We start from the raw sequence: 281,250 nt of genomic DNA on the forward strand, positions 1-281,250 counted from the left end.
TTTTAAATCCTCCTGAAAGTACCCATATTGGATATGCTTCTTTATGGTACTTTGCTTTTCCATTTATACATTCTCTTGATAGATAGATAGCATAAGAAGGTTGATTAATTTACCAGCATGTAGAGAACTTACAATGTGCCAGCTGCTGAAGATGCAAATGTAGTAAAACAAGCTCTTCTGAGGGTAAAATCCTGGCAAAGAAAACTACAAATAAGGTAACAAACAGTAAACTAATAATACACTGACAATTTTAATATGTTGTAACTGATGGTCCTGAGGTACATTTCTAGTTCAGTGACAAAATTGCAGAACTTTATTTCAATAAATAAAATTTAAATTTTCAGATGAGTGAGAAGAACTGGGGGCCAATCTAATAGTAACCATTGTTGTTATGGAATCAGAGCCTTAAAAATCTTAATACCTGAGAGTATTAATCATTCATAATCCAGATGTAGTATCCTACTTAATAATGAGGAGGAGGAAATGGCAACCCAAGAACTCTAGCATTCTCGCCTAGAAAATTCCACGGACAGAGCCTGGTGGGCTATTGTCCGTGGGGGTCTCAAAAAAGTTGGACATGACTTAGTGACTGAGCATGCACACACTAAATAAAACAGAGTAAGGATGATTTGGTTCAACTCAACACTAAATGAACACTTTCCATGTGCCAGGCATGGTAGCAAGACCTGGAGAAACAAAGGTGAATAAAACACACTTTCAGTGACCAAGGGTATTAATGGTCTAGTAGGAAAGTCAACATAAAATCAGATAGTAAAGCATAGAGCAATTAGCACAATTAAAAGGGGAGTATTGCCAGGTATGAGAGTGATAAGGGAAAGATCAGATCAGCTCTTTGGAGGAAACAGAATTTCATGGAAAAGAAAGGAAGAAAAGCATTCCAAGCTAAGAGGACCGCCTCTTCAAGGGCATGTATTGGGCTGGCCAATAAGTTTGTTTGGGTTTTCCCCTAAGTTGTAATGGAAAAACCCGATGAAATATTTTGGCCAACCCAGTATTAGCATGGCACATTTGGGCAACTACAAGAAAGCACTGCTACTATCTACTACCACCAGATTGTAAGGTATCAGCAGGTAGTCAGTCAAGATGAGGGTGGAGAGGACACCTGGTCACATAAAGGAAGAACATTTTATACAGGCAAAGGGCTTTACACTTTATTCCATTGACACTGAGGATAAAGACATTGTACAAGGTTGGTTTTAAGCATGGAGTGACTTAAGTCAGGCGACAGCGTGGACTTTAGTTGACAGGGGAAAAGAGCTTAGAGACCTAGAAGACCACCAGGGCTATGAACTTTAATATCACACTTGACTGCTAGCCTATTATGTGACCCAGGACATTCTGATATAAAGAAAACCAACATGTAATGTTTTTATCTCGCAAAGCCAATAATGCAGAGAATTAACGAATTATGCACGTATAAAATGAAGTTTCACAGTTAGGAAGTCACGAAGCGTCCCTCATAGGAGTCATATAGTATCATATGCCTGATTCACTTCTGAGCTTATCAGCATATGAAGAGTCATCACGGCCACTGCCTGGATTGGCTGGGTGACAGGACTGTCTTACTGTGGAATTAACCCCACAGACTCTAGCTTTACGGATGGAGGTCCCACAGGTGGGAGCGGGTACCTGGGTTTTTCATTTGAGGACCGATGCTCTCTACTGCTTGCCAGATATAACTGTTCTTCCAAAATCGAATCACTTGCGCACAGCTCCATTTGCCTCTTCCTTTCTTCTCTAAACTTTGTTCCTTCAAAACCAGTACTTCAGGACTTCCCTGGTGGTCCAGTGATTAAGACTCTAAGCGCCCAATGCAGGGGCCTGGGCTCACTCCCCGGTCAGGGAACTAGATTCCGCATGCTGAAACTAAAGATCCTGCATGCCACAACTAAGCTCCTGTATGCAGCAGAGAAGATCCCAAGAGCCGCAGCTAAGGCTTGGCACAGCCAAATAAATAAATAAATATAAATACGTTTTTTTAAAGTAGTCAGAAAGTTTTTTTTTTTTTTTTTTTTTAAGGAAACAAAAGAAAAAACCCCAATACTTCTTTTAGCCCTTCTTATGTGTCAGTGAAGTGAAAGTCACTCAGTCGTGTTTGACTCTTTGTGACCCCATGGACTATACAGTCCATGGAATTCTCCAGGCCAGAATACTGGAGTGGGTAGTCCCACTTCAGTATTCCCTTCTCCAGGGGATCTTCCCCACCCAGGGATCGAACCTGGGTCTCTCGCATTGCAGGCAGATTCCTTACCATCTGAGCCACCAGGGAAACCCAAGAATACTGGAGTGGGTAGTCTAGTCCCTTCTCCAGTGGATCTTCCTGACCCAGGAATCCAACTCGGGTATCCTGCATTGCAGGCAGATTCTTTACCAGCTGAGCCACCAGGGAAGCCCTCCTATGTGTCAGGCCCTATTCTAAATGCTCAACATATATTAAAGGATTACATTTTCATATCAACCCTATGAGATGAGAACTATTATTTTTCTCTTAGTCTATTTGGGCTATTATTACAGACTATCATAGACTAGGGTGGTTATAAACAACGGAAATTTATTTCTCACAATTCTGGAGGCTGCAAAGTCCAAGATCAAGGTGTTGGTAGATTCTGAGTCTGGTGAGAGCCGTTTTCTTTCCTTTTTAAATTTTTTTAAGTTTATTAATTTTTTAAATTGAAGGATAATTGCTTAGGGCCCGTTTTCTTGTTCATGATCTAATCATCTCACCAAATCACCACCTGGGGATTAGGTTTCAACATAAGAATTTGGGGGGAACAGAAACATTCAGTCTATAGCATCATCCCCATTTTTTCAGAAGAGGAAAGAGCAAGTTGCCCAAGCTCCTGAATAGAAGCAGAGTCACAAATCAAAGCTATGCCATCTGGCATTGGAGTCAATATTTTTAATCATCATAAAATGCTGCCTTCCACAAATCTCAATTTAAAAGGTATTTGGCAGGAATGAGGGACCAGTACATTGAATTTTGCTTTACAGAAAAATTTTCTTCGGTGTTTCTTTTTTGTAAACTGCAAAATCTTGTAAGTTTTGCCCCTGTACCCAGTTGTTACACTTCTATGTGAGTGGTTTGCACTGGCCCAACAATCTTAAGACAACATGCCTCCTCATATCGTGTTTGGAAGTGCAGTTCAGTCAGACTGAAAGAGTACTCTTCTCAGTTGATTTTTCCCCCCTACAGTTTAACCAAAACTCTCTTTGTCTTACAAATAAAATCTTTCTGAAACAGTTCTGCCATGGCTGGAGATTATATAAGAATTTGGAGCTCATTAAAATTTCTTTCCTTTAATACTCAAGACTGAAATGAAAACTTTTCTACAAGGTCAGCAATAAGAGCAAATCTACTGGAAGTTCTCTATTGATAAAAAAAAAAAAAAGTTGATTGCATTAATCTTTTTACTTTTTATCTTGCCTTTAGGTCATAAGTTACCAATGCTTTCATGGGAAGGAACTACTTCTCCTATTCCCTGAAGATTTGAAAGAGGATATAATAGTAGAAGAAAGTTATTAAAAAAAAAAAAAATCAATCTATCATTTAAGGTTTAAGGATCTACTAACTGGCTGAGGAACCCCTGACCCTATCCATTCTTAAATGTTTCTTATATCATTTTTGGAGTCTGAGCTTAATTTCCAGAAATGATTAATTAATTAAATAGGAAAAAATAGCTGGCATTTGGTTCCTTTTCAGTTCAGTTCAGTTCAGTTCAGTTCAGTCGCTCAGTTACGTCTGACTCTTTATAACCCCATGGGATACAGCACACCAGGCCTCCTTGTCCATCACCAACTCCCAGAGTTTACTCAAACTCATGTCCACTGAGTTGGTGATGCCATCCAACCATCTCATCCTCTGTCGTCCCCTGCTCCTCCGGCCTTCAATTTTTCCCAGCATCAGGATCTTTTCCATTGAGTCAGCCCTTTGCATCAGGTGGCCAAAGTACTGGAGTTTCAGCTTCAACATCAGTCTTTTCAATGAATATTCAGGACTGACTTCCTTTCGGATGGACTGGTTGGATCTCCTTGCAGTCCAAGGGACTCTCAAGAATCTTCTCCAACACCACCGTTCAAAAACATCAATTCTTCGGCACTCAGCTTTCTTTATAGTCCAACTCTCACATCCATACATGACTACTGGAAAATTGGTTCCTTTTAGTTTTTAAAAATTCTACTTTCTGTGAGCAAAACTTCTAACTTTATGAACCTCTGATTCGGAGTGAAAATGTTAGTCGCTCAGTCGTTCTTCTCTTCACCACCCCATGGACTGTAGCCTGCCAGGCTCCTCTATCCCTGGAATTCTCCAGGCAAGAATACTGGAGTGGATTGCCATTTCCTTTTCCAGAGAAGATTCCAACCCAGCGATCTGAACAGGGATCACCTGCACTGGAGGTAGATTCTTTACCATCAGAGTCACCAGGGATTTGGAGTAAAATAGACTAAAAACTCCCCACCGCCCCTCCCTTTTTTTTTTTTTCCAAGACTTTTCCAAAAACTTCACATCAGTGACACAAAGGTGAAAACTTTCAGCAGAAGATTTTGTGAAAATCATCATCAGTGCTTCCAAGGGGGAGGACTGGGAAAGTGTGAGAAGCATCTCCAGGTTTTTTCTGTAATTGCTATGGAGAAGTCTATTCATTGGCACAGACCTAAGCCAGCCTTCTGAAAGGCAGTGGATGCTTTCAAGTCCCCCTGGGCGGGTGAAGCAGATGTTTGTTTTGTCTTCCATGCATAGTACACTGAATACGTACTGAAATATATAAAGAACTGATATACGTAACCCTTTCACTTGGTCACCACTCGCCTCTGCTGGTGTGCGTGCTATGTGCTAAGTCGCTTCAGTGATGTTCCACTCTTTGCGACCCCATGGGCTGTAGCCTGCCAGGCTCCTCTGTCCATGGGATTCTCCAGGCAAGAATACTGGAGCGGGTTGCCATTTTCTTCTCCAAGGGATCTTCCCAACCCAGGCCTCCAGCATTAGCAGGCGGGTTCTTTACCACTAGCGCCACCTGGGAAGCCATTATTTTGCTGGTGTAAAATAATCTTAAAAAACAAACAAACAAAAAAAGTAGCACCTAAAAGTTAGGATGTGCTTAAAGAAACAGGAGTCTTACAGCCACCTCTGAGCTCTCTCTGCAAGGAGTAGGCCACAGTCAATATTGGGGAAAACAGTGTTTATCACGGAAAGCGGACTGTGGGCTTGAATCCAGGCATGTCCATCTACAAGTGCGTAATCTTGCCAATTTACCAAATGTCTTGGTACGTATATCTAGAAAACGAGAATTATTCCAACCCTGGGAGAGAAATGAGTGAGAAAAGCATGTGACAACAGCTGGTTCCCGTCGCCTGCCAGTAAATTGGCGTGCCTCTAGTTGTTGGTCTCAATCTCCGCTGTCTCCAGCAGCCTGTCGGTACAATGAAGGTGCCAACCCGACAGTCATCTTCCCTCCTGTGGGTACTAGATCATTCGTTACCTTTCTGTTTCTCGGTGATTAGGCCTTTTTCATTCCGCCTTGTAGCCAGAGTCTAGACTCAAGGGGGTAACTTCCAGCTGCGTTTCTGGAGAGTTGTAGGGCTGTCAGGGCGGGGTTGGGGGAGGCACGCCAGGGAACGCTTTTCCCAGCTGTGGCACTCTCAAGAGATGGGCACCACACAGATCTCTTGCGCCCTACAGCAGCGACTCCAGCGCCACGGTGGGGGGTGGACCGGAGAGGGAGCTACATCTGCAAGACGAGTGAGATTCCCGAGCTCGCCGTGTTCCTCCGGGGCGCCCTCCGGGCAGGCCCCGGGGAAGCGAAGGAATGCGGGCGCGCGGCGGCGCCGGGCGAGGCTGCAAGGCGCCGGAGCGGTCGGACGGGGGAGCGAGAGCTAAAGCTTGCGGAGCGCGCCCAGACGCCCGCGCCGGGGCCGGATCCGGGAGCCGCCGCCGAGCCGAGCCCGCCCGGCTGCGGGGGGCGGGGGAGGCCGAGCGGGAGGCGGGGCGGGGCGGGGCGGGGCGGGGCGGGGCGGGGCGGGGCGGGGCGGGGCGGGCGGCGCCGGGGAGGCGGGGGCGGGGTCTCTCCGAGCTGCGCAGGCGTCGCTCGCACCTTGTTGATTAGTCAGTGCTGGGAGCGCTGCTATGGCGTTTCTCAGACCCGCGGCTCCTCCTCACACGCTCCAGGCGGAGGGAAGGAGGGGTGAGAGGAGGAGGAGGCGAGCGGGCGGCCGCCGCAGCTGCAGACCCGGGGCCAGAGGAGGAGGCGGAGCGGGAGCCGCCGCAGCCACCCCGGCCGCCGCGGGGCTGCTGCGAGTCCTCTCCCGGCTTGAGGGCACGCGGGGCGCCCCAGCCATGCCCCGCAGCGGTAGCTGAGCGGGCCGCGGGCCCCCTCCGTCCCTCCTTCGCTCCCGGCCGCTGCAGCCGCCGCCGCGCCCCCGGGCTGCCCGCGGCCGGAGTGCCGGGCGCCCCCCGCGCGTCCCAGCTCCGCGAGCGCGAGCAGCGGCGGCCGCCAGGGCGCGGGGTGGTGCCGGCGGCGGGAGCGCGGGGCCGGAGGAGGCGGGGAAGATGGACCCGGCGCCTTCGCTGGGCTGCAGCCTCAAGGATGTGAAGTGGAGCTCGGTGGCCGTTCCGCTCGACCTGCTGGTCAGCACTTACCGACTGCCCCAGATCGCGCGGCTGGACAGCGGTGAGTCCCCGCCCGCGAACCGCAGTCTTGGCTGGGCTGTGCGCGCCTGTGCCGGGGAGGGTGGGACCCGGTGGGGAGTGGGCTGCCCGCCCCCGGCGTTGGACTTGGCCCGAGCGGCTGCCGCAGCCCTGGCGCGTCGCTCTCAACTCCCCCAGCAGCAGCTAGAGATGTGAAAATCAGAGCCCTTGCAGGATAATTTAAAAGGACGCCAAAAAAAAAAAAAAAAAAAAAATCAACATTAGGGAAACCTCTGCAGATAGTAATCTTGGAGGCGAGCTGTCCCTCCCTACCCGCCTGCAAGAATTACTCAACCTGAGAAACCCTTAAGAGTTAGTTTAGGTAACTTTCTTACAAAATAATTGTGCTTCGGGTGGCATCTTTATTTTGTCCTCTCTCCCCCTCCCCTCCCCAAGAAGGAGCAGATTTTAGGGGGAAAGGTCCTGGGTGACCAATGAAAGAGATCACATTTCTCAGAGACATTTTATTACAGCTTGTTTGTTTTGTTTAAGCCAACTGAAAGTAATTTAGCGCTGTGTGTAGCAAATGTTTTCAGTAGAGGTGATGGTATGCTTAAGGTTAATTATTAGCTTAGCGCATTTCCAACCTGGAAAAAAAATTGAAGTCCCGAAAACCTGTATTGACCTGGAACCTGAGCTCTGAACTAAGACACACATGCTGGTGTTTCCTGAAATTGACAACCAGATACTAACCCCACCTCTCCCAGCTGTTTGTTCTGCGGGTTGACATCTGCAAACAGGTAGCTAGATGTGCATACTGTCAAGATACTTTTCAGTTTGAGAGCTGTGACAGACAAGGTGGCAGTTTAGGTGTGTTTTGCCTTTTGTGTTTTCATAATAACTTATGTTGATTTTGGCTTCGTGTGGGTTTCAGACTGTTTGCAGAAACAAAGCTGGCCTCTGCTATGGGGCTACTTGAAGCACCTGGGCCCAGGCTGGCAGGCAAGTAGATAAAGCTGTGCTCACTCACACCAAATCAGTACTGAGCAGAAAGGTGTTATTTCTACTGAAAGGACTTGGGTTGCTCCTTTTTCTCTAGAGTCCAAGCGTGTGTAACTTGAGACTTTATGAGCGTCTAAAGGCATTTTTGTTCCCTTTCTTCTGAGGAGTTAGATTAGACGTTTGAAGTACTGATGTGAAAAATAAAGGCAGGAGAGTTCAGGATCACTGTAAAACAGTCTCCCCGAGCTTACTAGCTTTATTTAATTGGTGGTGGTAGTCGTGGGCATTGGGAATAAGCTAGGAGTTCTAAAAGTAGGGATGAAGGACAGGTGAGTTCATGGATGGTCAAGTGGTACGTTTGAGGCATTTCTTCTGTTTAGAGTGGGGGTTCTTTAAATATGTATCTGCAGATCTGAATCAGAGAGAGAGTGTGTGTGTATTCAGTTTCATTTATTCTTACATTGTGTGAAATTGTGTATATTGAAAGGTTATATGATTCCTCACTTTTTCCTATCTCTCATCTCTGCTCACTTCACCAAAACTTACTAGCTAGATGGTGAACGTGGGTGTGTGTGGTGTAAAAGTCACCCAAAAGTTTCATTAAACTGAAAATTTTAAGAGGCTGAATGTCAGTTGCAGACATAACTTTCAGCTTTACAATCCACTTTCCTCTCCCTGCCATTCATAAAAAGGATCTGAATCAGCAGTGTACTCATCCCACACTTCTTTTTCAAATTAGGACGTGGGTAGCAAGTCTTAGCAGTGTGTCCTTTCAAGCTGTGGAATGGATTTTGATCACTGTGTGTAATTCCAATTCCTTATTGTAAAGTTTCTGTTATTACTGTTTGAGGATCACAGTGGCATATACAAATTTGGAATCATAGCCAAATACTGCTTTATACTTTCGTCCTTTCACTTAATCCCATCTTACTTAAAAAAATTTTTTTTTGAGCTGCGTGCTGTTTCATGGGATGTTGGCTGTACCATATATCGAGTCCCCTGCAGTGGACACCAAAGCTGCTTCATTTTTTTTTTATGATTTTTAAGTTGTGATGTAATAAATACTCTTATACATAAATCTATTTGTTTGGGTTAGGATATATTCCTCCCCTGCTGAATAAGCATGTAAATCCTTTTTAAGTCCTTGTTACACATTGCCAAATTGCTTTAGAGACTAAAGGTTATACTCATGCTTAAGGGAGAATCATGGGAGTAGCAGTTTCCCTACAACCTTAAAATAATAAGTATTTTACAAACAACCACAACCAACAAAACTTTGCGAATTTGAAGGGCGGAAAGTGTTAGATTACCAATTAAATTTGGATAGACTTTAAAAGAGTTGGTCATAGAGTCCACGTTAATTTTTTTAAATGTGTCACAGCAGTGCCCAGAACATGTTAATGACATGCCGCCATGCTGTATGTGAAATTTGTGCAGCCCTCATCCCTGTGCATGTCCTTTTGCCAGCTTTAGTGCTGCAGGTACATTTTATACACACACACACACACACACCCTATACTTAGACATGAAAGGTAGTCATTTTCCAAATCACTTGTTTTCAGAGAGGTTAGAAAGGAATGGGAAAACGTGGCAGTAGTTGACATTATGCCAAGAGGAAACTATTGGCTGATTTTAAGCAATCATTAAAAAAACAAACAAACATCTAATTTCAGAACTGTTGATTATCGAATGCCTACTATGTGCTGGTTGGTTTCTAAGTGCTTGATGTATCTTGTCTCAAATCCTTAGCACCCCATTTTAAGGACTTTGGGAACCTAAGGTTTAGAGAAATTGAGCAACATACCTGGTAAATGATGGATTGTGATTTTTAGCCGACTTTCCAACTCTGAAGACAGACCTTTTATCTTAAACTGTGCTACCTCCTTATACTAAACAGGAGTAGATTTAGAGTAGGTCTAACGTCTGCTCTTAAGAGCCCCACTGTCTCTCTTGAGAGCTGGAGGACCGGAAAGTCAATATTTTTAGAACAGAGTAGACATCGAATTAAGTGCCGGCCTCATCCATCATATTTAGATGATTTTGTGCTTCCCAAAGGAGTGGCTGAAAAGCGGTAAGGGGCAGCGAAGAAAGTAAAGAATCTGAGAAAGAAGGCAAAAAGTAGAGTCTGAGGGCCTAGGGTACATAGACATGTCTGTTGAGATCACTCTTTAGGACTTTTGCCATACTTCACATACTAACTACACAGTAAGACCTTTCCAGTTCTGCCTCCTGCATATCACTCATGAATTGCCAGACACATTCACTATTCCACCCCCAGTGGTGAAATTTGTCATCGTTTAAGATAAATACAAAATTAGTGAGTCTTTTTTGCCTGGGAAATCCCATGGACAGGGGAGCCTGGCGGGCTATAGTCTATGGGATCACTAGAGTCAGACATGACTTAGCGACTAAACCAACACCAAAGTATGGCCTCATGAGTCTTTCTGGAGACTAAAAGAAAAGTACTCTAGTGGTTCTCCTTAAGAAAGACATCTCTTCAGCCATAATCTAACCCCGTTCTGCCACGCAGTTAAAATCAGATATTTAACCTCATCAGTCTTAGAAACTGTTGGCTGTAGAACCAGGTCCTTATGACCGAGAGGGTGGAGAGAATACTAGTCCTCACCCATCATCAGCCCGTCCACACTTAGGGCTAGGTAGGTGGGGAAATTGTTCTTTCTCTGTCTCTTCAGTATTTTTTCTTGGAAGGGCTCTGAAGAGTTGTTCTCCAGCCATGCTTTCAACTTTTTTGCTCTTCCAGCGCTTGAAAGATTCTGTAAAAGCCTGTACTCTAAGCACAGTTCTAAGTTAATGGCTAAAACTTTTCATCCTAAGTTTAAGTAGTTGTAGAGGATGTTGTTTTTCATCATACTGTCAACGTTGACTTTTCAAGTTATTGCATTGTTTAAAAAGCTAGTAGAATCTATATTTGATTCCCTCACAACTTCTCTCATAGCTCAGTTGGTAAAGAATCTGCCTGTGATGCAGGAGACCCTGGTTCGATTCCTAGGTTGGGAAGATCTGCTGCAGAAGGCACATGCTACCCACTTCAGTATTCTTGGGCTTCCCTCGTGGCTCAGCTGGTAAAGAAAGTGAAGTCGCTCAGTCGTGTTCGACCCTTTGCAACCCCATGGACTGTAGCCTACCAGGCTCCTCTCATGGGATTTTCCAGGCAAGAGTACCAGAGTGGGTTGCCATTTCCTTTTCCACAGGATCTTCCCAACCCAGGCATCGAACCCGAGTCTCACGCACTGCGGGCAGACGCTTTACCCTCTGAGCCACCAAATCCGTCTGCAGTGCTGGAGACCTGAGTTCAATCCCTGGGTTGGGAAGATCCCCTGGGGAAGAGAAAGGCTACCCACTCCAGTATTCTGCCCTGGAGAATTTGGATCGCAAAGAGTCAGACACTTTCACTTCACTTCATATTTGATTCTCAGTGTTACTCATTTTTGAAATGCACGAATAAGTTCTTAACAGTTAAAATTTTTACGTCTTTCCTTTTTTCTCCTTAAATTCATATTTCCATATCCTTTCTCCTACAGAATTTTATCCCAATGGAATATAGTTTTTTTCTTTTTTTCTGTTAGGAGGAAGGGTTTATTACTTGCAGTAAATAAAGAGAACACCAGAGATCTTTCCCAAAGCAGTGTCTTATTGATCACTGTCTTATACTTTCTGTACCAAAAAAAGAATATAAGTCGAAAACTAGTATTTTGTATTTCATTTGGCCACAGGCCCTTTTTATTTAAATATTTTTGGTTGTTTAAAACAAAGAAGTGGAAATTACCTGTGTTAGGAAAGGAGATACTCAAATGCTGGAGACTTGCACTCCTCTGCAGGTATCAGCATTTTCATTTGTTCTTTTGTTAGTTGCCCTGTGCCCTGGGTTCTTTATACCCTGGGGTAATGCAAATTAGAAAGATCTGGTGAAGTTGATGCAGAGGTACTGCCTTTGTAAAGTGGGAAAAGGACCTTTGGAAGGGGGAGGTAATGAAGGACAGCTGCCATTCATCATGGAAGGGATGTTCTTCCATCACAGTTACAGGCAGATCAGTTTTTAGACAGGAGAATATTTGAAAGTCGGGGACTTGGAAATTGACTCACTTCCCTGGTGACTCAGACGGTAAAGAATCCACCTGTAATGCAGGAGACCTGGGTTCGATCTCTGGGTTGGGAAGATCCCCTGGAGAAGGGCATGGCAACCCACTCCAGTATACTTGCTTGGAGAATCCCATGGACAGAGGAGCCTGGTGGGCTACAGTCCATGGGGTTGCAAACAGTCGGACATAACTGAGTGATTAGGCACAGCACATAGCTGTGATGATGAACCCCTTGGGAAGTGTTGGCTTTGCTTCAGACGCATACTCTAGTTCACAGAATGCTTGTCTACAGCAGGAAAGATGAGTGTATGGTCCTGCTTGCTGAAAGAAAGAAGAAACCAAGGCTGCATGAACTGCCAGGGAGAGAGAAATGAAGATGGTAGGCGTTGGAGGCAGCTGCGTTGGGTGGATAGCTGCAGTCTCTCTCTCCTCACCATGTGGAGGAAGCAGAGTCGATTCCAAGCCCCAGGTGTGTGGCATGCTGTGGGCTTTGGTATTTGCTTTCTGCTGAGCTCCTCCTCTTAACTGTACCGTTCAAGTGCCTAGAGAGCTGATGGAGCAGAAACAACGGTGGCCACTCAGATGGCCGTGAGGCTCCACGTGGCTGTTTGAAAGTGTCACAGGTGTTTCTAGATTCAAGTGTTATCTTTGAAATTTTTAGTAGGCACTCATCAATGCTTTTATTGGATTGAAGATGATTTTCTGAGCATCTGTAGTTGAATAACTGTTAGCAGGAAAGAAGTGCCTAGTATGTTATACACAATGTAGGTTATGAAGAAAGTCTCTTGAGTATTCTTTTATAGACTGTCATTTTCCTCTAGTTATCATGTATTTGAGTTGGCCATGCCTAAAAATTATTAAAAAAAAAACCAGGATCTTGTGGAGGACAGTGGATGGTTATCAATATTTAGACCTGTAAGATGAGATTTGGACATGGCTCCTTATTTTAAATGCTCTTGTTTTTCAAATAAGATGTTGATTTTGAAATTCTTAAGGGAGTATCCACATAATGAGAAAAAAAAAATCTTGAGATGCTCAGTTCATTTTTAAAAGGAAAACTGATTTGATCATTGTGATTGACTGTATCATAGTTTAAAGAGTGTATTTTAGTCTCTTTACCTCATTTGGCTTCCTTATTGAAATAGCAAGTTCTAGTCAACCAGCTTGTAAACTCATTTATTTTTGCTGAGATTCCTGAGGTATCTGTCTTTTCACTAACAAGGCTGCAGTTCTAGGAAGACTCATAAACTCCTTCTTGTCTTTAGCAGGACTATCAATCTTAAGAAAACCAGCTATTATATGCAATTTGAAAAATAACTCTTTATTGTTGGTTTATGTATTATTTTGTCATACTTGATAAAATATAAAATGCCTGCTAAAATATTTTTTAAATCTCATGGGATTAATTCTTCTTTAGATGACATTTCCACTTGAAGTTGTTTCCCCACATCTCAAACCTCCACCCCTATTCCCACTTTCATAAGAACGTTTACCCAAATTTCGTTAAAAGTATAAAAAATTTAATAAATAAATTTTCATTATTTCCCAGCTCCTAGCACAATGCCTGGTATGTAGGAGGCATTCAGTAAGAATTTAATAAATGAATGAACAAATCTCAGTGTTAAAATTTTTAAGGTCCAAAATAGATTACTAAAGCTGTCTATGGCCTCTGCAAGTCTGACAGAATTTCACTTTTGTTTCAGTTGAGATACACAAATTAAGGTGGTAGGTCCTAAAATGAGCAGTAGGAAAAATAGAGACTGGTAAAATCATGATGAAATAATGATTCTTAGGTTCATTAGTTATCCATCTTTAAATAATTTCTAGCAATTACAACCCATTTTTTAAAGGCCTTTTTTTTCTTTTCCTTTGCTTTCTTACTAGTTCTTTCATTCTGAAATTCAGATGCCTTCTTCACATATTACATGTAGTATGTCATTGAGTTTTTAGCCTTCTATCACTTAGAATGCCATACATCTTTGGAACTAGTCAACTCTTACAGTAAGAAAGAACCTGATTGGATAACCAGCTCGCCATTTAACTATCCATTGTTTCATCTTCTCAGAGCATCAGGGGTTTTACTTCTAAGCAAAGCAAGCCGCTTGGTTTAAGTAGTGTTGCAAAACTACTACTGCTAATTTGGTACAGTTGTTGTCTTCCTAGAATAGCCCCAAGATTGACTTGAAACCATAGTCTCTTAATCCCAGACAGTGAGTTTCCTTTTATGCCATTGCAGGAGTATTACATAGTGGTAGGAGGAGGAGGAACACCCAGTTTTCCTGAGCTCTTTTCTAGCTCTGTGGAAGAATTACTTTATACTATAAGGGAAGTCATTTTAATCGATTCTGCTAATTGTTAAACCTACTTTGAAATAAATATTTAAATACCACTTGAGTTTGATGGCTTAATGGTTGTTTAATGAATATCAAGTTATTGAATTTAAAACGCAATGTGAAGTCTTATAGTTATGAAGTTGTTATTTAGGTTAATATTTAACATGTACAGTAAGTTATTATGATTAGGTCTGATTATAGCTTAGAGAGGAATAGAACTGTGAGCAGTGCTTATGTGTGTATCCTTGTGAAGATTTTTGAATAGGCTGTGTTCTGTTTTTTTTCATTCAGTAAAGAAAAATTTCCTTGGTCACTTTTTTTCCCCAAGGTGATAGTTTTCTCAGTAATAGATGTTAAGATGTTAGAAATGAAACTTTGCTCTTGATAATTAGTTCAAATTGACAGTATTTTCCTCCTAGCAGGAAACTAGATTCAAATATCTAAAAGTAACTGGAAAAGGGTAAATATTTACTTTGCTATTTTTAAACATATCTGTTACCTTGTAGGTAATTAGGAAGCACTGGTTGTAAGAGACTTTGTCATCCATTCAAAAAATGGTTCATGAAATGCCAGAGGAAACTCACTTAATAACTGCAGGACATCCATCCATGCAGATGCCACTCTCTTCCTTGAGTGGGCAAGGATGGCTGGAATCAAAGACCTAATATCTTTTTTTTCATTGTCATTCCTGATCCTGTGGCTTATGTTATGAAACCTTCACTTTGTTTCAGGTTAACATATAAAGTAATGAGGAATCCATTTTTACCTTGGACCACTGACTCATAAAATCAATCAAGCACCAGACCCAAGTTAAAAACAATTTAATTAGTTATGCCTAAAGAGAGAGAGAGAGCTCATGAAGGTTCAGATTACTTAAAAATAAATAACATAAAGCTTTATTAAGATATTTGACTTTTATTTTTTCCTGTTTATTTTGGTCCACTCTTTGGTCTGTTAAGAGGAAGGGAGCCATGGAGAGTAGACAGAATCAAGACAGAAATTTTCAGAAGCTTGTCATGACCAGGTACATCACTTTAGGTTAACTTGAACTGTATAGCAAGACCAAATAATAATAATAATAGCAATAATGGCTTATCTAACATGGAGATTTCTTTCTTTTTCAAATAACAAAAGTCTGAAGAAACATGGTCCAGAATGACAGGGCAGAATGACAAGAAGCCAGGCTTCTCATGGCTTTCTGCTCTGTCATCCTCAGCAGGTAGTTTTCACTTAATGGTTCTCAGTGGCTGCTGGAGCTCTAGCCATCATGTCCGCATGCCAGACAGGAGGAAGGGCCAAAGGATGTGTCTCACCATCGATCCTGCACTGCCTTGCACTCACATCTCATTGGTCAGGACTTCCACACTCCTACGTGGACAGGAAGGCGAGTAGAATCTTAATTGGGCACAGTGCAGGAAAGGGGGTCATTGAATATTGGGAGTTACCCGTCAGCCTCTGGCTTTTAGATTTTTTACTTGATGCCTTTCCTTTTCTTTTTTTTTCCTTCTACCCAGAACTTACTAAAACAGTCATGCCTTTGGCCCCAATTCCTAGACATTTCCTTGTTTGGATTCTTCTGCAGTTAAGAGAGTAGGAACTTCTTGCCCCAACTTTTCTCTCTTCATCCTTGAGCTAAAACCTTGAAGCGGCTCTGTATAAGAGGCTCTTAACTAGAGGTGGAAGTACTTTTTCAGTAAGCATGAAAAGTTGTATACTCTTAAGATGTTGTTGTTAGAAGGCACTCCCGCATTCTTTTTTGGTTTGCCTACTTTTCAGATTTTGCCCTTGACCTGATACACACAATGGGGATAGCTGTCCAATTTCTTCAACTATTTCTTTTGCCAGAGAGGCTTAGTGGTCGGTTTTCTTTTTTTAAACATACTTAATATTCACCACCATTACCCCCAATATCATTATTATGGAGAGTTTTACTATAGGGAAACATAGAAAATGACAGAAATGAAGATCAATGTTAATTCCAGAGGTTATATAATTGTTATGTAACAATTCTTAACATTTTCCTATTATGCAGGCCTGCCATGTACATGGAGAATGTATATCAAGTGAGGCTAAACTATATATGTGTTTGGTTGCTAAATCATGTCTGACCCTTTGCAACCCCATGGACTGTATAGCCTGTCAGGCTCCTCTGTCCATGGGATTTCCCAGCAAGAATATTGGAGTGGGTTGCCATTTCCTCCTCCAGGGGATCTTCCTGACCCAGGAATGGAACTTGAGTCTCCTGTGACTCTTGCCTTGGTGGGAGCATTGTTTACCACTGAGCCACTCAGGAAGCCCAAACTGTATATGAAAGTGAAAGTGTTATTCTCTCAGTCATGTCCGATTCTTTGTGACCCCATGAGCTGGTTCCCCCTTCCTGGTTCCTCTGTCCATGGGATTCTCCTGGTAAGAATACTAGAGTGGGTTGCCATTCACTTCTCCAGGGGATCTTCCCATCCCAGGGAGCGAACCTGGGTCTTCTGCACTACAGGCAGATTCTTTACCATCTGAGCCACCAGGAAAGCCCAAATTGTATATCGAACTTAAAATTTTACATTATATCATGAGCATTTCCTTCCATTATTAATCTTCTTTGAAAATAAAATTGTCATGACTGAATGCAATCCTGCTATTACCAATTAACCGTTATTTGACCATTTTCTACTTGCTAGACATTTAATTGTTTTTAGTGTCGTTTTTTTGAGGCTATCTTTATACTTAAATTTGTCTGTTTTATACATCATTCATTACTTGAGATTCCTGGAAGTGGGATTAACTTTTTTTTTGGTTTTTTTCTAGGTTGTTGATGTATATTGCTAATTGTAGCCAGGAAAGTTTGCATCATTAGCAGTTAATGAGTATCAGTGTGCATCATTGAATATCAGAGTTTTTTTTTTCAGTCTTTGCTAATTTAGATGATCTAAAAGTTGGTACTTTTTCTAATTTGCATCACTTTGAAGGCTACTAGAATAAATTCAATGATTGTTTCATATTGTGAATTTTATGAGTTATTTGTTCAGTTTTTTTGGTAGAGTTGTTTTTTTTTTTTTTTCCTCCAAAGCTCCTGTAATAAGAATGAAATCCTAGTGTCCTTTATTCTTGTTTTTTTTTGCAGGATGTTTATAATAATCTCTAGGTTTCATGGGGGTTTAATGACTTTATAAACTTCCGTGCCATTTTTCTCTGGTTAACATTCATAAATAGGCATTACCTGTTTCTGAAATTGAATAATTATGATTAATTTACTTTTCTTCATCAAGTTGGATATTGGATTTAAATGTTATGTTCAGTATTGCATTGTGGTTAGTCAGTAATCTCATGAAAATCTTGGTAAAACCATATTGTGGGTTCAGTTCAGTTTAGTCGCTCAATTGTGTCCGACTCTTTGTGATCCCATGAACCGCAGCACGCCAGGCCTCTCTGTCCATCACCAACTCTGGGAGTCCACCCAAACCCATGTCCATTGAGTTGGTGATGCCATCCAACCATCTCATCCTCAGTCGTCCCCTGCTCCTCCTGCCCTCAATCTTTCCCAGCATCAAGGTCTTTTCAAATGAGTCAACTCTTTGCGTGAGGTGGCCAAAGTATTGGAGCTTCAGCATCAGTCCTTCCAATGAACACCCAGGACTGAAATCCTTTAGGATGGACTGGTTGGATCTCCTTGCTATCCAAGGGACTCTCAAGAATCTTCTCCAACACCACAGTTCAAAAACATCAGTTCTTCTGTGCTCAGCTTTCTTTATAGTACAACTCTCACATCCATACATGACCACTGGAAAAACCATAGTCTTGACTAAGACAGACCTTTGCTGGCAAAGTAATGTCTCTGCTTTTTAATATGCTGTCTAGGTTGGTCATAACTTTCCTTCCAAGAAGTAAGTGTCTTCTAATTTCATGGCTGGAGTCACGATCTGCAGTGATTTTGGAGCCCAGAAAAATAAAGTCTGACACTGTTTCCACTGTTTCCCCATCTATTTGCCATGAAGTGATGGGACTGGATGCCATGATCTTAGTTTTCTGAATGTTGAGCTTTAAGCCAACTTTTTCACTCTCCTCTTTCATCAAGAGGCTATTTAGTTCTTCTTCACTTTCTGCCATAAGGGTGGTGTCATCTGCATACCTGAGGTTATTGATATTTCTCCCGGCAATCTTGATTCCAGCTTGTCCTTCCTCCAGCCCAGCATTTCTCATGATGTACTCTGCATATAAGTTAAATAAGCAGGGTGACAATATACAGCCTTGAGGTACTCCTTTTCCTATTTGGTACCAGTCTGTTGTTCCATGTCCAGTTCTAAATGTTGCTTCCTGACCTGCGTACAGGTTTCTCAAGAGGCAGGTCAGGTGGTCTAGTATTCCCATCTCTTTCAGAATTTTCCACAGTTTATTGTGATCCACACAGTCAAAGGCTTTGGCATAGTCACTAAAGCAGAAGTAGATGTTTTTCTGGAGCTCTCTTGCTTTTTTTGATGATCCAACGGCTGTATGTAAATTGTGTGTTAGCAATTATAATTGTACAGTATTTAAGTTCAAGTCGTGGATGGTTCCTTGTTGGTACATCACTGTTGACAAATTCCTGTGCATTGCCTAAAACTAAGCTGACAAACTAAGTTCATCACTATTTGATTTTAAAGACTAGGAATGAATGGACACATTTATGAAAATGTCATTATTTTTATATGTAATCTATAATGAACCCTGAAGTGCTGCATTTAGGGCAGTTAGAGTTTCTTTTCCATTTCCTATTCTCTCTTTTTTCCTAAGAGCTAGGTTTCAGCAACTTGAGAGCCTGTTGAAGCTTAGAATCTGAGTATGAATACAGGAGAATAAATGCTAGAGTTTCACAGATAACTTCAAGACCAGGAGAGAAGCAAATGTGATAGTTTGAATGTCATTTCATTTCCTCTGCTGAATATCTGTGCAAGTGTCGACGTCAGTGTAATGGTTAAGAAGGGAGCCAGAGATAAGAGGAGGCAAGCTAGGTTTAATTCTGTGTATAGGCAGTGATTTATGGGGGAATCAAAAATGTTTTCTGTTGCCAGCTTGACACCTGAGGACTCTATAAATAGTTGTCTTTATCAGAAGGTTGAGGTGGCAGTTGCTGAAAGCACAGTACAAGATGACTTTAAGAAAATCTTCTGGCATCAGAGAAGAAGCCTCAAGCCAACTTCACAGAGGATCAGGGAATTCTGAAATTGTTCTTGCCCTCCCTCCAGTCTGCTCTCTTCTTGACTCAGTTGGGAAGATTTCAATCTGAGCAGGTTGTTCACAGTTTGAGTACAATCGATGTCAGATGCTAATAAGTGGAGACTAGACAGGGAAGGAAGAAGGGAAATACATGAACTAAGCTATAAACACCATTTACAGTCTATCTAGTTTTTGAAATTGTCACACTGAAGTAGAATTTCATTTCTCCCAATTACAAACATCATGTATTTACTATTAAGAATTTGAATACATGGAAATATGTTAAAACAAAAGGTTATCTGAGGTCCCAGCACCTTGAGATAACCGTGATTGTCCTTTCATGCATCCTCTATTCTCCTGTCTCCCACACTCTTATAATTTTAGAGAAATGAGGCATTTTAGCTACCAGTTTTTTTTTCCTCCCTTCACATCGACCCTCGTGCCTCCAATCCAATCCTGTCTACCCACACAATCCACTTTAATAATCCAGGAGTTTCCTTCATATTTCCTCCCTACTTATATAATCCTGCATTGACATTAGATATGTAGTCCACCCTTAGTATCTTTGGGGAATTGGTTCCAGAACTCCTGCAGTCACCAAAATCCATTGATGCTGAAGTCTATATAGTAAAATGGCCATAGTATAGTGACCCTTGGTATCCATGGGTTCTACACCCACAGATCCAGCCAACCTGATACAAAGACATGTACGGAATAGGATTCTGCCCTTGCTTTGTGAAAATGGAATTGTATCACATCTATTAACACTTGTATGTTATACATACTTCTTGGCTTCCTGTTTATCTCACTCTTGAGAATCTTTCTAAATCATCTGGTATAAAACAAACTCACTCTTTTTAACAGCTGCGTAATATTCCATGGTACAGATCTACTCATTCTTCTGTTGATTGATGTCCAACTTATTTCTAGTTATTGGCCTCTTAATTATACTTCATTAAACCTCCATGTATGTAATGTCATTTATTTGTTCATTATTTCTGTAAAATTCTGTGGTTTCTATCACATACCTTTTACTTGTCCCCCAAAACATCTTTGATGACATTGTCTTCCCGATTCTCTTAATCTCACATGCAAGGACGAAAATTAAATCTTTTTAGAAGAAACAATTTAGGGAAAGTAGGTGTTCTATCCCATTGCATGCATGGTGAGTCGCTTCAGTCGTGTCTGACTCTTTGCAACCTCATGAACTGTAATGAGGCCCACCAGGCTATTCTATCCGTGGGATTTCCCGGGCAAGAATACCGGAGCGGGTTGCCATTTCCTCCTCCTGGGCGTCTTGCTGACCCAGGGATCAAACCTGCATCTCCTGCATTGGTGGGTGGATTCTTTATCACTGAACCACCTGGGAATCCTCTGTCCCAATATCAAAACCCAATTCACAGAAGTGGAACTGATTAAATAGAAGTTGCTGAAATGCTGTCTGAAAAGTCGGAAACAATACTTATTTCCATTATTGATGTATGAGAAAACCATTTCTCCAAATCTGTGACAACCATTAGATATGAAGTTTACAGGCAGTATTTTCCAGCCTAATGAATACAAAATAAGATCTTTACTATGTTAAGTTGCATTTCTCTGACAGTTAGTGATTTTTGTGCCCTTTTTATGTATCTGTTTATCACTTAGATTTACTCTTCTGCAAATTGAAATCATTTTTACTGGTTTTTCTGTTGTATATTTATTCTTGGCAATTTCTAGATGCCATTTATGTATTATAGAGATATTTTTTATTTATATTTACTGAATCTGTTGACTTTGTTTATTTTATGTGTAGGCATTCAAGAGCTTAAATTTTTATTTAGACAAGTCTCCTTTTTCTGTGTTTTCACTCTTGGCTGAGAAAGTGACTCCTGGATTGTATATGCATTTCCTTAGATATTCTAGGAAGATCTTTTAATTTTAAGTCTTTAGTCTGTCTGGAATTAATTTTTGCATATGACATAAGATTTTTATTTTCTTCCAGACTGTTGTTGTGGCAGTCCATCTATTCAAAAGTAGGTTTACTAAATTGAACTATCTTTGCCAAATTTGTTTTGTTCTTTAACAGTAGAAAATCCACACTTCATCCATACTTGTCTTTCAGAGATTGCCTTGGGATGTGATGTAAAAACATATATGGTTACCAAAATCTGAAAACCATCCCTTTAGTCCCCGAAGAAAAGGAGTTTGGCTAGATCTGCCTATCACCTTGCTTTACTCTTCCTTTCCAATAGCTGTGGGAGGCCCAAGATTTGTTTTTCTAAAGAAAATTTTAATTCATTTGAAAGTCAGTGCTACCCTGGTGAGTCTGGGAAATGATGGTATCTTGTTAAATGCCTTCTGAAAGCACAGACCAGATGCTTTGGCAATAAGTTTTCTCCAGGGAAGAATTTGTTTTTAAAATGATACTTTACTAAGCTGCTCTGTGTGTGTGTGTGTGTGTGTGTAAGAGAGAGTTTGCACCTTTCAAAATTTCAGAAGAATTTGCAAGTTGAGTTCAGCTTGTTTTTTTAAACTACTTAATTGAAAGTGTATTGATTTATCTCATTATTTGGGGGATAAGGAGCATAGTTCACACACTATTCTTAATGTGTATGTGTGTTTCTTGCTTAAAAATTCCATATTGACCCACATCTGTTCATTTTTAAAGACTTAAATTTCTCTTATATTTTCCGTACCTCCCCACAAATTGTGGATGGCGTTGTCTTCCTCATTCCTCTTAATTTCATGTGCAAGGAGCAAAATTAAATCTTTGTAGGAAAAACACAGGGAAATGTGGATGTGATATCTCAATGTCCCAAACTGCATGACAAAATGAGAAATAAGTGCAAGAAGAGAATTCATACAGAGATCATTCTTTGAGACTTTTTCTACTGTACGTTATGACCTTTGTGCAGAATTACAGCAAAATCTCAATCCTGCATTCCATAAAGTCCTCCAGACTTTACGAGCTTGGAGTCGGGTGTGTTTAAAAGTTTCATCACTTCTCTTTTTAGATGTCTTTCTAAGCCGCCCAAGAGCAGGGATCCTGTCTTCTCTTTCCATTGTAACATTTCACGGGGTCTGCTGGGGCCACCAGATATGACCCTGTCACATGGCCCTCTGGACACTCCAGCTTGTCCCTATTTGCAAGCTCCGCCCCCAGACACACACAGGTGTACACACTGTGTTCTTCTGACATTTTAGCAAGTTCTAGACTTGGAAAGAAGTAACAATAATTCCAGCAGCCGCATCTTTCTGCTTCAGCCCGAGTTTTAGAGTCTTTCCCAGTCTTCTGACTCCTCAAACTCTCTCAAGCCTTAAAGAGACCTAATATGCTTTTGTGCTCAGTCGCTCTAGTGTCGACTCTTTGTGACCCCCCGGACTATAGCCCCCCAGGCTCCTCTGTCCATGGCATTTCCCAGGCAAGAATACTGGAGTGGGTTGCCATTTCCTCCTCCAGGGGATCTTCCCCCCGCAGGGTTCGAACCCACATCTCCTGTGCCTCCTGCATTGCAGGTGGAATCTTTACTGCTGAGCCAATGTCTTAATTTAGGACTTAGTGAATGGTAATTACATATATTAACCTCATGAAAAGAAGGTGAAAAATATTCTGAGGCTTAGTGAAGCCAAATCAGCGTTAAAATATTGTTGGTAGACCATTGATACTTGGCTGTACTGTTTAATCAGAAGATCTTTAATTTGTGAGAACATATGTCAGAGTAGAAATGAACACATTTCACTGATTCTAAGGTACATGTTTCAATATCTATGAAATTGGGATGCATCTGGTAATTAATGACATCTCATATAGTTTAATCAGCAGCATTTATTCTTCTTGGTTGTTGTAAAATAATGATTGTATTACAAATGATGGCATCCTAAACTATATGAACTATGATAGTTTCATGGAGTATCTTTGCGTCAGATCATTTCAAGTGCAAAGCATACGTGTAAAACAAGGACTTCTACAGGGTAGAAGATAATCCAGACTGAAAATCAAGGAATGTTCTGTGCAATCCATCTCTAACTGAGAAAATATCTAACACTTAACAGATAAGGCAAGGTTCCCTGTTGTATACAATCAGAGCATAATTTTCCATCATACCACATTTTCCAACTTTAAAATATTTGACTTGTTATAACCTCCATAAGGCAGGGACTGTGTCTTTCATGTTCCCTTTTGTGTTTCCAGCACCCAACGTGGTTTCCAAACTGTGTCACCTTGGCAACAGGAGGGCATTCAGTAGAACTTGGCTTAAGCACTCTTCTCTGGCACAATATACAGTGCACGCGTACACATACACATACACACACACTCTCTCTCAGTGTAGTGAGTTGAATGGCAGCTTCCAAAAAGATATGTCCAAAGACATGTCCACGTCAGATCACAGGAACCTGTGTGTGAGCTTCTTCGCAAAAGCAATTTTGCAGATGAATTTTGAGATGAAATCAACCTGGATTATACAGGTCCACTGACCTGTGTCATTCCAAGAGGAAGGCAGAGGGAGTTTGAGACAGACTCTAGAGGAGGGAGAGACTGGAGCAACAGAGCCACAAGCCAGGGTTTACTTGAAGCCGCCAGAAGCTGGAAGAGGCAGGGGAGCATAATCTCTCTAGCGCCTTCCAAGAAAACAGTTTTGATTTTGGACTTTTGGCCTTCAAAACCATGGGCATAAATTTCTGTTGTTTTAAGGCACTCAATGTGTGGAAATTTATTATGGCAGCCAGAGGAAACTGCTATATATATACACACACACACACACACACATAGAAGCACACACACATGTGTGAACACACACAAGTTTTGCTGGCTTATAATTAAAGTGACAATTTGTTTTAACATTAGAAGCTATAAATATATAACCTCCTTTTCTGGATTTTCCCAATGTGGACTTCATACCCTGACATCCATCAATAGGCTGATGGAGAAGCGGGATTATGGAATGTGGTTTCCCTCGGTGTTTGTGGCACAGCTGTGGCTCACATCCTCACTGTCTTATCCGCATAATGTCAAGTGCTGGGAACATGAGGTGAACAAGCTCAGTCCCGGTGCTCAGGGAATTCTGAGGCCTGCTGAGTAGGTAGATGCTTAGAATTAACTCTTGTCATGTAATAAGCATGGACATGCTTCATCCCAGAGGTAGCTTAATATTGCCAGGAGCTCCGGAGGCAGGTTTCACAGAAAGTGTTCGCTGACCACCGAGTCAGCCCCAGACAGAGTGAGTAGGATTTCACTGGGTTTAGAGGAGGGAGGCTGCTATTCCGGCCCGAGGTTGGGAACATCCTGAACAGAGGCGTGGAAGGGGGTGGGAGGATCTTGAAGAGCTGTCACATGTTTATCCTGAGGCTTAGCTGATGGCCCTCAGCCTCCCCCCCGCCCCAGCCTTCTAGGACACAGATAACAGGTGGTGTGATAACAGACTCCCCTGCAGTGGCATCTACTCAGGTCCCACATCTTGGTGCACTTTAGTGTGAAATGGTAAATAACGAACTGCAGCAACATGTAGTAGCCCATGTCTCCCAGTTTTCAGACCAACAAGGATTTTTTTGTTTTGTTTTTTCCCTAATAATGTGTGAGCTGCAAATATCAGGAGCCATCTCCGGAGAGGCTCCCAAGAGGGGAGAATCTTGGGCCATGTGCACTTGCTTGCCCAGCTAATGATAAACTCCCATCTCTTTCTGTCTCAAGAAAACCTGTTAGAGAGCAAGCTTGTGGTTGCTGTGAGAAGGATCAGGGAAGGGATAGTTAGGGAGTTTGGGATGGACTTGTGCACACTGCTATATTTAAAATGGATAACCAAAAAGAACCTACTGGATAGCACAGGGAACTCTGCTGAGTGTTACATGGCAGCCTGGATGGGAGGGGAGTCTGGAGGGGAATGGATACAGGTGTATGTATGGCTGAGTCCCTTTGCTGTCCACCTGAAACTATCCCAACATTATTAATCGGCTGTACTCCAATACGAAATAAAAAGTTAAAAGAAAAAAGAAAACTTGTTAGGGTTCGTGAGTCACATTTTCGTAGAGAAACTTGAATCCACTCCAGTTTTTTATTTTAGGGATAAATTATCTCACAGACTTCTTCGTGTTTCACTTAATCCTAGTACTGAGCAACATAGTCTGCAACCAGCTGCGTCATCACATCACGGTTGCCGAGGAGTGTTTGGACCAAGGGCTCGTCTTTGTTCCTGTGCTCCTAGCACGGCCCCCCTACGGAAGCACTCCTCCATTGGTGGTTAACATGAGCCAAGGGGACATGTCGGAAGGCTTTCAATATGGAAAATCACATTTAGATTTTTAGAAGGATCACTCTCCTATCATTTTGGAAGGTCACTTAGAGCAGAAAGAACCTGGAATTATAGAAAGACAATATTTGGAAGCTATGGGGTTATAATCAAGGAGAAAGATGGCCTCCAGCCAAATCTAAAACGGTACTGCAGAGGAGGGGTGATGCTGAGGGGTGATGCCCTGGAAATAATTTTCAAGGTGAGGTTTCCAGGATGGCCGAGGATGAGGAGGAGAGAAGCGCTCAGAAGTCCTGAGGCTCCTGGCGCAAGTGCCGATGCCCTTGTCAGAGGTGAGAACACAGATGGAGAAGCAGATGGCAGGTGAGGCCATTAGTCAGGGTAGGCCAGGTGCGGCTGTGGTGTGTGTGCTGTGTGCTAAATCACTTCAGTCGTGTCTGACTCTGCGACCCTATGGACTGACTGTAGCTGGCCAGGTTCCTCTATGGGATTCTCCAGGCAGAAACACTAGAGCGGGTGGCCGTGCCCTCCTCCAGGGGATCTTCCCAACCCAGGGATTGAACCCATGTCTCCTAAGTCTCCTGCATTGGCAGGTGGGTCCTTTACCACTAGGTCCACCTGGGCAGCCTGTGGTCTGGAGGCGGTGGTAGCCGCTCCCAAATGTCAGCCTTTGAAGACAGCGGAGGTTTGTTTCTTCTTCATGCCACGTGTTTATCACGAGCTGACCGAGGGCTCTCCTGAGTCCTCATCCTCCCTGTAGGCCTGTGTTGATGCTTCCACACCTGATGAGACAGGAGAGTGAATACGCAGATCACGCACTGGCCCCTTAAAGCGTCCACCCAGAAGCACTGCCCCTCATGTCCGTCTTGTATTTTGTTTTTCATGGCAGATCCCACGGCCACATCTAGCGTCAGGAACATGGAGGTGTGGGCCAGGAGTGTGACTCTCAAGAGTCTTGTGCTAATTTCTGAATATGTTGAGCTTTGAGGTATTTAAGAGAAATTCAGTTCAGAAGGAATTAGAAGACTTGGCTTACATCTTGAGAGAGTTCAGGGCTAGAGGAATAGTGTTGGGAGATTTCAACGTAGTCATAAAACAGGTCACGGGAGTGAGTAATTCATCAGGCTGGAATAGAACCTGTGCTAACGATGGTAGGAGATCAAGGTTCATAAGCTTGTGGTTCCAAATATTGCAACCCCAAAGCTGTATTTTTTTTTTTTTTTAGCTGTTTAAGTTTTAAATAAGTTTAAGTAACTGTTGGCATAGGGGTTGAATTAATCACTTAAATGGAGTTTAGTTTTTTTCATACTCCAAAATTGCTGACTTGCATTTAGTGCTTTAAAAGATGCCTTTAGATTTTGCTGTGGGATTTCGGCCAATTTTCTGGCCTGGCAGGGAGGGGAAAGTATTGCCAAGGATAGCTTCTGTAGTTTGAACTGAAGATCAGTTATAAGTTGATGGATACTAAGATTGCTGAGTACTCAGAAAATTAGAATACCTTATAAAGTGTTCTAACTGGTTGTGTCTCAGACAGAAAGGTACGGGCTTACCCTTGCTGTAATGATCTCTTTTTATAGGTCTGATTATTGGCAAAGGGAGGTAGTTAATAGCATGTTTCCCCACTGGCCAGTGCGCATGCATAAGGAGACATACTATTTCTCTTCTCCCTTCTCTTAAAAGATTCTTGTGCTTTTGCCTGCCTGACCTCCACAGTAGTCTACACACCTAAGTGACGAAGTTTTTAATCTTTACACACAATCTTTTCAGACATATGTGATTACTCCAAATAAACTCTCCTCCCTTCAAGAGTATGTGCTTAATAGGAAAATAAGAGAAACAAATAAAATCCAAACCTGGTTTAAGGCATGTTACCATTATTTCTTTGAAGGAAACTGCAAACTTACAACAGCAGTGATGATTAAAATGATCATTTTGGTCTTCACAGCTGATGCAAACGAGTATTTGTCAGACTTCCACTTTTTGTTAGCACTGTATCTTGAATGGTGGCAAAATAAAAAAGAAGGAAGCGATGCCTTTTACCTTCTTGTCCCAGATCCACAAAAGTATTAAAAGCAACTCCTTATTCCTCAGTCAGGCAGAACCATTGGTGTTGACTCCTGGATGATAATTATAATTAACGTTTATTGAGGGTAATGATGGTGCCAGTTGTTGCACAATAGTTTATATACATTACTGCATTTAATTCTCACAATAGCTCTTTGACATAAGACTACCTACCAAGAATAAGAGGCTGAAGGAAAGGAAATCATTTGCTCAAGGTCACATAGCTGGAAAGCTGGGTAGTGAGCTGCTAGCTGGTTCGAGAACCCTGCTGGCCTCCTTTCCTCTGCTTCTCCCAGTTCTCTGACTCACAAGAATTTTTCCTCACTCACATTGTGCATTGTTGTTCAGTCACTCAGTTGTGTCTGACTCTTTGAGACCCCTTGGACTGCAGCTTGCCAGGCTTCCCTGTCCTTCACCTTCATGAGCTTGCTCAAACTCATGTCCATCGAGTTGGTGACGCCATCCAACCATCTCATCCTGTCATCCCCTTCTCCTCCAGTCTTCAGGGTTTCCCAGCATCAGGGTCTTTTCCAGTAAGCCAGTTCTTTGCATCAGGTGGCCAGAGTCCTGGAGCTTCAGCTTTAGCATCAGTCCTTCCAGTGAATATTTAGGACTGATCTTTAGAGTGGACTGGTTTGACCTCCTTGAAGTCTAAGGGACTCTCAAGAATCTTCTCCAACACCACAGTTCAAAAGCATCAATTCTTCGGTGCTCAGCTTTCTTTATGGTCCTGCTCTCACATCCATACATGACTACTATAATGCCAGGGCCCTGGAGAATTATTAGTGCAAGGTGGGAATTCAACAGGATTCTGGGAATTGCCAGCCAAGGGAGGTTTTCTGTTTCAAATGTTTCTTGTCTTCCTAGCCCTTTCTCCCCAACAAGAAAGACTTGGGGTGGGGGTGTGGGTAGAAACTGGCATGTAAAACCGAAATAAGAGCTGTCTTCATTTTTCGTTCTTGGCATTTAAAATGCTTGTTCCTTAATTGCCTACCATGGTCTATGCATGCATATATATTGGGTTGGCCAAAAGGTTCATTTGGGTTTTTCCATAGCATCTTATGGGACAACCTGAACGAACTTTGGACCAACCGTGTGTGTGTGTGTGTGTGTGTGTATGTGTGTATTTGTATACATAAACCCATATGTAGAATCAAAGCCTTCACTTACCTTGGGATAAGGCTTGATGAAATGCCAGCCTTTCCAGAGAACGTCTGCCCCGGATGTCCATCTGTCACAAAGTCCACCGCTTGTAGTCAAGTCCCTTCCTTTAATTGAGGAGTATACTGTATTTTATGTTTACAGTGTGATATCGCAAGTGCTTTGGAAACCAAGCGAAAACAGTAGATCGGTGTCATTCAAGGTGGTAAGAAAGAAAATGAGAGGTGCCATCAGGGCCTGTGGTCACACTTAGGCTCCGACCCCCGAGGTCATCCACCCCCCCCCCCTCCCCCGGTACACATCTATACCAGGCAGTGTGTTCACAGTATGTATGGATGGGAACAACTTGAGCAGGGATTCTTGCCTGACTTGTTGGAGATCTGATGAAAGCGGCAAATTGGCATGTGCATTAACACAGTTTGTCGCATAACTTCCAGGTGTTGCTTATCTGCCCACCTGTCGCCTGAAGCCAAGGACTCAGAACCCCGAATTAGCGTGTCCTGTCACTGCACGGGATGTGGGCACCATAGCAGAGGACAGTCACGACGGCGTTAGGAGGGGAAAGGAACACCCCATCCTAGGAGTTTATGACTTTTCCTTAAAAATATTAGGTGACTAGATAGCATTCCTTACATTGGGGTTTCCTCCATGGGGAGTGGTGGTGGTCCAGTGCCCAGGGGTGGGAAGTGGTGAAGAAGGGCTCTCAGAAAGGGAACTCCGCCATTCACACAAGTCTGATTTCACTCTACTTGAGTTCCCCCGACCAGAGAGCACCCAGAGTTTACCCCAGTAAACTGTGACCCCCAGGAAACAGGTCTGGCATGCTGCCTGTTTAGTAAATGAAGTTTTACCAGCCACCCATTCACCTATTGTCTCTGGCTGCCTCTGCACTAGAATACTAGAATCGAGTAGTGGCTTTATAGAGAAGCACTAAAAGAGGACACATACACATTAGTATAACTTTTTCTTCTCATGTCCTATCAGTGTAGCGGTGAAATCTAGAAAACTACATTTGTTTTGCAGAATAGCAGCAAATGATTAGTAACAACCTCTCTGCCTTGGTATAGATTCAGTTCTCTTTCTTAAATTGTCCAGATCTGCTGGAAGAGTTGTAAACATCAATATAATTTTCAGAGATCAGGTAAGCTTTTTTTTTTTTTTGAGATTGGTGGTGTTTATTTACATTGATGAAAGTAGAGATGTCTGTACTTTGGACTGCAGGGAGATTAAACCAGTCAATCCTAAAGGAAAATCAGTCCTGAATTGGAAGGACTGATGCTAAAGCACCAATACTTTGGCCACCTGGTGCGAAGAACTGACTGACTGGAAAAGACCCTGATGCTGGGAAAGATTGAAGGCAGGAGAAGAAGGGAACAATGGAGGATGAGATGATTGGATGGCATCACCAACTTGATGGACATGAATTTGAGCAATCTCTGGGAGATGGTGAAGGACAGAAAGGCCTGTTGTGCTGCAGTCCATGGAGTCTCAAAGAGTCAGACATGACTGAGCAACTGAACAACAACCAAGAGATCTCCCTAGATTCTGAAAAATGAACTGATGTGGACAGACCAGTCTTATGTACACTTACATTTAACAGTGGTTTAATCAGTGGTAGCTTATCTCTTTGAAAACAGGACAAGAGAGATCTCCAGATAACCCCTTTAGAAATAGAGTCGAGCAGTTTTGATTATTTATAACCTTACCTCTATGTGAAATGGTTTAAGTTTCGTGCTGGGCTGGGTGCTTGTTGGTCCTCTCAGAGTATACTTAGTCAACACAAACTAAATTATTTAGTGTCATTACGTAGCATAGAATCAGGAAAACAAAACCACTTCACTAATGACACATAATGAATTTCAGCAACATCTAAATTGTGTGTCTCTTGGATTATCCATAGTACTTCTTTTCATTAATGTCATTAAAAACTGTCTATAGAAATGAAAATTGCAGTTGTGGGAAAATGTCTTTGATGAATAAAGCAGATGGGAAGAACAAACAAGTTCAAGGCCCCTGGCCTCATAAAATTTAAAATTTAGTACTTAATTTTTTAGTACTAGTATTGTATCAATGTTTACAACTATTCCAGTAGATTTGTATGATTTAAGAAAGAGAACTGAATCTATACCAATTCAGAGAGCTTGTTATTAATCACTAATTGCTTTCCTGCAAAACAAATGTAGTTTTCAAACAATTGTAGACTTCACCAAACATTGATATGGTATGAGAAAAAAGAAAAAGTTACATTAATGTGTATATTGCCTCTTTAAAAAAGTTTGTTTTTCTATAAATGCAAAGAATTTTTTTATAACATTGAGAGAAGGAGTGGTAGGATTATGACTTAGAAAATTTACTTGGTTTCGTTTAATACATTTGTAGACATGCAGAAGTAAAATTTGAAAATCAAGAATCTAGTTGAATGATATACAGCTAATGATTTCTCATTAGAGCTATAACCAGAAAAAAAAATTGTCTTAAATTTGGTAATACCTATTCAGAGATTCTTTGGCTTAAAACATGGGGGAATAATTTGTGTAGTAAGTGTAAATGAATTATCAGAAACCCACTCATAACTTCTTACTGAATGTAAATTAGATGGTGACGGATGCTGTTAATCTCTGTGAAACAGTTGTGACTGCTGTTTGTGTCTGCTTATAATAGGCGCAGCAATATAGGTTTTTTTTTTTTTTTTGGTTAGCATATGTAGTTTTAAAAGCAGCAAAGTTGCATGTATTTAGTTCTCTCTGTGTGTTCAGGATAGTCAAGGCCATTGATGGCTTGTGGCAGTTGAGCCTCCTGGGATGATGTACACAGTAAACATCTTTTATAAGGTAACTGCTGCCCACTTATTGTTGGGAGATTGTGCTTGGTAACACTCAACAGGTCTAGATTTTTCTGTTTTCATTCTACACTTCAGACAGTTTCATCTTCCCAGTGCCTGGAAAATTTAGCTTACACATAACTCACCTAGCATAATTATAGGAATTGCAAGGGGATTTGAAAAAGTGTTGGTGGAAGCAATAATAGTCACTCAGGAAGTCTCATACAAGTCATCGTGATAAGCTCACAATAACAGCAGTGTATGAAAGAAAGAAGCACTGCTACTACATTTGTTGACTTCCTGCTGATTTTTGTCTTTGGAGGGTTTTTTTTTTGGGGGGGGGGGTGATTGTTATTCTTTTGATCTCCAGTTGTACGTGGATTTTTCTCTCCAGTTCCCTCTTGACCTTGTGTGTGAATTTGAGAAATTAGGGAGCTTTTCTCAATTTATTGGCTATGTGGAGGATCCTGGTTTGCCCAGGATAGTCCCAGTTTGCATCCCTTGTCCCAGAGTAGTATTAATAGAATCCTGTTTCATCTGTGAAGGTCCCTGGTTTGGAAGATACATTATATGTACATCCTGTTTATAGGTGAAGGGGAGATAATACCTCCCACCCCAGTCTTGTGATATCTGGTGATTGTATGAAACAACATGAAAATGACCAGCATGATTCTTTTGGCTTACAAAAAATGAAAAATAAAATTTTGTTACAGTGAATTACCTTGAATTCTATAACAATGATGAATAATTTTGTTCATAGTTATCTTACATGTATACATGTTATTCAGAAGTTGTGATGGATGGATAGGTATCTTTTACATACATATGTATTATAGGGAAATTGCTGTGTGTGAAATGGAGAGACTATTTTGATGACCATTTATGGTGCATCAGGAATGAATACTCTATTTTGAAAGGAGTGCTTACTCCTGTGTTTGTATCCTTAGAAATTTTGCTTGCACAGCTCTGTATATCATTGTTTAATATCCTATCTGTTATTTGAATTAAATTAAAGGCTCTGGTGCCTTGTGGCAGAGCAGGAATTAAAATTCAGAGCAATTCTTCTGATGAGCAACATGCCTTTTTACCTCAACATTACATTTCCTGGGATAACACATTGTTGCAACTGAAATAATTTGTGAGACTTAATTTCTATTATACTACTATAATCTTATATTTTTTTGGTAGAAAAATGAATCTAGTTTAAGACCATATGACTTGTTTCTGGGATTATTATATATGCTAATTTGATAGTGGATTTACTGTAGGGATTTAAAACTATTTTTAGAAGGTGGAAATAATTTGTCATGCTAGAGTAAGATGATTAATTGTGCATTAGAATCCTGCAAAGCACACTAAACATATTTATACATAGAACTTTGGCAGTTTAAGCTAGGAGTCTTTAACTTCTTCACTTAATCATCTTTCATTAGAAGATTTCTGGTTTATATTCAAAAGCAAGAAATTATTCATGAATTCTAAATATTACCATATGTAATAATTTAACAAGACTATTTATACTCTTCCTTTTACTTCCTTGCTTCCTGCCTTTCTTCCTCCTTTCCTTCCTTCCTTCCTGTAGCAACATGAATGATGCTCTGGGGGTGTATATGCCTCCATTTGAGGCGTACAGTGCTGTTAGGTCTTTCTGATGAACTATCTTGGTTGTTGTTCAGTCTAAGTTGTGTCCAACTCTGTGACCACATGAACTACAGAATGCCAGGCTTCCCTGTCCTTCACTATCTCCCAGAGTTTGCTCAAAGTCATGTCCATTATGTTGATGATGCCATCCAAGCATCTCATCCTCTGTCGCCCCCTTCTCCTCCTGTCCTCAATCTTTCCCAGCATCAGGGTCTTTTCCAGTGAGTTAGCTCTTTGCATCAGGTGGCCAAAGTATTGGAGCTTCAGCATTAGTCCTTCCAGTGAATATTCTGGGTTGACTTCCTTTAGGATTGACTGATATAATCTCCTTGCTGTCCACGGAACTCTCAAGAGTCTTCTCCAACACCCCAGTTTAAAGGTATCAATTCTTTGGCACTCAGTCTTCTTTATGGTCCAACTCTCACATCCATACATGACTACTGGAAAAACTATAGCTTTGACTAGACGGACCTTTGTTGGCAAAGTGATAACTTTACTTTTTAATATGCCATCTAGGTTTGTCATAGCTTTTCTTCCAAGGAGCAAGTGTTTTAATTTCATGGCTGCAGTCACCATCTGCAGTGATTTTGGAGCCCAAGAAAAGAAAATCTGTCATTGTTTCCACTTTTTCTCATCTGTTTGCCATGGAGTGATGAGACCAGATGCTATGATCTTAGTTTTTTGAATGCTGAGTTTTAAGCCAGCTTTTTCACTCTCCTCTTTCAACATCATCAAGAGGCTCTTTAGTTCCTCTTCACTTTCTGCTATTAGAGTAGTATCATCTGCATATTTGATATTGTTGATATTTCTTCTGACAATCTTGATTCCAGCTTGTGATTCATCTAGCCTGGCATTTCACGTGATGTACTCTACATAGAAGTTAAATAAGCAGGGAGACAATATACAGCCTTGATGTACTCCTTTCCCAAATTTGAACCAGTCCGTTGTTTTATGTCAGGTTCTGTTACTTCTTGACCTGCATACAGTTTCTCAGGAGGCAGTTAAGGTGGTCTGGTATTCCCATCTCTTTAAGAATTTTCCACGGTTTGAACTGTCTTATCAGTAGGTCATAAATTCTTTTCTCCTCCTAAAAGATACTCTGAAAGATCTATAATAGTTCTTTGGCCTTTTTGTGTGTGTGATCTTGAATGAAAACTGTAAATCTTTTAAAAAAAATCTATAATTCACCCTTCTTACTGCTGAATGTAGATTTTCCCACCAGCATCCGTTAGTCCAAAGTATTGAAGCTTCAGCTTTAGCATCAGCCCTTCTAATGAATATACAGGGTCGATTTCCTTTAGGACTGACTGGTTTGATCTCCTTGCTGTCCAAGGGACTCATAAGAGTCTTTTCCAGCATCACAGTTAGAAAGCAATAGATGGTGATGCCCTTCTCCAAAACTAGGAAAAATGGCAGACCTGGGGAGGGTAGTGGGGAGACCAGATGATATGATCAGGGGCTGGATGTGCTGAGCTTGAGTTGCTGATGGGCCGTGTAGGTAAGATGTAGTTCAGGTAGTTACTTGCTCCCATCCATGGGCCCAAGTGTTCTGGGGTCACATACAGACATTGGGTCCAGGTTGATGGTTGGGAAGGGAGGCAGAATATGTACCTGCAGGAGGAATTGTTTCCTGTGCTAAATCTTGAAGGACAGAGAGGGATTAGCTAGCGAAGAGGGCTGCTCTGTTTTCCTTTACCGTTCTTACCTGATGTGGCTGCCTGTTAATCTTTGAAAGTTTTACCCTTTTAAATGTTTGTGCTACAAGCACAGAATCATTCAGTATGGAATTTTCTGAACCAGTCCTAAGAAAAGAGACATAGAGAGGTTTTTCCCTTGCACAGTGAGAGCTTAATTCATCAGGGCTGATTGGAAAGGTCTGGGATGACATCTAGCACTGTTGAGTGGCTGACGTTTCCAGGGGCAGCTTGGTTCAGCTGCTTTTTCTGTTCCTTTTTGATCTTCTTTTGTTTTTAGAATATTTACTCTCTTGATGGTTATCCCTCATGTGATGACTGTACCTTAACCGGGATAGAATGTGAAATTTCTAGGAACTCCTAAACATGCCCTGGGATTGTTGCTGTGTTTTGAGATCTGGCATGATGGTACAGTGACCTCTTTGAAGCCAGATAGGGCCCTCTGTCTTAGCCCAGGCCAAGCCGTTGACACCTAAACTAAGGCTCACAGGAAAACTGGCATTTAACGAGCCTGGGTTCATAACCAGAGCCGGACTTGAAACCCCTATCCCTGAGCTCGATGCTGTTTCCACAGAGTAGGTCACTTTTAAAAACACTAACAGCTTTGTGCTGTGCTACGCTAAGTGGAGTCAGTCGTGTCTGACTCTGCGTGACCCCATGGACTGTGGCCCGCCGGGCTCCTCTGTCCACGGGATTCTCCAGGCAAGAATACTGGAGTGGGTTGCCATGCCCTCCTCCAGTGAATCCCAAGGATGGAACCTGGTTCTCTTATGTCTCCTATGTTGGCAGGTAGATTCTTTACCACTAGCACCACCTGGGAAGCCCCAGCAACAGCTTTATTGAGGAATAAGTCACAAACCATGAAATCCGCTCTTTTTAAAGTGTGCAGTTCAGGGGTCTTTGGTATATTCCAGGAGTTGTATAACTGTCACCACTATTTTTGTTGCTGCCAGAAGAAACTTCAGACCCAAGAGCAGTCACTTTTCACCCTTTCCCTTGCTTCTGGGAACTACCAGTCTACTTTGTCAAGATTTGTCTGTCCTGGACATTTTGTCTAAGTGGAATCATGCAGTACGTGGCCCTTTGTGACTGGCTTCTTTCACATAGATAACATCATGTTTTTAAGCTTCATCTATGTTGTACCATATATGGGCACTTCATTCCTTTTTATGGTTGAATAATAAATACTCCACTGTATGGATCTGTCACATTTTATGTATCCGTTCATCAGTTGGTGGACATTTGGCTTGTGTCCACTCTTGGCTCTAATGAATACTGTTGAATGAACTTTCAAATACTGTCTTGTGTGTGGACATATGTTTTCTTTTCTCTTGGACGTATGTATACCTCGGAGTAGAATTGGTGGGTCGTATAGTAACTCTGTGTTTTATCAGTGGAGGAACTGCCAGACTCTTTTCCAAAATATCTGCAGCATTTTACATTCCCACCAACAATGTACGAAGGTCCTAATTTCTGCACATCCTTATTGTCTTTTTGTTTATAGCCATTCTGGAGTGTGAAGTGCTATATCATTGTGGTTTTGATTTGCATTTCCCTGATGACTAATGATGTTTAGCATCTTTTCATGTACTTGTCCACTTGTGTATCTTCTTTGGAGAGATGACTGTTCATCTCTTTGCCCATTTTTAAATTGAGTCATTTGTTTCCTTGTTGAATTACAAGCAGTCTTTATGTATTCTGGATACATGCCCTTTATCAGATATATGTTTTGCAAATATTTCCTCCCATTTTGTGGGTTATCTTCTCACTTTCTTGATGGTGTTTTTGGAAACACAAAAGTTTGAAATTTTGATAATTTCCAGTCCAGTTTATCTGTTTTTTATTGTCATGCGCATTTGTGTTACATGTAAGAAACCATTGCTTACTCCAAAGGCATAAATAATTTATTTTCTATTGTATTATTTTTTTAAGGTTTTTAAAATAACGTTTATTTCTTAAATGTTAGCATGTGCATAATAGGAAAGCAAACACAGAAGAAGCAAAAAACAAAGTCATTCATAATGACAAGCAGTTTACTATTTGATATGTTCTTGTAGGTCTCATTTTTATGTAATTAAGATCCTACAGTTATATATCATGCTGTTTCACACATCATGAATATTTACCATTTCAAAGTCCAAAGCTATGAGTATTTTGATAACTAAGAATACGCTACACCAGTTCAGTCTGGAAGGAAGAAAAGTCATCTTGTCTTTCTTCTCTTGTGTTCTTTTAAAAGTTAAATAGTTTTAGTTCTTACCTTCAGGTCTATTGAGTTGATCCAGTTTTAGTTGGTTTTTTATAGGTTACTTTTAACTGATGACTTCTTTGTGCTTCCCAGCTATTTTATCTTTAAATTATTAATCTTTCTAATGTTTCAGTTCACATGAAGTTACATGAAAAGTTTTAAGAAAAATTCTTGTTTTCACTTTTCTGGGTCTTATGTTTGGTCATTTGAGGGAATCTACTTAATGACATACAGTGATTAATTTCAACTTTTTTTTTAACCTAACGCTATTGTGAGCTGAAGAATACACATGTTCTCTTTTACAGTAGCAAATACAAGTCAGTGTAGTACTGAAGACTCTTGCTCTGTTAACCTGAACAGTTGGTCTCTGTTCTAGGACAATGTCTTCATTTTCTGAGAACATTTGTTTGGGATCTTTCAATGAAAGCATCTCTCTTTGCATCAGTCTCTTATCTGCACAATGAACAAAGCTACTGAGTAGAAGGCAAAAAGCTTAAAACATGCAGGTGACTTGAAAACCGCCATATCCCATGCTGTAGCGCTGAAAATTTACATCCAAATCAAAGCTGAGTTTGGGAAACTTCACCATCTACTCTACCCTTCAAATAACACGCTACACATTTTTCTTGTAAAGTCATTGATTATTTTTATTTTTCATTGAAACAGGAGGTTTTTTTAGTTCTGTAGTATGCCTAATTCACACAGCGATACCTCTCTTTTTGTAAACATTGTGTTTTAAATGTAAGGGTGTCAATCTCTCTTTAAATGTACTTTATATTTCAAAGAGCTTCTGTTACCCTAAAATATCACACATTGAGTGAAAAGCTGAAATGAAATTTTCGTACTGAATTCACATAAATTCGTTTCTATTCTTTAGTTATTGTTTTGGTATACTTTGCTTTTCATGTTCTTAAAAATTATTTTGCAATAAATAGCTTAGCTTCATACTTTATGGTGATGAATATCAAAACTGAGAATTATCTGGTAAATTCTGTCATTGTGATATAAAGGGTAACAGGCCTTATATAAAGCCACAAGAGTTTACTTAGCAGTATTAAATAGAACAACAGATTTTCAATACTGCTTTTTATATTTTTAAAGAGTAGATCAATAATGGTTTTCATGTAGCAGTTCAGTAACTTAGTTTAGTAGTTGGCAAAGCTGCTTTTAGCCACTTCAGAGGGGTTTCTTCTTCAAAAAGAAATCAGTTTGCACCTGCCATGGACATGGATGGAAGCAGGGTTCAGCCTCATGGGGCTGCTTTCTGGGGCTGGCTGGTGACCTGCCCCCAGCGCTGTGACAGCGGCCTTTCCGAGGAACTTGGTAGGCAGCAGCTGGGACAGGAAGTTTGCTGTATTTTGGAATGCAAGTGAAAATATTGGTGCATTGTCATCTCCAGAGGACTCTCAGAGCACTTTTCTTTCTCCCGAGGTCAGGAGGGTGGGCTGTGTAAGGAGAGATTACCATGTGGGTTGGCCTGTGTCCGAAGAAGGAACCTATTCAGATTTGGGTCTGATTGCAGAATTGGAGAAATAAAGCAGCGGCAGGGGCTGCTTTTGTTTCCGGATATGAGGAAAGGCCTCTGTCAAGAAAAAAGTGTGTGTGTCTCTGTGTGTGTGTGCGTGCATGTGTGTTTGTGTGCGTCCTCAGTCGTGTCCAACTCTCTGCGTCCTCATGGACTGTAGCCTACCAGGCTCCTCCGTTCATGGGATTTTCCGGCAAGAACACTGGAGTAGGTAGCCATTTCCTTCTCCAGGGGATCTTCCCGTCTCAGGGATGGAACCCGTGTCTCTGCATCTCCTGCCTTGGGAAGGCGGGTCCTTTACCTTTGAGCTCCCTGGGCTTCCCAGGGAGCAGTCACTAAGTAGAGAACGCAACCACAGAGGAAGTCCAGGTCAGGGTAGCAGCTTTCCTCCTCTGGTTCTTCCATTTTTTTGGAAAAGCTGTATATTTTTGATTGGTGATTACTGGCCGCAGCTAACATGTATTAAGTGTTTATTCTGTACCAAGTAGCGTTTTTTGTTTCCTTAGGTTGTTTAATCCTCATAGCAGCAGCACGGAGAAGGCAATGGCACCCCACTCCAGTACTCTTGCCTGGAAAATCCCATGGACGGAGGAGCCTGATGGGCTGCGGTCCATGGGGTCGCTAAGAGTCGGACACAAAGGAGTGGCTTCACTTTCACTTTTCACTTTCACGCATTGGAGAAGGAAATGGCAACCCACTCCAGTGTTCTTGCCTGGAGAATCCCAGGGACAGGGGACCTGGTGGGCTGCCGTCTGTGGGGTCGCATAAGCAGCAGCACAGAATGAACCAATTACCCCCCCTGACCGAGAAGAATGAGGAATCAAGGTTGTCCGTGGAGTTGGCTGCCAGACCCAAAACTCTTGTGAACTTTGGGGAAAAGTTTTAAAATCTTCTTAGTTACAGTAGATACTACTTTCTGTATATTTACTCCAATATTCTTGCCTGGGAAATCCCGTGGACAGCAGAGCCTGGTGGGCTATAGTTCATGGAGTCGCAAAAGAGGCAGATATGACTTAGCAACTAAACAACAAAATGCATGTTACCTGAAGACTTGCTTCTGCACCTCTAGGCTTCCTCAGAGGATCTTTTTCTCTTTCAAAGATACTGTAGGAACTGGGATCCTAATGTCTTTTTAAGTCTCTGAAACAGCTTCTGATGTAGACCAATTTTAAAGCCTTTATTGCACTTATTACAATATTGCCTCGGTTTTATGTTTTGGTTTTTTGGCCCCAGAGCATGTGGGATCTTAGCTTCCCCACCAGGGATCGAACCCACACCCACTGCATTGGAAGGTGAAGTCTTAACCACTGGACCACCAGTGAAGTCCCTCTGAGACAGCTTCTGCTAGTTATGATTCTGATTCTGTATGTCATTGAATCTTAGAAAATTATCAACTAAAAGGCAGTATTGTTTTATATATATAGCTAAGAAGACAAATGCCAAATAAAGTGGAACAGTGCTGTTTATCACCTACAATTTTATCTTATACTTGTATAAAGTAAGTAAAGAGTAAGTTATATGTTTGAGATTACTTATAGATTTTTTTCATTCTTGGGCCATAGAAACAAGGAAATATATGTGAAACAAATTAGGGTGTTTCTCAGTCTTCTTTACATTCCAAGCGGAACCCTTTGGCCTCATTTTGCCACTAGCTGTAGATGTCTGTGCTTTCCCACACAGTACAGGCCTCTGTGTAGAGAGCATTGTTGAGGCATCATCTCTTAGGAATGCTCTACCATTGTCTCTAGGATCTTCAAAACTACAGCTTCTAATGCGTGTATGCACAGGAAATGAGAAGGCATCAGAACCACCACCTAGGCAGTAGTGATGGTGAGATGCAGGCCAAGTTTGGAGATGCAGGGTAGAGTCAAAATGTGGTGTTGTAATATGAGAGGAAGAAAAAAATCAAAAGCCCAGACTTCTTAACTTCATCACCTTTGCTGGGGTTCATCATTTTATCTCCGGAATGTGCTTATGCTAATTATGAGTAATGATAACAAGGAAACAGGCAGTGTACTCTTTCCAGTGTTATGTATGGCTGGTTGGTGAATTCACTCTGGACAGTTTAATAGGAAATAGCAGCAGTTCTGGGATCTGAAGCTAGAATGTCTCATGATGTGGAGAAGTGCCAGAAGCCCGTTACAGTCACATGCAAGCTGTGTGAGCTTCAGCAAGGTACTTCTCTGTGCCCCATTTTCTTCATTCCCCCCCCCCCCCAAAAAAAAGGATAGTTTCCACCTCAGAGTCTTTTGCTGTAATGAATTAATTTCTATCATGCCTTTAAACCATTGCTGCTTCAATATAGTTTGGTCCAGAAGTGGCCCAGAATCAGGCCCAACCCACAGGATGTAAATCTGCTGAGCCTTCTTCAGTTGCTGAGGTTTTATAGGACTGGAGAAATCTTCCGAAGCATTCTTATCAGAAGTACTTTTACTTAAGCAATCATGGGCTTTCTCCTTTACAGATTTCCGCTTTGGGTGCTTGATGGGTGAGCCAGTTCCATGCTTATTTGTAGTCAGCCGGGAGCAGAACCAAGGCTCTATTACTCGAGTACTTCTACCTTCTTCCTCCGTGTTCTCTGGGCAGGGGGGTGGGAGGGTGGAGAACTCAACTTCATGTCTTTACAACTCCTCATGTTAAATACAGAAGTTATAACTACCCCGCCCCCCATGTGTGTGTTCTCAGTCGTGTCCAGTATTTTGCAACCCCATGGACTATAGCCTGCCAGGTTCCTCTCTCCATGGGAATCTCCAGGCAAAAACACTGGAGTGGGTTGCCATTCCCTTCTGCAGGGGACCTTCCCAACCCAGGGATCGAACCTGCACCTCCTTTATCTCCTGCATTGGCAGGCAAATCTTTTTTTACCACTGAGCCACCTGGGAAGCCCCAGTTGTAACCCCCAGCTCCGCTCTGTAAGAGAGCAGAGCAAATGGGCTTGGGAATTCTATAACCTGCCACCCAGTGCCTGGCAAGGCTTCCCACCTGAGTTTTGTTCTCTCTCTACTAGAGAAGCTGGTACTTACTCCAGAGAGCAGTTAGGAGAACCCTCTGCAGTGTTGTAGCTTCAGCTCTTAATCTTTCAAATAACAGTGCTAGCCCAGTAAAGTCAGTAAAACTCAGTCACAATTAGATATCGCACCTTTATCTAAAGCAGGGGTGGGGATGGGAACAGGGATCAGATGGGGACCTTTTCCAAACAACACATGCTCCCCACCAAGAGTCCTTATTGAAATGAGTCACTCTTACTCATCAGGGTGGGGGCAGAAGTCAAAGACAATGTCCTGCTTCTCTTTCCATCCTCTAACCCTGAAACTCTTGCATGGGGGATACAAGGCCCCCAGGTTATTCATCTTGAGAAGATCAATGCTTATTTCAACCATCATCACTTTAAAATCTTTTTTGGCAGCCATATATATCGTCAAAGCAACCTTAGGAGGTAGTATTGTTACAGTTTTCATCTTACAGATAAGAAAACTGAGATTCAGCAGTTAGGTAAGTGCCCAGAGATAAAAGTAAAAGTTAAGTTCCATCATAAACTTATAAATCAGCCAAAGTTAGTTCCTGGTTTTCGTGTTTCAGTGTCATTTATCAGGATGAGGACTTGACAAGCTTTTGTTCTTGACACTCTGTAGTTCCAGGGTCAGGAGAGAATGGGGTCTGTCTTCTGTTTCTGACCCCCCTTTCTCAGCACAGTTTGTGAGATTCATAGCTCCCTGAGGGGAAGGGTCAGTCTGATAAGGGGTTCAGCTGCCTCCAGGGCCGGGGGGGCCGTGTGGAGAAGTGCTAGCTGTCATCATGGGAACCAGGCACCACGCCAAGGTGAGGAAAGTGTGAGGGCTTAGCAAGACCTTGTGGAAGGAAGTTCATGGACCGAAGCCATAAATTCACAGGGCTGGTGGCTGTCCCAAGGCTGCTAGTTTGCTTGTGAGCCGAGGGTTAGACCAGAGCAAACACACTTTCTCTGCCAGATAAAGCATGTTTATTTTTGTCTCTTGTTTAGTTGTATGTTATAGGCCTTCTCCCTTTCCTATTTTTCGCTGAGAGTTGAAATGGCAGCTGAAGTTCATTCCTTTCCAAGTGAAAAAGAAAGAATATAGAAATGGGGGGGGGGGGGCGCACTATACATGTTGAGTGTCTCATGTTTTTGGTGGGAACAGTAGTTCAATTTATTGTTTTTATTCTAGGCTTTAGAGTGGATTTTGGTTATTCCGAGCTATGTGTGTGCTCAGTCGCTCAGTCATGTCTGACTCTTTGTAGCCCCATGAACTGTATCCTGCCAGGGTCTTCTGTCCATGGGATTCTCCAGGCAAGAATACTGGGGTGGGTTGCCACTTCCTTCTCCAGGAAATCTTCCCAACCCGGGGATCAAACCCAAATCTCTTGCTCCGGCAGATGGACTTTTGACACTAGCACCACTTGGGAAGCCCCTATTCTGAGCTATTGGCTATCAGTTCACCATTATGAAGAGACTAGTCCAATTCACTTTGGATGAAACATGAGGGTAATAAACATTGCATAAAGGTAAGCTCAGTTTGCTTGGTTTAATGATGTAAGGAATTCAGTTCAGTCACTCAGTCGTGTCCGACTTTTTGCAACCCCATGGACTGCACAGTACCTCACAATTACACGCCAGGCTTCCCTGTCCATCACCAACTCCTGGAGTTTGCCTAAACTCATGTCCATCGAGTTGGTATTGCCATCCAACCATCTCATCCTCTATCATCCGCTCCTCCTCCTGCCTTCAGTCTTTCCCTGCAGTTGGGTCTTTTCCAGTGAATCAGTTCTTCGCATCAGGTGCTCCATAAAGAGCACAGGAATGGAATAAAAACACTTTTTCCCAAGTAAGTTAAAACTGAAACATTCTTTAAAACACCTGTTTGAATTATTTGTATTGGATTTTAAAAAAGGAAGTAGACGCAGTCACTGAAGGCTCATTTTTGGTCCCATTTTCTGGTGTTTGAAAACCCCCTTGTTTCTGTTTATCAGTAGGTAATTTGTCCCTGAATCTGAAGGCGGGATGGCCTTGGCTCCAGGGTCATTCATCCTGGTAGCCTGTTTCAAGATGTAATCGTCATCCTTGACGTTCATCATCCCAGGCTTTCAGTTTCTTCTTTACTTCTAAACAGTCTAGAAAGTCAGCTTCTACCAGCATCTCTGGTTGTGGAGTTTTAGACCCCAGAGAGCTTGGGATCGTGTGTTGAACATTTGTAAAGGCTAGAGTTGCCTTCACCTCCTGCCTTTCCATGTAGGACTAACGGCAGACAGTTTTCATCCCCTTACACGTGGTCTCACTCAGCTCTCTAGCTCTTTATCAGGTCCCCAGGACCACGTAACAAAACCCAGGGGCTAGAAGGAAGCTCCAGGGTAGTCCCACCGTGTCCCCATCGTGTGATGTCATGGGAGGAGCCAAGAACTGGAGGTTACGTCTTGTCTCCAGGTCCCTGGCTGAGTAATGGTCGAAATAGAACTGAAACCCATGTCTCCGGCTCTGTCTGGTGCTATTTTAACCATAACACATTACTTTGGTTAAACTTGTTTGTTTCCCAGCTGTCCCTTTTGTCATTGTAATTATCCTGTATCATTATAATGGCTTAAAATCCATGTGTGACAGGAAGAGCCACGTGATACTGTGACTTTCTCTTAACCCATAGAGGAAGGGCTCCCTGTGTTGCCGAGGCAGGATTGACAGCTAGACATGGCATTTCTTGGTTAATTCCATGGTAACTTTTAAAGTCAGTGAGGAAACTGGGATTTGAATCTGTCTGTCTTCGAAATCTCTGCCCCCTCAGTACCTCATAATTACATTTTCAGAATAAATAAACCTCTTATATTTGAGGTTTTCTTTTTAGTTTTAAATCTAATCAGGATAATGTATTTTTCTTGAACCTGCTTTGTGTTAATCTAGAAATAGAATTCAAGACAAACTCTTGGAATGAATAGTGGGATGCATGTAAGCAGTCCTGATAATGAAGCTGCTTGAAGTTACAGAAATGACATCTGATTTAAGCGGCTTCATCAGGTTGAATGAGAGAGGACATTGATAATGGCTACAAAAAGAGGCCTTGTTCTTACTCAGAATTTATGTTCCAGCGGTTAATTTGGAATGTTTCTTTTACGTTAGAAAGATGTAGATATGAGTCCTTTTCATGTAATAGTTAATTTTCTTGCTTGTGAATCACTGGGTTTAAAACACTGACAGCTTTACACACGTTCATCTAAATGAATAGTAAGGCAGAGCTACAGTGAGGACCGCAGTGGAAAGCTGTGGTGGCTCTGTATTCTGTGCTGCTCTCCGTAACTTCCTTGACCTTTCGAGGCTCTCAAGAGAACAGCTCTGTTGGGGGCTAGTTCTGCACGGCAGCTCTTAATACGTCCCTCCCCACCCTGAAATTCTTGCTGGAGAATACAGGTCTAAACCTCTTCCACCAGCACTTTGCTTTATCATTTGATGACTTAATTAGTTCTGCCTTCTTTCTTTCTTTCCCTTATCACACTCACTCCCTTTGGTGCCTTTCTCTGTTCTTCTCAGCCTCTGAAGTTGTGCCCTTTATCTGAGGAGAATGACTCAGTTTTCTTAAAAAGGCAGTAAATACAGAGAAAGAAACATGGATCTTATTCAGACCTGAGATGGACGCTCAATTCTGCTGCTTAACTAGCTGTGAGACCTCAGTGATGATGTTTTCACTTGTAAAACAGGGCTATTGACCTCCCTCACAAGGTAATAAAGATTAGTTAAGATCATGCAGGAAAAGACCTAAAACTGCTCCTGGTACACTCCAGGAATTCAAACCTGAGTATTCCTCACACCTGTCTTTCACCCTTTTTCATGTTCCTTTGTGAAATTAGGCATAGTGACTCTAATTTCATGAAGTAAGTAACATCTTTCTCCTTTTCAAAGACTGCTTGCTTTTCCTCATGTAATAACTGTTTTAAAAAACCAAGTTTTTATTTTATGTCATTATTTTTGTTTAATTGCTGCCATTGATTTCTACATTGATTTCTCCTGTTATGAAAAGAATCCCACATTATTGGTTAAATAGTCTGTGGAATATTCTGTAAACCTACCCACCATGTATAACGTTTCTGAAGACAAAAATGGCCTAGTTTTCAGAAAACCGGTTTAATAATGTTAGAATATGTTTGCTTTACTTTTTGATTTTGTATTCTGAAATAATTTTAGATTTGCAGGAATTACAAAACTAGTATCATGAGTTCCCATATCCCCTTAACTCATCTTTCCCTAAAAATCATAGTTGTTGCTATTCAGTTGCTAAGTCATGTCTGACTCTGCGACCCCATGGACTGCAACACCCAGGCTTCCCTGTCCACCATCTTTCGGAGTTTGCTCAAGTTCAAGTCCATTGAGTTGGTAATGCTATCTAACCATCTCATCCTCTGCTGCTGCCTTTTCCTTTTGCCTTCAGTCTTTCCCAGCATCAGGGTCTTTTCCAGTGAGTTGGCTCTTCATATCAGGTGGCCAAAGTACTGGGTCTTTAGCATCAGTCCTTTCGATGAATATTCAAGGTTGATTTCCTTTAGGATTGACTGATTTGATCTCCTTACTGTCCAAGGGACTCTCAAGAGTGTCCTCCAGCATGGCAATTTGAAAGGCATCTATTCTTGGGTGCTCAGCCTTCTTTATGGTCCAACTCTCACATCTGCACATGACTACTGGAAAAACCACAGCTTTGACTATCGGACTTTTGTTAGCAAAGTATGCCGTCTAGATTTGTCATTGCTTTTCTTCCAAGGAGCAAGCTTCTTTTAATTTTGTGGCTTCAGTCACCTTCTGCAGTGATTTTGCAGCCCAAGAAAATAAAATTTATCAGCACTCCCACTTTTTCCCCTTCTGTTTGCTGTGAAGTGATGGGATCAGGGGCTTCCCAGGTGGCACTAGTGGTAAAGAACCTGCCTGCCAGTGCAGAAGACCTAAGAGACATGGGTTCGATCCCTGGGTTGGGAAAATCCCCTGGAGGAGGGGCACAGCAACCCACTCCAGTATTCTTGCCTGGAGAATCCTATGCACAGAGGAGCCTGATGGGCTACAGTCCATAGTGTTGCAGAGCCGGACATGACTGAAGTGACTCAGCACACATGCATGCGACAGGACTGGATACCATGATCTTAGTATTGTGTGTGTTGAATCTTAACTTTTTGACTCCCTTCTTTCACCCTCATCAAGGGTTCCTCCTTAACTTTTTTTTAATAACTTTTTCTTTTTTTTTTTTTTGGCTGTACTGGGTCTTTGCTGCTTTGCGTGAGCTTTCTCTAGTTGCTGGCAGAGGGGGCTGCTTTTCGTTGTGGAGTACAGGCTTCTCTTGCAATGGCTTCTATCATTGTAGAACACAGACTCTAGGCATGTGAGCTTCAGTAGTTGCAGCGCACAGGCTTAGTTACTCTGCATCGTGTGGAATTTTCCCAGACCAGGGATCGAACCTATGGCCTTGGCATTGGCAGGCAGATTCTTATCCACTGCACCACCAAGGAAGTCCTGTTTCTCGTTAACTTTTGCCCACTCATTTTAGCATTCATCTGTGGATCTTGCTTGCAGTAATGTTGCAGGGTTTGCTAATAATCATTTTCTTTTTCATTCATTCTGTCTACATTTTGAATTAGAATTCTTCTACAAGGAAGATTTGTCTTCTCATGTTTACTTATTAATTATCATTTATATCAGAATGAATGATGGATATTAATTTTATCCTTTGGGTTATAATTTAACATTATCTTTATTTCCTTAGTGGCTCAAATTGTTCCAGCTTTGGCCACAGGGGGTTCCTCATGGCGGTTTCTGTGTCCTTCAGCAGTGTGCCTCCATCTCTTTTTTAAAAGCCCCCTTTCTTTCTTTCTGACACTACAGGATGTTCCAGGCTCATTTTCTGTTTTCCCTGCCTCAAGCTTCACTTCTCCAAGGAACCCCAATTCCTTTTAATAAAGGTTATGTTTATTCTACTGGAGTGTCACTGCTTGTAGGCCTCTCTGCAGACAAAGTTAGGGAGTATGTGTATGTAAACTAACACATGTATACACACACATCTCTATATCTCTCTGTGTATGAACTGGAGGGCTCATACTATATAACCTTGGATTCATATCTAGCACAAGGTTCATTTTAACCTTCCTCCTTTGCTTATTTTTAACTTCTTTCTCCAGCAATAAGAGACTGACTTTCAGTAACAAAAACCAATTGACCATATCTGTGTGAGTCTATTTTTGGATTCTCTGTTCTGTTGCATTGATCTTTGTGTCTGTGCGTTCACAAATACCACACCGTCTTGATTATAGTGAGTCTTCAGATCAACCAGTTTGAGTCCTCTGACTTTCTTTGTCTTACTCAAATTGTTTTGACTATTCTAGTTCCTTTGTCCTTCCCTATAAGTATTAGAATCTGATTGTCTGTATTTACCAGGAAAACTCCTGCCAGGATTTTGGTTGAAGTTGTATTAAATCTGTAAATCATTTTGGGGAGAATTGATATTACTGAGTATAATGAGTCTTCCCATCCATGAACATGCTTTCTCTCCATTTATTTACATCTTTTGATTTCTTTCAAAGGTTTTCTAGTTTTCAGCATACAGAAACATACCTGTACCTGTTTGTTTGATTTATACATAAGTTTTTCTTTCTTTCTTTGCAACTGTTGTAAATAGTATTATGTTGGAAATAGACAAATGGATATCCTTACCTTGTTCTTGATCTTATGGGGAAAACATTTATTCTTTTACCATGATGTGTGATGTTAGCTTTGAATTTTTTTTTGTAATTTCCTTTATCAGATTAGAAAGATTCTCTTCATTGCTTCAAGTTTTTTTTTTATCATGAGTGGGTGTTGTATTTTGTGAAATTCTTTTTCTGTATCAACTGAAAGTGATCGTATGTGGGTTATGTTTTTATTTTATTAATGTAGTAAATTACATTAGTTGGCTTCAGATATTAATCTTGCTATGAACTCTCAGGATGAACTCCTGGTGGAAGTGGTATATTACTATTAATTTAACATTTTGTTGAGGATTTTTACCTTTTGAGGTATATGAGGGGAATATTGATGTAATTTTCTTCTCTTGAGCTGTCTTTGTTGGTTAAAGTAATTTTGACTTCACAGAATGAGTTTGGGAGTAACTGTCTTCTGCTTTCTAGAAGGAATGTAGAATTGTTTTTTTTTTTTTTTAATGTTCGGTAAAATTTGGCAGTGATTTGGCCTTTGAGACTTCTTTTGGGGGGAGGCTTTCTAACTACAGCTTTAACTTCTTTAAAAGAAGACTGTTCAGGTTATCTGTTTTTTTCTTTCCGTGAGTTTTGGTAGTTTGGATTTTTGAGAAATTATTCCATTTTGTCTACATTGTTGAATTCACACCTGTAAATTATGTTCTACTTTGTTTTCCTTTTCATGCCTACTAGGTCTTATTGATAGCCCCACTCCTCTGTTGCTGATAATTTTTTTCTCTCTCTCTTTTTTTCTTTGTCAGCCTGGCTAGAGATTTATCAATTTTATTGATTTTTTTTTTCCCCCCAAGAACTAAGCTTTAGGTTTGATTGATTTTTTCTCTATTTTTCTGTTTTTAATTTCATTGATTTCTGCTTTTATTTCCTCTTTTTAACATTTTAAAATTTTCTGCTCTTACTACCTTCCTTCTGATTGCTTTGGGTTTATCTCTCCTTTTTCTAGTTGTTAAGGTTGAAACATAGATTGCTGATTTCAGACCTTTCTACTTTTATAGTACAAGCATTTCATGTTCTAAATATCCTTCTACTCACTGCTTCATTAGCATCCCATGTACACTGAAGATCCCGAAAGACATTGTTATAATTTTTGCTTTTAACCACCATACATATTTTATGGGAATTAAGAGGAAAAGGATAGTGTATTATATTTTGATATTCACCATTTCTGTTGCTATTCTTAATTACTGATGCTTCTATCTGGTACCATTTCTCTTGTTTGAAGAACTGTCTTTAGCAGTTTTTGTTTTTTGGGTTTTTTTTTGAGTAAATCTTCTGGCCAACAAATTTTCCCTTAGTTTTTCTTCGTCTGAGAATGTCTTTATCTCACTTTCATTTGTTAAGGCTATTTTCACTGGATGACAGTTCTTTTCTTTCAGGACTTGAAAAATGTTCTACTTCTTTCTGGCCTCCACAGTTTCTAATGAAAAGTCAGCAGTCACTTCACTGTTTTCTGAGGCAACAGATCACTATAGTAGTTCTGCTTTCAGGACTTTTGTCTCTGTCTTCCATGTTTAGCAGTTTCATAGTGTGTCAGAGCCTGGATTTCTTTGTTCAGTCTGTTGGCTGAGATTTTTGAATCTGTACATTTGTATCTACCAGGTTTCAAAGCTTGCAGCCATTATTTTTTCAAACCTATTTTTCAGCACATGCTCTTTCTCTTCTTGTGGGACTCTGATAACATGAATGTTAGACCTTTTGGTATATTCTCATGGAATCCTGAGGACCTGGTCAGGGTTTTTTGTCTTTTTTCTTTCCATTGGATAATTTCTATTGATTTTATCTACAAATGATGTTTTCCTCTATGAATTCTACCCTGATGAAAGAGGAGAGTGAAAAAGTTGACCTAAAGCTCAATGTTCAGAAAACTAAGATCATGGCATCCAGTCCCATCACTTCATGGCAAATAGATGGGGAAACAGTGACTGACTTTATTTTTCTGGGCTCCAAAATCACTGCAGATGGTGATTGCAGCCATGAAATAAAAAGACGCTTACTCCTTGGAAGGAAAGTTATGACCAACCTAGACAGCATATTAAAAAGCAGAGACATCACTTTGCCAACAAAGGTCCGTCTAGTCAAGGCTATATTTTTTCCAGTGGTCATGTATGCATGTGAGAGTTGGACTATAAAGAAAGCTGAGTGCAGAAGAATTGATGCTTTTGAACTGTGGTATTGGAGAAGACTCTTGAGAGTCCCTTGGACTGCAAGGAGATCCAACCAGTCCATCCTAAAGGAGATCAGTCCTGGGTGTTCATTGGAAGGACTGATGCTGAAGCTGAAACTCCAATACTTTGGCCACCTCATGCAAAGAGCTGACTCATTGGAAAAGACCCTGATGCTGGGAAAGATTGAGGGTAGGAGGAGAAGGGGACGACAGAGGATGAGATGGTTGGATGGCATCGCTGACTCAATGGACATGGGTTTGGGTGAACTCCGGGAGTTAGTGATGGACAGGGAGGCCTGGTGTGCTGCAGTTCATGGGGTTGCAAAGAGTCGGACATGACTGAGCAACTGAACTGAACTGATAGACTCCATCACTTAAGATTTCATTTTAGTTGTTGTATTTTCCAGTTCTAAAATTTTTGTTTGCTCCTTTATATTTCCGGATTTGGGAGAGAGACCTTTTAATCTATTCATTTTATGAGTGTTCACTGTTACTTCTTAAACCATAGTTTTAACAGAAGCTTTAAAGTCTTTGTCTCGTAATTCCAGTATTTGGGTTGGTGTTTGTCTCTTCCAAGTTAATATTTTCCTGGTTGTTTGTATGCCATGTAGTTTTGGTTCTTAGGTGGGACATGTTGAATATCCTGTTATGAAATTCAGAGTCTTGAGGTCTTGTTTAAATTTTAAACAGACAATTGATTTGTGTCTTACTTTGTGTTAGCATTCATTCAACAGGTTAGGTCTAGGTTACAAGTTTCAACCTGCTTAGAAGGTGATAGTTCCAGTGTCAGTTTAGTTTTCACAGCCTTTTGCAGTGCTGATTGGGTCTGACTTTCTTGTGCCCCACCCTGTAGCCAGTCTTGGTCTGGGCATTGGTCTACACTGCAGTTAATGCCCAAAGTGTTTGGTAGGTTGTTGAATGTCAGAACCATGTGCAGCTTGGAGGTGAGCCCAGGAGTCCTGTACCATTTTGTGCAATTTCTCTCTTGAGCTCCCTTTTCTTTGTGATTCTACTAGCGTTTTCTGGCTCCTTGGTGCTCCCTTTCCAATCTTCTAGCCAAGAAGTCAAAGCTCTGTGTTTTTCTTTCTGCCCTCCTCTTCCTGCAGTTGCATTTGTGTCCAGGACTACGTTGCAGGAGGACAGAGAGACAAAAAAGCTATGGTAGAGAACAGACTTGTGGACATGGCGGCAGCCAGGGGGAGAGGGGCGGGTGGAGCGGGAGTGGGGTGGGATGAATTGAGAGAATAGCGTTGACATATATACTCCATCATATGTACAATACATAGCTAGTGGGAAGCTGCTGGGTACAACAGGGAGCTCAGCTCAGTGCTCTGTGATGACCTAGCAGGGTGGGATGGGGGTGGGAAGGAGGGAGGCTCGGGAAGGAGGGGATATGTGTATACGTACAGCTGATTCACTTTGTTATACAACAGAGGTTAAAACAATTTTGAAAGCAATTATGCTCCAGTAAAATAAATACTTTTTTTTTTTTCTTTTTTAAGCAACAGTGCTTTGCCCATCCTCTTGGGACCACCACTTCCCTGGTCGGAGAGGATTCACCCCCTCAGAGTCTTAGGGACCCACCCATCTCCTGACACCAGTGCTACCGGACTGCTTAAAGATGCCGGTGTTTTGCTGTGTCAGCTTCTCATCCCCTTCACTAATCTGCCTGCTTTCCACTTGCTTTTCAGAGACTTTAGAGTCTTAACACCGTGCATTCTGTCTGGGGTTTGTGATTGCATTCAGTCAAGAGATGGTGGCATTTCTTACCGTATCTTATCTGGAATCTTGAAAGAATCTAGAAAGGCTGTGGCTCCCTTGAGGGTGCCAGCCAGGTTGACGTACCCTTGTGTTCAGTGTATTTGCTTATTTGTTCAACCAGAAAGAGAGAGAGAGAGAGAAGGTGTGTGTGTGTGTGTGTGTGTGTGTGTTTTGGGGCTTGGAGAGAGAGAGGTTTCTGAACCCACACTTCTATGGAAAAACAAGTTTAGCAATTAGTGTACAGTATTTGTGTACAAGTCTTTTATTCTTTAACATGAAAATAGCAAGTTACAAACATGGGTTTCAAACCTACTAGTGTCAGCTCCTTCCATCCCCATCAGTGTATTTATGTGTACAGTTCACCTGTAGTATAGTCAGACTCAGTTGATAAGACACCGTTTTGAAGGTTAGGTTTCACATCTTTAAGATACTCTGAGACACCGGCACACTCCAGCGTGACTGCCTTTGGTCTGTTTTCTGGGTCTGAGCGCATGTAGAGCTGTGCTTCCGTGTCACTTGTTTCTCCCAGTTACCAGTCTCCTCTCACTTTGATTGTCTATGCTCACAGCAGTAATGTCATAAAGACTGACATGTAAACAGTATTCTGGGGCTTGATTGGTGATTATGCCAGGACGATTGACCTACAATGTGTTTGCTAACAGAAAAAGACAAGGCTGGCTTCTTGAAACTTCCTGTAACATCCATGGTGTTTTAGAGTTCACATGAAGATGTAATACTACTGTGACATGCTGTTGGAAACCAAATCTTTACTATATCAGGACTGGATGTGGTAACATGTGACTGGATTTCACCTTACTGGATTGTGTGTGACAAACCATGATTTCTGGTCTTTTTTGAATGTGTTCACCAGTCTTTGAGGTATAGAAAGTTGTTTGGTCACCCAGTCATTTCTGACTCTTTTGTGACCCGTGGAGTATAGAAAGTAGCCAAGTATTTAGCTTATTTTTGTTTTTTATGTGTATACTCTAGGCTAATGACAGTAAAGATTAAAGAATGTCATTTTCCCCCTGCATCAGGAAGGGGGTGAGCTGGAAAGGCTATTTGGATCAGTGCTTTTCATTAAAGAAGTAAAGTGTCTTTTATCCGTGTAGATTAAAATGTTGTCAAGAACCAGAGCCGGAAACACAGCCGGCAAACTGAAGTGCTCTCTGGCTTGTCTCAGCTTGGAATCACTTTTAGGATTTGACAGTACTGCACTGTGAAACTCAGAAATATCTTGGCAGCACCAGAATTCAGAATGGCGTGCAGCCTCTCCATGTGAGGGGACCGTGGCTGCCTTTGCAGAACGGCTTTTGTTTTGTGAAGGAAGGCTTCAGGCCTGGTTATTGAGTGCTGGTGACAGTGGCTCTGAGAGGCGAGCATTATTATGCACAATGCTGACGTTGTCTTACGAACTACGTATATTTGATTCACATGATAGAAATAATCCCAAGTGGTAGATCATTGGTGTTAAGGTCACTCAAATGATTTAGAACATCACTGGGGAGATTGAAGAAGAGTGAATTTCCAATAGCTAGTATAGAATGATACACAGTTTGAATTAACTTGTTACTGAGATACAAAAAGCCTAATAGTGAATACAAATTTGAACTGGGTCATCTCCCTTCATTCTTTGATGGAGATAATAAGCTGTAATATCAGCAGTAGATTTGAGATCTCCAACATTTACCTTGTCCTTTTTTTTTTTTACCCTCCGGTAGTGAAGGAAGTGATGATAGGTTTCATTTTTAGAGAGTTATCTGTTCAGGGAAAGGGGCAGTACACCGAGAAACATAAAATCCATTCCATAAATGCTTTTGAAGATATGAATTTTTGCAGGAGCTCTGCAGACAATAAAAACAAACTCAAGCTGCCTAATCAGGAAAGAATATTGGAGTGTTATGAAATGCAAGGGCAAGAAGGGCACAGAGGATGAACAAGGAACTGAAAAGATGGAAAATGATCTTATTGGCTCATCTTGGGTCACTTGCCCACCCTTGAGCCAATCAGCTGTGTCCAGGAATTCGGGCATGTAGTCCAAATGTTCTGTCTGGGGTTCCTTCTCTGTGGGAAATGAGTGGTATGTAATGGTTAAGCATTAATCTAGACAGAACCCCCTAAAGTGATCTATTACAATACAGTGTTTAAACTTGCCGGCTTATTATAATTAAAGCCTGTAATGGTGTGTGACCTTTAGGAAGGTTACACAATTTATCAAACTTGCAAATATTATAAGCTTTTCAACCATGTTCCTTCGCAAGCTATCATAACGTTCTAACAGTTTTCCTCCATGTGGCTGCTCTGTATCTCAAAAATCACTGCATTTCTAATGACATTTTATTTTTTAAAATGGATGACTTCCCTTTGCTCTAACATGACCCATCACCCTTTTTAGAACTCTCTATATACACGCTTTCCCTCCACATATAGTCATGTTCTCTTACTCAGTTTATCTGAAATTACACTAAACCTCTTCCCTCACTTTCTTCATACTTTTGTGTGTTGGCACATTTTTGAGACCTAAGAAATTTAACTTTCAGATTTATAAAATATAGCTTTAATATGTTAGTAAATGATGTGGCATTTTTGAAAGGTCACTTTTTTTTTAATGGTTGGAAGAAAATAGGAAATATTTATGAGTCATTTTCGTTCTCAGATTAATGCCAGTGTTTTCCACCTAAAGTTAGATGCTTAATTTCAGTGCAGAGTATCACTTATTTCCATATGCCTGGCTTTAATCTTTGTGTCATGACAGAGTAAAGTGATACAGTCCTTTGGAGTAGAAGTTTGCATGTGTGGTTGTGGGTGGTGAGCGTGTTGCATCTGCCAGCTTTTCTATCCATGCTTCTGATGGTAATGGCGTTATACCCCGACCACAGCTAACTTAGATGTTACTGCGGTCAAGCACTATCCTCTCTCTCTTTCCAGCTCTGTCATTTATTAACAGAGTGATCTTGGGCTAATCATTTCACCTCTCAGAGCTGTTGTTTTTCTCATCTGTAAATGTGGGGGAAAGAGTTTGTAGAGTTTTTGACCTTTTTTTTTAAATATTGTTTTTTAAAAATTGGAGTATGATTGCTTTAGAGTGTTGTGTTAGTCTCTGCTGTACAATGAAGTGAATCAGCTCCATGTATACATATATCCCCTCCCTCTTGGACCTCCTTCCAACCTCCCTCCCCCCAGTCCCACTGACAGAGCTATTGACCTTTAAAAACAATACTTAACACAGTTCCTGGAAGTTCATTGCTGTTTACTTAATGCTAGTTTCTGTTAATTTTTAGATGACATGTGTTTCTTATAAAATGTAACTTCATCAATGAAAAGCTCCTATCTAGTTAAATTGATATCCATTTTACTGCTTTGCAGTGGAATATGGCTTCTAAACGTGGAGCTCCCAGAAGCTATCTTAGGAAGCTGGGGCAGTGAGGGAAATTCAAGCATAGGAGTGAACTGATAAAATAAGTGGCAAACTTACTAGCTATTCAGGTCATGTTGAATTGATAGAGTTGATTACACTGTGAAAGCTCTAAATAGAATCAAAAAGAGGAATTCCTGTAGAATTAAGTCATAACGCATTTGAAGACTGAAACTCAACATACGTGCAATAGAAGACGTAACTGAAAGAGCAAACCCACATACAACGAAGTGAAGATTAAATTGAAGCGCGAATTGCTGTCTCCCGTGTATTTGACCAGGGCTTCCCTCGTAGCTCAGTCGGTAAAGAATCTGCCTGCAGTGCAGGAGACCTGGTTTTGACCTCTGGGTTGGGAAGATCCTCTAGAGAAGGAAATGGCAACCCACTCCAGTATTCTTACCTGGGAAATGCCATGGACAGAGGAGCCTGGTGGGCTGCAGTCCATGGGATCACAAAGAGTCAGACATGACTGAGCTACTAACACTTTACCTTAGATCCTGAGATGCACATTTTAGTATCAGTAAGAGTATACAGTTTTTAAGAAAAGCGAAATCATGCTGCTTTGCTCACTGTTGCCCCCAGGCCTTTAGCAGAATGTTTTATTTTCTCTTTCGGGCTCTAGAACTAAAGAAAGAAAACTGGAAAGGATCCAGAGAAGAGCGATAGCAAGACCCAAAGGACTATTAAAAATAAGGCCCATGAGGAAGGGGTGAAGGAGTTGTGAATCTTTTGTTTGAAGAGAAGTTCAAGAGGCCACTTAATAAGTCTTCACATATGTGAAGGGTTGTCATGAGAAGGATACTGAGCAGCCGTTTCCTTTCTCACTGAGAACTGAAGGAAGGGGCATGGTTCCAGAGAGACATAAGTTAGATAAAAAGAATGACTCCTTGAGGAGAAGACCAAGGCGTGAAATCTCTGGTCAGGGTAGCTGGCCCATGTGTCTTTGACTGGACTAGACTTCTTGAGTCCTTGACTGTTTGGCTGTGTTCTTTTGAGGTCAGACACACACTGTCACTGGGCTTGTGTGGACTTAAAATCTCAGCTGCAGGTGTAGCAGTTTAAAATCTTGTACCATCTTGTATTTCTTGATTCTTCATGCCCGTCTCTCTTCTTTATCTGCTCCAGATTACAAGATGATGCAGAGCACAGAATGAACTCTTGTAGCCACTAAAGACTCTCAGACCTGAGTGATCAGCAGACTGCTGAGGGAGGTGGCCCCACCTCGATGTGTATCATATGTACTTGGAATCACTGTTTACCTCAATCAGTAGTGAATTACATTTGAAAATAACTCTTTGGGAACTTCTCTGGCAGTCCAGTGGATAGGACTCTGTGCTTCCACTCTTGGTGGGGGCAGGTTTGATCCCTGGTCAGGGAACTAAGATTCTGCATGCCACGTGACATAGCCACAAAATAAATTAAAAAAAAATAACCCTCTTCCTAGGGAAATCTTCACAGTCGTTAATGGGAAAAATCTCCAAAGAAGATTTTTGTCCCATGATGACAGTTTAACCAATTGGTTAAGTCACTGTGTTTTCTATCACTAAATATGGAGAAGGTTCTTCTTTTTTTTTTTTTTTTTGAGTGGGAGCCACTGAGTTAATAGTTTAAAAACAGAATGTATAGAAAATTCTAAGCACATTGATAGTGGACTGTATGAGTCAGTGGTAACTAATTGATGTATGCCATCCCATTGGGGTGAAAGTAGTGGAAGGGAGGAGCCGGGTGATGATTTGGTTGACACTTTACTCAAACACAGACACTAAATTGGGACTGGCACAGAATTTTAAGTGTCTTTTTTTGGGCCTTACTGTTGTGATCTTTCTTTAGAACAGCCCTGATACACCCTTCAGAAGGCTGGCCTGAGAGGACGTTGTCTGTGCCAAATTACAACACAGAACAAGGGGCTGTTCTGTTTCATTTACTGAGAATACTGCTTAATAAGTACTATTTGACAACATGCTGAATTAAGAGAATGTTATAAGGATGTTTCATGCAGGAAAGTGGGTAAAACATCTGATGTTTACAAGTTCTATTTATATGTACATTAACAGGATAAAGCCATGCTTAAAGGTGTATTTTTAAAATTTTGTTCATCCATCTGAATGTATATGCTGAGAGAAAATTGTTTTATCCAATTATATATGCTTCATATCTCTATATAGTCAATGCCAGTTTTTTTTCTTGTTGGTTTGAAATGTATCAGGCCCTGGTAAATTGATTTGTCTTAACCAAGTTCATGCAATACTGATTTGTAACCTGGGATGTTTCCCTGATTGCTTCCTGTCTCTTGACCTTGACTTTGATCTCATCCTAGTGTCTTCGTATATAATCATAAGTAAAGGGAGAAAGCACTCAAAATTTTTAATAATATTTCTACGTATATTTCAGTGGCATGTGTCATAACTATCTCAAGTTTAATGTATCATAGATTGTAGCTCATGAAAGTACTTTTGTGAGACATTCAAATGTAGTTCTATTTATTAATAAACATCTACTCTATAGTCAGGAATAACCTATGAAATAATCATGTGTTGAGGTATAAAATAGCATAGTGATTTTGTGCCTTCTTTTCTAGTTAGGTTTCTTTCTTAAATATGCTTTAAAAATAAGATAGGGTTTAGATATTCCCAGTACCCCTTGCAGTGTGAAGATTGTGTGCTTCCCTGATGTTGAGCTTGTGTGAGGCCTGTAAACTGTCTGAATGCCTGGGTAAGTAGCCGTCTGGGTTACATGGTTGTAGGTTGATGATACACTGTGGACTTCCCCGGTGGCTCAGACGGTAAAGGATCTGCCCTACGATGTGGGAGATCTGGGTTCGATCCCTGGGTCAGGAAGATCCTCTGGAGAAGGAAATGGCAACCCACTCCAGTATTCTTGCCTGGAAAATCCCGTGGATGGAGGAGCCTGGTAGGCCACAGTCCATGGGGTTGCAAAGAGTTGGACACGACTGAGCAACTAAACTTTCACTTTTTTCAACCTTATTTTAAAGAGAGAGATTTGTATTTTGTCACCAGAATGGAGGCTAAAGAAAACCTGAATTTTTTTGTAATCGAGTAGGTAACTCAGCAGTACGGAATCTGCCTGCAATGCAGAAGCCTCGGGAGACACAGGTTCAACCCCTGGGTCAGGAAGATCCCCTGGAGAAGGGCATGGCAACCCACTCCAGTATTCTTGCCTGGAGGATTCCATGGACAGAGGAGCCTGGTGGACTGCAGTCCATGGGGTCGCAAAGAGTTGGACAGGACTGAAGTGACTTAGCACACAATACCCTCCCTTCCCTTTCTTTTCCTTATTTAGGATCTGGTGCAACACTGATGAGCGAAACGAATGCAAGAGTTTAAAAAAGAGAGAGAGAGAAAGATATAAGGATATACAAAACAATTAACAAGTGACTAGTTTTCAGTGCTTTAAAGAGTGTAAACTAATGTTGTTCAGTCACCCAGTCATGTCCAACATGCAACCCCATCAAGTAACAGCACTGCAGGTTGCCCTGTCCCTCACTATCTCCCAGAGTTTGCCCAAGTTCATGTTTATTGCATCAGTGTAATCGAGTACCCTCCCCCCACCCCTTATATTTTATTTTCTGAGTATCTGGCATTATGTGGCATTTGTGATTCACAGAATGCACTCATCAACATCCTCATTTAATCCTCACAACAGTTTATGAAAGAGGTGCTGTTCTTCACATTTCAATTAGAAAACTATCTTGGAGATGATTGTGGCTTCACTGGGATCACACAGCTAGTGTTGGGCCAGGATTCAGACTCTGCCCTCAGACTTCAGAAGCAGCTGTCTGTCGTCTGTCTGTTCATCACAATATTCACTTGGGCTGGGTTTGCTCTGAAACTACACTGAGGCATATAATTTAGGTGAGCTGCATATGTGCTCGTGTGAAATCCGGGTAAATCATTTATAGAACACGCAGTTTAGTTTTCCTTTTCATCTGGCGTAATGGGATTGCGTGGTTTTAAGACCAAGAACCAGGAAGTTTTCGCTTGCCACTCACTGATTGGGAACTTTGTGTCCTTCTCTTCAAACAGAAAATAAAGGCAGGTGGTGTTTAGTTTCTCCAGGCTTCCTGCTAGTTCTGAAATTCTGTGATTCCACATTTCATTATTACTACTCCATTTAGAATTACAAAAAAATTTTGCCTCATATGATGACCCCTCCTTTTTACATTAACTTTTTCCTTGTTGTCGATGCCTGGGATCCACAATACTGTGGACAGTGACTGATGCTGTGAAATTAAAAGACACCTGCTCCTTGGAAGGAAGGCTATGACAAGCCTAGACAGCATGTTGAAAAGCAGAGCGATCACTTTGCTAAGGTCCATCTAGTCAAAGCTATAGTTTTTCCAGGTGTCATATTCAGATGTGAGAGTTGGACCATAAAGAAGGCTGATCACCAAAGGATTGAGGCTTTCAAATTGTGGTGTTGGAGAAGACTCTTGAGAGTCTCTTGGACTGCGAGGAGATCAAATGAGTCAATCGTAAAGGAAATCAACCCTGAATATTCATTGGAAGGACTGATGCTGAAACCCCAATACTTTGGCCATCTGATGAGAAGAGTCGACTCATTAGAAAAGACCCTGTTGCTGCCAAAGATTGAAGGGAAAAGGGAAAAGGGGCGGCATAGGATGAGATGGTCAGGTAGCATCACTGACTCAATGAACATGAATTCGAATGAACTTGAGGAGATAGTGAAGAGCAGCGGAGCCTGGTGTGCTGCAGTCCATAGTCACAAAGAGTCAGACACAACTCAGTGACTGAACGATAACAGCAGCAAAATAATCTATGCCAGGAATCAATAGGCTTTGAGTTTTGGATGGTATAGTAGCAAAATCCCAAATTCTATTGAGTAAGAAATAAGGTCACATGGTAAGACACATTCTGAATTTAAAGAGTGAAAATGACTGCAGACCACCAATTATACAGGAGTTCCTTCCCCAAATGTAAATTGAGCATTAGTATTAAGTACTTGGGCTCCCAAGACTTTGAGCATGGAAGTATTGTTGCTCAGTCAGTCGCTCAGTCATGTCCGAGTCTTTGCAACCCCATGGACTGCAGCACGCCAGTCTCCCTTGTCCTTCACTATCTCCTGGAGTTTGCTCAAATTCATGTGCATTGAGTGTGGAAAGCAAGCTGACAAATATGAAATGTCATTACAAGTAGAAGGATCCTGGGAGGAATGAGTACAGAGTGCCAGGAAGGAGAGAGGGAAACCGTTTCTTCTGTGGGATGGAAAATAGAAGAAATGCACCAATGAGGACTTCACTAAGAATGAGATTTTCCCAGGGGAAGAAAGGATAGTAGATCATCCTAGAGGCAGAAGGAAGCCTGTCAGAGAAGCAGGAGACTTCTTCAGAGAACCCCAGGTAGTTCTGTTTCTATCACATGCCGGAGGATGACTTGCTGGGGAGGTAAGCTACATCTAGCCTGGGCCAGTCTTGTATGGACTTGAGGCTATCTTAGGCGTGAAGGAGATATTTGATGAAATGTCTCACGGAAGGATGAACTGATCTCTTGCAAAGGTGGCAGAGGGGAGGCAGTGTTAGACTCTGTAATTTCAAGTTTAAACAGCTGTGGGGGAAGGGCACTCTAGGCAACAGGATAAGCCTGAGAAGAGCCTACGGAGACCTGAGTTAGATTGCACACGGAGCTGAGCTAGTCTTCACCCACGGGTCTCTTTGGCCCTTTCAGGCCTCAGACCTTCCCAGTGTCATTACTGAGGCCAGGTCAGGAAGGCCTCCATGCTGTACTCCATGGATTTCAGACTGTTTTCTCTTAGCAGTGAAGAGCCACAGAAGAGTTCCAAGCTGAGTAGTAATGAGAGCAGATTTGCATTTGAAAGACTCTAATTGCAGCAAAATGGAAGCTGGGTTAGAGGGGTGTCAGGATGTAGATGGAAACACCTTCACAATATCCTGCTGAGAGTTGTCGGGAGCCTGCCTTCAGTGAGAGCAGACGGGATGTATAGAAAGGGCTGGAGCCCAGAGAGACTGAGGCAGGATAATAACACCAAAATATTAGCAGAGATTTATTGTTGTTCATTCTCTCAGTCGTGTCTGACTCTGCGACCCCGTGGACGGCAGCACGCCTCGCTTCCCTGTCCTTCACTGTCCCCTGGAGCTTGCTCAAACTCATGTCTATTGAGTCAGTGATGCCATCCAACCATCTCATCCTCTGTCATCCCCTTCTCCTCCTGCCTTCAATCTTTCCCAACATCAGGATCTTTTCCGATGAGTTCATTCTTCAAATCAGGTGGCCAGAATATTGGAAGTTTAGCTCCAACATTAGTCCTTCTAATGAATATCCAGGGTTGATTTCCTTTAGGATTGGCTGGTTTGATCTCCTTGCAATAATTTGCTGAATTACGCAACAGCACATGGCAGTTTGGGGATGGGAGGAGTCAGAGCTCTTGGAGGAAGGATCATCATTCTGGGATATAGTAAGTTTTCAGGTTCTCATGGGGGCCTTCAGCTGGTGATATCTGGACATCAATTAGATACATAGGCCTGGAGCTCAGGCTCGGCCTGTGCCTGGCAGTTGTGTATAGCTCTGCGTGCACTTGCTATCAGGACAAACTAACAAATTGGCAAAGCTGAATATAGTTTGAGTGACCCGTTCACATGGTTTAGTTGCTAAGTCATGTCTGACTCTTGTGACCCCATGGACTGTAGCCCGGCAAGGTCCTCTGTCCACGGGATTCTCCAGGCAAGAATAGGAATGGGTTGCCATCCCTTTCTCTAGGCGATCTTCCTGACCCAGAGATCAAACCTGGGTCTCCTGCCTTGCAGACAGATTCTTTACAGTCTGAGCCACCAGGAAAGCCCTTGACCCTTTCATAATTGCCCTTTATCTGACTCTGGGTAGAGCTTTAGGCTCTTTCTGTATCTCCCCAGAAGTATTTTATAAATACTTCTCTACATATGTCCACGCAGCAGAAATACTGGGGAGGGAACTCCAGTGAAACAGTAAGTGGGGCTAGTCTGGGGAACCCCTGGCTGCTGGATTCTCTGCAGTGAAGACAGCTCCAAGGCAGAAAAACCTTCGTGTGTGAAGTCAATGCAGCTAGATACTCTGTAGCTCTCTTGTGTCCAGCTTTGGATTCTGTTCTTTACAATCTAAATGAAAAGTATCCATCACAGACCTCCCAAAGGTGTATGGTTTCCTGGTGGTCCTTGGGACAGATGAGTGAGGTGGTGGTCAATTTAACTGCCAGGGGGGCAGTTCAGGGTCAGCAGTTGTGATAGCCAAAGAGCAGAGGAGTCAGCGAATTAGGAAACAGATACACTGTCCCTACCCCACTTCTCTCTACTAATGCTGATCACTGCTCTTCTCAGCTGCAGTGTTACCATTTCTCAGCTTAGTGTGTTTTTCATCTGTTGCCCTAATAGCCACGTCTGCAGTGAATTAAGGCAAATCCTATTTCTTTCCCCCTTTTCTCTTTTAAAATCCTGAGCCAAGTCTCCTTGGTTCTTTTTTTTTTTTTTTTTTTTTTTAATAAATGCATTTATTTTTGTGGGGGTGGGTCTTCTGTGCTGCACAAGCTTTTCTCTAGTTGCCTTCAGTGGGGGCTCCTCCTCGTTGCTTGTCATGCAGTGGCTTCTCCTATTGCAGGGCCCGGGCTCTGGGGCTTGTGGGCTCACTGTTGCCCTCTCTGGGAGCCAGAGCACAGGCTCGGTAGTTGTGGCACACAGGCTTTGTTAAAGTTCCATGGCATATGGGATCTTCCCAGATCAGGGATCGAACCGGTGTCTCCTGCATCCTCCTGGAGGCAGATTCTTTATCACTGAGCCACCAGGGAAGCCCTCCCTGGTTCTGTGTTACATGATCCTTCACATAGGTTCCAGCCATTGCAGGGAGATGGGGAAGTCTCATCCTCTCCATGGTGTTATCTTCCTGCTTAAAGTGATCTGAGGGTATCATTTCTGTTCCTCTTCCCTTTATTGATTTAGTTCTTGGTGATGTTATATTCTGCTGTAGAAGATGTTTTGCATGTTACCCATTAGTGTGGTGAGCTCAGTTGCTCAGTCATGTCTGACTCTTTGCAACCTCCATGGACTGTAGCCTGCCAGGCTCCTCTGTCCGTGGAATTGTCCAGGCAAGAGTACTGGAGTGGGTTGCCATTTCCTCCTCCAGGGGACTTTCCCAACCCAGGGATAGAACCCGAGTCTCTTGGGTCTCATGCATTGGCAGGCGGGTTCTTTACTGCTGAGCCACCTGGGAAGCCGGTTATCCGTTGGAAGTGGGCCTGTTATTCCCATTTCACATGTGTACGCTTAGCAAAAGAGCGGTATGTGGCTATTCTATAGCAGAGGTGGGACTGGGACCCAGAACAGAAAGAAATGTGTGGGATTGGCTGGCAGGTGTTTTTCTAGAACACAGCAGCAAGGAGCAGTTGGCCGGACATGGGCATCAGAGTCCCACCACTGCAATCTGCAAGCATGCCAGGAAGAAAATATCTCATTTTGACTGTGTGACTTGGGAGTAGAGAACACAGGCTGTCAGTTTTATTATATGTGTGTGATTGTTCTATTTTGGTGTCCTTGGTTTTATTTAGGCCCTCTACTTAGATTTCTCTTGCATCTGGAAGAAAAATATTGAAATGGAAGAAAATATTCTCTTTTTATTAAGTTAATGGAATAATATTTCTGGATACTGGTCCCCTGGATAATTTATAGTTACTTCTTTGTTTCTTAGAGCTGGAAAAGAAAATGGGATGGGGTAGAAGATTTTTTGGTATTCATTTCTATTATCTCCACATCATTCAGGTAAATTTCTTTAATTAGGTATGCCCTTGTCTGAAAAAAATAAATGTGTTTATATATGATGAACTACATTCCAGTTATCTCCTGTCTAGCTCAGCAAGCTTAGAACATTCTGAGTCATTTGGTCACATTCACATAGTGACTCATCAATAGATCTTGGTTGTGGGGAGCCCTTCATTAATTGAGCCAGTCTGTGCTTTCCCTTATTTGTCAATGTGAAAACCTATCAAGTGTTATTTAAATTTAACATAATTTAACATTTACTAATAATGACTGTTATGAATAATTGCCAACATAATTTTGATCCATTAAAATAGATTTTTAATTTTAAAAAGTATATGTGTACATAAAACATTTGACAACTCATGCAACTGTATCTTGCCTTTCCTCAAGCCAGCTAAATAGTCCATGTCTCAGATTACACATTTAGGAAATGGCCCTGTGTACGGAGGATTAAATGTCAAAGTGATTTTTTTTTTTTCTTGTTTCATTTTGCCTCAGATAATTTGTAATTTATCTGTGAACAGTATAGTTGGTTAGAGGGTATAACTAATGAACTTAATTGATGATGTCTTCCCATTAATATCTGTAAATTCCTGGTTTAGTGGCGGGGGTAGGGGGCTTCTGGGTTTTTTTGCCTTTTTTTTTTTTTTTTTTTTTTAAGAAAGGGTTTTATTTTTTTCTTGGTTTGTTTTCCAGTTCTATTTTCTGCTTATTAGAGGCACTCTATACTTTTAGGCCTACAGTATCTGTATAGACTTATCTATAAAATTGGGTGATCTGATAATTTTAAAGCTTTTGGCCATTTATTTTCAGTATTTTAATATGGTGTTCTTTCACGTTGAAGTTTTTTATTACATGTATTCTGATTTGTAGAGGTAAAGCGTTGTCTTCCTTCCACCTTAAAGGCAACCTGGCTGGAAAAATAGACATTCAGATGTTATTTGGCAACTGTACTTTTTGTATATTACCCTCTCTTATGTGTACAGGGAATATTAAAATTCAGTGGTTTTGCGTGTTGACACTGGAAACATTAGATTTTCAGCAGTAGTGTATGTGTGAGTCTTTGTTTCTATTTTTCAAAATCTTGTTTGGTTTTCTTTTTATGGCTATGCAGGATTTTTGGAAATCGACTTAATGTAAGAAAATTCTAAAAACTGTCAAACACGTAATTCAGTTATTTTTCTAAGAATGTGTCTTCTCTTACAACTTCCGTAGCAGTAAATCATAGTTTTTGGTTTGATTTTTCAGTATTTTATGTTTGTTTTGTCACATAATAAAGCTCAAGGGACTCAAAACCACATTTGAAACTAAAAATGACAGTGAAAAATCCTGTGTTACAGCTACCTCAGTTTATCCTCTTGAAATAAAATAGTTGGATTTAACATGACATTTAAACCTGGTGAAAATCATGGCTTTATTTTAATAATTAATGTGAAGCATACAGTGCAAATTATAACACGTTAATTATCAGAGCATTTTCTCATTGGAGGAAGAAACTACTGTGTACCTGAGCCTGGCTGGTAAGAGAAAGGGAACTCACTGAGGAAGGAAATAAGTCAAAGGCATATTATTCACGAACCTTCTAGCTATACAGTACTATCCTGAGTCCTTTATGTTTATCCTTACCCACTCATCCCAACTTCCTTATAATATTTTTTTTTTAGCATTTTATTATCTTCAGTTCAGTTCAGTCATTCAGTCGTGTACAGCTCTTTGCAACCCCATGGACCACAGCACGCCAGGCCCCCCTATCCATCACCAACCCCTGGAGTTTACCCAAACTCATGTCCGTTGAGTTGGTGATGCCATCCAGCCATCTCATCCTCTGTCGCCCCCCTGTCCTCCTGCCTTCAATCTTTCCCAGCATCAGGGTCTTTTCCAATGAGTCAGCTCTTCGCATCAGGTGGCCAAAGTATTGGAGTTTCAGCTTCAACATTAGTCCTTCCAATGAACACCCAGGACTGATCTCCTTTAGGATGGACTGGTTGGATCTCCTTGCAGTTCAAGGGACTCTCAAGAGTCTTCTCCAACACCACAGTTCAAAAGCATCAACTCTTCGGTGCTCAGTTTTCTTTATCACTTTCTTTATAGTTCTTTATTATCTTATTTACTTATTTATTTTTGGCTGTGCTGGGTCTTTGCTGCTGTTCGTGGGCTTTCTCTAGTTGCTGTGTGCAGGTCTTCTCTAGTTGTGGCAAGCAGGGACTTCTTATTCGCCATGGCTGCTTTTGTTGTGGACCACGGGCTCTCTGGCTTTGGTAGCTATGGCTCACGGGCTTAGTTGCTCCATGGCTGTGGGATCTTCCCAGACCAGGCATTAAACCCATGTCCCTGGATTGACAGGTGGATTCTTAACCACTGGACCACTAGAGAAGTCCCTCCTAACAGTATTATCACCATCATTTTAACTGAGAATTCTGAGGCTCAAAGATATTAAATAGCCCAGAGTCATTTAGTTAATAAATATTCAAATCTCAATTCAAACCTAAATCTGGCTCTGAATCTTAGGCTATTGAAATCCCAAACTGCCTTCCCCCTAGCGTCTGGAATCATCACATACTCTTTTGAATTAATGGAAGCAAAGAGCTTTGGGCAAGGAGCAGGATCCTAGGAATGTGCCTGGTGATCTGGCCTTTGCCTGCCCGCCCATCTCAGAGCTTGGTCTCTGAAAGAGTCTGAGATGACACCTGCCTGCTCCAGTGCTTGTTCTCCATGTCATTTTATGGTGTGAATGTCGCCTCGCACCATGTGATAGATAGACACACGTCACGCCAACCAAATGCATCACCGTAGGTTCTCTGTCTAACACGGGAGGACACGTGGGCTGTATCAGACTTACAGAGAGAGGAGTGTCTATATTCTGCCTTTTTTAATGGATTGTCAAAGTGTCATTTTCGCATCTCCCTCACCTGCCAGAAATGTGATTCCAGGGTTTGTGCCAGACGCTGTAGTAAGAGATTTAGTATATTGTCAGTGTTTGTAGAAATACTGGTACTACAATGGTTCACCTGTTTTTCTGAAAATCCCTTGACATAGAATTCATATCTTTTAAATATTAAGTACAGTATTTCAGAGCATAAAATTTCAGATTTAAGTAGGCATACTTCTGTTTCCTACAGCAGGAGTATTATTCCTGGCAAATCTGCTGTTGAAAAGGGAGTCCTTTGTCCCAGGGTTCATTTGAAAAGAGGTAATAATATATCCTTAATCTCTCTGCCTCTCTCAGCATCTTTCTCTTGTGTTTCATACATTCCTTTTGGTTTAGATTTCGCCATGAGGTTCTTTGACTCCCTTACCACTTAATGCTTTGTCTGAATTCATCTCTGTTTCTTTCTGTTCTTGGGATTTCACAGTGAAGCATAAAATGTGAAAACTCTTTCTGTTGTTTAGAACCCAAGGTTACAGTTTTGGGGCCTTTGAACAGAGGATTCATCTAAGGAGGGGATCTTAGTGTAGATTTGTGGATTTGGTTTAGGGTGGGAAGAGATCAATAGGAGATTTGAAAAAAACAGCCTTTCTACATATTCTGCTTTCCTCGAGGTGCTTAAATACTGAATAAGACCTTTGTGCTTCATTTATACTTAGACTTATTTAATGTGAGTGCTTACCCATTTCTACCCAAGATTATTCATTCAGAAAGCATTCATTATATCCTTATTCTGTCCCACAGTGGTTTTGTGGAATGCAAACCAGAAGAGAAACAGATGATGTTGGGCCTGAAGAGGTGATAATCTGGTTGAAGAGACAAAGTTCCTGGTTGTTTCATGCCTATGCATTCAAGTCAAGATTAATGCAGATTTAATGGTTCTAAGCATTTGTTTCATCTTTCTAAATGTTTGATACTTTCTAGTCAGTAAAGGAACCGGACATCACTTTTAGGCTAACAAACTGTCCATTTAAAAAATAGTCTCAACCTAAAAGTTGAGAGTTATATTTTACTTGGTGGGAATTTTTAGGACTTCAAGCCCTGGAGACGACAGTATCTCAAGTAACCCTGCGAGAACTGCTCCTGGGAGGCGAGGGAAGGAACCAGGTTATATAGACATTTTGCAACAAAGGGCAGGTAGTCTGAATCTTTAAAGATAACTGTTAATTAAAGAAAACCAGATATCCCATGTTAAGGAATTTAGCACTATGTATGGGAAGATGCAAGAGTCTGGGCTCACTGAAATCATTCCTTTCATTTGCATCTTAGCTATCCTGGGTTAGTTGTTGTTCAGTCACTTAGTCATGTCCAACTCTTTGCAACCCCATGGACTGGCAGCATGCCAGCTACCCTGTCCTTCACCATCTCCCAGAGTTTGCTCAGACTCAGGTCCATTGAGTCGGTGATGCCATCCAACCATCTCATTCTCTATCGCCCCCTCCCCCTTTTACCTTCAGTCTTTCCCAGCATCAGCGTCTTTGCCCATAAGTTGGCTCTTCGCATCTGGTGGCCAAAGTGTTAGAGCTTCAGCATCAGTCCTTCCAATGAATATTCAGGGTTGATTTCCTTTAGGATTGGGGAAATTTGATTTCCTTTAGATTGGTTTCATCTGCTTGCAGTCCAGGTGACTCTCAAGAGTCTTCGCCAACACCACAGTTCAAAAGCCACTTCACACCCACTAAGATGCTTATAATTTAAATTAAAGATTGATAATAGCAAGTGTTGGACTATGTAGAATAATTGGAACTCTCATTGATTGCTAGAGGGAATGTAAAATGGTGTGGCTGATTTGGAAGAAAGTCAGGGAGTTCTCAAAAGTTAGATATAGAGTTACCATATGACCCAGCAGTTCTACCCCAGGTATATATCTCAGAGAAATAAAAACATATGTCCATACAATAACTTGTATACAGATGTTCTTATCATAAGTATTCAGTAATTGCCAAAGTTGTGAACAACCCAGATGGCCATCATCTGATGACTGGATAAATAAAATAGTATATCCATATAATCAGATACTACTCAGCCATTAAAACGGATGAAATACTGATTCATGCTACAACGTAGATGAACCTTGGAAACATGCTAAATGAAAGAAGTCAGACACAAAAGTTCACACATTTTATACCTCCATTCCCACAAAATTTCCAGAATAGGCAAATTTATAGATATAGAAAGTAGAGGTTGCCTAAGGCTGGGGTGGGGAGTAGAGACTAATTGTTAATGGGTTTGAGATTTCTTTTGGGATGATAGAAATGTTCTATAATTAGATGGTGGTGATGACTACACAATATACTTTGAATTGTAAACTGTAATCAGTGGATTTTCTGGTGTATTAAACCTTTTAAATGCATATATATCTTGGAAGTTACGTACACTAGTTGCACTGCATCGCATTGGCTATAACCTACTTACAGAGTTACACCTACTTGCTATGGGCCTGGGAACAGTATTCTGGGTAGCCATGTGCCCACGAGGGGAGTGTTACTGAGGACAGGGAGTCAGTGAGATATTATTGGGTCTCTAGCAATCTCTCAGAAGGCAATGGCAACCCACTGCAGTACTCTTGCCTGGAAAACCCCATGGACGGAGCAGCCTGGTGGGCTGCAGTCCATGGGGTTGCGAAAAGTCAGACACGACTGAGCGACTTCACTTTCACTTTTCACTTTCACGTATTGGAGAAGGAAATGGCAACCCACTCTAGTGTTCTTGCCTGGAGAATCCCAGGGACAGCGGAGCCTGGTGGGCTGCCGTCTATGGGGTTACACAGAGTCGGACACAACTGAAGCAACTTAGTGGCAGCAATCTCTGCCACTTTCCAAGTTAAAGGTGAATCCTAATTTTAAAAAAGCTACAATTTACTATGGTTAGGTCAACAATCATGCTAGATGTAAAGCTTCCCATGCGCCTGAAATAATAACTTGGTTGTTTTTTGGTTTTTTTTTAAGATTTTACATACAAAGAGAAATCTGAGAAAGTAGAATTTTCCTTATTTCTTTTTGCAAAATATAAGACCAAAAAAGGAGGTAAATACCTTTAATTTCATCTGGTAGTTAAATGTATGGGAGCTAAATAGTGAAAAATGACCATGTAGGACTATCATCGGTGGTTTATTGATACCAGGTGGGGGCAGGTGGTTTGTTCCGCTCTATATTAATTAAGGAACCCAGACTGCTGGCAGCTGGGCTATCTTCAGCTTGTTCCAAGATCTTTCTGGGAATCAATATTCAGCCCGTGGCCAAGGAAAGAGCATAAAGGATGGCTTGTGGGCAGTTTTCATGGGTCAGGACAGGAAGTAGGAAATGTCATTTCTGCTCCCACACATTGGCTGATCACTAAGTGACGTGACACCACTTAACTGCGAGGGGGGTTGGAAAGAAAAAGAAACCTGCCTGGTAATCAGCTCCTGACATCAAAGGTATTTTTTAAAATGTTTAGTGAGAGAAATGCAGTGCTTTGAATAGTTAATTCAGTAGGTTTCCTTTATGCATGAAAAGGATTTTAAGGTCAAATAAATACATAATTAAAATTAGGCAACACTATTAGTAATGAGGAAGTATACGTACAATATTATCACTCAAGTAGCTTTCCTTTTAACATTGGTAAAATAAAGCAGTGTACAGCTGTTAAGTTAGATTTGTAGTCAGAAAAACAAGTAGAACATTTCAGTTTACCCATTGTTGATAGACTTAGCTATGACATTAACAGTCTGTGTCTAAAACAGATTTAAAGAATACCCAATTCAGTAAACCTCATTCTCAGTACACATGTATCAACAAATCAGATTATTTTAGAGGGGCCTTATTAGTCAGTCAGCAGATACGGGAGTACCCACCACAGACAGGGTGCTGCTGATGCCCTGAGAGGAAATCAAGTTAAAATGATACTTTACGAGAGAAAAATAAATAGCAATATAAGACCATAGTCAAGTGGTGTACTGTTAGTTGGTCAGTCATATCCGACTGTGACTTCAGGGACTGGAGTCCCCCAGGCTTCTCTGGCCATGGGATTCTTCAGGCAAGAATACTGGAGTGGGTTGCCATGCCCTCCTCCAGGGGGTCTTCCCCACCCGGAGACTGAACCCATGCCTCCCGTATTGGCAGGCAGGTTCTTGCCAGTGAGCCGCCAGGGAAGCCCCATTAAGATGATATATTATTTCTAAAGCAAAGCAGAGTCAGGACTTAAAGGATTAACAATATGTGCCTTCTGTGGAGATAGAGCCTGTTACTCTGGTGTGAAATGCTGCACCAAGAGCAAAGACACAGATGTGGAAAATCAGAAAACACTTTAATTTACTAGCTGCCAAAATCACAACACAAGTTAGAGAAGTGAGTGAGTCCCTCATTTGTTCCATGTGACATGAGAACAGCAAAAATGAATAAATAAATAACACCATAAGTATTTGCTTTCTTTTCTGCATTCAACCCAACCTTCATACAGAACTCATCAGCAGTAAGTTAACAGGTTTAATATCAAAACATTGTCAGTTGTCATCTGAGTACAGTCATATTTCATGTTTAAAAATAAAAAAGCATTTCATAGAAATTTGGATTCTGCTGTGCCAGACTCGAGGACTTGAGCTGATTCAGACACATTCTAAGTAATTCATGTATAAAGGTACTGCAGTTATACACTTACCCAGACACATTCAGCTGTAATGAATTTCATTACAGTTCAGATAAAGCTAAAATAGAAAGCATAAAAAAAAACACAAGGTTCAGTGTTGGGGAGAATAGCCTAAGTTAAAAGTTATTTTAGAATACTTAAAAAGCGAAACAAGAAAGGCAGTTGCTTGAGGTGAGGGCTGAGGGTGGTGGGCAAAATGGGTGAAGGGGCAGAGGGGAGCCAAAGGTACAAGTTTCCTGTTATAAAATGACTAAGTCATGAGAATGTGGTATACAGCATGGTGACTATAGTTAATATAATTGTATTGCACATGTGAAAGTAGCTAGGAGAGTGGATCTTGAAAGTCTCTTTAAAAAAAAAAATAGCAACTGTGTATAGTGGTGGATGTTAACTGAACTTCTTATGGTGATTATTTTGTGGTACATTTGAATCATATTGTTAATATTTATGCCTAAAACTAACACCATGTTGTGTCGGTTATACCTCAGTTAAAAAACAAAAAAACCTTGAGAGCAATGAATCCGGGCTGTTTCATTGCATTACTGTGGATACTGGTAGAACCAGATGATTTAGAGAGGATCTCATCCAACAGCACTTACGGTCTTGAAGGTCTGTTCCTTATCCCCATGGTTCTCAAGGGGTTTCCCTGGTGGCTCAGACGGTAAAGAATCTGCAATGTGGGAGACCTGGGTTTGATCCCTGGGTCGGGAAGATCCCCTGGAGAAGGGAACAGCCACCCACTCCAGTATTCTTGCCTGGAGAATCCCATGGACAGAGGAGCCTGGCGGTCTGCAGACCATAGGTCACAAAGAGTCAGACACAACTGAGTGACTAACACTTTCACAGTTCTCAAACTTGATAAATGTAAAGACTAGTTTTAGAAGGGAAAAAATGCCTGTAATTTTCATAGTGTTAATTTTTTATTATGTCACTTAAATATATATGAACACTAAACAGTCAATCTAAATTTCTTGTGCTCATAGCTCTAAAATTTATAAATTAGGATAGATTATAAGCAAAGTTACAAAATTAGTACAGTTTAAGTGAAAAATACTGGTATTCAAAGCAGGAAGACATTCAGAGAGCTGGTCTTTCAAGAGCCAGTAAGATGAGTCATGAGTAAATAGGGATTGGGAGATAAATTCAAATACAAGGCATTTCATTGCAAGAAAATGAAAGAAAGTGAGAGGAGGGCCCAGATGTATGAAAGTGCCATGTGTATGTGGACCAGAGAACTGTTTTTTTGCACTCCAGTATACGATGTGGGGAACATAAGGTGAGAGACTCCTCGGAACTAGATCATGGGAGCCTTGAGTATTGGGCCATGGAATTAAGGCCTCCTTGTGTCTGGGAACCTCTGAAGGCAGATGGGAGTCGAAGAAGAAGATGAGCAGTGCTGTTTACTTTTAAAAGTTTCGTCTGCAGCAAGATTTCAATAAATCGAAAGAGTGAAGAATAGAAGGTTGAAAGCCCAGTCAAGAGGTTAGATCTAATGAGAGCAGGTACTTGGTTCACTGCCGTATCTCTAGGTCCTAAAACATAGCTGGTCCTGGATAAGTATTGAATAAATGTGTGGTGCCTGAATGACTAGCGTGGCAGAAGTATGCAGAAGGTAAAGTCTGGACTCTGAGCCCAGGAGAGAAGTTAGTGACCGGTAGCATGGATTCGAGAGTTGTCCATAACTAGTTGGACCATTGAGAGATGCATACAGTTGTAAAGGAGAGAGAAAAGGTGAGCAGGCTAAGGGCGGAACTTTGATTGCGTGTGTTTCAGTCGTTCAGTCGTGTCCAATGCTTTGCGGCCCCGTGGACCATGGCCTGCCAGGCTCCTCTGTCCATGGGATTCTCTAGGAAAGAATGGAGGGGTTGCCATGCCCTTCTCCAGGGGATCTACCCGACCCAGGGATTGAACCTGTGTCTCTTGTGTCTCCTGCATTAGCAGGCGGGTTCTTTACCAGTAGTATCACCTGGGAAGCCATTTGGGAACCTTGATTAACTCCTATAATTACAATTAATGTAGATGGATGTAAAGAGGGGAAAACTAGGAGCAGGTAAGACGGAGACATCAGAAAGGTGAATCAGGAGATTATGTTGGTCAAACAGAGGAACACAGTTTGTGTAAGTCCAGATTATAAATATTTATTTTAAATTTTGAGATTGATTTTTTTTAAGTGGATTGACTTTAAAGAATTCATGGATTCATGTTCCCCTAACATGAGAAATGACTTTAACAGGTTGTGAGACTTGAGAATCAAGGGCAAACCAGTCAAATATTTGTAAGTATATCCCAGATGTGGGGAAATTTCAGGATGGCACTAACGTATTTTGGAATTTAACACACAGTTCTTTGAGAGTTCTTTTTACTACATCTTTGAGCTAAATATGTAAGTTTTAGCATGTTATACATAGTACTTAAGCAGCAGGATAATTGTAGCACAAAAAAAATGTTTACTTCATGAATTCATTTAAATAGTGTCTCTATTAGTGACCTGCCCTAGGATATTTTAAGTGATTATATTAAGCTTTTTTTTCCTAGACAGTTTTTGTGAGACTTATTTTGCCTCAAGCAGGCACTTGGTTCAGTTGTTTTAAAAAATGAAAAAGACATAAGCTGAAAAACAGGCGTTAGTTTCTTACTACTTTATGGCTTCAGCAATCATTCTGAATCCTCTTGATAGAATGTTTACTGCATCACGGGAGGATTTCACGTTAAATTTTCTGACTAACTTGACTGCAGTTGTTTCTTGGCTGTCTCTTTAGAGCCCACTGTGGAATAAAATTAAAACAGTTTTTATGATACAACAATTTAGTTGCAGAAAATGACATTTTCTCTTTTCCCTGAATGGCACTGTGTTTTCCTTCTGAGTTTCCTGCATACACCTTGTGGTTCTGGTCTCTCCTCTCTCTTCTGTCTTTTGTACATAGTTGTTGTTTAGTCACTAGGTCGGGTCTGACTCTTTTGCAACTCCATGGATTGTAACCCCACCAGGCTCCTCTGTCCATGGGATTTCCCAGGCAAGAATACTGGAGTGGGTTGCCATTTCCTTCTCCGGGGATTTTCCCAACCCAGGGATAGAATCCATGTCTCCTGAACTGATAGGCAGATTCTTTACCACTGAGCCATCAGGGAAGCCCATTTTTTAATAGTACCACCACATTAATTTTCCTAAAGCAGAATGTTGACAATTTTCTTATCCAAAACTCTTCAGTGGCTCCCTATTCCATCCTCATTTAAGCCCAACTCATCCATCACAGAAGAATCAATCCAAGTGCTGTATATTCCCCGTTAGCATTTTGTTGATCTTCTCTGCCGAAGTCCCCACCTCTACTCTCTGTATCTTACTTCTCTTGCAATAGTGTTCATCCCATCCTGCCTTACGTGAAATTACATGAGAATGTATCTCACCCAGGAGAATGAGGGGCAAGGTCTTCTTTATATTTTTGCTCACTCCCCGGTTGCTTTGTGCATAAAAAATTCTCAAGTGTTTGTTGGTCATCATATTGTACACATTAAATACATACAGTTCTTTGAATATCAGTTATAACTCGGTAAATTGGGTCAGGGGGTTGTTTGATTTTTAGTATCACTGTCTTTTGATTTTTGCTTAAAATCATACCTCTTTATTATTTTCATCATGTTTGGACAAAGCTTTCTTATCTAGGTTTTTTGTCTTCCCTGGAATTTCAAATGGCCTCTGTTTGTTTTTCTCATTGACTAAAGAATAATGTACTTTTTACACTTTCCTCCAGCTTTTTCATCCCCTCAGTCATGCTTGCAAGGCTGCCTCTCCAGCTGTTTTTTTTAAAAAGGCAAAACAAATACATGTTTGTTGGATAAATAAGTGAGAAATATCTCAAAATGACAAACTTGCAAGTGACTCTTCTTTCTTGTATGTTCCTGATCTCTTACCTTTTCCCATGGTGGCTTTCACTTTGTAATTCATAATTTAATCATTCATTTGTGTTAGTGATCCAGTCTGTCGCCTTCCTGTTGGATTCCTGAGCATCCTTGGGGCAGGGCCATTTGTTTGCTTTGCTTCTGCATCTCAAGCACTCCGAGGAGCGCCTGTCTGATAGGTTGAGTCAAGGAGTGAGCCTTGAGGCTGAAGGTCAGTGTCTCCATGTTTCTTGGGTTTTCATTGGTTGTTTTCAAAGGCAAAGGACTGTGGTGTTGGAAGAGCAGAGTAGAGAGCAGGATCATGGAGTGAGTTTTCTGCCATTTATGAGAAAAGGACAAACTTCTCGACTGCTCTAAAGGTCGTTTCCTCACCTGGGGAAGATTATAACACCTAAATTACATGTTCATGTGAGGGCTGAGTTTTAGGGAGAAAAAGCTTCCAATAAAATTAATAGCTGACCTTTACCGATTGTTCCTGACATGGTCAGATGTGTGCTGCATCTTTCCATCACTGTCACTGCATGTCTTCACAGCTGCTCTGTGAAGCAAGGACCACTGTTGCCCCATCTCACAGTAAAGAGAAGGTTCCTGCCCAGGACCAGACCATGGCGGGGGCAGGGCTCGGACACGACCAGGTCTGCTTGACCTCAAAATGCAAGCTTGTAACTCCTGCCTCCTGTGTATAGGCCCTTCCTACCATCCTGCTTCCCAACGGGAAACACCTAGAAGGCTGCTTAATTTCTCCTTTGGTGCAGCCATTCCAGATCTTTCTTTCCTGCCTTCTTTCACGCTTGAGGGATGCAGAGGGCTCATGAGAACCAGTGGTCCCCTGGTGGTGGCTTTATGAACCTCGTCCTCCCACCATTTATGACTCTGATAACCAAGTTGATCATTACAGCTTCCTCTACTTTATTTTCTGAAAAAATACTAACACTTTTAAGAATTTTTGAAAAGTTTATGAATGCTGTTTCAGAACACATAGTGAAATCAATAATAATTCATTTATTCAGATATATAAATATAAATATATTTAATATATTTTGACATCGTAATATAATGTCAAAAATAAGGAAGGCATATTGTTTTCTGTATAAAGAAATTTGTCTTTTCAGGCTGCTGTTGTTTTTGTTGGTTCATTTTTTGACCATTGAAAAATTGTAAACCAGGGTTAGTGGGGGATGGATTATTTTAATATCTAGGGAAAAAAATTTTTTTTTACGATTCAGAGGATAGATTTCTCTTTTGAAATGGTTCGTTATTGGGTCAAATGCTGAAAAGTTACTTTAGAAAATATTAAAATGAAAAATAATTTCATTGTATGTTACAAAGTTTCATTATTTTCATTTGATTGGGAAATTTAGTAGGAGGCCAGAGAGAATTGGCAAAACATAGAATTTTATTTTATTGTTTTATTGAAGTATAGTTGACTTACAGTGTTGTGTTACTTTCAGTTGTAGTTACAGTTACGTATCAGTTCAGTTCAGTTGCTAAGTCATATGCGACTCTGCAACCCCATGGACTGCAGCATGCCAGGCTTCCCTGTCCATCACCAACTCCCAAAGCTTACTCAAACTCACATCCATCTAGTCAGTGATGCCATCCAACCATCTCATCCTCTGCTGCCCCCTTCTCCTCCTGTCTTCAATCTTTCCCAGCATCAGGGTCTTTTCCAATGAATCAGTTCTTTGCATCTGGTGGCCAAAGTATTGGAGCTTCAGCTTCAACATCAGTCCTTCCAATTCAGGACTGATTTCCTTTAGGACTGACTGGTTTGATCTCCTTGCAGTCCAGGGGACTTTCAAGAGTGTTATCCAACACCACAGTTCAAAAGCATCAATTCTTCAGTGCTCAGCTTTCTTTATGGTCCAACTCTCACATCCATACATGACTGCTGGAAAAACCATAGCTTTGACTACATGGACCTTTGTTGGCAAAGTATTATCTCTGCTTTTTAATATGCTGTCTAGGTTGGTCATTGCTTTTCTTCAAAGGAACAAGCACCTTTTAATTTTTTGGCTGCAGTCACCATTTGCAGTGATTTTGGAGCCCCCCTGAAAAAAGTCTCTCACTGTTTCCATTGTTTTCCCATCTATTTGAAATGAAGTGATGGGGCCAGATGCCATGACCTTAGTTTTCTGAATGTTGAGTTTTTCTGAATGTAGAAATAACACCAGAAAGAATGAAGAGATGGAGCCAAAGCGAAACAACACCCACTTGTGGATGTAATTGGTGATGGAAGTGAAGTCCAATGCTGTAAGGAGCAGTATTGCATAGCAACCTGGAATGTTTGGTCCATGAATCAAGGTAAATTAGAAGTGGTCAAACAGGAGATGGCAAGTGTGAACATCGACATTTTAGGAATCAATGAACTAAAATGTACTGGAATGGACAAATATAACTCAGATGACTGTTATATCTACTAGTGGGCAAGAATCCCTTAGAAGAAATGGAGTAGCTCTCACAGTCAACAAGAGAGTCTGAAATTCAGTACTTGGGTGCAGTCTCAAAAACAACAGAATGATCTCTGTTTCCAAGGCAAAACCGTTCAGTGTCACAGTAATCCAAGTCTATGCCACAACTACTAATGCTGAAGAAGCTGAAGTTGATCAGTTCTATGAAGACCTACAAGACCTTCTAGAACTAACACTCAAAAAAGATGTCCTTTTCATTATAGGGGACTGGCATGCAAAACTAGGAAGTCAAGAGATACCTGGAGTAACAGGCATATTTGGCCTTGGAGTACAGAACGAAGCAGGGCAAGGGCTAACAGTTTTGCCAAGAGAACGCACTGGTCATAGCAAACACCCTCTTCCAACAACACAAGAGAAGACCCTACACATGGACATCACAAGACCAACCCCAAAACCAGATTGATTATATTCTTTTCAGCCAAAGATGGAGAAGCTCTATAAAGTCAGCAAAAACAAGACTGGGAACTGACTGTGGCTCAGATCATGAACGCTTTATTGCCAAATTCAGACTTAAATTGAAGAAAGTACAGAAGACCGCTCGACCATTCGGGTATGATCTAAATCAAATCTCTTACAATTATACAGTGGAAGAGACAAATAAATTCAAGGAATTAGATCTGATAGAGTGCCTGAAGAGCTATGGATGGAGTTTTGTGACATTGTACAGGAGGCAGTGACCAAGATCATCCCCAAGAGAAAGAAAGGCAAAATGGTTGTCTGAGGAGGTCTTACAAATAGCTAAGAAAAGAAGAGAAGCCAAAGGTAAAGGAGAAAAGGAAAGATATTCCCATTTGAATGCAGAGTTCCAAAGAATAGCAAGGAGAGATAAAGCCTTCCTCAGTGATAAGTGCAAAGAAATAGAGGAAAACAGTAGAATGGGAAAGACTAGAGATCTCTTCAAGAAAATTAGAGATACCAAGGAAACATTTCATGCAAAGATGGGCACAATAAAGGACAGAAATGGTATGGACCTAACAGAAGCAGAAGATATTAAGAAGAAGTGGCAAGAATACACAAAAGAGCTATACAAAAAAGATCTTCATGACCCAGATAACCACAATGGTGTGATCACTCATGTAGAGATGGACATCCTGGAATGTGAAGTCAAGTGGACCTTAGGAAGCATCACTACAAACAAAGCTAGTGGAGATGATGGAATTCCAGTTGAGCTATTTCAAATCAGAAAAGATGATGCTGTCAAAGTGCTTCATTCAATATGCCAGCAAATTTGGAAAACTCAGCACTGGCTCCAGGACTGGAAAAGGTCAGTTTTCATTTCAGTCCCACAGAAAGGCAATGCCAAAGAACATGCGAACTACTGCATAGTTGCACTCAGTTCAGTCCAGTTGCTCAGTTGTGTCCGACTCTTTGCAGCCCCTTGGCGTGCAGCACACCAGGCTTCCCTGTCCATCACCAGATCCAGGAGCTTGCTCACACTCATATCCATTGAGTTGATGATGCCATCCAACCATTTCATCCTCTGTCCTCCCCTTCTCCCGCCTTCAATCTTCCCATTATCGGGGTCTTTTCCGATGAGTCAGTTCTTCACACTCATCTCACATGCTAGCAAAGCAATGCTCAAAGTTCTCCAAGCCAGGCTTCAACAGTATGTGAACTGTGAACTTCCAGATGTTCAAGCTGGATTTAGAAAAAGCAGAGAGGAACCAGAGATCAAATTTCCAACATTTGTTGGATCATTGAAAAAGCAAGAGAGTTCCAGAAAAAGTTACATATATTCAGTTACATCTATATTCTTTTTCAGGTTCTTTTCCATTATTGATTATTATGATATTTTGAATATAGTTCCCAGTGCTGTTTTCCTTTTTTATATTGAGTAGTGTATATCTGTTAATTCTGGACTCTTAATTTACCCCTCTCCCTCCCCTTTCCCCTTTGATAAACATAATTTTGTTTTCTATGCCTATGAGTCTCTGTTTTGGATATAAGTTCATTTATATCATAGTTTTAGATTCCAGATGAAAGTGATATTATGATATCTGTCTTTCTTTGACTTACTCCATTAGTATGATAATGTCTAGGTCCATCCATATGACTGTAAAAGGCATTATTTCATTCTTTTTTATGACTGAGTAATATTCCATTGTATACATATCCCACATCTTCTTTATCCTTTCATCTGTCAGTGGACATTTAGGCTACTTCCATATCTTGGCTATTGTAAATAGTGCTGCAGTGAACATTAGGGTGCATGTAGCTTTTCAAATTAGAGTTTTTGTCTTTTCCTGATATTTGCCCAGGGATGGGATTGCTGGATCATATGGTAACTCTGTTTTTAGTTCTTTAAGGAACCTCTTTACTGTTCTCCATCTTGTCTGTAACAATTTACATTCCTACCAACAGTTTAGGAGGGTTCCCTTTTCTCCACACCCTCTCCAGCATTTATTGTTTGTAGACTTTTTGATGATGGTTATTCTGATTGGTGTGAAGTGAGTAATACTTCATTGTCATTTTGGTTTGTATTTCTCTAGTAATTAGTGATGTTGAGTGTTCTTTCTTGTGCCTGTTGGCCATCTGTATGTCTTCTTTGGAGAAATGTCTATTTTGATCTTCTGCCCATTTTTTAATTGGGTTGTTTTTTTGATATTGAACTATGTGAGCTGTTTGTATATTTTGTAAATTAATCCCTTGTCAGTCACATTGTGAATATTTTCTCTCATTCTGTAAGTTGTCTTTTCATTTTCTTTCTGGCTTCCTTTGCTGTGTAAAAGTTTTTAAGTTTGATTAGGTTCCATTTGTTTATTTTTGCTTTTACTTTCATTAGTCTAGGAAGCAGATCCAAAAAAATACTGCTGCAACTTATGTCAAAAAGTATTCTGCCAATGTTTTCTTTTCCTCTAGGAGTTTGAGAGTTACATGGTCTTACAATTAGGTCTCTAATCCATTTTGAGTTTATTTTTGTATATGATGTTGAAGAATGTTTTAATTTTATTCCTTTACATATAACTGGCCAGTTTTCCGAGAAACACTTGCTGTAGAGACTGTGTTTTCTCTATTGTGTATTCTTGCCTCCTTTGTTGTAGATTAATTAACCATAAGTGTGTGGGTTTATTTCTAGGCTTTCTATTCTGTTCCATTGATTTATGTGTCTGTTTTTGTACCGTACAATACTAAAACATGTAAAATTTGAAAGGAGATATAAGCATTTAATCTCAAGTACTGTTTCAACAGAGAGAGATAAATTTATTTTTTATTTTTGGTAGTTATATTGTCGTGATTAAGAACATAAGCTTTGGGCAAATTCCCTGGCAGTCCAGCAGTTGGGACTTTATGCTTTCATGGGTAAAGGCCTGGGTTCCAGCCCTGGTTAGGGAACTAGGGTCCCACGAGCCATGGTGTGGCCAAGAAAAAAAAAAGCATAAGCTTTGGAATCTGACCTATGCTTGAATCCACACCTTTCTGCTTATTGAACCTGTGCGTTTAGACTATACTTTACATTTCTGTTTTTAAAAATAATTTCATTTATTTATTTATCTATTATGTCTGAGCTGGGTCTTCATTACTGCATGGGCTATTCTCTAGTTGTGGTGTGTAGGCTTCTCATTGCGGTGGCTTCTGTTGTTGTGGAGCGTGGGGTCCAGGCCAGATGGACTTCAAAGGTCCAACCTTAGTTGCAGCACAAAGGTCCAGTTGTTGTGGCTCCCCAGGCTCTAGAGACCAGGCTCAGTAGTTGTGGCTCGTGGGTTTAGTTGCTCTGAGGCATGTGGGATCTTCCTGGATCAGGGATTGAACCCATGTCTCCTGCAATGGCAGGTGGATTCTTTACCACTGAGCCAGCAGGGGAACCCCTATACTTAACATTCTGAACCTTCATTTTTCTTGTCTGTAAAGATGGAACAATACCTGCCTCATAATGTTATTCTATTACATTGAAATAATATATATAAGACATTTAATTAGATGTGCTCAGTATATTGCAGGCACTCAGTATATGTTTGTTTTATTATTTTATTGTTGAAATACCATTAAGATAGAATGAGGTATTTGAAAATCTCTTTGCAAATAAATGGGAAACATTTTTATGGAATCCTGTGTATAGTTGTCAACTTAGCATGGAATGCCTTTTTTTTTTTTTTTTTTTAATTGCTGATTCAAAAGTGGACTTTATCTCATTTTGGGATGAACTATCAGCTTCTCCATTAGTGAACTTATAACTAATGAAATTTTGTTGCAGAGAATGGAATAAGCAGATGCTAATTCTAAGTTTCTTATATAAAATTTATTTTCCAGGAGAATGCATAGAAGGGCTGCGGGAAAATGACTACCTTCTGATTCACTCGTGCCGTCAGTGGACCACCATCACTGCCCATAGCTTGGAGGAGGGGCACTATGTCATTGGGCCAAAGATAGAGATTCCGGTACATTATGCAGGTAAAGCTCCTCTCAAGGGACAGGGCCAAGGAAGGGTACTTGAATATGCTAATTTTCTCCTCCACAGTGAGAAAATAGGAGTTGTCTATAAACAAGAGGATATAATGACTTGGACAAAGAAGATTGAAACACTTTGGTAATCAGATTCATTTTGTCATAGGAATTTCTAATTAATGCATGTAGTTAAGCATGAATTCTTTTTTTTTTTCTTTAATGATCTTGTGCATTTTTTTAACTTTTTATTTTGTACTGGAGTATAGCCAATTAACAGTGTTGTGAAAGTTTCAGGTAGACAGCAAAGGGACTCTGCCATACATGTACATGTGTGCATTCTCCCCCAGACTCCCCTCCTATCCAGGCTGCTGCATAACATTGAGCAGAGTTCCCTGTTAAGCACAAATTCTTCTTAGAGATTCATAAAATGAAAATGTTAACAAATATCATCTCTGGAATGGCAGTCCGTATGTGTAGGCAGCCTCTGAGCACGAGGATCTCTGAATTAACCTGAGCACAATTTGTGAATGACATTGATTTCATGGTTTTACAAGATATCATTGCACAAACAAGCATTATGGTCTGGTTTTAAAAGTATTGAATTCAAAAGTCAGATGCCTGCACATGTCCCTCTGCAAAGGAGCGTTTAGAACACAGGCATCAGAGGTGACCTCACTGCTTTAGTTGAATTAGGATAGTAGCTACTTTCCTGCCTCACTTGAGGAGTTCCGTTCAGTGTAACATGTCAATGTTGCATTTATTTAACTAATTTTTAACTAGTTTAGTTAACATGTTAACTAATTTTACTGCTATTTAACTAATTCCTGTCCATGTCATTTAACTAATCTTTATTAAGGGCTTTCTAAGTACCAGCACTATTCTAGGAGTTTAGGATCCATCTAGTAACTTGAATCCATTTTCAGTAGTGGCAGTTTATACATGCAGTTTTTAAAAACATGATATATATATATATCCTATACTTCCTTCTGTTCCTTATAGTTCATTATGTGAAGGATCTTTTTCTTTTTCTCTGCTATCATTAATGTTTCAAAAGTCTGTAGCAGGACGCCCTAGACTGCTGTCATGTTTTTGAGTGAAATCTGCATTGCCCAGAGAGTTGTCTGTTTGGAAAAGGGGCTTCACTGTATTCCCACTGCCTAGAACAGCAGTAAATGGTATGTGTCCAGTAAATATTTATGGGATGAATGAATGGTTTGGTCCCCCTTTTATTCATAGGAGTCTTCATTGCTGGTTATGACCTAGGGGTCACTAAACTTCTCAAAATCCTTATTACAGAAAAATTTTAAGAAAAGATTTCTCTTGCCTGAAACCCTGTCCTAGAATTCTCCTTCCCAGCCATAGGTGTAGCCTTCATAGAAAAAGGAGGAACATATAGCTACAGAAAGTGTTAAGAGTGAGATTGTGAGCCAGGCAAAGGGGCAGAGGATGAGAGAGAGCCTCCACCTGCCTGGTCTCTCCTGCCAGTGGTCACACGACAGGTGAGTTCCATGCTAGTTCTAGCAGAACCAAAATTACGGTTCCTGTACTTCGTGGAAAACCAAGAAGGAAGATGTAAGGTTGTGATTCAGATGAATAAATTTACCTAATCTGTTGTGTTCTTTTAGTAGATTGACTTTTAGTCTTTCCCCCAAACCCTTGTGAATAGCACTGTGACATCACTTGTCCCAAATGAATGTTGTCATTTGATCAGATGTGCAGATTTCTTTAGAGACTTCATATGCCACCAGTCTAACTTATTGCTCAAAGCTCTCATCCTCTGATTCTAGTCCACTTCTCCAAACTTACCTTTTCCACTCTGAAGAGTGGGCCTTCCACTCTGGCTAGATTAGTCCCCTTCCTGTGTCCTGGACATCCTGAATATTTTTCCATGTAACCATTCCCCGGCCGGAGTTGCCTTCCTCAGCCGTGCTTCCATCAGAGCCTGTCATTGCATCAGGAGGCTGCTGGCACCCCCGACTTGTCCCCATGTGGTCTCCTGATGTACTTACCTTGTATCACATGCGTTTGGCACATGTCCTCAGGTTTCACTCTGTTACCTTTTCCTTGGATTTGTTCTTAGTCACTCAGTCATGTCTGCTCTTTGTGACCCCATGGACTGTAGCCCACTTGGCTTCTCTGTCCATGGGATTCTCCAGGCAAGAATATGGTGTGGGTTGCTATTTCCTCCTCCAGGGGATATTCCTGACCCAGGAATCAAATCCATGTCTCCTGTGTCTCCTTCTTTGCAAGCGGATTCTTTACCTGCTGAGCCATTACATGCACCCATATCTCCACTTGCCAGTTGGACTGTACACTCCTTAACAAGTGAGACCAATTCAAAAAGCCTTTGTGAGTCCTTTGGATCTGTACACAAAAAGATACAATTCTTTATGGCTGTGGATGTTCCATCCAGGGATCTCAAACTTGGCTACATATTTGGGAATCACCTGGGAAGCTTTAAAAATGACTGATGCCCAGTTTCCACATCCAAGGTTCTGATTTAATTGGCTTTGAGTGTGGGCTGAGCATCAGGGTTTTAATAGCTTCTCTTGTTGTTATTCGGCCAAAGTTGGAAATCCTTTGTTCTGGAATGGGCATTCACTGTGTCAGATGATGAGATTTCCCCAAACACCTGCAAATACTTGCAAATGTTTTGTTCTAAATATATATATTTTTTTAACATTCATCTTCCACTGGGATAAAAGATGGTATATTAACAGCTTACTCTTTATCTGCAAGAAAAGTGATAGTGCACTTAATTGGGAACCCCAGGCAGTATATTGCAAATGATACTTTTTCCTTTTTAAAAGTAAAGTTGAGGTGCCCAGACTAAAAGGAAATTTGAGCACTAAGATTGTACCACTTTACATGAAAAGAAAGAAAACATATTAAAGGAAGAAAAATTTGAAATGGAACTGTCTTAGTTCAAGTTGCTGTAACAAAATTCCATAGACTGGATGCATTGTAAACAAAAGAAATTTATTTCTTGAGAAGTCCAAGATCAAAATGCCAGTAGGTCTGATGTCTGGTGAGAGCCCACTTTCTGGTTCTCAGATGGTTATTTTCTTGGTGGGTCCTCATATGGTAGAGAGAGAGAGAAAGAAAAAAAAAAAAAGAGTGAGAGAGAACAATAAGCTTTCTCAAGTCTATTCTTACAAGGGCACTAATCTCATTCATGAAGGCTCGACCCTCAGGACTAATTGCCCTCAAAAGACCCCACCTCCAGATTCCATCACATTGGGGATTTAGCCTTCAGCATCTGACTTTGGGAGGATGTAAACATTCAGTCCATGGCAAAGAACCAGTGTTTTATAAGACTTGATAAAATCATTTCAAAGAACATCCTCAGGTATATTTTATTTCAAAGGATTTATGACCAAGTCCAGCCTTTGGAAAAAAGACAGCGTAAAGTAAATAGTGGAGGCTAAAAATACCATTTATGTCTCTGGTTTAGTAGTGTTCTAATTTTAGTTAGTAGAAGAAACACTTATTCATGCATATTTCACTAATTTGTTATAACTTCATTTACACTGAGAGTCATCACTCATTCTTTGAGAAAAATTAATGAATAATTAATGATTAAATACATTTGACGTAGGAATAAAATCTACCAGTTTTGTAATCAGCCTAGTTGGATTCCTGGTTCTGCCACTTACTGTGTGTATTTGGGCAAGTTACTTGACCTCTCTGGATCTTAATTTCCTCATCTATAAAGTGGAGACAATGAGTGCCTTTCTCTTCGGGCAGTTGTGAAGATTAAAAGAGGTGATGCAAAGGAAGCACCTTTCTGAATTCCTGTTTGTATAGTCACTCAGTCGAGTCTGACTCTGCAACCCCATGAACTGTAGCCCTCCAGGCTCCCTGGTCCATAGGGTTCTCCCAGGCAAGAATACTGTAGTGAGTTGCCGTTTCCTTCTTCAGGGGGTCTTCCCAACTCAGGAACCAAACCCCAGTCTCCTGCATTGCAGGCAGATTCTTTACTGCTGAGCGACGTGGGAAATGCTTACTATTAGTACTTACAAAGTGCCCCATGGTGTTAATGGTGGTGATTATCGTAATGATAGTGGCACAGTGATTCTGAAGATTTAACTCTTTGTTTTGAAGTACAGATTACAAGTTGAATTACTTTTCTGCCCATTAAAGCAGACTAAACACTGACACCCTCAGAGTTGTTTTGGCTACTATTTTGTTGTTTTAAATTTTTTTATTTTGAGGCTGCAATAGTATGATACATTCCTTTATATTATTTACCCATTTTTGACCATCATTTTGCCATGTTTGTTGTATTCTTTTCCTCCATCTCTTTCTCTACATGCATGCACACACACACACACACACACACACACCCCCACCCATATTATTTGTTCATTTATCCCAAATCTTTGGAGCAGACCACACACATCCCCCTTGTACTTCATTATGTGGTTCCTAAAATTAAGGATATCCTCTTATGTAACCACAGTACTGTCAGCAAATTCAGGACATTTAATACTTTGATTTAATCTGCACTGCATGTTCCGGTTTTGTCATTTGTCCCAATAATATTTTTTTCCCTCCAGGACAGCATCTAGTCTGAGACCACTTAGTGTTTTTTCCTATCATGTCCATTTAGTCTCCTTTAATCTGGGATTGTTCCTCAGCCTTTTTTGTGTTTCTTGACAATCTAGAAGCATGTAGGCAAGTTGCTTTTTAGAATAACCCTCACTTTGGGTTCCACAGGCTCTTCATGATTAGACTGAGATTATGCACTTTGGGCTGGTTGTGTCCTCCTCGGTGAAATCACATCTGGAGACACGGGTGTCCTTCTGTCCCTTACTGGTGACCTTGATTTTGATCACTCGGTTAAGATGTCTGATTTCTCTGCTGTATAATTAGCATGTGCTTTGTGTTACTGGGAAGTTCGAAGGAAGATTCTTTGAGATTCTGTGGGTGTCACGTTCCTTCTCTAACTCCCTACCCCCTTTTATTGAGCAGCTATTGATGATACCTGTCTGATTCAATGTTTACCTTGAAGGTGGTAAAATAGTGCATTTCTAACTTAAGTCCATCATTCCTTCTTCTATGTCTTGTCATTCTGTTGTAAGGAAGAGCTGTTCCTCTCTCCCACTGTGCCTCTATTTACCTGTTATTATCAGCATGGAGTTACGGATTCTTACTTCATGCAAGGGGTCAAAATATCTTCCTGTCCTTGTTTATTTTGATGCTCGACTTGTCCATATTTTGCCATGTGGGCACAAGCTGGCCCATCCATCTTTGTGCCTTGCCCGCTTTGTCCTTCTTTTCTGGTATAGGTGGCAGCTGTTTTTCCCTTCTCAGTGTCCCATTTCCATCAGGGCCACTGCACTGTCCTGTCCAAGGCAGCACCCCTTACTTTGTGATCTCTGTAAACGGTGCCCCTTGGAGTTGTGCAGTACACAGCCTAGGCAGCCGTACACAACTCTGTACACATACATTATGAAAAATAGCAAAACTCAGCATTTTTAGAAAAATCACAATCCCGAGTGCCTTTCCCATATTTTTAATCAGAGATTTTCATGAAATTCTTCATGTGAAAAGAAGTACTTTCATAAAATTTTCAGAGAAGAGAAATATGACTTGAAGTTCTTATCAGAATTACACTCTCACGTGGTGGTGATAAGAATCACCTTACTCTGAATTCTGAAATTATTAGATGTGCTTTGAGAAAAAAAAAATAATGTCCCTCATTCTGACAAAGTAAGTTTTTTATTTGGAATAAAAGGAATTTTCTTGGTTTAACAAACAACTGATTCCAAGAGAGAGAATGTGTTTAGTCAGCATCACGTATTTTGCTAACAGCAGAGAAACCACTCAAGAAAAATTGGCATAGTGTTTAGAAAAGTGATTGCCACTTTCACACATGTTTTAGTAAAAGGCAGCACAGATCAGTTTTATCCAAGCTCTAACTTCTTGTTGCTACTGAAAGGGCAAAGATTTCCTAAGGAGTGTACAATGGGGAATTTGGAATTTTTCTGCATACTCAGACCATCTAAACTCCTGCCTGGCCCACTCCACTGCTAACTCACCCTGAACATCTCCTGCCTCCCCAGTTTATCTTGACCTGTTAAACAACAACGACAATACAAAAAAAATCTCTTTTTAAAAATTAGGAAAAGGAACCTAGTGCAACTTAGTTATAGCCAATAGTTTGTAAAGATGAATGATTTCCATTTAACAGTTCAGATTTCTCTTCATCAAATTCCTTTTGTCTCTACAGTTCAGAGCGATCAGTCAAGCTCACTCACATTGCTTACACTAAAGCAAGTGTCTCGGGTTTAGGCTGAACCTTCCTAGGGTGTTAACCCTGATTTGGTATTCACAATTTGACATTTTGTCCATTAAAACTAATGTAAACTTCAGACTCCACAAAAAGCTGGATATGCTGTTGCCTCTGGAATTTGCCCTTTTAAGCTCCAAGTTTCCAACTTATAAAATGGAGATTTTCCTTAGAAAATATCGTGAAGATTCTCTGAACTCCAATTGACTCAACAGCTTCCCTACCTCAAGATGAGTTACTAAATAATATTACCTCCTTGTTCTCACCTCTTTCCTGAAAGCTAACCAGAAAGAGCTGTCCAGGGACAGAGCTCTGAGAAGTCAGATGAGTCAGAATGTGAGGTGTTTGTGTACCCACGGTCCACCATTGGGGAAGTTGTGGGACTCTGACCGGGTTTGTGAAAATTCACATCATTTGATGGCATGCCTGGTGTCGTCAGCAAACAGATTGCCACTCGAACAGATGCATCTGAGATAAACCCCAGCCACATTTGGTTCTATTTTTACATTCTCAGCCTCCTGCAAATCCAGTGACTCTTTAACAAGCTAAAATGATCTCAGTACTTCCCTCCTCCTAAAGGAAACCAACCCTGAATATTTGATGCTGAAGCTGAAACTCCAGTACTTGGCCATCTGATATAAAGCGCCAACTCATTGGAAAAGACCCTGATCCTGGGAAAGATTGAAGGCAGGAGGAGAAGGGGGTGACAGAGGATGAGATGGTTAGATGGCATCACCAACTCCATGGACATGAATTTGAGCAAACTCCAGGAGATAGTGAAGAGGCTGGGGAGCCTGGCATGCTTCACTTCAGGGGGTCACAAAGAGTCAGACACAGCTTAGTGACTGAACATCAACAACAGCTTCCCTCCTCGCTACAATATGTACAGAAATAAGTAACAGTGGAACCCAAGGCTAGTTAGAATTGCTTATGAAATCTGCAAGGCCCTTAGCAAGCACCTGCATTTACATCAGCAGTACCTGTTTTTAAAAATGTAGGATGTGCGGTGTCTGTCTCTCAGGCAAAATTATAGTAATGTGGTATCTAACATAACCTTGAATTGTAATCACTGAACAAAAGGAAATGTTGAAACAAGCTAATTTTATTCTCCTGGGGTGTGAGTTTAATTAGTGTGAATCATCCGCTTATAAAAGTAACTACTTGTGTAGAGCAGTATGTGTACTTTCTCTGTTATATGGTTTAGCTTATGTGATAAAATGGAAAGTAACCAGTCTGTCTTTTAGAAAGTCCTCAGCACAAGTATTGGGCTTCCCAGGTGCCTCAGTGGTAAAGAATCCGCCTGCCAGTGCAGGAGACTTGGGTTCGATCCCTGAGTCAGGAAGATTCCCTGGAGAAGGAAATGGCAACCTTGCTTGGGAAGTCCCATGGACAGAGGAGCCTGGTGGGCTATACTGCAAGGGTTTGCAAAAAAAAAAAAGAGTCAAAGATGACTTAATGACTAAATAACAACAACAGTACACGTATAGTATGGCAAGCGATATTATCCCAACCAGTTTTGCCAGTACCAGTAGTAAATATTAGCTAAGAAATAACACTTTTTCATAACTGAATCTTTAGGTTACAGTTAGCAATAACTTAATTTTATTTTGTGTTTGCTATTCTCTTGTTGCTTTCCTGGTGGCTCAGACGGTAAAGAATCTGCCTGCAGTGGGAAAGACCTGGGTTTGATCACTGGGTTGGGAAGATCACCTGGAGGAGGAGGACATGACAACCCACTGCAGTATTGTTGCCTGGAGAATGCCCATAGACAGAGGAGCCTGTCGGGCTTCAGACCCTGGGGTCGCAAAGAGTCGAACACAACTGAGCAACATTAGCACATATTCTCTTGTCGGGCTTCCCTGGTGACTCAGCGGTAAAGAATCTGCCTACAGTGTAGGAGACACAGGAGATGCGGGTTCAGTCCCCGGGTTGGGAAGATCCCCTGGAGGAGAGCGATGGCAACCCGGTCCAGTATTCTTACACTGAAAATCGCATGGACAGAGGAGCGTGGTGAGTTTTGGCCGATGAGGTCACAAAGAGACACGACTGAAGCAACTAACCACACACACACACACACACATGCGCGCGCGTGCGCACACGCACACACACGCACACACACACACACACACACACACACTACATTCTCTTGCTAATTCAGCATTTTGCTTGTATGTCTTCATGTTACTTTCACAACAAACCCATGAGACAGGTTCTATTTTCTGTGTTTGTGCACCAATGAGAACTGAGGTTTAAAGACATTAAGGATCTTGTAATATTACCCAGCTAATGGGTGTGATTGGAACCCAGGACTTGCAGCTCCACAACCTGTTTCCCCCACCGCAGTTCCTCTTGAATGTGCCATAAGGCACTTACACACGGAAGTCATCCCGACCCTCACAGAGAAGAGAGATCAGTTAGAATTTGCTGGTAAATTTAGTAAAGCTTCTGCTTTGCTCTCCTTTCACCCAGCTCCCCACATGTATTCTGACTCTAGGGGAAAACTAAGGAAACATATTTATCTTGACCTTTTCTAGATTTATAAGTCATCTGCATACAGGTGATGGTCTCATCTCTCAAGTAAATTACAGGAAGCAGCAAAGACAGAAGAGCTGCAGGGAGAGCCCTGGGCCGGGGAGGGGATGGAGGGAACCTGGGGGGCTTCCGACCCAAGCCTGGAGGCCCGGGTCTTCTAAGTGTGACTGAGGACATTGGTGATCTTCTAGTGAATAAATGGGAGGAAAATCAGACTTCATGAGGGCGTTAAAAATGAGTGGAAGGTGAGACAGCAAGCATGGATAACTATGTTTGACACAGTGTGTTAAAGAAAAGCTGAGGGAGAGGACATAGGAGTGAAAGGCTTCTAATATTCTTCTTTTTTTTAACAATAACAGAGTTGGAGGCAGCTTTCTTGGTTGGAGGATTACTCAAGAGAGGATAAAGGGGGAAACTAGTTAATATAATAGCCCAGTGTCTAGGAAGTTGTCTCTGCCATTGTTTCCACTTCTTCACCATGTAGTTGGTGTAGCTACTGTAACATAGTGTTTGTGGTCAGAGGTCGGATGAATTGTTTCTTTCACACTTGGGTGTCCGCCCAGATGTTTTAAGTCAAAACAAAGACAAAGAACTTAATGTAAGCGTCAACCTTTGATAGAAGAATGACTTCAGGATTGTTGTCAGCCTTTGGTATAGTTTTCTAGTTTTACTTCTAAATACTTAAGAATAATAACACAAGTAAACTAGAATGTGAATGGTATTCATTCTGAGATGATATTAGGGAATTATCTTGATTTTGTGGTAGGTGTGATTCTTGTGTTATAGTTTTGAAGCAAAACATCCTTATTTGTTAGAGACACACTCAATTATTTAGGGGAGGGGAATATGATTTTCATTTATAAAATACTTCAAAATCAAACATCAGCATAGATGAATATTGGGCAGGCTGTTAAAGTTCTTCAGTCTAGGTAAAGGGTAGGTGGTATTCATTTTTTGTATGTTTCAAAATTTTTTGTGATAACAAGGGGAAAAGGACTCCTCGACAGCAACCAGCAGCAAAGTTAATTTTTGTGTCTAACTCTTCAGTGGTGTTCTTAACAAAACCGCTCCTCCCTCAGCCCTTGAACCCTACTTACAGTCCTAGGTAATTTCTGTAGGGGTGACAGTCCACCTTTCCCTGGGTTGTTCTGTTCCAGGGTCAAGTGTAGAAACAGCCCAGTGCGAGGTGAACCAGACAGAAATGATTTTCTTTTTACCATGTGGTGGAACCGTCCTCAGCTTCCTTTGGGGGCTTGATTGCTCCCAGTCTGTTGGCTCCCAGGGGTTGACCCAGTTGGTGGTGGTAATTTAAGTATAGAGGAGAGGGTGTGTGTGTGTGATTTGAGAAGAAAGGAACTTCTTTTTCATTAAATTCTTTTTCATTAGTTTCTCCTTAAAATCAGCTCTATGGGAGAAATGGGAAGGGGGCATATGAGTAAATACAGGGCAGAGTGAATCAGTGTCACAGTATGTGGCTTTTCTTGATCTATAAACATCGGTTAAAAAAAACTTTCATAAAATATTTGAGAATCCCTCGATTGCTGTTTTCACTTTTCAGCATGTTTACTCTCAGAATCCTTGAAAATCACATACTGAACCTACGCACAGAAAATCTAGGTTCTGAAATGTAAAACAAACAGGGTATGCAAACAAGGATGGTGTTTAGAGTTCAAAGCTCCAGGTTGCCATTTTCTCTTTTTCCCCAACCCCCGCCCCCCCACCCCCCCCCCCAGCTTATATGTCAGTCCCGAATGGAAAGTTAGTACTTGAAAGAGGATCACTCCAGCTCGAGTCTGGTTTAACCTATGAGATGATGTGATTAACATCAGGTGGAAAGTTTGAACACGCTGCCTGTAACCATGCTGTTAATGGGGTGTTTATAACATGGGTGGGGATGGGTTCGTCTCACTTCGTAATTTGATTTCCATGTTGGATTTGTACCTCCGAGAGGTGGTGTGACCTTTTCAAAGGTTCCCTTTCAGCTTTTAAGAATTGCTTTGAGGTTGGTTTTTTTTTTTTCTTTGCGGAAAACAGGCTTCATATGTTCCAAAACTGATGCAGTGCTGGTAAAGCTTCATGAAGTCACTTTGCTCCATTTCTTAGATTTGGAGTCACTTACCTTCATGAATCACCCTCCAGGGCTGCCGTGTGCTGGCCTTCTGTTAAACCTCTTACCCAGCTGGGGAGTTTTCAGGCATGCTGTCCACAGAAAAACGACAAACCACGTGTACCGTGTGAACCTTTCTGACATTGAGGGCAAGGAGATGATTCAGACACTCACATGTGCTTTTTTTCCGGAAGGTGTACCTCAGCAAGGCCTCCAACCTGTTAGGACTGGTTTACAGAACATCATGGGGTTTGTCCCTAAGAATGAGTCAAGCCAATGAGTGAGCATAAGACAAACAAGAAACGCAGAGCTTTTATCATCTACACATGAAAAATTGTAGGTAAATGAGATGCCGTGGGCACATCAATGTTTGAAATATTCCATGTCTCCCCTCATGTCTTTTGCATCTCGTAAGCTTAGTACCTAGTGACTGTTACATCTTTCTGTACAGTCCTTCACACTATTTTCATCACCTCGGCATTCTTTCTTTTTCTGATTTATTTTGTCTGTGTGCACACCTTGTTGCAGTGTGCAGGCTCAGTAGTTGCAGGGCTCTGGCTTAGTTGCTCTGCAGCATGCGGGGTCTTAGTTACCTGACCAGGGATCAAACTCGTGTCCCCCGCATTGAAAGGTTGGTTCGTAACCACTGGGCCACAGGGAAGTCCCTCAGCTTTCTTACTTGCAGTAGTGAAGCCAGTCACCCAGAGAGGGAGATTTCAGCCCCTTGTCCACCTTGTGCCCTTTTCTCTCTGCCCCTCAAAGTAATTGTGTGCCAAGTCTTGGTTTGGTTTTTTGTTGCTGTTGTTGCTTTCTTCTTGTTGTTGGCTTTTTTTTTTTTTTTTTTGGCTGTGCTGAGTCTTCGTTACAGCACACTGGACTTCTTTAGTTGTGGCGTGTGGGCCCACTTGCAGCATGAGGGATCTAGTTCCCTGACCAGGGATCGAACCCGGGGCCCCCTGCATTGGGAGCTCAGAGTCTTAGCCACTGGACCACCAGGGAAGTCCCCTGGCCAAGTCTTGTGGCCCCACCTCCACAGCCCCTGCTGAAGCTGCTCCCCTTTTCCAGCCTGCTCTCGTTGGGTCTCTGAAGACCCTAACGCCTCCTGCCTGCCCCCATCAGTCAGATTATTCTTTCTCAACTATTGCTGTTATTTCACCACTGACCGGGTAAGTACAGACTCTCTTCTAATCAGGGCCAGAATAGACTCAGCTGAGAGCACTGGTCTGTCATCCACACCTTGCCAGGCACCAGCCACAACGGCCTGTTTGTCGTTCCCCGGATGGGCTGCACCCACCTGCCGCACTCCATGCTGATTCTAGTTCTTGGATGGCTCACACTTCCGTCACCCCCGAGTTGTGAGGTTCTCCCTCACACACCACCTCCCTCAAGAAGCTTTTCCCAGTTTTCCACACCATGTATACAGATAAGGTCCTCCCTGTGTGGAATCCTGTAGTAATTTGTGTCGAAGAGCGTTTATGGCGTGATCTCATTCTCCCCGCTTCTAAAGGCTCCTTGAGGACAGTCCTGCACCTCACGGAACCTGGCATAGGCTTGGATGGTTTAAGGGATCACTAGATATTTTTGACTGCATGGAACCTGAGTCATCTTTAAAGAATGAACTTTTTTTTTTCCAGTCGGTTTACAAAGATGCCTGAGATGCCCAGAGAACAGTCTGATTTCCTTTCCCCTTAAAGCAGGCAGATGTGGCTCTGAGCCCTTCCATGGACAGTGAGAGACATGATGGTGATGCTCTGAAGGAGGTGCCAACTGTTGAATAAGGAGAGAGCAGTTCTGGTGGGGATGAGAGGCAAGGCCCTCAGGTAACCATTCCAGCAGAAGGAGTCTTGACTGAGTGCCAGCTTGAGCAGAGCTGTGGGTTATGGACAGTGGTAAAGATAACTCAAGTGCTTTGTGGGTGAGAGGGGGAAGGAGTGCTTAGAAAGTAAGGTTAAAAAGTCAGCTTGGAACAGATTTGAAGAGATTTGAGTTCTAGGATGAATAATGAGAACAGCAGTCTTTGTGTCTTGGGGGCAATAGCCCTCATAGTCTGTCTTTTGGAGGCCACCTCCTCCTACACAGATTCAGAATGGACGCTGAGAAATGAAAGAGGATAGAAAGTTGTTTGAATAGCCTGATGAAAAGATAATGAAGACCTGACCTAGACTGGAGGAAATGCTGATGAGGTACAAGTTGATATCGAGATGCAGGGGACAACGAAAAAGAAAGCTAATTCTTCTGAGTTTGTTTTTCTTTTTTTTGATCCAGTTTTTAAGGAAGCAGACTTTTGTTTTCAACCTCCCAGGCATAGGCCTTTCTCATGCATGCTTTTTCCTAATGGCTTTCATTTGTTTCTACCATTTTCTTTTTTGCTAAAACACTCTTGCCTCTTAAAATGTTGTCAACAAAATAAATTTCAGGTTCTTCCTAAAAATAAATAGAGTAAGAGAGTAAAGATTCAGATTTATTTAGAAATGCCTTTGTGATCTTTTGGGGACACTCAGAGCCTTCTAGTAGAAGCTTCCCATCACCTCAGGTACAGGTGGTGCTAGTGGTAAAGAACCCGCCTGCCAGTGCAGGAGACATAAGAGACATGGGTTCTATCCCTGGGTTGGAAAGAGAGGGCATGGCAACCCATTCCAGTATCCTTGCCCGGAGAATCCCGTGGACAGAGGAGCCTATTGGGCTACAGTCCATGGGGTCGCAAAGAGTCGGACATAGGTGACATAGCACACACGCACTTAGACTTCTAGATTGGCAAGAATGTGCTTTTCCTTTTAGTTTTTGAGCCTGCCAGGTAATCAGGGATAGGAGTTCCACTGAAAAACATGTTTCATACAAGGCATCAGATGAAAGGAGGGAAAAAATTATATACAAAAATCTAAAGGTCAAAAAGATTGATACCACAAAGATTTAATAGTTTGGCTTATATCTGGCAAGTACTTATTTCCTCCATGCAATAGGAATTCTTCATTCTGTGTGTCAAAATCTAGGAAACTGAGTTGAATGAAATAGTCCGGTCGTATATTTCCAGTGCTATGATAGAGACCTTCTTCTGTGAAAGGGAGTATGTGTTTCATAGGTTGATTTGTTAAGATCAAAATGTCTGTTATGGAATCTGTTATAATTCTTAATAACTGTTACTTCCTTTACTTAAGAAAAAGAGTATTTGTTTTCTTTCTTTACTTTAACATAGACCCATGGTGCTCAACCAAGTTGAGCAAACAAGTTGCTCAACCAAGTTTCGAACTTCTACCCACCTCCCCTTCCCCAGGACATGTGGCAATACTGTGAGACACTTTTGGCTGTTGTAACAAGGGGAGGGGGGCCTACTGTGACCTGGTGAGTAGAAACCAAGGATGCTGCTGATCATCCTGTAAGGCCCCCGAGGGCCTCCACTACAGAGACGCCAGTGGTGCTGAGATGGAGAAAATCAGATAGCAGTAATCATGTTGTTATTCAGTTCAGTTCAGTTGCTCAGTGGTGTCTGACTCTTTGCTACCCCATGGACTGCAGCACCCCAGGCCTCCCTGTCCATCACCAACTCCCGGAGTTTACTCAAACTCATGTCCATCCAGCCAGTGATGCCATCCAACCATCTCTTCCTCTGTTTTCCCCTTCTCTTCCTGCCTTCAGTCTTTCCCAGCATCAGGGTCTTTTCAAATGAGTCAGTTCTTCGGATCAGGTGGCCAAAGTATTAGAGCTTCAGCTTCAGCATCAGTCCTTCCAATGAATATTCATGACTGATTTCCCTTAGCATTGACTGGTTGGATCTCATTGCTTTCCAAAAGACTCTCAAGAGTCTTCTCTAGCACCACAGTTCAAAAGCATCAATTTTTCGGTGCTCAGCTTTCAGCATAAAATAGAGAATTTTTCAGCATAAAATGAGAATTTTTAATAATACAGCATAAAATAAAACTGATATAATAATATTATTTTATAAAATTATATAATATATATAACTATAATATAATAATAACATTATTATATCAGTTTTATTTCATATTGACAAAAATTCTGATTTTGCACAGCAGCTGCCAGGCAGGCAGGTTCTAGGAAAAAAGTGTCAGGGTTGATTTGTAAAACATAAGAAGTCATTGCCCAGACTGAAAAAAAAACATGTGAAGCATTTTTTTTTGCTGTTCTCAAATTTCTGAATGGACACTGCCTTCTGCACACAGTGCCTACTCCCGACAGCAGCCATGGGTGTCATGGCAGAAAAATTCAGGGACAGTGAAGGTGCAAACCCCTTTCAATGCAAAGCTTTGTTTATCCTCCAGGACTACCCTGGCCCCTTCCTTCTCCCTTTTTATTAAAACAGAAAAAGGTATATATGTAAGTGCCTGGAGTACACAAATTTTACGAGAACTAAAACGACATTGTAAAACCTGGTCTCTCTACTTCAGACTGCAGTATGTATGTACATCACATGTGGTTCTTCAGATGTTGTTGACATTAAGAATTTTACATGTTGTACCTGAGGAAGGGTCCAGATCAGCCCTGCCTCCTCCAACTAGAAGTACAGCATCATTTCACTATTGGTCATCATTTCTCTATTGTTATTGCTTCTTTCTCATTTTAAGAAAGTTCAGGCATCTGCATAGGGAACCCAAGTCCAGGGGGAGAGGCTGCAGTGAAGCAGTGCTGTTGCAGGTCTGGGGCTGCCTTCAGACGCTGATTGAATAACTGGAAGCACCTCCTGGACGCTGGGCAGTGGGCACAGAGGGGGGGTGGACGAGTGGAGGGGAAGCAGCGATAGATAGCACGTGAGACCCGCCGTGGCGAGCGCCTGGGGGCACCTACTGCGTGGAAGGGGGTTCTTTATCACCCAGACCTGTGATCCCGTTTCATGGTAGAAACGGCCCCTTTCCAGATGAAAAAACCACGGCTCTGGGATCCTGGCCAAGGTCCTACCGTCAGTAGGTGGAGACTGAAACCCAGAGCCATCCAGCCGTGAAGCCTGCCCACCTGCCCCGGGGGCCAGGTCACAGACTTCCGACGGGCCTTCTGGGTTTGGGTTGCGCCCTGTCAGCATAAACTCACCTCCATGATATTTTCTTAATCTGTGTTTCAGAGATAACCCTTTGGGAGCAGGTGGGGATAGCCCTCGGTGACTAGCAAATTGCATAAGTGAGGTGGAACAGCCAGTAATACAGCCCATTGTTCCCTGGGCTGCTCCCCAGTCTGTCCCGGCAGGCGGGTGAGTGTTGAAGAGACGGATGCTATCTCAGGCGTGAGACAGCGCTCTGACTGGGGCTGTAATTATCCTCTCTGTTTTTCCGTCTTTCCTGTACCTGGCGCCCTCTCTTCAGCCAGGACACACACGTAGTGTCCTTCTGCTCGTCCAGCAAGGAAAGCTCACAACTTTGAGGCTGTATTATTCCTCCCCCCTCCCATGGGAGCGCCACGCAGAAAGGCCTTCTGTGTGTTCCCAGGGTGTAGAAGGGCTGGGGAAAAAAAAATCACGAACCCCATGTCCAGATAAACAGGGCAGGCAGCTGGGGAAGTGTAAGGTATAAAGGCACTTAAACTGAACCAGAGAATTCCTGGTGTACATAACTTCATCTCAGCCCCGCTCGGTTCCTGAGCCCACACACGTACACACCGTGTTTCATGGCGAGTGTGTCTTTTCTGTGAGGTAGTGGAAGGATGGTCAGGGGATGCTCTTTACCTGTTGCAGGAACCATTATGAAGCTGGTTTCTCTTTGATGTTGTGATTGTGGTGCGTTTCTGTGTGACAGCTGTCGAGCGTGTTGCTGTAAAGAGGTGATGTCACTGGTCCCGCTGGTGTCCAGTCATCCCCGTCTACTGTCTTCATGTTTGACCAGCCAGGCACTCCAGACCTTGAATGACATCGAAGTGGCAGGAACTTCCTTGGGTCAGCTCTGCAATTGCTGGCAGACTCCAGATCATGACCTCCTCCTGTCTTACGGCAAAAACCAACGACAAGAGTGGAGTCAGAAAGATGATGAAGATTCCTACTTTAACCTCTGCTCTTCTGTGGCTGTCTCAGTCCATTCAGGTCCCTCTGACAAAATAACCACATACCGGGTGGCTTAGGAACAGCAGAAATTTACTTCTCACAGCTGTGGAGGCAGAGAAGTCCAAGGACATTGTGTCCACGTGGTTGGGATCTGGGAAAGGCCCTCTTCTGAACTGCAGACGGCTGACTTCTTGCTGTAGTCTCTCTTGGTGGAGGGGGCTGGAGAGCTCTGTGGGGTCTCTCTTACGAGACCGCTGATCTCACTCATGACAGCCCGCTCTCCTGACCGGAACACCTCCCAGGAGTCCCGCCTCCTTAGTACCATCACATGTGCGTACGATGTCAATGCATAAGTGGGCGGGGGGAGGACATATTCAGTCCATAGCAGTGGCCTAACTGCTTGAATTTTTCTCCCCAACTAGAGTATGCAGTCTACCAAAGTGACAATGTAGGGAGGAAGTTCTTTGATCTGTTGCATCTTCTTAGGGGCTTTGTGATCATTTCTATATGTTTTCTTAACTTTGCTGTGCCTCAGTTTCATCACTTATAAAATAGGGGAAATAATACCTATATATACTTGTTTTGGGACTTCCCAGGCAGGTCAGTTATAAAGAATCTGCCTGCAATGCAGGAGATGCAGTTTCGATCCCTGGGTTGGGAAGATCCCCTGGAGAAGGAAATGGCAACCCACTCCAGTATTCTTGCCTGGGAAATCCCATGGACAGGGAATCTGGTGAGCTCTGGTCCAGGGAGTCGCAAAGAGTCAGACACAACTTAGTGACTAAACAACAACAACAATACTTGTTTTTCAGCTGAAATGAGCTTATAACTGATGCTTAGAAGAGCACCTGCATATGCTGGGCACTGTTTAAGTGCTCTGTACAGCTGTTACTGTGTAGCTGATGTAGTAAGACAGAAAGGAAATGAGATTTCCAACATTGGAAAGGAAGAGGAAAATATGTGATTGTCTCCTTAGAAAATCCCAGTAAATCAAGTGAACCAAAGATTATAAAGAATATTAGAATTTAGTGGTCAGATTCAAGGTTAGGTTATAAAATCAATAATGCTCTCTAATACACTAGAAATCACCAAGTGGAAAATGTAATTTTTACACTGCATCCAGAACACATTCTCATTTCCCTTGTAAGGACCTTCCTCTTGATCTCAGTGAAGATAGTGAAGCTTTGAGATGTCAACACATCTGTTATTGCTGTGAGACATGTGTTTCTTTGTTGGCATATGAAAACATGTTAAATGGTAGGTATAGATTTGTTTTAATATTTAATATGTGCCTCCTACCTTTACATGGAGGATCTTATTTACAGATTTCTTCCAAAAATCTATTTTGAGATATCCTAATGAGTTCATACCATACTTTTAATTCAGTCATTTGTCTGAACATGGGGACATGTGATGAGACAGTTTTCTTAAGATTATTGTCCAGATTTTTTTTAAACTAAGTGCATGCAAGCTCTCTGTTAGAAATTAACCTTCCTGGCAACCTGTGTGTAGCTGCGGTGGTGACTGTGGTAGTTCTTGCTCTGGGATGGCCATAAGTCTCAGCAAAATCTATGGATCACTTTACAGACAAAGTAGATATAAATTGGTTTGCAAAACTGAAAGAGACACATGTACTCCAATGTTCATTGCAGCACTATTTACAATAGCTGGAACATGGAAGCAACTTAGATATCCATCAGCAGGTGAATGGATAGAGAAGCTGTGGTACATATATACAATGGAATACTCAGTTCAGTTGAGTTCAGTCACTCAGTCGTGTCCGACTCTTTATGGCCCCAGGGACTGCAGCATGCCAGGCTTCCCTGTCCATCACCAACTCCCGGAGTTTACTCAAACTCATGTCCATTGAATTGGTGATGCCATCCAGCCATCTAATCCTCTGTCGTCCCCTTCTCCTCCTGCCCTCAATCTTTCCCAGCATCAGGGTCTTTTCAAATGAGTCAGTTCTTCACATCAGGTGGCCAAAATATTGGAGTTGCAGCTTCAGCATCAGTTCTTACAATGAATATTTAGGACTGATTTCCTTTAGAATGGACTGGTTAGATCTCCTTGCTGTCCAAGAGACTCTCAAGAGTCTTCTCCAACACCACAGTTCAAAAGCATCAATTCTTCAGCGCTCAGCTTTCTTTACAGTCCAACGCTCATACCCATACATGACCACTGGAAAAACCATAGCTTTGACTAGACGGACCTTTGTTGGCAAAGTAATATCTTTGCTTTTGAATATGCTGTTTAGTTTGGTCATAACTTTTCTTCCGAGGAGCAAGTGTCTTTTAATTTCATGACTGCAGTCACCATCTGCAGTGATTTTGGAGCCCCCAAAAATAAAGTCTGTCACTGTTTCCATCATTTCCCATCTATTTGCCATGACGTGATGGTACCAGATGTCATGATCTTAGTTTTCTGAATGTTGGGTTTTAAGCCAATTTTTTCACTCTCCTCTTTCATTTTCATCAAGAGGCTCTTTAGTTCTCTTCACTTTCTGCCATAAGGGTGGTGTCATCTACATATCTGAGGTTATTGATATTTCTCCCAGCAATCTTGATTCCAGCTTGTACTTCCTCCAGCCCAGCATTTCTCATGATGTACTCTGCATATAAGTTAGATAAGCAGGGTGACAATATACAGCCTTGATATACTCCTTTCCTGATTTGAAACCAGTCTGTTGTTCTGTGTCTGGTTCTAACTGTTGCTTCCTGACCTGCATATAGATTTCTCAAGAGGCAGGTTAGGGGGTCTGTTATTTCCATCTCTTGAAGGATTTTCCAGTTTGTTGTGATCCACACAGTCAAAGGCTTTGGCATAGTCAATAAGGCAGAAGTAAATGTTTTTCTGAAACTCTCTTGCTTTTTCGATGATCCAGTGGATGTTGGCAATTTGATCTCTGGTTCCTCTGCCTTTTCTGAATCCAGGTTGAACATCTGGAATTGCACGGTTCACATACTATTGAATACTACTCAGCCATGAAAAGGAACACATTCGAGTCAGTTCTAATGAAGTGGATGAGTGAAGTCAGTCAGAAAGAGAAATATAAACATCGTATACTGACGCATATATATGGAATCTAGAAAGATGGCACTGATGAATTTATTTTCAGGGCAGCAATGGAGAAATAGACATAGAGGACAGATGTATGGACATGGGAGGAAGGGAGGAGGGATAGGTGAGATGTGTGGAGAGAGTCACATGGACATTTTACAATACCATATGTGAAATAGACAGCCAATGGGAATTTGCTATGACTCAGGAAACTCAAACGGGAGCTCTGGGACCATCTAGAAGCATGGGATGGAGAGGGAGATGGGAGGGAGGTTTGGGAGAGAGGGGACATGGGTGTACCTATGGCTGATTCTTGTTGATGTTTGACAGAAAACAAAATTCTGTAAAGAAATTATCCTTCAATTAAAAAAATATTTTTCTTATATTTTAATAAAAAATATTTTTAGGCTTAAATTTTTTTTTAAAAAGTAGATATAAATTGGTTTTAAGAGCCAGGCCAGGTATGTATCATTTTCTTTTAAAGTATATTCACTGTTAGAACCAATTCCAAATCACCAGAGACTTCCCAGAGAGCTCAGTGGTTAAGGATCTGCCTGCCAATGCAGCAGATGTAGGTTTGATCCCTCAGTCGGGAAGGTCCCCTGCAGTGGGAAATGGCAGCCCTCTCCAGTATTCTTGCCTGAAAATTCCATGAACAGAGGAGCCTGGCAGGCGACAGTCTGAGGAGTCACAAAGAGTTAAGACATGACTGAGCATGCAGCATGGACGCAAATCACCAGATCTAACTTCCAACCTTGCCTTTCATCAAATGATTTCTGGTTTGACTGCCTTTGTAGGGGGGTGGGGGGTGGGCAGGATGTCTAGGCTGACACCCACCAGGCTCCTCTGTCCATGGGATTTTCCAGGCAGGAATACTAGAGGGGGTTGCCATTTCCTTCTCCAGGGCATCTTCCCGACCCAGGGATCGAACACCCTGTCTCCTGCTTGGTAGGCAGATTCTTTACCACTAAGCCACCTGGGAAGCCCACTTGGAAGTCTTTGGGTGCTACCTTTTCTGTGTTACAATTACGACCTCTTGTCCCATTTCCTAGTAGAGTCAACCCCAAGTCAAACCCAATGGCCATTCAGCTGACTGGGCCAGTTTAACCTGTATTCCCAGCTCTGTTGACATTGTAGCCCCACAGTAGAGAGCTTTGTGCGTTGTTCCTCCCATGGTGATGAGACAGGACGCAGGTGTGGGAGCTTTACAGGGTGGAACTTGCCCCTCTGGTGACTCACTGGGCGCTGCTCTTTGGGTGCACCTTGTTAGTACTCCCTTGCAAGAAGTTGTCTGACCTCAAGAGGTAGAGCTTCTAGGGTTCTACTCGTAAGACTGCATGTTTAACCCCCTGGAAATATTTCAAGTGGGTAATTGCTCTCCACCTTCTGAAATCAATGGATTGGGTGTGTCTGTTTCCTCAGCTGACTTTTCTCCATTAAGTTTCTCAGAAGTAAAGAACCAGTGTTGACAAAGGGTAGTGCGTGCCTTAGAGATATTGGGTTTTAACTGCTTCTGTTGTGAGTACACTTGTGATTCTGATAACTTCAAGAATAGTTTCGGTGTAAAGACACAGCTTGCCTTGTTAGTATATAATTTTGTAGACAATTAATGTTCCTTAAGTCTGTGCATTATTATGTATGTGTATTTATGTACAGGTGAATGTCATTTTCTTGCACTTCACAGATAGTACTTTTTTTTTTTTTAACAAATTGCGAGCATGTGGCAACCCGGTGTTGAGCAACTTTGTCAACACCATTTTTTTAAATTTTTTTTTTTAGTTGGAAGAAAATTGCTTTACAACGTTGTGTTGGTTTCTGCTGTACAACAATGCAAATCAGCCATAATTATACATATACCCCATGTCTCTTGAGCCTCCCTCCTCCCCCCATCCCACCCCTCTAGGTTATCACAGAGCACCAGGCTGGGCTCCCTGTGTTATGTAGCAGCTTCTCACCAACTGTCTTATGCATAGCAGTGTGTATGTCTGTCAACACCACCTTTTCTAGCAGCCTCCGTTTTAGATGAAGGTATGTACATTGTTTTCTTAGACATAACGCTAATGCACACTTAATAGATTACAGTAGAGTGTAAACATAACTTTTATATGCACTGGGAAACCAAGAAATGTGGGTGACACCTTGTTGTGATATTTGCTTCATGGCGGTGGTCTGATATCTCTGAGGTATGCCTATGTATATATGCCACTGTGTATGTGTGTGTGTCTGGAAAAAATGAGCACTGAAATGTCAATGTTGTCTATCTCTAGGTGGTAAGATTTCAACTGATTGTAAAAACAAACCAACCCAAACCCCACCTCGAGCCCTGCTTCTCCACCTGGCAGCTCCTCAGCGGTACCTCCCTGCGCCTCACCCCTCCTTCACCTCCTCACTCACCGTGGCCTGACTTCAGTTCTCATAGCTTGGCGGACATTTAATAGATTTTACAGAGGTTCTTCATGCATCCTGCTGTCTACATCTCATGGGCATTTTCCAGTCTTTTCCTCACCAGACCTCTCTGCCACACGTGAGCTTACTGTTTGTTTTTCTCCTTGGCGCTGTGGACTGCCAGGGCGTCCCACTTGCTCCCGGTTCCGAGCTCTGTCTCTCTGTGTCATCCGCCCCTTGGCGCTCGGTGTCACCCACAGTGTCATCCTTGGCCCACTCAGCTCAGCGGAGCTCATTCTAAAGCTGCCACACCCGCCCTTAAACCCGCTCTTCTTCCTGTATCCTGTTTGGTGGCATCACGTCCCCCAGCCAGAAATCTGGGAGTCTGCCCACGACTTCATCCCCCACATCCTGTGATGAAAAGTTCCCTGATTCTATCTCCTCTACATATCAAGTGTATCCTCTGTTAAAAAAAACACGTCTGTAGCCTTCATTCAAACCTGCTTGGTTTTTCACTTACAACAGCCTTTGGACTGCCTCCAGTTTTGTTCCCCTAAAATTTGCAGCCCACACAGTAGCTAAAAGGCCGTTGATATTTAAGACATGTAATAGTTTTCATTTACACACCTTACACCTTTGCTTTAAGTCTTTCCATGGATCCCTAGGCCAACAAGAGAAGGTCAGTATGAACAATTAAGACACTCTGTGACTTCGGTCCTGCCTGTCCAGTTCTGCATTTGTGCAGTTCCCACACCTGCCGTGTCTTTCCCTGGGTCATGTTCTCTTCTCCGCCTTGAATCATCATCCATCATCCAGGAAGCTGCTTCTGGCCTTCTTGTAACCCTCTGTCTCTGATGTTGCATGTCTGCATTTATAATTGGCCTTTTCCCCAGTAGATCTTGAGTTCTTTGAGGGCAAGTACAGATCTTCCTTTGCATTGCTAGTGCCCATCAGAGGATCTGGCATATAATAAGACAGTAAATCTTTACATTAACAATATGCCTATGGTAGTATGAATTGCCGATAAGAATTAGGATATATAAAGATTTTCAACAGCAGATAATTTAAACATAACCTTAGTGTGAATATTTCCTTGGCTTCTATCATTGATCGCCAGCCTGTGTGTGAAGGTGAGGAGAATTGAGCTTGAATGTTTTGAAGTGGCACACGCAGTATTAAGCTTCTCTTATTGTAGGCCCTGTACAAGTTTTAATTTATTTTGAACTTTTAAATACAAGGGAAACAGAAATTTGGGAATCTTGAAAAGAGTGTGGTTTATCAGTTGAGGAACATTGTCTTAAATAAGTTCACAAAACGTGACTGCAAATTTTGGGAGTCATGCCTATAGTAAAAATTCAGTTCAGTTCAGTTTAGTCACTCAGTCGTGTCCGACTCTTTGTGACCCCATGGACTGCAGCACGCCAGGCTTCCCTGTCCATCACCAACTCCCGAAGCTTGCTCAAGCTCCTGTCTGTTAAGCCAGTGATGCCATCCAACCATCTCATCCCCTGTCCTTCCCTTCTCCTCCTGCCTTCAATCTTTCCCAGTATCAGGGTCTTTGCCAATGAGTCAGTTCTTTGCATCAGGTAGCCAAAGTATTGGAGTTGCAGCTTCAGCATCAGTCCTTACAATGAACACCCAGGACTGATCTCCTTTAGGATGGACTGGTTGGATCTCCTTGCAGTCCAAGGGACTCTCAAGAGTCTTCTCCAGCACCACAGTTCAAAAGCATCAATTCTTCAGCACTCAGCTTTCTTTACAGTCCAGCTCTCACATCCATACACGACCACTGGAAAAACCATAACTTTGACTAGACAGACCTTTGTCGGCAAGGTAATGTCTCTGCTTTTTAATATGCTGTCTAGTTTGGCCATAGCTTTTCTTCTAAGGAGTAAGCATCTTTTAATTTCATGGTTGCAGTCACGATCTGCAGTGATTTTGGAGCCCCAAAAAATAAAGTCTGTCACTTTTTCCACCATTTCCCATCTATTTGCCATGAAGTGATGGGACCAGATGCCGTGATCTTAGTTTTCTTAATGTTGAGTTTTAGGCCAGCCTTTTCACTCTCCTATTTCACTTTCATCAAGAGGCTCTTTAGTTCTCTTCACTTTCTGCCCTAAGGGTAGTGTCATCTGCATATCTGAGGTTATTGATATTTCTCCCGCAATCTTGATTCCAGCCTGTGCTTCATCCAGCCCGGCATTTCTCATGATGTACTTTCTGCATATAAGTTAAATAAGCAGGGTGACAGTATACATCCTTGATGTACTCATTTCCCAATTTGGAACCGGATCTGTTGTTCCATGTCCAATTCTAACTGTTGCTTCTTGACCTGCATACAGATTTCAGGCAGGTAAGATGGTCTGGTATTCCCATCTCTTGAAGAATTTTCCAGTTTGTTGTGATCTACATAGGCAAAGGCTTTGGCATAATCAATAAAGCAAAAGTAGATGTTTTTCTGGAACTCTCGTTTTCTATGATCCAACAGATGTTGGCAATTTGATCTCTGGTTCCTCTGCCTTTTCTGAATCCAGCTTGAACTTCTAGAAGTTCACAGTTCATGTACTATTGATGCCTCTCTTGGAGAAGTTTGAGCTTTACTTTGCTAGCGTGTGAGATGAGTGCAGTTGTGTGGTAGTTTGAATATTCTTTGGCATTGCCCTTCTTTGTGATTGGAATGAAAACTGACCTTTTCCAGTTCTGTGGCCACTGCTGAGTTTTCCAAATTTGCTGGCATATTGAGTGCAGCACTTCCACAGAATCATCTTTTAGGATTTGAAATAGCTCAGTTGCAATTCCATCACCTCCACTAACTTTGTTCATAGTGATGCTTCCTAAGGCCCACTTGACTTCACATTCCAGGATGTCCAGCTCCACATGAGTGATCACACCATCGTGGTTACCTGGGTCATGAAGATCTTTTCTGTACAGTTCTTCTGTGTATTCTTGCCACCTCTTCTTAATATCTTCTGCTTCTGTTAGGTCCATACCATTTTCTGTCCTTTATTATGTCCATCTTTGCATGAAATGTTTTCTTCGTATCTCTAATTTTCTTGAAGAGAGCTCTAGTCTTTCCCATTCTGTTGTTTTCCTCTATTTCTTTGCACTGATCACTGAGGAAGGCTTTCTTATCTCTCCTTGTTATTCTTTGGAACTCTGTATTCTTACACTTCTATAAGTGTGTTGTTAAAAACTGGTCACATTTATTTCAAATTGCCACAGAGCAGTGCATAAGTGCTCAGGCAGTGGAAACTTTCATGATTTTCTTCATCCACAACATAGAGAAAATAGATATTAAATCTTATGTACTTTCTGATGATGCTTATAGCAACTTACAGCTGGGATAGAAAGGTTATCTTCTTCATTGCCCAAATTTCACAGCTGATGGAAATGAAAGGCATACACATTGACATCCAGAGGGAAGACACCAAAGTGATGACTATGTCAGAGTGATGTTGGAAGAAATCATTGATATCATGGTTGATTTATTTTTTTATTGACAAAGTGCCCCATAGTGTGGTTTAGTTAATCAGGAAGAAATTAAATACAGTGTGTTTACTTTAAATCATACCTGACTCAATCACCCCCCACAAAAAGCACCGTGATATTTTCAACTAAAAAGATTGTTTATTAGCTACCATAGATGTATTATCCTCGCATTAGGACTGACATATATACACCACCGTGTGTAAAATGATAGCTAGTGTGAAGCTGCTGTGTACCACAGATAACTCAGCTCTGGGGTCTGTATGACCTAGAAGGTTGGGATGAGGGGTGCAGTGGGGGACAGGTCTGAGAGGGAGGGGATATATGTCTACGTATACATGATTTATGTACAGCAGAAACTGATACAACACTGTAGACCAATTATACTACAATTAAAAGAAAGAAAACAAACCTCCATGTAGGCTTGAGATGTGTATGTATGCCTGTGTGTATGTATTTAACCTGCAACAAATAACATTATCAACAAAGTCTTTGTTGGTACTGAAAATAGAAGGGAAGCATTACAGATTAGTCAGCTTTGAAAACCTCTCTACAAGGCTGATGTCTAACTATCTCTTCTCTGAAACATGCTGGCAAATATTTTTAACATAGGCAGACTTTCAGTCATTTGGATCATTGTCCAAATTCACGATGCGGAAGTTTTTCTACATCGTTTAAAACAAAAGCATATGGGCCCTGAAATGTGAATCTGCATCCGGCACTCATTTTGTCTTTCACTCATTCTCAGAATGTCTGATGGGATGTAGCCGTGCCAGAATATAGCCACCCTTAGAGCTGACGTGTGGGAAAGAGGATCCAGTGAAAGGAACTCCCAGCTGCTGTAACAGTGCCCATCTACCTTCATGAACAATGGTGTAGGTGTACCATTCAAACGAAGTGCAGACTAATTGTTCACTTTCTAAACAGACAATTACTGCATTTCATGTTGACCTCCCAAAGCAGATTTTTCTTGGTTAGCAATGCTTACTTATTTTTTTAAGTTTTTTTCCCTTATGTGTACTGTTTTTAAAGTCTTTGTTGAATTTCTTACAGGATTTCTTCTGGTTTATGTTTTGGTTTCTTGGCCCTGCGGCATCTTAGCTCCCCAACCAGGGATCTAACCATACTCTCTGCATTAGAAGGCAAAGTCTTAACCCCTGGACCACCAGGGAAATCCCTTGATATTTAAATGAAAGTGTTCAGCAGGAATGCCTTTTGTTTAATTTCACTCTTTATTGATAGGGAACTAGATTTCTCAGATTCCTGATCAAAATGCAGAGCCTGTTTTTGAAAAGCCATATTCTTGTTGCATGTGCTTGGGGTGAGTGGAGAGGGGAGGAAAAGGGGAGGAGGAGAGGAAGAGTATGTGAATGAATGGGTCAGAGGGTCAGGGAGTGATCTAAACACATGGTGGTCTTTATAGATTCACTTTCACTTACTGAAGTTAATACTTTACCTCCTTAGGACTCAGCACCAGGGTTTGCTGAGACTTGATGACCTTAATATATGAAAGATAGAGTTCCCATAACCTAAAGGTTATCACTGAGGCAGTAGGAACAGTGATGCAGAAGAGAAGAGGAGAATGGTGGTTTTACCAGTGAGGAAATATTGAGACATCTCTTTCAGTTCTCCAGCACAGCATTGTTGCCTGATTTTCCATGAAAGTTACTTGTCTGCCACCAACTGTGACACATAATGAAGGGATGTGAAGATCCAGAGATTCATAGAAGTTCTATCAAGTGTTTAAATAATAAATAGCTCAGTGTTGATCATTGGTCCTCATTTGCAAGCAACATTCACTAAGCATTTTTTTTCCTTTGGTGGGTGACCAAAGATGTAGGTAGTGAAACTACTCAAGCTGATACTGGCATGGTAGAGGCATGTCACTGCACATCTGTCCAGACCTCTGCAATGCACAGTGAGAGTGAGCCCTTAGCTATGCACTTCCATTGTGTATGTGTAGGTTCATCAGTTGGCATAAATGTCCCCTTCTGGTGGGGATGTTGATAACAGGGGAGGCTGTCCTTGAGTGGGGCGGGGGGGGGGGGGGGGGGGGGAGGACAGAAAGTATTTGGGAAATCTTGGTACTTCTCAGTTTTGCCATGAACCTAAAACTGCTCTAGGAAAAAGAAAAAAGGAGATGGATTTGTTAGGAGGAGATTATTTTCAGAGTGAACACCTCATATGTGTCATAGTCTTCTTGGCACTGACTTAACACCCACCTCCCTTCCATCCCTCAAGCCCCAGATTAATCTTGCCTCCCATGTACACCCTCGCCCGGCTCCCTGGGCAGTTAGTCATCTCTTTCTGTGACCGACCTTGCTCTTCTTCCTTCCACGTAGCCCTTCACTTTAAATCATTATTTTGTTTTGTGAGTGTCTCCCTGACTTGCTCAAGAGTGGGGCTAGATCTAGTTCATCATCTTTGTAGCCCTAAAACTTAAGAGGGTGCCCAGCTTGAAAATACTCAATAAAGAAAGCAAAGCAAAGTAAAATAAAATTTGGACTTTGGCAATGAGGACATTTATTGAGGGATTGCTCTTCTTGTATTTGTTTTATCAGAGAGGTAATCTGAAAATTAGGTGAAGTGTAAGAAATGTCTCAGAGAAGAAGCATGTGTTCTGTAAATCATTGGAATTGGGGTTATCCCTCAATGTTATAAGGGCTTCTGTGGTTGCTCAGTGGTGAAGAATCTGCCTGCCAATGCGGGAGGTGAAAGTTTGATCCCTGGGTTGGGAAGATTCCCTGGAGGGGGGCAGGGCAACCCACTCCAGTATTCTTGCGTGGAGAATTCCATGGACAGAGAAGCCTGGTGGGCTACAGTCCATGGGTCACAAAGAGTTGGACATGACTGAAGCAGCTGGGCGTGCATACATGCAGTAAATGTTTTAAAATGAAATATTTTAGGAGAAGAAAAAGGCTTAGTCTAGGCTTAGGATCAGTATGTAATCTGAGTCTGAAACAACCAGTTCATTGCTACTGAGTTTATAGTAAGGAAAACCCTGTTCTTACCCATGTATCAGCTGATATGGGTAAGAACAGGCTTTGACAGGTAAGAAACTCTTGACCCCCATGTAATAATATCTACTAAGCAGTGTTCTTCTGCCAGTCAAAAATCAGTATCTGACCTGCAACCTAGTCATTATTGCTATCAGTTAAATTTGTCTTACTACTGTTTTGAAAACAGTAGCTGAGCAGTTTTACTTAGAGGCGATTTTCTTGGGCTTTGCAGAAGACCAAGGAATATACATAGATATATTTTAAAAGAAAGTGAAGTGTGTGCCATTTTTGTTTGGTGTGGGCCTTTTTGTTGTTACTGCTGTTAGTTTTGGTTGACAGGAATCAATTTGAAACTCTGAAGGGCAAGGTTATAAATTAAGAATGGTAGCACTGCTAGAAGGCGTAGGGAAGGGCTTAGGGGTGATTAAGACGTTGTTCTGGTAGATTATCAACTTGCCCTTGTCCATGCACCTAGCATCAGTAACTTCTCTCCGTTTAAGAAAAAAAAAAAAGTCAAATAAAAAGTACTATTATCCTTTAGAGTAGTTGGGGTTTTTTTTCTTTTTTTTTTTTAAATACAGGGTGTTCACTGTGAAACTCTTGACCCTCATATAATGATATTTGGTTTCTCAACCTTACATTTCACCTGTTGGCCATAAAAGCTGTGTTATTACTGAGGACCTAAATTCCACCCACTGGTTTTTCCAGAATATTTGTAGAACTTTCTCAACCACTGAGAGCTGCCAACCCAGCTTTGGTATGTAGACCTCCCGGCTAGCCGGAAGCTAAATATAATTTAAATCACTCTTCTCTGTTGCATAACTGCTGTTGACTTCGGCACTTAGTTTTCCTTAATGGCCTTAATCAAAGTTTATCTCATATTATGATGTAGTGGTTAGACTTTCTTGTAAAAGAAATAAGGAAGAGGGTTAAAAGCTGCATTGGCTCCGCTTCCTAGTCTTTGTCGCTCTAGGTTTTTGAATGGATGGATCTGTGAACAAGAATATTTCTGTTATACTCAGGTCCCTTCCTCTAAACATACATATACGTAATACACTTTAAAGACTTTTTCTTTCTCCTGGGGCAGCCTTTTCCATAACTTTCTTTATAAATTCGTTTGTACGGCAGATACTGGGCAAGGATCTCCTATGCCAGTCAGTGTCCCAGTCTCTGAAGCACCAGAGAACCATGAGCCTGCCGGGGTGTGTGTGGCACTGTGGCTGAAAAGTAGCCCTGAAGAATATTACATAGAGCACCCTGTGCTAGACAGTACTTTCTCATTGGTTATTTATTTTATACATAGTATCAACTGTGGGGATATATGTATCTGTGTGTGTTCAGTTACTCAGTCATGTCTAGCTATTTATTTTATACACAGTATCAACAGTGTGGGGATATATGTATCTGTGTGCATTCAGTTGCTCAGTCATGTCCAACTCTTTGACCCCATGGACTGTAGCCCACCAGGCTCCTCTGTCCATAGAATTTCCCGGCAAGAATACTGGAGCGGGTTGCCTTTTCCTCTTCCAGAAGATCTTCCTATAGCTAATTGACTGTGCTGTATGAAACTAACATAACACTGCAAAACAACTGTACTCCAATAAAAATTTTAAAAAAAGAAAAAGTAGCACTAAGGAGGGAAGAAGCTTTCCACGGGGTGCAGGGATAAAACACCCACCTGCCAGTGCTGGAGATGCAAGAGGCATGGGTTCGATCCCTGGATCTGGAAGATCCTCTGAAGGAGGAAATGGCAATCCACTCCAGTATTCTTGCCTGGGAAATCCCATGGACAGAGGAGCCTGGTGGGCTACAGTCCATGGGGTCGCGAAGAGTCGGACACGACTGAGCACACAGCATGCATGCGCGCGCATGCACACACACACAGGGAAACTCGAGCAACTTCATCGTCTTGAAGGGGCTGCGAGCTTAGGGAAGGTTTGTAGAACTGCACGGTGGTGTTCCTGCCAGGTCACAGGGTGGAGAGAGGAGAGAAGGTGTATAGGCAGGGTGAGAGAGCAGAGCATTGCACTGAAATAAAACTATACATTAGAAATGACTGAAGCCAACAATTTGTTGAAGGGAAAATGGAGAGGTAGAGCTAAGTTGGTAAATAGGAATCCAATCTGGAGGACCATCTTATTTTATGTTTTACTAGTGTTTTGATCAACCTTCCCTCCTCTTTTCCACTTCCCATTTCCCCATCATAACATATACAGGGCATTCACCTATTGTGTCCATAGTTTTTGAACCCAAAATTGAAACCATGATCTTACGAAAGATTTTTATACCACTTCTTTTGAGATATGTAGACTCTTACTGGATTTGCAGTAAATCTCCATGACATGTTTGTAAAATGAAAAGAATATTTGAAATCAGGGTGGTTTCTGTGCTTTAGTATAGCCGTGGGTCTGGAATGATGGTATTTCACAATGATGTGAATGACTGATTTTTTTTCTGTTGAATAAACTAAAATATCTAGGATTGCCAGAGTAGAACATCAACATTAAAGGCAATCAAAATGATTTTTATTGTTTCTCCATAAAAATAAAGTTAATTCCATGTATATATATGAAGGTTCTGGTTAGTATTTTAGATTATTATTCTGAACCGGTGTTCTTGTGAAGGCTACAAATGAAAATTCCATCTTAGTGTCTTTTGCCCATTTTTAAAAGTTCCTGTAGGTGGTCAAAAGGCACAGGTTTTAAAGAGTTGTGGGTTTGAGCTTTTGCATTACTCTGTGATTTCATGAAGTTAACACTCTGGAGACTGATTTCCTCCTCACTTGATTTCTTGTGATGTTACATGTGCCTAGTACAGGGTATGTTCTCATATTTAATAGCTTTAATCTGATTATCTTCATCTCATGTGTCCTTTTCCTACATTTTCCCACATTTTCTACTGTTATAACATTTGCCTATGTTTATAATTTTCTGTATGAGTTAGATTAGAGAACTGTAGAAGTGTATTTTACTAACATTAATGTATTCACAGCTTACAGTGTTTTTGTTAGCACTGGCACACCAGGCTTTTATAAACTCAGTGAATGTGGTTCTTGCTTTTGGATTTTTGCTTTGCTTCTACACCTCCTGTGTTGCATGCTGGGGGGTGAGGGGGAGGGAAGGGGAGGACAGGGGTGTGTACACTTATGGCCCTGAGATATTGAAATGATCCTTTTTATGGAATCAGAAAAATGACCTTGACCTGAGTGTGTCTTAGTCAGATTGATCAAGGACTTCTGTGATACTTCAGAAAGTTCTAGGAAGTTACCCGAGCCTCTTCAGAACAACCCTCCCTTCTATGTGTTGATGACTGATGAAAGTTCAGAATGTTACAATGTTCCTGGAGTTGGGGATAAGGGAATTGAGTCAGCTCATTAAACCTTTTCTAATATTTGCATAAATTTTCAAATCCTTTATTGAAGCTTGATTTGTTAGGAATAAAGCCTGAGACCTAGGCTTTCAATGCCCAGATCAAAAAGGATCTCCCACCAAGAGCTGAAATCTTAACTGAATCAAGAGAAAATTCTAAAGAAATTTTTTTTACATTTTAAAAAAATTTGTTTATTTTTTAATTGAAGGATACTTGCTTTACAGAATTTTTTGTTGTTTTCTGAAGAAATTTTATATATCAGCTTTACCAGCTATAAATAGCATGTAAGATGATCACTAATAATGTTTTTAATTATATGTAGAATCTAAAAAATAATACAAATGAATCTATATACAAAATAGAAGCAATCTTACATAGAAAACTAACATGGTTACCAAAGGGGAAAAGAAATAGCGGAGGCGTAAATTAGGAGCATGAGATTAACAGATACAAACTACTGCCTGTAAAAAAGATAAACAACAGAGATTTACCGTATAGTGCAGGGAACTACACTCAACATCCTGTAATAACCCACAATGAAAAATAATCTGAAAAAAAGTATATATATAACTGAATCCCTTTGTTCTACATCTGAAATCAATACAACATTGTAAATCAGCTCTACCTCAATCAAAAATTAATCACTGATAATTCTAACCAGGGTGGTTAACTGTACAACTATGATATTATATTCATTTTATAAAGAAACAGTGGTGAGGTAATATCCAAAAAGTAAATTTACTTTTCCAGAGGAATGAAGCCATGATAGAGTTAATGGCAGGCAACTGTTTTTTTAAATATTTGTTTATTTAGTTGGCTGTACAGGGTCTTAGTTATGGCATGTAGGCTCCCTGTTGCAGCATGTGGGGTCTAGTTCCCTGGCCAGGGATCGAACCCAGGTCCCCTGCATTAAGAACAGGGAGTCTTAGCCACTGGACCACCAGGGAAGCCCCGGCAATTGTTTTTGATTTCCTGAGAATAATTGGTGTTCTAAAGATTTACTGTATGCTTAAACAAGATTATTTTTTTTTTTTGCCTTGACACAGAAAAATATTTTTTCCCTTAAGAAACATAAGTATGCTTTTGTAATCTTGACAAGGAAGATTGTTATATATCCAGTTTCTCAGGAATATTACTATTTTTGTTGCGTTTCCCAGGTGGCCCAGTGGTAAAGAATCCTCCTGCCAATGCAGGAGACATGGGTTTTGGTCCCTGGGTCAGGAAGATTCCTTGGAGTAGGAAATGGCAACCCATTCCAGCATTCTTGTCTGGAACATTCCATGGACAGAAGAGTCTGGCGAGCTATAGTCCATGGGGTCACAAAGAGTCGGATATGAGTGAGCAGCTCAGCCTGCACTGTTTTTGTTTAAGTAAGGCTCATCAGGTTGGGCTGAAAACCAGCCCCTCCATGTTCTTTATTGATGGAACTGAATACTTCCAAGCTACAACTCCTATTTATTCTAATTTAAGCAAGTTTAATATGTGAATTCAGATATGAAGATGTATAGGTTAAATGATTATATATTTGCCATAGGACTCCTTGGAAGAACAATCTAACCGAATATGTATAAAATCACTCACTGTAGATGAAAATGTAGTTTTTCAGAGAGGTACACACATGGATAACTGTGTAATCAGTGAATATTACCTGTTTCAAAATGCAAACTCGGCTAATAAGCAGCTCTTCTTTCTTCAGTAATGTACATTCTTTTGTTTTGACGTTTAAAATACCTAGAATTTTTCTCTTTTGAGACAAACTGGAAGTGCAGATTGTAGTATCAATAGATGAAGTTTTTTCTTTAATATCTTGCATAGTGTTAGATGCTTGATCCCAGTGAGTGCTAGTTTAGTCATCACTTGGTTAAACCATATATGTTTGTCTCACTTGTTTTTCAATTGAGCTTTTCAGTCATTTCTTCCTCTTTCCTGTAATTTACCTTTACAACTGAAGTATGAAAAACTGAGAAAATCACATATTCCTTTTGTCCATTGCTGATCAGCTATATATATTTAGCAACTGGAAGAACATTATAATTTCCAATATTATTTGTAACTTCAGTCACTCAGTTGTGTCCAACTCTTTTGAGACCCCATGGACTGCAGCATACCAGGCTTCCCTGTCCATCACCAACTCCCCGAGCTTCCTCAAACTCATGTCCATTGAGTCGGTGATGCCATCCAACCATCTCATCCTCTGTCCTTCCCTTCTCCTCCTGCCTTCAATCTTTCCCAGCATCAGGGTCTTTTCCAGTGAATCAGTTCTTTGCATCAGGTGGCCAAAGTATTAGAGTTTCAGCTTCAGCTTCAGCCCTTCCAATGAATACTCAGGGCTGATTTCCTTTAAGATTGACTGGTTGGATCTCCTTGCAGTCCAAGGGACTCCCAAGAGTCTTCTCCAACACCACAGTTCAAAAGCATCAATTCTTCTCAGCTTTCTTTATAGTCCAACTTCACACCCATACGTGACTAGTGGAAAAACCCATAGCTTTGATTAGACAAACCTTTGTCCACAAAGTAAGGTAATATGCTGTCTAGATTGGTCATAGCTTTTCTTCCAAGGAGTAAGCGTCTTTTAATTTCATGGCTGCAGTCACTATCTACAGTGATTCTGGAGACTAAGAAAATAAAGTCTGTCACTGTTCCCGTTGTTTCCCCATCTATTTGCCATGAAGTGATGGGACCAGATGCCATGATCTTAGTTTTCTGAATGTTGAGTTTTAAGACAACTTTTTCACTCTCTTCTTTCACTTTCATCAAGAGGTTCTTTAATTCTTTGCTTTCTGCCATAAGGGTGGTGTCATCTGTGTATCTGAGGTTATTGATATTTCTCCCAGCAATCTTGATCCCAGCTTGTGCTTCATCCAGTCTAGCATTTCACATGATGTACTCTGCATGTAAGTTAAATAAGCAGGGTGACAATATACATCCTTGATATACTCCTTTCCCAATTTGGAATCAGTCTGTTGTTCCATGTCCTGGAAGTCTCTTGCTTTTTCGATGATCCAACAGATGTTGGCAATTTTTTCTCTGGTTCTTCTGCCTTTTCTGAACATCTGGAAGTTCTTGGTTCACTGTTGAAGCCTTGCTTGGAGAATTTTGAGCATTACTTTGCTAGTGTGTGAGATGAGTGCAATTGTGCAATAGTTTGAACATTCTCTGGCATTGCCTTGCTTTGGGATTGGAATGAAAACTGACCTTTTCATAACTTAAAGCACATTTAATTTAGGAATGTAGGAGGAGTTAGATCCTTATAAACCCACCAAAAAGGACATGAAAAGGCCTTACCATAGACAAATGACAAGCTCCAGAGAGGTCGTTTGGGTCCCTGAGGGTAAATGTACCAGTATGGAAAGAAGGTGTGAATAGAGAAGGTGAGGTGAGGTGAGGAAACTGTATCCTGGAAGTAAGATACCTGGTAGTACTGAAGACTGTAGCTGCTTAGTCTAAATACTGAGAATCTGCATGTTCGATCATGGTGCCTCTGTATTATGCCTTCCTCCTTGCCAGACCAGCTGTGGTAGTTGCTTGTAGCTGTTGAAGGTGACAGAAACGGTCTATAAACTTTTATTTTGGTATGATTGCTTGACAGTAGTCATTGTTAAGCAACACATGTAGATGATTCCACTTAAATTGGCGACACACACTAATGTAAAGACATACACTGTACTCAACTATTAAATTATTAACCTGGCACCTAGATCTTAAAAGATGTTTGAATGACTGGTTTCCATTCCTGTTTCTACCTTTTGATTTAACTTACTGATGCTGATTTTATGTGAGGTAATCATGATACATTTTATAAATTCTTACAAGGAAACATAATTGGTTGACAAATGTTTGTAAAATAATTGACTTAAATAAGATACTGGGAAATTCTAAAATACTGATGTAAAGTTTTTCATAGAATATCTTAATTCCATTTCCTATTCATTGGAAGTGGGAGAATGGAATGTCAGATTTCCAAGTACTTTGAAAATAATTTTCTATCTAAAATAAAAACTTAGAGGGATAACTTGTGCACCCAGATGAATTTACAGTTAATGATACTGTTGAAGTCAAAAAGTAATATTCGAGTGGATTCTTCCTTCTGAATTTCATTGAAGGGATACAAATATCCAAAAATATTTTGTTTTAATTTGGGAATGTCATTATATTTTTGATATTTGCAGTTGATCAAAGATTTGCCTTCCTCATCATGCTTAACTGGCCCTAACATTAAAAATAGCCAGAGTTCTTAGGCTCTTGCCAACAAGAAGTGTATGAGGAGTGTGTGGTTATGGGGTGGAGCTGGTCTCAGATTTCAGGATTATCTCTAGGTGATCCCAGCAATAGATTATCTGCATATGAATGTGCTAGTGTGTGGGGTGATAAAGGCGATGGTAGTGATGACTAGGAGGAAAGAAAACTCATCCGTCTAGGACCAGACAGAAGTCTGCCTTGTTTTCTTATGGTTGCATGGCAGGATCTAAGGATTAGATAAAAATCAGAAGTCTGTCATCTCTGAGCATTTCAGTATTTTAAAAAGAGTATTAAGTAGAACTGTATTTCCACCTAACTGGAAATGCTACCATAATGAGAATATTTCTCTTTGAGGTCTGAAGCAAAGCGGTGGTGGTGGTGGTTTAGTCGCTAAGTCGTGTCCAACTCTTGCGACCCTATGGACTGTAGCCCGCCAGGCTCCTCTGTCCATGAGATTCTCCAGGCAAGAATACTGGAGTGGGTTGCCGTTTCCTTCTCAGGGTATCTTCCTGACCCAGGGATTGAACCCAGGTCTCCTGCATTGTAGGCAGATTCTTTACCAACTGAGCTTCAAAGGGAGAACCCTGATTAAATGTGCTGATTCAGCACAAATGTTGTAATATTTGCTCTTTCCCAAAATGAAGAAAAAATGAAGTGCAGAAGCAAGTAGGGTATTGTTGACTAAAAAAGATATACAACTTGAGAGTTGTGAGTTAAGTTTTATTTGAGGCAAAATGAGGACTGCAGCCTGGGAGGCAGCCATCTCCGATAGCTCTGAGAGACTGCTCCAAAGTGTCAGTGGGGGAAAGTCAATTTATATATTGGTTTTGGTGAAGGGGGAGTTCAATACCATGCAGCACTCATTTTATAAAAGGTTTTTTGTTAGTCATGAGGATCTGATGTCACCATGAAGGGATTTAGTGCTTCTCTAGATAGAGGAGATGAAAGGACTGAGATCATAAACTCTATTCCTAAAAACATCCAACTGTCTAAAGACCTGTTCCACCAGATTCCCTGAAGCACAGAGTGCCTCACTCCACCCTGAATCCCCTCAGGGGTTGTTGAAGGTCAACAGTCATAGCAGCTTGGGGTTCAGTCTCTGTAGAGGCAGATGACAAATGCCTTTGTTGTCCAGTTGTTGGCAATGCTCTTGGTAAGTGCCAATTTGTAGTTGACAGTATAGACCCTTAAGGATAAACAGAAGAGAAGAGATGGCAGAAGTGAGAGATACTAACAAGTCTCTAGAATAAATCATGGAAATATCACCCATAATCTTCAAATTTTCAGTAGAAAGAAACCATAGTGACGTGGAGATGCCAGTATTAAAAACAAGAGTTTTATGAAAGTCAAAACACCCCATTTAGTCCCCAGAACCTGCCCTCAACTTGGCTTTGCGATGTTTGCTGGTCAGTGTAACTCTTGCATGTAGAAGGATGACTTTTTGAAAAAGTGATCCCCCAGAAAAGAGTCCCTAGATACTAACATTTGGGGGTTCCCTTATAGAATGCTCCCCAGGTGATCAACCTGAAGTGAAATTAACCAGTCAGCAAATCCATTCACCTGCACAGAACTTCCCATATCTGAATTTTAATGTCTGTCTCAAATGAAGATGGTCAGTAACCACAGAGCATCAAATCTGTGGGAGAGTGTCTGCAACAGGACTGTTCAAGCAAACCACACACCAAAAGAAATAATCTCGGCACAGATTCCATCCAGGAATCAGAAGAAAAGTTCCTTAATTGTCTAAAAGAGATAATAGGATAGAAGATAACAAAAACAAGGTTTTAAAAGAAAATAAGCAAGCTCTTATTGCAGAAATAAAGAAATTCAGTGGAATGATTGTATAACTGAAGTTGAACTTTCCAGGGAGTAAAATTTTGTAAAGGAGAAGAGTATAGACTAGGAAGGAAGAGAAACAGAGGAGGCAATGTAAGCCTCAATGTTTGAATAATAGGTGTTCTAGAAAGGGAATGAATGTAGGTGATCATCAGTGTCTTTTTTTTTTTTTTTTAAGAGAGAGCCAATACCTGATATGTTTGACCGAGTTTGGGAGGGCTTTTATGCTTTGAATTAGCAAGAGTAAGTTACTTAAAACACAAAGCAGCTATATGGCAGTCATTTACCCAGCCATGGGGTGGGAGGGGGATTAAATATCACACAGGAAAGAATATGTAATCCATTTGGTTCCACTGTGACCTGTATAACATAAGCACTGAATTTTGATTCTAATGCCCACATTAAATTGTCATGGAACTAGTTGGGTGGTTTAGGGCAGGAGAGCATAGAATGAGCATATGTGGTGTAAATAAGCCTCCTATATGACGGGAAATCAATAGGTGGTATATACAAGGGATACGTATTTAGAGACACGAAGACGGATATCATGAGAAATGCTCAAAGAGTTAAAAATGAACAGCTGTGGGGACCAGGAATCAGGTTGGAAGGTGCGAGGTGGGAGCTGCTATTTCTTTATTATAAGACACTTAGTGCCCTCTGACTATTAAAACTACGGGCATGTTTTACTTTGAAAATAAAAGGAGGAGACAGGTTTTGCAACCAAGCCTCCCATATACGGTTCTGAAACAGCATATGGATGTCACAGCAGGCGCGATGTGAACTGAGTGGACATCCGAGCAGTCTGAGGAAGACTGTGGTCCCCTTGGGTCTGGCGCCCGTGGTTTGCACAGGGTTCGCCCTTCCTGTCCCAGGCGCCCCACGCTTGGCAGAATGCTCTGCCATCCCTGTTTCAGAATTCTCGATAATTTAGGGACAAGAGGCCCCACATTTTCATTTTGCCCTGGGCTCTGCAAATTATGTAGCCAGAGCTGCTTCTAATAGATACATTGTTCAAATTCTGGCCTGATTGAAGTTGCTGCTCCTTCCTTTGACCCTGACCTTCCAGTGGCCTGTTTTCACCCAGGCATTGCTGTGGCTGCAAGGATTGGAGTAAACTTACGTTCCTCCCAGGAAAGTTTAGGAGTCATGGATTACGTGAGCCCCCTCCAGAAAACTGTCCTGGTCAGTCAGTTAACTAATCTTTTGTTAGTTAATGGCCTCTTTAAAGAAGCTACCTGACACAAAGACGCTGTTGTGGTTCGTGGTGGTCGTTGTTGTTCAGCTACTTAAGTCGTGTCCGTCTCCTTTGCAGCCACATGGACTGTAGCCTGCCAGGCTTCTGCTCTGTCCATGGGATTTTTCAGGCAAGAATACTGGAGTGGGTTGTCATTTCCCTCTCCAGGGAATCTTCCCGACCAAGAGATCGAACCTGCACCTCCCACACCGGCAGACGGGTTCTTTACCACTGAACCACCAGGGAAGCCTTTGGTGTCGTTTAATAGACTTTTGTTTGTTTGTTTGTTTTTAATAGCAGTTTAGGTTCACAGCAAAATTGAGGGAAAGGTACAAAGCTTTCCCATATATTCCTGCCCAGACATGCATGGCTTCTCGCATTATCAACATCCCCCACCAGAATGGAGCATGTTACAATTGATGAACCTATAGTGATCCATCTTTATCACCCGGAGGCCCTAGTTTACATCAGGGTTCACTCTTGATGTGTTTTAGTCCATTCCAGTTACTGTAACAGTACGGTAGAGTGGGTGACCTACGAACCATAGAAATTTATTCCTCACAGTTTGGGAGGCTGGGAAGTCCAAGATCAAGGCCCAGGCCTGTGCCATCACATTTGTAAAAGGGGCAGAGGCTCTCTATGTTCTCCTCTGGGTGAGTGCTAAGTCACTTCGGCTGTGCCTGACTCTTTGTAATTTATGGACTGCAACCTGCCAGGCTCCTCTGTCCATGAGATTCTTCAGGTAAGAATGCTGTAGTGGGTTGCCATGCCCTCCTCCAGGGGATCTCCCCAGCCCAGGGATTGAACCCCACATCTCTTATGTCTCCTGCATTGGCAGATGGGTTCTTTACCTTTAGTGCCACCTGGGAAGCCCCAGGTTCTCTTTTATATGGGCACTAATCCCACTCGTTAGGGCTCCACCCTTGTGATCTGACCACCTCCAAAGGCCTATCTCCTAATGCCATCGAATTGAGGATTGGATTTCAACATATTAAGTGGGAGTAGGAATGGGGCCACATACTCAATCTGTAGCAGCCTTGTATAGTCTGTGGGTTTGACAACTTTATAATGATGTGTCTCCATCGTTTTAATGCCATGCAGACTTGTTTCACTGCCTTAAGAATCCTCTGTGCTCTGCCTGTTCATCCCTGCTTGTCCCCAGGCCCTAGTTATTTTTAATTCTGAACTATATACTGAGTTCAATGGTTTTCTTAGGAAAGGATATCTGGACTGCCCAACAGAGAAGTAGAAAGCTAAACTGTAGCATCATTTTAGGAGGAAGAAGTTGGTGACCTTCCAACTTGATGGTGACCCTGAGGTATGAAAGGACTCCCCTTCAACCGAAGAGGACACAGAGAGTACTAAAATCAGGCCCCTTTTGGTCTCACTTGACGTCTTGTAGTGAGCAGCGCCCTCTGTAGGCAGTTCTCATATCCTGGCTGGTCACCGCGTGACTGTTGGCACATCCCACCTGTGTGTTCCTTTCAAGACCAGTCTAGGGATGTGTGCACATCTGATGCGCTCACTTAAAGGGTCTCCTCTGTGACACATGGGCTGACTGAATCTGTCTAGTCTGCTGCTGATCTGACCCATGCATGTCGCTTGAGCTCAGAAGTGGAGGCTAAGCAGAGTCTGTCGTGTGTGTACAGAGGAGCAGGCAGTGCCAGCTGAGAAATAGTGACCTGTTGCCATAAAGTGAGGAGGCACGTTTTCCTCTTTGGTTTCAGTAAATTCATTTTAAAAGCAGTTTCCAAAGAGGAGTCTTAGCAAAGTCTAAAGCAGTAACAGCCACAGTAGTCTTTCTGCAGCGCCCAGAGTGTTGTATCTGAAATGCATTGCTGATTTGGATATATGCCTTCTGCTGTATTTATTCAGTTCAGTTCAGTCACTCAGTCGTGTCCGACTCTTTGTGACCCCATGCACTGCAGCACGCCAGGCTTCCCTGTCCATCACCAACTCTAAGAGCTTACTCAAACTCATGTCCATCAAATCGGTGATGCCGTCCAACCATCTCATCCACTGTCCTCCCTTTCTGCTTCTGCCTTCAGTCTTTCCCAGCATTAGGGTCTTTTCCAATGAGTCAGTTCTTCGCATCAGGTGGCCAAAGTATTGGAGCTTCAGCTTCAGCATCAATCCTTCCAGTGAATATTCAGGGCTGATTTCCTTTAGGATTGACTGGTTTGATCTCCTTGTGGTCCAAACTTTTTTTTAATAAAAGTTGTTATTTTTTTGTTATATCTCATTGATCCATTAAAATTATTTAAAGTTATAACAGTTACTGTTTAGTATGAAGGAATAGATGTGACTTAGATGAAATTTTTTCTCTTCTTGCTTTGTATTTTTTTTTTAAACTTTTTAAAAACCTCTTACTGGGTTTTCTGAAACTTTTTTATATTGGAAGTGAAAAAGTGAAAGTCGCTTAGTCATGTTCAACTCTTTGCAACCCCATGGACTGTACAATCCATGGAATTTTATTGGTGTGTATATATTGGAATAATTTTTTATACTGGAGTATAGCTGAGTTACAATATTGTGATGGTTTCAGGTGACAGCAAAGGGACTCAGCCATACATATACATGCATCCATTCTCCGCCAGACTCCCATCCTATACAGGCTGCCACATAACATTGAACAGAGTTCCATGTGTTATATAGGAGCTCCCTTATGGCTGTCCATTTTAGATAGAGCAGTACGTACATCTTGATTCCAGAATCCCTAACTGTCCCTTCCCTCCATCATTCCCCTTGGCAACCATAAGTTTGTTCTCTGAGTCAGTGAGTCTTTTTCTGTTTTGTATTATAAATGAGTTCATTTGTATCATTTCTTTGCAGATTCTGCATATGAGGGATGTCATACAATATTTCTCTTTCTCTGACACTTTCTCAGCATGACAGTCTCTAGGTCCATCCATGTTGCCGCATCTTTCTTTCCACTTTAGGTATAAACAGTTTTGTAAAGGGTGAAAAGCTCTGATGCAGGTAACGTAACTCTCCTATGGTGTGCCTTAGGGTACTAGCTAGAGCTGATGAAACAATCGGAAACCGGCCTCTTTCCTGTTCTTTAGTGGCTCTTCTTCATGTCCATTCAGGTCACATGCTGGACACTGGATACATCAGGCAGCTCCTGGTCCAGGGAGGAGAGGCACTGATCAGCTCCACATTGAGGCAGAGGCAATAAATGAAAAGCTCAAGGTGTCCTTAGAGCCGAAAAGAAAGAGCTAAATTAGGTTCAGTTTAGGGAAAACCTTTTTGAGAAACTGATCCGTGAGCTGAAACCTGAACAGTGCACTAGAAAAGAAAGCATGTGGCCAGCACAGGGAACAGAGTGTGTGAAGACTTTGACTCAGGAACATACTGTTTGTGTAAAAGGAATCCACAGGTCAGCGTCCCTGAGCTCAGGACAGAAGGAGAGGTAGCACATCGCCAAGGCAGTAGGGGACCACACAGTCAGGACCCAAAACTCCAGTAAGGTTTTTGCTTTAAACTCACACATGCAACAGAAGCCATTGATACACGAGGAAAGGTTTTAACAGCAAAACTGTAAGTCTTGGGTCTTCAGATATCATCATGATGATGGTCCTCTTGGGAGGTAGCTCTCACACCTTACTGGAGACTTTTGGCTTAGATAAACCTGGGTGCAGATTGCTCTTCGTGAGCCATGTGGCCTAGGGCAAATGGCTTAATTTGGTGATCCTCGGTTGGCATGATAATACCATATACCATAGCAGAAATTAAAAGACCTATGTGAGGCACTTGTACACCATCTGACACCTAGTAGTTCTTAACAGATGGTGGTGGTGGAAATAGCAGTCGTCATCTTTGTTGCCGTTGTTATGTTTTTGAGGAATTTAAACAAGAATAAGTGGGCAGAGGAGCAGAGTGATAAATAACCAAACTATTCAGCCATTAAATAGGAAAGATAAATAGAAGAGCATGTTCTAAGAATCAAAGGAAGGAGTGTTCAAAATTACATTTATGTAATTGTCTTTATGATGGGAAAACTCAAAAAGCCCAGCAGTAGAACTTGAATAATTTCACTGTTTTTCCTCCTGGGCATTTTTACTTTGTAGAATTATAACCTTAAACAGCTTGTAAGAGTTTAGAAAGCAAACATGGAAGATTAATGTGCATGTTCATGAGACAAAATCAAAAATCCCTGATCTATCATTATCAGTACATTTGGAATTAGTCATTTTTCTCAAGGAAAAGTTTTTGGAGACTGTAACTTTTTTTTTTTTTTAATAGGAAAAAATTGCTAACCAGACCTGCTTCATGGTGATTCATTCTTTTCCCATTTTGTGCCTTAAAACAAACCAAGAGGCCAGATGTTTGGTTGCCTAAGATGAAAGCCGTTTCCTTAGAAATCCTGAATGAAAGGAAAGTGCTTCTCTAGAAAGGCAAGGTCTGTTTGGAGGTAATCATGACCTGATTCAGGCAGTAGAATGTGGTTGTAAGAATGTTGCTCGTAGCAACGAAGAGCACTTGAAGATATATTCATTTTCTAAAATAAGCCTTCTCTAATATTAAGTGTGTTTGGAATTTTCCTGAACTCTATTGAATGTTCTTTTTTTTCAACAATTGTGTGGACCTAAGACATATTCGGTTTGGTAGGCTTATAATTTTTTGATTACTTCTGTTTGCTTAAAAAGCCTCCGTTTCTTTTATAGACTATTTCTTTACCTGCTAACACACTCTTCTTTGTTCTGTCTGTGAATATAAATCAAACTTTGTCAAGGTATTAGGGGAAAAAAGCCCTTCATTCCTCCGGATTTATAAATATCAGAATGAAACCAGTAATTTTTAGTTGTCATTATTGAAGAAGATAAAAATGAAATAATGTCTAGTGTGTCTGTATGTTTGTTGAATTTTTTCCTCCCAACTCTCGTTAGTAACTGAAACATTGAGCTGTAAAACTCTAAAACGAGAGTGGAAAGCTAGTGATTTTCCACTTTCCTCTCTGTTCTTGATTTCTTAAAAATATGTGAATAATTATCATAAACAGAAATCCAGGGAAAGCAGCCATATCTAAAATGTTTCTATTCCAAAGGTACAAAATAAGAAAATTTTATTCACTTACCTAAATATACAATTCTCCGTGGTGTCATTTTGTTCTTCATCATACGCTTCTTGTTTCGAGAGGTTTTTTTTTTTGTTTTTTTGTTTTTTTTTTTTAAGGAATTTGATATAGATGTGTAGAATTGTATAACTGCTAGGTAGTTTTGGAAAAAACTTAGAATACCATCAGATTCAGACATGAACTCTTCAATGTGGATAATGATCTTAGGATTGTTTTCACTTAAACATTTCTTTCTTCTATCTCTGCTCCAAGTTTTCGTTCTTTTAATGGCCCGTAAAGACAATTTGTGGAGTTTTCTGGAACAGAGTCCAGTGACATAGCAATCTCTGTGGTAAATTTCTCATCAGGCAAACACAGTAACTTCTTCTGTCACTCCCTCTTCATTTATCTTACCCATACATTTGCTTTCTTACAAAGTATTTCTTTAAACACAGTAAAGAGTAGAACACTGGAGGGAAATCATAGGACTAGAATTCTAATTGTTGGTCTGCTGTGTGACCTCACGCAAATCATTTGACCTCTCTGGGCCAAGTTTAACCAGTGAAGCAAGGGAGTTGGCCTTTGCTATCTTCGTGTTCTCTTCTAACCCATTTTGGGGTGGTCAAAATGTCAATCCTACTTTCATAGAGGTTTAGAGAGAATTATAGCTTGTTTCTCCCTTAGCTACAGTGTGTTATTAAAATTTCAGATTTGCACTGTAGATAGAAATGAAACAAGGTTTCATGTGGAGGTAGTCCTGGTGGTTTTACAGTTAATTTTGGATTCTCCCAGATGAAAACTAAATTCTTCCAGCCGTAGCTGTCTCTCCTTTGCCTTAATGTTCATTCAGTAATGTAACAAATATTTGTTGACCTAATGTGCTGGGTACCAGGCACTGAAATAGAATGTATTGTATAATACAGTTGTCTCAAACTTGACACACCTATGTATTTTAATGTATTTCTTTCATAGTTTCAGACAAATCTATTAGCATTTAGAAGTGCCACAAAATCTATGAAACTTTTTCACATAATCCTTTCCTAATGCTATTTTGCTTATATTGTTAAATAACATTTTTACCAGTAATAGGAATTTCAGTGTAAGATTCCCACAGCATAAACATGGAGCAGAAAAAGCAAATCTGTGGTACTGAATTTTTTTTTTTTTAATTTTTACTGCAACCTGATAGTTCTAATGAACTTGTTGGTTTAGATTATCAAGATGATTTATACTTCACGTATGTTATCTGTGGTTCCTTTGACTTCCCTAATATTCATCAATTTCTTAACACAGACCCATCTAAGACATCATTTGTGAATCATTGTATTATTTGTAATGATTCATTTCTAACTAGTCAGCTTATTAATAGAAGACTTTATAAACTTTCTAATGGCAAAACTTTGTTTTCTTGACTTAAGAGTTTTAGTTCTCCATTATCCCCACCCGCTTCATTTCCCCCTCCTCTTTTTCTTTACAAGGTCCACTACGCCCCTGCCCCACCCTTTCCCCATATGAACTCCCCCCAGCTCTCTCTGCCGTGTTGTGCTCACTCAGTCGTGTCTGACTCTTTGTGGCCCCATGGCCTGTAGCCTGTTAGGCTGCTCCGTCCATGGAATTTTCCAGGCAAGAATACTGGAGTGGCTTGCCATTTCCTTCTCCGGGGGATCCTCCCGACTCAGGGATCAAACCTGTGTCTCTTGTGTTTCCTGCATTGTTAGGCAGGTTCTTTATCACGAGTGCCAGCTCTCTAAGTTCTAAATCAGAAAGGTCCAGGTTCCGTTGACAGGTATTTCCATTTACACATAAGACAGCATGGAATCATTTCTCATTCAGAAGGCATCTTAGAATCCACTGTAAAGATCCTGTGATTTCAGTATAGTCACACTGATTAAATAGTCATATCTTGGACAGTTTCTAGAAGCATACAGCCCTCCAAAACTAAATTCAGAAGAAATAGATAATTTGAATAGACTGATCACTAGAACTGAAATAGAGTCTATAATTTAACTAACTCCCTGCAAACGAAAGTCTAGGACTAGATGGCTTCAGTGGGGAATTCTACCAAACATGTGAAGAAGAAATTATGCTGATTCTTTTCAAGCACTTCCAGAAGATTAAAGAAGAAGGAATGCTCCCAAATTCATTCTATGAAGTCACTATCACCCTGATACCCAAATCAGAAAAATACCATACCAAAAAGGAAAATCACAGGCCATTATCTTTGATAAATAGAGATGTAAAACTTCTCAACAAAATATTAGCAAGTCAGATTCAACAACATAAAAAAGATCATACACCATGATCAAGTTGGATTCATCCTAGGTCACAAGGATAGTTCAACATATGCAAATTAATAATGTGATACTCCATACCAACAAAAGGAAAGACGAAAACCACATGATCATCTCAATAGATGCAGAAAATGCATTTGATAAAATTCAGTGTGCATTAATGATAAAAAGTCTCACCAAAATGGTGGCGGGAACATATCTCAACATAATAAAAGCTATCTTTTATAAACCCACAGCCAATGTAATACTCAATGGTGAAAAGCTGAAAACTTTCCCACCAAATTCTGGAACAAGACAAGGATTCATGCTTTCACTACTTCTTTTCAACCATAGTATTAGAAGTCCTAGCCATAGCAGTCAGATAAGAAAAAGAAAAGATATCCAGGTTGGAAGGGAAAAGGTAAAATTTGTCATTATATGCAGATGACATGATACTCTATATAGAAAACCCTAAAGACTCCCCACAAAAACTAATAGAACTGATAAATTCAGTAAGGCAAAAGGATAGAAGATTAACATATAGAAATCTGTTGCATTTCTTTACACTAATAGTAAAATATCAGAAAGGAAAAAGTTATTTTTAGAGTCCTTTTAAAATATCACTAAAAAAATAAAATACCCCGGAATAAACCTTACCAAGAAAGTAAAAGACTTATATGTTGATGACTATAAAACATTAATACAGGAAATTTAAGATGATTCAAAGAAACAGAAAGATATTCCCATGCTCCTGGGTTGGAAGAATTAACATTGTTAAAATGCCCATCCTACCCAAGGCAATCTATAGATTTAATGTGATCCCTATCAAATTATCCAGGAAGTTTTTCATAGAACTAGAATAAATAATATAAAATTTATGTGGAACCGGAAAAGACCCAGAATTACCAAGTCAATCCTGAAGACAAAGAACAGAGCTGAAGGCATAACCCTCCCAGACTTCAGGCAATACTACAAAGCTACGGTAATCAAAACAGCATGGTTTTGGCACAAAGACAAGACATATGGATCAGTGGAACAGTATAGAGCCCAGAATTAAACCCACACACCTATGGTCAGTTAATCTTCTACATAGGATGCAAGAATATACAATTGATAAAAGATAGTTTCTTCAGCAGGTGATGTTGGGAAAGTTGAACAGTTACATGTAAATTAACAAAGTTAGAACACACTCTCACACCATATGCAAAAATAAACTCAAAATGGCTTAAAGATTTGAGTATAAGACATAACATCATAGAACTAGAAGAGAACATAGGCAAACCATTCTCTGACATAAACTGTATAAAATATTTTCTAAGATCAGTCTCCCAAGGCAAAAGAAGTAAAAGCAAAAATAAACAAATGGGACCTAATCAAACTTAAAAGTTTTTTGAAAGAAAAGGAAAGTGAAAGTTGCTCAGTCATGTCAGACTCTTTGCAACCTGCCAGGCTCCTCTGTCCATGGAACTCTCCAGACCAGAATACTGGAGTGGGTTGCCTTTCCCTTCTTCAGGGGATCTTCCCAACCCAGGGATCAAACCCAGGTCTTCTGCATTGTAGGCAGATTCTTTACCATCTGAGCTACCAGGGAAGAAAAGGAAACCATAAGCAAAACAAAAGACATCCTACAGACTTACATGTTGGATCTAGAAAAATGATACAAATGAACTTAGTTAGAAAACAGAAACAGACTCACAGACATAGCAAACAAATGTATGGTTACCAAAGGGGAAGGGATTAGGATTTGGGAACTAACAGATACACATTATTAGATATAGATAACCAACAAGGACCTACTGTATAGCACAGGGAACTATATTCAGTTTTTTTTTAGTAACCTATAATGGAAAAGAATCTGAAAAGGAATATATATGTATAACTGAATCACTTTGCTGTCTACCTGAAACTAACACAACATTGTACATGAACTGTACATCAATCAAAAAAAGAAGAAAAAAAAGTCATTTCTCCTTCCATGATCCATCTTTGTCTTTTTATCCTTAATCTACTGTCAAACTTCATTATTTTCAATGTACTTCTGCTTAATGCAACTCAGAAGTTAAAGTCTATAGGTAAAAAAGATACTTACATAATCAAAGAAGAAATTCAGTAAATTAAGCCAGTTACTTGAGAAGTTATTGACGTGTAACAAATTCTTAGTCCTTTTAGGTGGGCCAAGGTCAAAAAGTTGGCCATACTCCAGTGAAATAGCTGTTATGTAAATAAATAGTTGTGCTCAAAGGTCAACTAGAAAGTAAGAGGATATACTTCTTCATGTGGCAGAATTGTCACTAAGAAATAAAAGTAGCATTTTAGGATTTCTCTGACCCTCCACTGCTGTATCGCCTATGCTGAGAAAATACTTCACACTTAATAGGTATTTATTGAAAAAAGTGCTCCCAATTAGCTTCTAATCAGAACTTGTACATTTCTTTATGTCAGGACGTTTTAAGATATTAATTTAACGTAAGTGGAGTAAGTGTGGGAAGTCATGTACATGTACACTCTCATTCTAAATAAAATATCAATATAACTTTTATTTCCATATTAACATCTGACTCTTCTGAAACCTGAGTGCTCTATCAGAAGCAACAGATGGTCTGGTTGGCGTGTGGAAATTTATAATTGAAAGATTTAGTGCGAGTTGGTTTCTCATTAATAAAAAAACAAATAATTGAACTCATTTGCTTTGTTATTTGCATTCACAGCACCCTTGTGTTCTCAGTCTGTACCATGTATGTGTTCCAGCAGTTCCCGAAGGGAAGTATTAATAATTAATTAGTATTAATTTATATCTCGAGCTCCTCTGTGCCGTGGCTACACCTGGAGAGTTTCTTCTTCCTCAGGCCCCAAATCAACCTGTCCCTCCTCCCCTCTTGTCCTTCTAAACCCATTTTCCACGAAGATCATTGCCTTCCCTCATAATCAGAGGTACTCACAGGTCTGGTCTTTTTACTCCTGGGAAAAGAGAAGGTTGATCCACAGGAAGGAGGAAGGTAACCTCTGGCTCCTAGCTGTGCTCACCGGCTACCCCTAGACCCTGCCCCCTCCTCTTTCTATTTCATTCTCTGCTCCATCTCCCTTACCTGTCCCTCGCCGCCTCCTCCCACGGTCCTATCCAAGCTTGTCCTCCCCAGATGTCTGCTTCTGTCCCTCATCTCCTGAAACTGTGGCCTCCTAAAGGCTACTCCCCAGCCCTCCCCAGCAAACACCCCAAAATGCTCTAATCGTGACTGGCAGTGGCGGGGTTCTGGGCTCCCAGTGGCAAGACAGGGTTCCCCACTCTCAGGCCAGCTCACAGCACAGGAAGGCGGGTTCCTGCTGCCCACCCTGGGGGTGGCCTTGGGTGCGTTGCCCCAGCGTTCTGTAGAACTCTTGGTCCTGTGTTAGTGTTGTTACATTTTAAATCAGGTCTTGTGTGCCCAATTTTAATCTTGTTTCTCTGGGAAGATGTTAAAAGTTTTGAAGAACTGGCTAATAAATGAACCTCTGGAATACCCATACATTTGGAAATTGGTGCCAGCCTGTTTCTGATAAGGGTCTGTCCTGCAGCTGCTCAAAAGGGCTTTGTTTGGGGTGGGGGTTGAAAGAGAAGAAAGGGTTGTTCGTTTTTCTTTAAACACTGAGAATTTTTAGCTCTAAAAGCACTTTTTAATCGTTTTAATTTACAGTATTTTTCCCTTTAAATTTGGGCATTTTATACATACTACATTTGTATAGAAAAAACATGTATTTCAGACACACAGAATTCCATAAATCTACATGTCAACAGCTGTGTACCTACACTGAAGAAAAGATTCCCTTTCACAGGCATTTTTTTATGGCATGAAAACTAATATTTTAATCCATCTTTTCAAAGAATTTACTGAGAATTTTAATGTAGGGTAGCCGGTCAGAATTGAACTGTGGTATCGAGTCATGCCGAGCAAGATTTGGTTCTTTTTTTTAGGTTAGTAATGTTTTCTGTTCAAGTAAGAGGACAGAACAAAAAAAGAAGGTATGGCTTTAGAAATACTTACATATTCATTTTTCAGGATATTACTCAGAATGTGTATTAATCAGGTTTTCAGGACATCAAATTTTAAGGTCATCATTTTGAACTAATTACCTCTACACTTCTCTTGGTTGAAAGTGAAAGTCGCTTAGTTGTGTCCAACTCTTTGCAACCCCATGGACTGTAGCCTGCCAAGCTCCTCTGTCCATGGAATTCCCCGGGGCCAGAATACTGGAGTGGGTACCCTTTCCCTTCTCCAGGGGATCTTCCCAACCCAGGGATCGAACCCAGATCTCCCACATTGCAGGCAGATTCTTTACCCACTGAGCCACATAAAGCATATATTCATGAACTTGATTGAACTGTGTGAAACTTGTGTCCTGCAGGATCCTTGATCCCCACTGTAAAGCTTTTCATGGAGAATGTCTGAACCTTTATTAATGTATTATTTATGTCTGAGTTAAATTAGGGCCAAAAACTGTAATTGTTGTTTTCCTGCTTGCATCAATACTTTTACATAAGTTCTCTCTACTGATAAATTTGAGTCAGATTAGTGAGTAATAAATCTAAAGATAACCTTTTAAAACCATTGGAGAGCCAAAAAGTAATATAGAATTGTGATTAAAAGACACCCAAACACATTTCATATGGTGCCAAAGTAACACAATTGAATGAAAATTACTTCCTAGTTATATAGCATCATTGATAACCTTCAAGTCTTTTTTTTAGTGATGTAAGGAAATATAACAGTGCACTATAAAATTTAAAGTTGAACCTGAAGTTCAACTAAAGGACTAAGAAATTAAGATACAAGTTCCTAGAAAAATGTTCATATCAGCTTTCTCTTGCAAACTGTTTTGCTAATGTTTGCTCTCTTTTCAGTTGAAAAATGGTATATACCATTGAAAAACAAAGTACATTTATCAAAAAGTAGGAACTTAGCTACTAAATTGCAATTTTATTGAAACATCGTGCTCTACGTCCCTGATAGGCCATAAAACTTAATGTGGAACAGAAATGTAAAACCTTGACCAGTGGAGTTCATGTGTTTTGAAACAAGGCCATCACTTGGTTTATTTCCACAGTATGAACTTTGATTTTTTTTTTTTTAAACTCACATTATCTTTTTATCGTATGAAGTAAAAATGAAAATTCTTCAATTTATAGTTTGCTAAAATAGAGAACAAATATCTGAATAAGAACCTTAAGAAATAATTTGCAACGTTATAAGAGTTGACATGTAAAAGCTATTTTTAAAACTGCATTTAAAAACTCTTAGTTTCTTAAAAAGAGTCTTATCTTTAGTTAGAAGCAGTAACAGCTAGACCTCATGTATCACCAGAAATATTGACATCCACAAGTTTGAGTAGAAATGTTTTTTTTTCCCTTATACCAAATTTAAATGTCTTTGGGTCCATATTTAATATCATAAAGACCCTGACTCTGTTTTTAAAACATTTGGGGCAAAAATGTGCTAATATTAGCCAAAAATCCTAATCAGGGTAGTTCTGTTGAGTTTGGACCGTTATGGGTTATTTTATTCTTACTTTCCAAATTGTGAAGTGGTTATATTACTTTCATAAATAGGCTTTTTTTAAGTCTCCGTGTGTATGTATATTTAGAGAGGAAAGAGACTCTGAATGACTCATTCTGAAAGGCGGGGGGTGAGGGGGGTAAGTTTTAAACTTTTCAAATAGCTTTCTTTTCTCCTTTTCCCATTTCTTCACTGAAACTTGTCAGTTACTGTACATAAAAAGCGTTCCCTTTCTTTTAACTATCTCTACTGGTTGCCAAGGTGTAAATCAGAAAGCCCAAGTTTTCTCTGTCCGCTTCATAAACAAGACTCAGTTTTGCTTCAGACACTTGGAGCCCTGCCAAAGTTGTCATGATGATGTCAGTTTACCAGGAATGTTCACATTTCTCATGCTGGGTTCCACATTCCCTGGACTCGGGCAAATGTCCTTTTAGAGCTCATTCAAGTTTTAGGATTGGATTAAAAAAGCATGCCTTGTTTTCAGTACTTTATGCTACCTTTTCGAAATCAAGGATCGGTTTTTAACAGCATGACAGTTTACAAGCCCTTGATCCATTCTGTATTTGTTGGTTAAGAAAATACAGAATGACCAGACGTGTATCAGGTGGTAAAACCAGTAAGACTTCCCTGTCTAGTCAGTTGAAATTGTATTAATTTAGTATTCCCTCATTTGGCAACTGTTTATCTCATAATTCATTATATGTATAGTAATATATTTATCGATTTTTCAAACTTTTATAAATAACAGTGGCTTCTACCTGTATTTGGAAAGGCATATGTAGACATTATTTGGGCTTCCCAGGTGGTTCTATTAGTGAAGAACCCACTTGCCAACGCAGGAGACATAAGAGAGGAGGGTTCGATTCCTGGGTTGGGAAGATCCCCTGGAGGAAGGCATGGCAAACCACTGCAGTATTCTTGCTAGAGACTCCCATGGACAGAGGAGCCTGGCGGGCAACAGTTCATGGGGGTTGCAGAGAGTCAGATGCAACTGAGCACATCCATAGTAGATATTACTCAGTGTACAAAATTACTAAATATCTTACCGTACTTCTAAGTTCTTGGCTAACTGATTGGAAATCACTATGCTATAGATGGTTATTTCTAGTTTTGTAATAAGTGATTTTGGCCAGTAAGCCATAAACATTAGAAAAACCTGACAATATTTGAAGATTATTTAGAGAAATAACTGCATTTGAAGTGAGTAGTTTAACTTTTTATATATCTGTCCTGTTAAACTCTATGGAGAAGTTATGAGGACCGTGAAAAGTTTAGTTCTTCCTGTAATTAAAATGTGTGTACATTTAGTTTTATGAACTCTCAGAGAACACACAGTTAAAGTCTGTTCTATTTTATGTCTACTGCATTCCGGACAGTTTACATGTTAGGAAATGGACTAAGCTTGATAAAATCTGTGAAATATATTTGTCCTCAGAAATCTCTGTAAACACCAAACAGATGATGTTTACATGGATTTCTTAGTTAGTGTTCATTAATGACCTAATTAGCCTAAAAAATAAAATACCAGTTAATATTTATAGTATTTGATCCTTTTTATATCCTCTTATTTGAGTTGGTAAATTACATATTTACTAAGTGAAAAGGGGGTTTTCCTTTAATATTCATGTTCGTATTGAGCTCTGGTTGACTTTCTAGGCTGAGGTTGCATGTTTCCTGCTTTTCACTTCTCTTATGATGATATGAAACATAGAGTTTTCTTGTACTCACCCAGTTTTGATTCATCCAAAATAATGAAACTTTTTGAGACAGACCCCCTCACCAAATCGAAGACAAGTATTGTTAATCACAGGCAGAACCCTGGTCCTCTGCCTTTCTCATTGAGTGGCATAATGTATCCTTTTGATAATTTCTAGAGTAGTTCCTTGTGGCTTTCTACAAAAGTTTAAACTAGGCAAATTAAAATCTAGTTTGAATTCAGAGATTTTTAAATCTCTATTTTAAGAAATAATTGCAGATTCCAAAAGTAGTTTTCAAATTAGCAGGGAGGCCTCAACCAGTGTTTCCTTCCTGTCTTAGGACTCCTCATCATGTTCTCTGGAATGTCAAGAGCAAATTTACAGAGCTTAGAAAGGAAGTCCAACCGGGTCAGACTTCCAGGTCCTACCTTCCCAGAAAGTAATTCATGACAGTGACAGATCACAATTAGTGAATTGCTTAATGCATGTTTATATAATGGAACATCATCAAGGTCTTCAAATTAAGGAGATAGTAACCTGGCCTGAAAAGAGTACCAGGACTAGTATCTGTTGGCCCCAGATTTTGTTGTACTGTTTTTAAGATCACCATTGTCTCTCTAGGGACAGACACTATCTCATAAACACTATCTCATAAATAAGGACTATCTCATAGTCCTTATTCCCACTTTTATCCGTTGCACAAAATACAAATACATACAAAAAAAATACAAAATACATAAATGTTTTTTAATTGGCATCAATTTGGTCCTTTCCTGTGATTTTAATTAAGGTAGTTGTTTGTTTTCTGCATCCTATGGCATTTCCTAAAGAAAAGTCCTTTTCTTCCAAAAATCTCTTCAAATGGACCCAAACTCATCCTCTGTTACCCAGTTGAGTACAAGTTGCCTCCAGGGGCTTCCCAGGTGGCGGTAGCAGTAGAGAACCCAAGAGATGCAGGTTTGAGCCCTGGGTCGGGAAGATCCACTGGAGAAGGGAATAGCTACCACTTCAGTATTCTTGCCTAGAGAATCCCTTGGACAGAGGAGCCTGCCTGGTGGGCTGCAGTCCATGGGGTTGCAGAGAGGAACCTGGGGGGCTGCAGTCCGTGGGGTCACACGACTGAGTGACTGAGAGCACAGTTGCCTCCATTCACCTTTGAAAGATTGCTTTTCCCCACTTGTCTCCTTGTCTCCACACCTCTCTTGTCTGCTTGTCTCTAATATGAGCTCTCTTTGGTCTGTCTGGTTCACAAGCAGCCACCTGGAGTCCTGAGGAGGTCTGGCTCCGCAAGGACAGGACACTGGTTCCTTGGGTGCAGAGCAATGCTTTCCACAGGCCAGGATGGCCCTGTGTGTTCGGCTGGTTGTTTTTAACGTCCTTGCTACTACACTTTAATCTCTTATTCTCTCAGTGATTTCTCTTCATCTTTAATGGTCTTAAGGTCATTTCTTTTTTTTTTTTTTTAATTGTATGCATACTACTAACAATCTGAGGACACAAGGTATGCATAGTTACATCCCTGAAAGGCCTTAAACCTGGCTCTCCTAGCGAGGGTTTATATCAGATTTTATATCCAGATTCTCCTTCCAAACAGAAATGTCATGTGAACAAAGCTGACCGGATTGAACTGAACTGAGATGGTGCTGATGCTCTGTCTCCTGCCTTCTCTTTAACCCTGGTGACAACCTCCTTCCCTTTTGTGGGAAGTTCTTTTCAGACCTGCCACCTTCTGCAAGGCTTGTTCTTCCCTGCAGTTCAACTCTGCTTTATAAACATTCTTCTAATGTTAAGTTAGTGTTTGGGGAACCTTGGTGAAAGTTCTTGAATCAGATGCTGTGAAGTTCTCCAAAATCCAGTAACTCCACGTGTCTTCACTTTTCAGCGTGTGAAACACAACCAGGGAGTAATAAGTCAATCATTTCTCTGATTCCCATAACATTAATGCACGTAATATAAGCAGCACCATAAACCATTTGTTCTCTTGACCCCAAAGGACAGCCCAAACCCTCTGGGTGTGTTGAATTTTATCTTTGTATGTGATCTGAAACAGATCAACCAGGGCTTGGATACGTTCTCAAAATACTAAGTTATCTTTAACAGTATCTATCACTTTATAAGAGGATTTGCTCTATATTGATGAAACATATGCAGAAGACTTAAAAGAATGAAATGTATGCAGAATACTTAAGAGAATTCTCATAAAAGGATGGTCCAATTGTATTGGGAGTGCTTTGGTAGATTTAAGCCAATTTAGGTAAAAGATTTTATTTTCCATAAGGGGACCCCAATCTATCATTATATTTAAAATTCTGTTCTCAGTCGACTTAGCTGCTTCCTGTGTTAGTGCTCATGCTCTGTTGCTAAGTCGTGTGCAACTCTTTGCAACCCTATGAATGGTAGCACACCAGCTCCTGTGCCCTCTGCTATCTCCTAAAGTTTGCTGAAATTCATGTCTGTTGAATCAGTGATGCTATCTGATCATCTCATCCTCTGCCGCTGCCTTCTCCTTTTGCCTTCAGTCTTTCCCAGCATCATGGTCTTTTTCAGTGAGTCGGCTCTTCACATCAGGTGGGCTTTAGCATCAGTCCTTCCAATGAACATTCAGTGTTATTTCCTTTAGGATTAACTGGTTTGATCTCCTTGCAGTCCAAGGGACTATCAAGAGTCTTCTCCAGCACCGTAATTCCAAAGTATCAATTCTTTGGCACTCAGGCTTCTTTATGGTCCAACTCTCACATCTGTACATGACTATTAGAAAAATCATAGCTTTAACTATATAAGGACCTTTGTTGGCAAAGTGATGTCTTTGCTTTTTAATATGCTGTCTAGGTTTGTCATTGGAAACAATGAGAGACTTTATTTTTTGGGGGTCTCCAAAATCACTGCAGATGGTGACTGCAGCCATGAAATTAAAAGACGCTTGCTCCTTGGAAGAAAAGCTATGATCAATCTAGACAGCATATTAAGAAGCAGAGACATTACTTTGCCAACAAAGGTCTGTCTAGTCAGAGCTATGGTTTTGCCAGTAGTCATGTATGAATGTGAGAGTTGGACTACAAAGAAAGCTGAAGAATTGATGCTTTTGAACTGTGGTGTTGGAGAAGACTCTTGAGAGTCCCTTGGACTGCAAGGAGATCCAACCAGTCCATCCTAAAGGAGATCAGTCCTGAATATTCATTGGAAGAACTGATGCTGAAGCTGAAACTACAGTATTTTGGCCACCTGATGCTATGAACTAACTCAATGGAAAAGACCCTGATGCTTGAAAAGATTGATGGCAGGAGGAGAAGGAGACAACAGAGGATGAGATGGTTGGATGGCATCATCGACTCAATGGACATTATTTTGAGCAAGCTCCAGGAGTTGGTGATGGACAGGGAGGCCTGACGTGCTGCAGTCCATGAGGTCGCAAAGAGTGGGACACAACTGGGCAACTGGGAACTGAACTAGGTTTGTCATAGCTTTCCATCCAAGTTGCAGGAGTCTTTTAATTTCATGGCTGCATGCACCAATCCACAGTGATCTTGGAGCCCAAGAATATAAAATCTGTCACTGCTTCCACTTTTTCCCCTTCTATTTGCCATGAAGTGATGGGATCGGATTCCATTTCCTGTGCTCATTGCCACTTTCACCAGATGAGCATTACCTTATCAAGGTTGTAGTGAGAAGACTTCTGAAAGGTTTTCCTTTTTTTTTTTCTTAGTCTACTGGAAGAACTCAGTATTGATTGAAATAGAATTATTTTGTCCTTTATCTTTTTGGCTCAGGCAGTAAAGAATCTGCCTGCAATGCAGGAGACCTGGGTTTGATCCCTGGTTTGGGAAGATCCCCTAGAGAAGGGGATAGCTCCCTGCTCCAATATTCTTGCCTGGAGAAATCCCATGGACAGAGGAGCCTGATGGGCTACAGTCCATGGGGTTGCAAAGAGTCAGACATGGACTGAGCAATGAATACACAAGTTATCTTTTTTATATCATAATTTTTTATTTTACTGATTTATCATTGAATGACATTTCTAATTAGCAATTGAAAATTTTGCCAAATTTCGTATCGATTTAGATTTCAACAATTAAATGAGATTAAGTATGACTGCTGGAGAGGATTTCCCATGCTGTGTTAGTAATACTGGATTCCTAACAGTACTCTCCTAGTACATAGTCATTTCACTTAATCATTCTCATTTTAACCTTGTCCAAATCCCATGACTTTGTAATTAGTTTGTCCTGGATAATCAAGGGTTGACTGTGTTTGATTTGCTCATACATTTTACATATCTAGTTTGCTTGTAGACTATTTTATTGTAGGCTATTCACTAGCTCTGTAATCTGTTAATTCATTATGACAGATGTATGGACAAGCATATGTATGTGTTTTATCATCTAGTAATGTTTTATTTTAAAAGTATTTTTGTATCAGAAATCCTTGTTTAATTTTTTACCCACATAGTTTAATTTCCCCAAAATTATTCAAGTAATTAGGCATTTCTAGATATAGTAAATTGCTGTTTATTCAGCATAGTATTTACTTTTCCCCCCCTTAATGTAATTATTGATAATTTCTATGAGAAAACTAGCAGTACAAGACCAGGTTTCAATAAGAATGTAGCCTTTTCAATCAAAGTTCATTTTGACATCTGGGTCCAAAGAGGTCCTGTCCCAAAGAAACAGGCTGACAGTTGGGGTGTGGAGGTGGAGCAGGGAGGCAGCACAGTTGTTTGGATGTAATGCAGAGGTGGTATTAATACCACTTACCAAGCTGGGCATTTCCAAGACTTCCTCCTGAGTAGGATGTGAGAAGACCTGAGTAGGATGCACAAAGGCCCCTGGAGATCTGAGCCTTGGCAGAAACAGAATATGATACAAAGACTGCCAGTGTGATCAGGAGGGGGTCACACTGTGCCATCCCCAGCCCTGCCCAGCCCCACCCCAGTGCTTGGGATGGAAGGGAATCAGGCACTGGTCCTGTGTATTTGGGTATGGGGCAGAAGAGCTAGGAGTGGGAGGTGCCTATGGAGATCTTGGGCTGCTGCCCTCAGCAGGCGGCCGGGGAGTGGGTGGCCTGCTGACACGTCCATGTGCTTCCCAACTCTCAAATGGCTCTAGACAGTGCTAAAGATGACAACCACTGTTTGCTATCAAGAGTAAGTACTTGTCCTTTAGTCAACCAGTCATGTCCGACTGTTTTGTGACTCCATGGACTAGCCCACCAGGCTCCTCTGTTCATGGCATTTCCCAGGCAAGAATACTGGAATGGGTTGTCATTTCCTTCTCAGGGGGATCTTCCCAACCCAGGGGTCAAACCTGCAATCCCCCACACTGCAGGTAGATTCTTTACCACTGAGTCACCAAGGGAGCCCAAAATGCTTGTTAGGCAAATGGTAATATGTTACACTAAAATATGTAATAATCTGGAAGATGCAAGATTGATTATATGAAGTACAGGTTTGGTTTCGTTTTAATCAGCTTGTCTTAAAGTGCTCTTGTGAACAGTTCTAAAATTCACATGGAACCGCAAAGGACTGTGCAAAGCCAAATCAGCCTGAAAAGGAAGAACAAAGCCGGAAGCATCACAGTTCCTGATTTCAAAATATGTTATGAGGCTACGGTAATTAAAACAGTATGGTATTTGCATAAAGACAGACATATAAACCAGTGGTACACAATAGAGAGCCTGGAAATAAACCCATGCATATACAATCAGTTGACCTTTTATAAGAGTGCTAACAATGCACAATGGGGAAAGGATCGTTTCTTCAATAAATGGTGCTGGGAAAACTAGATATCCACATGCAAATAAATGGAATTGGACCTTTATATGACACTATACACTAAATTCAACTCAAAATGGATTAAAGACTTAAACGTAAGAACTGAAACTGTAAAATTCCTAGAAAAAACATAGAGGAAGAGCCTCTGGACATTGGTCTTGGCACTGACTTCATTGATAATGACATAAAATGGACAGTCAGCAAAGGCAAAAATAGATAATTTCCAAAATATATGAAGGACAAGGAACTCCTGTGACTCCACAACAACAACAACAAAAAACCCTGATTTTAAAATGGGCTAAAGACTTGAATAGGCATTTCTCCAAAGAACAGATATAAATGTCCAACAGTATATGCGAAGATACTCTGTCACTTGAGAAATATTTCAGATGTCCATTTCATCTTTAGAGAAACACACAATAAGAAATCACCTCATACCTGCTAGAATTGCTGTTCTTAAGAAAATAAGTATTGGTAAGGATGTGGATAAGTTGGAACCTTGTACAGTATTGGTACCCTGATGCTGGAAAAGATTGAAGGCAAAAGGAGACAGGTGCATCAGAGGATGAGGTGGCTAGAGAGCATCACCGACTCAAAGGACATGAATTTGAGCAAACTCCACAAGATAGTATAGGACTATCTGTAACCTCGTGGGCTACATACAGTCTGTGTGGTCTTAAGAGTTGGACACAACTTTGATTGCAAAGAGTTGGACACAACACAACTGAACAATAACAGCACAGTATTGAGGGGAATGCAGAGTGGTACAGCTGCTATGGGAAACAGTGTGGAGATTCCTCAAAAAATTAAAAATAGAACTAACTTTTGATCTAACAGTCTGCCTTCTGGGTATTTTTCCAAAAGAACTGCAGTCAAGATTTTGAAGAGGTACTAGCATGCCATTGTTCACTGCAGTATTCACAATAGGCAAGATGTGGAAACAACCTAAGTGACCTTTGACAGGTGAACGGATAGAGAAAACGTGGTCTTGTGTGCTCAAGGATTGCAGCAGGCCCTCACAAGCTGCTGCTTCCCTCCGCCTATCCCTGCCCCATCCCACCCCTTTTCTCCATTCTGGACCCACAGTATGAGAAACTTTAAAATACTGTTGAAGTTAAGGGCCTCAACCATCCAACCATCCAGAGTGGAAAATCCACTGTATAACTTTACAGTCAGCTCTTTTGTATCTAATGTTCTGCAGATTCAAGCAACTGTGGGTGCTACAATAAGTATTTATTGGGGGGAAAAAAATTGTGTAATAGTGGGCACATGTAGTTCAGACTTGTGTTGTTCAAGGGTCCCCTGTGCAAATCTCCCATGATAAGCAAATTCAAGTGGCTTCTGGTTGCACTTAAAGTGAATGTTAAAATTTCTCTTCTATAGGAAAATAATTTCAATATATGTCAGTTCTCTTGACATCTACTTGATTTTACGTATTTGAGCACAGAGTAAAACACTTTATATCAGTCCTTAAGGGTGTAAGGTTGGAGGCAGGGCCCATTTGTGGCCTTAGCATGGTGACTAAGAGCCTAACTCTAGGACTAGACTACTTGGATCCATGTCCAGCACGTACTGACTAGCTCCATGGCCTTGGGCAACAAGCATACTGGAGTGGGTGGCAGTTCCTTCTCCAGGGGATCTTCCCAACCCAGGGATTGAACCTGGGTCTCCCGCATTGCAGGTGGATTCTCTACCATCTGAGCCACCAGGGAAGCCCCACTTACACTTCTTTGTATTATCAGGTTAATAGTAGCATGATAGCATTTGGAAGGTGCCTAGCATCTAGTAAGTACTATACATTAATAGTTAATTTCCTGTTAATTAACAGTTAATTTTCCCCTCTACTGTCGAGTTGCTGTAATAAATATGCTTTACTTTTACAACACATAAATTTAGAAAATAGTTTTAAAGAAAAGGGGAAAAAGAGATCCAAAGATATTGGAGGGCAGTTCTTATTACTGCTTGCAGGGCACTGTGTGACAGGCCCTCACCTATTTGAAACTTCATCTTATGCTGCTTTCCTTTGCTCTTCTGGACTCCCAGCACCCCAGTCTTCTCATTTCCTACAGCCTGACCCCTGCTCATCTTCAGGTCTCAGGTCACAGTGATTTCTCCTGAAGCCCTCTGATTGGCCACTTAGACAGGCCAGATACTCTTGACCTCATAGAACTTTTTTGCTTAAAATAGCATTTATCCAAGTTGTAATTACATATTTCCTTGAGTGACTGCTTAGTACCTGACACTGCATCCCTTGATGAGAACCTCTCAGAGGCTAAGACTGTTCGCCTCACTCCCCATTCCGTCGCCAGTGCCTAGCACGGCAGTTGAGAAACTGAGAAGGAAAAGTGTGTCCACAGAACCACCAGGTCTGTGTGGGGAGCCCCTAGGCCCTGTGAGGACCTGGCAGCAGGAACCCTGGGGAGGCGGGGGGGTTGCTGTGTTTGGAAGGATATTGTCATTTCTGGCAAGGTTTTGAGTTGTATCCAGATCTTGGGGAAGCTGGGGAAGGATGTCAGCCAGGGCCATGATTATAGGATTAGGTTGCATTTTCAAGCGGTTACTCCAACACCAGGGAGGTGGATGGGTGGGTGGAATACGGAGCCAGACTATAATTCAATTCAGGGATGAAAGTTGTTGATGCTCAGAACTTAGACAGCAGGGCTGGAGCAGAGGAAGCAACTTCGAGAAATATTTGGATGGAAGGACTGATACTATGTGATGGGGAGGATGGGGGAGCTGTGTTGGGGTGATGAAGACAACTTCCAGGTTCCTGGCTTGTATTTCTTTGTGGATTATGACTTTCATTTGAGAAGTTAAGAAACAGCAGGTAAAAAATCAGATTTAGAGAGAAGCACTGTGAAATGAGACTTAGGTATGTTAAATGCGTGTGAGGCACCCTTGAGGAATTGTCCAGTGGAGACTTAAAGTAGAATGGGCTCAGGAGACGCAGAGAGATTTAGGAGAGGTGGGTGGGTGGTCCATGCAGCAGCCATTCCCACAGGCTCAGCCCAAGCCCACTGTCTTCTGTAAAGAAATTTCAGTCTACAGGGATGCCAGTCCTTCTGCCTGTTTTGCCCAAATTATACAACTGCCTAGAACATGCTAACTTGGGCTATTAGATAAAAGTTTTCTGTGCCCCTAAAGATAGCCACTCAAGCATTTTTTTTATTTCAGTAGTTTTTCTTAGGGGCCTGCAGAGAAACTCTTACGAACAGAAATGTGAGTCCTGCCCCGTGAGCTCTCCTTGCAGCACTGGGACAATGTTTTCACATAGTAGGTATCAGGACTCATAGTAGGTGTGCTTCTTCAGCCATTCACCATGGGCTCCAATACTCTTGCATGGAAAATCCCATGGACTGAGGAGCCTGGTAGGCTACAGTCCATGGGGTCGCAAAGGGTCGGACACGACTGAATGACTTCACTCACTCACAGCACTAGCAGGCACATCAGCAACTGGTATGGAAGCAAAGAGCATAATAAATTTTCATGATTTGGTGTTAAATAAAATTAAGGATGAAACCCAGTATGTTAGTCAGACTTCTCCAGAGAAATAGAACCAATAGAATTGGGGCGGGGGGTGTATGTATGAAATAGAGATTGGTTGTTGGCAAGTCACAATCTTCAGGCAAGAGACCTAGGGAAGAGTTGCAGTTTAATTCTAAAGGCAGTTTATTGGCAAAAGCCCCCCTTCCTCAGGGAACCTGAGTCTAATTTCCCAAGGCCTTCAACTGATTGGATGAGCCCCAACCACATTATAGAGGGCAGTCTGCTTTACTCAATCTTTTCACTTAAATGTCAATCCAATCCCCCAAAAACACCTTCAGAGAAATTTCTAGAGTAGTGTTTAACCAAACACCTGGGAGCCATGGCTGAGCCAAGTTGACACTCACACAATTAACCATCACACTCAATGGGCTGCCCTTATTTGTGCCATTACCTGCTCCAGAGAAGCTCTGAAGGGCTGTAGATCTATAAAAGACAGTTTGATCATCTACAGCTTGTATGTAAAGTAGCCAAAACATCCACAGTTTTGAGGGCTTTAAAGAACCAGAAGCCTTTACTACTTACATAAAGTTCAGCTTTGCTGTCGCATTAGAGATAGTTAAACATCATGGCTTCCTTGTTTGGTTTTGTAGTTGCATTGCCTTTCAAAAGGGAAGTGCATGCCCTCACACTCAGAAATCAACATTTCATGGTTTATTTCCCATTTTACGGATGAGGAAACTGAGGGCCCAATATTAGGTTTCGTACCAGATTTCTGGCCATTAAATGACTGGGTTGAACCTAGGTCTTCTCATTTTAAATCAAGCCTTTCTTCTCTCTCCCTAACCCCTTGTTCCATAACATTTTATTTCTAAAAGAAGAGGGAGAGGTTGTGAGAAAGATTATGAATGAACATGAGAATGAATATTTACAGAACTCCTACCTGAATTCAGGATAGGAAAAATAAAAAATTTTACCCGATTATGGGCTTGCCTTGATCCCTCTGGGGTTGCGGCTATTTCACATCAGAGGAATTTAGGTTTGCCGTCCATTCCTTTCTAGTTCGGCATTATGGTTGACTATATTTATGGACAAATAAATATGGAAACGCTAAAGAAACCACCTCCTTCACTCTCTGGGTCACCCTCCCTCCCACCCCATAGCATTTAAGAGTGTTTTCACAGTCATCGCGTCTGCCAGGTTTGGATCCCATGTTATGCCTCCTTCCACTTTGTTTGGTTAGTTAGCTAATGTGTTTTGCATTCAACCAAGGAAATTCAAAATACTGTCTCCAAGAGAGCCAGCTAAGGGAGAAATGCTCTCCAACTTGAGAGAGTTCTTTGAGTGATGATTGAACAAACCACCCACTAATTTTAGGCTGGGAAAGGATGGGGCACAAACCGAGTTTTCAATAGAAAATAACGTCCTGCTAAGACATCCTCTGACCCTTGGAAGTATCTTCTGGCTCTCCAGCTCTTGGCCATTCGGAAGGTTCATATCCCTACTCATTATCGGATTAAGTGTGGTGAAGACTTTAGTTTTGAAAAGGTAACTTTCTACATTAGATCATCTGGATCTCAAAGGTCATGAAAGTGAAGCTTGTCCTTCTTTCCGATGACTAATGTAGGTGGGAAGCAGTTGTCCTCAGGCACGCGTAAGTGGATGAGCTGAGCCATAGCACACAGGACTACCGAATTTTTGTGTTACCACTTTCAAGCTTATATAGCAGATACCGAATTGTAGTGCAAAACGTGTGTTCATTGGCTGTACTTACATACATACTGTAACTTTTCACAAAATCTCATGGTGAACATCATCTGCCTTGGTTTCATTTGGTCTTGCACAACAAAATTGCGTGTGGCTTTGTTGGTCCCAATTCTGGCATCTTTTGGAGCTAAAAACAAGCCATTTAAAATAAAACATATGTTTTCCAGGGATGGATTTCCCAGAGACAATACAAAAGCATAATGTATCTTTGCATGGAGCAGAGAGACGACATTTAATAGTTTATAGTTTTGAACTGCTTAGATTATGGATTTTCGTGACAAAGCTGTGTAGTACTTGTCTTATAAAATAGGTGGAAACAAAGGTAACATTCCTCTAAAGACCCCTAGACTGCATATTTTTAGCAATTACCATTTTCAGTCACTTGCTCTGAGGCAGGGGACTGATTCTAGCCCGCTGTGTTGCCTTCATCTGCTAATATTATTTAATCCTCTTAACCTGTAAAGTCACTGGCAGGATTCTTTATAGATGAAGTTTCAGGGAAGTTAAAGAGTCTCTCCAAGGTCTTGCTGCTGGTCAAGTAAAGTTCTTCTGGTCTGAAGCCCAGGCTTTTTCTAGCCTTCAGCTTTGCCTCATTACAGTGTTCAGATTGATGTCATTAAGTTCTATGACCGTTTATGACCCATATTTGATTTTTAGTTCAGCAGAGCATTTGACTGGGAGGTAAGTCAGAACCAATGGAAATTTGGCTTGTTGAATCCTATGGTTGCTATATGCTAACTTTAATAATGAAATACTAAAAATCCCTGTGTTTGCATTGTTGATGGCAATCAGTGTTTCAATTAAGAAAAAGTATATTGTCAGGGGATTAAGATATTTAATTCAAGAAGCATTTGTGGAGCACCAGTGTTTGGTAGGTGCTATGTGATTGATTTTTTTCACGCATTGTATCTAATACGATTTATACAACATTCCCGCAGTTCTTAATTATTGCTTGTTTACAGATAAGGAAGTAGTAGTAGTTCAGTCTCTCAGTTGTGTCCGACTCTTTGCGACCCCATGGATTGCAGCACACCAGGCTTCCCTGTCCATCACCAACTCCTGAAGCTTGCTCAAACTCATGTCCATCGAGTCAGTGATGCCATCCAACCATCTCATCCTCTGTCGTCTGCTTTTCCTCCTGCCTTCAGTCTTTCCCAGCATCAGAGTCTTTTCCAAAGTCTTTTCCAGTGAATCAGTTCTTCACGTCAGGTGGCCAGAGTATTAGAGCTTCAGCATCCTTCCTTCTAATGAATGAATATGGTTTGATATCCTTGCAGTCCAAGGAAACTCTCAAGAGTCTTTTCCAACCTAGCTTCTAAAAGAATAATACTTGAGGAAGGATGCTGTGCTTAGTCGCTCAGTCGTGTCCAACTCTTTGGGACCCCATGGACTGTAGCCCACCAGGCACCTCTGTCCATGAGGATTCTGCAGGCAATAACTGGAGTGGGTCGCCATGCCCTCCTCCAGGGAATCTTCCCAACCCAGGGGTCAATCCTAGGTCTCCTGCATTGCAGGCGGATTCTTTACCATCTGAGCCACCAGGGAAGCCCAAGAATACTGTGGAGTAGGTAGCCAATCCCTTCTCCAGGAGATCTTCCCAACCCAGGAATCAAACCAGGGTCTCCTGCATTGCAGGAGGATTGTTTAGCAGCTGAGCTACCAGGGAAGCATACACGACTAGTAAGTGGAGCTGAGGGCTGCACTGGGGTCTTCTAACCCCACGTCCATCACTCCTGGTCCAGTGTTAATATGAACAGTTTACAACATGCTCTGTTGCTACTGTGGTCACCCTGCCATCTCTCAACCCAGCATCAGCCCAACCCATCCCTTGTCATTTGCATCCCTCCCTCGTGAATTTCAGATAATTTAGGCATTAACCCAAGAAGCATTTCCTGAGTTGTAACTAGAACTGTCGATGGGAAATCATGCATCTAAAGAAAGTACTGTATTATGCAGCCATTAGCGGCTTGTGGAGGGACCTCTGCTCTTCAGAATTCATTTCACAGCAAGCAGTGGAGTTAGCTCTCAAGCATTTCTGAGAAATAAAGACAAGCAATGGATACAGTGTAGTTCAAATCAGGACAACTCATTACATCTGCTGTGGGTATTTAAGGAGGCCTGAGGTAATTGAACATGGTAACGGTGCCGCTCTTATCAGAAGGGTTTCACTGACACTTGTTTTGTTTTGTTTTGCCCGAGCCCATAATTGCAGAAATATTCTCCCATGGTGATTAGTTCCCAATTTAAAATGGACTGTTTCATTATAGGTAACTCCATAATGAGACCAGTGAGGACCCAAGCTGTGTGCTTTAATGATAGTAATTCCCTCCTCACTTGCTGCTTGACCAACTGCACAGAGAAGATGGAAAGGAAAGCCTTCCCCTTAAGTCCTGCTTGAATCACAAGAAAAGAGGAGGTCGAATTACACTGCATTGAAGGTCCCTTCCAGTGTTAGCATTCAGTGATTCTTTGGAATACTCACCAAATGGAAGTTCAAAAATTGATTCTGCTTTCACACCCGTGAGGGAGGAGTGCCCACAACTGAATACCAGATTAGAAGCTGCGGAGAGGAAATAGTTGTCTTGAGTGAGTTCTTTTTATTGGAAATCAGCCTTGTACTACTGGACAGGAAGTTAAGTTCTTGTCTGGGTCATTAATCATTGTGCCGATTTGAAAACTGGCAGTGGCGGGAGGAGGTGGCTATATTTGAAGAGGAAGGAAGGAGTGGGCAGAAAGAGCGATCCTGAAAGCTCCCCTGTCCGAGGGTGCATTAGCTGGCAAAGACGTTGATACCAGCCACCCGGCAGGTACAGGTGTCTGCAGTGTTTCTGCTGAGTCTCCTGATTGTTCCCACACATCACCTACCCCAAACTGTTTCCCGTTTCTACCAGGAGATGAGAAAGATAGATAAATCTAGGATTTTCACTGAAGAAAGGCAGAGAAGTGATCATGTAATGGGGGTCACGTGAAAAGTAAAGTGTTAGTTGCTCAGTCATGTCTGGCTCTGCAACCCCACAGAGCCTGCCAGGTTCCTCTGTCTGTGGAATTCTCCAGGCAAGAATACTGGAGTGGGGAGCCATGCCCTTCTCTTCCCACCCCAGGGATTGAACCTGGGTCTCATATGTTGCAGGCAGCTTCTTTACTGTCTGAGCCAGCAGGGAAGCCCAATGGGGATCGTATTTCCCTCTTTAGCTCAAGAGGGATGTTTTGAGGGAGGAAGTCAAGATTGGCATGTCTTTAGTTCTTTTCAAAGTTACATTGATAAGAGACAAAAAGAAAAAACAAAACCCACAGCAAAAATATGAGTAATAGGTTATGCCACGTCAGGACAGCTCGTGTCCTTCGAAACAACTCCCATCTTTTACGGTCTCTCTCTTCCCAAGTGGAACTCCACTCAGGAAACTGTTGGAAAGCCACATAAAGTTGGAGCTTTCCTCTTGGGTTTATAAAGTATGGAGACCATCCTTGCTTTCCTTTTCCACCCGCCCCCCCCACCCCCGCCCCCAGTATGTAACTGTTTGTGTGTTTGCACTTTTCTATTTATTTTTCCTTTAAGGTGAGAGGTTTTGGTAAATAAAACTTGGCAGCAGGTTTTATTTCCACAAAAATTACAATTGTGACATCTCAGGGTGTCATCTCTCTCCAAGCTGTTCCCACTGGAGTCTAAATATACCAGTGTGCTTTCTCATCGTTCCTCGGAACTGCCTCGGAAATCTGCACCCCTCAGGGTCTGACTGACTAAGCCTTCAACAAAGCTATCTCTTTTCTTACGGTTTTTTCTGATGGGAAAGTGGCTAAATGAGGTTGGGAGTTGAAGCGTTTGGCTCGGTTACAGCTTGTGTGGGGCGTCACTTTTTCTCTGTCTCCAGACACCTGCTCCTTTCTGGCTGTAATTTCACAATGTTCTTAACTGCTGGGTGTACAATATGGTCCTTAGCATCCTTGATGAATCCTGCCCTGAACCATCCTTCCGAGCACTGCGGGGGCGGGCCTGCATGGTGATGGTGGAGCAGAAATAGACTTTTGCCTTCTACCTGGAGATCACACTCCAGCCTGCACGCAGATGGGCAACTTTTCTCTAAACTTGTCACAGCTGCTCCCCCACCCCACCCCCCTTGGTGAGTACCTAGATATAATTTCCAAAATTAAAAAAAAAAAAAAAAAAAATCACCAGATGATGCATCATGTCAGTGAAGGAGGAGTACTTTGAGCACCTAATGATGAAAAGAATGAGATCTGTTGGCATGAAGCAGCCGCCTCTTCACAGGAAGTCACATAGACTTGCAGTATTTGGGGCTCTTTCGAATGAAAAAGAGTAGGCTAGGTTTTGGGCTTCCCGGGTGACTCAGCGGTAAAGAATCTGCTTTCCAATCCTGGAGACTCCCTGCATTGGAAGGTTCCATTCCTGGGTTGGGAAGATCCCCTGGAGGAGGACATGGCCACCCACTCCAGTATCCTTGCCTGGCGAATCCCATGGACAGAGGAGTGTGGCAGGCTAACAGTCCATGGGGTTTCGAAGATTCAGACACAACTGAGTGTGCATGCATAGGCTAGGTTTCCAACTTGTTGAAGTTTATCTGCCTAGCTCTAGAAGTAATGTAAGTGACTCAGGAACTCTTGATGTTCTGACTTGGAGAACTGGATCCCAACAGTGCCTGGAGGGGTCTTGGTTTTCTCAGGCTGCACCCCCACCTCCTGAAACCTGACTCTTGAAGTCATGATGACTCGTCTTGGTCACAGCCCTGGTCTTCTCCGATTCTGCTCCTTGACTCTGTAACGTCAGACACCAGCAGGAACCATTCTTGAAACGCCCCGGCCCTGTCTCCATGACAGTCCACTCTCCTGGCTTCACTTCATTGTCTCCATTCCTTCGGTCGTCTTTGGTTCATCCCTGCCGTGTGGGTCTCCAGATTCAGTGCCTGTCTCTCACTCGCCCTCCCTCCCTCTCTCTCTCATTCTTTCTCACTCCCCTCTGCACGTCTTCCTTTCTCCACAGAAAACCTAACCCTCCAGGCTTCCACGGCCACCTCCTGTAGGTGACTCTTTACTCTTGACCTCTCCCATTCCAAAGCTCTGCTGCTGCTGAATACACTTCCACTTTCTTATTGTCTCAGCTTCAGCTTAACTAAGGAAAAGAACTTTTTTTTTTCACCCCCTAAATCTTGCAGGGTCTGGTTTTGTCATTGTCATTTCAGCCCGTGGCCTAGACCACCACGTTGGTCACCCACACTGTCCCCGGCTGTACAGCGTTCCCAGGGGGAGCTCAGGCAGGCTTCCAGCGACACGAATGGATGAAGCACCGAGTGCCAAGCCCGGGGCAACCCGCTCTTCTGGGCTTATCCCCCGAGTCCTCCCCGCTTCCTGTCAGGCGGTCGGTGGGAGGGACCCTGCGTCGTCACCCCGGAATTGGGAACAGGCATATCGCCGTTTCTGTGCTCTCAGTCATCCCAGGACTGACTGTGCCCTCGGAATAGGCAGAGGGGCCGGATTGTCCGTCCAGGCTGCCTGTGAGGGCAGCTCCCTTGGGGGTTTCAGGACTGGCGTCTTCTGCCTTCCCTCCTCCTTTGCGCCCCCTTTTTGGAGTTGCAGGACTTGGGTCTGGGGTGCTTTCTCTGTGCCAGGCACCTGTGGCCTGCCTGGGGGAGGAGAGTACACATGGCTGGTGTCGGGTCTGGCACTGAGTCCGAAAGAGGGAGAGAAAGGGAGCCAGGAGGAGTTCCGTGTGCCTGACCCGCGCACCTCGGCTCAGACGCGCTGGGCCCCGGCGCCCGTTCATTCAGCGGGTCTGCAGTGCGCACCGGAGGCGGGCGGAGCAACACGCGGGCCTCTCAGCCCCAGCGCTCACCCATGACAGGGAGACATGCTCACCCTCTGGGTCTTACTTAGCTGAACTGTGAGAAGTGCTTCGAGCGTGTGGCAGGCACGCGCGGGTCGGCGCTGCTTCGCCGTGCTGTCTGCCGGCGAGGGGTCGGTGCCGGGTGGCCACCAAGCAGGGCGCACGGCCCGTGGGCCGGAGGGGACATCCCCGGCAGCAGTGTGGCCAGGTCTGTCCTCGGCTCACCGCCCGGCAGTAGGTGGAGCCCCCCCACCTCGCTTCCCACCTGTCGGCAAGGCCATCGGGCTGGCCCTGCCAATTGTCGTTCCCGCCTGCAGCTGCGCTCGGGTGTGCTCACCACCTCTGTTTTGGTTCTCTGCACCCTTCCAGCTCCATCCATATCCTAGAATGACCCGAAGCCCAGCCCACCCTCAGGGTCTCCGTCGTGTCCCACTTTCACCTCTGGCACGGTGCCCTCTCTTCTCTGATAGGTTCTGTGAGGAGTTGTGTTACAAGTTCTCAAACTCCATACGGGCCCTGGAAGTAGCAAAGTCTCAGTCTCCCGCCCTTGCCCCTAGACAGTAAGAGCTGACGGTGGGCCCGGCAGGCTGTGTTGTCACAGCCCTCTGGTGATTTCAGTGGACACTACTTTGGTTACCACTAGTGGTGTGTCTCCCTTAGAATGTAATGATGTGTTGGACTTCGATGGTGGTCCAGTGGCTAAGACTCCCTGCTCCCAGTGCAGGGTTCCATCCCTGGTTAGAGAATATCCTGCATGCCACATGGTTGCAGCCAAAAAAAAAAAACATTTTTTAATTAAAAAATAAAGAATTTAGTGATGTGATCTTATTTCTTATGAAATTTTCTTATTTTCTTATAAAATATATCTTACTTTCTTATAACATGTGTTAATAGTTTGTTTCCACAATGAAATGATTGTCCATTATTTTGCCAACATTCATCTTTTTTACGCAGTGTTATTGACAGGTTAATATACATTGGGGTGGGCTTGCCTGGTGGCTCAGACAGTAAAGAATCCGCCTGCCATGCGCAAGACCTGGGTTTGATCCCTGGGTTGGGAAGATCCCCTGGAGAAGGGCATCACAACCCACTCCAGTATTCTTGCCTGGAGAATCCCATGGACAGAGGAGCCTGGCGGGCTGCAGTCCATGGGGTTGAAAAGAGTTGTACACAGCTGAGAGACTAAACACAGCACGCACATTTAGAGCCCTGGGATTTTCACCAATTTCCATATGACTAGTAATTTCATCTTGGTCTGCTTAGGAATCCATGGTATAAGTAAAACAATGGTAAATTCTTCATGGTCTCTGAAACCAGTTGAGAAGTTCTTATTGGTATAGAGTATGTAACACAGGAAAGGCTATAACCCCAAAACCATTCCTTATGGGTTCATTAAATAAGTGTGGGAGAGAAATGTTTTAAAGATGATTAGATTTTTGCTACTCACAAAATGAATGGTAATAGAATTGAAGGAAGGTACTTACTTTGATGGAAATGATGAAATAGAAGGAGGAGCAGATTTTTTGTGAGTTAAGATACTTGGTGAGGTTGGAAGGTATTCCCCATTCACTTCAAAAGCTAGGATCTGGTTATGTTGGCATATATCTCATTGGGGGACTGTGTGAATTCTGAAGAGAATACTGTATGGCAGCAGTTGTTTCCAGAAAAAATATTTTAATGTGTTGACCAAAGTCAGTGCTTGACCTGTCAGATATTCAGAGTTTCCCCTTCTTCTCTTCTTTTTTTCCTTCCCTTCTTGTATTCTTTTCTTCCTGATATATTAAACAAGCATTAAGAAGTGATTGAGTTTTCTGTCTAGAAATAAAAATGTGGCGGAAGAGTGAATTTTATCCTGTCCCAGGCTGATGGTGGTTTACCTTCCCGCCTTTGTCTATGCAACCGTTTAAGTGTGTCTCTTGTGCCTTTTTTCTTTGGATGCATTTTTACAAAAGTGCAATGATTTGTGTGCAAATATTTTAGGTTTACATAAATTGCACTTTTTAAGTCTCATATTTCTTTTTTTTCCCCCCATTTGGCACTGTTCTAAGGATGCTTTGTGTTTTTAAAATTCATTTTTATTTTAGGGCCTTTCCGGTGGCTCAGCGGTAAAGAATCCGCCTGCTATGTGGGAGATACCGATTCAATCCCTAGGTCTGGAAGATCCCCTGGGGAAAGAAATGGCAACCCACTCAGTATCCTTGCCTGGGAAATCCCTTGGACAGAGGAGCCTGGTGGGCTACAGTCCACGGGGTCACAAAGAGTCAGACACAACTTAGCGGCAACATTTTTATTTGACTATCTGTTCATATGCTTTCCCAAAGATGGGCAGCAAAAGTCATGCATTCTCTTTATGCTCCCGTTTGAACATTTCTTTGGGATATGAACCTTGGAATGAAATTTCTCACCATAGAAATATGTAGAATTCATTTAACTACCTGGGGCCAGATTGCTTTCCAGAATGGCTGCCCCAACCTCATTCCTGCCACAGTCTAACAAGATTCCTTACCCACATCAGTAACAAGTATGATGTGAAGTAATAGCTCTTCATTTCTATTTATTTGACCATTCAGTTGCTTGTCACCTGCTTGCTAGTCTTTAGCAAAGCCTGCTTATTAGTCAATTGTCTGTTCATTTTCTGGCCCACAATTGTGTTTACGGCGGTGTCTTTTTTGGTCATATGCAGCCTTTCATTCACTGATTCAGGTATCATTCTCTTTTCAATTTCAGGCTTTGCAAGCCATTGTTTGTTCCATCGGCTGTCAGCTTTTCTCATAAAATCCTTTACTGAACCAAAATCCTTAATTATAATGTTATCATTATGTGGGGCTATAATCTCTGCCTCTGAAGTCCTTCTTGGCCTGTAGGTGGTGTCAGGTAGGGATTCATTTTTAGTTTTCCTCTGTACAGGGAGCCAGTTTTACCACATCAAAGGCTAAATATCTTTTCCAGTTATTTTTGTCACATTACCTAATGATGACTTTGTCTTCCATTTCACTAACCCTCTCGAAATTCATTTATTCCATAGGAGTGTTTGTATAAGTCAATATGACTCAGAAAGCTAGAAGAATAAGCCACCTCTCACTGACTAGTAATAACACTCTTGAAAACAATGTCAACACATCCTTATTCTGGCCTTGGATAGTTTCAACTAGACTCCAGGTGGGAATAGAGTGTCAATGCTGAAAGAAACTATTTGTTGATATTGTCTATTCTATTTACAGGGAGTGGATAATATCAACCAGCATAAATTCAGGTCCTACCCCACTTTATCCTATAGTGATTAGGTTTATCAATCATCTAATCATTTTAGATTTATGAATTATTTACAGGGCATGTGAAAGAAGCATGTGCCCCTAAATTATTCACATCTTAAAAATTGGATTGGCATTGGAAAAATTCAAATGTATGTAAATGAAAGAGAAAGAAACAGCGACTTGTATTTTTCTTCCCAGTAATCTCTGAGTGTTTGAAATACTCCTAGCACTCTGAACATTGCCTTGAACAGAGTACTAAGTAAGTCAGTCATGTTCTTTGAACTATTATATTAGTTAAACTAATAGTTAAAATAGGGAGGGAAAATGAACTCAGACCTTATTTTCAATTCTCTTATTAAATCCTAACAGTAAAGAAACTGTATCATCTTTTGTTGCTGTTTAGTCGCTAAGTCATGTCTGACTCTCTTGCGACCCCAGGTACTGTAGCCCACCAGGGTCCTCTCTTTATGGGATTTCCCAGGCAAGAACACTGGAGTGGGTTGCCATTTTCTCCTCCAGGGAATCTCCCTGACCCAGGGATTGAACTTGCATCTCCTACTTGACAGACAGATTCTTTGCCACTGAGCTACCAGGGAAGCCCAGTGTCATCTTACTATTAAAAAGTGCATAGTGCTCTTTGCTGAGTATTCTTGTACTTGCATGGTCTAATTTAATCTTTGCAACCATCACATTAAGTAGGTGTCAGCCTCAGGTATTGGAATTTTTGTTTGTTTTCACTGATACCTGTTTTCTTCATTATAAACTAGTGTTGTCTAAGTATAGTGAATTTTCTATGTATACTTTTGTACATGGCTAAATACTGGGCTTTCATCCCTCTTCCTAGGGGCTGAATATTAATTAAAATAGTGATAAGCCTTTGTATCAACATGGACATAATCTAATAATTTTCTGATGATTCTTATTTGATAGCCATCAAATTGATCCTTTCTGATTAGCCATTATTTCCATTCAGCATCTATATAGGATCTTAAATGTTCTAAATTCATACAGTAGCCTTCTGACATCCCTGACATGTTAAATGTTTTTGCTTTTTATTATATAGTTTTAATAATACTGCTTTATATCCTCACTCATTCAAATTTTTACTTTTCCTTTATTTTTTAAAATGTAATTTAATTTTACTTATTTTTTTTTTATTTGGAAGATAATTGCTTTACAATGTTGTACTGGTGGTTTTTACTTTTAAGGAAATAAAACTCTAAAACCAGAAAAGGAAAAAGTCAAAGACCCTTAGAATAGTTTCAGGAATCGCAGTCTCTGACTCAGCCCTAATTGTTCTTTTTAAATCTCACCCAGTGATTTGGGTTTATTCAAAGCCTGATCTTACATTAGAAGCAAGAGTATTTTTATTTGGAACGTGTTTCTGTGTCCTGACAAAGTCACTCTCCTCTGTGAGAGTCCTTCTTTCCAGCCTTGTTTATCCCATCAGACATTCCTGCCAGGAACAGCCCTGTTTACATAACTGCCCTCGTTGGACGGAGTATTTTACTGAGCACAGCCCTGCACTCACACCACAGCCTGTTTAACATGGAACAAGCACAGATCTGAAGCATACTAGAGAATGCTCAAGAAGCTTGATGTGCGGCAAAGAAAAGTGGAGGCGTTTGGATAAAAATGAAGCAATGCAAGAGGGAGCAAGAACAGGGGCTTGTCGTCAGCAGAAACCAAAGCAAACAAAAGAAGAGAGGGGTGTTTTTTTTTTGGTGGGAGGGGCTGGAAGGGAAAACGTCCTGTTTCAGGAGTGTGGGACAGCGGTGTCTACTGTTTGAAAGCATGCCATTCAAGAAACAGGCTTCCCAAGGTGGCGCTGGTGGTAAAGAACCCGACTGCCAATGCAGGCAGACATAAGAGACCTGAGGTCAAACCCTGGATTAGGAAGATCCCCCGGAGAAGGGAATGGCTACCCACTCCAGTATCCTTGCCTGGAGAATCCCATGGACAGAGGAGCCTGGTGAGCTACAGTCCATAGGGTCGCAAAGAGTCAGACACGACTGAGCGTGACATGGCGCACATTCGTGAAACACTTGAGCAGAAATGGAGACCCGGGTCTCAGAGCCATAGCATGGCTATTGCGTCTCCATTTTTTAATTAAAAAGGTTTAACAAGGACGAGGGACTCTTTGTCATGTAGGACCTTTTCCTTTGACTAGAGTTTTCATCTTTTACTGTAGTCTTGACTGATTTCTAATAAGCGTAGGACTCTCATCCACAACACTGTGGTCACAAATATTAGAATAGTCGTTACTTTTTAAAGTTTTTATCATTTTGGCTGTGCTAGGTCTTAGTTGCTTTGCTCGGACTTTCTCTAGTTGGAGCGAACGGGGGCTACTCTGTAGTTGCAGTGCACGGGCTTCTCGTTGCAGAGCACAGGCTCTAGGCGCATGGGCTTCAGTAGCTGTGGCTCACAGCCTCCGTAGTTGTGCACAGGCTTAGTTGCTCCAATTGTGCCACTTCCTTAAATTTAGAATGCTTGGCAGTGGCTCCTCCTCTTCTGGAGTTTTGCCCAGACTAATATAAGAAGGAGCCAACACTTTTCTCCTAGCCAGTCCCGCATTCTGAAGAGTCTGATGATGGCACTCCTTTTCGTTCAGAACAAGTTCCTCTTGGTCACATTTGACTGTTCTCTGACGGTTGTTGAGCCCTTACCGGGTGCCGCTCATCGAGTGTAACCCTTTAGGTATGTTTAATCATCCCAATAGCTGATGTGGGTGGTGTTGCCCTTGTATTCCGGAGCTAGGAGACAGATGGGAGGAGTGGAAGGCTGTGACCTAATTAGGGCTGCACAGTGGGAGGGAGAGCCAGCTCCATAAGTTCATACACTTAATTGCCGTGTGAAGATGTGGAGGCAAAATGATAGCTCATGCGTGTGTGCTGAGCCGTGAGAACAGAACACGCCTGGCTCCCAGAGTGTACTCGACCTTGGAGCTCTGCTCTTACATCACCCGCAGAGCCTTTCAGGGGTTGCCTTACTGGCATGTGCGTATGTATGTGTGTATACATATATATATATGATGTGTTTATATTTACACACACATTTACTTTATTTTGGGCTTCCCTGGTGGCTCAGATGGTAGAGAATCTGCTTGCAGTGCAGGAGACCTGGGTCCAATCCCTGGTTTGGGAAGATCCTCTGGAGAAGGGAATGGCTACCTGCTCCAGTGTTCTTGCCTAGAGACTCCCTGGAGCCCCTGGCAGGCTCCAATCCACGGGGTCGCAAAGAGTCAGACATGACTGAGTGATTAACACTTTCATTTTCATACTCAATTTCAGTTTTAGTTCGATAATTAAAGTTCCAAACTAATTAATTTTAGTCCCAAAATTAAAGGGAAGGGTACATCTACATCCTGTCCCCACATATACATAGCCTCACCCATCATCAACAGCCCCCCCACAGTACCTGTGTTAAAATTCATGAACCTACATTGACACATCATCATCACCCAAAGTCCATGGTTTACGTAACAGTTCACTCTTGGTGTTGCCCAGTCTGTGTGTGTGGACAAAAGTATAATGGCATGTATCCACCATTATGGAATCATACACAGTATTTCCACTGCCCTAAAAATCGTCTGTGCTCTGTCCATTCATCTGTCTCTGTTCACTACTTCCTGAAAACCACTGGTCTTTTTACTGTCTCCATAGTTTTGCCTTTTCCAGAGTGCCATATAGTTGGAATCATAGAAAGGCCTAGAGCCTTTTCAGATTGGCTTCTTGCACTTAGTAATAGGCATTCAAGTTTCCTCTACATCTTTTTATGGCTTGATTGTCTCACATTTTGTAGCTGAAGGATTTAATGAAAATGTTCCCCTGACCTTTAGAACTGCAACTTAGGACCTCTGGACTATATTTTCATTTCATTCATTTGCTAGCTTTTCCATCTTAAGTCCATGCCCTAAGCCAAGGTGGGTGTTAAAAAATGTGCATGGTTCTCCCAGCCGCCTCTGATTATGCTGAGTACGCTCTACATCAGACTTTTAAGAAACTATTCGTGTTTCTCTGCATGGAGTTTTAATCACTTCAGCTTTGGCCTGAAGGTTCAAAACTAAATCCCTTATAATCAAGGCACTTTTTTTCCTAATGAAAACCACAGCTTGAGCAGCTGCTCGTGTTATTGTCTCTCCTCTGTGGTCCCACTGGTGTGTGGGAGTTGACTGTCGGGCTGTGGAAAAGGGAGCAAAGGAGAATCCAAGAAAGGGGTCATGTTTCAATAGAGGAAGAATGGTGGAATGTTAAAATCTTTGAGTGTGCTCCTCACCCTCCCCACATTTTGGACATGCAGTTTGGCTCTCTTTTTCCTTTTTAAATACTTCCATAAGGCGTGGAAGAGAAGCACATATCATATGAACCAGAGTACTGAAAATTCCTAGACCTCAGCTCTGAGTCTACACAGAGTGCCTTCATTTTTGCCTGCAGTTGTAAAATGACAACATAGCTTTAAAGTCTGTCCGGATGTCATGTACGTCCAGATTTTGTCCATCTGTATCAGTGGGGTCTTCCTTTTCGTTTGTCTGCTTGAAATTGTGTTTATCTGTGGGTGATTTTTTTTTCTTGTGTCAATTTCTGTGTCTCATTTTCTTTTTCAGATTTGTTTCCATATCTCCTTTACACCTAATTTTCTCTTCCCTGTTTCCCATTTTCTCTTAACTTTTGTTTTCCCCTTCAATTTTTGGTACTATATGATTTTCAGTTCTATAAATAAAGCTCGAAGTTTTACTTTTGCTGTTCATAAGTTTTTAATCTAGATAAGTAGATCATTTTCTCTTTCTCCAAAAAGATCCTACCTCAAATCAAACTGTTTTTTTACTTATCAGAACCTTGTGTTTTGCTTTTTTCGTTTTTGTTTTGTTAATGTGGGCTTTTGATCTCTAGTAGCAGCAGCTGCTTCATCCCAGCAACTATTTCCAATGTAAGAGATTTTTTTAATGGCTTTATTGAAGTGTCATTATAAACATACAGGTCATTGATTTTTTTTAATTCTTCTGCAACAGCTTTATGTAGGTATAATTCATATACCAGTGCCAGAGATTAAAAAGAGTAGCTAGGTTCTGTTCCAACCGAATGGGTGAGTTATCGGTGACACCATATACTTTCCATGCTCCAGTCACCCTAAGTTACCCTGATATGAAGATAGGTTTTATCTTGTAACCAATTGCCAGGGTCACATGGGAATTAAAGGAAACCAACTGACTGGCCCTCCATACTAGCACAGCAGAATTCACTGCCTGTGTAAATAGTAAATGACCCTTCTTCCTACCAGCTTGGGGGAATTTTTCCCAGTAACTTACAAGGCACAGTCACCTCCTCTCCCTGTCGACCTCATCCTCAGGGAGGTATTGGTGGTTTGGGGCAGCAGCATAATCAAGGTGGGCTTGGGGTGAGGATGCGTGCGTAATGATCCTGGACTTGCTGTGACCAAAGGTAATTCTCCAATAATCCGCGCCCACCGCCGTGGACTGTTGAGTGAGGTGATGTGTGCGTGTGAACACCTTTCAAGTGAACGTAGGCTGGCTCTGGAGTCACCCCCAACAGGGCTCCCGTCCAGAAGTTCAAACTCCTTTTTCTTTCCTATTTTGTGTTTCCACATTCTGTGGGGTCTCTTTCTTAAGAAGCTGTTCATCGAGCACTGGAACATGCTTCTCTCTCCTCATGCTTTGTCAGTGCTGGCATTTAACAAGTTCAGGCCTTTGGAATCAGTCAGGTCTTAACCATCCATTCATTACCATGTTTAGATTGAATATGTGGGGCTGAGGCCAGAAGTAGTGGGAGCTCCCGGTGTGTCCAGGCTGAAGGCTGTCAGTGGTATAGGTCTTAACTGAGCTTGCACATAACGCTTAGGCTGAAAGCTGCAGAGACCTCCCACTTAAGGTCATCCTTTAAGTTTGAGGGAGAAGGAAGAACCTCAAGAGCCTAGACTTCCCACCTGTTTCTCGAGTACTCCCTGACTGACATCTGCCCACTTACGTACAGCATCACGTCCATCAGTGTTGTGTTAAGCCCTCGTTCAAACCACAGCCACGTCCTCCTCTCTCTCAGAAACCCAGAGTAGTCTCGGGGTTAGGGGAGATGTTTTTACTTGAGTGAGCCATTAAAAACTTAATAATTAGATGTGTTTACATTTTTTAAAAATCCACATTTCTTACCTCTGGAAATTATCAGGTGCTCAAGCTATGAGGTTGCCATCTCCACCTTTTTATTAATTTTAGCAATTTGCAACTTCTCTGGCTATGTGAATCCTTGATTTTGAGAGTCTGTTGTGTGTGTGTGTGTGTGTATGCATGCTAAGTCACTTCGGTTGTGTCCGACTCTTTGTGACTCCATGGACTGTAGCCCGCCAGTCTCCTGTGTCCATGGGATTCTCCAGGCAAGAATACTGGTGTGGGTTGCCACTCCCTCCTCCAGGGAATCTGCCCGACCCAGGAATCGAACCCACGTTTCCTGTGTCTCCTACATTGGCATATGGGTTCTTTATACTAGTGCCACCTGGGAAGCACACACACACACACACACACACACACACACACACGTGTATGTGTGTGTGTGTGTGTATTTCTTTTTGTTTTTTTGTTTGTTTGTTTGTTTTTTCCTGTTCTAAACTTCCACTCTTCAAAGCAAGAATTTATTAAATTTCTAGTATGGACTCAAACTGAGCTGTCAAAGAAGACAACATGATTCCTGCTGTCAGGGTGCTTGTGGTCTAATTAAAAGAACAATAAAAAAAAGTAAGTGAACCAAGTAGAGAATAGTTAAACATTAACTTTTGGTGATAATTATGAACAAAGATCAGCATGAGCTGAGGTTGTGAGGGAGAGCTTCATGGATGACATTGGACTTTTTAAATTCATTCCCTCACTCAGCTGTTATTAAGTACCTCCTGTGTGAATTGTGCAATATTGGACCCCAAGAATAACAAGGTAATTGACACATCCTATGCTTTCTTTAGAGAGTTTACTGTTTCATTTACAAATACATGTAAACAAATAAGAATGATAAAGTGTACATGTTTGGATGTGTTGGATAAAAATCTATAAATAGATGCTTGGATATAATAGGTGCTTGGATGAAAATCTATAAATAGACAATGAGAGCACAAGAGTGTGGTCAGCTATCTGCCTGAGATGTTTTATAGAGGAGGTGACGAGTGAATTGGTTTTGGATGAATTGTTCTTCTTATTGTTCAGTCGCTCAGTCGTGTCTGACTTTGTGATCCCATGGACTGCAGCACGCCAGGCTTCCCTGTCCTTCACTATCTGTCGGAGCTTGCTCAAACTCATGTCCATTGAGTTGGTGATGCCATCCAATCATCTCACCCTTTGTCACCGCCTTGTCCTCCTGCCGTCAATATTTGGATGAGTAGCGTGGCCAAACCTGGAAATAGAGGAAAGGCATTCCCGACCTGGAGTTCAGTATAAGAAGAGGTATCATTCACTGTATATGGATCTAGGTGGTTTTTTAGCATGATGAGAGGAAAGTGAAGGTCAGATCTTAGAGGGCCTGTGTATTCTCTGTGAAGTTAACTTGTACAGGAGGTGGAGGGTCACCAGAGTCTTTAAATCAGAGGGTGGAAGGGCACCCCCTACCCCCTCTACCCTGGCAACCTATTCTTCTTTGCCTCTGCCCTGCTGCACCCCAGAAGCTGGCTGGTAGGGCTAAACCTGTAGACTCTCATGACCTTTGATTTCCAGCTAAGTTCAGCCATTGGATAGACAGCCACAGCAGGAGATGGGGTGGGGGTGGGGTCAAGGGAGGAAGCTGGTCAAGATCTTTATGTTCTCCAGCTTCATGCCTCCCTTGAAGGATGGGCTGGGAACAGCTGCATCTCCCCTTCTCAGGGCGACCTATTGACATAACCGTCTCCTTCCTGTTAACTAGTCCCTCCCTCAGCCCCACAGGTCTATGGTGGTGACTCTTCTCTGATGCTATCCCTAGCTTATCTCTGTGCTTCCGCTGCAGCCCACCCACACCATCATTAGTGGTCCTGCCGTAAATAATTCCTCTGCAAATTATCCTCATTTAAAATATGATTCAATTTTAATTTTAAGCAGTCGTGGAAAGAATAGTTTCCTGGAATGGAAGTCAAGGGGCAAAGCAATCAACGGGTAAAACTGGCCAAAGCCAGATGATGTGGTTGGAATATGCAGCGGTAGTGGAGATGGAGAGGAAGTGATGCCTTCAGGAAAGGGGATGGAGTTGAATTGACACCAGCTGAATGTGAGAGTTCAGGGAAATGGAGGAGTCAAGGATGACCACCCAGGATTCTGACTTGGGTGGCTGCTTGATTCAAAAAATAAAAAGATGAGTTGCATGTATTGATTTTTGAGAGAGATCTTTGTGGGAGAACTACTGGGAGATAGGAACCAGGTCTTGGGTAGATCAGTGTGGAATTCAGGAGAGATCTGACTGGTGGGAAGGTTGGTGTACTGTCAGCTTACACGTGGTCTTTGAAGCCAAGGTGATAGGTGAGGTTCCCCCAGGAGAGCCAAGAGACTGGGAGAAGGAAGGCAGTCACGCACAGAACTTAGGAGGACACTAGAAGGACCCTGAGTTCTGCGCAGACTGAGAGGACAGCAAGGGCACACGCCAAGGGGAGAGGAGGAATATGGGTTGCCCAGCTGGTGGAGGAAATATTTGCAGAAGCTGAATGGAGCCAGGTCAGGGAGGGACGTGAAAGCTAAGACAGAGCAGCCTGGGCTGGATGGTTAGAAATCAAAGAGCTATTACAGGTTCGTATATTTATTCATTTATTTTACAAATGTGTATTGAACACTTAGGTTCTTGAGTGAAATGAAATCCATTAAGGTTGTGTTTCAAGATGAGTAAAGTGAAAAGGCAGAGATGGAGACAGCCTTAAAATCTGAAGCAGTAATACCATTATGAAGCAATAAGGATCAAAACCAGAGTAGTCACAGTGCATGCTGAGGACAAATAGATTTCAGGGAAAGAAAAGGCAAGATGTAGGCAAGAATGAATGTAGAAGCAGCATGGTGAAGATGAACTGGTGATTCTCACCAGTACATGTTAGGAAGCATGTCATGTTTATGATAAACTGAGCCCTGGAAAATTTCTGATCATTCTGAAGAAGCAAATGACCAATGGATGCAATGAAAAGTATAATTTTTCCCATTTTCAACAAATAGGAAAATAATTTGCATAGTGTGAAATAGTTGGCTGGCTAGAACATGTGTCCCAGAGTGAATCAGAGTTTTGAATCCAGTTAAGTTCAAGGATGGAGTTTCAGAATTGAAAGCAATGGTCTGACCACTTGTTTCATGGAGATTGAGAAACAAATAGAAATACCCACAGATGGTTGATGATGAAATTCATACTTTTTTTGGTTGATGATTTCTTTCTGTTCGTTGACTTCAATTCCTATTGTCTGTTGGTTACAAGCTTGGAACTTTTGTGCTGAGATTTGTTCTTTACCTTTCTTTTTATCCCAATTCCACTTCCAACCCTACCCACCCCCCCGCCCCGCCCCGAAAAAAATTGTAATTTAAGAACTAACTAGAAGTAATATTAGGAATCAAAGTGTAGAATAAGATATGTAGTTTGTGTGAAATCCTACACTGTGTATTGTAGTATTTCACATTTGTGTTTTCCTTTTTATTTTTTTAAGATTTATTTATTTATTTATGGCTGTGTTGGGTCTTCGTTGCTGTGAGAGGACTTTCTCTGGTTGTGGCGAGCACGGCTACTCTAGTTGTGGTGTGTGGGTTTCTTATTGCGATGATTTCTCCTGTTTTAGAGCACGGACTCTAGGCACTTGGGCTTCAATAGTTGTGGCTCATGGACTTAGCTGTCCCGGACCAGGGATTAAACCCACATCCCCTGCATTGGCAGGCAGACTCTTTACCATTGGGCCACCAGGGAAGTCTTTGGGTTTTCATTTTTTTAATTATGCTTAAACGTATTAGAAATTTCAAAACTTGGTAGTAAGAAACTGAACAGAATATGAAATATAAATTACCTTATTATCAAATAATTATATGTACCTTTATAATAAGGAAAATACGATTCGAATCTCAAGGTACTATTTTACACCTATCAGATTGGCACTGATAATAGGAAATGAGGAAGCCACTGGTGGGAGTATAAGTGGGCACGTGCTCTGTGAAGGTTAGTTTGGCAATATCTATCAAAAATAAAAACACACTTAGCCTCTGGCCCAGCAGTTTCCACACGTAGGCATTTTCCCACCAATGTACTTGCATTCAGCACACAAAGCTTTTGGTACAGGTTGGAATAAGTTCGAATGCCCGTCAAGAGGGGACTTGTTTAATTAGTTATGGTATTTGCACAGAGTAGAATATTGTGTACCTCTTAAAAAGAACAAGCTAGATTTTTATGGAATGATAGAAGAACTATATGGAATCCTACCATTTTTTGGGGGGGAAAGAGTGGTCTTATGCGTACCAGTAGACTGTGTCAGATACCATCTCTGGACGGATGTACAGGATGCGAGGAGATCTGAGGATCAGATTGGGAAGGAGACTTTTTACCCTTTACCCTTACATACTATTTGAATTTTTTGGCAATTACATATATTAAGTAAATCATAAAAAAACTCTTCACATTACTTAGGAAAAGGGACTCTAGGTGGTTCACCAACACCAACAGTACTGGTGAAAGGTTTAGATAAATGAGTTTTCATACGTTGTTGGTAGAAGTGAACATTTATATACACTTTCTGGAAGGCAAATCTATTGGTTGGTGCAGTTCAGAATAACTGATTAGATGCATCTCTTTTACCTGGCAGTCCTTTTCCATTTCGGTCCTATAGAAAATCCAACCTGTTTGCATCCATGGAGTTAAAAATACAAAAGCACTTTTAAGTTAAATATTGAGTGTAAGTGTAGACTCCTGTCCATGTTTATTTGTTGTTCTTCAGTTGCTAAGTTGTCTCTGATTCTTTGTGACCCCATGAACTACAACATGCCTATCCTTCACTATCTCCCGGAGTTTGTTCAAACTCATGTCCATTGAGTCAGTGATGCCATCCAACCATCGCATCCTCTGTCGTCCCCTTCTCCTCCTGCCTTCAATCTATTCCAGCATCAGGGTCTTTTCATAATGAGTCAGTTCTTCACATCAGGTGGCCAAAGTATTGGAGCTTCAGCATCAGTCCTTCCAGTGAATATTCAGGACTGATTTCCTTTAGGATGGACTGGTTTGATATCCTTTTTGTCCAAGGGACTGTCAAGAGTCTTCTCCAACACCACAATTCAAAAGCATTAATTCTTTGGTGCTCAGCCTTCTTTATGGTCCAACTCTCACATCCATACATAACTACTGGAAAAAGGGTAGTTTTGACTGTGTGTTTATTTATTTCTTGAAAAATGGCAGCTGATTTGTTGCTTCTGTCACTTAAGAATCCTCATTTCTTCACATCTGGAAATGACCCAGTGGTTTTAAGACCCAGTTATTTGAACCATTTAGAGTATATTTCACTCGCACGACTGACTTGAAACCACCTAACTTCATGTTGGTGGCCTGTCTCTGAAAGAGGTAAGAGAAGAAAAGTAAGAAGAATTTCTTCCTTCCTTCCTTCCTAAGCCCTGATTGATGCTCCATGTGGTATAATACCAAGTACCAAGGCAAATCACACATTCCTGGTAATTGTGTTTTCAGCATTCTGGAACTTTCCCTTTTTTGGCCATGCCATTCAGCATGTGGGTTCTTAGTTCCCTGAGCAGGAATCAAACCTGCATCTCCTGCACTGGGAGCTCAGAGTCTTAACCATTGGACCACCAGGGAAGTCTCTGGGACTCTTAACCACTTTTGTTCATCTGAGCCATTCTTAGCTCATTGTTGCTTTGGTATTCTAGTGCCATTTTTGTTGCTTTCTTTTCTATTTTATCATTTGTGCTGATTTCTGTGAGCTTTCCCTGCTCCAAGCTGGGAGGTGGGGCGGAGAAGGGGGGAAACTGGGTGGTTGTCGCCGTTGACTTGAGTTATGGCCCCACAGATGGATAATAACGGCCCTGGCTCTCGCTGGGTTTGCTTTTCTTTACACACATGAAGTCGGCCGCTGTGCTGAAGGGCAGGTGAGCAGGAAACCAGAGTGATGACAGGAGATTGCCTACAGGCAGTGCTCATCACCAGCTGTGATGGGAGCGGGGAGGCTCAAGTCGCGGCAAGCCCCGTCTTCAGGGGCACAGAACTCACTTCTCATTGCCCCCAACTTCCCAGCCAGTAGCAAACAGGACAGAACTGAATTTGACCACCTCTTACTCTCCTTGTTCTCTCTACACATCCCAGGGTTGTTGCTCTCTTGTTAATTTAGCAAAATTTGTTTCCATTTTTTATCTCTCACTAGTGACCTTTTCCTTCTAAGTAACAGAATCCGATAGTCTGTTCAGCATCATATAGGAGCTCCAAACATAGACATCTCAGGTAGGACTTCGGGCCTCTTTGGCTGTGCTTTTTAATTTTTTTTAAGCTGTATCAGGTCTTAACTTAGTCCCAGGATCTTTTTAGTTGTGGCATGTGGGATCTAGTTCCCCAATCAGGGGTCAGACCCTGACTGCCTGCATTGAGAACTTGGAATCTTAGCCCATGGACCACCAGAGAAGTCCCTTAGCTGTGTGTTTAATGTGTCATCTCTGTTAAAGTAAATTGCTGTGATTTTCTTGAGGGACATACACCAAAAGACAGGTATTTTCTGAATGACAGTTATTATCAGCATATTAATTAATGTAGTTTTAGTAGCAACTCATGAAAGCAGATCAATAATACTACCAGCCTTTGCTTTCTACATTATTACCTTCAGTTTCTGTAAACTAACCTACGAGCGTGCTGTTGGATTCATTCTTGGGAGTTTTGGGGTCCCGCAGACAGAAGAGCTCTCTCAGTGGAGACTTTTTTTTTTTTTTTTTTAATGAAATTAACAAAACTGCTGAAAGACAATGCAGTTTCCTGCCTCTCCGGGAATAGGGTTTTGACAGTAACATCTCAGAACAGATGTTAAGGCGATCTCCAAATGTTTTTATTTGGTGGCACAAAGACTTTATTCATGAAATGGTCTGTTAAAAAATTAGTTCCTCCGTGTGGGGGTTGTGGGAATATGTGTTACGTAAATTGATTTCACATTTTGGCAGGGCACAGGTTCTTAACTCTTTAGATTGGCTTTGAGATTTGACTCTGACAAGTCCTGCCTTCCAGGCTGCAGCAGCGGCAGGGAATAGGGCAGCACAGTGGCTCAGCATCTTTATCAGAGCACTTCAAGTTGACTCCTCTGAGAGTGTCAGGTTCTTTTATAGGAGAATAGAAGCTAAGTCAGTAAACGTGCCTAGAAATTTGGTCTCTTAAAATGCAGTGAGAGGATATGGGCGTGTTCGTTTTTCATTTGCATTATTCCCTAATATAATCTGCAGCTGCGGATTACAATCTGCAGCTTACAATTCTGGGTTCTGGACTCATATTTAAAGGGAAAACTTCTATTCTTAAGGTTCACATGGGTCTGGCTCAAGTGGTAAAAAAAAATCCTGCAACACAGGAGGTGCAGGAGACCTTGGGTTCCACCCCTGGGTCAGGAAGATCCCCTGGAAGAGGAAATGGCAACCCACTCCAGAATTCCTGCCTGAAAAATCCCATGGACAGAGGAGCCTGGCAGGCTACAGTCTGTGGGGTCGCAAAGAGTCAGAGAACACATAAGATCTCTACCTTACTAGACACCTCAGTGTAACTACTTAGGAGTATGGGAATATAAAGGCTGGTCATTTTCATTTCTAAATGTCTTGTTTTCTGGCCACACTTTCTGGGTCTTTGCTGTCCTCCCAGCAGGACAGAGGTCAGCAAACCATGTGGCCTCAGGGCCAGGTCTGACCTACTGCCTGTTTTTGTAACGTTTGATTAGAACACAGCTGCTGCACTTCGTTTACAAATCGTCTGAGGCTGCCTTTGAGATACTTTGCCAGAGTTGAAATAGTTGAAGCAGAGGCCATTTAGTCCACAAAAACTAAATTATTTACAGAACGAGTTTGCCAGCCCCTGTAATAGGAAGCTGCATATATACCGTGACCCGGTATTTAAAACATTACATCAAAACATTTGATATATTTAGATCTTAAAGGTATTTGTGGGGTGTAAGAAGTATAAAATAATTATTTGGTTTTAGACCATTAAACATATGACAGGAAAATGTTTAAAATGAAACTATATGTACACACAGAAACATATAAACTAAAATCTTGCAGAACAATATAAATAAACTATATGGAAAAGAGGAGACAGAAGTTAACGGATGGTATTAGATATTCAGTAAACAGTTAAAAGGAATGAATGAAAGGAACTGGTTTTTCTGATGTGCAGTATGTTCAGATGTGAAAACATTTGGTCACATTTAGCTGGCACTTTGTTCTTATTCTTTCATCTCTGTGCGTCCATCACTCTCAGCATAGTTTCTTGTCAGTGTTCCCATGCGGTTGAGGTCTTCCTGTCCATCTAACAGACAACAAACACAGGTGAGACCAGAAGGTTAGAATCTATGCAGCTTTACTGTTGACCCACAGCCATGCCAGACAGAATTATTCATTTGGTCCATATACCACAACTTATTTGAGCCTGCTGATAGTAAACGATCTCAGTTCAGTTCAGTTCAGTCACTCAGTCGTGTCCGACTCTTTGCAACCCCATGGACTGCAGCATGCCAGGCTTCCCTGTCCCATCACCAACTCCCGGAGTTTACTCAAACTCATGTCCATAAAGTCACTGATGCCATCCAACCATCTCATTCTCTGTCGTCCCCTTCTCCTTCAGTCTTTCCCAGCATCAGGGTCTTTTCCGTGAGTCATTTCTTCACATCAGGTGGCCAGAGTATTGGAGTTTCAGTTTCAGCATCATTCCTTCCAGTGAATACTCAGGACTGATTTCCTACAGGATGGACTGGTTGGATCTCCTTGCAGTCCAGGGGACTCTCAAGAGTCTTCTCCAATACTACGGTTAAAAGCATTGATTCTTCAGTGCTCAGCTTTCTTTATAATCCAGCTCTCACATCTATACATGACTACTGGAAAAACCATAGCTTTGACTAGACAGACCTTTGTTGGCCAAGTAATGTCTCTGCTTTTTTAATATGCTGTCTAGGTTGGTCATAACTTTTCTTCCAAGGAGCAAACGTCTTTTAATTTCATTGCTGCAGTCACCATCTGCAGTGATTTTGGAGCCCCGCAAAAGTAAAATCTGTCACTGTTTCCATTCTTTCCCAGTCTATTTGCCATGAAGTGATGGGACCAGATGCCATGACCTTAGTTTTCTGAATGTTGTGTTTTAAGCCAACTTTTCACTCTCCTCTTTCATTTTCATAAAGAGGCTCTTTAGTTCTTCATTTTCTGCCATAAGGGTGGTGTCATCTGCATATCTGAGGTTATTGATATTTCTCCTGACAATCTTGATTCCAGCTTGTGCTTCTTCCAGTCCAGCATTTCTCATGATGTACTTTCTGCATATAAGTTAAATAAGCAAGGTGACAATATATAGCCTTGATGTACTCCTTTCCCGATGGAACCAGTCTGTCATTCCACATCCAGTTCTAACTGTTGCTTCTTGACCTGTATACAGATTTCTCAGGAGGTAGATCAGGTGGTCTGGTATTCCCATCTCTTGAAGAATTTTCCACAATTTATTGTGATCCACACAGTCAGAGGCTTTGGCATAGTCAATAAAGCAGAAGTAGATGTGTTTCTGGAACTCTCTTGCTTTTTTTGATGATCCAACGAATGTTGGCAATTTGATCTCTGGTTCTTCTGTGTTTTCTAAATCCAGCTTGAACATATGGAAGTTCATGGTTGACGTACTGTTGAAGCCTGCCTTGGAAAATTTTGAGCATTACTTTGCTAGCATGTGAGATGAGTGCAATTGTGTGGTAGTTTGAGCATTTTTTGGCATTGCCTTTCTTTGGAATTGGAATGAAGACTGACCTTTTCCAGTCCTGTGGCCACTGCTGAGTTTTCCAAATTTGCTGGCATATTGAGTGCAGCACTTTCACAGCATCATCTTGGACTTGAAATAGCTCAGCTGGAATTCCATCACCTCCACTAGCTTTGTTCGTAGTGATGCTTCCTAAGACCCACTTGACTTCACATTCCAGGATGTCTGGCTCTAGGTGAGTGATCACACCATCATGGTTTTCTGGGTCATGAAGATCTTTTCTGTACAGTTCTTCTGTGTATTCTTGCCACCTCTTCTTAGTATCTTCTGCTTCTGTTAGGTCCATACCATTTCTGTCCTTTATTGTGCCCATCTTTGCATGAAATGTTCCCTTGGTATCTCTAATTTTCTTGAAGGCTATCTGGTCTTTCCCATTCTGTTGTTTTCCTCTATCTCTCTGCATTGATCACTGAGAAAGGCTTTCTTATCTCTCCTTGCTATTCTTTGGAACTCTACATTCAAATGGGTATATTTTTCCTTTTCTCCTTTGCCTTTCACATCTCTTCTTTTCACAGCTATTTGTAAGGCCGCCTCAGACAACCATTTTGCCTTTTTGCATTTCTTTTTCTTGGGGATGGTCTTGATCACCACCTCCGATACATTGTCACAAACCTCCGTCTGTAGTTCTTCAGGCACTCTGCTATCAGATCTAATTCCTTGAATCTATTTGTCACTTCCACTGTATAATCATAAGGGATTTGACTTAGGTCATACCTAAAAGATCTCAGACACAAGAAAAAAATAACTAAAGAATGCCTGAAGAACAAACGCCAAATTGAAAGAGAAGAGAAATGTGTGCAGCTTTACTGTTGACACCACAGCCATACCAGACAGAATTCTTCATTTGATCCATATACCAAAGCATATTTGAGCCTGCTGATAGTAGAAGATCTCAGACACAAGAAAAAAATAAAGTGCCTGAAGAACAAGCACCCAAATTGAAAGAGAAGAGAGATGTGTGCAGCTTTGCTCTTGACACCACAGCCATACCAGACAGAATTATTCATTTGGTCCATATACCAAAGTGTATTTGAGCCTGCTGATAGTAAAAGATCTCAGACACAAGAAAAAATAACTAAAGAATACCTGAAGAACAAGCACCCAAATTAAAAGAGAGGAGAAATGGTGATAGAGATGGGCGATCTGTTTAAGGGGTTAGAGATGGTTTGTATCAAGAAACCCAGGCTCTCTTATCTGAACCAAAATATCAGTGATCATGACAAACAGGACAAGAAAAAGAAAATATAAGAATTCTGAAGCTCTTATGTCACGAGAGGGAACATCCTGTTTTGTTAGAAGGTACTCCCCACCGCAGGATCTTTTTTTTTAAGGACGTGAACAGTGTCTGCAGCCACTTTTATAAGCGAACACAGAGATGTTCTAGACCTTCCATGGACACAGCAACCACTGGTCACAGAGGCTCTTGAGCACTTGTAATGAGGCTAGTGTGAACAGAGGTGTGCCACGAGGGTAAGACAAACACAGGATTTAAAAGATAATGTGAAAAAATTGTGTTCCTGAAAATTCTAACTCACTGATGACTACTTTTGTCCCCTTATTTAACACAGCCTGATGCTGAAAGATTGCTTCATCCTGAAAGATAATTTCAGCTGCTTGTCTGATCTGTTCTTTGGTAGGATTGATTCCTGAAAAATATCCTTTGAGGCTCTGTACATTATTCAGATTTGAATGATTTTTAAGTACACCGTTGCTTGCTTTCTTTGTTGAGTGACAACATTCATCTGTGGTTTAGAAGCAAACCTTGTATACAGTAATGTAGTTCACCTTTTATTTACAACTTGGAAAACCTGCAGTTACTTCTGCATTGCTCTATTGTCTGCCAGTTCCAGGACTACAGTAATTTTCTTTTATTTAGCAAACATTTATTAAGTACCTATTGCATGCAAGTCATTGTGCTTCCCTGAATTTAGACATGTTGGATTCGGTGCTAATGGGACTTCAAAGTATAACCATCCAGGGGGCCTTAGATGCCTCTAGAAGTGACAGGAAATGTAGACTGTGTCAAATGTATTTATTATAAATCTGCATAGTCATTTGCTCAAGAAAAATTGAGATGCTTAACTTCACTAATCCTCAAAGAGATGCAGATTAATAAAAGGAAGAGTGCTTTCTAGTACGCATGGAATTGTCTAATTGAAAAAATACTCAGAACAAATATTGTGCTCCAACTAGGAGGCACATAGCCTGTTGGTAGAAATCTAAATTGGTTTAGGTTTTTTTGGAGGAAAAAAATTTAGCCATGAATGGTAAACAAGAAATTGTGTTACTCTTTAATTTAATAATCTCACTCCAGAAGATTTATCCCCAAAACATGAACCAAAAGACAAAATCCCTGTGCGTCTTGAGAGAAGGGAGCCAAGAGTCACTAAATGACTCCTTATGCTGAACACTTTGCATCATCTCAGTTAATCCCCACAGCTGTCCTGTGAAGTGTTCCCACTTTACAGGCGAGGAAGCGAGGCTCAGATGGATTTAGTGATTTGCCAGTATCATAAAACATGTACGTGGCAGAGCGCCCACTTAGATTAGGCACCTGCCTAACTCAGCCTGACCGTAGAAGAACAGAAAAACAGATAAACTCGCTATTAAATGCTGTGCAAACATTGTGTCATCATGTGGGGAAAAGGAGAAAAATTACAAAGGAACAGAGTATAAAACTGTAAATAAACCATGGTTATTAAAAGTTTGTACACAGACTAGAGAAGTGACAAAGGAAAAGTTTAATTGGTTATAGTGGCAGAATTTAAGTAAGTAGAATTAAGATTGCCGTAGTCTTTCTGAATTTTTAAAGGTTTTTATGAAAAAGATATGATCATTTTGTATTTTCAAATGTGTTATTCATCGCTCTACATCCTTCTAGAAGGTACTCGAGCTGTTATGTCTAGGTGCATCCTCTATTTTGTCATCACCGCCTACCCTTTAACTCTTGAAAACCCTTCTATCAAGGTTCATCACCAGCAAAATGCATACCTCCTTAAACCCTCCTCTGTTACTTGCATCTTGTTAAAACCCAAACCTGCATATACCCTGAAGACACTCCTTTCATGAAGCCCTCTGAGGTGGTAGCTCTATTTTGTGTTTGTTTTTTTTATTCAAGTACCTCCAGGAGAAGAAGGGGAGTGATGTCAAGTGTTGCCTATAGAACTGAAATGAGACTGAGAACTGTTGGATTTACAGCTTGTATTTAATTGGGGATTTTGATATGAGTGGTGGAATTGTTGGGCCACAGCACTGAGTCACCTGGCTTCTAGGATGTATGACTTCTGGATTTTCCTCTTATTCCCCTGACCGTTCCTCAGTCTCCCAGAACTCAAACCCTGGACGTCTTCTCAGTCTGCACTTAAGCCCATGTTCGTCATCATTAAATGTCATGACTGAAAATATCATCCACGTGCTGCTGGCGCCCAGAGTTATCATCTCCAACCAGACCTTTCTCTTGACCCCCACACTTATGTGTCTGTCTAGAGCTTTCAGGGTATCTCCATTCTATGTCTAATAAGGGCTTCCCTGGTGGCTCAGTGGTAAAGAATCTGCCTGCCAATGCAGAAGACACGGATTTGATCCCTGTGTTGGGAAGATCCCCTGGAGAAGGAAATGGCAACTGACTCCAATATTCTTGCCTGGGAAATCCCACGGACAGAGGAGCCTGGCAGGCTGCAGTCCATGGGGTTGCAAAGAGTCAGACACGGCTAAGCTTAGGAGTCCAAACTTAACTCCTGGCCTTACTTCCTTATCCGACCCCTCCAGACCTGCCCATCTCAGTCAATGGCATTTCCATTCCTTTAGCCACTCAGGCCAGATTCCCGACATTTTCTCACCTCTTCCAAATCCCTGCCATCTCATACCTGCCCGATGGCGGAGGCCTCCTAACCGGTGTCTCTGCCTCTACACCTGGCGCCTTCACCGTGTCCTCAACAAGCAACCAGAGTGATTCTTCTATAATCACCACTGCTTTTCCACTCACACCCCCAGGTGGCTCCCCATCCCACTCAGATGAAGAGCCACAGTTCTGCAAAGCTGTGGACCGTCAAAACCACCTATTATTTCTCTGACTTCTTTCTCTTCCTTCTAAGCTTTTCCTCACCCCAGTCCAGCCACTCTGGTAGCATAGCAAGCACACACCAGCCCATCTGCCTGACGGTTTCTGTGGAGACTGTTGCCTGGGTTGAGAATTCTAAGAACTCTCCACCCAGCTCCATCAAAGTCGCTTTCTCACACATGCCTGCTCTGACCAGCGGGTACTCTCCAAACCCCTCACCCTATTTTTAATGGCACTTCTCACCTTCTGATGGGCTTGCCTGATGGCTCAGCTGGTAAAGAATCCACCTGCAGTCCAGGAGACAAGGGTTCAATCCCTAGGTTGAAAAGATCCCCTGGAGAAGGAAATGGCAACCCACTCCCGTATTCTTGCCTGCAGAATCCCATGGACAAAGGAGCCTGGTGGGCTGTGGTCCATGGGGTTGCAGAGTCAGAGACAACTGAGCGCATAAACTCATTACTCACCTTCTAACATGCTATATACGCCATTGATTTATTTTATATATCTTCTGTCTCCCACTACAATGTAAAGTTTCAAGAGGACATTTTTATCTGGTCTTTTAATTGATTTATCTCCAGCATCTAAAATAATGCCTCCACCTAAGAGATGCTGTGTTAAAAAATATGTTGAGAATATGAATGGTCAGTATGCAGGTGTCCCTGTTTCTGCCGATGACCCATGGGTGCATGCAGAGAACTCTGCCTCGTAAGAGTTTTTCATTCCTTTTCCAGTTTCTCAAGTGTTATAAACAGCATTCAGAAAATGACCACGGAGAAACACGGTGTCATGGGCTTGATTGTATGTGGTCTTTTTTTCTCAGCTGACAGCAGCTCCTCTAGAATGTAGCAGTGAGTGTCACAAATGCTGAAAATGTACAAGCAGCATAGTAGATCCTTGACATTTTTAGGAATGTGTTCAAAGTTCTTCAAAAATCACCCAAACTATGGCTACCATGATAGTCTGTCTGCACTGATGAATTTCACAGGTGGCAGTAAAAAGAAGGAAGCCACCTGCTGCTCCAGATGCCAAGTGCCTTACTCACTGGAAGGGTCTCCCCCCCAACACCAGCCCCCTCGGGCTCAGGCCGTGTACCACAGCCACATCACAAATTATAGGAGCTTCTGAGCCCCCAAAGGCACCCACGTATTCTTGAAACCAAGGGCATCGGTGAAAGCTAAGGGGCCACAGATTATTTTATTCCACCTGCACATTTTAAAAACACTAATTTAAAAAAATCAGTTCCCCCAGGCCACTCAACCTTGGTTTTAGAATATAATGTGTGGGGGCATCATTACAACTAAATAACAGCAGGACCACTATCACAAGCCACATGTGCAACCATTTATAACACACTGAGTTTTCACATCGTGTTTACACTCTAAGTAAGCATTCATCCAATTTGATATTGATCCTCTGGGAATAAACCCTGAATGTAAGCAAAAAAAAATAAAAAGAAACTACACATTTGCTTTCATTTTTAAGCTAATTTTTAAATATATATCCTAGTTCAGAGAAAACCTTCTGCCACAGTGGCTCTCTTTTTTTAATGTAATGCTCGGAAGCCTCTGACGGACAAGAGTAGGAGTAAGGGGAGGGGATGCTGTCGCCACGGTGACAGCTGTCCAGCATAAGTGTCTCACAGCTCTTCCCTTTATCATGTGTTTTAGGCCAATTCAAGCTGCTGGAACAAGACCGAGATATAAAGGAGCCAGTGCAATATTTCAACAGCGTGGAGGAGGTGGCCAAAGCATTTCCTGAACGCGTGTACGTCATGGAGGAAATAACATTCAACGTGAAGGTAGCTCTGAGAGAACCACATATTTCCCCTTACTAACCTCCTTTGGCTTTAAGAGCTCATCTGCGCCTCTTCCTGTGGAGGCCCCATCTTCCTCGTGGGTCGGTGTCAATGGCTAAATCTGGTCTTACAAGAACTGTGCTGTAGCTGAGCTGACCACCCAACCCCCCACCCCCAGGCTCTTACGCTTGGTTAGCATTATCTTTGGCTAAAGTAACTGTTAAGGCAGATCAAAAGTGGTTTTGTTTTGTTTTTTTTTTTTCCTCTTTTCTTAAAAACTCTGGACTTTATTCCCTAATATGTAACCATTTTTTTGGGCCAGATTCTTGTGTGAGGCTAGATGCCCTGCTTGTGAGAGCAAGTAAAAGGCATTGGGTAAATCTGATACCACAGACTCACTTAGGAGAGAAACTTCAGAGCATGCCTTGACATGAGCATATAGTCTTTGCAGACTGTCCATGTTAGTCTACAGAGGAAAAGTTGAGGTCTTGAATGTTGCCCAGTAGGTACTTACTTTTCTTTTATTTATTTTCTTTTGGCCACGCTGGGTCTTCGCTGCTTGACATGGGCTTTCTCTAGTTGCAGTGCGCGGGCTGCTCATTGCGGTACTTTCTCTTGCTGCGGAGCACAAGCTCTGGGGCGCGAGGGCTTCAGTAGTTGCGGCACGTGGACTCAGTAGTTGTGGAGCACGGGCTTACTTGCTCTCGGGCATATGGAATCTTCCCAGACCAGGGATCGAACTCATGTGCCCTGCACGGGCAGGCGGACTCCTAACCAGCTGGAACACCAGGGAAGTTCCCCAATAGGTACTATTAATCCTTGTTTATCAGAGAGAAGCTGAATAGTGTCCACTATGCTGCATTGGTTTTACACTCTTTAGTTTTATTTATTTATTTGGTCATGTAGCATATGGGATCTTAGTTTCCCTACCAGGGATCGAACCTATGACCCCTGCATTGGAAGCATGGAGTTTTCACCACTCTACTGCCAGGGAAGTCCCCAGTTTTGCATTCTTAGAGGGACGGTTCCATCCTTTCCTACACAGCAAGCTACCTCCTTGACAAAACCTGCTATTGAAGAAAGACTAACCAGAGAAGCAATGCCACCAACCAGGTGCAACTTCATTGCCCGCAAACCCTCTGCATTTTCTTCAGCAACATCCACAATTACACTGACACATTTTCGAAAGTGTTCACATTGAAAGGATTTTCTCTTTAACCTCATTTCAGCGGGAAGTCCAACTGAGTCAGGGTTTTCTCTGAAAATTTAAGTCTTAAGGAGCAGATTCTGGTTTCTTAGAAATCGGCTCTATTTGAAAAACAGCCCACGTGGTGTCTTGGTCCAAAAATGCAAGTGTCTTTGCAGATGGGTCACTCCTCCTACACTCCCAGAAAAGGCTACAGATGCCCAAAACAGCTTCCTTAGTGCAAAAGTCAGCCCATTTAATTGGCTAGGCTAAATCATTTTTTTTTTCCAGAGCTAAAGCACAGCACCATAATCTACTCCCTTTAACTTTATTATTAAAATGGGTGAGATTTTGTATTTTGTAAAGTCTTTTACTAACCAAAGTATGCTTATGTTCAGACTATTTATAATTTTTAACTCCTTCAATGGCTCAGGCTTGTATTCATTTACAGCTGAAGATTGTGAGAACCTGTTCATTTTTAAACTCTCTGAGATTCGTTGGCCATAAGTTTATCAAATCCTGTTTCATTAGGATCTTGATTTAAATCTCTCCTTAAAATTTATTTAGAATTAACTAAAAGAAAAAAAAATTGTTTAGGAAGGAAAGTTAATGCTGTAAAACTCTCTTCTGAAACATTTCATTTTGCTGGTAAATGATGAGAAATCAAGCATAAATTTTTTTTTTTTTTTTTTTTTTTTTTTACAATTTTCAAGTACTAAAATGTAACATTCAGTCTTTGGTGGCATATTGTTTACATGAAAGATTTTTTTTTTAATGCCATTAAATGCTGTTTCTTTGTGAATTTCTATTGGACCAGCAATGAATGAAAAAGTAATACTGAAACCCAGTACATTTTGATAGGGTTTTTTTCCCCGCAGAATACCATGTTTGGCTATATTGATTAAAATGTATGTAATAGAGATATCATTTAAAAGTTTAGCGCAGTGGTGTGAATGTACTTAACACTGCTAACTCATATACTGAAAAATGGTTAAGATGGTAAATTTCATGTTATGTATGTTTTACAGCAGTTTTTAAAAAGCAAGTCAGTGGCATTCCTGCTGAAATGAGGCTAAACAGAAAATCCTTTCAATCTGAGTACTTTCTAAAATGTGTCAGGATAATTGTGGATGTTACAAATAAGTGTATGGAGGAGTAGCTTATAGCATCCATAGAGCTGGTTGGATTGGGGTTGAGTTCTATGCTATGCATGCATGAATATTTTAATACCTCTGGTCCATCACTGATAAAGTTTTAAGATGCCTTCACATCCAGCCTGCACTAATCACTAAGACAGCTTTCAATTCTATTCAAGGAAGACCCAATGAGAGAACCTCAAGAAATTTATGTAAAAAAATACACACAAGTCTGTGTGCTTAGTGAGTAAACACGCACATAAATAAATAAACCAAGGAGATTTGTGGGAAATATTTCTGGAAACTGCCTGCATTTTAAAAGAAAATGTTGGATGCCATGGTCTTCTTTAAAACTTGATTATAATGTGCATTTATCGATATGCAGAGCTTAATGTCAACAGCTCACTGGCGGCAAGGAAGTGCTATGCTTTGTTGTTACTTCCCCTGGAGAGGGAGAGAATAAATGAAAAACAGTACAACCTATTCATAAATACAACTGTTACAAATATTGTTAAATATTAAATATTGTTAAATAATATGAAATATAAATATTATCTAGGAAGCAGTTTTTTGAAGGATAGGAGGATTCACACTTCCTTGGAAAATTTATCCTCTTCTTTATGCTTCAGATCAGTGTAAATTAGACCAAGAGAAATGACTTACAGTTAAGAACTGGCAGCTAACTGGCATCATCATAGTCAAGAGGCACAGTTATTTTTTGAAATAAATATATATGTATGCACATTTATTCATATATATTTACAAGTGCAAATTGAAGCATGAAAAGAATACAGAGTAAAACAGAAGTATTGAAAGAATAAGAACTAGTTTTGTTATTTTCAAGACTATAGCAAAAATTTACCTAAAATTCAATGGATCACATTAGTACTATTTGAGGAGGACATGGCCACCCGCTCCAGTATTCTTGCCTGGAGAATCCCCATGGACAGGGGAGCCTGGTGGGCTACAGTCCATGGGGTTGCAAAGAGTTGGACATGACTGAGCGACTAAGCACACATATTAGTACTATTTACACGTTTATTTCAAAATAAGGTATTCCTTTTATCTTGAGCTAAAGAAAATATGTCTTTAAAAGATGACTTGATATTTAAAAATTATCTACCTGATTGCCCCATCATTGATGAACTGCATGAAATGAGTTAATATATATTAAATATTTAATTCTTTAAGCAGCAGATATATTTTGAGCCCTTACTACATGACCAGCCTCATTATAGGCCCTGGGAGTAAATATCAAATATATAAATCCCTGCCTGCTTGGAGATTACATTCTGCTCGGGAGGCAGAATGTAAATAAGCAAATACAGACACTATTATGTTGGCCCAAAAGTTCGTTTGGGTTTTTCTGTAAGATGATACAGAAAACCAAAACAAAGTTTTAGGCCAACCCAATATCTCCAAATAAAGACATAAAGACAGTAGATAAACAGGTCTGGAGCTTGGGATATAATATATATTGAGGGCTTACCAGCTCCTCGATGGCATTTGAAGCCATGGGGCTGAGTTCACCTACATCTCAACTGAGGGTGACCCACCCCACACCCTCCCAGGGACAGCTAACAGTGTTTGGATACAATTTTGACTGTCACAGCTTGGGGAAGGGACAGGGGCTACTGGTATCTAGTAACAGAGAACGAGGATACTGATAAATGTCACAGGACAGGCCCCATAACAAAGCATTATCGAGCAGAAGCATCCAGACCACCAAGGTTGAGAACCCCTAACCTAGAGACTAGATGAAGAGTGGAGATCTGAGAAACAATCCCTGGAGCTCTCCAGCCCTGGGGTCTAGAGGAGACAGAAAGGAGTAATTGGTAGAAAGACAGTTGAGCACGTGAGACCCCGGCAGCCAGAGGACGATAATGTTTCAGAGAAGAATGGGCACTTGTGTCCGATGGCTAGTGATGGAATTAGATAAGGACTGGGAACTAACCATTACATTTAGTAAAATGGGAGTCTTTGGAGGCTTTGAGAGGAAGGAAATGATAATCAGCTCAGAGACCCAGAAAGCAGTTAACCAGGGAAGCGTAGTAGGATGGTCCCAGGGTTCTGTCAAAATAAATTTCAAGTGAAATTACTTAGCACCAGCTTCTTTTCCTTCCAGCCATCTTCAGCAGGTAAGTTGGGTTTCGTCTGAGTCAGGCTTTACCAAGTAGAGTAACAGAGGTCAGCGAAGGCATGGATGAAGTGCCCAGGAGTGGCAGGTAGCAATGAGCCGTGAACTTTTCACTGGGTAAGGAAGTATGGATACGATCAATGGGATCTTGGAGATCCTGATGAAGTTAAGAGACTTCCAATGTGGGTTAAGAAAGCGAGGTGCAGACAAGGAGCAGCGATAGAATGTAGAATGCTTGGGATTAAATTTGAGGCAGTAACATAGGAAATGACAGGAGTAGCTGTCTCTTCACATCTAAATACGCCTTTTTGAGTCGGCAACCAAGGTGGGGGGAACAGAAAATGGGAGATGAGTAGGTCAAGAAAATGAAAGACTATGTCGGCAGGTAACTGCTTGCTGATCATTTTGTCTGTTTCCTCCAGCCCCTCCTAAGCTAATGGCATTCAGTGTTTTAAGAACAGCAGTCACCTGCCTCATTCATCACTTTTTCTCTCTATTAATAACATCCAGCTTTTGGTTTCCATGGTGAGAATCTTGTTTTTGTTTACCCATTTTCCTGCCTACTTGTGTCTAACTGAGATAGGCATTTTCTTAATTACCTCTTTTAGTTTTTTCGTCAACTGTCTCTGTTCTCATGTTTACTTTCAAAGTCAGAAGATGTCTTATCTCTGAATTGGTCATTCCCAACCGAAGCCTCATTCCTCTGTGCTTCAATGAGAAACATAGCAGCACCGACAGTTTTCAGTCCTACTTTCTTTAAACGAGGTGTCATGATCTAAAGGGCACGTCAGACCGGGTAGTGTAGCTCAGGCTCTGGATTCAGCGCTGAGGTCCAGACACTGACCATGACCACGGGCAGGTCATAGGACCCAGTGCCATCACCTGCAAAATTCGCAAAATACGGGAGATACCACGGGAACATCTCATGCAAAGAAGGACACAGTAAAGGAGAGACAGTATGGACCTAGCAGAAACAGAAGAAATTAGGAAGAGGTGGCAAGAATACACAGAAGAACTATACAAAAAAGAACTTCATGACCCAGATACCCACGATGGTGTGATCACTCACCTAGAGCCAGACAGCCTGGAGTGTGAAGTTAAGTGGACTTTAGGAAGCATCACTGCAAACAAAGTTAGTGGAGGTGATGGAATTCCAGTTGAGCTATTTCAGATCCTAAAAGATGATGCTGTCTAAGTGCTGCACTCAATATGCCAGACAATTTGGAAAACTCAGTGGTGACCGTGGACTGGAAAAATGTCAGTTTTCATTCCAATCCCAAAGAATGTTCAAACTACCGCGCAATTGCACTCATTTCATGTGCTAGCAAGGTCATGCTCAAAATCCTCCAAGCTAGGCTTCAACAGTATGTGAACCAAGAACTTCCAGATGTACTAGCTGAATTTAAAAAAGGCAGAGGGATCAGAGATCAAATTGTCAACATCCAGTGGATCATGGAAAAAGCAAGAGAATTCCAGAAAAATATCTGCTTCTGCTTCATTGACTATGTTAAAACTTTTGACTGTGTGGATCACAACAAACTGTGGCAAATTCTTAAATGGGAATATCAGATCACCTTACCTGAGAAACCTGTATGCAGGTCAAGAAGCAACAGTTAGAACCAGACATGGAACAATGGACTGATTCAAAATTGGGAAAGCAGTGCATCAAGGCTGTATATTGTCACCCTGCTTATTTACTTATATGCAGAGTACATCATGAGAAACACTGGGCTGGATGAAACACAAGCTGGAATCAAGATTCCCGGGAGAAATATCAATAACCTCAGATGACACCACCCTTATGGCAGAAAGCAAAGAAGAGCTAAAGAGTCTCTTGGTGAAAGTGAAAGAGGAGAGTGAAAAAGTTGGTTTAAAGCTCAACATTCAGAAAACTAAGATCATGGCATCTGGTCCCATCACTTCATCTCAAATAGTGGGGAAACAATGGAAACAGTGACAGACTTTATTTTCTTGGGCTCCAAAATCATGGCAGATGGTGACTGCAGCCATAAAATTAAAAGATGCTTGCTCTTTGGAAGAAAAGCTACAACAAACCTAGACAGTGTATTTTCTCTGCTTTATAAAGCAGAGACATTACTTTGCTGACAAAGGTCCATGTAGTCAAAGCTATGGTTTTTCCAGTAGTCATGTATGGATGTGAGAGTTGGACCATAAAGAAGGCTTTCTAACTGTGGTGTTGGAGAAGACTCTTGAGAGTCCCTTGGACAGCAAGGAGATTCAACCAGTCCATCCTAAAGGCAATCAGCCGTAAATATTCATTGGAAGGACTGATGCTGAAGCTGAAGCTTCAATACTTTGGCCACCTGCTGCGAAGACCCGACTCACTGGAAGACCCTGATGCTGTGAAAGACAGAAGGCCGGAGGAAAAAGGGATGACAAAGGACAGATGGTTGAATGGCATCACCAACTCAATGGACATGAGTTTGAGCAAGCTCCAGCAGATAGTGAAGGACAGGGAAGCCTGGGGTGCTGCAGTCCATGGGGTAGCAAAGAGTTGTACATGACCGAGTGCCTGAAGAACAGCAACAACGCCCCACCTCATAGATTTTTCATAAGGATTACATGAAGCAATGCAGTAAAGCACACATGCTTTGCAAGTAAGTGTCTCATGTAGGGGCTGGCTACCTATAGTCTTAGGGCAAGACACCTGTTTTGTAAATAAAGTTTTATTAGAACACAGCCATCCCCCTGCACTCCCTGTTGTCTGTGGCTGCTTCCACAAGGTAACAGTTTGAGTCCAGTAGTTGCAACAGAGACAGTATGGCCCACAAGCCTGAAATGATTACTCACTGGCCCTGTAAGAAAAAGTTTGACAACCCCTGATTCAAAACATAAAATCCAACTAAGTGAAGTTTCACATCTGAAAAAAAAATTTCTTAACACAGATGATTTCACTCGCCCTTTATTTAGCACTTTATACCCTGTGACCGAATGTTGAGAACACAGCACATACGTTGTTGGTGTTTCTGAACACCCTTTCACCTCAAATACTTTTCTGGAGCCTTCTTATGCCAGAACACACGTGCCAGTACCTAGTGAATTATTTAAACTGTCTCCCAGCCTCGCAAACCCAGCCCAGTAATGATAAGAAATTTCCACACGCATGTATTTTTCTCCCATCAAAATAAGACTAAAGCTAAGTCTTGTAAGTTCTGTCTTTTCTGTGACATTTGCAGAGAGCGAGAAGAAAGGGCAGCCTTGGACTTAGCAGTGGGTAGCTTGCAGCTCTCCTTAACTGGGGAAGAGGCATCTTGACTTCAGTACTGGCGCGCAGAAGCTTCCCACATTCGAACTGCTCCTCTCCAGTCTGAGGGGGCCGGGACACGCTAACCTGGATGCTGTAACGTTGCTCTTTTCATTCCAGTTAGTGAAGTCCAAGATCGCAGCCATTGCAGCATAGATTTCCCTGGAGGCAGAATAATAAGTTTGCACTGTCTCCGCTGGGCAAAGTGCCCCACCTCAGGAACTGTGACATCTCGATCCAGTGTGGAGCACAGTCACCACTTGAGCCCGCACAGACCTCGCAAGAACCATTCCCTGTGGGCTGGGTCAGAGCTCCGCTGACAGTCCTGTCACCCGGGTAACAGCTCCTCAGAACTGGGTTTGGCAGCTGTTTCCGGCACGGGTTTCAGTGTCTTATCTTGTGTGTCACTCAGTTCTTTTTGGCTGTGCTGGGTCCTCATTGCTCCGTGGGCTTTTCTCTCGTTGCGGCAAGCCAGGGCCGCTCTGTAGTTGGAGCTTCTCATGGCGCGGCCTCCAGTAGCTGCGGCAGCTCCCGGCTTTAGAGCAGCCTCAGTCGTTGTGGCACATGGGCCTAGCGTTTCTGCAGCATGCGGGATCTGCTCAGACCAGGAGTCCAATGGGTGTCTCCTGCAGCGGCAGGTGGATTCTCCACCACTGAGCCACCAGGGAAGCCCCAGGATCATCTTTTTTTTTTAATAGGGAAAATAAAATCATTTAAGGTTCAGAGAACTTGAGTGACAGCTAGGTTTCTCAGTGCTAAGGAACATGACCAAGAATAAAGTGATACACCATCATAAATAATCCAGCAGGACTAGGAAATTTATAGACTCCGAGTTTTGATCATCATCAAATGTTAGATCTGGAAAGGCCCTTATATATCGCCCCATCCCACTCCTTCTTTTAATAAATAGGAAAACTAAGAAACAGATGTCAGCTGACTTCATACAAAACCACAAAGTGACTTAGCTGCAAAGCCTGGTCCCCTAATTCAATCCAGTCTTCTTTTTTACTCCCTCGCATTCTGTCTGTAGATCTGAGATAAGGCCCATGACAATGCTCAGAAGATCCTTTCACATAGACACAATAGCTTGCACGATAAATTCATTTTCTTAAAAAAAAATTATAAATAGATGTATTTAATAATTATTGCCAAGCCAAATCCTTCTGCCTTTTGTATCTAAAATGTTGATGGTCTGACACACAGCATTTGGCAACTTTTGTGAATGTTACATCTGCCAATTTTTAAGAACTTACTTCATTCCTGAGCATATTGCTATATTTCAAAAATCAAATCCTACTAGTTCACTTGATGTTTTCTGTCAGCACCGAATGCAGTTTCTAATTAGATAGCATGTGTCAAAATGAACCCCTTCAAAAATGCTAGTGTAACATATTAACCCAGCCTTTTTTTAAGTATCAACCATTATCCACAGAGAAACAAGGTGGGTTGTTGCTTGAAGCAGTGGTGAAGATACAAGGAAGTGGCCAGAATGCACCACTGAATCAATAAGCAAGAGTTCTAAAGTTTAAGATGATTCCTGCAACTTGATGCTGAACCTTGGATGTTTTCCAAGGCTTTTAACTTACTGAGAATCAGCCAGCTTTCCCCCCAAGCCATTGACTTGAGGCAGTCTATGTGCTTTTTATCTTAATGTATTCGTTCCCCTTTTTAATGTTTCCATCTGAAAAAGTGCTGAAGAAATAAAGATCTTCCTCCTCTGCCAGCCGGTTAGACCGTATTTTGTTTCCATATGTAAGATAGCTAACAAATTAAGCATATGTCATGTTACTTCCTCAACTCATCTTAGAACACACTACAGACAAGGCCTTGAAAATACATTCATGGAGAAGGTTTGGGCTGCTCTTGATTCTAACCCTTCTCATAATTATTTTACTCCCTGCCATCTTTCCGATCATGTTTATCTTTACTTTTTCAAATAAATTTATTTATTTAATTTTGGCTGCACTGGGTTTTTGTTGTGGCACACAGGCTTGGTTGCTCCTTGGCGTGTGAGATCTTCCCAGACCAGGGATCAAGCCCCTGCCCCCTGCCTTGGCGGGCGGATTCTTAACCACTGAACCACCAAGGAAGTCCTGTGTTTGTCTTTTAAAAGGCAGAATAGCTTATGGCTAGACTTTACCCTGGGTATATGGACCATGCTATGGTCTTCCTGTAAAGTAATACAAAATAGTGGAACTGAGTTCTGAGTTTTTTGGTTGTTTTGTTTTATCGTATTAAGAGTATAGATCAGTCATGGTGGTCACATCATTCCTAGTTTACAATCCCAGTCCTAGTTTCTGTCTTGACCATTCAGAAAAGGAATCCTTCTCATGTTGTAAGTTTCTAATGATGTCAGACAGGTGTTTTCCCCCTGTGATTTTTTTTTTTAATGGGTAAGGCTCATTTGCTATGACATTTTTCTACCTCTTCTGGAACCTTTGGAGCATGATTAATTTTAGGGTAGCAAAATTAGCTCTGAGGGTAACTGAATTATAACAAAAATCCTGTGCAAAATGACTGTAATTTTCTTTGAGTTTCTTGAAATGGATTGCACTTTCTGTCATCCAAAAGAGAAGTACTTGAACAACATTTAAACTCATTCCCATCTCCGGGTGGTTATAGTTTTACCTTTAAATGGAAAGACCCCATACCCTAAGAATTAGGTGATTTATGGTCTCATTTAAATTGTTTGTTGCCTCTTATGTCTGTTAGAATATCTGCTTTAAGAGTCCGTATTTCCAGTTTCAATGACCACTTCTGTTCTGCAGTGGGTTGGAAACTGGTAACCAAGTTGGGTAGAGTTTAGTTAGATAGGAGTAAGTACTCTAAATTAAGGTCCTTAAAGCCTTTTCCGTAAGCCCTCATGTCACATCTTTTTGGCTGCCCAGAGGCCTTTATTTCACTGCCTTTTTCTTGGCTACATTTCAGAGAGATCAGAAATTATCAATCACTGTGCAGCCTGAATTTTGTCAGATGTAAGAATGAATTTTAAAAATGAAGAGTGAATGAATTTAGAGGTAGCCAATTTTTATTTGTAATTTCCAGTTTTTAAAAATCACATCTTTTCCTTACCGTGAGTCAGATGTCATTTATTTTCAAGAGTCATTCAGAACGGTAAAATTAGATACAATGGTGAGGCTAATTATTTCAGTGTTTGAAGACAGCCCAGTGCTTTTTTTGTCATCTGCGGTTTCGAGACCTCCTCTGAAAAAATACCGGTTGGCAGGCCCTCCTTTGCGCCGTCACAAGTTAAATCATGGCCATTGTACTTGTCATCCTTGCCCTATTTCCTGTTTAAAAAAATAAAACACTCAGGATTGACATTTGTCTTAACTCTTGATGCCCTTTGCTTCTCATTTTCTGCCATTTTGCCATAGAAAAAGAGTTATAAAAACTGAAGTTTGGGGAGGAAAAGATCTAATTTTGATCTAATATTGTCTCTTTAACCAAATATCAATCAGATCAATCCTGATTTTTTTTTTTTTTTTTCAAGAGTTGCGATTTTAACCTCTATTCCATGTCAGTCTCTAAAAGGACTGTTCTTAGGGGGAAAGTTGCCTGTTGACAGAGCCAGAGAGACAGAAGAGAGAGGGGGGAGAGAGAGAGTGTGTGTGTGTGTGTGTAAAATTTTACATCAGTGATTTTAAATGTTGCTTGACCCTGGGGTATTAACTCTGAATGGTGTTATGAACAGTGAAACCCTGATAGTTTCCTGGATTAGACCTATTAGAGTTGTTTAGATAACACACTTTGAATGACTTCCTCTCAGGAAACATTGAAACTGGGAATGTTAACCAGGCACGCATACCCAAGCACTTAAGACAGAACGCACTGTTTCTTTTGCTATTAAAAAAAAAAATTAAAGAAATTATGCAAATAAATCACATCTATAGAAAGCAGAGGAGATTGTTTGGCTCAGCTGCCAAAGGAAAAACACTTACTTATGAGCCCCTTCCTCTGTCACTGACGGTGACCACAAGATCGGTCAGTATGCTAGTCTCCTGATACATGCAGAGCTAATTGCCAGCGTGAACAGTGACATCAGAGTTGGAAGCTTGGAATCACAGATTGTGTGCACATATGTTACGCATTTTTATGTATGGCAGTAGGAGTAACTTCCTTTCGAAGTACAGACATACAGGAATCTGTAGACAAAACTGTTGCGTGCGCCCGGAGCGTGACATTTACAGAAGATGGTTTTGATCTGTTTAATCTGTGTGAATTCTGTCTCACAAACCATGTGGACATCCTCTTTCAGTTTCATTTGGTGTGCAGTACTCACCAGATCTATGATTTTTTCATCCTGGAAGGTGTATGTTTATAAAGGTAAATAAGGAAAAATAGTCAGTACCAAAGTTACTGACTCTAGAAGCTAGAAAGAGATGTTTCTTCTTCTTCTTCCCTCATATTTGAGAAGCACTGTTGGCTCCCTGTCTGTTCCCTGGAGACAGTTTGTTGTATGAGTGAACGTGTGTGTGTGTGTGTGTGTGAGTGTGTGTCACATCTCGTGAGAATCCTTCCTCTCAACATCCCTGTCTCCAACCTGATCCAAATGGATAGACTGCCAAGTTTTTATTTTACCAAGTTCCAATAAAAAGGAAGTACAGCACTGCATCTGAGCTTGTTGGAGACCAGTTTATCCTAAAACAGTGTATTATGAATCATTTCAACATGTTCACTTCCTTTGGGATGTAACTGTAATGATATTTCAGGCCCTATTCTGACATTAAGTTTTATTCCGGGATAACACATTCAATAAAAATTTGAGCAGTTCTTTAGTACAGAAGAAAAGATAATGCTTAGAGATAGTGGTTTGGGCTTGAAAGCGGTACTTCATAAAAACAGAAAACAACTTGAAAATACAGAGATGTGAAAGGCAAGGTGAAACAATTATGAGAATTAAAACTGTTAATAAAAGTAATAATAACAGTTATTGAGTTACTGAGAGCTTACCACTGTGGGAAGTTGTTTACCTACAGTAATTAAGCTTGAGAAGTAGCTGATGGTGTTCTCATTTTCCAGATGAGGAAACTGAAACTCAGAAAGGTAAAACACAGGACTTCCCTGGTGGTCCAGTGTGTCCAATGTTAAGAATTCGCCTTCCGGTGCAAGGGACCTGGGTTCAGTCCCTGATTGGAGAGCTAAGATCCCACACGACAGCTAAGCCCAAGTGCCACAGCTGGAGAGCCCAAGCACCACAATGAAGATCCAGCGCAGCCAAAAATAATAAATAAATAAAACAAAATGGCAAAACGTTTTCTAAGGTTACTCAACAGTAAACAGGATTAAACTCATGTTGTAGCTTAGTTGTTAGTATTGTACCATTGATAGTATTGTACCAATTAATTTCCTAAGGCTGAGTGAAGTTGCTCAGTCATGTCCGACTCTTTGTGACCCCATGGACTGTAGCCTACCAGGCTCCTCCGTCCGTGGGATTTTCCAGGCAAGAGTACTGGAGTACTCTGGCCATTTCCTTTCTAAGGCTGCGGTTCATTTATTCATCACCAGGGGTCGGCAGACTTTTTCCTTAAAGGGACAAAGAGTGAATAGTTCGGAGCTTGCAGGCCATACAGTCTCTGTTGCAGCTACTCAACATTGCCAGTGGAGAGTGAAGGCAGCCACAGACCATGCAGAAACAAATGGGCGTAGCAATGTCCTAATAAAACTTTATTTGTAAAATCAGGAGGAAACTGTCAAGATCATAAAGAAACAAGGCAAGTTCAAGAAATTCACAGAACAGAGAACTGGGTGCAATATGGTGTCCCGGTTTGGTCTGGAAACAGAAAAAGGACCTTTGTTGAAAAATTCAGTGAAATCCAAATAAAGCTTAAAATGTAGTTAGTAGACTACACCAGTGTTCATTTCTTAGTTTGATAGTGTGCCATGGTTTATAAGATGTTAATAGAAGCAGCTAGGTGAAGTGTATACAGGAACTCTCTGTACCATCTTTGCAACTTTCCTACAAATCTGAAAGTATTCCAAGTAAAAGTTAAATTTTATTTATTTGTTACTGATTTAAATTCCTAAACTTACTCCAGTATACAGAAGTGGCCACGTGAATGCTGAGTCTAAAAATACACACAGTTAGGTTGAGTTCTTGTCAAAAAATAATTATAAAACTTATCTGAGTCCCCTAAAATGGATCTTAAACCTTTGGAGCCTGAACTCCTGTTAAAAGCAATATTGTTCTGCCATTTATGTGCTAATAATGCCTCCTCCAGAATAATTCCTGGCCAGAGACAACAGAACTGTTTATTTTTTTATAGCACTACTGTTAACTGACAAACTGCTTTTGCCCAAGGTTAAAATTATGTAAAGATGACCTAGAATGTGTGAGAAATTATTTACAAGGATTCTTACTACTTAGTTCTCTAAGAACATAATGATTACTACCCATTAAGCAATATGAATAATGTCAGTCACTTTACCCAAGATGCTTTGTTAACATACAAGAAAAAAAATCCATCTCAGGCTTAATTTAAGCCTGATACTAAAACATGATAAAGATAAAATAGAACTGTAGGCTAATCTCACCTGTGATTGATAGTGGGTTGGCCAAAAAGTTCATTGGAGTTTTCCATAAGATGCAGTGGAAATCTCGAGCAAAGTTTTTGGCCAACCCAGTACATCACATATAGATCAAATGCTGTTTAGGAGATTCATGCAGTGTTGTTTTGGGGCTTCCCTGGTGGCTCAGCTGGTAAAGAATCCACCTACAATGTGGGAGACCTGGGTTCGATCCCTGGGTTGTGAAGATCCCCTGGAGGAGGGAATGCTAGCCCACTCCAGTATTCTTGCCTGGAGAATCCCCATGGACAGAGGAGCATGGCGGGCTACAGTCCATGGGGTCACAAAGAGTCAGACACGACTGAATGACTAAGCACAACACAGGGTTGTTTTAATATTTGGAAATACACTGTTATAAAATCCATACATCAAAACTTAAACATGTGACTATCTTATTGGATATAGAAACAGCATTTGGTAAAAAATAAAATTTAGTTTCTTTGTAGAAACTTTTGGAAAACTAGAATTGGAAAGACAAATCAGTAATAATGATTTTTTTAAATATCCATTTCAAACTGACAGATTTCTCATAGTTGATGTTAAAACACAAGTGATATTCACATTAAAATCTGAAATGACACTCTCACCACCACCACTCTGTTATGAGGAGAAAGGATGAAAACTTTAAAAATGAAAAAAAATATTTTTGTTTGCATAAAAAATAATCACCTAGGAATCCCAAGAAAATGAACTGGGAAAACTATTACAATAAGATTATTGGACACAGAATATCAACAAAGCATATTTAACAACACAAATGAACAGTAATACTCAGGGATTGATAACAAAGGCAGACTTAAATACCAATGAGGGAAATAAAAGATCTGAATACATGATGAAAGTTTTCATGTGACTTTGGAAATATGCCTATCATGATGTTACTTCTTATCAAAAAAACACCATGTAGATGTGCTTCCAATAGAATTACCAATGCAAACCATGGACAGGATGATTCTGAGGTTCACGGGGGGTGGCTCTAATGCAGGAGACAGATTCAGTCTTTGGTCCTGGAGGATCCTACCTGCTGCAGAACAGCTAAGCCCACGTGCCACAACTACTGAACCTGTGCTCTAGAGCCCACGTGCCCTAGAGGCCATGCTCTGCAACAAGAGAAGCCACTGCAATGAGAAGCCTGTGCACCAGAGCTAGAGTTTAGCCCCTGCTCGCTGATACTAGGGGGGAAAAAAGCCCACACACCAGTGAAGACTCGGCACAGCCAAAAATAAAGTTCATCTGGAGAAATAGATTAATTTCTAAAAAAAATATCTAAAATTTCCTGTTGTCATATTTTCTTTGAAGTTTTTAAATAACTTCTGTCTTAAAGAATTGTTGCAGGAGTAATATAAGATCTCCCTAACCACTTTCGATTCACCAGCTCTTAGCATTTTGCACACTTGTTTTATCATTCTGTATGCCCACACACACATATATATATATATGTATATGCATATACATATAAATGTATAACTTACACTTTTCTGAACCATTCAAGAATGAATTATATACCTTATGCCCTTGGACCCTTAATAATCAGTGTATATTTCTGAAGAATAAGGGTATTTTCTTATGTAAGCACAGTGCATTGATAACAGTACTTTTATTTACAGTCTATATTCTAACTTTGCCAAGTGTCCCAATATAGTACTTTATAGCATTTTTTTCTTTCAGTACAGAATTCATTCCAGAATCATGTATTACATTTACTTTTCATTTCTGTCTTTCACTTTAATCTGGAACAGTTCTTCAACTTTTCTTTGTTTTTCATCACATGGATGTTTTTAAGAATACACACTAGATATTTTACAGAATATTTCTCACTTGGGGTTTGTCTGATATTTCCTCATGAGTAGATTCCATTAATGAATGCCCTTGTAGGTGAAATGTTACGTGAGTGAGGTTCTGACCTTCTCAGGGAATCACACCCACAGGAAATACACTTTTTGGTGAGTTTAGATTTTATCACTTGTTTCTACCCTCTACAATTACTTTTCCTCCTCTGGCAATTAATAAGCTTCTGGACAAAGACATTTTAAGATCTTGCTCATTACTATTTCTTTAATCAAACTTCTATAAATTCAGTAATCACTAATGATTCTAGCATATAATCTTTACTGTAATAAGTACAAAATTATAATTTTTCCAGTCCCACCACTTCTCTACATTTGTCAGATTTTCCCCCATTCATTTTTTTCATTCATTCATCTTTTTGTTAACAATGTGGACCAATGGGGGCTAATTGAGGCTGGTTCCTGTATCCTTCTGACAGAATTCCATCATCTTAAGAGCATTTCTTTACTTCCCAGCACAACAGAACATTCCCAGCTCATCTTGTATCTTTCTTACCCTAGCCTTGGAATCAGTCACTTATTCCAGGAGCCCTGGTTCCTTTTAATGAGGAATGGTGATAGTGGGAGTCTTTGCTTGTAATCTCTTTGAAAGGACAAAGCTGAGTCATGTGTGTTTGTGTGTGTGTGTTCTTAAAATTATGAGTTCATACGAATGCCTTCAATTCCAGTCCAGCGCCATGGAGTTCTTTCTTGCTTTTCTCAATTCCATACTTCTCTCTCCCCTGCCACAGTGAAAACTCCCAAACTATGGACACATTTACTCATTTCTTCAATCCTACAACACATGTAAAGTAGTTTGAGATTCACTGTCCCTATACCTCCATGCAAAACAAATCTACTAAAAAGAACACAATTTTGGTCGGTCTTTTGTTTTCCCTACTGGCACTATATAGTCAGTGTTCCACAGTCACTTTGATTATTTCTCTGTCTCCAGGGCTATTAGTTTATTCATTTAAAATACAGTTGGGTTCATCTATTTCCATTTGCATTCAGTTTTTGTTTAATTTCTTGTTAATTTTATTATTATTCTTTTTAATATGTAGACCATTGGCCCACTTTCTAACAGTTGAAACTCGATAGCATGGTTTACTCATAGAGGTGTCACTTGCCCTGTCCCTTCCCCCAGGTTCCTCACTCCCCTCCCTCCTGGAAGTAACCAATTACATTGTTTTCTGGCTTATTTTTCTTATGTTCCTTTAAAAAAAAAAAAGGCAGAAATATATGTATACTACTTTTCCTTCTTTCTTAAACAAGATGGTGGTATACCTTATACATTTTCATGTTCTTTGCTTTTTTTTTTTTTTTAAACTTAGTCTATTCTGGAAGTCATTCCATACCGATTCATTGAACTAACTAACCTCTTTCTTTCTCACATAACATCAGTTCATGTGTGTACCTTAGTTTATTCAATCAATTGTCAATGTTTGGGCACTTAAATAGATTCCAATATTTTTTTACAAACACAAATAATGCTATAGTGAATAACCTTGTATATGTGTATTTTCATACTGTTGGAGAAATATCTTTGGGGTAAATTCCTAAAAGTAGCATTGCTGAGTGGAAGGATAAATGCATGAATAGTTTGGTTAAATATTGCCAAATTCCCTGCCCCTGGGCTTCTACTATGTTGCATTTCCACCAGCTGTGAACTAGAGTGCCTATTTCCCCATAGCTTTACCAACTGAGTGCAGTGTCAAGCTTCTGAATATTTATCAGTATTCTAGGTGAGAAATGATATCTCAGTGTAATTGTAGTTGACACTTCTCTGGTTGTGAGAGAAGTTGAACATCTTTCCATAGATGCATCTTTTCCATTATGCATCTTTTTAGTGGGTTGATTTTTCATGACATTTCTGTTTTTCTGGAGGGTTTGGGGTCATTTTTTAAACAGCTGTTTATGTATTAGGAATATTAGTTCCTTTTCTGTGATATACACTGGAAATATTTTCTCTCAGCCTGCTACTTGACTTTTGACTTTGATTCTGTTTTCTCTTTCTATCCAAAAACTTTGAATCAGAATAACCGCAAGTGAGGGCTGTTGTTATCAGATCTCAAAATGTATGATAGGGATATAGAAATTAAAACAACATTGTTATGATGTGAAAATAGGCAGAAAGGTCATTAGGAAAAAATATATGTATGCATTTGAATGTATGTGTTTTATAAATTTAATATATGATAAATGTGGCACTTCAAATCTGAGATGAAAGGGATGGTTATTTGGAAATGTACTGGACATTAGGTTAGCTATTTAGGAATTAGAGCCCTGTCTTAAATAATCCAAGTAAATTTTATGTAAATAAGTTAAATAAATATTTAATAAATGAAACCATCAAAATAGCAGAAGAAAATATTGGTTAATGATATCAGCATTTCTCAGCCTCAGCACTCATGAAAATTGGACTGGATGAATCTTTGCTCTGGGGGCTGTCGTGTGCCTTGTAAGCATTTTTAGCACCATTCTTTGTCTCTCTCCACTAGATGTAAATAGCACCCTCACAGTCATGGAAATCTAGAATGTCTCAGGACACCCAGGAAGGTGGGGGAGGGGACAAAAGCACACCTCCATCGAACCACTGATCTGTATCTACTCAACAAGGAGGAGCAGAACACCCAAGATTGAACTCAGAAAGGAAATCTTTTTAAATGTTTGCTACATTAAAACAACCAAAAAAACCCTAATACTTAAACCATAGAATTGAAATTCAGGCAACATATTAGGAAATATATAGCATAAACGACATTCACATTGCATAAAAAGAAGTCAATAAGATGACCATCACAGGGCTTCCCTGGTGGTCCAGCGGTTAAGAGTCCGCCTGCCAGTGTAGGGGACACAGGTTCATCCCTGGTCCAGGAAGAGCCATGTGCCTTGGGGCAGCTAAGCCTGGTCCACCACAACTACTGAGCCCAAATGCCTTAGTTACTGGAGCCTGTGGTCTGGCAACAAGAGGAGCCACCGCAATGAGGAGCCCAAGCACCGCAACAAAGAGTAGCCCCTGCTCACTGCAACTAGAGAAAGGCCATGCACAGCAGCCAAGACCCAGTGCAACCATGAATAGATATATAAATCTTGAAAAGACAACCATCACAGTAGAAAAATGGGTGAGGGATAGGAGGAGACAGTTCACAAAAGAAAAACTCTAAATAGCCTGATAAATACCAAAAAATTTTCACAAGCATAAATAAATGCAGGTTACATGCTTTACCTTTAATACTGGTAGGCATTAAACCTAGTCAGCATGGGTATGGGGAAACAAGCTCATAAAGTAGAAATATGAATATGTGTAACACTCCCGATTTAGCACACACACACGCATAACACGCCTGAAGTATTGGGCTGGCCAAAAAGTTCATTTGGGTTTGTCATTACATCTTACAGAAAAACCTGAACAAACTTTTTGGCCAACCCAATACAATAGGCAACACATATTAGACCTTTCAAATATATACACAGCTTTGTTCATGCATTCTGTTTCTGAGACTTTATCCTAAGGAAATAAAGTGTGAAATGTTTATTGCAGTACTATTTATAATTGTTAAAAATTGGGAAATCCCATCTGCCTAACAGTAGGGAATTGGTCAAATAAATGAAGGCATATCCATATATAATGGAATATGTTAGGTCGGTATTAATATTAATGGAGTATACGCAGAGGAAAATGGACAAATTACAGTGAGAAGCATAGCAGTAAAATTGTATGTATATTGATAAATATCCCTGAGATAGACTAATACACTTGTTTCTTTTTTTAGAACAGGAATTTAAATTTTTGAGTTTGAGTGGTGCAATAAGCATAGTAAAATTAGTTTTGCTTAAAACATCACTCAAGAATTTTTAATTTTTATATTAAAATAGTTGATTAACAATTTTGTGTTACTTTTAAGTGTACAGCAGAATGATTAAATTGTACATATACATGCTATCTACTCTTTTTTAAGTTCTTTTCCCACTTAAGTTATTGCAGAATATTGAGCTGAGTTCCCTGTGCTGTATAGTAGGTCCTTGTTGGTTATCCATTTTCAATATAGCAGTGTACACATGTCAATCTGAACCCCCCTCAATTGACCAACCCCTCACCCCCAGCCCTTCCCTACTGGTAACCATAAGTTCGTTCTTTAAGTCTGTTTCTGTGTTGTAAATAAGTTCATTTGTGTTAGGGTTTTTTTTTTTTAGATTCCATGTATAAGTGATATCATATGATAATTTGTCTTTGTCTGACTTAATTCATTTAGTATAATTTCCATGTCTATCCATGTTGCTGTAAATGGCATTATTTCATTCCTTTTAATGGCTGAGTAGCATTCCAGTGTATATATGAACCAATGTTTGGGTGGTTTTTCTGGCCTGTGGTTATTCAGCAGTTAGGTGTGATTTTGGTGTTTTCATAAGAAGTTGCACTCACATCCTTCTACTCTGCCATCTTGTCTTTTCTTCCCATTTTTATAAAATTGTTAGCAGGTTATCTTTAGTGACTGGTTAGGTCGTATAGACTTTGCTCATTTTTGTATCTGTATTTTCTAATAATTCTTCTGATGAATGTGAGTAGTTTGTAAAATAAAAGAGTAGGAGAACAGACATTTCTTAAATCCTTTGTCCCAACTTGAGAAAATTTAATAAAATTAGCAAAACTTTAAAGGTAAAAAATTAGTAGAATTTTAGTAGTTCAAAAGGTATTTTCTACATTAGTATTTATGGAAGTATTTGTATAATTGAAAAAGATACAATGATAAAATTAAAGTCCCAAAATAATTATCTGCATAGTAGAATACATAGGAAAAAAAACCTAGAAGGATGTTTATCAAACCATTAACCATAGTCATCAGACTCGTGGGTGTTATTTTCTTCTTATGTTTTTCTTCTGTATTTCCCAAAATTTTACTGAGGAATACAAGGTACCTTGTTCTTCAGGGGGGAAAAAAAGTGTTTTTAAAAGTCTAAACTAACATCATCCTATTATTGTTAACCACATAAATGTTATAGGAGAAATGGAGTGTCTAAATTTAGTATTAAAACAGCATTTTCCTTTGTGCATGCACATCTGTGTCTTAATATAAAGTTTTCTACTTCTCCATGCGAATAAACTAAAGAAAACAACCCTGAAATTTGATTTATCCTATCGTAGGTTGCTTCGGGTGAATGCAATGAAGACACCGAAGTTTACAACATCACCCTGTGTACGGGGGATGAACTCACTCTAATGGGCCAGGCAGAAATCCTTTATGCAAAGACTTTCAAGGAGAAGTCACGACTCAACACTATCTTCAAAAAGATTGGGAAACTCAATTCCATCAGCAAGCTGGGAAAAGGCAAAATGCCCTGCCTCATTTGCATGAATCACCGGACCAACGAGAGCATCAGCCTCCCGTTCCAGTGCAAGGGCAGGTTTAGCACCCGCAGCCCCCTGGAGCTTCAAATGCAGGAGGGCGAGCATACCATCCGCAACATCGTGGAGAAAACCAGGCTGCCCGTGAACGTGACCGTGCCCAGCCCACCGCCCAGGAACCCGTACGACCTGCACTTCATCCGCGAGGGGCACCGCTACAAGTTTGTGAACATCCAGACCAAGACCGTGGTGGTCTGCTGTGTGCTGCGGAACAACAAGATTCTCCCGATGCACTTCCCTCTGCACCTGAGCGTCCCGAAGTTCAGCCTCCCGGAGCACCTGGTCAAGGGAGAGGGATGGCCCGAAACCCTGGTCCATCACTGGCTGGGGATCTGCCAAGAGCAGTTCGACATCGATGAGTATTCACGGGCGGTCCGCGACGTGAAAACCGACTGGAACGAGGACTGTAAGAGCCCCAAGAAGGGCCGGTGCGCCGGCCACAACCACGTGCCCAATTCCCTTAGCTACGCTCGCGATGAGCTCACCCAGTCCTTCCACCGGCTCTCGGTCTGTGTGTATGGCAACAATCTCCATGGCAACAGCGAGGTGAACCTCCACGGCTGCAGGGACCTGGGGGGAGAGTGGGCCCCCTTTCCTCACGACATCCTACCCTATCAGGACTCGGGGGACAGCGGGAGCGACTACCTTTTCCCAGAAGCTGGTGAGGAATCTGCAGGCATGGCAGGGAAGTCGGAACTTCCTTATGAAGAGCTGTGGCTGGAGGAAGGCAAGCCCAGCCATCAGCCTCTCACTCGGTCGCTGAGTGAGAAGAGCAGATGTGACCAGTTTCGAGGTTCTGTCCGGTCCAAGTGTGCAACTGCGCCCCTTCCTGTGCCCGGAGCGCTGGGTGCAGCGGTGAAGTCTGCAGAGATCGCCCTACCTCCGCCTCCAGTGCCTCCCAAATCTGAAGCCGTAAGTCCTTTCTGTTTTGGGGGTGATGGGCCAGTTCTTCTGTCTCTTTGCTCAGTCCTCTGCTAATTTACTTTCTTTCTTAAAGAAAGGAAAACTCCCCAATGCATGGTGATCAGAATGAGCAATTTGCTGAATTTGGAGTGAAATAGAAATACTTGGTGTTCTTTTTTTTTTTTTTTTAACCAGTTGGGAGTTAAGAGTTTAACTTTATGTTTGATGAGAAACATGTGTGTGTGTGTGTGTGTGTGTTAGTTGCTCAATCATGTCTGACTCTTTGCGACCCCATGGACTGTATAGCCCACCAGGCTTCTCTGTCCATGGTATTTCCCAGGCAAGAATACTGGAGTGGGTTGCCATTTCCTCCTCCAGGGGATCTTCCCGAGAAACTCTTTTAAGAGAGTTTTATTAAGAGAAGTGTAAATATGCTGCCTAGAGAACAGAAAATAGGGAGGGAAAAGCAGAAGGCTGAGCAGAGAAAAGGTATGAACTTGGTAACAGGTATGGAATGATGACGCCCTCAGCTCCAGCCATCGGTAGCAGCAGATGGCAGGGAAAAATGAGCTGCTTGGGAACATTTCAGAGATGCAGCTAGCAGTATTACTGATAAATTGGGCGTGGGTAGTCAAGGAGAGAAATCAGGAGACACTCTGAGATGTGTAGCCTGAGCAGCAGAGTGGATATTAGCACCACTTGGACTGAAGGAATAGATTTATTTGGTGGGGGAGGAGGATCAAGAGACATCTGTCAGCATCATTTGTAACTCTCTCTTCGAAGTTACATTGAGATTAGAGTGTCATGGGTGTGCTCACACACACATATTGAGATCAGAGTGTCATGGGTGTGCTCACTTACACGCATTGAGATCAAAGTATGATGGGTGTGTTCACACACACGTATTGCAATCAGAGCATCTTGGGTGTGCTCATGCACGCTCATTGAAATCAGAGCGTCATGGGTGTACTCACCCACACGCATTGAGATCAGATGTCACAGGTGTGTGTGCTCACACACGCACATACACAGACCCAGAGCAGAACCAGGGGCCAACATGGTTTTGTTCACCACCTCAAACACAGCTCACTCAAAGCTTGAGGAGGCATCTGTCAAATTGTAATGGAAAAAGATCATATAGGATAGGAAAAAGGGCCTCTGTTTTGACCATGTTCTTTGATTGACGGGCACTCTGAACCTTCTTGCCTCACTTTTTTTATCATGGATTTCATTATATCTGAAGGGAAAAAGTGCTCGAGGCATCAGATATAATTCTGTTCATTTATTTGATAGTATCTATGGCAGTGGTTTCCTTTTTTTCTATCTCTAGCAGAATCCTTCTTTTTTAAAGGAAAACTTATATGAACCACAATAAATAGAAGAATTACAGTCAAAACCCATCAGATCGGAGGGCTGGGGTTCTCCCCATAGTCCTGTCCACTCTGCTCCCACCAGGTGGCCTCATGGCACCCCTCTGGCATGAACGGGCTGTGCAAAGCTTTGCTTCAAACCATGGAGTTACTGGGTCCCATGCTACACATGCTGGAAGAATCACCATCAGTAACCCCAGAAATAATGATTTTGGACTCCAGTAGCTTCCCCTTTTGTAGGGAAGGTAACAAATGAAAAGAGAGGATGACTATGGAGGTTAAAATGTGGGAGGTATACACAGGTCATGTAGAGGAGAGTTCAGAGAAGAAAAATTTCTGATTGGGCAGGAGAAGCCTTCATGGAGATCATGGGATTTCAGATGAGCTGAGGGTGTACACGTGAATCGGAATCCCTTCCTGATCAAGGGGAAGATCCCCTGGAGAAGGAAATGGCAACCCACTCCAGTACTCTTGCCTGGAAAATTCCATGGACAGGGGACCCTGGCAGGCTACAGTCCATGGGGTCTCAAGAGTCAGACTTGACTAGCACGCACATACTAAGGCAGAAGCCCAGAGATCCCTGTACCTGGAAGGGGGTGTGGAATATTTGGGGGAATTCTTGGTGGAGTCAGAGTCCTTGGTTCTTTTATTCATGTTGGATGGTATTCCTCAAAACAGGTCAGAGGTAAGGGGAGGTAAGTAAGAGGTAAAGTACTCTGAGCAAGTACTTCAGGCAGTTACAGGACTGTCTCAGCCTAGCTGTATATTTGATGTTGCTTGAAGCTTAGAGTCCTTCTCTTCAACGGGAATGTGATCACATGAACTTTTCCTGTAGAACTCTGCTCCCACCTGGCACATAATGGGGAGTCCTGTTTGTTGACTGACTGGTTGACTCATCCAGTATGGTCACACCCAGTTATTTATGTAACTAAGTCTTGAGGTAGGAAACTGGCGATGCTTGTTTTCACTGTGGCTAATGGAAGATGAGTAAGAGCATAAATATTAAGAGGCCCTATCTTGACCTTGGTCCTAAAAGAAAAATGTTGAGTTAAATTTGAAACTGAAAGCAAATCTCACAGCAGAATGAAAGATTTGGGACTCCAATCTAAGCTGTAATTTCTTACGACATAAGAGAACCTTCTTAGAGCATATTCAGTGTTTATATAGAATGCTCCAATCATAAAGACGTTTTATAAACACCAGAAATTACTTTATTTTCCTTTTTTAAGAATCATGCATTTTGAATGAAGTCATATATTTTATTGGTTCTGTGGCCATGAAACAGGTTTTCCAGTTTTAGGATGTGCGTGGGATCCAGAGAATGTCATGACTGTTAGATGTGGCTTCAACTTGTAGTTTTAAAAGAGAACTTTAATGGGGCATAAATTCAAGTGCTCCCACAGAATTAAATAAAACTCCTTTGGATAGTGACAGTGGGGTGTGTCCAGAGAGAGAGATGGGCCATGTGTCTCACAGCTATCCTTCTAATAATTAAAGATGGTAGTAAGCTTTCCCGTGAGGCCATATTCAGGTAAGGCGTTATCTGGGAAAGTGACAAATCCCATCAGGTCTTGAGGAACAGAAGATACTGGAGTAACAGAACAGAGTCAAAGAAGGCATATCCTCTTTATAAAAAGAAACAAAGCTGGTAGTTGGTGAATGACCTCTTGGCAACAGTCCGTGGCCTGGTCTTACTAAGATCTACAGGGACAGTGGCTCCCTGCAGGGAGTGTCAGCCTTGCCGTTTCTTTTTCTTCACCACCTGCTTCAGGGGCCTTTGTTGTTGTTTAGTCACTAAGCACGTCCAACTCTCTTGACCCCATGGACTACAGCCCACCAGGCCTCTCTGTCCATGGAATTCTCCAGGCAAAAATACTGGAGTGTGTTGCCATTTCCTTCTCCAGGGGATTTTCCCAACCCAAGTCTCTTGCATTGCAGGTAGACTTTTTACCAATGGAGCCCCCAGGGAAGCCCCCTGAGTTATAGCAAATATCTGCACTATTTCTCCACATTTTGATGGTCTTTGTTTCTGTAAAAAAATTCTGAAAAAAACTTTCTCCTTCAACAACAACACTTGCTGTGTTTCCAACAGTGAGCTGCAGTTCCATCATCATCCAAGTTAATTTTTTGACCATTTTCCTGCCCATATTCTGGAATGGGAAACTAGGCTGTGGGGCCAAACAGAAAATCCTCAGTGGAGGGGTAATCAGTTTAACCCTGTTAGTGTACTTTGTACTTGATGTGGCTACTTAGAATTATGCTCTAATCCAGCAGTTCCCAACCTTTTTGATACCAGGGACTGGATTTCATGGAGGACAATTTTTCCACAGACCAGGGTTAGTCAGGGGGTGGTTTCTGTTTCACTCACCGCTCCTGTCCTGTACAGCCCGATTCCTGCTCTGGCCTGTATCTTTGTAATGATCATCAAATACAAAGGTTTTTCTCTTTAAGTGGTCCATGGCCTGTGGGTTAGAGACCCCTGTATCTTTGTAATGATTGTTGAATACAAAGGTTTTCTTCTTTAAGCACAAAAACCTGCTGCTTCTCTTTCCCAGGAATAAAAATCTTTTCCTCTCCCTAACTGGAACATCCAAGGGAGGAGTAAAGAGCTCCTGGTTCCAGGCACAGAAGAGATGCGGCCACTTCTGTGCTTTAAAATTGCTGCAGACAAGCCCAAGCTGGGGACTTGCCCAGCTTGCTGAGGGCTGACATTCTCATTTCTTAAAATTGTGCCTGCTTAGCTGCTGGTGTTAAGTCACTTCGTCGTGTCCGACTCTGTGCGACCCCATAGACGGCAGCCCACCAGGCTCCCCTGTACCTGGGATTCTCCAGGTAAGAACACTGGAGTGGGTTGCCATTTCCTTCTCCAATGCATAAAAGTGAAAAGGGAAAGGGAAGTCACTCAGTCGTGTCCGACTCTTAGCGACCCCATGGATTGCAGCCTACCAGGCTCCTCCATCCATGGGATTTTCCAGGCAAGAGTACTGGAGTGGGGTGCCATTGCCTTCTCCGTAAAACTGTGCCAAGTGCCCTCAAATCAGAATGACCTGACAGTTCCACTTAAGTGGGTTATCCTTAGTTGGTTCCTATGTTCTAAACACATCCTCTTATTTCATGACATTGTGGCCCTCATTCCATAATTTTAATTTTCTGGCTGTTGGCTGATAATGTCTAATATATTTACCCAGATACACTCTATAAGTGACAGTCTTCAAGAGCTGTCTTTTTTTAAACCTCTTTGGAAAATGCCATTTTGGAGAGCAATGATGAGAAAGCTTGACACTGCTTGAAATTCTAGAAATAGAATGTTTGACTTTCAGACTATTCTGGTTTATGTGATGAATCACAAATCAGTATCAGAACTACAGGATCACAACTTGTCTATAGCTACCTGTGCAATAGTATCAAACCTGAGGACCCCAGAACCCAGGGATTAATTTCTATCCTCTTCCTGTCTTTAGTAATAGGGGGAAAAAAAATGCATTCACTCTTGGTTGGATGTTAACATCACAGTGATTCCTAAGATTCATGAAAGGAATATCCTAAAAGGAGCTCTAGGTTATAAACCACTTGTTTAAAGCAAGTTTTACTGCAGTATGGATGGAGAATTTGTTAACCTTTGGAATGGCCCCCTTGACATTTGAGAAGCAGGATGTGGGGATTGAGTCATAAGGTGGATTGGTAGCATACATCCACAGTTATAAGATTTTCATTCATTTTAAATAAAGTTCCTGTAATGGAGCACACTGTGTTACTGATGCTTGAGGAAAATAAGACAGAAAGGATGAATTTAATCCAGATTCCACACTGGACTGAGTTCAGTAGGTGCTTAAAAAGACTGACTGGCTACACAGAGGTGATTTGGAGCATCTGAATCTGTTTCAGACAGGCTGAGCACCTGATGAGAAGGTGGAAGGAGACCCCAACGACCCTGAGTCTTCATTTCCCCTCTCAGAGGAATTTCACCAGAAGCAGAGAGGAGTGATCTGCCACACTATGTGATAGATAGATAGAGGCACAGAGCATCGCATCTAAGAGCACACGTGGCTTTTCATCCTCCCCCTGCCCCTTAGCAGTTTCATAGCTTGGGCAAAATATTTCACTTCTTGAGTCAGTTCCTGCAAGACTTAATAATAACATCTTCCTTGCATTATTGTATTGTGCAAAGTACTTGGCAGTATTCCCTGGCACGTGGTAAGCATTAAGTAAGTAGTAGCAATACCTCGATAGGAGATGGATTATTTTTTTAGGGTCAGATAGAAAATAAGTTTTTGGAGGTTATTTCCTCTGTCCTTCCTTACCTAAGGTATAAGGCTCCCCAGAGAGTCATGGAAACTGATGGGGACAAGGACATCTACCTCCACAGCCAGGCCAGCAGAGACTCCCGGCACCCAGACAGGGGACAGTCATCCCTGCCTTCCCAAAGTGCCTGTGAGTTTCATTTTCCTAGTTTTTTAAGATATCCCAGGAACCTTACTGGGTTTAAAAGTAACAAAACCTTCTTTTCATCTGAGTTTTAAAATGTCTACTTGATAAGCTATATGTTACAGTTAACCAGCTGTGGAGCCAAAATTGTAATCTTCATAAACCAAGAACTACAGAAATGCTCAGCCACCTATGGACCCCAATAATATGTAATCCCTTCATGGGAGACCTGGGGACTTTGTAGAACTAGAGTGTATCTATAAAAACGCCACACATGGTTCCAAGGCTACAGATGCACATCAAGAAACTCAAATTCCTAGGAAAACCTCTCTAGAAATACTAAAGCTGAGAAGTTGCCTTGGCTGATTCCATTAGGCATGGGTAGGGCTAGGTCACGGTGCTGCCAGATGTCACAGCAGGATGTGGCCACCCTACACGGCTGCCTAAACTAAGGGGGAATCATAAAATACATTGCTTAAAAGCTGAGAGAAGGGATTTTCAGGAGTTGAGCTGGAAGAATTGATTTTACTCTACTGCCAACAAACACTGAGCAAAGAGGCAACAGGCATGCGTGCTAAAAACAGCCCTTTAGTTTTTACAGGTTACACAAGGATGTTCCCACACACAAATAGCCCTCCACGCCCATGGTAGATAATTATTTCTCCTAAATTCATAGAGTAAGAAAAATATAACTAAAAATCAAGAAACAGAGGAAACACTCCCAATTGAAAGATCAGTAGAATTCCCCCTGAAAGAACCAACAGTGAAACAAACTCTTCAGTCTCATAGACACCAAGTTAAAAGGAGATCGTGAAAATACTGAAGAAATTAAGAAGAGTTATCAATTGGAATTCAGATTACGGTAAAGGGGAACTAGAAGCTATAAAGAGGAGTGAAAAAAATTAGAAAACTCATTTGCTGAGGTGAAACCTGAGCTAAAGGCAATGAATAGTAGATTGCATAATGAAGAATGAATAAATATTCTGGAATATAGAATAATGGAAATCACCCACTCAGAAGAAGCCAAATGAAAAATTTTAAATGAAAGCAAAGTAAGAAACCTATGGGAAAATATAAAGCATGCCAATCTATGTATAATAGAGATCCCAAAAGGAGGAAAAAGAGAAAGGGGGATTGAAATTTTATTTGGAGAAGTTATGGCTGAAAACTTCTCAAACCTAAAGAAGGAACAGATATCCAGGTATAGGAGGCATAAAGGGTCCCAAATAAGATGAACCCAAACAGACCTACACCAAGATATAATAGAAATGGCAAAAGTTAAAAAGAGGATTCTAAATAGGCAGTAACAGAAAAACAAAGATTTAATTACAAGGGAACCGCCATTAGTTTATCAGCTGATTTCTCTACAGAAACATTTGCAGGCCAGAGGAAATAGCAACATGGGGGAAATATGCAACCTAGGATACTCTACCCTGTAAAATTATTATTTAGAAGACAAAGAATTTCTCAGCAGAACAAAAACTAAAAGAATATAGCAATACTAAACCTATCCTGAGAGATATAATGAATGGTCTTCTCTAAATAGAAAAGAGGCAAGAATATATAGGAAAGAGAAAATCACAACTGGAAAAGTAAATCACTTAAGCCAGTACACAGATTTTTTTTAAAGATCAGAAAGTTTTTGTGAAAGCAATGACAGCCACAATGAATAGCAAAAGGATAAACATGAAGATGTTAAAGAGGACATCAAAATCATAAAATGTGGGGGGAGGAGAGAAATAAAATGTAAATATTTTTAGAATGTGTTTGAGGTATATGACTACCAGTCTAAAGCAAGTTGATGTAGGAAGGGGTTAAACTACTTGAAAAACAAGATAACAACAAATGGAAACATTCAGTAGATTTACAAAAACCGAAAAGGAGAGAACACAAGCATAATGTAAAGGGAAATCATAAACTACAAAAAGGAAAAAAAAATACAAGTATCAACTGGAAAATAAGGTTTTAAGTGGCAATAGATACATATCTATCAATAATTATTTTAAATGTCACTGGATTAAATGCTGCAATTAGAAGACAAGGGAGGGCTTCTCTAGTGGTCCAGTGGTTGGGAATCCACCTTTCAATGCAAAGGACATTGGTTTGATGCCTGGTCTAGGAGGATCCCACAACTACTGAGCCCATGCACTGCAACTACTGAAACCCATGCGCCTGGAGCCCGTGCTCTGCAACAAGAGAAACCACTGCAATGAGTAGCCCACACACCACAACTAGAGAAAGCCTATGTGCAGCAATCAAGACTCATCACAGCCAGAAAGAAAGATGACTATGGATGGCAACAAGGGAGTGATAGACTGGAGTAAAATATGTGAAACAAGAGCCTACAATATGTTCCTTACAAGAGACCCACTTTAAGGCAAAGGACACACATATATTGAAAATGAGGGGGTGGAATAAGGTATCTTATGCAAATGGAAATGAAAATGGGGATCACTATCCATATCAGACCAAATAGATTTTAAAACAAAGGCCATAAAGAAAGTTATAGATGGACACTATATAATGATAAAGCAATCAGTATAAGAAGAGTATATTACACTTATCAAAATATTTGCACCCAATGTAGGAGCATCCAAATACATAGACAAATACCAAAAGACATAAAGGGAGAAACTGATGGGAATACAATAACAGGAGACTTTAACACCCACTCAATCAATAGATCTTCTAAACAGAAAATCAGTATATTTTCAGGACATTATTTCCAAAAAGACACTACACATTCTTTTTTAGTATAGTATACAGGGAACACTTTCTAGGATTGACCACATATTAGGCCACAAAACAAGCCTCAATAAACTAAAAGAGTATAGAAATTATTTCTGATCATAATATCTAAGCCTTTTCTCAGACCATAACAGCATGAAACTAGAAATCAACTACAGAAAAATAAGAAAATTGATTACATGGAATCAACATGCTACTAAAAACCAGTGAGTCAACAACAAAATCAAACAGGAAATCAAAAAATACCTCGAGATAAATGACGACAAAAGCAAAACCAAACAAAATCTATGGGATACAGCAAAAGCAGTTCTTAGAATAAAATTCATAGTGGTACATGCCTTTCTCAAAACATAAGAAAAATTTCAAACAACCTAATCTACCACCTAAAAGAATTAGAAAAAGAGCAAACAAAACCTAAAGTGAGCAGAAGGAAGGGAGGGAATAATAAAGATCAGAGAGGAAATAAAGATTTTTTTTTTATAAATAGAAAAAAGATCAACAAAACAAAGAGTTGCTTCATTGAGGAATAAACAAACTTGACAAACCTCTGGCCAGGCTCACCAAGAAGAAAGGAGCAAGGACCCAAATATACAAAATAAGAAATGAAAAAGGAGAAATAACCAATACCAAAAAAATTCTAAGAAACCGTAAGAGAATACTGTGAACAATTATATGCCAATAAATTCAATAGTCTAGAAGAAATGGACACGTTTCTAGAAACAGGCAGCCCACCAACACTGGATCAAAAAGAATAGATAATTGGAACAGACCAGTCACCAGAAGTGAAATGACATCTGTAATTTAAAAACTCCCTATAAACAAAAGTCCAGGACCAGATGATTTCACATGTGACTTCTACCAAACATACAGAGGAGAACTCATGCTGATCCTTCTCAAACTCTCCCAGAAGACTGAAGTGGAAAGCACCCTCCTAAAGACATTCTATGAAGCCACCATCACTCTGATACCAAAGCCAAAGACAGTACCAGAAAAGAAAATTACATGCCATTATCTCTGGTGAATATATATGCAAAAATTCTCAACAAAATATTAGCAAACCCCAAATCCAACAACACAAGAAAAGATCATAACACCACAACCAAGTTGGATTCATCCCGGGGTCACAAGGATGGTTCAATGTATGCAAATTAATCAGTATTATATACCACATAACAAAAGACAAAAACCACATGATGACTCAATAGATGCACAAAAAGCATTTAATAAAATTCAGCATCCATTCACAATAAAAACTCTTACCAAAGTGAGTATAGAGGGAAGATACTTTTCAATATGATAAAAGTTATTTATCACAATCCCACATCCAATATAATACTCAACTATGAAAAGCTGAAAGCCTTCCCACTAAATCCTGGAATAGGACAAGGATGCAAACTGTATTCAAGATAGTATTGGAAGTCCTAGCTACAGCAGTCAAACAGGAAAAAGAAATAAAAGATACCCAAATTGGAAAAGAAGAGGTAAAATTGTCATTATATGCAGATGATATGATACTATATATAGAAAACCCTAAAGACTCCACACAAAAACTACTAGATTGATACATGAATTCAGCAAAGTAGCAGGATACAAGATGAATATTAGGAAATCTGTTGCATTTCTTTACACTTAACAATGAACTATTAGAAAGGGAATGTAAAAAAAAAAAAAAATCCCTTTTAATTGCATCAAAAAAAAATAAAATACTTAGCAGTAAACCTGACCAAGGGAGTGAAAGACCTATATGCTGAGAACTGTAAAACATTAATAAAGGACACTGAAGATGATTCAAAGAAACAGAAGGATACTCCCATGCTCTTGGATTGGAAGAATTAATGTTGTTAAAATGGCCATACTACCCAAAGCAATCTACCCATGTCATGCGTATCCCTATGAAATACTCATGACATTTTCCACAGAACTAGAACAAATAATCCTATTGGAATCACAGAAGGCCCAGAATTGCCAAAGTAAACCTGAGGAAAAAGAACATAGATGAAGGCATAACACTCCCAGACTTCAGGCAATACAGAAAAGCTTGTTGTTGTATAGTTATGGAGTTGTATCCAACTCTTTTGCGACTCCATGGACTGTAGCCCATCAGGCTCCCCTGTCCATGGAATTTTCCAGGAAAAGAATACTGAAGTGGGTTGCCATTTTCTTCTCCAGGGAGTCTTCCCAACCCAGGGATCAAACCCACGTTTCTTGCATTGGCAGGCGAATTCTTTACCACTGAGCCACCTGGGAAGCCCAGTACAAAGCTACAGTAATTAAAACAGTATGGTACTGGCACAAAAACTGACATATGGATCAATGGAACAGAAGAGAGAGCCCAGAGATTAAATCCACAAAACCTACCATCAGTCTTCAACAGAAGAGGCAAAAACATACAGTGGAAAAAAGACAATCTCTTCAACAAATTGTGCTGAGAAAGTCAACAGCCACATGTAAATCAATGAAGTTAGAACACATCCTCACACCTTACACAAAAATAAACTCAAGATGACTTCAAGACTTAAATATAAAACATGGCACCATAAAACTAAGAGAAGAGAACATAGGCAAAATATTCTCTGACATAAATCATACCAATGTTTCCTGAGGTCAGTCTCCCAAGGCAATAGAAATAAAAACAGAAATAAACAAGTGGAACCTAATCAGACTTACAAGCTTTTGTACAATAAGAAAAACCATAAGATGAAAAGATAACCTACAGACTTGGAGAAAATACTGCAAACAATGCAACTGAGAGGGGCTTAACTTTCTAAATATACAAACAGCTCATATAACTTATGAACAGAAAGCAAATAACCCAGTTTAAAAATGGGCTGAAAAATTAAGCAGACTTTCTCTGAAGAAGACATAGATGGCCAACAGGCATATGAAAATGTGCTCAATATCATTAATTATTACAGAGATGGAAATCAAAACTACAGTGAGGTGTCAGTTTATACCAGTCAGAATGACCGTCATTTAAAAATTGGCCAATCACAAATGCTGGAGAGGGTGTGGTAAAAGGGGACCCTCCTACACTGTAGGTGGAAATGTAAATTGGTGCAGCCCCTATAGAGAACAGTATGGCGGTTCCTTCAACAATTAAAAATAGTTATTGTATGATCAATCCCACTCCTGGACATATATCCAGACAAGCTATAATTAAAAAAGACACATTCTCCCCAGTGTTCATAGCAGCAATATCTACAATGACCAACTCACAGACACAATCTAAATGTCAATCATCAGATGAATGGATAAACAAGATGTGGTACATATGTATAATGGAGTTCTACTCAGTCATAAAAAAAAGAAATAATGCCATTTGTAGCAACACAGATGGACCTAGATATGATCATACTAAGTCAGAAAGAGAAAAACAAATACCACATATACCATTATATGTGGAATTAAACTATGACACAAATGAACTTATCTACAAAATAGGAGCAGACTCACAGGAACAGACTTGTGTTTACCAAGGGGGAGGGAGGGATGGATTAGAAGTTTGGGATTAGCAGATGCAAACTATTATATACAGAATAAACAACAAGGTCTACTGTATAGCACAGGGAACTATATTCAATATCCTGTGATAAACCATAATGGAAAAGAGTATGTACACATATGTATAACTGAATCACTTTTCAGCACAGAAGAAATTAACACAACATTGGAAATCAACTATACTTCAACAAAATAAATTAAAAAAAAAATAATTGCTCCTACTCTGAATTTTTATTTTGTCTTTGGGCTTTCTCCTTCCTTTGAATATTAATATTAGAGAAGGCAAGTGGGGAGGGATAAATTAGGAGCTTGGAAATAACATACATACACTACTATATATAAAAGATACAGTATATCCATAATCCAATAAAAAAGTTAGGTGATATAAATTAAGCTAAAAAAAAAATTTAGGAAGGCACTAAAGGGAAGTTTTTCTTAAGTAAACCTGACATATTCATAGTCAAATTTAGATATTAAACAGGTTCATCTGGAAATGACTATTTACTTTTCAAAATAATTGCTTTACAAAAGGATTCACTCAGGATTCCACTAATTAACAAGGTCTCCTAAGGCATCTGACATTTAATTCATTTTAATTACAACCTTTGAGGAGTACTCGGTAAGCAAGGCATACCTGTGTTTCCCATTTGTTAGTTGAAATAACGACTGAATTATTACTGTGTTCTAGTAATCTTGAAACTAATTGCCTTCAGTTTTATGTAAGTTGTTTTTAAATGAAACCTTCTTGGCCAAGACATTGTTTTCTCCGGTGTCTACTGAAAGTCTCGATGATTAGAATGTTAATAAAGTCACTTTTTAGTCTCTGGGCTAGCCCTTGTTTCAAATCTGCACTCTTGGGTTTACCATTCGCACAAAATCACATTAATAGGAAGGTTATATCCTATTTCAGTGTATCTATCATGCATTATACTCCTTGCTCAGAGAAGGGCTTTATTCTCTGCCCCAATGGCATCATCTTTCTTCGGAGTCCAGGGAAGTACCCTGGAATTTAAACAAGTATTCTTTTCAGAGCTGCGGGCCCTTCTGGTTTCCCAGCAGCGGCCTCCTGTGCCCTCGGCCTTGACTCCTTTGCCCCAGGCCTGGAGGTTGGAGGCCATGGCAGACCCATGCCTGCCTTTGGTCCTTATCGTCCACATGCACAATGGCGAAAAAGAAATGCATGCATCTGAGAATCGTTATTTTGACTGTAAATCATATCTACCCTTGCGTAATTCATCAAAGAGACGTTCATTGATGGCCACATTGTCATTCTAAAACTTGAATTTCTGTTTGGCCTAGAATACCCCTGATGGGTATGTGACAGGGTTGTGAACTCTTTGTATAAAAGCCTCTTTATAAATCAGATTTCTTAAGGCTGTAATGATTGTGTTATCTGGGAGAGGGAGTGTGGGAAGAAATGTAAAATACAGGGCAGAGGGCATGCAGTCAAGGCAAAGTTACAAAGTTCAGGGAAGCTTGGTTACAAAACTCCTTTCTTCGTAACACTGACATGATCCCCGAGTCAGCTTTTTAAGAGAAGAAAACTCACAGTGAAGGTGAGTCCAGTTTTAGATCAAGCTCACCTAGTGTCTGTTTTCGGAATTATTGTCAGCATAAAAGCAATGATCCTGGGTCTGCCTAAGGATGGCTGCAGCCCTGGTGACCAAGCTGTGGTCTTTGAGCGCCAAGGTTTTCATCCACAGGCATGGGATGCCGGATTTTAGACTGTAGACAAGGACTCACGGAGTCTTATTGTCAGTTGCTTTCAGATCCACTGCTTGTATTCAGAAGTTGAGTAATTGCTGCTATGGGCTTCCCAGGTGGCTCAGTTGTAAAGAATCCACCTGCCAATACAGGAGACCCGGATTCGATCCCTGGGTTGGGAAGATCCCCTGGAGAAGGAAATGGGCGACCCACTCCAGTATTCTTGCCTGGAGAATACCATGGACAGAGGAGCCTGGCAGGCTACAGTCAATGGGTTGCAAGAGTTGGACATGACTTAGTGACTAAACAACAGTCGCTGCTATGAAATTTTTCTCCCCCAGAAAAAGTTCAGCAAGGAACATGTCGTTGTAAGTATTCCATTTTCCTAAGCTGTCTCATTGGTCCAGTTGGTGAATGAATGGGGTGTGAAAGTGTCATTTCTTTCATAAGCCAAGTAGAGTGTTCTGAGAAGCTAAGACTTTCCAAGAAGCATCATCAGACTAAAAAAGCCCCCATTCCTTTGCTGAGTAGCTTCATAGGCACGCTGTGTGTCTTTTGTTTGTTGTGTTGTTTTAATCCCTAGAAAGTGTCAGAAAGAGAAAGTCACAGAAGAAAGTATTTTGTGTGTATAAGATACTCCAGTTGTATGTAATGTTTGAATTTTTGTCTGCTAAACATTGACATTTACCCATTTCCAACCATGCTATAACACGCTTTGTATTTGTAACACATTCTCATGCATTGTCTTTAACATGTGACTATTTAGGGAGAAGACCTTGTTTTCCATTTTTCATAAATTATTGGTCCTTCAGATGGGGCTCAGTTCCCCCCACCAGCTAAACAGACTTTCATCTATGAGGAGTGAGGAGGAGAAAGGATCCTTTAAATGTCTATTCCAGGAGTCAGGAAACCAAGTTACACTTTCTGGAGAGTATTCTGAAAATAAAGAGTCCCACTCTGTGATGCATGAGATTCTGACCACAGGTTGGAATTGGGCTTTGATCTTGTCAACCACCTTCACATAGCTACATAAAGCTTTCCGAAGTCACTTATTCTACCGGATGTGGCCATCTTTGCTCTGCTTGTGTGCTAAGTTGCTTGGGTCGTGTCCAACTCTTTGCAACCCTATGTACCACAGCCCGCCAGGCTCCTCTGTCCATGGGATTCTCCAGGCAAGAAGATTGGAGTGCATTGCTGTACCCTCTTCCAGGCGATCTTCCTGACCCAGCGATCAAACCTGCATCTCTTACCTGCAGTGGCAGGCAGGTTCTTTACCACTAGCACCACCTGGGACGCTCTTAGATAATAAGCTGCCATTATTTTTCTGGTTTAACGTGGCCAGTACTGGCCCGGGGAAAGCAGAGCACTGTGGGGAAGTGTGTTCTGTCTGTCCCTGGAGTCAGTGTACACTCAACCTCCAGGTCATGTGCGTGCATGTACCCACTCAGGCACGTTTTCAAGTTTCTTCCAAGAAAAAAGCCGCGCCTCCTTCAGTCCAGTATCCCTGCCTGATGGCTCCTCCCCTTCCTTCTTGGAAGGACTGGTCTGTCCTCACTAACTCCTCCCTGGCCTCCTGTTCCGGCTTTGACTCCCCTGGAATCTGCTTCTGGTTTTCTCACTCAACTGAAGCTTCATGTGCTAAGATCCTCAGTGACCTGCTAACTGTCACACATCTTCCCGACCTGCCTGGACTTCTGGCCGTCCCTGTCTTCACCCCATCCCTCTCCTGAGCTGTCCTCCCCACCGTCAGCTTCTGTGACTCCAGCAGGGCCTGTTCCCTGCTGTGAGCAGTGAGATGCGGGCCCTGTGTTTCTCCGCCTTGGTCTCCTCCTCTGCCGCCTCTTAGCGGTCCAGCCCTCTTCTCGTCTTCAGATTCTATCAATAGAACACTGAGCTCAAACTCTCTTCGACCCTGAACTCCTCGGTTTCTCCCAGCGCCCGTTCTTCCCAAGTGTCTGTCTGAATCAACAGCACCAGGATTTGTCTCGCCTTCTGAGCCCCCAGACCAAATCATCATTCTAGGGGTGCTTTCCTGCCTCTCTCCTACACTCACGACTCCTTCCGCCTCCAGCCTTCCTCAGCTTAATTTCCTATGAGTTTGTCCTTCCCCTGCCTCTTGAATCATCCATGATCCTCCCACGGATCTGCGTTCCACCTTCTGCTCTTACGGAACCTGTTTCTATCTGTGTCGTGTGCTGGCCTCCATCACCCCCCTCCCAGCTAATTCCCGGGGCTCCTCGTTCCTGTCAGCCCTACTCCGCACCCTCTCAATGAGCCTGTGTGGGCACTCCGCACGGAACTGAACAAGTCAGTCGTAAGTGGAATTCACGTTGTTCGTAGGGAAAAGGGAAGTGATGCATGTTCTTCAGACTTGCAGGGGCAGTGGGGTAGATGGTCCCTGCGGTCTGGCCGTTAGTCCCCAGACGGACCCCTCCCACAGCTTCCTTCAAACCCCACTAGGGAACTGTGTGCATTCGAGGCAGTCACTTGGCAATGCCTCGCTGAACAGATGCCTCGTAGACTAGAGAGAAGTGAGGTTCTAGAAAGGGCGGAGCTCACTATTCATCCTCTCAATAAATCAGCTCTCTGATTAGCCCTGGGTTGGCAGTCTGCACCTTGAACACTGGGGAGAAGTATCTTACTCCGGGCAGCAGTATCTTATCTCTGATAAGATTGGATCATTGAACGTTGCTGTAGAAAAGGGACAAGACTTGTAAAGGGGCAAGGATGAGAAGATTGTGCAGGGTGGGGGTGGGGGGTTCTGCTGGAAAGAAAGGCTTTAGACCAGAGAACTGCTGATAAAGCCAGGCTCTGGGTATGGGTGGGAGCTTGCTCGCCCTGAATTCGTGCTGTGGATTGACCCCATCATAACCAGGTGCCAGGAGCTTGGTGTAAGCACTCAAGCTGCTCATCACCAGAGATCACTCACCAGGAGGCAAAAGTCACCCATAACCTGTGACAGGTAATGATACCTGCCTCAGACTCAATGCCATCTGCTTGCTTAGCTCCAGCCTTAGGGGGTTTATTCTTGGTCATCCAAATACCTCCGCCCCCATGCTTCCCTAATGAAGCCACAACATTTCCCAGTTCAGAAATAACTGTCATTTTCACTGATACCACGTACAGGTTAGTGGTGGCAGAGTTGATGGTGGTCACTGAGACCAAGTCTGCTACACACCTTTTTTCCCCTAAATTGATACCAATATGAAGACACACACACACAAATCAACTTGTAGCCCAGATGACTTATCAATAACAGTTTCCACATAAAAATATAAAAGGCATTCTTATGGTATACGTTTAAAAATAAAATGCCTTGTGTTTGTCAGGTGACATCCAGTAACCTCTGCCTGGCATTCTAGGTGACATATTTGGGCCAGGGGTGACAAGTCCCCAAACTCTGTCATCCACAGAGCAGTAAGAACAATGACCACAGACCCTAGCATGTCCACTTTCCAGCTCCTTGAATATACATGGAGAGTGAGTAAATATAAACGGCATCTGTGCAGAGTTCAGAAGCAGCGACGCGTGCTGATGGCGTGTGTGACGTTCCCAAACGGCACCTGTAGTGGTCAGGGCTGGGCCTTAGGCGGTGACGAGGGCGGGGGTGTGGGGGGCAGTTGGAACTAAAGCAGAGACAGGCAGGAAAAGTACAAGGAATAAGTTTAGGTGACACTGAACCTTCCCCACTGGAGGGACCTGTCATATAGCGGAGAGCAGGGGAAATACTAGAAAGATGGCATCAAATGGGAGGAAATCACTAGAAAGACTGCTGCAGGCCTCGGTGGGAGGCAGGAGAAGCGGGACTTTGTCCATAGTCAGAGGGGCCACAGGAGATGGGAAGTAACATGATGAAAGCCACATGCTGAGACTTTTAGAAGGAATGTGCTGAAAATGTAGCACTTCAGCATGAAACGGAATATGAGGGAAAACTGGAAATAGGGTGATTGGCCCTCGGGTCTTGTAAATTACCTTTGATTGTCAGATGAAATACATTTCAAGCCACAGCTACTTTTCTCTTGGATACAAATGTCCCGTGATGAATTAAATCCAAAGAAAAGTAGAATGATTTCTGTTGAAAGGATGTAAGAGTTAGGAAGTAAGATGGCACCATAAACCCTGTGATGTGTACCCTCGGAACCCCAAAGCATATATAATTTTTCCCATAAAATACACTGCTGTCCAACTTCCTTCAAGCACCCACATCTGCAGCCACAAGTTGAAAGTAACACGTGGAGACACATCTGTCTGCACAGCTGTGAGCAGGGCTCACCCACCACGGCTGCCCTGCCACACCTGCTGGGCAAGGCACGAATTTGTGCCTCCACCGTGTACGGCTCAGTTCTCATCCAGGACAGGGTCCCTCTGAAGTCAGGTGTTGTTTTATTTTTAACTACCTTTGTCTCCTAAATGGGTTTCAGATAAGCCTAGCTCTTGAAGTCATGTGATTACACCCAAACTGCCTTCTCAACCCACTCCAGTATTCTTGCCCAGAGAATCCCATGGACAGAGGAGCCTGGCAAGCTGTAGTCCACAGGGTCATAAAGAGTCAGACACGACTGAAGTGACTTAACAACACTGCCTTCTCGTCACAGGGGAAGAGCTCTTTTTCCTGGCCTCATGTTAGTATCTCCTCACTGATAGATCCCAAGAGTGAGCAGCTCTATCATTCATTCACACACACACACACACACACACACACCCCTTTGTTCTTGAATTCCTTTCAAGAGTCATGTGGCCATCTCAGGAGCTTTCCGTATTTCAAGTGCTGTTTGGAGTTTAGCTGGAAAGGCTCTCAGTCAGCCAAGCTTACCTCACCAGGCCCTGTCACCTACAAACACCTCTTTTTATTAATAGTACTCTTTCCACCCCCAACCTATGGGGAAGCTCTTAGGACTGACTACCCAGTTAGGCAAGGAGGAGGCAGAAGCAGCTGTCAGGGACCTTGAGTGCCTGGGGTTATGAGAGAAGAGAGGGCTTCCCAGAGGTCAAATTCAACTACATGTGGCTGCTTTTCTGTGTTCCAAGACCTAGATCAGCCAGTGATCCTAGGGCAGAAACCAACACAATATTGTAAAGTCATATCCTTCCATTAAAAATAAATACATTTTTTAAATGGGATTGTAATTGACATCTTAGCATATCATCATTGACATCTAGGTCAGCGATCCCTAATTAAGTGTATTTAACGACTAATTCCAAAATTTAGAAGTTTCTAAATCAGATTCAGCCTTAACCCTCATACTTCTCTCTAATCCCCTATTGAAAAGTGACTATTTTTAAAATCAAAAAATTGACAAGACTCCTTATCCTCTCACGTTTTCCATGATTCTTGTCATTCTAGCATAAACAGAACCAGGTACATCTATAGAAGTTACACCCATCCACCCTAGACTCTAAAGACATTCCTTAAGAAAGAAAAGAAACACAGTTGGCTCCTTTACAGTTTGCTAGCAAAACGGAAACACTGTTTTACTTATTTTGTAATTAGTCCATGCTTCCAAAAGTCAGGGAGGGGAGCAGCCAGCCAGAGCTTTGCAGTGTCCTGGTTGCTTCTCAGCTTCTGCAGAAGACCCCAAAGTGGGGCAAGAGCCCCCTGGGCCAGCTTACAGGCCTCTCTCCTCCCTATCCAAACCTCATTGCCTCCACCACCACCTTCTTAAGAAAAGCTCAAAAGGGGAAAGCCTGCAGCTGGTGAAGAAAATCCGCTGCTCTGAATATTTTGTTTCAGCCTAAAGAGCCGCTGAGATGAAAACTTGTTATCTGGTGGGTCCTCTGTGTGGGAGCAGACCCAGGGAGAAATGCCAAAGGATGAGACCTAATGGCTTCCATTTCGCTTAGAGTTGAGATTTGCCGGGTCACACGGGGTCACACAACTGTTCTTAATGGCTGGTTTTCTACTGCAAGTGAATCAGGCCTTGGAAGCCAGTTCGAGGCCGGGTGCAGCGTAGGTGGTAGACAGTGTGATGTAACGGGAGCACATCTCATTTAGTCTTCAGCAGACTCCCAACCAAAAGGTAATGGGAGCTGTTATTTCATTGTCTTCGTTACCCCAGGGCCCCTGAGATGGAGGAATCGAGGCAAGGGTGGGGGGAAAAAAAGGTGGAAACACAGCCTAAAAGCACGCAAAGCCTTTTTCTTTCTTTCTTTTTTTTTTTTTTTGAGTCAGAATTGGCTCAGTTTTTCCCTATGGAGTTAAGGCTAGAGTAGCTGAATCAGGTATAAACTGCCCCCTGCTGTCTGACAGAGAGAAGTACATAAAATATCTGCTTCATTATAAAGAACCATGTTCTCAATGCCGACTGTGAATCTCAGACAAGCCGGGTGAAGACAGGCTGCTGCTGGCTCGGGTCACCTGCCTCCTCTCTGGTGGGAAGATGAAGGAGGGCGAGAGAGGCAGAGTCAGCTCTTACACACAGCACTATTTTGGGGATTTGGAGAGCGGCCTCATTCCACCATCTGCCGCCTTGTTTCTCAGAGTATGTATGGTCTGTGGTCCAGCCTGGCTTGCATCACCCGGGGAGCTTGTTAGAAAAATGCAGAGCCTCAGGCCCCACCCTTGGCTACTGAGTCAGAATCTGCAAGAAACAAGATCCCCAGGGGATTGAGGTGCACATTTACCCGTGAGAAGCCGTGGAGAAGCTTTTCCATTAGGCAAGGAATGGATCCAAACCTCTGCCCCTAAGGTTTGGATCAAGTCGAATTCAGCTTGAACAGTGAAGAAACACCACTCCCCAGGAGAATGGCATCCTCTAGTAAGCTTGTAATCTCTCTACACCCTTACTTTCTTCCTGCTCCTCTTTTCTGCGTCCCCACGGATCACCAGCGCCCTCGCTGGGCTGTCCTTCCCCGCTGCTTGCTACATTTCAGCAGCATTTGCCAAACTGGTTTCTTGCAAAATCGCCCCACGTCTGGCAGCCCCCTGTCGGCTCCGGTCTCCCCTCCGCTCCGTCCCGTCCATCGCAGCTGGTGTCGCGTCAGAGCAGCCTCGGGCCCCTCCGGGTCGCGTGTCGCTAACCCCGCGTGTTCTCTTCTGCGCCAGGTCCGGGAAGAGTGCCGGCTCCTGAACGCGCCGCCGGTCCCGCCCCGCAGCGCAAAGCCTCAGTCCACCAGCCCCTCGGTCCCTCCTCGCACAGCCAAGCCGGCGCGGCCGCAGACTCGCTCGCCCAGCCCCACCTTGTCCTACTATTCTTCAGGGCTGCACGACATGTAAGTCCTATGCCAGCGCCCGCTTCCCCCACGGGCCCCTCAGCAGCCAAGGCCCCCGGTCCTTGCAGACAGTGTCAGGGAGCCGACCCCTCTCCGCGGTGATAGGAAAGGCAGTTTTTCTCTTTTTATTTTTACTGGACGAGCATCGACCCTGTTGGTTCTGAGCTCGGATGGAGGAGCCAGTGGTATAAGCAGACTGCAGAGTCTGTGCGGGGTTCAGTGATAAGCCTAGCCAATGCTGCTCTCCACTCTGACTTCAGCCCAGCAGACAGCAACTGCCAGGGAGACGCGGGATCACAGGGGTGCTGCCTCCACTGAATGTCCACCCAGAGCCGGGGTCCCTTCCTGACCATCCCTGTCAGACCGCCTTCCATTTCCATCCTCCCAGTGCCCTGAGCAAATGCTTCTGCAGTGTGGCTCATTCCATGGTTGGCACAGGCTGAGAACTTTTTTTTTTTTTTTTTAAGAAATCTTTCATTATATTACATTATATCTATCTCTATGTAACTTTCAACTGTTTCTTGTGTCTAGAGAAACAAATTTGGGTCTACCCACTTCTCTTGGTCAGGCTGTGAAACCGTGAGGTCAGCCGTGAATGTACCCCTTCTCTTCTCCCAAAGAGGCGGACTCAGTTCCACCCACTGCCCACCCCACCCCACCTCGGTCACCCACCTCTGAGCACACTCGGGTTTTATGGTTGTTCTGAAGATAGCGCCCCAGAGCTGCAGGGATCACATGTGCTCCTGGCAGGCTACAGCAGCTCTCCTTGGCAGGTGTTTTTCGTTCTCTGGACATTTAAATCTTTGTGCTGGTGTTAACTGCGCAGAAACCAAGGCAAGCGTAAGCACTGTATTTGAAACCTTTCTTTCAGCCTCGCACTCCTGGATGGATAGGTCATCAGTGGTGGTGATGTAGTCCTGTCCTTGGAGCACAAGACACCCACTAACTCTTCCCTCACGCCCCCCACCCCCTTGCCCACTGCAGATATCACTGATCAATCAGACCCTATTGATGATAAGCCCAAACAGCGCTAAAGATTTTTCTCATCACAAAGATCCAGGCACTCACTCACAAGTGATTTTCTTGTAGTTAAAAATCTATTTGCCATCTCTGCTGTAGCTTATTAAATCAGTATCTTCATATCCATAGCTACTGATGTATTTTAGTAATTTAAAGAGTCTTTAAAATTTTTTTTGTTTTAAAGTGAGGTTAAGTAGATACTTTATTGAATTCATGATAAGAAATATTTGCTTCCTAACAACGTTTTTGTACTCAGAAGTGACATCGATGGGCTAAAGCTAGGCTGGATGTTTCGCTGTCACTTTCTCACTCACCCCTCTCTCTATGTGTTTGGCTTTTAAGCAGCGTCACTAAAAGTGAGACGAGTCCCTCCGAGAGCGCTCCCGTGTCCTGCTACCCGTGTAACCGAGTGAAGGCGGAGTCCGTGGACCCCAAGTCCCCGTGCGGCAGCCCGACTTCTGAAGCTCTGTCCTCCAGGCTCTCGTGGCCAAACCATTACTCGGGAGCGTCGGAGACCCACACCAGGAGCGACTTCCTGCTGGATCCGAGCCGCAGCTACAGTTACCCCCGGCAGAAGACGCCGGGCACGCCCAAGAGAAACTGCCCGGCCGCCTTCGAGCTGGACGGCCGCGAGCTGGCCGCCAGCCCGCCCGGGCCAGGCCCCGCGGAGCCCGCGGGCTGTCCCAAGTCGGCCAGCTACTGCCTGGAGCGCTCGGGCGACAGGAGCCTGGTGGGCGGGCCGGCCAAGCAGAGCAGCTCCTGCCCGGCCTTGCCCCCCAGGGCCCCGAGGCCGCTGGAAGAGAAAGCGGCCCCGGACACCCCGCCTCTGCCCCTGCAAATCGACGGTGCTGAGGAAGCCCCCAAGTCCGGGTCGCCGGACCTGTCCGAGGACGCCTACTTCGTGCAGAAGGGCGCGCAGGACCTCCTCTCCGCGCCCTACCCCTTCTCGTCGCCCATCCACCTGCAGCTGGCCCCCCGCTCCTGCGGCGACGGGTCCCCGTGGCAGCCGCCCGCCGACCTGTCGGGACTCTCGGTCGAAGAGGTGTCCAAGTCCCTGAGGTTCATCGGGCTGTCAGAGGACGTCATCGTGTTCTTCGTGACCGAAAAGATCGACGGCAATCTGCTCGTTCAGCTCACGGAGGAAATCCTCTCAGAGGATTTCAAACTGAGCAAACTGCAGGTGAAGAAAATCCTGCAGTTCATTAACGGCTGGAGACCCAAAATATAGCCAAATAAGCCCAGCTGGCAAGGAGCAAAACTGAGAACCGTGTTGTGCTAGATGGGACTGGCTGGGACACGGTTTCATGGATTTCTTTTTTTTTTTTTTTTTTTTTTTGCACTAAAAACCTTCGCTGTAAATAGGGATAAGAGAAAAACTCTTACTATGCAGATTACGATTTTTGAATGGTGAACAGGCTATTTTGTACATCAATAAAAATGCTGTACAGAACACTTAGAGGTGTGCCTTGTACGTCACTCAACACTCAACAGCTGCTAAAAGACAAAAGGCATGTTCAGAGAAATACTTCTTACCCAAGTAGGTTTATGCAAGAAGGTCTGATATTTATTTACAAAATAGCCAAAGCTGAGAAACAAACATAAGAAATCTTTAACACACACACACACACACACACACACACACTTTTGAACAATCCCCTCCTCTGGGAGAATCGACTTCAGACAGTTAACTCTAGTCTATGCTCTGTTGTTTGGACTGATCAGTGCTAATCGTTTTCCTCTTGTGCCTGAAAATGTTAGTGATGTGAAATGACACTGCAATGTTATGTGCTTGATGGGGATCTTTTTATCAAAAGGCGTTTTATCAAGTCTTGTGCTGGTAGAGGGTCTAAGACGTCCTTAGAAATAATAAATCATGACCACAACAATTTACCTGTAGCTGCTAATTTTATTGAGCAGAGAAAAGATACCCAGACTATATATGTGTATGTATATTTATCTAGACATGATACAAATGTATGTTTTCAACATCCATATGAGTCTGATCTTTTAGGTAACATCTGTTCACTTTGAGATATCCACTGAAAGTTTGGGGCCATTAACTAAGTCAACTCTTGGGTAGAGTGGACAGAATAATGTCAAAGATTCTCAGAACCCTGTCCCTCAAAGCTCAGTCTTACCAGGCTCCAGCATGGAAAACTTGGAACAAACCAGTACAGAGTCTGTATTGAAGAGTTAAGTTGAATTTTAAACCTGTTATAGGCTGGGTTTTGCATAGAATACTCCCATGCCCATTCATGTCTGGGGAACTGATCATTTCTACTGAGTGATAATTCTCGGGTTTGAGGGTCTTCTTCTCCTGGTACCTGGTGATGAGGGGTCTGGAGAGCAGTTTTCAGAGCCATGTCTCATATTCAACATGCTTTGTGCTTTAGGAGAGCTCGGAAGTCAGACACCGCCCTCTGCTTTGATCTGTGCTATGTCTGTTGCATCATTTTTTAGAGCATCAGTAAGAGTTCTTGTCTAGTTCGGAAACCTCTTCTTTCCTCTCGTCCAAAGAAAATACATGATTTACCATACTTTCATTCCAACAGTTCCAGAACCCAGTCTGACAGTTTTTGCCAAACATGATTAACTATTCCAAAATACGATGGCATCAATATCGTTCTTGACTTTTTGAAGGAATATAAATCTTAGAAACATTTTCCTTCTCTGAACAGGTTATCATCCTCAGCCCTGCGATCCTGAAGTCTGTCCCCACATTCCAGATGGACAGACAGCCACCCAGGTGTCAGCGTGACAAGCAGGATTGGCTTGTATGTTATTATCTGCTCTTCCTGCTCATCAAAATGAGTCCACAAGTGGAAAGACAAAACCCACCAGTTCTAATTTTGCAGACCTTTTCAATATGGCTTAATTTCTTGACATGAAAAATATTTTTAATCCATCTCGTTTAGAATTGAGGTGAATTAGAACTGAGGTGAATTGATACATTGTCTCATTTTCCATCTTAAATCTTTTTTTTAATAAAGCCTTTTTCCCTTCACATGTCTCTCAAAATGCAAATACTCTAGGTTAAAAGTACCCCATAAAAAGAATACCCTGTAAAATTTGTCAGACTGGCTCACCTCTTCATAAGTAACTGGCAAGTCTGTGTACAAGCTTCCAGTACTGCACTTAGATGGCATATAGCCGCTCTGACTTTTCCTGTTGGGCAACCATCCTTCAGTGCCAGGGGCAACCCCTTAGGTAAAGTTAACCTCTCAGAACCTTTCTTTAAAATAAAATCAGGAGGCTGTTGAATAGTAGCAAGTTTTCTCTGACAAAATCTTGTTTAACCCATTGGTGAATCCTTACGCCCAGACACCGTTCTCAATTCAGGAGGGAGGAATAGGTGGATTTGAGTTTACTATGAAGGTTGCCCCACATGAACAACTGATTCTTTTTATCTTTTTTTTCCTTTAAAAAAAAAAAAGTTGTTTTTTTCGTCTTGGCTTATGTACGTTGAGTTTGTATTGACGGCAACATAGAGACTCCGTGAGGGCAGGGACTATATGGCCTTTTAGTCACACACTCAAAATTCACTGAGCATCATTTGTGTGCTGGGCACCATGCTAGGATGACTTGACAGGTTGATATCAAGAACAGTTCCTGCCCTCTTGAAACTCATAATGTTTATATTTAAAACCACAGTTGTTGAGACTGAGTCTGTGTAAGAGAAACATGAAATCTCCTGAGCAGTTGGATATAGCGACAGTTAAGTGTGCTCTGTCTTTCAAAAAGCCACAGATGGAAAAAATGGCAGCCTCTATGAAAAGAGTATCAAAGAAACACGACAAGACCATCAAAGCTTGGAAAGCGTTGGAGACACAAAACATCTCTGAGTCCCACTGGCTAGTATTCTTTTCTACTGACTGGAATTTTGTTTTAATTGGTAATAAGTATCTTCTGGCATGTCTGAAGCCACATGGCACCCTGACTAGACAAGGCCTGCATAGCCACAGAGAATCATGACAAGAAATGCAGAACAGGGGTAGGAAGGAGACAGCCCTTCCCTTCTTGAGCTGCGATTTTGCGTTGAAAAGCAGTATAGAAAGACCCCCACACCCAGAATCGTTTCTAACCAACCAAGTCAGGACAGGACATCTCTGGCAGGTGCCTCACAGTCTGTGCACTGACCCCCAAGGCCTGGGAGAAAGTGTCCAAACAGGACTCTTATTTGGGGTCCTTAAATTCATGGCTAAAATCATCACGACCCCCATCAGAAAGGAAACTCAGCAATAAATCAAACCAAGCAGCGAAAATGTAAAATGTGGGTCCGACTCACATTGGGAGGGCGAACTCAAGCACTCACAGATCAGTTCCCTCTCAAGATCTCATAAACGCCTGCATGTTCTCTCTCTTTTAAGTCGAGCTGCTCAACTTTATGAACTGTGAAATTTACATTGAGACCCTTTCAACCCACATATGCCGTTCAAGTTTATGAAGTTGCAGCGAGCTGCCCGTTCGACTAAATTGCAATGTTTATTCTTGTCTCATGTAGAAATAAAACAATCTTATGGGGAAATATTATGACTGTCCATTCCAACTGTTTTCAGACACATGGGTAAACACCCTCTGGCGACATTCCAGAACCAACTGTACATTGTCCACACAACTCCTCAAGCAGTTCAGGGAGTGGGTGTGGATGAATAGAGGGCCCATCACCTAACCAACACTCCGTGTCACACACAAGTCACTACTCCTCATGCCTAAAGAGTGTGAGGTTAACGTTTTGAATAACAAACTGGAAAACCAGACAGTTCTCCAAAGACCCTAGTGAACTGTTCAAAGACATTTCAACTTCAGTGAAATGTGAAATCTGTTGTTGGACACAAGACTTTTAGAAATTTACCACCACTATGCCAATTCCCACTATTTTTCTCGTAATGGCACCAGACTGCTGGGGCAAGAAAAATAAAATAGCCAGAGGGCAAATAATGAAAAGTAGGACTTTTACACGGTGGGGCTGTGATAGTGCGAGATTCTGATGGCTACTTCTTAGCCAGTCACGTCGTTTAGTCTTCAGAACTTGGTGTTTGAACATTTGTCTCCTTGTGAAAGCCAGAAACCAAGGGTAAACGTGATTTGTGTTGAAACTGTGTACAAACATCTTCTGTAATTTTGCTGCTCTTAATTTTTAGGCTGTGAGTTTTGTAATGAGCTTATCGGATTATGAATTCCTTTTGTCTCCAATCTCATGTTGTAAGGCTCAGATCATTTCTTAAATATAAACATCTCCCATTCTCATATGAAGTTCCCTTTAAAATATCATTTCAGCTCAGCCTAAAAATTCAACTCCATCAAAAATGTGGGCGTTTTCCTTGACTTAAATGGAAATGGTTTATTCTTTTCAAAGGATTTTGTAACCATCTTTACAGTTTCTTGGCTTGGAACCTGGGGTTAACAGTTGCACTGTTTCCAGAGCATTATCTATGGGCCCGATGTGTACCTCAAGATAAACATGGTTATGTTGTGTCTAAAAAAAATTCATCATTGATTTCAGTGGTTCTGAAATGTCTATAAATAAAGAAATTTTAAAAGTTGCTCTTCTGGCATTGATTCCTTAGTGAGTTGGGCCCTAGTGCATGGCTTTCCAGACACTCTCTTCCCCATCCTCTTGAAGCAGAAGGGAACTCGTCTGAAGAGATTCTGAAGATTGCAAGTCCACTCCATATTGACAAGAGATTGAAGACTGGCTATCATATCATAAATGGAAGAAACCGCGAACCAGGTAACCCAATGGCGTGCAAAGAGAATCTAGTACCTGTGCAATCAGGAGATATGAGAAAAGACAAATACAGATGAACTGGTGAGCCTTAAAAGAGAGTAGGGAACTTCCCCGACAGTTCAGTGGTTAAGACACTCTGCTTCTACTGCAGGGGGCATGGCTTCAGTCCCTAGGTCAGGGAACTAAGGAATGCCGCATGCCACATGGCAGCAGCCCAAAAAATAAAAACACATTTTGAAAATAATAATTGGTGGGGGAGGGGTAAATTAGAAGTTTGGAATTAACAGATGCACACTACTACATATAAAATAGATAAACAACAAGGGCCAACTGTATAGCACAGGAAACTATATTCAATAATTTATAATAACAGAAAGAATCTGAAAAAGAATATAGATGGGGAGATAGATAACTAAATCACTTTGCTATACACCTGAAACTAATGCAACTTTGTAAGTCAACCATACTTCAGCTAAACAACTAAAATTGGGATTTCCCTGGTGGTCCAGTGGTTAGGATTCCATGGTCCCCATGCAGGGGGGACATGGGTTCAATCCCTGGTCAGGGAACTAAGATCCCACATGCCATGTGGTACAGCCAAAAAAAAAGGCAAAAATAAAATTTTTAATAAAAGTAATAATACACATTCATACAGAGAAAAGAAAAGCAATAGAAATGTGTGTCTCTTTGGCTTATGTATAATTTCTATAATTACAGTTAACAAGGAGCAGAAGTGATTGAAGGATCTAGAGAAAGACAGGAGCATTCAGCACCCTGCAGCATTCACCAGTCAGTTTTACAGAGAAGTGGGAGAGTAAAAGCAAGTTAAGGAAGTTTTATTGTCCTTGAAATAGCATGAAGCAGCTCAAGACCATCTTACTGAGCAGTTCAGGGGAAGGCTGAAGACTGGGGGGAGAATGATCTGAAGTCCTCATCTGGCTAGGATCTCCCCAGCTTCACAGTCATCAGAGAATCTGCCTGCCTTCTTTTGCTGAACAAAGCATCCCCAAATCATTCCAACTTATACTTAAACCTTCAACCCTTCTGCCCTATTTCACAGGGATTAAAACCTGCAACTAAACCCGCCAGGGGGCCCCTTTCCAGATTTCAGGGATGTGTGTTGGGTGAACCTATAGGACTGACATCACTGGGCTAAAATGTCCAAGGATCTACCCCGAGTTTCTAGAAGTACTTACATCAGCTATACACGAGGACATGAGACTCCCCCAAATTTAATATTGCTGAGTAAATTTGAGTTGAGAAATATATTTGGTTAGAGGACTCACAGACAGAAAACAAACCAGTGATTGCCAAGGGGGAGGCAAGTAGAAGAGGGAAGGACCAGGAGTTTGGAATTAATATGCAAACTAGTACATATAGAATGGATAAACAAGTTCCTACTGGATAGCACAAGGAGCTGTATTCAATATCCTATGATAAACCATGATGGAAAATAATATGAAAAAGACTATACATGTATAACTCAATCATTTTGCTGTATAGCAGAAATTAACACAACATTGGAAATCAACTTGAATAAAACAAATTTTAAAAGTTTTTTAAAGAAATATATTGGGTTAGAATCAGATTTCCTCCAAATCCTACCTATCTCAGGTAGGTTCAGTTCAGTTCAGTTGCTCAGTCGTGTCTGACTTTTTGCAACCCCATGAATCACAGCACACCAGGCCTCCCTGTCCATCACCACCTCCTGGAGTTTACTCAAACTCATGTCCATCGAGTTGGTGATGCCATCCAGCCATCTCATCCTCTGTCGTCCCCTTCTCCTCCTGCCCCCAATCCCTCCCAGCATCAGGGTCTTTTCCAATGAGTCAACTCTTCGCATGAGGTGGCCAAAGTATTGGAGTTTCAGCTTCAGCATCAGTCCTTCCAGTGAACACCCAGGACTGATCTCCTTTAGGATGGACTGGTTGGATCTCCTTGCAGTCCAAGGGACTCTCAAGAGTCTTCTCCAACACCACAGTTCAAAAGCATCAATTTTTCTGCACTCAGCTTTCTTCACAGTCCAACTCTCACATCCATACATGACCACTGGAAAAACCATAGGCTTGACTAGACGGACCTTTGTTGACAAAGTAATGTCTCTGCTTTTTAATATGCTATCTAGGCTGGTCATAACTTTCCTTCCAAAGAGTAAGCGTCTTTTAATTTCATGGCTGCAATCACCATCTGCAGTGATTTTGGAGCCCCAAAAAATAAATTCTGACACTGCTTCCCACTGTTTCCCCATCTATTTCCCATGAAGTGATGGGACCAGATGCCATGATTTTAGTTTTCTGAATGTTGAGTTTTAAGCCAACTTTTTCACTCTCCTCTTTCACTTTCATCAAGAGGCTTTTTAGTTCCTCTTCACTTTCTGCCATAGGGTGGCATCATCTGCATATCTGAGGTTATTGATATTTCTCCTGGCAATCTTGATTCCAACTTGTGCTTCCTCCAGCCCAGTTTTTCTCATGATGTACTCTGCATAGAAGTTAAATAAGCAGGGTGACAATATACAACCTTGATGTACTCCTTTTCCTATTTGGAACCAGTCAGTTGTTCCATGTCCAGTTCTCACTGTTGCTTCCTGGCCTGCATACAGGTTTCTCAAGATGCGGGTCAGGTGGTCTGGTATGCCCTTCTCTTTCAGAGTTTTCCACAGTTTATTGTGATCCACACAGTCAAAGGCTTTGTCATAGTCAATAAAGCAGAAATAGATGTTTTTCTGGAACTCTCTTGCTTTTTCGATGATCCAGCGGATGTTGGCATTTTGGTTCCTCTGCCTTTTCTAAAACCAGCTTGAACATCTGGAAGTTCACGGTTCACGTATTGCTGAAGCCTGGCATGGAGAATTTTGAGCATTACTTTACTAGCGTGTGAGATGAGTGCAATTGTGCGGTAGTTTGAGCATTCTTTGGGATTGCCTTTCTTTGGGATTGGAATGAAAACTGACCTTTTCCAGTCCTGTGGCCACTGCTGAGTTTTCCAAATTTGCTGACATATTGAGTGCGGCACTTTCACAGCATCATCTTTCAGGATTTGAAATAGCTCGACTGGAATTCCATCACCTCCACTAGCTTTGTTCGTAGTGATGCTTTCTAAGGCTCACCTGACTTAACATTCCAGAATGTCTGGCTCTAGGTGAGTGATCACACCATCGTGATTATCTGGGTCATGAAGATCTTTTTTGTACAGTTCTTCCATGTATTCTTGCCACCTCTTCTTAATATCTTCTGCTTCTTAATATCTATCTGAGGTTAGAAGAAGCCAAATCATTGAAAACAGTGAGTAGGCGCTGGGAAATTCTTATTTCACTGAAACGAGTTTTCCCAGAAGCAGGCCTGTCCCCTACCTCAGCGTTTCCATGCTTAGCTGCTCACATGCCAGGATTTACCAAGTTACATCACCCAGGCTCATTTGGTCTCAGGCCTCTGTGCTGACATAGCCTTCTGCCTGCCCTTTTGAGCTATAAGTCTTTGGTATGAAGGCTTATGTCTTCATTGTCATATCTTCAAAAGTAATGCTACTTGCGGTTCTACCAAATGACGGCATGATGCCATCGCGTCCATGATGGCGGCCAGTCTTCATACCATCAAGATCAAGACCCTGGAGCTACATAATAACAATGAAGTAAAGTCAAAAGGATGACAAATGAAATCTGTGGTCATCATAAAACCTCCAAGACTAAAAGAGAGTAAGATAAGAACCTATTTAGAGATTCCAGGTCAAGTTTGTATCACTTGTCAAAGAAAAACTTTTTTCTTCTAACAGTTTGATGAAGGCAATGCATTCAGTTCTTTAATGGATGTCAAGTGAACTAGGAAAGATCAGCGTGTTTCCGTGGCTTGATTTGAATGTTGGCTCTGAAAGACACAGGCCGTTGATGACTTGGATGATCTCAGTGATCATCAGGACTCATCATCAGTGATCATCAGACTCAGTGATCTCAGGACCAGAATCATGATAGGTAAAGATAAAAAACAGTTTGTGTGCTCAGAAGCACAGCTGGTGAGGAGCAGTCATGGACAGACCACAGAGGTTTAGAGCCAGAGAGAACCTTGGAAATGAGCTAGTCCAATCTCCTAGCTTTACTGGAATGAAAACCATGGAGGGTAAATGACCTCCCTGAGATCACATATGGTTTGTGACAGAACCAGAGCTGGAAATAAAACCCATTTGTACTCATCCCCAGAGCTTCCCAGGTGGCGCTAGTGGTTAAAACAACAAACAAACAAACAAAAAAAACACCTGCCAATTCACGAGACTTAAGAGACGCGGGTTCAATCCCTAGGTCAGGAAGATCCCTTGGAGGAGGACATGGCAACCCACTCCATTATTCTTGCCTGGAAAATTTCATGAACAGAGGTGCCTGGTGGGCTACTGTCCATGGGGTCGCAAAGAGTCAGACAAGACAGTGACTTAGCACACACCCTCTCATTCCATTACAACCTTGTCTCTCAATTTCCTTCACTTTTAACTTATAAAAATAACATTTCATGGGTTTTTTAAAAAGCACATGGGATGCCCTACCCTGATTCTCCGACTTCTCTTTCTTCTAAAGCTAAAAATAGGAAATGATACTGAGTTGATGTTCTCTCCAGTTTTGTTTGCTAACAAAAGAAACCTCTCCTGCTTGTAAAATGGAGGTTCTGAGCATGTCTCCTGCTTTCTGATCAAAAACTGCGACTCAGTGGAGATATTGAGACAGGTATAAGCTGAAAAAATGTTTAAAAAATACAAACCTAAATGTCCACCAACAGATGAATGGATAAAGAAGCTGTGGAATATATGTACAATCGGATATCACTCAGCCTTAATGAAGAATGAAATAATGCCATTGGCAGCCACCTGGATGGACCTAGATCATCATACTAAGTGAAGTCAGTCAGACAGAGGAAGACAACTATCATATGATATCACTTACATGTGGACTCTAACACAGACTCACAGACATAGAAAACAAATTCAGTGGTTACCACCGGAGAAAGGGGGTGGGGGAATAAATGAGGAATTTGGGATTAACAGATACACTCTACTCTATATAAAATAACAAGGATCTACTGTGTAGCATAGAGAATTATATTCACTATCTTGTAATAATGTTTAATGGAAAAGGATCTGATAAAGAACATACATAATGTATATACAAAACACTGAATCACTTTCCTGTACACCGGAAACATTGAATTCCACTATACTCAATTTTAAAAAGTCCTCCCCCAAAAAATCCTACACATAGCATCCACACCTTTTATGTCACTGCACCCGAGGAAGCCCCTAGGAAGGGAACAAACTGGGGCGCCGTGTGAAAGAGGCAGCTGTAGTACTCGCCGTGGCCACAAGGTGTCAGGCTTTTCCAACCAGCCAGTAACTGCCCAAGGATAACCCCAGTCCAGCCTCAGTACAGATAAAATTTTAAATCTCGCCTCACTGATGGTGGTCTCTATATTCCCATCACTTTTCTACTTTCTTTAGTTAGCCAAAGGCATTCGAATCCTGAAGTTATATAAATAGAAAGAAGTGGCTCAAAAAAAGATGACGGATTTGAAAATGGGGGTGCTGTGCAGTTTCAAATGTGAGCCACATTTCCACAGAGGAATTTTCAAAGTGCAAAACTGACCTGACAGCTTTTTTTTTTTCCTGCTCCTTCTTGCAGTCTTTGGAATTTTGAAAGTGAATGGGGCAAATCAGAAGCTCTTGCATAAAGGGGGAACCATTGATTGGTTTTGAGCAACAAAAAACCCTCAATCAAAAACAAAAGCTATCAAGTTGATTTTCAAGTGACGATTGACAAAGTACATCTCCTTCAGTCCTGTTTCACATTAACAACCAAACCATGAACCAACCTAACTGATCCTGAAGAACAAAGGAAAGATGAATTCTAACAAAGAGAATATCAGACCTCAGTTTGGACATAAACATGTTTATGCTTCATTATTTGCTTTTTACTACTCTCAATTTAGCACAGTTATTAATAAAGGAAATCTCTTTTTCAACTTTTAAGGAGATGACTGATTTTACAAATCCAGTAAGCTACCAATAATTTCAGATGTAGTTTAAGTTGCCACCTTGAAAAAAAGTATAATTGCCAATTAAGGTTTTCCTATAACCATGCTTACCTGTTTCTATCACGTTTCAATGGTTTTTGAATCCCATGGGAAAATGGAACTTTCCTTCACTTTGTAAAATGATCAACTACCCTGGTTCCATGTTTCTCTTTTGATTACCCTTTTCTACACACAAAGACCCTTGCTTTCAGTTCCTGGTCTGTGTAAAAGCTGTAGATCTGCTGGTTCTGCATTTGTATCCTATTCCCCTCCCCCACCCCATAGTTTGAAAAGTCAGCAATGAAAATTATCACTGAAGCAAAACCTGAAACCAGGATAGCCAACCATTTCACAAGGTGAGGAGCAATGCTTGTGTGACCTAGGTTCCACTCTTGGTACAATCCCATTTTTCCACAAAACTCACTAATCACTGAAATCTGATTAAAAACACAGGTCAGCATGGTACACGTTGTATACGCGAGTTATCTGGGGCACATTTTGAAGAAGTCAGATTTCCCTTTATTAATCAGCCTGGATGAAAGAAATGGGAGTTATCTGTGTCAGCAGAAGGAAGAGGCAGCCCACACAGACGCCACTACTACAGTAACTCATAAAGTACTGGCATCCGCAGATCAGTTAATAATTGATAGTTTATTTGGAAGGCTGGGATAACTTATCTTTCACAGATACTAACTGCAAAAGAACATTTTGAAATATGGGCTGGGAAAATGAAGCACACATTTCCTTATTCAGTTAGCTGTTAGGTGTGCTATTAGTTAACCCTTTGAGAGAGGTCTTGTTTGTTTGTTTATTTATTTGCCTTACCATGTTGCCAACATTGGCCATATTTAGAGGATCCATCTTCCATCCATAGGCTTTGTCCCCTGCTGACTGTCATCCAAGGTCAGGGTGTCATTTGGGAGCAGGAAGTTTCTTAGAGAAATCAATAGTTGTTGCTAGAATTGAGGATTTTACACCCATGTATTTTCAGCCATCCCAACACTCAAGTTCTGGGTTGTGGATTATCCCGCTTCCAGACCCTGACCTAAATCAGCTCCTCTCCTCACCGACCACTGTAGGTCTCTGTATTCGCAGTAGTGACCCTGCCTCCTGCCTCTCCAGCCCCGCAAGCTGGGTTCCTTCTCACACCTCCTTCCCTGAGACTTCTTAGATCTTAACTCAGACTTAGTCTGAATTTCACATGTCCCTGAACCTCCTTTTTGGTCTATCGCCAGTTAGTTCACTACAATGCCATTCTCCAGCCTGATTTTCACAAACATGTCCTTCCTCACAGCCAAAGCGACCCACCAGGCAAACAACACTGGAGAGACTGACTGAACTCACAGACAGATGGAAGAAGGCAGGGCGGCTGGTGTGCAGTTGTCTAGGTTTATTAACTGAAGTAATTTGGGGGCCCGGCCTCCCATCGTTCCCAGACAGTAACAATTTGCTTTTTCAATCCTGGCTGAATGAATGCTGAAGACAGGACTGAAATTACTTTCAGTATCAATAAAATATTTACCAGCCACCCCCTTGCCCTCTAGCACACCCCTAAGGCACATTCCCTTAGAGGAAAGTGCGTCTCATTTGCAGTGTTGGGATGGCTGAGGGCACAGGGGTACCAAATCCTCAATTCTAGCGACAACTACTGCTTTCTTTATAGGCTTCCTTCCAAATCACACCCTGACCCTGGGTGACAGTCAGCAGGAAACAAAGCCTATGAATGGAAGAGGGAGGTTGACCAACACCCAGTTGTCCTCTGATTCTCGGCCCTGGCACCGAACCCAGCTGGTCAAGGTCATGGAGTCACTTCCTGCTTCTCATCCTGAGGTGGAGCTCCCTGGCTCTCTGATTAGACAGCCGGTGCTGCCAAGAGGCTCCTCTTGAGACATGTATTTAGGCCTTCCCAGTCTCGTAAAGCTTCTGTGTGCCGCTGTTCCCTCAACCTGAGCGGCGCGTGTGCTTGCTTACAGCCCAGGTATCCAGCAGGTGTGTACACAGACAGCCACACCCGTGCCGTGAACAAACATCCTCTCAAAGACCGTCTAAACCCGTGCGGAAGTGGGCCCAATAATGAACCGGAGACCTCTTCACAACTGCGCCCTCAGCTGCATAGACACCCCGCAGGGAAGCTCTGAAACGCCACCCATGCAGGTTTGATGGGTCTCCCACACATGTGTCCATCCTTTTCTTCAGGATGGAACCTGAGGGAGGGTGTATTTTTCTAGTGACAACTATTTAACACCTCTGGAGTCAGCCAGTCCAGAATTCAAGTCAGAGTCCTGCTCTTTATTACTGGTGTGGCTATGACATCATTTTCTTACCCCCTATAAAATGACAGCTACCTCTTAGAGTGGTGATGAAAATTAAATGAGTTGATATATGTGAGGCTCCTGACAGGCCACTTAGTTCAAAGAAAGATTCAATTCTGGTTTGAAATAGGATTAAACTTTTCCCTTTGAAAATGAGGGAAAAGATGGTGTGGGAATATTCCTTTTGACCATCCATTCATTCAGCAAGTGCTTCTTGAGGATATATTACGTCTCCTGACAGACCAGGTACGAAAGCTTTTCTGAGTGCATGAGACACAAGCTAATGGTTTACAGACAGTTACACGATAGTAAAAATCATTTATTGAGTAATTACTGTGTTCCATTCACTGAAACTTGGGAAATCACATACACAATCTCATTTAACTTACACGGAAGCAGTAAGAGGTAATTCCCTGGTGGCTCAGCTGGTAAAGAATCTGCCTGCAATGAGGAAGACCTGGGTTCGATCCCTAGGTTGGGAAGATCCCCTGGAGAAGGGAAAGGCTACCCACTCCAGTATTCTGGCCTGGAGAATTCCATGGACCGTATAGTCCATGGGGGTTGCAAAGAGTCGGACACAACTGAGCGACTTTCACTACTGTTACTCCCGTTTTTGTTTTTATTGATTGATTGATTGACCTTACCACACAGCTTGTGGGACCTCAATTCTCTGACCAGGGATCAAATTGGGCCCCTTGGCGGTGAAAACAGAGTCCAAACCACCGGACCAACAGGGAATTCCTTACTCCTGTTTTTATAGATGAGGAAACTGAGCCTAAACGGTAAGTCACCCAAGATCGCACAGCAAGCAAGCGGTTCACCCTGGATTCAAACCCGGGGCACTCTGACTCGAATCCAGGCTCTGATGTGGGGACACGTGCTCTGGGAGCTCATCGGACAGATGGTCACTGTGACCTGGAGATCAGAGATGACCTCCCTGCAGAAGTGGCATCTAAATGAGAATCTGGAGCATGGGTAGGAGTTATGAAATGAAGGGGAGCTGGGAGAAGGTGAGGGGTGTGAGAGGAGAGAGGGCGGGATTGGCAAGGCCCTGGAGGTACAAGAGAGCACAGAGTCACTGACGTGAACTGCTCAGCGGGGCTGCAGCTCAGCAAATAGAGGGTGTCAGTGAGGAAGCAAGCATCAGGAACAGGCCTTTCCGGGAAGGCCGCGGCACCCAGGCCAGGGAGGCTGGCCTTCATCCCCAAAGCAGTGGGGAAGCTTTGTCACTGGAAGCAGGCAGCCACAGGATGGCTGAGGATATGGGTGGCAGGGGGTGTGGGTTATAAGGAAGCAAACTTGATTGTGGGGAAAGCCATTAGAAGCACTTAGAGGAAGCCCTAAATAGACATTTCTCCAAAGAAAGCCTAAAACTGGTAACATACATAAAAGGAGGCTCAAACCACTCATTATTAGAGAAATGCAAATCGAAACTACACTGAGATATCAATCACCTCACACTGGTCATCGTCAAAATTCTACAAACAATAAATTCTGGAGGGGGTGTGAAGAAAAGGAAACCCTCCTACACTGATGGTGTGACTGCAAATTGGTACAGCCACAATGGAGAATAGTATGGCAGTTCCATAAAACACTAAAAATAGAGTTACCATATGACCCAACAATCCCACTCTTAGGCATATATCCAGAGAAAACCATAGTTTGAAAGGATATGCACACCCCAGTGTTCACTGAAGCACTATTTACAATAGCTAGGACATGGAAGCAACCTAAACGTCCATAGACAGGAGTGGGTAAAGAAGACATGGTACATATATACAATGGAATATTACTCTGCCATAAAAAGGAATGAATTAGTGCCATTTGCAGAGACGTGGATGGACCTGGAGATCGTCATACAGAGTGAAGTAAGTCAGAAAGAGAAAAAACAAATATATCACTTATATGTGGAATCCAGAGAAAATGGTAGAGATTAACTTATTTGCAAAGCAGAAATAGGATCACAGATGTAGAAAATCCACTGCTATGTGTGAAATAGACAGCTAATAAGAACCTACTGTACAGCACAGGAAACTCTACTCAATACTCTGTGGTGACCTAAATGGGAAGGAAATCTAAAAAAGAGGGGATATGTGTTAAAAAAAAAAAAAAAAAAAGGCAACAGTTAGGAAGCACGTAGATAATTTATGCAAGGGGTGAGCTGTCCTTGGTGGGGTAGCACCAACGGGGACTAGAGCAGAGTTTAGGAGGTAAAACAAAAGGACTTGGTAGTTGATCCAACACAGCAGGTACTGCTTCAAAATTAAGCACCTACAGCCCCAGGTGCCCACGACTCTCAAACTTCCACCACTTCCCTTCCCAATACAACATGAGACTAGAAAATACAAGTGTGATACTATGATAGTGTTTCAGAGGCTCCCAGATATGAGCAGAAACAACACAATATGAATTTAATGATAAATGTCAGTGCCTAATCCAGAATCTCCACTGGACCTGTCCTGGATGGAAGGATGAAACAGGAGTTCAGTACAAGGCATCACTCAGTGGAGCTGGGAAGGAATCTGCCAAGGGAGTATCCCTAACCAGGGGTATCCTCCTGTCCTCTGAAACCACGGGGAGCCTGTGTGTGCTAAGTCACTTCAGTCATGTCCAACTCTTTGTGACCCCATGGACTGTGGCCCTCCAGGCTCCTCTGCCCATGGGATTCTCCAGGCAAGAATACTGGAGTGGGTTGCCATGCCCTCCTCCAGAGGGTCTTCCCGACCCAGGAGCGAACCAGGGTCTCTTATGTCTCCTGCATCAATAGGAGGCTTCTTTACCACTAACGCCACCTGGGAAGCCCCATGGGGAGCCTGGGACATCCCCAAAGTCAGAGGCTGCACGACTGGTTCTCCAGAGGCACTAGTGGCTGCACTTCCGCTGGGCAGGGCCGTGGAGCAGGAGGCTGTCCTCCAGTGCCTGCAGCAGCACCAGGGGACAGGGCTCACTGGGAGTGAAGGCGAGGAGGGGCTGAGGACCGCCCCAAGGTGTCCACTTGGGCAACTGGAGAGAAAAGAAACAGGAGCAGGGTGGGCAGGGCATGCCGTTTCAGCTTTGGGTGTGCTGTGTTTCAGGCCATCCACCCTTTTGGCTACACAGAATAAAACCAACTACAGCCGTTTAGTTGAGAAGGGGGGTGTTTTCCTCAGTAACAAGAAGCCCAAAGATGGCATTTAGGGCTTGTGCATCATCTGCTCAAGGCCACATCCAGAAACCAGGATGGCTCAGGTCTCCTGCAGCACCACCCTTGTCCACGGCCTTTGTCCTCATGATTATAACTTGGATCCTGCACCTACAAACATTTTTTTCCTGACTTTTAGGCAGAAAGCAAGCTTGGAAGCATGAAGAGCAAAAGACACATGCCATTGACTTGGTCCTTTAAGTCTCATAGATTTCCACTTGGCCCAAGCTAGGTCACATGACCACCCCAGTGGCAAATGTCACATAGTTGAGTATTTTCAGCCCTGAAGAAATCAGGACTCTAAGAGCAAAGAAGATGAGATCAGATACTGGATAAGCAACCAGCAGTGTCTGCATGGGCTCTTAGGCAAGAGTCATTGCCCCAGTGTTGACCAGTGGAATGCAGGCCTTCCTGCTGGAGATATTTCTGATACATGAGTCAGCAGTTGAGGACAGAATTGAGCTCTAGAACAAGTTAGGTCATTAACTCTCTGGGATCACATACTTATTCTCACCTGTATTTTCAGTTGTCTCAAACCCATCAAAAATTTGAGACATGCTGTACATTATATCCACTGGAAATGCATAATGCATATTAGTATATTAAAGGCTCTGAGAAATTCTCAATAAGAAACTACTGGCTATGCTGGCTGTTAGTTGCTCGGTCATGTCCAACCCTTTGCAGTCCCATGGACTGTGGCTCACCAGGCTCCCCTGTCCATGGGATCTCCCAGGCAAGAATATTGGAATGAATTGCAATTTCCTTTCCAGGGGATCTTCCTGACCTAGGGATGGAACCCATGTCCCCTGCCTCGGCAGGCAGATTCTTTACCACTGAACCACCATTATTTCTCCAACATTCCCCAGACTGTGCTTTGGAGAGCTGGTGGAGGCTAGTACCTAGAGATCATCTAGTTTAGTTCAAGATGTGGCTGAGAATTACACTGTGGGAAGGATATAAGAAATATGAGATCTCCACCCCATATAATAGTAAGTACAAAGCCAGTTTCCTGGACAGGCACACGCCATCATACAGCCCCAAGCACTTAATCTCGTTCCACTTCCCAGGTGTGGCTGGGGCGCTCTCTGTCCCTTAGGTCCTGACCATGGGTTCCTCTTGACCAGTCTGAGGTCCAGGTTGCCAGAACCATTACTGTCCTAAGTCCTGAATGGGCCAATCAGAAGGCTAAGTATTGTGACTGATTGATGCTGGGTCCTGAGCAGACCAATTAGGAGCCTAAGAAACAATGACTCTTTGATGTCCTGGAGTCTTAGTAAACCAATCAGAAAGCTAAGTGACAATAACCCTTTCATGGCCTCTGTTCTGAGTAGACCAGTCATCAGGACACCAGGTAACAACGACCCATTGGTCTCTCAGATTATGAATAAACAATCCAGAAGTCTGAGAGACAATAGCCTCTTGATAATCTGGGTGTGACTGGGCCAGCCAGTCAAGAATAAAGGTCCAAACACCAAAGACACCCTTCCTCCACAAAGATTGCAATCCAGCGGGCCACACTCAGTGCTGTGGGGGGCTGCCATAAACAAGAGCCCCACACTTCCCTGATCACAGTACCTACTGGCCCAGGGTTGATGATGGACTTAGCTTGGAGGAAGGACTGTGTCCCTCCTGTGCTATCAGTGTTTGCTGCTCCACTCTCCTCCGCACCCACCTGCAGCTATTTTTTTAAATTTAGTATCACCTGGTGGTTATGGTGGAGGTAGGGGGTGGGTCTTCCCCACAACCTCCACCCCCCACTGCAACCAGTCCTGCCTACTTAATAAACTACCAGAATTAAAAAAAAAAAAAAAGTACCCCACACGTGGGTTAATGCTCTCCTGTTGCCCTCTTGAAATTAATTTTAACTAGTGGCTCCAAATTTTCCAGGTGACGCTAGTGTTAAAGATCCTGCCTGCCAAGGCAGGAGACCTAAGAGATGCAGGTTCGATCCCTGGGTCTGTAAGATCCCCTGGAGGAAGGCATGGCAACCCACTCCAGCATTCTTGCTTGGAGAATCCCATGAGCAGAGGAGCCTGGCAGGCTCCATGGGGTCACCAAGAGTCGGACATGACTGAAGTGACTTAGCATACACACCAAATTTTCATTTTGCACTGAGCCAGGAAAACTGTGTGACCAAACTAGCAGGATAAGGGACAAATGTACAGTGATTCCTACTTTAGCTTTTTCCTATTTAAGAAGGAGTTGCCTGCTAGTTGAAGTACATTTACCCTTCTTGCTGATATGTATCAACCTATATGAAAATTTTAAGACATAGAAGTGGACTCTCATCCCTGTTAATTAACCCTCTTCCCTTACTCTCTTTTTTTTTTTTTTTTTGAATGGGGGATGTCAAGTTTGCATTATGTGTAGTGAAGAGAAATTAGCCTCACTTTATCATAAATGGATATGAAGGGGAATTTAAAGAAAATGTTTTTTTTAAAGAGTAGGAAAAAAATTAAAGGCTCTAGTCTTTGCATTAGGGAAGGGAGTCATATTTTATTATGTTCAACATGAAGGAGAGTACATGGTCTCTGCGTGGCTGTGTGCTCTGTCACTGCAGTTGTGTCTGACTCTGTGTGACGCCTCGGACTGCATCCTGCCAGGCTCCTCTCTCCCTGGGATTCTCCAGGCAAGAATACTGGAGTGGGTTGCACGTCCTCCTCCAGGGGATCTTCCTGACCCAGGGGATCGAACCTGCATCTCTTATGTCTCCTGTATCATCGGCAGGTGGGTTCTTTACCACTATTGTCTCTAGTGGCGCCCAGCTGGCTGATAGATTGAAACAGTGGTTGATGAGTGAAAGGATTTGACAAAGCCCATCCAGACATTAGAGAACCTCTCTAGACAAGCCAGAGGCAACATCTAGGCACTCCCCAACCCCTGCAGACTCTGGTGAAGGGCAGACTATTTTTCTACCTCAAATCAATCTTTTTGTGAAGTTTATCTGGGGTTCTGGAACTTAAACTTATGCCAGAGCAGCAGCTGTCTCCTGACCACAAAGCTCCCTCCATAAAAGCCCCAGAATGTAAAAGCCACAGAACGTAAAAGCCACAACCATAAATCTAACTGGTCCTCTGCACTGAAGGAAATACCTAAAAACGGGAATAAAACTGGCATAATTAAGAGGTGGGTTGGAGCTCCTTGCAATCAGGAATTTCTTTTGAAATCCCTGAATGTTGAGAAGAATGATGTGATGATAGAAACAGACTTACCCACAAGTCAAGTTAAAAAACAAAATTTTTAGAAGTTGATTTTTTTATCTTTCACTCCAGGCAAATAAGTATAGTTTATAATTTTTACTTTTCCCTGTTCTACCACTTCAAGCCTAAAATGTATTTACACGAACAGCCCCCATCACCACAACCCTCATGAGTAGAATGCAACAAGACGTTACAGGAAAAGCAAAGTGCTGTCTGCCACAGAGGATGGTTGATGAGTGGGTATACTGCTCTGTCTAGAATAACCCATGTTTTAACTTTCTTTACCTTTGCAAAGCTTAAACAGTCTTGGGAGAAGTATAGACAGAATGAAATTGCTTTTAGGAAGCAGGAGCCACATTTTCATTCCTTTGAAAGAGGTAAAGTAAGCCCAACAGAAGAGCAAAAATATCATAACAAAGCTTTTGTATTAGCAAAAAGAGGAAAGGAGAGTCTTTGTTATTATTTGTCATGGAAAATGGCAAGATAATGAAACATCAGGGATTGACCTTTCCACTGGAAGGAAAGAGCTGGTATTTAGATTCCTTTTCTGAGTCAGGAACTAGGTCTAATCCTCTGTATGTCTCCTACGTGGCAACCACCACAACCATTTCTTGGCAGTGGGTGTTTGGTAATATCTGTTAGTTATTTGATGGGTGAGTAGGTGGGTGAGTGCACAGGCTGGTTGGTGGATTTAAATTCAGAAATCTCTTTCTTTTCTTCTCTAAGGCTACAGTGGCCTTTTTGTTAGTTTTCCTGGTCTCTGTCCTGTGGTGCCTGAGGCTGGCTGTCTTCTAAATACTGTTGTTGATTTTTTTAATAATTGTATTTATTCATTTTTAATTGATTGATGATTACTTTACAATATTGGCTTGATTTGTCACACATCAACATGAATTAGCCACAGGTGTACATATGTCCCCTCCTTCTTGAACCTCCCTCCGACCCCTTCCCACCTCTCTAGATTGTCACAGAACCCTGGATTGCGTTTCTGGATTTATACAGCACATTTCCATTGGCTATCTGTTTTACATATGGTAGTGAATCTCAATACTGTTTGAACCAGCATGCGTGTCCCTGTCAGTTCAGTTCTGTTGCTCAGTCATGTCGACTCTTTGTGACCCCATGGAATGCAGCACGCCAGGCTTCCCTGTCCATCACCAACTCCCAGAGCTTGCTCAAACTCATGTCCATCAAGTCGGTGATGCCATCCAACCATCTCATCCTCTATCATCCCCTTCTCCTCCCACTTTCAATCCTTCCCAGCATCAGGGTCTTTTCAAATGAGTCAGTGCTTTGCATCAGGTGGCCAAAGTATTGGAGTTTCAGCTTCAACATCAGTCCTTCCAATGAATATTCAGGATGTATTTCCTTTAGGATGGACTGGTTTCGTCTCCTTGCAGTCCAAAGGACTCTCAAGAGTCTTTTCCACCACCACAGTTCAAAAGCATCAGTGCTTCTGCAGATCAGGAGGCAGAATGGTAGAAGGGCATGCACTCATCTTCTCCTGAGAGAACTCCAAAATTACAACACTCTCTAAACAACCATCGATAGGAGAATGCTGGATCCCACCAAAAAAAGATACCCCACATCCAAGGGCAAAGGAGGAGCCCCAGCAAAATGGTAGGAGGGGCGAAATCACATTTAGAATCAAACTTCATACCCGCCAGAGACGATCGGAGGGCTCAAACAAAACCTTGTGTGCACCAGGACTCAAGAGACCCCAGAGAGACTGAGTTAGACCTCCGTTTGAGTCTCCTGCAGAGGCAGAGGTCAGCAGGGGCCTGCTGCAAGGACAGGGGCTCTGGGTGCAGCTACCTGGGTCACACAGCCTGTTGCATAAGCCCTCTTGGAAGAGGTCGCCATTAACCCCACCATAGAGCTGCCGAGCAGATGACCCACAGACTTCAGAACAATTATGCCAAAGAAATTCTCACACTGTTAAAAAAATTCTAGGACCCACAACAGATTTCCAACCTGGGGATTCAGCAAAGGGACTGAGATTCCCCCAGAGAATTAGACTTTGGAGGCCAGTGGGATTTGATTATAAACTTACACAGGACTGGGAAAACAGACTCTTGGAGGTCACAGACAAAACCTTTTGTGCACCAGGACCCAGGAGAAAGGAGCAGTCACCCACAAGAGACTGACCCAGACTTGCCTGTGTGTGTCAAGGAGTCTCCGACGGAAGTGTGGGTCATCGGTGGTCTGCTGCAGGATCAAGGACACGGAGTGTGGCAATGTGTGCAAGGGACTTTTGAAGGAGGTTGCCATTATCTTCATTACCTCCACCATAGTTTGGTCTCAGGTCAAAACAACAGGGAGGGAACACAGCCCTGCCCATCAGCAGAAAGTTGGATTGAAGATTTATTAGCAGGGCCCTGCCCATCAGAATAAGACCCAGTTTCCCCCACAATCTCTCCCATTAGGAAGCTTCCATAAGCGTCTTATCCTTATCCATCAGAGGGCAGACAGAATGAAAACCACAGTCACAGAAAACTAATCAAACCGATCACATGGACCACAGCCTTGTCTAACTCAGTGAAACTATGAGCCATGGCATGTAGGGCCACCCAAGATGGATAGATCATGGTGAAGAGTTCTGACAAAATGTGATCCACTGGAAAAGGGAATGGCAAACCACTTCAGTATTCTTGCCTTGAGAACCCCATGAACAGTATGAAAAGGCAAAAAGATATTACACTGAAAGATGAACTCCCCAGGTCGGTAGGTGCCCAACATGCTACTGGAGAAGAGTGAAGAAAAAACTCCAGAAAGAATGAAGAGATGGAGCCAGAGTGAAAACAACATCCACTTGTGGATGTGACTGGTGATGAAAATAAAGTCTGATGCTGAAAAGAGCAATATTGCATAGGAATCTGGAATATTAGGTCCATGAATCAAGGTAAATTAGAAGTGGTCAAACAGGAGATGCCAAGAGTGAACATTAACATTTTAGGAATTTGTAAACTAAAATGGACTGGAATGGGCGAATTTAATTCAGATGACCATTATATCTACGACTGTGGGCAAGAATCACTTAGAAGCAATGGAGTATATATTTACTATCTTTTTTAACACACATCCCTCATAGTCAGCAAAAGAGTCCAAAATGCAGTACTTGGATGCAATCTCAAAAATGACAGAATAATCTCTGTTCATTTTCAAGGCATGTCCCCATATGAGGATCATAAGAGCCATTCTCCAGAAGGTAAGCTAGGGTCTAAACTTCTTGTTTTGTCCCTAGATTATAAAACATCAGGCTCTCGTGTCTTACTTACCTTAGTCTTGGCCCCAAGACTGCCCTACCTGCCCCTCGGCCTGTCCCACCGTGGTCAAGTCCAGTAAACATTTCTGTTGTCAGATGGGTGAACATAAATAAATTAACCAATCCCATTTTGCTTTTGAAAACAAACTCTTCAAGTAGTGAATTTTTAGAAAAGATAAATATTTGCCAAAAGCAGTAAATGCTTGAGATGCCCATATTTACCTAACTATTTAAATCTTTTTTTGTTAGATTTACAATTAAAGCCTACATTTAGTCTCACAATTGAAGCTGACAGTTTTCAGTCCAATGAAATAATCTGTCATGGCTTAAAAAACTAGAGCATCCATTTTCCCTAGCCTTTTAGTTTTTCTTTTCTCATTGAAAAACCCTGCAACTTAACATGTAATTCTCACTAAATTATAATGTGATTTTCTTTTTATGGTTTAAAACCATTTGCCTCTATTAGATTTGCCTTCTCAGGTTCGTCTCAAAGCAGAGAGCACATCAGTAGTCACTTGAAGCATCACCCATAGGCTATTTCAGAGATTTCTTTACGGGTTCCTTCTTTCAAAAGTTTTTAGAGAGCATAAGTTTTAAAAAACAAAAACAAAACACCATACACACTGTATAGTGTTCTGTCTGGGATTCAGAAAAGACAGGCAAAGGTTAACAAAAACAGAAAGAAATTTAACTCATTCCATTTTATTGAAAGCAATTTCCCAGGAGCTTATCTGTTATGAAGATAACTTCATCCAAGCATTTATTTAATAGTTAATTAGCAGCATCTCTTAAAAGATTTCTGCAGCCTACAAAACACAAGGCCATGATGCCCGCAATAATATCAACTGATGAACAAGGACACAGCACCTAAGTTTTCAGCTGATGATGTGGTAAAGATCATGAAATCCTGCAAAACTCAATCTAAAGTGAGTTATAAATCGCACAAATACCAGCTAATGGATAATGAGATTCTGTTCTAATGTTGATAATGTGCAATGTAAGTGTTTCCTGTTTCTTAAATAGGATATCTTTGACCATTTAGAGAAGTCTTTAGCACCAAGCATTCACAGGCATGAGTATATTAAAAAAGCCATTTTGTGTATGCCGCTTGGAGGTAATGAGAAAATGCTTCTCGATGGGACACGCATAAGAGGAGACATCAATGTCTTATTAATAGGTAAGTGCACGCTGAGTTAATAGTGCATTGATAACTTATTTTTATTGTCCCCTCCTCACCACGCTCGTGTGACTCAGTGATGTAATATTAGCAAGAAAACAAAAAGCCAAACTAGCACAATTACTGTGTCATCATTTTCTTGTATAAAAATGAGCTCGCCTTTTATTGAAAACATATTTTATCCTTGAGAACATCATTTGACCTTTTCACAAATGTCCTGTGTCCAATACATCAACTCCCAATCCCAATTTCCCTACATATTTTCATATTACCCTTACTTTGATCCAGCCCTAAATCCCAACTTTGATGTACTCAAAAACCCAAACACCCTAAAAAAACTTGACTATTGTCTAAATCTGCCTCTAACCTAGGCTGTTTCTCCATCTTTCCATTTTACCCTTTGAGGAAAGGCTCAAAGTCCACTTGGAATTTAAGCAAATACTTCAAGAAGCTTTCACCCATCACTTACTGTCCCTCTTGATGCCAGACACTCAGAGGATACAAAATACATGTGACATAGTATCTGCCTTTCTGTCTAGTTGTGGAAATGAGACAAATAAGTTCACTGAACTTGCATTTATTAAATAGTTACTCCATGCCAAGGATTGCCAGCAACAGACCAAAAAAAAAAAAAAAAAGACAAAGATTGTCTTCAAGGTGCTCACAGGAGAAAACAAGAGGATAGACATGGAAAGAAATTGGTACATCAAAGTGTTTTAGGCTCTATGACAGAAGTGTAAGCAGAATATTAAGAGGGCAATGGTGGAGAAGTTTACAAGAGTAGGATTCCAGTTTTCAACACTTCCCTTGAGTGGTCATTTTAAGAACTCATTAGAAAATATTCCTGAAGACTTTCTCAGTATATTCCATGTTCAATGCTGTAAATTACTCATATTCCCACTTAATTGTCACCTTCAAGAGACGTGGCCAGACTTCCAGAATAGTGTAACCACACAGTCACTCTCTTGTCTTTAGGCTGATTTGCAATCCTTTGCCAGACATGTTTTCTCATGGTTTTGCTGATTGCCTGTAAACTGAGAGAGAGCCAGAACTTTGTCACCTGCTGTCTCCACACCGTCTAGAAGGGAGCCTGTCACCGGAAAGGGCTCGATTGTATTTATGAAGAGATGGATGGTAAATGCATAGGATCGTCTCAAACTGGCCTTGTGATCAGGCCATTTTCCCTTTCTCAAACCTTCATATTTCACCCATTTTCCCTCCATCCATGTCAGCTCTGACTCCATATCCAGTGTTGTTCCAAAAAGAAAGCAGTTTCAGAGAAAACTCACCACGCCCTCACTGAGACCCTGTCAACAGGTTCCGATGCTTTAGACCAGGTCACAGAACTGAGGCCTGTGACACCTGTGAAACTGTTTGTGCTAAGTCTGCACAAATACCCAACTGTGACATAATTTTTTAATTTTATACAACTTTTAAAGGTTACTTTTCCATTTACAGTTTACAAAATATTGGCTATCTTCCCCATGTTGTACAATACATTCTTAAGCCTGTCTTATATCCAATAGATCGTACTGTAATTTTTAAGCAACATGTAGTAAAAACTATGTAAAAAGTAAATTCTGGATACTCAGAGGCATTATCTTTTTACTATGAGTTTAGAGTTTTTATTATTTATTTATTTATTTTTTTTGAGTTTAGAGTTTTTAGTTCAGATTTCACAAGGATTTGGAATTCAGGGTGCTGGGGTTTGCTCATTGCCTTCCATTTTATGTCAAATAGAAGGACTGCTATTCTGAGACGAGGAAGATTGACACAATCATATCTGATAAGTGAGTGAGAAATGTACCCTGAATATTATTCAGGCCTAACCAGCTATTAATAATGATCCAAACAAGATAGGCTGTTTTAAAGTTTCTTTCTAAAAATCATTCCTTTGAAATGTGTTATTTACCAGGCCTTTCATTATTCTAATCTATTCAATTCCACAAATGTTAACTGAGTACTTTAAAGCATGTGGAGCAGGGAGGAGTAGAGAGATGAACAGCAGGCTGGGAACGTTGTAAAGATGAATAGGAACCCCAAGAGCCCTATAATCTAGTATCTTACCATGTGTTCTAGAGTATTTTTATATTTTATAAAATATACATTTTATTTATATTATACCATGTATTCCAGAATATTTTATATAATAAATATACATTTACATTTTATAAAATATTTATATACATTTATATTTTCAATTTCTCTTAAAACATTCTGTTTTGAAAAAGCATGCCTCTCTTCATTTTGTGCTTTCAGTATTCAAGACAGGAAAGTGGTCAGAGAAAGCTCCACCTGCCCATCCCAGAACCACCTCTGAGGCAGGCTCTCTCAGCCCCCCAAACTCACCCAGCCCCCAAACTGTCATCATTCAAGCTTTCCTGGTCACCTTTTCTATGAAAAAACAAGCAGGGCATCTGTTGCCCTTAGCTCACAAATGTCCTCTGCTACTTTATAGGAGGTAATATCCACAGAAGGCTGAAAATTAAAATAAACAGGACTACAGATTGTCCAAATTAGTCTACATTAAAGCCAGAGGAGCAGGTTGTCATTTAGCTGTTAAATTAGACTGCGGCTGCTGCTGATTTGAGCGGACAGATGACTGAATGACAAGTGTTAATAAACCCGGGAAAAGGTACAAAGTAAGCCACAGGGAAAAAAGGAATGAAGAGCAGATGGACAGTTGGATTTGAACAGAAGGAGAAAAATGGAATTTTTAGGTTGAGTTTTATTGTTGTTGTTTTTAAGATAGCAATAACCTGTATTTCTACAGATGGACTTTTTTTCTTTCTGAAAGATTTTAAAGTCCATCTCCTTCTATTTGCTGTCAAAAAAGAAGGGCTAGGGGCTGCTAGTAATAAGATACAGGTAAGAATTTCATGAGTAAGAAGACTAGATGTTTCCATAAATCTCAGAAAGCATTTATCACTTCACACATTGAGTTATATAATACATCAGCATTTTATATGATTCTAAACACAAATACAGGTCAATGAAAATCAATTAACAGTCCACCTTCAGTATGCTGAAACACAAAACAACTAATCATTCACTGCCATTTGGCAATGAACTATAGGTGATAAACCTTGCCGTTTTAAGAAAGAAAACTTTTCTGTTTGAAACTATTTGCTGAATGAATGTATATGTGAATGAATGGGCAGATGAAATGAATCATACAGTTGCATTCAGTGGCATTGAAAATAATTTCTGGGTGAACCTGTAAACAGAAGTTACACTGCAGTACCGTCCTACAAGGACACCCTTGGGCCCTGAAATGTGAGTTGGGCCTGAAGGTTTACTAGGCAGTCCTCACCTGTAAGACTGAACAAAATGAAGCAAGTCTAGAGGACGGTGAAATTGGCCAACCAAGAGATTGTCATTAATGGTCATTGAGGCCCTGCTCCAAGAGGACCCTAAAGGGTAAGTGTTAAGACCCCATGATTGGCTTTTAAAAGGAGTACTATGTTTCTGGAAGGTAAGGTAGAATTCAGTTCTGCACATCCTTACTGATATTTTTCCTCTTGAAGCTCTCATGGACTCACATCAAAGTCCTTGGGACACGGTAAAATCCAAAGGAAAAACCAAAATAATTATCCTCATGTAAGATCTTTATGCAATGCTGGTAACACTGCCACACACTCCCGCACAGTTTTAGAGAATACAGTTTTAGAGAATTCAGCTCGTCAGTAGCAGTAGCATCCCTCCCCAGAAGAACACCTTCAGGGCAGCCATGACCTGGCCTGGCATCACAGCTCTGCTCCCACCACACAGCCGCACCGCCAGAGTCCACGGGCAGTGGCAATGAGTGATACTGAGCATCTCGTCACATACTTACTGGCAGTTTGTACGTCCCATTTGGGAAAATGTCTATTCAGGTCCTGCCCATTTTTAAATCTGATTAGCTTTTTGCTATTGGGTTGTATGAGTTCCTTAACCCCTTACCAGATGAAGTTTTCATGTATTTCCCCCCTTTCTATAGGTTGCCTTTTTATTTTGTTAATGATTTCTTTTGCTGTTTAGAATCTTTTTAATTTGAGGTTGTCCCACTCATTTCTTTTTGCATTTGTTGGTTGTGCTTTTGGTGGCATATCCAAAAATTCACTGCCAAGACCAATGTCAATGAGCATTTTTCTTATGTTTCCTACTAGGAGTTTTACAGTCTCAGGTCTTATGGATAAGTCTTTAGTCTACCCATTGCAAGTTAATTTTTGTGAGTGGTGAAAGACAGGAGTCCAGTTTCATTCTTTTGCATGTGAATATCCAGTTTTCCCAATATCACTTATTGAAGAGAATATCCTTTCCCCACTGAGTATTCTTGGCCCTCTGTGAGGGTTTATTTCTGGGCTGTCTACTCTGTTCCATTGACTTGTGTGTCTGTTTTGATGAAAGTACCATATTGAATTGATTACTAGAGCTTTGTAGTATAGTTTGAAATAAGGTAGTATCATATTTCCAGCTTTGCTCTTCTCAGGATTGTTTTTATTAGATTAAATATAAAAAATTCAAATGCTATTTGTGCCAAGCATGCACAATTTGCCTCAGAACAGGACAACAAATGGAGAGAAGAGTTGTTGGAGTAATGAATAGCAGCTTTATTCAGAGAGCCAACAGACCAAGAAAATGATGGACTCATGCCACAAAGAACCGTCTTGCCTGAGTTAGAATTCAGGTTTCTTTTATAGCAAAAAAGGAAGGGAGTAAAGTAAAAACTCCTGGCCCCCATCAGCCTCCAGAGGGATGTGTTCATTTCATCCTTCCTGCATCATTGCAGTGGGCCTAGTCAGGATGTTTCTTGTGAGAAAAACAAAGGTATTATAGCTAAATGGTCATTAGATGGGAGGCATTAGCCCAGAGATAGGCCATTATGTGTAATTTAAGCTTATAAGCAACATTCCTTTAGTGATTAACTTATAACAGAACACAAAGGTTCTTCCCTATAACTACAATTGACCAGTGTCAACATCCATTCTGTAAAATTGTGGGGAAAGGAATGAAGACTACTCTGGCTACTTATAGAGGCAAAAAATATGCCTTAGAATATTTATGTCAGTCCTTTATCTACAACTGTTTGAGCCTGATGAACCCCCTTAGCACTTTGTTGCCTAATTGGTAATTCAACTTGGGGTTTGAGTTCCAATCCCCTATATATATATGTATGTATGTATGTATATGTATATATATGTATATACACACTAAATTCCTGTGTTATTTATTTGGACAAAATTAAACTGATTGACGCTACAATGAAATTACCATCTACTTCAGTTAGACAGGCAGACCTGTTGGAGGCAAGCACATGAACAGAGGTTGGTATAGTGCCCAAAACTTTAACATAACTGGCAACTGCTAGGTCAGCTGGTAAAGAATCTGCCAGCAATGCAGGAGACCTGGGTTCAATCACTGGGTTGGAAAGATCCCCTGGAGAAGGGAAAGGCTACCCACTCCAGTATTCTGGCCTGGAAAATTCCAGGGACTGTATTCCATAGGGTCGCAAAGAGTCAGACACGACTGAGCAACTTTCACTTTCAGGTCTTTTAGAGCATTTGTAGATTCTCTCACCTGGGCAGACACCTGGAATGGCCTACCATACAATATTTCAAAGGGGCTTAATTTAAGCCTGCTTCTGGGGGCCACTGATCCATAGCAAGGCAACTAGCAAGGCTTTATCCCAAGTTGTTAGTGTTCATTTTCTTGGTTTTTCCTGTTGATTGTGCTCTCTAGGATGAATATGGTTCTAATGTCTTAATCCAAATCAAGGAATAATTTCCTTAGGAAGGACTTTAACCAATTAAAAAGTACTAATTTTTAAAAATTACTAGAAGACATACAATGGCTAAAGGCACATGAAAAAATTAACAAGGCTAATCATTAGAAAAATATAAATCAATACTACAACAAAGTATCACCTCACACTGGTCAGAATGGCCATCATCAAAAAGTCTACAAACAATAAATGATGAAGTGGGTATGGAGGAGGAATCCTCCTACACTGTTGGTGAGAATATAAACTGGTACTGCCACTATGGAAAACAGTATGGAAGTTCCTTAAAACACTAAAAATAGAGCTACCATATGATTCAGTAATCCCACCCCTGGGCATTTATCTAGAGAAAACTAATTTTCATATATATGAAAATATACATGTATCCCCAATGTCAACACAGCACTATTTACAACAGATAAGATATGAAAGCAACATAAATGTCTTATGACAGATGAAATGGATAAAGATGAGATGCATATATGCAATGGAATATTACTCAGCCATAAAGAATGAGATAGTGCCATTTGTGGTATCATGGATGGGCCTAGAGATCATACTAAGTGAGGTAAACCAGGCAGAGAATGACAAATATAATATCGCTTATATGTGGAATCTAAAAATATGATACAAATGAACTTATTTCCAAAACAGAAAGAAACCCACAGACAGAAAGAAAAAACTTATGGTTAACAAAAGGGAAAGAGAGGGAGGGATAAATTAGGAGTTTAGGATTAACATATACACCTTACTATATATAAAATAGATAAACAAAGACCTATTATATAGCATAGGTAACAGCACTCAATATTTTGTAATAAAATTATAAGAGAAAAGAACAGATATAACTATATATATAATCTAAAATATATATAACTGAGTCTCTTTCTGTACACCTGAAACATATTATAAATCAACTTAAATTAAAAAGTTTTAATAAATAAAAATAAAACTGCCAGACACAGAACCAACGGCCCACAAAACATTCTTTCCTTCTGAAGACTTTATGACACACGGTTATCATTAATCAGTCTTTTACTACGAAACGGCCAATTGAGACAAGCAGTCCTGAGACCTTCTTCCACCACTGATCACGACGGCACGATCGCCAGGGTGGCTGGGGCACGCGGCTCAGAGGGAGGGTTAAGTTTTGAAGCAACATACCCTCCGGGTCTCATTCCCTTCCTTTTCTGATTTTCCCTGATGTAACAGCCCAAATACTTGCATGTAAAGAATTTCATCATCCATCCCTGCTTTTTCACAAAACAACTCAAGAGTCATTCAAAAGCCACTGTAAAACCATAAATAGCAATTGACCATCTAACCATCAAAAGGATGTCTTTTTGCTTTGGCATCAAACAACAGAATTACAATGCAATTAAAAAGAAACTTGGTTACTGCGAAGACATACAATTTAAGACAACTACTAAAATTATCACTGATATTATTTATCAAATACACTTGAATTTTAGGGGTTGCATATGATTTCCAGAATGTGTACATTAATAATGTTTACATACACAACAAAAGAAGTTTTATCAATCACTTATTTGATGATGCTTTTCATGTAACTTAACATAGCAAATTAGCCTAATTAATCTTCCCCTCTCTCAGATGGAGTATAATCTGAGGTGTCCCAGGGACCCTTTGGAAAACTTCAAAGTTAGCCAGAGATCAAATGAACTCCATTTAGAATTTTATCTTTGGAAAGTTTGTCAAAAATACCAAAAGGTTTTAACCAACAACAATAAGAGCTCAACAGCAAGTACAGATCACTCAGAGAAACTCACAATTAGCAAAAGTGGTTCAATATTTGAAGAAAATTCGTCCTTTCAGAGAACCGAATGCAGGTTTTGTGCCATTTTACCTTTAAAATTCATTTTCTCAGGTTCAGTCTTAGCGAGTCCTGATCGTGCACCAAACTCCTTCAGTTCCTCCCCCACAAACCTTCCACAGCTTTCCATCTCCAGGTTACTATGCTCCTTTCTTTCCTATTCAGAAACATTCTAGCACACATCCCCTCTTTGCATACCAAAGTGTTTCCCTTATCATTCTTAACCTTAAAACCTTACTCTCTAGTAAAAACCAAGAAGCAAGTACTTGTAAAACTGTCATACTAGCATTTCCCAATTGACAAGCTTATGCTTCATTCTTCCTCTCTGGAGAAGGCAAAGGTAGGCAAACTTAGTCCTGCCCAGCAATTAATGTTCTAAAGTTTTATCTTATTTGAAATGACCCAGATAGTCAATGAATTCTTCTCATTTAACTTAATTCAGTTTCAAGTTATGAAAACCTGGAGAGACTATTTTAGATAGACATTCCCAAAACAATTATTCGGATAAAGTTCACCTAAAATGCTTAACTCATTTACCTCTATTTTATTTACTTCAAAGTTTTATCATATTGTTATTTTTCTTGCTGACAAGCTTTGTAACAGGAATAAGTTCTTATTTAATTTCTAGGAAACCTAGGTACAATAAATTATATTTAATGTTGAAAAGGCTAAAGACATGTCTGTATTAATCAAACCAACAAGCTTAAGTTAACTCTAATACCAGATATTAATTCAATACTTCCTAGAATGAACATTTCCTAGATCACATGAACCTGAAGTTCATTCTGGCCAGTTTTTTTTTTATATTTGAGTATTTTACATAAGCACTTAATTTCCTTTGAGACAATTAAATAGAACTCTTTTTTACCAGTTAATTTTGGCAGTGCCACAAATCTGTAACACACACAAACACAAGGACCTCAGTTTCCATTTCAAAATTTTAGCCATGAATCATGTTCAGTTCAGTTCATTCTCTCAGACGTGTCTAACTCTTTGCAACCCCATGGACTGCAGCATGCCAGGCCTCCCTGTCCATCACCAACTCCCAGACCTTACCCCAACTCATGTCCATCGAGTTGGTGAAGCCATCCAACCATCTCATCCTCTGTCTTTCCCCCTTCTCCTCCTGTCCTCAATCTTTCCCAGCATTAGGGTCTTTTCCAATGAGTCAACTCTTCGCATCAGGTGGCCAAAGTACTGAAGCTTCAGCTTCAACATAAGTCCTTCCAATGAACACCCTGGACTTATCTCCTTTAGGATGGACTGGTTGGATCTCCTTGCAGTCCAAGGGGCTCTCAAGAGTCTTCTCCAACACTGCAGTCCAAAAACATCAATTCTTCAGTGCTCGGCTTTCTTTATAGTCCAACTCTCACACCCATGCATGACCACTGGGAAAAACCATAGCTTTGACTAGATAGAACTTTGTTGGCAATGTCTCTGCTTTTGAATATGCTGTCTAGGTTGGTCATAGCTTTTCTTCCAAGGAGCAATCGCCTTTTAATTTCATGGCTAGAGTCACCATCTGCAGTGATTTTGGAACCCAAAAAAATAAACTCTCTCACTGTTTCCCCATCTATTTGCCTTGAAGTGATGGGACTGTATGCCATGATCTTAGTTTTCTGAATGTTGAGCTTTAGGCCAGCTTTTTCACTCTCCTCTTTCACTTTCATAAAGAGGCTCTTTAGTTCTTTACTTTCTGCCATAAGGGCGGTGTCATCTGCATATCTGAGGTTATTGATATTTCTCCTGGCACTCTTGATTCCAGCTTGTGCTTCATCCAGCCTGGCATTTCTCATGATGTGCTCTACATATGATTTAAATAAGAAGGGTGAAAATATACAGCCTTGATGTTCTCCTTTCCTGATTTGGAACCAGTCTGTTGTTCCATATCCATTTCTAACTATTGCTTCTTGACCTGCATACACAGATTTCTCAGGAGGCAGGTAAGGTGGTCTGGTATTCCCATCTCTTTAAGAATTTTCCAGTTTGTTGTGATCCACACAGTCAAAGACTTTGGCCTTTGAATCATGTACAACAAGGTAAAACCCATCAGTTACAGAAGAGATCAGATTCAAATCAGGTTTCCAGCAGATGGGACAAATCAAGGTCACCTGTCTAGACTGCTAAACCTTTTTACTAATGCTCAAGGAAAAGACACTTCTATTTCTATTTGCAGCTTTTGGTGATTTTAAAAACCAAGCAGAACCTTTCTCTTCTTCCTGGGAATGTCCCACTGTTGGATAAGAACAGGTTTTGTTTTTGGGTTTTTTCATGTTCCTTTCCTCCATTTGATACCAGTAAAAGTTTTAAATATCACAAAACTAATTTGGCTGTAAATGGAGAAACAGTACCAAACAAAGTGAAATAACAAACTCAAAAGACAGAAAATCTTAAACCCTCCAGTTTGGTCTTGGTGGTTTACATACACCTGCGACACAGGAGACCATAACTGATGTAATTAATGCAGCGAGGATAGCAGTTCATGGTTCCCCGGGATCCCAAGATAACCTGGCCTAGACCCTTTATGGAGAGCCTCACAGATACTGTGGCCACACATTTTTTCCAACAAAATGCTCTCCTCTCACCCATGAGTTCAGAGCTGTAATCACTTATCCAAAATATGTGTCCAAGAACTTTCCTTAGGGATAGTTGAAACCTTCCCTCTTTTTAGAGACAAGTTCAAAACAAAACACAAATGGCACATACAAATGCTAGTACAGGAAAAACAAACCAGTTCACAAGTCAGGTAAAATCCAACAACTCTTTTCTCTCTCCAGCAGGGTACCCCACTCAAATAGGAAACAAACTGGGCTTATTCTAGGAGGGGAAAAAAAAGCCCAAAACAGGAAGTAAATTACCCCGGCTGTATACACACCGGAGCGACTTACCCTAGTGGATGAAGCCCGTCAGCTCCTTGCTCCAAGCGCCAAGCTCTGGGACAGCCAGGTCTACTTTGAAGAACTGTGAAGGGAGGATCCTCAAGATGGGCCTCGAGAGCTGCTTGGGCCCAGCAGGTTGGCTAACCAAGACAGCAAGACTCCTGGCTGGCTGGGCCAAAACCCATTACTGAGTCCAAGCTCATACAACTTGCCACATGACAGGCCAATGAACGAAGAGATGGGTAGCGGAGTGGTGGGGGCAGGAATAACAACTTTATTCAGAAAGCCAGCAGAGCAAGAAGACGATAGGCTTGTACCCCAAAGAACCAGCTTGCCTGACTTAGAAGTCAGGCTTCTTTTATAGTGAAGGGGAGGGGTAAAGTCAAACACTTCCTGGTTCCCATGAGCCTACCTGCTCTCAGTCACAGGTGAGCCTGGTCAGGATGTTACTTGTGAAACTAGCAAAGCTGTTTTAGCTTAATACTCATTAGCTGGGAGGCAATGTTATCAAAGACAGGCCGTCACTTATAACTTAATCTTATAGGCAACATCCCTTTGTAATAGAATACAACGTTCCCTATTACATTTGGGGTCCTTTACAATTTCATATGAATCTTAGGATTGTTTTTTTCTACTTCTATAAAAAATGGCATTGGAATTTTGATAAGGATTGCATTAGATCTATAGATGGCTTTGGGCAATATGGACATTTTTTACAGTACTAAATCTTCTGACCCATAAACACATATCTTTCCGTTTACTTGTGTTTTCAATTTCTTTTATCAATCCTATAGCTTGCAGTGTACAAATCTTTCACCTCTTTGGTTAAATTTATTCCTAAATGTTTTATTGTTTTTGATGCTATCCTAAGTGGGATTGTTTTCTTTGTTTCTCTTTCAGATATTTCACTGTTAATGTATAGAACTCTTCTACGTGATTTCTGTAGTTAATATTATATCCTGCAACTTTACTGAGTTTGTTTATCAGTTCCTTGGTGGTGTCTTTAGCATGTTCTATCCTATCATACAGGATCATATCATCTGAAACAGACAATTTTACTTCTTCCTTTCCAATGTGTATGCTCTTTATTTCCTTCTCTTTCCTGATTGCTCTGGCTACGACTTCTGATACTATGTTGAATAGGAGTGGCTAGAGAGGGCATCCTTGTTCCTGATATTAAAGAAAAAGCTATCCACCTTTCACCATTGAATATGATGTTTTCTGTGAACTTGTTATGCACACATGCTAAGTTGCTTCAGCCATGTCCGACTCCCTGGACCGCATGGACCATAGCCCGCCAGGCTCCTTGGTCCACAGGATTCTCCAGGCAAGAATACTGGAGTGGGTTGCCATGCTGTCCTTCAGGGGATCTTCCTGAGCTCAGGGATTGAACCCATCGCTCTTAAGTCTCCCGCATTAGTAGGCAGATTCTTTACTATTAGCACTACCTGGGAAACTCGTGGACTTGTTTTATATAGACTTTATTATGTTGAGGTCACTGTTAATGAGACCTTCATTTTACTGCCCAGAACAGTGAAATATGTTTCATATGCTATTCTGTTTTCCTCTGTGTTGACTGGAGTAAATTTTAATGTTTAAGTCTCTAAACTGTTTCAAATTCATTGCAGTATATAGAATAAGTATAAATCTAAATTAATTTTCCCAATCTTGACATTACTTTGTCAACAAAGGTCTGTCTAGTCAAGGCTATGGTTTTTCCAGTGGTCATGTATGGATGTGAGAGTTGGACTATAAAGAAAGCTGAGCGCCAAAGAATTGATGCTTTTGAACTGTGGTGTTGGAGAAGACTCTTTAGAGTCCCTTGGACTGCAAGGAGATCCAACCAGTCCATCCTAAAGGAGACCAGTCCTGGGTGATCATTGGTAGGACTGATTTTGAAGCTGAAACTCCAATACTTTGGCCACCTGATGCAAAGAGCTGACTCATTTGAAAAGTCCCTGATGCTGGGAAAGACTGAAGGCAGGAGGAGAAGGGGACGACAGAGGATGAGATGGTTGGATGGCATCACCAACTCAATGGACATGGATTTGAGTGGACTTTGGGAGTTGGTGATGGACAGGGAGGCCTGGCGTGCTGTGGTTCATGGGGTCGCAAAGAGTCGGACATGACTGAGTGACTGAACTGAACTGAACTGAATCTTGCTATCCAGTTACCACAGTAATATTAGTAATGACTTGAGAAGAATTTGTAGTGAGTTTATATTGTATTATAGTCAGAGAAGCAGGAATTCTCATATCCACCTCTGTCAACCATATCCATCCAAGCCTTCCCTTCAGTCTCCCCAAAAATTTGCCGTGAGAAACAAAGAAGAAAGTATCTATTTGATAGAACTGAACAAGTGCCTAATACTCCCAGTGTATACCTGTGATAAAACTGGGCTGGAACATGCAACCTGGACCTCCCAACTAAAGCCTGCAACAGGACTTCCCTGGTGGTCCAATGGTTAAGAATCTGCCTGCCAAAGCAGGGGACGTGGGTTCAGTCCCTGGTCGAGGAGGATTCCACACGCCGCAGGGCAGCTGGGCCCATATCCTGCAACTACAGAAGCCCCTTGCTCCACAACAGGAGAAGCCACCACAATGAGAAGCCCCCACACAGCAACGAGAGAGTAGCCCTTGCTCATCAAAACTAGAGAAAGCTGGAGTATAGAAACAAAGACCCAGTGCAGACAAATCATAATAATAATAAAAGCCTGAGATAGTGCCAGATGCAGGGTACAGCAGCGCAGCGATCCCCACCTTCAGACAGGTACACAGAGAAGAAAGAGACATGGCAGGCCCTGAGTCCGCTTAGCCAAGCACGTGGGAGACGCTTGACCCTGGAAACAGAAGAAGGAGAGGTGAGCTGAGGGCAGAATTGCCCACCGGCAGCTGTGTGGCTCTTGTTCTGTCATACATTAATTTTATAGTAAGTGAGCAATGGAATAGAATCCCCTGGGCAATGCTTCTTCTTTTAACTCAGTACTATAATGTTTTGGTTTTCATTGCTTTCTAAAATGTTTCAACTATGATCAATTTTATGTAAATATGTACACATTTATAAATTCATACTGAGTCCTTTAGTGCTCCAGGTGACTATCAAATTGTCAAGTTCTATTTTTTATTCTGTTAGAACTTCCCTTGATAAAATGCATCAATGATGCATAAACCCATGTATTATACTTAGGATGATTGTCTCCTTTATTTAAACTTCTCAACTGGGAATATTACATATCTGTCCATTTATTCTTATCCTCTTATTTTTCATGTTAAGATTTATATTTTAAATGTTGCATGTTCTTACTAACACATATATATGGAATTTAGAAAGATGGTAATGATAACCCTATATGCAAAACAGAAAAAGAGACACAGATGTGCAGAACAGACTTTTGGACTCTGTGGGAGGTGAGGGCGGGATGTTTCGAGAAAACAGCATCGAAACATGTATATTATCTATAGTGAAACAGATCATCAGCCCAGGTTGGATGCATGAAACAAGTGTTCAGGCCTGGTGCACTGGGAAGACCCAGAGGGATTGGGTAGAGAGGGAGGTGGGAGGGGGGATCGGGATGGGGAATACATGTAAATCCATGGCTGATTCATGTCAATGTATGACAAAACCCACTACAATATTGTAAAGTAATTAGCCTCCAACTAATAAAAATAAATGAAAAAAAAAAAAGAAATGGCAAAATGCTTTAGTGATCCATACATATCATGTTGATAGAAATTTCTAATATTTGTTCCCACAGTCATCTTATGAAATTGTATTTTCATAGTAAAGTTTCTCTAGACTATAAAAATAAATAAATAAATGTTGCATGTTCTGAGTTAATTCTCAGTAATTCAATATTTGCACAAACAACAACAACAAATAATCTTTCATCATCATTGTGTATTATAGCATTATGGCTGCTGCTGCTGCTGCTGCTAAGTCGCTTCAGTCGTGTCCGACTCTGTGCAACCCCATAGACGGCAGCCCACCAGGCTCCCCCGTCCCTGGGATTCTCCAGGCAAGAACACTGGAGTGGTTGCCATTTCCTTCTCCAATGCATGAAAGTGAAAAGTGAAAGTGAAGTCGCTCAGTCATGTCTGACTCTTCGAGACCCCATGGACTGCAGCCCCTCAGGCTCCTCCGTCCATGGGATTTTCCAGGCAAGGGTACTGGAGTGGGGTGCCATTGCCTTCTCTGAGCATTATGGCACACACATACAATAATAAATCTTCTATATTTATGTTATATATTTTTATATATACATATTTAGGAAAACTTACTACCTCTGACAAATTTTTATAGATTCTTTTGAATTCTTTTGCAATAAGTGACTCATAAAACCTACAAAATTAAAATGTTTATTTCTTTATTTCCATTATGATTATTTTTTTCCTTCTTAACTATCATTAGAATTTTTAAATGGTAACTGAGGCTTTTCTATGTCTAATAAGACTATCCCTAGTGCTAAATTAAGCAATTCTTTTTATTTCTACACATCTTAACATAAGCAATTTTTAAAACTAAATGGAAAGAGCATGTGTTTAAATATAAAAATATTCAAATGGTAAGTGGAAGGCTTTGATTCCTTTTAATGAATTAGAAAATAGTTATCTACCTATTTCTAAAGCATAACTGTTTGAGATGGATCTCATAATCACCAACTTTGGGGGGCCATTCACTACTTTCTTTTTCCCTGAAGTCTTCCAGAACAACGCAGCCTATAAATGGGGTTAGAGGGCAGGGGAGGAAGGCAGTAATGGTGAGAAGGGATTCTGAGACCTGAGTGAATTGTGTTCAGAAGAAGAGCAGCAGGAAGTCACCCTCCCAACTCCTCACAGTACCTATGTCTTTTGTCTTTTTTCTTTTTTTTAAGTGTATAATTTGATAAATTTTAAGAGTCTCTTTCTTTTAACTACATGTATAACATTCTGTTGTTGACTTTCCTGGTGGCCTAGTGGTTAACACCTCGCCTTCCAATGCAGGGGGTGCAGGTTTGATTTCTGGTCAGGAGCTAAGATCCAACATGCCTTGAAGCCAAAAAACTAAAACATTAAACAGAAGCAATATTGTAACAAATTCAATGAAGACTTTTTTTTTTTAAAGTTATATTAGTGGCTTTTTATATTTTTGAGATTAATCCTTTGTCTGTTTCTTCATTTGCTATTATTTTCTCCCAATCTGAGGGCTGTCTTTTCACCTTACTTATAGTTTCCTTTGTAGTGCAAAAGCTTTTAAGTTTCATTAGGTCCCATTTGTTTAGTTTTGCTTTTATTTCCAATATTCTGGGAGGTGGGTCATAGAGGATCTTGCTGTGATTTATGTCGGAGAGTGTTTTGCCTATGTTCTCCTCTAGGAGTTTTATAGTTTCTGGTCTTACATTTAGATCTTTAATCCATTTTGAGTTTATTTTTGTGTATGGTGTTAGAAAGTGTTCTAGTTTCATTCTTTTACAAGTGGTTGACCAGTTTTCCCAGCACCACTTGTTAAAGAGGTTGTCTTTTTTCCATTGTATATCCTTGCCTCCTTTGTCAAAGATAAGGTGTCCATAGGTTCGTGGATTTATCTCTGGGCTTTCTATTCTGTTCCATTGATCTATATTTCTGTCTTTGTGCCAGTACCATACTGTCTTGATATACAAGCAACTCCTGCAGCTCAATTCCAGAAAAATAAATGACCCAATCAAAAAATGGGCCAAAGAACTAAACAGACATTTCTCCAAAGAAGACATACAGATGGCTAACAAACACATGAAAAGATGCTCAACATCACTCATTATTAGAGAAATGCAAATCAAAACCACAATGAGGTACCATTACACGCCAGTCAGGATGGCTGCTATCCAAAAGTCTACAAGCAATAAATGCTGGAGAGGGTGTGGAGAAAAGGGAACCCTCTTACACTGTTGGTGGGAATGCAAACTAGTACAGCCGCTATGGAAAACAGTGTGGAGATTTCTTAAAAAACTGGAAATAGAACTGCCATATGACCCAGCAATCCCACTTCTGGGCATACACACTGAGGAAACCAGATCTGAAAGAGACACGTGCACCCCAATGTTCATCGCAGCACTGTTTATAATAGCCAGGACATGGAAGCAACCTAGATGCCCATCAGCAGATGAATGGATAAGGAAGCTGTGGTACATATACACCATGGAATATTACTCAGCCATTAAAAAGAATTCATTTGAACCAGTCCTAAGGAGATGGATGAAGCTGGAGCCCATTATACAGAGTGAAGTAAGCCAGAAAGATAAAGAACATTATAGCATACTGACACATGTATATGGAATTTAGAAAGGTGATAACGATAACCCTATATGCAGAACAGAAAAAGAGACACAGAAATACAGAACAGACTTTTGAACTCTCTGGGAGAATGTGAGGGTGGGATATTTCAAAAGAACAGCATGTATACTAACTATGGTGAAACAGATCACCAGCCCAGGTGGGATGCATGAGACAAGTGCTCGGGCCTGGTGCACTGGGAAGACCCAGAGGAATCGGGTGGAGAGGGAGGTGGGAGGGGGGATCGGGATTGGGAATACATGTAAATCCATGGCTGATTCATATCAATGTATGACAAAACCCACTGGAAAAAAAAATAATAATAAAGTAGTGTCAAAGCTAAAAAAAAAAAAAAAATAAAAAAAAAATAAATAAATAAAAAAAATAAAAAAAATAAAAATAAAAAAAAAAAATAAAAAAAAATAAAAAAATTAAAGTTATATTAGTGGCTTTTTAAATAGAAAAGAGGATAATTAATGAGACTAGTTGCATGATCAACTGGTTGGCCTGTAGCATAACTAAACACACCTTATCCTTTTTTAAAATTTTTTTAAAAATGTTTTTGGGAAAAAACAAATGTTTTTGGTCATTCCAACATTAGTTACCCACAGAAAGTACAAAACAGAACGGACATCCAATTGATGGTGATTTCCCAACAGTCATTCTCTCTGCTCCTTTTGCAACAAGGGTATGCACTGAACCAGACTGGACCGAACAGGGCACCTTACCCCTGGCCACAAGAAACCAGCACATAACCTAAGCCATGGCAATCAAAACCCTTCTCCACGATATTTCAGAATGGAGCTGGAGGCAGCACCATGTCCTGTCTGGGACAGAGCTCTGAGGACCTGAGTCTGGTGCACTAATACCACACCCCCTGCCACAGACGAGTAGTTTGGCAGAACAACACCAACATGCGCAGAGAGGTGGAATGGGGATGGCCAAGGTTGGGGCTTGGTGGTACATGTGTTCTTAATTCTGTTCATCCCTGGGACCAGCTCAAGCCCAGCCTCCCAAGGTCAGAATATGCAAGCCAATGAAGTCCCGTTTGCTTAAGCAAACTTGTCACCTCTTCACTTATAAGCCAAGGAATCCTGAATTCTACAACCAAAAGTCAAGTTTCAGCAAAGCTGTCTCTTGAATTTGTCTTTCGCACTTCTCTGGAATCCCACAGGGATGTCTGTGACTCAAGAACAGTGATGGTGCTTCCTTGAAGACAGCTACACTTTCTTTCTCCTTTCTCATTGACTTTGCCAGGGAGCCATGGTGAAATGCCTGGGGTCTTGAGTCAGAAAGTCCTGATCAAACTGTTACCCCAAAATTAGGCTTGCTTCTTGGTATGTGTAGAGCCAAAAGATGTAACCAAGACAAAGAGAAGAGGAAGGAAGAATAACCTGAAGCAAGTAGGGAGAACACCAGGGATCTTTCCCAGAGCAGTGTCTCCCCAAAGAGCAAAACTGAGGAAATTTCAAGCTGTATGTATGTACGCACTTATGAAGGGTTTGGGTTGTGTATGCGTATTCATAAAGGGGCTTGAGCAGAAGAGAATGCAGCATAGAATTGGGGGAAAGGTTACCGAGTCCAAGCTGAAGTTGACTGAAGTCAGGAGGATCAAAAAGGTTAAAATTATCATCCTTTAAGTTCCAACAAGTTTGGGGTCTCATCATGTCGCTACCATCCTCCAACTGAATGGGGGGACCTTAGCTCATGGAAAACTCAGACACGTATCAGATTGATGTTATATCCCATGAGGAGGAGCAGGTACATGTTTTATCACCGAACTATTATTTCTTGGACCATAAGGTAGGCTGAGTGCCAAAGAATTGATGCTTTTGAACTGTGGTGCTGGAGAAGACTCTTGATAGTCCCTTGGACAGCAAGGAGATCCAGTCAGTCCATCCTAAAGGAAATCAATCCTGAATATTCATTGAAAGGACTGATGCTGAGGCTAAAGCTCCAATCAATACTTTGGCCACCTGATACAAAGAACCAACTCATTGGAAAAGACCCTGATGCTGGGAAAGATTGAAGGCAAAAGGAGAAGGGGCTGGCAGAAGATGAGATGGTTAGATAGCATCACCAACTCAATGGACATGAATTTGAGCAAACTCTGGGGGATAGCGGAGAACAGAGGAGCCTGGCGTGCTGCAGTCCATGGGGTCGCAAAGAGTCAAACACAACTTAGCAACTGAACAACTGTTTCTTGATTGCTTTTCCTTTGTTTCTGCATTCCCTCACTTCCCTTACAATCATTCATTACTGAGACCTGTGCAAGGGCAGGCATGCAAGTGGCCCAGCTTAGATCACCAAATGTCTTAGGCCAAAAATGGTTTCTCTTCTGTCAAAAAAACTATGACTGATTCTCTTTCTCCAGGGACCCCCTACCCTATCTGTTTATAAAAATCTCAGCTCGAGGATTTAGTAGCTGAGAGATCAAAGAACAGTGGTGACTGCTGGAGGAAACGGTCTGTTTGAATGGGTTCTATAATGGAGAGTCTTTCTTTACTTATCCATTCTCTACCCTATTCCAGCTTATATTGTTGCTATAAATGATCCAAGAAATTTTAGCCAGAGGCGGCAGCAGCCAAGAGATGACACAAGTTTGAGGGAGATTAAGAATAGAAAACAAAGTTTCTTGGGACTGTTAGAGCTTTCAAGGAGAGAAATGTATTCCATTCTTTTTTAAGTTTTTCTTTTTTTTAATCTTTGGCTGGACTAGGTCTTCATTGCTTCACTCAGGCTTTTTCTAGTTCCAGTGAGCAAGGTCTACCTCCTCATGGTGTGGGGGCTTCTCACTGCGGTGCCTTCTTTTGTTGCAGAGCATCGGCTCTAGGCTCATAGGTTCAATAGTTGTGGCTCACAGGCTTAGTCGCCCCGCAGCACATAGTATCTTCCCAGACGAAAGATCTAACCTACATACATCCCCTACATCAGCAGGTGGATTCTAACCACTGGACACCAGGAAAGCCCTATGTATTCAGGTCTTTTCTGATATTAACTACCTTTTTTTATAGCTACCTTAATATTAGCCTAGGAGCTTTCAGACTATGGAAATTAATCCATGAGATACTGCTGAACTGTGGAAGCGGAGGACGCACTCGTGAGTAGGCCGCTCCTATGGCTAAGGTTTACAGATAAGCAAGGGTTTGTTGTACCTTGATGACACTGCAGCTGCCTTCTCAGTTAATGCAATATCTCACCATCCTGACAACCCCATGTGTTCCTTATATGTGACAGTTCTCCAAGGCTCCATCTAAAAGGAAATACTGCATAATCCCAGCTGCTTTTGAGGGTACCAAATCATCCTCATTAAGATTTATGAAGAAGCAGTCACTCCCCAGAAAGGGGACACCTTTGATCTAAAGCTACTCATCCAGAAAGGAAGTTCTTGAGGACCTGGGGATGACTTTGGTTTTGTTCCTTATATGATTATCAGAGAATGATGATTAAAAACTTAAATCTCTTTATTGTGACCATCAGAGTAAGCACATAAGTCAACCCAAAAGAACATGTAATATTGGGAAATACTTGGAAAGGGTGGTGGGGAACCAGACAGTTAATTCAACACATTATCTGACATTAACTATACACACTTGAGGTACTTACATGAAAAATATACAACTAAGATTCCTTTAAAAAAAAAAAAATTCTCCTCACAGTGTAGATGTCCTAATACAGTGACTGGGAACCTGTGGACAATTTAATCACTTCCAAAATTAAAAAGAAGAATATCTTACCTTTTTTCCTCTTTCTCCTGCTCCTGCCCACATATGCCTTTTCCAAGCCTCTGGGAGACCTATGTGGGGTCCACGTGGGTGCCCGGAAAGGGAGCAGGAGAGGAGCTCTTGATAGTCTTGGAATCTGTTATGGCCACAGGAACAGAAAGACTCAGGAACAGAAAGACTTCCTGAGTGACAGTACCTGGAACCCAGGCCTTAGGTCTTCGGAAGCCCAAGAGCAGTTAAAAGCAGAGATGAGGGGGACTTCCCTATTGGTCCAGTGGTTAAGACGCTGCACTTCCACTGCAGGGAGCATGGGTTTGATCCCTGGTTGGGAAACTAAGATTCCTTATGCTTCATGGTGTATCCCAAAATTATAAAAAACAAAACAGAGATGAGGAAGGACCTTAGGTCTGAGTCCTAGTCCTTGGACTGGCAGGTCAAATAGTAAATTTCTTGGTAAAGCAAACTCTGCAGTTTGAGGAACTCCTTTGGAGTCTCAGTGAAACTGTGAGTTGGATTTTCACCCCATGTCCCCATCGAAGGATTCTGCTCCCAATTCCAGTGTCAGGAGTTGGGGAGGGGTCAGGAAGGGCAGGTTTTCCCCAGGCCACCAAGCACTTCTACACCAGCTGGGTGTCCTACAACTCAACTCAGTTCTGACACTCTGATGGAAATAGCATCAGACTCCACAGGTTAAAGACTTAAGCCTATTTCAGAAGTCAGTTGCAAACCCAGGTCATCACTCACACTTCTGATCCAATGACCCCCCTTGTTAGGTTTGATTAATTTGCTAGAGGAGCTCACAGAACTCAGAGAAACATTTTGCTTACTAGATTACTGTCTTATTATAAAAGGATATAACTCAGGAATAGCAGATAGAAGAGATGTGTCAGGCAAGGTATGGGGAAATGGTGTGGAGCTTCATGCTCTCTCAGCGGCCCACTCTGCCCACACCACCCTGTGTTCACCAACCCCATCACCTTTTGGGGTTTGATGGAAGCTTCATTACATAGGCACAATTAATTAAATCACAATTGATTAAATCATTGACCATTGATTTTTGGCCATTGGCCATTGATTCCACCTCCAATCCCACCTTTCTCTGGAAATCAGGGGGTGGGATGAAAATTCCAACACTTTGATCTTGGTTGGTTCCCCTGGCAACCAGCCCCCATCCTTAGGTGAGTTTCGAAAGTCACCTCATTAACATAAGACTCCTTTACAGTTCTCATTGTTTAGGAAATTCCAAGGTATTTAGGAACTCTGTGGCAGGAACAGGAAGACCAAATACGTGTTTCTTACTAGAAATCACATTATCACTCACACTTAGCAGAAAATTTCTTTCTGTTTCTTCTGCAAGTAGGGGTTTCATTTAGTTGGGCTTTGCTGGATCATTACCACCTTAAAGATTTAATGGAGGTTCTGCACAGGTTGCAACTTAAAGGGCAGACCAGATGAACCATCTCCCTCTCCCAAGGTATAGCCTGTTCCTCAGTGGTGTGAGGAGACAGAAGGTCCCAAATGTAGTCACTTGTGCTCAACTTGCATTACCAAGCCAAAGCTTAATACCTGACTTAATTGCAGTTTCAACCCCTCTGGGAAAGTAACCTTTAACCCAGTCAACCTGGAAATCACCTGGTTAGCACTGGTGAGGTCATCTACCTCTTCCCATCCCCTTAGGAAGGTGGCCTTGCCTAAAATAATGCATTCTTTACTAATAATTTCCTTATTCTATCTCTTCAAGCCTTTAATACCCTTCCCTGGGACTAATCTGGTTGTCCAATGGCTAAGACTGTCAATGCAGGAGGCCCAGGTTCAATCCTTGATCAGAGAACTAGATCCCACATACTGCAACTAAAGATTCCACATGCCTCAACTAAAACCCAGTGTGGATAAATAAATAATTTTTTAATAAAGGTGCCTATGTTAAAAAAGAAAACCCTTCCCTTTCCTACAACTTGGTGGAATTCCTTTCAAGTTTATAGATGGAAACTGAAAGTGAAAGTCGCTCAGTCATGTCAGACTCTTTGCGACCCCTTGGGCTGTGTAGTCCATGGAATTCTCCAGGCCAGAATACTGGAGTGGGTGGCCTTTCCCTTCTCCAGGGGATCTTCCCAACCCAGGGAACATACCCAGGTCTCCCGCATTGCAGGCAGATTCTTTACCAGCTGAGACACAAGGGAAGCCCAATTTATAAGTCATTTAATAAAGCCAGTCTGAGCTTTAAATTTACTCAGTTGAATTTTCTGTTGTCTAACAGGTGGACCACACTGCCTTTGGCACCACATGGATATAACAGAGTTAGAATAACTACAAGTTGAAAGCCAAATTGACCTAACTATAAACATAATATTTTTTACCTGTCAAATAAGGATAATATTCATCACAAAGGACTGTTGTGAGAGTTAAATATATAAAACACCCCACAAAGTCTAGAATTGAGTATAACTAAGCGTACCCGGAAATTTTAGTTCTCTTCTCCTGACCAAGAATGTTAGTTCTCCTTCTGATCATGCTGATCTCCAAAGTCCCAAAAGTTTATGGAGTGTCCATTTCCAGTGGCTTGTTTTCATCTCCTAGGTTGGTTTGAAATGGGTGTTTAACTGGCCAATGATTAATTGCTTCCATAACAGCATTTCCCAGTCATCTGAGAGCTCTGATGAAAATTTCCTATAATCGTTAACTCTTATGATGGCAAGCACTGTGTCTCTGATGTAAACTACATCTGAGGACTGGAGTCAATGTTCTAGAAGGCTTCCAGGCTTTAATGGTCAGACTTGACTTCAGTGGTGAAATTTGGATTTATGGTAAAATTCTAGATGTCAAAGGATAATTATTTGTCCTCTCTGCAGTTCATGTTCTTATTTAAATATGATCTTTAAATATTAAAATATTTAATATTTGCTTAAAATTAAAATATTAAATCAAATAATTTAAATAGGTATTTAATTTAATTAAAATAATTATTATTTAAATTAATTAAAATGGAATTGAATTAAATTAAATTAAATTAAAATTAAATATTTAATATTTATTTAATATCTTTAAATATTAAAGATAATCAATAAAGTTTTTTAAAATAAAAGGTAAAATAATTTTAATAGTTTGTTTTTTAAAAAGAGAAATTTCCTAGAAGGAAGCAATGCCACCAGCTCATGTCAAAGAACATTTGATCTGAGTTTATCATTTCCACAGAGATTTCTTGTCCTCAATGTAGTCTTTCAGGACTCAAGGCCAGAGTCTCACTTTTGAAGATTTCAGTTTTTAACTGGTCTGTGCCACAGAGGGCTCTAGATCCCTGATGGGAATGAAGTTTCTATGAGCACAAGCTTTTTGACACATGTGTAAGTGTCTGTTGGGTGGAAATATTTAATAGAAATATTCTAAGACAAATAATAGGACAGTAGAAAAAAAACAAAATAAAAAATTATATACAGAAACATGAACCTTAAAAACCTAAAAAAAAAAAATTAAATTAATAAATAAAGACAATCTGAATGGAGCTCCATTCTTTCCAGGCCCCAAGCAGTGGTCTCCATAGAAATACAGGGATTTAAGGTCATTTTGAACCCTAAGATTAAATACAGTTCACTCTCTCCTGGAATTTCAAACAGATTAACTCATCAATATAACCAGGTACCAAAATGTACAGAAGAGTGAGTGAAAGAGCGAATGTGCTTCCCATGGGTGTTTAATGACAAGGGCATGATTTTGCCTATGAAATAAGAGGTAATTAAATTCTATGCAAAGTATGAAATTCTTTATTTGAAATAAAGAATCACTTGAAATAGCACAGTATTAAATGTCTTAGCAGAAAATCTCTCTGTCTCTCTGTGCAAAATTAAAATAATGGGAAACATCTTAAATTTAAAATTCTTTCGGAATCTCTTAATTTTAAAACTAGTGGCCCACAAGAATTGAAAACTGTGATTATTCCCCAACCACAGGGCAGTGCCACTTTAGCTGGTTTCCAAAAACACCCATTGTCCCTTGTCAGTCAAAACTGGTAGAAACAATTGATATCACAAACTTGCAATCATAGGCCTCACAAGTCTGACTTGACAACCATGCTGCACAGCAGGCCTGGAGCCACAGAACGATACTTCCACAGGAAGTCTTTAGGTGATCAAAGGCAACCTCATTTTACAGCGTGCAACATTCCATTAAAGTGACCTACTATCTTCCTTGAACCAATGCTGAAAATTCTAGAACTGCCCCCAATGGAGGAGTAGTTAGTTACTTAATGCCTCAGTGCTCATGCTTAATCGCTCAGTTATGTACGACTCTTTGCGACCCTTTGGACTGTATCCTGCCAGGCTCCTCTGTCCATGGAATTTTTCAGGCAAGAATACTGGAATGAGTGTCCATTTCCTCCTCCAAGGGATCCTCCCGACCCAGATCAAACCTGTATCTCCTGTGTCTCCTGCATTGTAGGTGGATTCTTTGCCCACTGAACCATTGGGGAAGCCCTAACACCTCAGGCCACATGTCTTAAACAATCACAAGGAACAAGGACCAAGGGAAAAATGACTAAAGAAAAATATCCTGCTGTGAGGATCATGCAGGTGCTGGATCACAACAGGTTGAGATGGCTCCATTTCCCCTCTCACTTTAAAGAAAATTGAGTGTGAAAGGGGAGTTTTTGTATAATTGAAAAAGAGGAGACATTTATGTAAACTGTTACATGCTCCAGTTAAACCATTGGAAACCAGTGTAAAATCAAAAATCCATATACTATTAAAAAGATTAAAGCCTGAGACTAACAGGTAACTCAAATATGAACCCAGTATGGCTGCATGATATTAATAAATGGTATTTTACCAAAGTGTATACATACCTACGTGGTGAAGGTGATGGCAACCCACTCCAGTGCTCTTGCCTGGAAAATCCCATGGATGGGGGAGCCTGGTGGGCTGCAGTCCCTGGGGTCGCAAAGAGTCGGACATGACTGAGCGACTTCACTTTCACTTTTCACTTTCATGCATTGGAGAAGGAGATGGCAACCCACTCCAGTGTTCTTGCCTGGAGAATCCCAGGGACGGGGGAGCCTGGTGGGCTGCCGTCTGTGGGGTCGCACAGAGTCGGACACGACTGAAGCGACTTAGCAGCAGCAGCAGCAGCAGCATACGTACCTACCGGCTTCTCAGGTGGTGTTAGTGGTAAAGAACCTGCCTGCCAGTGCAGGAGACATAACAGACTCGGGTTCGATCTCTGGTTCAGGAAGATCCCCCGGAGGAGGCCATGGCAACCCACTCCAGTATTCTTGCCTGGAGAATCCCATGGGCAGAGGAGCCTGGCAGTCTATAGTCCATAGGGTCACAGAGAGTCAGATACAACTGAAGTAACTTAGCATGCATGCACACCTACGTATCTGTTCATTCCCGTGTCTTTATAAAATCTTCATATATACATGAGTAATATGACTATACTCATATATAAGAAATTGGAGAGGTTTTCCTCTATTGCTCCTAGAATTAAAAACACAAACTTCTCAAAAATGTATCTCAATGTCAATTTGGAAATTCCAGATTATGGAATAGTAACAGTTTGCCCAGGATTCCCTAGAGGCTCATTGTAAAGAATCCACCTGCCAATGTAGCCATTGCAGGAGATTCAGGTTCAATCCCTGGTTTGGGAAGATCCCTTGGAGGAGGAAATAGCAATCCATTCCAGTATTCTTGCCTGGGAAATCCCATGGACAGAGGAGCCTGGCAGGCTACAGTCCCTGGGGTCACAATGAGTTGAACACAACTTAGTAACTAAACTACATAACAAGACAGCTTGCCCACAATTTGGTGTGTTAATCATCCAAGAACCAAACAATAGGAGACAAATAACATTTGCAACACAGTCATGAACTGCATAGAAAAAACAATGATGAAATCTGCTTTTGAAGGGCTGAACTCTCTTACCCAGGGTTTTAATTGTAAACTGCCATGGATATGTGTTGTGAGGAAAGGCACATACACAATTATAAAAACTACTTTTAATTTGCAAAAATCACTGAGAAAAAGCCATTATCATCCAAGATACTTGCTTCCACTTTCTTACCCTCCCATTCATCATCCTTTTGATTTCCTTTTCTAGCAACAGCGGGTCTTACTTACACGGTGGTTATGATATGCCAGGCACTGTTCCAAGCACTTTGAATATATTATATAGTTTATTATTGCAACAACATTTAAGCTAAGCATTATTACTACTCAGTGTAGAGATGAGGAAATGAAGACACAGACAGATTATGTAACTCTCCCAGGTCACACCACAAGTGTGTGGTAAGATCTGAACCAGGGCAGTCTGGCTTCAGGGTCTTAACCACCAGCATGTGGGCAACACTGTCTCTTTTGTGCTAAAACAACTCCCTACAACTCCCTTTGATTAGTGGTATATTCATCCAGTGAAATATTATTCAGCTGTGAAAAGGAATGATGTACTGATATAGGCTACAACATAAATGAACCTTGAAAATCTTATGCTAAACGAAGGAAGCCCAACATAAAAGGTCACATATTATGCGATTCTAGTTACACAAAATGTCCAGAACAGGCAAATCCATAAAGACAGAAAGCAAATTAGTAGTTGCCAAGGACGGCAGTGGGGTTGTGGGTGCTGGAGCAAGGAGGAAGAGAAATTAGTGTTTAATGGATATGGAATGTTCTTTGGGGTGATGAAAATGATCTACCACTGCATAGTGATGGTCGTGATATAACATTGTGATGTTCTAAATGTCCCTTTAGAATGGTTAGAATGGTGGACTTTGTTGTCTTAAAATTCTTATCACAACAAAAAAATCGGAAAAAAAAAAAAGAAAGAAAGCAATGATAAATAGAATTACTGGTGTCTTAGCACAAATCAAGGCAATGTACCAAACTGTACTAATAGTCATTGCAATCTTCACTGTGACACATTGTGTTAAATAAATCAATAAATTAGGAATTTTAAAGCCAATCTTACTAAAAAATATCCTTAATGAAGCAGTAAATATGATTAACTTTACAAAATCTCAACCCTTGAGCATACGCATTTTTTCTATTCTGTCTGATAAAATGGAATGTACTAAAAAAGGCACTTTTGCTTCATAATGAAGTGTGGTTAAGTTAAGGGAAAGAACCTGTAAGATTTTTGAGTTGTGAGATGAATTAGCTGGTTTTCTCATAGAACATCGCTTTTACTTTTAGAAAAAAACAAAACACTTGAAGGGCAAACAATGGTTATTTAAACTTGGTTATTGTACAGATTTTTTTCAAAATTGAAAGAAGGCTATGATTTTGTATACATATATAATGTAATATATATGAAGTTTAATACATTATATATGACTTTTAGTGTCTATGGCTTTTATAGTGGTTGCTTTAGGTATTACATTAGATATATAACTATAAATCTAATAATTCAAAATGTTCAAGTTGGATTTAGAAAAAGCAGAGGGGACTTCCCTGGTGGTCCAGTGGCTAAAATGCTGTGTTCCCAATGCAGAGGGTCTGCATTCAGGGGCCTGGGTTCGATTCCTGGTTGGGGAAGTAAGATCCCACATGTTGCAGCTAAAACAAAAAAAGATCCTGCATGCTGCAGCTACAACCCAGTGCAGCCAGATAAATAAATAAAGTATTTAAAAAAAAAAAAAAGCAAAAGCAGAGGAACCAGAGATCAAATTACCAACATCTAGTGGATCACAGAAAAAGCAAGAGAATTCCAGAAAAACATCTACTTCTGCTTCATTGACTACACTAAAGCCTTTGACTGTGTAGAAAACAAACTGGGGAAAATTCTTAAAGAGATGGGAGTACCAGACCACCTTACCTGCCTTCTGAGAAATCTGTATACAGGTCAAGAAGCAACAGTTAGAACCGGACATGGAAAAACAGACTGGTTCCAAATTGGGGAAGTAGTACGTCAAGGATGTATATTGTCAGCCTGCCTATTTATTTAATTTATATGCAGAGTACATCAAGCCAAATGCCGGGCTGGATGAAGCACAAGCTGGAATCAAGTTTGCTAGGAAAAATATCAATAACCTCAGATACCACCTTCATGACAGAAAACAAAGAGGAACTAAAGAGCCTCTTGATTAAAGTGAAAGAGGAGAGTGAAAAAGCTGGCTTAAAACTCAACATTCTAAAAATGAAGATCATGGCAAACAGATGGGGAAACAATAGAAACAGTGACAGACTTTCTTTTCTTGGACTCCAAAATCACTGCAGATGGTGACTGCAGCCATGAAATTAAAAGACACTTGCTCCTTGGAAGAAAAGCTATGACCAACCTAAACAGCATATTCAAAAGTAGACATCATTTTGCCGACAAAGGTCTGTATAGTCAAAGCTATGGTTTTTCCATTAGTCACATATGGATGGAAAGTTGGACCATAAAGAAAGCAGAGTGTCCAAGAACTGATGCTTTTGAACTGTGGTGTTGGAGAAGACTCTCGTGAGTCATTTGGACTGCAAGGAGATCCAACCAGTCAATCCTAAAGGAAATCAGTCCTGAATATTCATTGGAAGGACTTGATGCTGAAGCTGAAACTCCAGTACTCTGGCCACCTAATGTGAAGAGCTCACTCATTAGAAAAGATTCTGATGCTGGCAAAGATTGAAGGCAGGAGGAGAAGGGGACAACAGAGGATGAGATGGTTGGATGGCATCACCGACTCAACGGACATGAGTTTGAGCAAGCTCCGGGAGTTGGTGATGGACAGGGAAGCCCAGTGTGGGGCAGTTCATGGGGTCGCAAAGTCAGACACAACTGAGCGACTGAACTGAACTGAATTATCAATAAGATGTAACATTACATGTAAATTATTTATAAATATATATATAACATGTAATACAATTCAACAGAGAAAATAATGCCAAAATATTAACTTCAACCTAAACGTTACACCTTTTACAAAAATTAACTCAAAATGTATTATTGAGTTAAATATAAAACAAAAAATACACAAAACATTTTTTTTTAATTTTTATTATTATTTTTTTTTTCCAGTGGGTTTTGTCATAAATTGATATGAATCAGCCATGGATTTACATGTATTCCCAATCCCGATCCCCCCTCCCACCTCCCTCTCCACCCGATTCCTCTGGGTCTTCCCAGTGCACCAGGCCGGAGCACTTGTCTCGTGCATCCCACCTAGGCTGGTGATCTGTTTCACCATAGATAGTATACATGCTGTTCTTTTGAAATATCCCACCCTCACATTCTCCCACAAAGTTCAAAAGTCTGTTCTGTATTTCTGTGTCTCTTTTTCTGTTCTGCATATAGGGTTATCGTTATCACCTTTCTAAATTCCATATACATGTGTCAGTATGCTGTAATGTTCTTTATCTTTCTGGCTTACTTCACTCTGTATAATGGGCTCCAGCTTCATCCATCTCATTAGGACTGGTTCAAATGAATTCTTTTTAATGGCTGAGTAATATTCCATGGTGTATATGTACCACAGCTTCCTTATCCATTCATCTGCTGATGGGCATCTAGGTTGCTTCCATGTCCTGGCTATTATAAACAGTGCTGCGATGAACATTGGGGTACACGTGTCTCTTTCAGATCTGGTTTCCTCAGTGTGTATGCCCAGAAGTGGGATTGCTGGGTCATATGGCAGTTCTATTTCCAGTTTTTTAAGAAATCTCCACACTGTTTTCCATAGCGGCTGTACTAGTTTGCATTCCCACCAACAGTGTAAGAGGGTTCCTTTTTCTCCACACCCTCTCCAGCATTTATTGCTTGTAGACTTTTGGATAGCAGCCATCCTGACTGGTGTGTAATGGTACCTCATTGTGGTTTTGATTTGCATTTCTCTAATAATGAGTGATGTTGAGCATCTTTTCATGTGTTTGTTAGCCATCTGTATGTCTTCTTTGGAGAAATGTCTGTTTAGTTCTTTGGCCCATTTTTTGATTGGGTCATTTATTTTTCTGGAATTGAGCTTCAGGAGTTGCTTGTATATTTTTGAGATTAATCCTTTGTCTGTTTCTTCATTTGATATTATTTTCTCCCAATCTGAGGGCTGTCTTTTCACCTTACTTATAGTTTCCTTTGTAGTGCAAAAGCTTTTAAGTTTCATTAGGTCCCATTTGTTTAGTTTTGCTTTTATTTCCAATATTCTGGGAGGTGGGTCATAGAGGATCTTGCTGTGATTTATGTTGGAGAGTGTTTTGCCTATGTTCTCCTCTAGGAGTTTTATAGTTTCTGGTCTTACATTTAGATCTTTAATCCATTTTGAGTTTATTTTTGTGTATGGTGTTAGAAAGTGTTCTAGTTTCATTCTTTTACAAGTGGTTGACCAGTTTTCCCAGCACCACTTGTTAAAGAGGTTGTCTTTTTTCCATTGTATATCCTTGCCTCCTTTGTCAAAGATAAGGTGTCCATAGGTTCGTGGATTTATCTCTGGGCTTTCTATTCTGTTCCATTGATCTATATTTCTGTCTTTGTGCCAGTACCATACTGTCTTGATGACTGTGGCTTTGTAGTAGAGTCTGAAGTCAGGCAGGTTGATTCCTCCAGTTCCATTCTTCTTTCTCAAGATTACTTTGGCTATTCGAGGTTTTTTGTATTTCCATACAAATTGTGAAATTCTTTGGTCTAGTTCTGTGAAAAATACCGTTGGTAGCTTGATAGGGATTGCATTGAATCTATAGACTGCTTTGGGTAGAATAGCCATTTTGACAATATTAATTCTTCCAATCCACGAACACGGTATGTTTCTCCATCTGTTTGTGTCCTCTTTGATTTCTTTCATCAGTGTTTTATAGTTTTCTATGTATAGGTCCTTTGTTTCTTTAGGTAGATATACTCCTAAGTATTTTATTCTTTTTGTTGCAATGGTGAATGGTATTGTTTCCTTAATTTCTCTTTCTGTTTTTTCATTGTTAGTATATAGGAATGCAAGGGATTTCTGTGTGTTAATTTTATATCCTGCAACTTTACTATATTCATTGATTAGCTCTAGTAATTTTCTGGTAGAGTCTTTAGGGTTTTCTATGTAGAGGATCATGTCATCTGCGAACAGTGAGAGTTTTACTTCTTCTTTTCCTATCTGGATTCCTTTTACTTCTTTTTCTGCTCTGATTGCTGTGGCCAGAACTTCCAACACTATGTTGAATAGTAGTGGTGAGAGTGGGCACCCTTGTCTTGTTCCTGATTTCAGGGGAAATGCCTTCAATTTTTCACCATTGAGGGTGATGCTTGCTGTGGGTTTGTCATATATAGCTTTTATTATGTTGAGGTATGTTCCTTCTATTCCTGCTTTTTGGAGAGTTTTAATCATAAATGAGTGTTGAATTTTGTCAAAGGCTTTCTCTGCATCTATTGAGATAATCATATGGTTTTTATCTTTCAATTTGTTAATGTGGTGTATTACATTGATTGATTTGTGGATATTAAAGAATCCTTGCATTCCTGGGATAAAGCCCACTTGGTCATGGTGTATGATTTTTTTAATATGTTGTTGGATTCTGTTTGCTAGAATTTTGTTAAGGATTTTTGCATCTATGTTCATCAGTGATATTGGCCTGTAGTTTTCTTTTTTTGTGGCATCTTTGTCTGGTTTTGGAATTAGGGTGATGGTGGCCTCATAGAATGAGTTTGGAAGCTTACCTTCTTCTGCAATTTTCTGGAAGACTTTGAGTAAGATAGGTGTTAGCTCTTCTCTAAATTTTTGGTAGAATTCAGCTGTGAAGCCATCTGGTCCTGGGCTTTTGTTTGCTGGAAGATTTTTGATGACAGTTTCGATTTCCTTGCTTGTGATGGCTCTGTTAAGATCTTCTATTTCTTCCTGGTTCAGTTTTGGAAAGTTATACTTTTCTAAGAATTTGTCCATTTCATCCAAGTTGTCCATTTTATTGGCATAGAGCTGCTGGTAGTAGTCTCTTATGATCCTTTGTATTTCAGTGTTGTCTGTTGTGATCTCTCCATTTTCATTTCTAATTTTGTTAATTTGGTTCTTCTCTCTTTGTTTCTTAATGAGTCTTGCTAATGGTTTGTCAATTTTGTTTATTTTTTCAAAAAACCAGCTTTTAGCTTTGTTGATTTTTGCTATGGTCTCTTTAGTTTCTTTTGCATTTATTTCTGCCCTGATTTTTAAGATTTCTTTCCTTCTGCTAACTCTGGGGTTCTTCATTTCTTCCTTCTCTAATTGCTTTAGGTGTAGAGTTAGGTTATTTAATTGGTTTTTTTCCTGTTTCTTGATGTAAGCCTGTAATGCTATGAACCTTCCCCTTAGCACTGCTTTTACAGTGTCCCATAGGTTTTGGGTTGTTGTGTTTTCATTTTCATTCATTTCTATGCATATTTTGATTTCTTTTTTGATTTCTTCTATGATTTGTTGGTTATTCAGAAGCGTGTTATTTAGCCTCCATATGTTTGAAGTTTTAACAATTTTTTCCCTGTATTTGAGATCTAATCTTACTGCTCTGTGGTCAGAAAAGATGACTGGAATGATTTCAATTTTTTTGAATTTTCCAAGACCAGATTTATGGCCCAGGATGTGATCTATTCTGGAGAAGGTTCCGTGTGCACTTGAGAAAAAGGTGAAGTTGACTGTTTTGGGGTGAAATGTCCTATAGATATCAATTAGGTCTAGCTGGTCCATTGTGTCATTTAAGGTTTGTGTTTCCTTGTTAATTTTCTGTTTAGTTGATCTATCCATAGTTGTGAGTGGGGTATTAAAGTCTCCCACTATTATTGTGTTACTATTA

The 281,250-nt window shown here is 41.4% G+C and overlaps 1 protein-coding gene across 3 annotated transcripts; it reads left to right on the plus strand.

Moving 5' to 3' along the window:
- The first annotated feature begins 6,506 nt into the window (after positions 1-6,506).
- Positions 6,507-228,711, plus strand: GAREM1 (GRB2 associated regulator of MAPK1 subtype 1). 3 transcript variants are annotated; one of them, XM_061131155.1, is made up of 6 exons: positions 6,507-6,686; positions 82,651-82,791; positions 178,637-178,767; positions 200,028-201,200; positions 221,982-222,148; positions 223,511-228,711. In XM_061131155.1, the coding sequence occupies exons 1-6, from the start codon at positions 6,566-6,568 to the stop codon at positions 224,394-224,396; spliced, it is 2,619 nt and encodes an 872-aa protein (XP_060987138.1). In that variant the 5' UTR covers positions 6,507-6,565; the 3' UTR covers positions 224,397-228,711. The 3 variants fall into 3 exon arrangements, with proteins under 3 accessions (XP_060987138.1, XP_060987139.1, XP_060987140.1); XM_061131156.1 differs by having other exon boundaries at positions 223,514-228,711; XM_061131157.1 differs by lacking the exon at positions 82,651-82,791.
- The last annotated feature ends 52,539 nt before the right edge of the window (positions 228,712-281,250 follow it).

Source organism: Dama dama, chromosome 27 (genome assembly GCF_033118175.1).
Source record: "Dama dama isolate Ldn47 chromosome 27, ASM3311817v1, whole genome shotgun sequence".
NCBI classification, from domain to species: domain Eukaryota; kingdom Metazoa; phylum Chordata; class Mammalia; order Artiodactyla; family Cervidae; genus Dama; species Dama dama.

Bases quoted from the DNA above. Each gene is read 5' to 3' on its own strand.
- GAREM1 (XM_061131155.1), top strand. From the start codon at position 6,566: ATGGACCCGGCGCCTTCGCTGGGCTGCAGCCTCAAGGATGTGAAGTGG. The intron at 82,792-178,636 runs GTAAAGCTCCTC...CATGTGTTTTAG, and splicing joins GATTCCGGTACATTATGCAG to GCCAATTCAAGCTGCTGGAA. The intron at 222,149-223,510 runs GTAAGTCCTATG...TTGGCTTTTAAG, and splicing joins TCTTCAGGGCTGCACGACAT to CAGCGTCACTAAAAGTGAGA.